The sequence below is a fragment of the Plecotus auritus genome, assembly GCF_963455305.1.
Source record: "Plecotus auritus genome assembly, chromosome: 12".
In the NCBI taxonomy this organism is placed as follows: Eukaryota; Metazoa; Chordata; class Mammalia; order Chiroptera; family Vespertilionidae; genus Plecotus; species Plecotus auritus.
Genome location: NC_137778.1, coordinates 19,067,736 through 19,332,981, shown reverse-complemented (window position 1 = coordinate 19,332,981; position 265,246 = coordinate 19,067,736). Strand labels below are relative to the sequence as shown.

General features: G+C 43.0%; 3 protein-coding genes and 1 pseudogene across 5 annotated transcripts; 2 read left to right on the top strand and 2 right to left on the bottom strand.

Moving 5' to 3' along the window:
• Window positions 1–27,414: 27,414 nt before the first annotated feature.
• On the bottom strand, window positions 27,415–35,109 carry ARPC5 (actin related protein 2/3 complex subunit 5). The gene is made up of 4 exons (XM_080649099.1): window positions 34,774–35,109; window positions 32,421–32,493; window positions 31,534–31,710; window positions 27,415–28,753 (listed from the first exon to the last, which is right to left on the bottom strand). Exons 1-4 carry the CDS (start codon window positions 34,914–34,916, stop codon window positions 28,691–28,693), a joined length of 456 nt encoding a protein of 151 aa, XP_080505225.1. The 5' UTR covers window positions 34,917–35,109; the 3' UTR covers window positions 27,415–28,690.
• A 182-nt stretch (window positions 35,110–35,291) lies between these two features.
• On the top strand, window positions 35,292–264,684 carry RGL1 (ral guanine nucleotide dissociation stimulator like 1). 2 transcript variants are annotated; one of them, XM_080648603.1, is made up of 19 exons: window positions 35,292–35,773; window positions 104,721–104,884; window positions 139,220–139,330; window positions 179,346–179,554; window positions 199,061–199,138; window positions 216,100–216,284; window positions 219,480–219,604; window positions 222,473–222,688; window positions 226,199–226,302; window positions 229,691–229,775; window positions 234,927–235,016; window positions 237,369–237,455; window positions 238,769–238,801; window positions 241,087–241,208; window positions 242,710–242,799; window positions 246,254–246,440; window positions 250,162–250,416; window positions 255,127–255,241; window positions 262,308–264,684. In XM_080648603.1, exons 2-19 carry the CDS (start codon window positions 104,753–104,755, stop codon window positions 262,493–262,495), a joined length of 2,412 nt encoding a protein of 803 aa, XP_080504729.1. In that variant the 5' UTR covers window positions 35,292–35,773; window positions 104,721–104,752; the 3' UTR covers window positions 262,496–264,684. The 2 variants fall into 2 exon arrangements, with proteins under 2 accessions (XP_080504729.1, XP_080504730.1); XM_080648604.1 differs by lacking the exons at window positions 35,292–35,773; window positions 104,721–104,884 and adding an exon at window positions 138,017–138,211.
• APOBEC4 (apolipoprotein B mRNA editing enzyme catalytic polypeptide like 4) lies at window positions 44,504–45,616 on the bottom strand (the record flags this gene model as incomplete). The annotated part of the gene is made up of 1 exon (XM_080648046.1): window positions 44,504–45,616. The coding sequence occupies exon 1, from the start codon at window positions 45,608–45,610 to the stop codon at window positions 44,504–44,506; it is 1,107 nt and encodes a 368-aa protein (XP_080504172.1). The 5' UTR covers window positions 45,611–45,616.
• LOC308237446 (prefoldin subunit 4-like) lies at window positions 93,692–94,092 on the top strand (annotated as a pseudogene). Its single transcript has one exon. The product of its transcript is annotated as a prefoldin subunit 4-like (transcript).
• Window positions 264,685–265,246: the final 562 nt, after the last annotated feature.

Below are 265,246 nucleotides of genomic sequence, written 5' to 3'. Positions count from 1 at the left end.
CATCTTGAAATATTTGTATTTTTATCTTGAGCTAAAATGAGCAATTAGCATATTTCTGTGGCAGACTGGTCTTGGGTGTCCATCTGGGTCTGAGATAACTTTTAGGAATGCTTTGGAAGCTCAAGAAGAGCCAAAATTAAGAGCCATATATGAGGGTGAAGTATACCTCTCCCATCCTTGTGTGAAAGCAGGACAGACCAGGGCTCTCATTGATGACTGGTGTGTTTACTAGTCTCCAAAACAAAAAAAGCAAACAAACAAAACATTTAATATTCCTTTCTTTGCTGACCTAAAAAAGTAAAAACCAGTAAAACCTCCCAGAGGAACAATTGTGAGTAGCGAGTATAACCAATTTGCCTTACTAAAATCCCGGCTTCTTGTTAATATTAGAGAAGATGTATGTCTAGGAGGGTCAAATATTTACTCTTATTCTGTAGCAACGGAAGGAACTCGCCATTTATCACCAAACTTCTCTGAGAGCCCGAAAATGAAACTTAAACATGTACATTCTATAGGATTTACGGGATTGAAGGCATGAGAACTGAGAAGACATGCATCCGTTCCCTGTGTTCGGAAGGCCTTCCCACCTCACTTCTTTGCCTGGCAAACTCCTATTCATCCAGGAAGGCCCAGTGAAATGCCACCGCCTCTCTGAAATCCAGCCCGACACGCCAGGTAGTAGAGATTTTCCCTCCTTTGAACCACCTCTTCATCCTAGACTCCCCAGCTCCAATGCTCAGTAAGAGATGAAGGAATGCATTCCAGAAACAAGTGAGAAATCACTGACCAATGCCTGCCGGTGGCAGTGATACCAGGAAGAGATATTGCTTGTCCACCCAGTAAAGAAGTAATCAAAACCCGATTAGCACATTGGTTATTCCTAGGAAAACCAAGTGGTTTGTAGCAAATTGGTGATAATTGGTGAGTTCCTTTGTAGCTAAGCTAGACTTTATTTAAACTTTCCCCCCTCTTTTGATTTTATTATCCTAGCCTGCCACACATAACTCTCCTTAAACTGACACCCATGACTTTTCCAGCCTTATTTCCCAGAATGCCCCTCACAAACCCCTACAAACTCCACTACTTGCTTCTCTCCCTCAGGCCTTCATTTCCTGCGTCTCTGCTTCAGCTCCTGATGGGTTCTCTCCCTGGACTGACCGTCCCATGTCTGCCCCTTCAAAGCCACCTTCACAGCTTTCGGTGCCCTGCTCAAATATCCCCTTCCTTCAGAAGTCACCCTGAAATCTGGCTCACCCGCAAGCCGCCACTCCTGTCATCTCACCTTCTGAACTCCTATGTGGCACCTAAGTAGAGTTCTGTGTGTGCCTGTGTGTCTTAGAACAGGCTGTGCCCACCCTGGTATCCCCCAGATGCCATTCATACTCAGTTCTGTCCACTTTCCCGCCATCTCTCCTGTGGCCAACCTATCAGATGGACATATAGACCCCTAACATCTCCTTGCCTTTTCATCCATTCATTCTCCACAACATGGCCAAACTGATCTCTTAAAGACACAGTCAGATCACGTCATTCTCTTGTTTTAAAACCTTCAGTGCTTTTGCATTGCTCTTAGAATACAGTCCTTCCCCTGGTCCGAGGAGGATCCTGTGTGCTGCTCCTTCCATGCTATTTCAGCCCCTCCCAAGGCTCCGGGTGCCCTGAGCTCCTTTCATGCTCTTGAAAGAGCTGGCCTGTTCCCTCTGCCTGTACTACTCCGCCTCTGAGTGGCCTGTTCTATGACCTCAATGAGCCGCCTCTGAGTGGCCTTTCCTGTTCTATGACCTCACTGAGCCGCCTCTGAGTGGCCTGTTCTATGACCTCAATGAGCCGCCTCTGAGTGGCCTTTCCTGTTCTATGACCTCACTGAGCTCACCCTGCTCTCTCTCACAGCACGCGGTTCCTTTGGGCACTGTGCTAGTGACAATTTGTAACTGTATACTCTCTGCAGATTGTTTCTGTCCCCCAGTGCAGACACAGTCATGATGACTGGCTTTGATTGCAACACTCATGGAGAGGGTAGTAGCTGATCTTTTCAGCTGCCCTTTGCTCCCCTTCCTCCTTTCAGTAGAACCCAAGTTCTGTTCAAGTCTCTACTTTCCTGAGGCCAACACTGCCTCAGGGAGTGGGGTTCTGATTGGCTTAGGCACAAACATGAGATGTAATTCAGTTAAAAAAAAAAATGGGCAAAGGACCTAAATAGACACTTCTCCAAAGTGGACATACAGATGGCCAAGAGACATATGAAAAAATGCTCAAAGTCCCTGATCATCAGAGAGATGCAAATGAAAAGAACAATGAGGTATCACCTCACACCTGCCAGGATGGCTACCATCAAAAAAATCAACAAATGACAAGTGCTGGCGAGGATGTGGAGAAAAGGGAACCCTAGTGCACTGCTGGTGGGAATGCAGACTGGTGCAGCTATTATGGAAAACAGTATGGAGTTTCCTAAAAAAATTAAATATGGAACTGCCATTTGACCCAGTGATCCCACTTCTAGGAATATACCCTAAGAAACAGGAAACACCAATCAGAAAGAATGTATGCACCCCTATGCTCATAGCAGCACAATTTACAATAGCTACGATCTGGAAACAGCCCAGTGCCCACCAGTGGATGAGTGGATAAAAAAGCTGTGGAACATTTATACCATGGAATACTATGCTGCAGTGAAAAAGAAGAATCTCTTACCCTTTGAGACAGCATGGAGGGAGCTGGAGAGTATTATGTTAACTGAAGTAAGCCAGTCAGAGAAAGACAAGTATCACATGATCTCACTCATATGTGGAATCTAATTATCAAAATAAACTGATGAATGGAGTGGATCCAGAGACATGGAAGCATGGAACAGAGTGTGGAATCTCAAAGGGAAGGCGGGGGAGGGTGAGTAGGTGGGAGGTGATCAACCAAAGAACGTATATGCATATATGCATAACCCATGGACACAGATAATAGGGTGATGAAGACCTGGGGTGGGGTGGGGGGCAGGGGCAGGCTGGAGGGGTCAATGGGGGAAAAGGGGGACATATGTAATACTTTCAACAATACAGATTTTTTTAAAAAAGAAAGCAGAACACCTCAGCTCCTGCTTTGTTCCCGAGTTACACAGGGAACGAAGATACAGACAGAGGGTGGTGAGAGAGTTGAGAGTTTCTTTAAAGAAATTCCAGTTATCATACCCATATATTAAATCCCAGGAACCGAGCGATTTTGGAAGTCTGATCCCTAAAACCTTGTCAATCTCTGAAGTTCTGTAAAGACTGGGAATAGATACTAGAAAGCCAGGATGCATGAGTAAGTGTGGGTCTAGTTTTCTAAAGGCATGAATTCCAAAAAGGACATCAAAGATTTACCAACTCATCCTTGGACAGAATTCTAAAATATAGAATATTAAACAAAGGCGCTTAAAAACAAAATGGAAACTGGGACCTTTAGGAACGAGCATGAGTTTCCTAAAATCGAGTCAGGTCAAAGCAACTACTCTTTTCCTTTTTTGAGAAGCCTTTCCTGATAGGTGGACCAGGAAGGTGCCATATGCAAATACTGGAAAGCTGTGCAGCCCGGGCATTCCTCAGACAAGACAATTTTAGATGATTTGGTTGGTTGAATATTTTGTCCACAGTCGTCTGGATGTGTCAACTTGCACTTTTAACCTTTTTCTAAATAACTTGGGTCAGATTTACAAATTATTTAAAGCTTGGAGGGGAAGAGTCAAGATGTACAAAACAGAATCAGAATTAAAATATTGCCTGGTTCATACTTATTTACCAAAACCCCAAGTTGAAATTTGATAGGGATAAATGTAAAGATTTATTCCTAGGTTAAAAAGGCAACTGCCAAAAACTCAGGAAGAAGACAACTCTTAAGCACAATGTGCTGGGAGAAGTCTAGCCATTTGGGTTGACTGCAAGCTCAACATGAGTCAACCGAATCATGTGGTTGCCAGCATAGCTAATGCAGTTGGAGGCTACCTGATCAAAAGTGCCACCAGCTCTCACGTCAGACAGTTCTTGACTCAAGCACTCACCCAGTGATCCGAGTGATCTCTGTTGGTCAGCGCAGGAGGCCTGCCACCAAATCCCAGCCCAGAATATGTGGGCACACACCCTCTTCTATGCACAGGACGGACCGTCTGTCATCCCGGACTCCCATCCTGACCTGGCTGGTGTTCACATCTCTTTCCCCATAACTCTTAGCTGAGATGAGAAAACACTGTCTGGAAGGCCCCAGGTTCAGTTCCTGTTCTTATCTGGTCACAATTCAACTGCCAAAGCAGACAGAGCTCATGCGTTCTTCACAAATGCTATATAATGGTAGGTAAACACTGCCCTCGTATGAAGCCGTCCGCATCCCTTCCAGAAGACCCTAGCCTCTCCATTTCTCTCAGGGTTCAAAGTTCGAGGCCATACACAGAGTAGGGGAGATCTGGAGTCCTGGGTTCGAATCCTGGTTCTTCTCCAGCTAGCTGTGGATCTTATAGCCTCTTGCAGCCTCACTTTTCTTATGTGGGACGGTGTGTTGTGGGGAAGGAGTCATAACACTGTCAGGTGCTTAGAACACAGCACCTGCCTACTTGATCACTGGGACTGTTAAAATTCAGCTATTTTGAGGGAATTTGGGGAAGAAGGAGAAGTCAGAATCTTTGGTCTGCCTCACGCCTCTCCCTTTCAGCACTTCTCCTCCAGAAAAATATGTATAATGGCAGCCGGAAGGGAAGCCAGATACAGTATACAATAGGGTGTGACCTGTGCTTGGAAGGCCTCCATGCTGTCACCATCTCGAGGTTCATAATAATTCTGAGCAAGAGGCCACCTTTTCATTTTGCACAGGGCCCTGCAAATCCTGTACCCACACGTCCTGTATAAAATGTCAGACACACACAAGGTCTGGTCCTTCCTACTGCCATCCCGGACCAATTGTGTCCTGCTGCTCCTGCAAGCTGCTGGCTGGAGCCCAGCCCAGCGGGACCATCTTTGGCGCCTAAAACCTGGACACTTCTGCTGTGGCCTGGGGCCCCCTGTGCTAACACCTCTGTCTTGGTCCTGTCCCAGACTTCCTCCGGGACATCATTCCCAGTGTCACTCCAGAGGGGAGCATTTGAGAGCCTTGCTCCAAGTGCCCCTAGGATTTCTGGGAGCCTCAACTGCTCAGAGTCAGGGTTTGGAGGTGCCTCAGTGACTTCTGCCCCCATTTCTGCCCTTGAGTTCCATGGATACACTTAACCATCTGTGGTCCCCTCTTATCCTGTGTTTTACCCAAGAAAGCATTGTGGGTTCAGGAATCCTGGATTCAAACTCCGGCTCTGTCATGTACCCCTGAGTGAGCTTTCTTTTTTTTTTTTTTTTTTAAATAAATCTTTATTCAGATTATTACAATTATTTCTCCTTTTCCCCCCCATAGCTCCCCTCCACCCCTTTCCCACCCCACCTTCTGCCCTTACCTCCCCCCCACTGTCCTCATCCATAGGTGTATGATTTTTGTCCATTCTCTTCATGAACCCCCCCATACCCCTTTCCCCCTGAGAATTATCAGCCCACTCCCTTTCTATGCCCCTGATTCTATTATATTCACCAGATTATTCTGCTCCTCAGGTTTTTAATTCACTTGATTTTTAGGTTGGCTTGTTGATAGATATGTATTTGTTGTTCATAATTTTTTCTCTTTACTTTTTTCTTCTTCCTCTTCTTTAAGAATACCTTTCAGCATTTCATATAGTACTGGTTTGGTGGTGATGAACTCCTTCAGCTTTTTCTTATCTGTGAAGCTCTTTATCTGCCCTTCAATTCTGAATGATAGCTTTGCTGGGTAGAGTAATCTTGGTTGTAGGTTCTTGCTATTCATCACATTGAAAATTTCTTGCCACTCCCGTCTGGCCTGCATAGTTTCTGTTGAGAAGTCAGCTGACAGTCGTATGGGTGCTCCCTTGTAGGTAATTAACTGTTTTTCTCTTGCTGCTTTTAATATTCTCTCTTTGTCTTTTGCTCTTGGCATTTTAATTATGATGTGTCTTGGTGTGGTCCTCTTTGGATTCCTTTTGTTTGGGGTTCTGTGGGCTTCCTGGACTTGTAAGTCTATTTCTTTCACCAGGTGGGGGAAGTTTTCGGTCATTATTTCTTTAAATAGGTTTTCAGTATCTTGCTCTCTCTCTTCTTCTGGCACCCCCATAATTCTGATGTTGGTACGCTTGAAGTTGTCCCAGAGTCTTCTTACATTATCTTCAACTTTTTGGGTTTTTTTTTTTGCTTTTTGCTTTTTCGGTTGAGTGTTTTTTGCTTCTTTGTATTTCAATTCTTTGACTTGATTCTTGTGTTCCTCTATTCTGTTTCTGGGTCTCTGTATAATATTTTTTATTTCAGTCAGTGTATGTTTAATTTCTAGTTGGTCCTTTTTCATATCTTCGAGGGTCTCGTTATATTTATCGGCCTTTTCTAGGATATTCTTAAAAAGTCTTATAACCGTGGTTTTGAATTCTATATCCAGTCGTTTGTTTTCCTCCATTTCTTTCGTTTGTGATCTGATTCTTTGACCCCGCATTTTCACTGGATCCCTGAGTTGGTAAGGTAGATATTTGTGCTAGGTTTCCAATATGGCCCAGTGGGTCTGCTTCCCCAGTTAATGGACACTCTTGGTGCACCCCTTTGTGGACTGTGTGTACAGCCTTGTTGTAATTAAGTCTTTATTGTTGTTGGTATCACTGGGAAGAATTGACCTCCGGGCCAGTTGGCTGTAAGGATCAGCTGTGTCTATGCTGGGAGAAGCCCGGTGCTGGAGACAGCCTTATAGGATTAGACTTGCCAAATTGCAATAGCCTCTGTGCTCAGCTTGGATGGGGTGGAGTCTCAGTCTTGGCTTCCTGTCAGCCCCGCCCCTGCGCGCATGTGCGCTTTCAGTCCTCCGCCTTCCCCAGCTCGAGTCTCCGCCTGAGAGTCCAGACTCCCCCCACAAGAGCGTGGGTCCCCAGGGGCTCGCCTGGAACTGGGGTTCACTGCAGTCAGAACTGGGGCTCGGTGCAGTCAGAATCCTCTGACTCCCCTCCACTAGGGAAAGCCTGTGGCAACCCCCGCAGCCTTTGTGCGCACCGGCGCGGCGCGCGTGCGCACTTTCAGTCCTCCGCCTTCCCCGGCTCCTGAGTCTCCGCCCGAGAGTCCAGACTCCCCCTACAAGAGCGTGGGTCCCCAGGGGCTCGCCTGGAACCGGGGTTCACTGCAGTCAGAACTGGGGCTCAGTCAGGATCCTCTGACTCCCTTTCACTAGGGAAAGCCTATGGCTACCTCCGCAGCCTTTGTGCGCACTGGCCCGTGTGCGCCTTCAGACTTCTGCCTTTCCCAGCTCGCGGTCCGAGGCTTCCTAACCCCCTTCCGCCAGAGGAAGTCAGCCAAGCTCTCAGCCGCCCTTCCTCTCTGCGCGCACAAAGCCCCTTTGCCGTACCTCCAATTCTCTGTGAGCTTTTCTCCTTCCTTCTAGTTGTAGAATTTTCACTCAGCCTGCTTTCCTGTGGTTCTGGATGGTGTCCGTTCTGTCTTTTAGTTGTAGTTTTGAAATTGTTGTGCGAGGCAGCAGTTTAGGTGTTTACCTATGCCGCCATCTTGGTTTCACCCCTGAGTGAGCTTTCATAAGCCACTTCAGTTCTCAAGAGCCTCAGTTTCCTCATCTGCAAAATGGCTATAAGAATGGTGCCTAACTCGCTGGTGTATCCCAAGACTGAAATGAAATCTCTATACATAAAAGCCTAAGCCACCGTTACGATTAAACGACCTAACGACCGGTTGCTATGTCGTACACTGACCACCAGGGAGAAGACCCTCAACGTAGGAGCTGCCCCCTGGTGGTCAGTGTGCTCCCATAGCCAACCTCCCACAGCTGGCCAACCTCCCAAGGTCCCTCTCCCCAGCCAACCAACATCCTGCGGTCTCTCCCCCACCGCCGGCCAACCTCCCGCAGTCCCTCCCCCTACTGGCCAGCCCCGATCGGCCCCCGATCTCCGGCCAGGCAGAAGAACCCCCCATGCATGAATTCGTGCACCTAGCCTCTAGTGTTATATAAAAGTGCCAAGCAGCTGCTGAATGCAGTGGGTGCTTTCAGATTCCACATGGGCGGGCAAATGAACAAGCAGTCTTTGTTTTCTTCGTGGTGCTCTGGCCCTCGGTTCTGACATTCCCCCCCTCCCTCTACAGGCTGAGTTGAGCAAAAGTCTCAGTGTGCTGGGCGCCACCTCCTCAGCCAGACCCTCGGGCGCTCGATTCCACCTCTGTCCAAATGTCTCTGGGCTCCTAATTAGTCTGCTCTCAGCTTTGTAGCCATGTCCTCCCTAGAGTTCCTAGCACATGAAAGTCTGCAGAATGGTTTGTTAGACTGGGGTACCATTAAAGCGACAAAATTCTTGACACCCAGTCGAGGGTTATTAAATGTGGTGGAAGTCCCCTTTTACGCAAACACTTCCTGCTTTAGAATCTATGGTAATTTTCCACTAACCAGAGTTTTTCTACTTCCCTCTCTCCCTCTTGGGGTTGTCTGCTTATGGGAGCTGTAGCTAAGACATCTCTTTCTCCCAGCATCCAGACTCTCTCCTGCTCTCTCCCTCCATCCCTGTCCACTGGGACAATGACTTCAGGAAGGCACCTGGAAAAGCAAGGTGGAGATGTGGGTCTTAGCAGAACAAGGGAACATATCAAGAAGCTATTGTGCCTGGCCGGTGTGGCTCAGTGGTTGAGCATTTACCTATGAATCAGAAGGTCACAGTTCGATTCCTGGTCAGAGCACCTGCCCAGGTTGCAGTTCGACCACCAGTGTGGGACATGCAGGAGGCAGCCAATCAATGATTCTCTCTCATCCTGATGTTTCTATCTCTCTCTCCCTCTCCCTATCTCTAAAAATCAGTTATATATATATATATATATATACACACACACATATATTTTTCAAAAGCTATTGCAATATTTCAGGCAAGAAATAATAATGGCAGCCTCGGGAAGAGAGGCAGAGTATGAGTAAGTGCCCAAGATGAGGAGGTCTTATACATGGACATAAAGGAAGGAGAAATCAAAATGAAAGAGTCTAGCTCTAGCTGGTTTGGCTCAGTGAATAGAGTGTTGGCCTGCGGACTGAAGGGTCCCAGGTTCGATTCATGTCAAGGGCATGTACCTTGGTTGTGAGCACATCCCCAGTAGGGGGTGTGCAGGAGGCAGCTGATCGATGTTTCTCTCTCATCCATGTTTCTAACTTTCTATCCCTTACCCTTCCTGTCTGTAAAAATCAATAAAATATATTTAAAAAACAATGAAAGAGTCTGGTGCTTCCAGCGGGAGTGGCTCCTTGGCCTGGCCTTGAACTCCCAGCTGGCGTGGCTCCTTGCACTGGCCTTGAACCCAGCAGGTTCTTTCAGAATCTTGGTTGGTTTGTAGTAACACCTTGCCCCTGATGAAACGTGTTCTTCCTTCTCCTTCCTGCAGTGACCTGTAACTGCCTTCCTCCAGAACAGAACTGAGCAGCCAAATCAGGCTACCTCCCCAAGGTCGGCAAACAAGCCAAGAAATGCCTGGGGTCCCAGAGCTGACTGAGGTCCGTGTCAAGCAGCAGGGACCCTGAGTTCTTCAGAGCCCCACTGCAAGCGCTTGAGGTCTGAGGCACATGATTTCCAGAGCTTTCCACACACACTTCCTCTCCTCTGGACACGAAGTTTGGGTGACGGATGTGTCTCAGGCAGGGCGGCCGTGGAAGGGAACTGATGACTGCAATCAGCCAGCAGCAGTCCTCCTCCAGGCTGCGTGCGAAAGCGGCACGGGTCCGCCCACGTGCTCACTTTATCATGGAGGCGGTTAGGGAACAGGAATGACAGCAATGAGCAGCTGGGAGGATCGCGTTTTCAGACCTTCATCCGAGATTCGCTGAGCCTACCCAGCCCCTTCACCTACAACCTCTCCTTCTCAGCGTTACTACCTATTGGCCATTGTGGTTCCCTAAAGATGAGCTGGTATTTGCAAGCTTCACCCTGAGGACGATTGTGTATCTAACTGCTGTAGCCACAGAGAGGGACATACTTCGGGGTGGGGGGTAGGGGGTAGGCACTGGCAGCTAACTCTAATTCTAACAGTTATTCTATTCTCTGTTGAGTTCCTACTGTGTGCTGAGGAAGCTTTAAATACCTGCTGTGTACCATTGACTCCTACCAACATCATAAGTGACCAGGAGTAAACCCAGGTCTTTCTGACTCCAAAACCAATTCATGCTCAGTAAAGAGGGAAAGCGAAATCGCCACCTCAGAAGCATTTCAACTATTCTGAATACACTTTGGCAATTTTTTCCTCTCCCAGAATCCAAAGACATTTCAGCTGTAAAATTAGTGCCTTATTTTTCCTGGGGGTGAGGGAGGGGGGAGGGGGAAGGGAGAGGGGAAGGAATGGAGATTTTAGGCGAGGTCCCGGGGGAAGATCTCAATACAATATTCAGCCGTTTCCCAGGTGTGTCCTTTCAGGGTTGAGCCTCCACGGATTGACTGGTGGGCTCCAGGCACGGGGTCATTAGTCAATGCAGCTGGTCAGCGGTGGCGTGGCGTGTCTGGTTTTGCTGCTTTTCTGGGCCTGGAGCTGAAATACAACTGAGGCCTAGATGTTATCTCAGGGAGGAAAGGTAAGAGGGTCCAAACCGCATAACCAGTGATAGGCTAGGGGAGGAAAGGTCACCCTGGGAGCGAGGTCCCCCCCTACAATTGTCCTCTGCTAGACACCCAAGGCTCTCAGTCCTGGTGACCTTCTGTACCTGGCCCATTGTCCTTGCTCTGTTCATATCTGTCTAACTGCCTACCACAGAAGGGTAGGCTTTTTGAAAAAATGAAAAAGCTGGCTTGTGGAATTTCTATGGCAGGGTACGAGCAAGGGATTAGAAGGGAGACAAGACATGTTTCGTCGGGAGTGGAGGGTGGTTGCATTCTTGTGGTGGGCTTCCAGCCGTGGGCAAACTACGGCCCGCGGGCCGGATCCGGCTGTTCTATCCGGTTCTCTTGCTCTCCCCTCCACTCCTTTACTTTGAATTTATATTAGTTCACACAAACACTCCATCCATGCTTTTGTTCCGGCCCTCCGGTCCAGTTTAAGAACCTATTGTGGCCCTCGAGTCAAAAAGTTTGCCCACCCCTGGCTTAGCCGGTGTTTGGCTCTGGCCATCAGGCCTCCTTGGGATCAGGCTGGGGCAGCGGGGGCAGCCCCAGCTCCACGGTTCTTCCTATCTGGTGTCCTTGGGATCCTGGACCCAATCTAGGACCCTCCAGTCTAACAGAAATTGAGTCTCTCCTGATATGAAACTCATTATGGGAGAAGCAAGCCCTCAGAAGCAGCTGGGCTGTGGGGGCTGAGGGCAGAGGGGAGTAAGGCTGACCTCAGGAGCTGGGGAAGAGGCGGCTGGGGGTCGAGAAGGTGGGGGCTTCCAACTCAAGGGCTGCCCAGGGCACTCTGCATGGCAACCTTGACCTCTGAACTCTTTAAAAGCTTAAATCAACTGGACATGTTTTCTCACCCCCTGACCCCAAACAAGTTCCTATAAAGGCAAATAAATATCAAAATTAATACAAAACAGCCAGCTTTTAAAGAGACATTTGGGATTTGGGAACCCCTGGCATAGTCTTTGTCAGCTGAGGTGCTTTTGCCTGCAAGGACCTGGCCCCATGGGCTCAGCCTCAAGCACATTCATTGCAGCTGGAGGGGGCAGAGCCTACAGCTCCATCCATCCCCTCAGCTCTGGGCCCAGGCGGCTTCTCAAGTCCCATGGGGCCACATGACAGGCCTCAGAACTGCCCTCCGGCTCAGGCCCCAGGTGTCCTTGGGATCCTGGGCCCTGCTGGTGGGACTGGGGGTTGTGGGTGACTCCCAGCTTTCCTGAGATGCTTCGTGAACCTACAAATAAAGTATTGCTGAGGACATTTGTCAAAGTCAAATGGAGATAAACTCTTAATTAGATTTTCTCTGCCTGGGGAGGAAGCAGGCGAATCTTTGCTCCCTGGGGCTTTCATTTTAATTCTGTGTCTGAAAAAATCTGTTCCCACTGAGCTGTTTTCAGGCTCCCTAGCAGAGTCCTCAGACAAGTGCTCACTCTGGAATCAACTCCCTGGGTCGCTATAGCAACCTGGGCACCAGCTGGAAGACCCAGAAACTCAGCAGAGTCCTGCTTGTCAGGCCTGAACAGCCACAAACAGGAAGTGTCATTTTTGGGGGTAAAGATTGAATTCAGAAGAATAAAAAATATGTTTAGTTGACCATAAAGTAGCTTTAAAAATCAGATGCTTGTCCAGGCAGTGTGGGTCAGTGGTTGAGCATTAACCTATGAACCAGGAAGTCATGATTCAATTCCCAGTCAGGCACATGCCCTGGTTGGGGGTTCAATCCCCAATGGGGGGTGTGTAGGAGGTGGCTGATCAATGATTCTCTCTCATCATTGAAGTTTCTGTCTCTCCCTCTCCCTTCCTCTCTGAAATCAATAAAAAAAATATTTAAAAAAATCAGATGCTTTCTGACCCAATTGGGCCTTTGTTATGTTTTGATGTCGAATGCTTATGTTTTAAATTTAGCAATCCACTCATTTTGTTCAGGCAAAAAGTCACAAGGATGAATCTCTGAATTAACTGTCTGCTAAACCTCAGGATAATCATCTTCTCATCAATCTGTGTACTTGTTGTTTTAACTGAGAGAAAGAAAAGGAGAACTGAAACCCAGGGTTGGTGTCAAGCTTAGTTAAGGCTTCAGATAATGACAAAGCCCCAGTCTGCATACTCCAGTGACCTCTTACACAGAGGGGAGGTCGAGATCCCTGCCCCAAAAAACTTACACGTGATTGGAGATGCTAAGAAGAGCTAGTGTGAACCAATCGGAACAAGACCAGGCCATGTGAAAATCAGCTCTGCCTGTGTGGGCTGCACACCATTTCCAGCAGATGAAAAAGCCTTATGCTTCAGCTCTTAGGACTCTGAACAAATAGATTCCAATAAATTCTGCCTCCTTTCAGAATTAAAGTGTTCCAGCAGATCGGCTGCTCTAATACGTCATCTTGGGTGAACCAAAGGGAGCCTTTTTTCGTTTTTGGCTGTCGATCAGCCAGCTGGCTTTTAATAAGATTTTCCGTGTCTCACCCTAGACCAGTGGTCGGCAAACTGCGGCTCTCGAGCCACATGCGACTCTTTGGCCCCTTGAGTGTGGCTCTTCCAGAAAATACCATGTGTGGGCACGCACGTACGGTGTGATTGAAACTTCGTGGCCCATGCGCAGAAGTCGGTTTTCGGCTCTCAAAAGAAATTTCAATCGTTGTACTGTTGATATTTGGCTCTGTTGACTAATGAGTTTGCCGACCACTGCTCTGGACGGTTTGGCTCGGTGGATAGAGCATCGGCCTGCGGACTGAAGGGTCCCAGGTTCAATTCTGGTTAAGGACACATACCTCGGTTGCAGGCTCAGGGCCCTGGTCGGGGGCATGCGGGAGGCAACCAATTGATATGTGTCTCTCTCACATCGGCATTTCTCTCTGTCTCTCCCTCTCCCTTCCACTCTCTCTAAAATAATCAATGGAAAAAATATTCTCGAATGAGGATTAAAAAATAAAAAAAGATTTTCGGTGCCTCTTATAATGCCTGAAACTGCAATAACAGCTGTCTAGCTCTCAAATGACTCTTCTCCATCAAGTTTGCTAAATCTCAAGCCAGCATTTGATTGGTTATCATTATTGCTCTTGATGGAGAAACTATTTCCCAACCCTGGAAGCACCTACCACATGGTTTCTGCACTTCAGATTGCTTCATCCTTCCGTTCACCAAGCACTCATTTGAGGAGGGAAAACTGTAGAATCTTAAGTTCGTTTGCTCCCCATGAACTTGAAAAAAACACACAAAAAACCACGTGTTACCTTTGGCCAATTGATTCCCCCAGTTCAGCTCTCAGAACCGAGCCATCCATGCTTGGAGTGAACAAGAGGGACATTTCCGCATTTAGGGGAGTCCCAGGTTAGGCTGGGGTGTGGGGAGGGGAGACAAAAAAGGGGCCCGGGTGTCCAAGTGGTAGATCCTGGCTCGGGGAGGCCCTTGTTCCTACCTTCTCTTTTTGGCTGATTTGTAACAGGACCCCAGGCAAACTGAACCCTCTTTCACTCCTCTGGTTCCTGGGTGTCCCTGAGTCACATTCAGGGATGAGGAAGTAAAATATGAAATGAACCTCATTGCCCCGTGGCTCTCTTTTCCTAATTTGGTGTGGCCGGCCTGGGCACCGGGGCTGGGAAACGTGTCTTTCCTGGCAAGGGGAGAGGGGAAATCTAGGACCTTCTCTTTGCCCATTCAGGTCTGCGCTGACACTCTGGATGAAAATCTCCAGGGGACTAGCCGAAACCGGTTTGGCTCAGTGGATAGAGCGTCAGCCTGCGGACTGAAAGGTCCCAGGTTCGATTCCGGTCAAGGGCACGTACATTGGTTGTGGGCACATCCCCAGTAGGAGGTGTGCAGGAGGCAGCTGATCGATGTTTCTCTCTATCGATGTTTCTACCTCTCTATCCCTCTCCTTTCCTCTCTGTAAAATATCAATAAAATATATTTTAAAAAAAAAAGAAAGAAAAGAAAATCTCCAGGGGACTGGAGCTAAACCATAACTGTCCCAGTTAGAACATGCATGTGATTTTAGGCTTGCAAAATGTATTTTCGTGGTAAGGGTGCTGCAGAATGCAATAAAAAACATCCACTCCAGAGAATTGTACTTTTGTGGCAAATATGCATTTTCTACTGATATAGATAGGCAAAAATAAGTCTGTAGAGAGTTCCTCCAAACTCTCTATTTTTAGTTCTCTGAGTTCGAGGCACATGTAGATACTTGAAGTTGAAAGCTTCAAACTTTGCTGAAATCCCCAAACTTTTCCAGGGTGTCATTTTCTTCCTGGGGGACATGGCCCTCAGCACCTCTCCGATGAGTCCCCATCCAGCTGCTCTCTCTCCTCTCTTTATCTCCTTCTCAGGGGCGGGGAAGGTGGAAGCAGGGCAGGGTGGTGGAGAGTGGAGAAGACTGGCTCAGCCAGCACTCCCCATCCCTCCATCCCATCCAGCACTCCATTCCAGTGCTCCGGAAGGGCCATTGCTTTTGGATTTAAAAGCCAACCATTTCCTGTCTTTCTTCTCTGGCTCCACCAAGCCAAGTCACCTATGGGACAAATGGCAGCCTCCTGTTTCTCCACAGGCTCGTGGTGGGGCGGGGGGGAGGTCACAAAGTAACAGGGAGCATGTGGGGGGGATCGTCCATCAGTAAGTCACAGTATCACATCGGCAGATGTTGTTTTTGTGGAGCGGCTTGTCTTGTGTTACTCCATCCCTTGTACTGTTGACTGTCAACAATGGGTGCACCATTGTCGGACAAAGGGCTCCCGGCCAACACGGCAGCTCACTGGGCACAGGCTGGGACTCAGGGCAGAAGGTCCACCGCCCCTTGTTCTCTGAGGAGAGGTGTGCATGGGTGCAGCCAATAGGATTTACTGTGGGACCTGTCCCCTATTGCCTCTCCCTCCCTCCCTCTCTGGAAGCATTATTTACAGGCAGTGGAGTGCACGGCTCAATATGTGTACGTCCATGCTATCACCACCAGAGTGCCCCCTTTTTGTGGGAGATCGTGAGTGCAGTCCTGTAACTGGGACCAATACAGCCTGCATTTGTGCACAAAATGGCCTGACCTTGGGTGTCAGCTGTTGATTGGGGTTTTGGGCTCTGAATTCCTCAGCTCCTCCCACCCTGGCTCAGATTGCTGGGTCAGAGGGCTGCCTGCACCAAGGACCATGCCCGCCTAGAAGCCCAAGGAACCTTCCTCCCCGCCGCCTGCTTGGGAAGGAACTCGATCACCCCTTGACCTCTGTAAAGTCCGTGATGGCGTGTCGGTGGGTCTGTGCCAGACTCAGCAGTCACATGAATGTCCTGTGGGGATGAGGAGTCTTGTGGGGCATCTCGGTGTCACCCTGCTGGTGGTGTGGGCTGAGCTACGTGGGTGACGCTTCATTTCCTGTCAGGTACTGGCACAGAGACAAGAAGCAGAATCGGAACCTGAGTCAGTTGAGAATCGATGGGAGGTATTTTGACTGCGGCCACGGCCTTTGATAGAGGAATTTTTCTTCTGCTCTGAGATGCTCCCACAATTAATAGGATCTTGGGTCCCCTCAAAAGGCAACAAGACCAGTTTATCCAGGGACTTCACTCTGAAAAAGGGCTGACTGTCAGCTTTGGAAAAGTTGACATAGGTACAATCTTTCTGGAGAATAATAAGCTTTGATTCAGCATTCCACTTCTAGAAACCTGTTCTGCTGAAATACTCAAATATGCAAATACCATCCTACACACACACACACACACACACACACACACACATTGCAGCACTCTTTATAGGTAAGACGTTTTCTAAAAAATCAAATGATTGAATAGGTTATGATATGTGTATAGGAAGAGAATGAGGTAGATCTGCATGCGTTGATGTTAACAAATGGCTAGCCTACTGTGTTAAGTAACACAACTCAAAACAAAAACCTAAAGATGAGTTTGATACCTTTTTGGTAAATGGGTAAGAATATGATCATAGCACGTGTGTTGGAAGTATTGACATTGCTTATCTCTAGGAGATGGGAGGAATGCTAGGGGACTTTTATTTATAGCTTGTATGTGATGGTATTGTTGGAATTGCACAAGGAGCTTGTATTACTTTTGAACTCAGAAAACTACAGTTTTTTTGTTTTTCTCCTCGCTAGTTCCAACCGCTCCAGCCCACATCCCTGTTCATGGAGCAGCATTGACAACTTGGATGCTCTATGTCTGACCCTGTTGGAAGGAAGCAGGGGGAGGGCTTGCGGGGCAGTATTTATAAAGTTCACAGTAGTGCACAGTAATGTACACTTGACACTCCCCAATCACTTCCACACTGACTCACCCTAAGCAATGTGCAGTCCTGCAAGCTCCCTCCATAGTCAGTGCCCTATACAGGTGTGCCATTTTAAAATCTTTTACACTAAGCCCTGACCGGTTTGGCTCAGTGGATAGAGCGTCGGCCTGCGGACCGAAAGGTCCCAGGTTCAATTCCGGTCAAGGGCATGTACCTGGGTTGCAGGCACATCCCCAGTAGGAGGTGTGCAGGAGGCAGCTGATCGATGTTTCTCTCTCATCTATGTTTCTAACTCTGTATCCCTCTCCCTTCCTCTCTGTAAAAAAATCAATAAAATATATTAAAAAAATAAAATAAAATCTTTTACACTGAGTGGCCAGATTATTATGATCTCTGAACACATAATAATCTGGCCACTCAGTGTGTGTGTATATATATATTAGAGGCCCAATGCATGAATTTGTGCATGGGTGGGGTCCGGCCAGCCTGGCCAGGGGGAGGGCACTTGGGCGGTTGGCCGGCCTGCCTGCTGGTCGAACTTCTGGTCGAGGGGAAATTTGCATATTAGCCTTTTATTATATAGGATATACACTGAGTGGCCAGATTACTATGCATTCAGAGATCATAATAATCTGGCCACTCGGTGTATATTGTAATTTTACTGTACCTTTTCTGTGTTTAGATACACATGTTTTTACCACTGTGTTACAATTGTCTACAGTATTCAGTACAGTGGCCTGCTGTACAGGTTGTAGCCTGGGAGCAGTAGGCTATGCCGTAGAGCTTAGATGTGTAGTAGACTGTGTCACCGAGGTTTGTGTACGTGCCCTCTAGGATGTTCATGCAACGACCAAATCGCCTCATGATTCCCTTTTCAGAACGTATCCCTGTCCTTAAGCAACTGTTGACTGTATATGAAATACACACTTACTGTTGTGTGTAAAAAAGAATCCCCTATTTCTAAAACCTTCTTTCCTGAATGTTCCATCCACAGGGTTACTCTGAAAGTTTCCATATTAGTTAAGTGTGGCCCACAGATGATTGATCCAGAGTTTGGGTCTAACTCAAGCTGAGCCCATCAGAATCTTTCCTTGGGACTCTAGACATGAAACTGAGAAAGAGTAGTCAGTCTGGGTCTGGTGCCTGAACCTCAAGACTGAAGGGGCTTCTGGTGGACATGTGACTGATGGAGGAGAAGAAGTTGGCTCATAATAAAAACAAGAATGGAGCAGGCCTGCAGAGAAATGTGGGTATAAGTTTTGGGGGATTGGCATGTCAAGTTAAGCAGAGCTTTAGTCAATATTATGTTGTACAGTATCAGGGAGCAACATGTACTTACACTGATTCACTTTGAGCAGCACCCCTTAGAACATGACAGGGTGGCATGGGGTCCCCTGGAGTTGTGCTATGAGACAGTCTTATTTTCAGGAGATAAAGGCCAGGTGCACATAACTCAGGTATTGGATATAATTGGATGGTATGTATGCCGTAACTTTACCCTTCTAAAACCCGGCCTTCTTCCTGGGCCCCACCATATCCTATCAACACAGCACCCCAGAGTCTCACAATCAAGCAGCAGGTGTCTTGCCTAGATACGTCCTGGCCCAACATCTGTAGCATGTCACTCATAAGTAGCTGTGTCTCAGAGCAGCTGCTTTTCCTCTGGCTAGAATAAACACTGGGTATTATATCCAAGTTAAGGAAGCTTGTTTTTTTTCCGAGGACCAAGAAAAATTGAAAGCAGTGCTCAATCACTTAATGGTACCATGGTATCACTTAATTAACTTGATTTAATATCAAGAAGGAAAAGGATTCTGGAATGCTGACTAATTGTGTGATTTCTGATATAATAGTATTCCTTTTATCTGGCAAACTCCTATGTAGCCTTCAAAACCCAGTGAAATGGGTTTTGCAGCTTTCCCCTAACATTCAGTCTTAGAGAGGTAATTACTCCACATCTGAGAGTCTACCCGACTATTACCTCCTCTACAATAGCTTGTTCCTTACAGAACAGCAGTTGCTGCTTGTGGATCTGTCCCCTAGAATCTAGGTCCTGAAAGATAAGAATTGTATGTTACATACTCTATCTAGCCCCTGGAATGTAGATATTTGATTGAACGACATTAGAATTGTACCTTAACGTAGAAAACGTTTTGGATGTGTAGCTATATATCTTTTTTAAAAAATATATTTTTATTGATTTCAGAGAGGAAGGAAGAGTGAGAGAGAGATGGAAACATCCATGATGAGAGAGAATCATGGATTGGCTGCCTCCTGCAAGTCCCCCACTGGGGATCGAGTCCACAACCCGGGCAAGTGCCCTTGACCGGAATCGAACCTGGGACCTTTCAGTTCGCAGGCCGATGCTCTTTCCACAGAGCCAAACCAGCTAGGGCTGTAGCTATATATCTTAAGAAAAATATCCTCAAGTCCTGAGAAAGGCAGCCAAACTGGTCAATTAGGAGCTGTATGGGACTTTTGCACGCGGACTTGAACCCTAAAAGCTATAAAAAGATAAGTAAATGTAATTATGTAAAAATAAAATAACTTTTTCTTCATAGCAAAAACCATCATAAAGTCATAAGACAAACTTAGAGAAAATATTTTACATTTCTAAAAGGCATATATCCCTATGATAAAAGGAGCTCTTACAAATCAGAAATGAAAAGGCCATCAAATGGTCAAAGGAAATACAGAAATAAAAACATAAAAATACATAGGAATACATATACAAAGGAAATATAGAAATACAGCCAGCTCTTAAACATATGAAAACATGTTCAACCTCGTGCATATATGTACCTTGTTTAACCTATCAGATTTCCAAAGACAAAAATGTTTGATCACAAACACATAGGGAAGGCAAAGAATTGGGAAAATAAGCATTCTCCTACACTGACGGAGGAAGGATAGTTGATATGACTTGTCAGGATGGCAATCTAGCAATAACTGTCAAAATGATAGATGCACATCCTTTGACCTAAACACTTTTAGGAATTAATCTGTAACTAGGCTTACAACATATGTGAAAAGGCTTGTGCAATGTTGTACAATGTTATTCATTTGTAGCAGTGCTTGTAATTGCAAAAGATTAGAAATTACCTAAACCAACAGGGAAACAGATAAGTTTCAGTACATTTACTTTTTACAATAGAATATTGTGCATTCATAAAAAGGAATAAGGATGTTCTTTATGTACTGATAGGAAATTATTGTCAAAGTATATTGTTAATGAAAAAGCAAGGCACAGAACACTATGTATATTATTCTAGTTTTTATAGAAACAAAGAGGATAAGAATTATATAGGTATTTGCTTATAAATGCATACACAATAGCTGGGAATATGCCCAAGGATTTACTAATATTTGTTGATTGTTAAAAGGGAAACTGGGGTGGGAGGAAAAATAAAATATTGAAGCATATCAACAAATTACTTATTTGAAAATAATAAATCCTATCTAATAAAAGGGTGATGTGCAAATTGACCATCACTCCAACACACAAGATGGCTGCTCCCATGTGGTCAAAGATGGCCGTCCCCATGTGGACACAAGATGGCCTGCAGGGGAGGGCAGTTGGGAGGGACCAAGCCTGCAAGGGAGGGCAGTTGGGGGCAATCAGGCCTGCAGGGGAGGGCAGTTAGGGGTGACCAGGCCTGCAGGGGAGGGCAGTTAGGGGTGACCAGGCTTGCAGGGGAGGACAGTTGGGGGGAACCAGGCCCGTAGGAGAGGGCATTTGGGGGGGACCAGGCCAGCAGGGGAGGGCAGTTGGGGGGGGACCAGGCCTGCAGAGGACGGCAGTTGGGGGGGGGGCAGACCTGCAGGGGACGGCAGTTGGGGGGGACAGGCCTGCAGGGGAGAACAGTTGGGGGGGACCAGGCCTGTAGGGGAGGGCAGTTGGGGGCAACCAGGCCTGCAGGGGAGGACAGTTAGGGGTGACCAGGCCTGCAGGGGAGGGATTTAGGGGCAACCAGGCCTGCAGGGAAGGGCAGTTGGGGGGACCAGGTCTGCAGGGGAGGGCAGTTAGGAGCGACCAGGCTGGCAAGGGAGGACAGTTAGGGGTGACCAGGCCAGCAGGGGAGGGCAGTTGGGGGCAACCAGGCCTGCAGGGGAGGACAGTTAGGGGTGACCAGGCCTGCAGGGGAGGGCAGTTAGGGGTGACCAGGCTTGCAGGGGAGGACAGTTGGGGGGAACCAGGCCCGTAGGAGAGGGCAGTTGGGGGGGACCAGGCCAGCAGGGGAGGGCAGTTGGGGGGGGGACCAGGCCTGCAGAGGACGGCAGTTGGGGGGGGGCAGACCTGCAGGGGACGGCAGTTGGGGGGGACAGGCCTGCAGGGGAGAACAGTTGGGGGGGACCAGGCCTGTAGGGGAGGGCAGTTGGGGGCAACCAGGCCTGCAGGGGAGGACAGTTAGGGGTGACCAGGCCTGCAGGGAAGGGCAGTTGGGGGGACCAGGTCTGCAGGGGAGGGCAGTTAGGAGCGACCAGGCTGGCAAGGGAGGACAGTTAGGGGTGACCAGGCCAGCAGGGGAGGGCAGTTGGGGGCAACCAGGCCTGCAGGGGAGGACAGTTAGGGGTGACCAGGCTGGCAGGGGAGGGCAGTTAAGGGTGACCAGGCCAGCAGGGGAGAGCAGTTAGGGGCAATCAGGCTGGCAGGGGAGCAGTTAGGTGTCGATCAGGTGGCAGGGGAGTGGTTAGGGGGTCATCAGGCTGGCAGGCAGGAGCAGTTAGGGGCCATCAGGCAGGCAGGCAGGCAGGCAGGAGAGCAGTTGGGAGCCAGCAGTCCTGGATTGTGAGAGGTATGCCTGACTGCCCCCCCCCCCCCCGCCACTGGCACGAATTTCGTGCACCGGGCCTCTAGTAAATAAATAAAATTACAAAATTATATGCCCGTGAATACATTGACCTTTGACTTGGTCATCAAATTGAAGAGAACCTTAATGTGGAGGTATTTCTGGAGTCTTGGTTCAATTTTTGGATAAACAGAAAAAAACATGATGTTATTCAGTGGCCTTGTCCATTCCTGGCATTCATTACCCTAGGAACTGACATGATTAAAAACTTGTAAGTATAAATGGAGTAAAGAAAGGTGATATAAGTTCATGGATACTATTTCATGATTTTTACACTTAAGGGAAACAAAAGGTATTGGGACACATTTCTGATCTTAGAAGGTGAAGCTGAATCATGGAACAATGAAAGCTGTTTGTTCCATGTAAATACCCATGATGCCACTGTCAGCCAGAGGTAAGCTGGAATTCTGCTCCTCAGCTACATTCTCAGGCGACTTGCTTATAGCTACATAGTATAAAGGCTGCACATGCTACCTATGATGGCTCTAATTTCCGCCTAAATCTGATGAATTCTCTACCTAAATGTCCACATTGAAGTGAATTGGTTTGTGACTAAACTTGATTGGATATAAGCTGTTTGAACCCAAGTGGAATTATTTTATTCTTTGTTTAGTTTTCAATTTGTGCTTCTGATATTTTGTCCTGTTCAGGCACCCAGGACCTGTGCATATAATCATTATTATGCAACCAGTAGATTTTTATTGAGCGTCAGCTATGTCAAGGGACTGTGGAGAATGAGTAAGACACAGCTACTGTGACTTCAAGAGGGCTGTATAATCTAGCAGAAGGGTCGAGAGGGTATGTCTTAGAGGAAACATGTCAAATTCGAAGGCTAACACGGGCCAAATAAATGAGGCATGCAGCCCGTGGGCCATGAGTTTGACATGCTTGTCCTAGAGAGTATTAGCTCAATGCTGGGCTGAAACATATGGGAGTCTTAGCATGCTGGACTGAAGTTCAGGGGAGTCATGTACTATTCAATCTTTGTTTGATGTATATGGTCCTTACGGGACGGTTACATAGAGAAATAAGAGATGTAATCCTAGACAATTTATGTTTATTATTTCTAAACATCCAAGTAACACAAATGATGAAGGAAAACAGAAATGTAAGCCTGAACTCGGCAGCGTCCCATGTGGTGTGGTTGGCTCGTCCATGTGGGGAAGTGGCACCACCTTGAGGCGGATGACATACTGTATCTTGATTAGTGATAGAGGCACCTGCATTTCGGTACGCAGACCATTTCGACCCTGGGGTCCTCACATATTCTATTAGTGGTGTTGGGCCAAGGTGGAGAGGGAGTGGGGGAAGGTCCATGGCAGAGCACTCCTTTCTAAACCATTTTCGAGTCCATTAGATTTGCTTTTTATTGGACTCACCTTCCCATCCCCAATCGCTTTGCCACTCTCTGGCTCTTTCTGTCTGCAAGGTGAAGTTATTGATAAATCTAAAGGGGGAAATAATGTATTTAAAAATTAGTCTGAGATTGTGACTTCGCTCAACTGCTAGCCAAAGCAACCCATGGAAATAAAAACCAGCATTTTCTCAGTTTAGAAAGAAGCAATTCGGACATTTTGGGTCCATTGGGGAACTGTGGGAGGGCATACCTTGAAAGAACCTGCCTGAGCACCTCATAGTTAATGAGCAGGAATGACTCTGAATCCCTGGGCATGAGCATAAGATGAACTAACGGGAAAACGAGGCAGGAGTCATCAAAAGAAAAAGAGGGAATGAAGGCAGCAGATGAAGGGACTGAAGAGGGAAAAAGAAAGATGAAAAGAATTAGGGAATGGAAAGGATGCAAGGCAAGTGAACGTAAGAAGTGGGAAGGGCGGAGGGGGACAACAGCAGGTGAGAACCTATCCAAACCCATACAAGCCGACCACAGGCTGGCAGCTCATGATGGGGCCACACACACAGCACAGGTATGTGTTGTTGGGTTGGTGCCTTGGGTCCTTACCCACACAGGTCTATGATTTTGAACCCAATTTCTTCAAACCCAGAGTTATCTCAGGGGTTCTGCCTTCCTCAGAATTTCCCCTGCAAAAACTCGAATCAACTGCCAAAACGGGTTTGGCTCAGTGGATAGAGCGTCAGCCTGCGGACTGAAAGGTCCCAGGTTCGATTCTGGTCAAGGGCACGTAACTTGGTTGTGGGCACATCCCCAGTGGGAGGTGTGCAAGAGGCAGCTGATTGATGTTTCTCTCTCATCGATGTTTCTAACTCTCTATCCCTCTTCCTTCCTTTCTGTAAAAAATCAATAAAATATATTTAAAAAACCCAAAAAACTCAAATCAACTGGCTTTGAAACCAGAATGTGAGGGCACTCCAGGACGGGGGACAGAGATGAGTTTCAATGGGCGGTACTTCTAAAATGGAGCCCCAGACCATTACAGTGAAGGTGGCCAGAGCAATTCTGAGGAATTAATTATGCAAGTAATATTTTAGTTATGGCCAATAATCTATTCAGCTTGGCTAATGAAACGAGAGAGTGCGGCTCTGGTTCTTGCGAAATGGAATTATGGCGAAACTAATTAAAATAGAAGCTTGAGTTAAAATACATCATCTATGGAAACATGGAAAGCAGAGACCCTATGCAAAATATTGGGTAAAGAGGAAGACACAAGAGAAACTGCATGCTTTGAGAAGCCAAACCCTTGGTCATTTTCTCTTTTCCAGTGGAGTTATAAATGGTATGGGTATTGGCCTCTAACCTCACCACTTTAAAAATCATCAAAAGTGAAACTTGGTGAAAAAATTGCTATGCCGAATGTGCCTCTAGTTGTTGTAGCTCCTCTCCAAAGCTTTCCTCTGACTTCTACACCTGTCAACGTTTGCCTCTCTGAAGGACTCTCAACAGTACCCTGCAAACATTAAGGTTTGAGATTTCTAGAGAAAGCCCCAATCCTCATTTGTTCCCAAGCACTGAACTTGAGAAAGAAGCGTGGTATAACCTTGGAGTCAGGCAGATGGGAGTGGAGTCAGATTCTGGGACCTATATACTGTGTGATCTTACATACATTCTCTGAGATCCAGTTCTAGTAAAGATAAAATATACAATGGGACTGGCATGGTGCTCAATAAAGGGTGGACTTTGTTTAATTCACCTGCTCGCACTCAGAATCTTGCTTTGGAAATGAAAAGCCATATTACTACCTCATGCCAGGAAGTGGCTCTGGTTGCCTGCTAATTGTGTTATATTTCATGAATCTGTGTAACTTTGAGCCACAAGGCAGGACTATTGATGTTTCAATGTTAAAGAACTACTTTTGAGCAAACTTTCTCAACATAATGGACATTTTAACAAATGATAAAGAATAGTTAAAGGGTAGAGTGATTCAGACCCATTTGTTATAAGCGAGGCTCTTTATTGCTAACTCATGATGCTTTCCTTCTTATAAAATTTAATTTCCCATTCTTTCACTACTATTAAAGGGATGAGACTAGTGACCATCAATGTGTTTCAGCTAAAAAAAAGGATTTCCTATAATCCCATGACTTTCTTGAATCTCCCATAGACATACACTTTATTAAAACATGGTCTTAATAAATAACTTTCACCATCTTGAACTTCATGTTAAAAACATTAAAATCATAGGAAGAACAACAATTTGCTTCAACTTGCTCTTTTTTTTTTTTTTTTTCTCTGTCCACATCAGTTGCAGGAATCCCTTCTGCCCCTCCAGGTCTAGTTCAGACTGACCCATCTCACTTTACTCCTGTCCACCCGACTTCGCTGTTCCCCCAACACTAACTGCACTTACAGTCAAATTCTTAATTGCATGACATTAATTAAAAAAATATTTATTGTTGAAAGTATTACATATGTCCCTCTTCCCCCCCCCCCATCGACCCCCTCTATCCCACCCTCACCCCCCACCCCAGGGCCTCACCACCCCACTGTCTGCATCCATGAGTTATGCATATATGCATACAAGGGCATGGCATTAATTTTAAAGTGCTTAAATTTTTTCAATTAGGCTGAGAGCAAAGCCCAGACATTATTCTTCTATCATGTCCAACACGATCCCGGGGACACAGTAAATGCTTAGAAAGGTAGCATTTTGCTAATTTGCACCATCTACAGATTTCACTTGTGTGTTAATGGATTTCCTCAAGACATACTTCCCATCAAGTGTGACTGTTACCTAAGTGGTGCTGTTACCTAATGACCAAAAAAGGGTGTATGTGCCATTTCCCCCTTTATTTATTTTTGAAATATATTTTTTATTGATTTCAGAGAGGAAGGGAAAGGGAGAGATACAAACATCCATGATGAAAGATGATCATTGATCAGCTGCCTCCTGCACACTCCCCACTGGGGACTGAGCCCACAACCCCGGCACGTGCCCTTGGCTGGAGTTGAACCTGGGACCCTTCCATCCACAGGCCGACACTCTATCCACTGAGCCAAACCAGCCAGGGCCATTTCCCCTTTAAAAAGTGGCAAAGACAAAGCAAATAACACGTCTAAAATGAAACAACAAAACCACTGAGATTCAAGTAGAAGAGAATGGGAGGTCAAGGACCAGTTTTGGGCAGAAAGTGCTCCCTAGCCTCTCTATTTTCCACGATTCGTCCTGACTGTCCCCTTTCCCAGGACGCACTGTGCCATGGTCAGTATAACCTGGGCCGACATCAGATGCAGTGTGGAACCAGTTGGTCCCAGCTGGCATCCATTCTGCACCGATTGTGAGATATTTTTACTATCTCCCCCAGTAAAGCTGATTGACTGGTAGATTTTGAATGCATTCATTCTTGTGACTATAAAACTCCAGAGTTTTCCCCAAAGTGCAGTCTTGAAAATGTTATGGAGGAACTTATGAAAAAGTGTTGCAAAATCACTCTTCTCTTCATTTTAAAGTTTGTAAGTGGTTTGGCTATACCCACTTGACTACCTCTAATACCTATTGCTTAGCTTCTCCTAACTCACAGCTTTCTGAATTGCCTGTAAGTTTCTGAAGCGTTAAAGCCAAAATCCGGTGCATTGGGAAAGCAAACAGAGGTTGCTGTGAGTAGGTAAGAATAAGAAATAGATTGGAGGCATCAGGAACAGTTTAGAAGCTGGAAATAAATGACTGTAGCTGCTGGGCTAATTTGCACATTGTAGTCTAGGTCTTTTTTTTTCTTTTTCAATTGTTGACACTATTGCAGATGTCCCCCTTCCCCTCTGCCCCCGGCCTTCACCACACTGCTGTGTCCATGGTCTGACCTAGGTCTCTGGACAGTGGTAATATGGTGTTCAACTGCATCAAGAGCTTTGGAGTCACTCCAAAGGCTGTGCTCTGAAGTCGTTAATGACTCTCTTCTCCACTACCTTGTATTTGAACAAAGTAGCTTTATTTTAAAATATATTTTTATTGAGTTCAGAGAGGAAGAGAGAGGGAGAGATAACATCAATGAGGAGAAAGAACCATTGATCAGCTAGCTGCCTTCTGCACATCCCCCAATGGGGATCAAGCCTGCAACCCGGGCATGTGTACTTGACCAAAATTGAACCCACGATACTTCAGTCCCCAGGCAGATACTCTACCCACTAAGCCACACTGGCTAGGGCTGAATGAACTAGTTTTAGAAACCTTCTGTACCAAACTACTTCTTGTCAAGCGTACAATAACCTGGTGGTAAAATAGGAAATCTTTCTCTTTAAAAAACTATACATTCTTAAGTACTAGAGTAAGAGTTAAAAAAATAAATTAATCAACACTGACATTTTATTTTTCTCAACTTTATAATTTTTACAAAACAAAAGGCAGTATCAAAAACAGCAAAGAGTTTACAGGATTTCTGCACCAGTTTCACATAAGTCAGTGATTACGGTGTCCACTGTAAATACGAAGCGCAGGCTGATTTCCGTCTTGGTCATATGCACTCAGGTGGTTGGATGTGGAGCTACTGAATAACAACTTTTTATAAGCACCGGTCATTTTTTTGAGAACTGATTTGGTTTGTCCAACAAGTAAACACTTTTTGCTGTGTGGCATTTTCTTCTTTTAAAAAACACTGAGCTAAAATACACAATGTGTATGTGTTTGGATCTGAACCAGATCTTTTGAGATCCTAACTACCCTGAAGAACACTGAAGACATTTATGGGGCATATTAAATACTGGTTCTATACCGCATCAGGTTAAGGCAGCTACTATAGTTCTAAGGAAAACAGCATTTCATTCAGAGGCTGCCCAGAGTTTGAACTACACCATAGTTTCCATGTCCTTTCTGATGTGGAGTAGTTTTCCCAAGTAGGACCACATTATTGGAACAAAAGTTTTATGCTCAAGCCCAACAGGCTCTGGTATTTTATGGGACGTTAGTGTCGAGCAAGACTCCTTGCTCTGGACCCTGGTGACCACAAAGAAATCGAGAGGCCATGATCGCTGGGTGCTGAGAGGAGGAGCACACTTAAACTCACATAATCTGGAGGCAGACGCAAAGCTGGAACTCGGGAGTGGTGTTCACCTACCACTTGTTCCAGAAACACATTTTGCTTAAATAAGGGAAGTATGGTCCAGTTTTGTAATGTTAACAGCTGCCAGTCTCTCAAACGTATTTTTGTAAGGGTATTTCCTGGCTAGCAATGAGTTAGGAAATCGGCATCAAATTCTCATCAAATGTACCACTATTAGTCAAAAACAAAAACAAAACCCAAAAACACCACCAAAAAACAACAACTGCCCGCCAACAGAGGTGGTTAAACCTGGATGTAAATTATACTATGTACAGACTGGTATACGTATCACTGAAACAGTTCTGACAGCATTGACACCTGTTGAAAAATTGCCTATATATTATCCCAATTTTCATAAAAGGAAAATGGATATGTAATTTTCTTCTTTACAGATATGAAAGAGGAAGCAAGAAGGCAAAGCTGAGAGAAACAGATGCTACCCAAAGGGCAGTGGTGGCATTTGGTTGTTTTGGTCTTTGTACCAGCAACTCCCACACCCACAGGAGAAGCCCAGTTCCTGCTGGACTACACAGTTCTCCGGGCAGTCAACACCCGAACGATGGACCCCACTCCTCCAGCAGCAAGTGCCTGAAAACAAACCAAATGTAAGTGTAAAGAGGCAATTCTCATACCAAGTAAAACATTTTTCTTGAAGAAGGTTGAGTGCAGCTATTGATTTTGAACTCAGTAATTTTCATAAACATTTCTTGAGCACCTATCATGCACCAGGCACCGTTCTTAGCACTGGGGAATAGTAATAAAACCTTTAGAGGCCCTGACCTCATGCACTTGCATTCCAAAGAGATACTGATTTACATTCTAGTATGTTGTTTTCAAATAACAGTTTGTTCTTAAAGATCTACAGCATAATGTTCTTGCCTAAAACAGGTGCTCAAATACAGATTCTGCTCTTATTCTCAGCAGAATAAATTCAAACTGGGATAAACCAATCTCAGTTCCATTTAATCAGGATTTGTCAGATTTTTCTTCTCCCAAGCTAAGAATTACTATTTAATAGGTAAGAACGTCAGAACTTTGACTTTACCTTGAAGAATTGGAAGTCATGATTAAGCATTAGAATCTGAAGCTCTAGTTTACCTGTGTTCAGAAAACACTTACTGAGAACCTTTGTGTTTTGGGTACTGTGCTAGATGCTGGGGATACAAAAGTGAATAAATACAGCACCTTCTGGTCTACTTGGAAGAGACAGATATATAAAAAGATTATTTTAATATAATAATGTAATGTAATGTAGGAGGTGACAGAGCTATGCTTTGGGTGCTATTAAAGCAGAGGAAGGCACATACCTAGTCTGAGGGTATAGAGAAATGTGGAATGGTCTGGTAAGGCTTCATGGAGAAAATGATACATTAAGTGGGTAAGTAGGTGGCAGACTGACATACAGGTAGAGGGAAGATCATGAGCAAGGCATAGAGGTGTGAAACATTCTGGTGTGTTCAGGGAAAAGGTAGGTCCTGCTGGAGCATAAGGCGCAAGAATGACACGTAAGATGAGGCTGGATTGGGTCCCTGGACTTTATTTTTCAGGTGACTGACAAGGGTGGATGTGGATTCTAGAGCCAACATTCTGGTGACTGGGTGGAGAATGGCTATGAGGGAGGCAAAACTGGTAGCTGGGAGGCCAGGCTGGGAAGCGATAACAACAGATTGGGAGAGATGCTGTGAACAGCTGCACTGAAGATGTATCTGGGTAGATGATTTGAGAAGTATTTAGGAGATAAGACTGGCAAAACACTGGTGACTCATGTTAGGGAAAAAGTGAAGCCTTAATATGTGCCTCAATGCCCTAGCCGGTTTGGCTCAGTGGATAGAGCATCGGCCTGCTGACTGAAGGGTCCCAGGTTTGATTCTGGTCAAGGGCACAGGCCCGGGTGGGGGGCTTGATCCCCAGTGGGGGGTGTGCAGGAGGCAGCTGATCAATGATTCTTTCTCATCATTGATGTTTCTGTCTCTCTCTCTCTTTGAAATCAATAAAAACATATTAAAAAAATATGTGCCTCAATTTCCCCACCAACAGGCAATAACAACATCAAGCTTTCTCCTTGTATTTTTATGGATTAAATGCTTTATTATTTATAAAGGGCTTTGGCAGAGTGCTTGGAATATAGTAAGTGCTCAAGTAGTGTTTGTTATGACCCTGAGGTGATACTGGAATAGGTTACTTAGATTTTAAAGCTGGCTCATCTTCTCTAAAATGAGGATGCTAAAGAGGTTTACAGACCTCATAGAGCTGTTGTAAGGATTAATTGAAACAATAGTACAGTGCCTGGCAAACAGGAAGTGTTCCATGAACAGGATGACCATACAAATTATTCTCCAAATTGGTACCCAGAGTAAAGGGGAACTGTTCATATTTATGCTGAAACAATAGGTATAAACTGGGGCTGTCCTGAGAAAAGTGGGAGTTATGGTTACCCTATCCAGACATGTTAGCACTTTTATTTGAGAGTGTATGAGGGATAAAGTGACTAGAGAAAGGCTAAGCAGCAATTTTTACTACCTATTCTTACCTTACATGTGTGTATTTTCACTCAGAAAAACAGCTTCTGAAAAACTGAGTTTTGGGAATTGTAAGATATTAGAGAATATACACCCCTGGTTTTTAAAACTGTGGTAAAATATATAACCCAAAATGTGCCACTTTTAAACATCCTTAGATGTAAAATTCAGTGGCACTAATTACATTCATAATATTGTACAGACATCACCACTATCTATTTCCAATACTTTATCAGCCCAAACAGAAACTCTGTCCCCATTAATCATTAACTCTTTATTTTGCCTTCTCCCCAACCCCTGGTAGCCTCTAACCTACTTTCTGTCTCTGTGAATTTGCCTATTCTAGATATTTCATATAAGTGGAATCACATAGTATTTGTCTTTTTGTATTTGGATTATTTCACTTTGCATAATGTTTTCAAGGTTTATTCATGCTGTAGCATACATCAGAACTTCCCTTTTTTGGATGAAAAAATTTCTATTTTATTCCACTGTATGCATGTACTACATTTTGTTTATCTGCTCCTCTCATTGGGTTGTTTTCACCTTCGGCCATTGTTAAATAATTCTTGATTTTTATTACTTATTTTCTTTTCAAAGATTTGATTTAATTCCAAGTTCAAGATTATGTTTGCTAAACCATAATCATTAAATAAAAGTGCTGCAAATCAGACTCTCTTAAGACCAACGCTAGTAAGCATAAATCTAAATTTTCATTTTCAGGCACTTATTTGTAATAACAGAGATATATAACCAAGAAGTCAGAATTATTTTTAGGCAAGAGGGGTTGTCATTGTTATTGTCTACTATGAAGGAACCAGTCATATGGATTTATAATTCATAACTTACCTTTTCATGCCACTGCAATAACATAGCGCTGCTATTGTCAGAGGGGCTCTCAAAGCCTTTATAAATATACTTCATGAGGAGATCCACACCATTCTTGTCCAGGGACTGAACTGCCTTTTCAATATCATTAGCTTTAAAGGAGATGAGCACCTTCAAGACAATGCTGCCTGCCCGATCCTGAGGGTAAATAAGTAACAGAACAGTTAGACTTATGTGTGTGGGGTTAGTTTTGCAAAGGCCGCCCTGAGGAGGTGGCATGAAAGAGGAAACCGTGGGATGTCTGAGGAAAGTATTTCAGACAAGGAAAGAACAAGTACTGTTAGTGTGTGTTCAAGGAATAGCATGAAGACCTAAGGTGGCTGGGGCTGAGCCCTGCAAGAATCACAGGGCAAAAAGTGAGAGAGGGTGGGGAGACAGGTCATACAAGCCCTGCAGTCTACTGTGGGGACCGTTGTCTTTCAGGGAAATGATGTTGGATGGTTTTGAGAAGAACAGTGGCATAATCTGTCTTACACTTGAACAGGATCACTTGGCTGCCATGTTGAGAATAAGCTGAGGTGGGGTGGGGGTGGGGGTACGGGGACAAGGCAGAAGCAGGAAGACCAGTGAGGAAGTTATTGCAGTAATACAGGCTGGTTCTGGCTAGCATGGTAGCAATGGAGGTGATCAAAAGTGGTCAGATTCCTGACATAGTTGGAGGTAGAGCAGAAAGGATTTGCTTAGAGATAGATGTGACAATCGACCAATTTATTCTATCCAGATTTAAAAAAATCTCTGAACCATCCTTCAGAAATAAGTTATTGATGAAACGTATTTTAAGTTTCGTGTTTATAGGCAAGAGGCTCTCGATGTAAGAGATCAGCAGAGAGCCCTTGTCTGTGACTCACCTTCACTGCCTGACTCTTGGTGTTGATAGGGGGGTTTTTCAGGGCTGCCTGCAGGGCAGCTGTCATGTTTCCTGTGATGGAGGTTAAGGGGATAGCAGCAAAGGGCGACCCTCAGGGAAGCACTGCAACTACCAGGAACCATTGGTTTTTAAGACGGGACTTTATGTACAGAAAGAAAAATCACTATGGTCACTATGTTCAATATTGGAAAATTCAACATTTAGTTTTCAAAAGATATGTCAATCAAAGACCAAATACTGAAAACAAAAAAGGACATTAGATTTGTTTAATAAAGCAAAGACTTCGCTCCTTGGTTCTAATTATCAAATGAATATCTTACTAATCTCTCATCTTCTAGTAAGACACATATGGAAATATTATTCAGTAATATTTATAAAAAACTCTAAACTATGTATCAGAATTATTAGGCCCCAAAAGGAAACAGCCTAAACTCAACTAAAACATGTCCATTTTATGTGATTCTAACTGGAAAAACAAAGATCCAACTTTTTCTAGAATTATATTCTATGTTAATTGACATGCTGGTAGAAAATGCTGGTAGAGTAGCAATCTGAATGACTTATATTAGTAATCTCTTGATATGGATGAAAAGTGGCATTATAGAACATATCCAATGACCCTTGGGTGACAACTTAACTCTGGGATATTTTCTCTCATATTTCATTAAGGCTATTCAAACTGTCATAGGCCATACCTATTAAATGTAGTCTCTCTTTGAAAGCACCAGTGAGTTAGCACGTATGGCCAATCAGACTGTCAGAATGTACAGTCATTCCCCTAAAAGGAAAACCACACAGAGCTCACTTGTTCCTCCATCTGTGAGTGCCTGACCAGCATTTGTCTCTTCTCTTTGTAACAAGAGCAGAAAAGACAGTGTCTTTATAAGCAGACCCACTATCTGGATAAAGCAGAACCACTTAAGGGTCATCTCATATCATCTAAAATTAGTTTCGCAAACATCATTCATTCATCACAAAGAATGTTTTTAGACAGAATAATGTTCACCACTTATTTTCTGAAGAAAGAAAACCTATGGTTGGTGGTAAGCTGTTATTTTCAAGGCTTAATTGACGTCTAGGGAAGCAGCCTTTTGCATGTAGACTGGCTCATTTTTAAGACCCCAAACACTTGAATGTTTAAATAATTCAACGTAGCAACAGCTGATTGTAAAAGTTGTGGAAATGAAAGAAACATCTGTATGTTGATACATGTTTAAGGCTGTATTTTAGGTGCCTTTAAGATTAAATGTAGTTCCTACCAAATATTATCACTCATCTGTTTCCCCATTAGAATGAAATAGGACATTGATAAGGAAAGAGTCTACAAAGCCTTCGTTATGAAAACACCCAAGAATAACTAGAAATGAGTGGATTTAGTAATTGAGACTCTCTAAAACTACAGCTTTGGTTATTGCAACACTTATGTTTTTCTAAAGAAAAGCTGATGCAAATGTTCAAGGTTATGAATATTCAAATATGCAAAATCCAAACCCAGGAACTGAGAGCCAAATTTTAACTAAAATGGTAACGACTTCATGATTATAAAAATGGGCGCTGCTTTGTACAAATGGCTCATCTTCTATCCCATTCACTGGGGTTTACTTTAAATATTTTCAGGGATTCTCTACATGCATTCCGTCTTCTTTCTATCGTCTTTGTGCAGCGGGCAAAGCCTCCAAGCTTCCTTCTCGGAGTTCTGGTTGTTTTGTACTCATACCCCTTCCCCAGTTAACAAATTCTGCGCCAAATACCTTAAAAAAAAAAAAGAAAAAAAGCCCCTAGGCTGGAAGGACAGAGGGCCTCATTCAGCAACCGCCCAATCTCTACTGGCAAGGAATAAACTATCCTAACGCTTCCAAAACAAAACCATCACAACAAAAACAAAATCACGAAAGGAAGATGCCCATCCCTCCCTATTATAAATTTCTGGAGCTAATGTGACCCCAGTAAACAGCGTTCCTGGAGGAAAACGTCGCCCTGATCAGTCCTGATCAGCCCAGGTGCCGTCCCAGCGCCGCGAGGGCGCGGCCGGCAGAGCCAGTGTCCGGGAGGCAGGACCCGGGCGCAACCTGAGGAATCCCGGCGTGGAAGGTGCGCGGCAAGGCAGGTGTCCGAGGGCTGGCTCCTGGGGTCTCGGAGAGCCCCGGTGAGAAACGGAGAGCCCTGCCCTCTCGGGATGGGGACCCCAGACACAGGTTCCAGCCGCCAGCCGCTGGGGCAGCTCCACCGCGCCCGTTCCCCCAGGAGGGCCCGCCCCTTCCACCCAGCAGCGCGGGGTCCCGGGAGAAGGGCGGGGTGGGAAGGGATGGGGAGGTGGGGGAATGCAAGGATATTGCCGCAGGCAGGAGTCCACCTCGCCCTCGTCGGGCCCGACCTGCCCGTCGCCCCCATCTTCTTCGTCCACGAACTTGTTCTCGTCGTACTCATCCACGTCCACCTTCCGGAACCGGGCGGACGACACCGTGTTCTTCGACATCCCCGATCCCGAGCGGTGGCCAAGGCCTCCTCTAGCTGCTGTCTCTACCTCGGTGAGCCCAGCCTGCCAGGAACCCGAAGCCTGGTGCCTTCACTTCCCTCTTCCGCTCTGGGGCGTCGCCGGCAGCCCCGGCTCGGGCGGTTCTGGGCCTGCGCGCTGGCCACGCGCCTTCCGCCCGGGGTTCTCGCCCAGATCGAGCCTCCCACGCCGCCCGGCTCTCCCCCGGGGAGCGCGCGCGAGGGAGGGAGCGGGACGCAGTGCGCAGGCGCGGACTCTCCGCAGAGAAGGGGCGGGGCGGAGCGAAGGAGGCGGAGGCGGGGGCGGGGGGAGGCGGGGCAGAAGGGAGAGCACTAGGCGGTGCCGCGGACACAGCTAAGAGGCAATTGGGCGTACAACCGAGTCACGTGATCCCTAGGGGTTTCCATAGAAACGCTTCTCTGTGGTCCAGTCTTGGAGGTCTCAGGTTGGCGGCGATGGACACTGGGGGCGGGTGGCCTCGTTTTTTGCTGTCGCCGCTGCCGCCAACGATCTTCATCCGGGTCCTGCGTAAGGTCCGGCTGGGCCGGACTTGCCTATGAGGTGGGATGGACTGGTTGTCAGACCAGGTCCCCTGCAGTTGGCAGGAGTATGGGGCGCAGTGATGCACGCCCGGGCGCCCAGCATCCTTCTACTTGTCAGAGACATTGCTTCGGACCTTGCGCTGCCCGCGGCTGCGTGCCTGAGCGGGGAGCCCCTTTCCCGGGCTTGGAACTGCGCTGCGTGCCCAGCGGGAGATACCAAGGACGGAGACCAAAGGTCACATTTTATCCGCTGGTGCTTTGACAGCACCGCGGCGGCACCTGCAGAACCTGAATTAGGTATCGTATCCATTGGGAGGGAGGGGAAGTGTCTGGGCAGGGGTTCGGGTCAGCTGCCAAAACTGGGGTGAACCTGTGGTATGTGGGGTAGGGTCGGTCCCTGACATTTTAAAATAAGTGGTTATTTGGAGCAAAAATGCTAGAAAAGCTATGATATGGGCGAGTTACGTTCTCCGGTGCTGAAGGCGAACACAATGTGTAAGAATGAGTGGAAACCAGATCTTTAAGATTTATATTTGTGATTTAAGATTTGTATGATCCCTTTAGGCCAGCTTTTTATTTTCTTTGACATCCCCATTTCTGAGCGCAAAGCTCTTACTGAGGAGGGAAAGGCTCTAAAACTGAGGAAATAGTAGTTGTGCTGCATGTATAACAATGAAATACAAATATTTTCAGAATAAAATTAACTTGGACATTTGGCTGGACACTCAGGTGGCTTTATGCTTTCCTGACATCCTATCAGATCTGGTTTAATTCCACCTCTAGCAGAAGGCCAGCTGTTGCCCTGTGAAGGATCCCAATCCTTGGTTTCCTGTACTGAGTATATTGAAAAGAGCACTGGGCTTAGATTTAGAATTCTGGCTTGCGTCTTGACTCACTTGATGGATTTGATTGAGGGACGGCAGTTAAACTTCTGACTCTCAGATTCTTCACTGCTCAAGTGGGGTTAACAATGTGTACGTAACAAGATTGTTCTGAGGGTAAGAACAGGAAAGTGTTTTGCAGCTCTAAAATTCTACATAAATATGAAATGCATGTTACCTGTACATTGAATTTATTGAATTATTTAATAAATTACTTTGTGATAATTGTGTTTTCACCTTGCCCCCTGGAAGAGATGGAAGGATTCTGGAGGGCAGAGGCTGTCTTATATTTCTTTTGTATCTTCCTTTGGGTCTGGAAGGTACTCAATACACTCAGGTACTCAATTATTCCTTGATGAATTGAATAAAATGTGAAAGGCATGGCAGTTTGAGAATCACACTGAGAATAATGAACCAATAAAAAGAAGAGAAAAGAGGTCAATGTCAAATATTTGTTGGACATATATGCATAGAGAGAGAGAGAGAGAGAGAGAGAGAGAGAGAGAGAGAAAGAGAGAGAGAGAGAGAGAAAGAAAGAAAGAAAGAAAGAAGCAGAGACAGAGACCCCTCAGGAATGCATTTTCTTTTCTTGGGAGGAAGAAGTAACGTGGCATTTTTCTTTTCCCAATTAAATTACTTTTCTAAAAGATATTGAGGTGACAAAGCAACATTTCTTTAAATTAACATTCAAGTTAATGAACAAACATGCTGGTAAAAACTCCCCCAACGACTGTCTTGAGACAGCAAAGGAAAATTTTTCTACCTGTTGGTGGTCTCTATTTTAAAAAAAGTCTTATACCAAAAGAATCAGATCATTACTATGGTGAATGACATTATATAACTTAGAATAAATATTTTTAATATTCCTTTTTTCAGTTTCAATTTTTTGCTAACTTTAGTAAGAACTGAACAGAGTATAGTACTTTTTGTTCTTCTAAATCAATATATTTTTGAAGAGAAAATTGAACATTGGAAGCACTATTGAGAGCAAATGGAAACAAGGATTCAAGAGCTAATATATCCCTTCTCTTACATTTCTATTCTTTTGTATTATTAGGTCTTACTTAGGAAATTCCCTTCTTATCTCATTTTAGAACTGGGAAAGAATCGTGGAGTAGAAATCAACTTAAGGGAATAGAGAGGGTAATTTAAAAAATCGAGTTGCTCAAGGGTATAATTGTTTTTGATTGCTCAGAATTTTGCTCTGTATGTGTTAAATACCATTAATTCTCAGCCACGTGATGTGTATTACATTTGAGATGTAATAGTGCCAAAAAAATGTGCTTTTCCAATGCAGTGTTTTTTTATTGTCTCACACTAAATACCTTGTACATAGTAGGTACTCATCATTTCTATTTAATGAATTAATAAGCTGACAAAATAATTTTGGAATTATATATAGCGATTGAGGGTTTTTTTTTAAACCTCACCTGAGGATCCGAGGATATTTTTTCATTGATTTTTTAGAGTGGAAGAAAGGGAGGAGGAAGAAAGAGGGAGGGGGCAGGAAAAGAGAAAGAGGGAGGGAAAAGATTGACATCGACTGGAGAGAGACACCTCAATTGGTCACCTCCCACTCGTGCCTAGGGATCAAACCTGCAACCCAGGCAAGTGCCCTTGACTTGGAATTGAACAGAACCCATCTGTCCTCAGGCCAATGCTCCAACCACAGAGCCAAACTGGCCCAGGTGAGATTGAGTATTTTTTTAATGAACACCTTAATTACCTCCCTAGAGCATTAAGGAAATTTCTGTGTATGTGAAGAAACCTATCTTTAATTATCATTTCGTTAGAAAATATACATTATTCTACTTCCTTGCAAATTACTAATTTCTTATGTTAATCATGGTACTTCATTCATTGTAGATAACAGTATTCTCCCTATTTTAATTTTCCAAAGAAATGCTTATCCTTGAAATAAAGGATCCATAGGGCTTTAAGGCCTTTTTTTTTTATTGTGCAAATAACTTGGTTTGGTTCATTACTAAAGTAAGACTGAATCAGAATTTTGAGGTTAATGCTGCATGAGAGTATATAGCTTCTTTTTATTTTCTGTGATGATGCAAACAGCAAAAGATCATTTTAGTTAGAAAGTATTTTGATAAAATTATTCTATAATAGGTTTTTCCTTTTATATATTTTAATCCAAGTACTCTTATCTACATTGTCCTTCTTTTCCCCAGACTCGCCACTAAATACTTAAGAAACCAAGATCTTAAAAATAAATAAATAAATAAAAAGAAACCAAGATCTTAAATCCTGCAGCGTGGCAGGATTATTATTTGAAATGGCAGTGAACTCAATGTTAATCAAATATGTCAAATGTGTTATAAATATAAAATAAATAAATTTCAGTTCTGGTAATGATGATTTAATTTCATGCTTCTCTAGCAACATAATTACTACAATAGAAAAATATTTTTTAGCATATTACCTATAGACTATATTATGGTTTAATGACCTTACTTAATATCAAATGAACTGGTTCTGTGTTGAAACCACCAACTTTCAAAACATCAAGTTTTTTCTTTGTGATTAATTTTAGCTTTACATAATTTAATACTACACATTGAGGTAGAGTAATAAGATGGACTATTTTACAGTGAGACCTTTATTTCTTTATATATCAGTACTTCAAAGTCTGAAAAATTAAAATCTCTACTCCTGTATCAGGAAAAAATTTTAGTGCTAAATGAAAGAATAAATCTTGTGTGTTAAACATTTTTGTCAATGGCACTATATCTCTACTTTTTTTTTTTACCTGCTTATAATATAAAGGGAAGCTATGGATTAAAAAATTTACTTATTCCATATTCCTTTCCACTACTGGGATCTGTTATTAATGATAACATTTCTTGTCACAATATATAAGCATAATATTTGAGATAATAACAATTTACATTTTCTTTTCCAATGTTTACATCACTTTTATTTTTCTTATCTTATTGCATTAGCTAGACTTTCAAAACAGTATTAAAAAATTGGGGAACAGTAGGCTTCTCTTCTTTGTTTCTGTTGTAATGGAAATGTCTTCGGTATTTTACCAGTTTATATTTTCTATTGCTTCATGATCTTTAGGCATGATGATGGAAATTATCAAATGCTTTTTGGGAGGATCTAATGATAAAATCATGTAGTTTTTGACCTTTTAATTTATGAATGTAATGAATTATATTGCTATATTTTTCTGTACTGAACCATTCCCACATTTCTAGAGTAAACTCTGTTTGGTTACTATTTTAATTGCTTGCTAAATTCAAGTAGTATTTATTTTGTTTATATGATTTCAGAATCTATATGTATAAGTCATATTGGTTCATAATTTTATTTCTTTGTGCTGTCTTTATGTGGTTTTGATGTTAGGGTTATTCTAGCTTTGTAAGATGAATTGAGAAGATTTTCACCTCTTTTTTTTTCTGTGCTCTGGAATAGTTTGAATAATAGAAAGTTTCTGTGCTATTATTTCTTTGAAAGTTATAGAATGTGCTCACAAAATTATCTGGGCTTGCTAGTATTTTGAGAGGTAGATTTTTGATCATATTTATCTTCTATGGTTATTGATTTGTTTGGCTTTCTTCTTTTTGTCAAACTCAGAAGTTATATTTCGTAGTAAACCATGCATTTCATCTAGATTGCCAATTTATTGACAGGAAGTTACAAAAAAATATTTTCTCACAATTATTTTAGTTTCTTCCGTGACCATGGATCAATGGCTTTTCTCATTGCTACTATTAAATATTTACGCAAAATATTAAAATCAACATTTTTCTCCTCCTAACCTGATTGTCACAAATTCTAGAAACATACTTTTTCTTTTTATAGAAAGTAGTCATCTCAGACTATAGTTTTGATAGAATTTGAAAGATCTTACAATTCCTGTCCTCTTCTACTATCATCCTATTAATATTTTATTAATAATAACAACCACATGATGAGAGTTTATTGTTTGTTAGACACTTGGTTAGCAAGCTCTTTATTGTACTTATTTTATGTAACCATTTGTACACCATAAGCGTCTATAGACGCCAGCGGCAGACCTTTTTAAATTAAATTCAAGATATCGCGTGGCAGTTAACTGGTTAATCCTCAGATTAGCTCTAGGGCCTAGGAATTAAGTGTTCCCATTTTATGAATGAGAAAATTAAGGCTCAGAGAGATTAGGTAACTCAGCCAATGAAACTAGCCAGTAGCAGTCTGGTATGGGAAACAGAACAGTCAGATTTTGAAGCTTTTGTTTTTAATCACTTCAAGGTACTATTGCTCTGGTAAATGCCATGTTAGAGCAGAAAGAGTTGAAAGGAACCTTAAAGATGATCTTGCTCAAGTCTCTTGTTTTACAGACAAGTAAATAGAAGCTACTTGCCTAGGTCCATGTATCTTTATGCGCTCTTAATAGTCTCTTGTTTAAGGCTTGACCGTATTGGCTTGGACTCATGACTTGTCTAACTTTCTTCTTCCTAGCCCCAGTCTTATCTAACCAGTACAAAAATTTAACTGCCTGAACACTTTCCTGTAGTTCTGGCAGCATTTCTCTCTTTGTTATATACCAGGTTCATATTTGAAACACCTACCTAATAGGATGATTGGATTAAATGGGTTATACATGTAAATACTTAGAAAAATGACCTGTAGCTCTGAGTAAATGTTAGGTAGTAATAATATTATTTTACAAATTTTAATTAGTATAGGTTATCATGCAGCTTTCCTTAAAACTCTTGGAAATAAGATGAATAACATTTCATGTTGTGAGTTAAACATTTTGGTTTGCATGCACTATGAATCAAAAAAAGAGATGTAACAACAGTTTAAAGAGATAAGATTTGCTCCCAGGCCAGCAGGATTAAACTGTAGCTTGATGAACATTCTGGGCCCACCTACTAGTAAATACTGTCCATGGACAGGTGCCCTTGTGTATTATCACACCATTTCATTTCAAGTGGCAGATGTCTAACCCTGAGAAGCAGAGACTGAAAGCACTAACATTTGAATTACTTAATGAGCTCTTCTAACCCTCAAAGTAAACTTCTAATTATAGTAGCTTCTCATGTAGTTTATCTGCATGGTAAAGCTATCTAGGCTGGACAACTTGAATATGTGGTTGCATATCCAATTGTAAGTCTCACTGGAAATTAGTACATTAGTTTTCTGCTTTTACGTGTCATTCTTGGGAGCTCTGTTAACCCAGGTCTGCTCCTGGTTAATAAATCCATTCTCTCTGTATTGACTAAGTAGTAGCTGAACTTACAAAACTGAGAGTGAGTCAAACCCTGGACCATGTTAGATTTACCAAGGTAATGATTCCCTCCCCCACCCTACTCAGTGTCTTGGGCTATACCTCCCTGCCTTTTTTAGATCTCTCAGTAACATTCCTCTTCCTGGCCCCAGTCTTATCTAACTAGTACAAGGTTTAAATGCCCCAGGCACTTTTCTTTTCTATAGTTCTTGCAACACCTCTCCTTTTGTTATATACTTGGTATCCAGGTTCACATTTGAAATACAAATTCATCATAAATTTCAGACTGTGTTTCTAACTGGATCCTTTGTAGCTTGATTGATATTGTGGTCTTCTTCACCACTTTGGAGATAGATTTCTTGGCAACTAATTGGATCTACTTTTTTTTTGAGGAGTCCACAGATGCATAGCATTTCATTTTGTGTGTTAAACATTTTGGGCAGGACTCTCCCACTGCAAGAAGCTTCAGAATCGCTCCCCGGCCTCCCAGACTTGCTGACGCCATTAGCAGAGTTGCCCACCTGGATCTACTCTGATAGTGATCAGAGATGCTGCATTTGTCATGTTGGGGTCTTTTTTTTAACTCTACACCCCAAATTGTCAACGTGGTTTTATGATCTATTAAACTTTAAAAGTATCTCTTTAAATAACAATTAATATATATCCAAAAAAATAATTATCCTATATACACTGAGTGACCAGATTATTATGATCTCTGAACACATAATAATCTGGCCACTCAGTGTGTGTGTGTGTGTGTGTGTGTGTGTGTACACACACACACACACACACACACACACACACACATATATATATATATATATATATATATATATATATATATATATATATATAAATTAGAAGCCTGTTGCATGAATTCATGCATGGGTGGGGACATGGGCGGTTGGCCAGCCTGCCTGCTGGTCGAACTCCTGGTCGAGGGGACAATTTGCATATTAGCCTTTTATTATATAGGATATACACTGAGTGGCCATATTATTATGTGTTCAGAGATCATAATAATGTGGCCACTCAGTGTAATAAAGAGGCAACATGCAAATTGACCCTCACACCGTCACAAGATGGCAGCACGAACAGTGGAGGCTGGGTTCCTGTAACACAAGATGGCTGCACCCACAGCAGAGGCAGGGCTCCCATAGCGAATGATCAGCAGGGACCTCAGGTTGTGCCCTCTGTCCCGGGCTGGGGGACCTCAGGCTGCACCCCCACCCGGCATGCTCTGTGGGACCTGAGGCTGCGCCCCCCGCCTGCACCAGGCCAGGGGACCTGAGGCTGTGCCTTCTGCCCATGGGGCTTGTTGGGGGCCCTGAGGCTGCACCCCCCCCCCCCACCCAGTGGGGCTTGATGGGGGTGGGGCCGGCCGGGTCTGAATCTCACCCAATGGGGGTGGGGCCGGCCTGGTCTGGGTCTCGCGTGATTTCGAGGTGCAGGTGGGTGGGGACTTGACTCTGGGTCCTATGGCGTACCCCAGACTCTGACAGGAGGGATATTTTCATATACATTTTACTAATTTTCTTTCATCTCTGCCACTTCTATTATAGAGAAAGGGCAAATAGCAATATTAAAATATTTCCTCTAATTAATTCCCTTTTAATGTGCACAAATTTCATGCACCGGGCCACTAGTATTCCAATAAGTCTATAAAAAATTTCAGGTTAACAATAGAAATTTCTTTTAAATTTTTTATTTATTTTAATCATTCCTATTTTAAACATTTTTCTTTTCATTTAAGAGGGAAGTGAGGCAGCAAATGTGATTTAATGCACATGCTCAGAGGGTTAAAGAGCACTCCTAGAAGTGTGTTTTGAACAGGAGTTTAAGACAAGGTATAGATATGCACTGGTGAAAAAGAAGTGGTCAGAAAAAAAGGGAACTAGAACCAATTATGCACTGGGGAGCTATGTCAGAAGAAGGAGGAATGGATGCTAACAACAACAAAAAAATATGTCCATTGCAGGGGAGTTAAGTGGCCACTTGGCTGGAATAGAGAAGAAATGTTGGGGAGCAGGGATTGGTAAAGTTTTGAGATGTGGATTCACAGCTTTTCTAACCATGTTTTGCCTGGATATGGTGCTAGATCCTAAAGGGAAACTAAATAAGTGAAAGAGACAGCGCTTGACCTATAGGAATTTACAATCTTGCTGATGAGACAGGGCAACAGGATGGTAGAGGAGTAGCCCAGTGAGAGGGGTTTGGATATCACATGGTGTGTGAGGGAAGGAACCTTGGAGAGTCTCATGTGTCACCTGCCTCTATCATCCACTCAGGAGGCATAGGTCTGAGCTGGGAAAGATCAAACCCAGCACGTGGCTACATTTCAAAAATCAATTTTTGTAGCTATAGCTAATCAATTAGCAAAAGAGCTTTTTCCCCACACAGAAGTATTTTGAACCACTTTAGAAAAAAAAAAAAAAAAAAAAAAGGCTGCCTAAAATCTTCTGTCCACAACGAACAAGTAATGGAAAATCACTGGTTTGCTTTTGCAAACAGTACTGAGTGTCAGTAGCTTCAGGCTGTTTTCCAACTTTATAGTAAATTTTAATATTGAAACCAGTTTAGGAAGCTATTTGGTCCATAGGCATTTTCAGTGGCAAGATGATATGGGTAGACCGGAATAATGACATTTTCTTATTTACACCAAAATATTAGCGAGGTACTAACGGCTCCACTTGGATACTGTCATTTTCAAAATAAAGGAGAGATAACAAGTTGCTTATAGAAACATTTTGAATTATGTTTAAAATAGTGTAGCTTTATAATAGTTAAGCTGGTTAATAATTCAGGTTTTGCCTATAGTGTATCATACCTAAGAGAGAAAGTTTCCAGATTCTTGTTGGCTATCTTCTAAGTCTTCCGGTAGTTGTTTGGTCTTATGTTGCAGGAATGTTGATTTTATTTCTTCCCTTTCTTTTTCTTCTTCTTTTCATCTGCCTTGCTGCTACTTCCAGACTGTTCTGTGATTGCCATCGTCTCCACTGGCATTGCCCTGGGAGGCCTTCTGAGATCCTTGGTTTCCTGGGATGACATCGGAGGCATATTTAAATGCCTTACAACATTCCTGGGTTTACATGGGCTTTGACCCACATGGATTGGTGGTAGGTCTCTGAAAGGCACCAGCACAAACACGACAGGAACCCTGAGGTCTGGTGTCAGATTGGCTTGTGACTGTCCACTTGTCACTTGAGGAGACTGTCCAGGAAAGGCACTGATGAAAGGGTAGCTTTCTAAAGCCGCCTGAGCTGTTATATTCGGATCCTCTTTTGTCTGGGGGAGAACATCAGTGAAGTAAGGTTTCACTCCTGTTATGGCATTGATTTCATACGCATTGTGCCTGTCCGCCAGTGCTCTCCCAGTCAAAATGGGTTGGGAAACAGTTGATCCCAAGACACCGCTCACAAAGTTGTTGAGGAGAAAATGCCAGATCCCACCACTTATTGGGCTCAAAGTGACCTTCGGCCAGAGACTAGCTAGGCTCCGGAGAGCTTCACGGTTCCAGGCCGAGGCAGGAAAATCAGGGTCAGTGTGATAGAGCTGAGAGAAGTAGATACTAAGAGTGACATCTGGGTACGTTGTCAGGAAGCTGTACATCTTGCTGATGCAGCAATGGTCAGCTTCATTACAAGGGGAGTGGGTGGAATACAGAATGATATGCCGGATGCCGTCGTTGTTGTATATGGCCCAGTCAAAATAACCATTCGTCTCAAACAGCATTGATTCTGGATGGGTATTATTCGTAGTGCAACTGCTCGCATGACCCTTTTGCACCAGGCTTCCAGTAGAAGTTTTCAGTTCATAAAATGTGAGGTGTTTTGTTTGAGGATAGGTTGGTCCATAAGGGAATCCAAAAATCTGATAAAATTCTGTGTAGGAAACTCTTGCTTCTTCGCCTGTCCGAATATGGTAAGGACAATTAGAGCAATCTAGAGAGAAGCTTAGCCAGTAATAAGGTTTTACTATGGTTCCACGATTTGCTAGGTATTCCTCATATAATGGCTCCATTGCTAGTTTTATCGTCTTCTAGCTGGAATCCTAAGCAAGGAAGAGAGAATATATGTAAAACCAGCGCATTAGTTTACTGAGTCAAATTTTTCTTTAAAGCAGGTGGTATAATAACCATGGTAGCATTTTGAGTCTAAAGGATAATGATATATATCCATAGATTAGAAAGCTCAGCATTCAGCTTTATTGAGACTCCTAAGAAGGGGGAGGAGGCAAAAGAGAAAAGCATTATACATTACCTGTTTCATAGATTCTGGGGCAGTAGAGCAAATGGGTTAATGGTGCAAGTTCTAGAAACAGACTTGTTGCAAATCAGGGCCCTGCCACTTACCAGCTAAGTGATTTTTGGCAAGTTATTTAACATCAGGGAGCTTCCTTGTCTGTAAAATGAGGCTCAGAATAGTTCCTACCCCATAAGGTTACCTTGAGGATTGAATGATAGATAAATATACAATGCTTTATTATGGGCCCAACACATAGTAAGGTCTTGATAAACACTTAGCTCTCAATAGTAATAGTATAAGTCCTAGGGTTATCTAGATGATTCTTGTTTAGGGAAGTCCAAAGAAATAAACAGGGGTTTTGCATTTGATTGTAATGTTCTTTGTTTCTTTTACAAATATGATAGTGTCTAGCATATCATGCAGAGGTGTTGTGTGTGCTTGCATCTCAAATCAGCTATTTCTTCTAATCATCCTATATAATAAAAGGCTAATATGCAAATTGACCAAACGGTGGAACGACTGGTCGCTATGACGTGCACAGACCACCAGGGGACAGACACTCAATGCAGGAGCTGCCCCCTGGTGGTCAGTGAGCTCCCACAGGGGGAGTGATGCTCATCCAGAAGCCCTGAGCTGGGCTCACGGCTGGCGAGTGCAGCGGCGGCAGTGGGAGCCTGTCCCGCCTCGGTGGTGGCGTTAAGAACATCTGACTGCTGGCTTAGGCATCCCCCGAGGGCTCCCAGACTGTGAGAGGGCACAGGCCGGGCTGAGGGAACCCCCTTTGTGCACCAGGCCTCTAGTTGACAATAAGTTGGAAGTGGTTATCCTTTTGGGAATATGATCATGGAATCTATTTACTGGTAGTTGCTAGAGACTTCTTGTAGAAGTCCCAGGTGAGTATTCTTTGGGTCATAGATATGCATTCATCAACATTTGAGAGTTTTATTTCCAGTGGGTGGGTCTTGTTAGAGCAATTTGGAATCTTTACTATTCTAAAAGCAATAGGGTTCTTAGGATATTTCAGATAGTTTCTGAGATGTTAAAACTGAACTGTTAAGATCTTTAAGTAATTGTTTTTCCTTTAAAAATATTTCTTCAGTTATCATTATTCCAAAGCAACAACATAGGCATTATAATATAGTTTAAAAATACTGTAAAATAACTTTTTATCATGTAAGTATTCCATGTTTCTTGTAGAGTTTTTGTAATACAGATACATAAAGGAAAAATAGAAACCCCTGCCAGTTTGTATCAGTATCCATTTCCATTACCATTGACAGGTCTCTTCCCTCCAGGTTTTCTGTTATGTGTGCTTATTATGCCCAACATAAAGAAAACCATGTTTTGTATTTTGCTTTTTCACTTAGTATTGTGTCATGAACATTTTCCTATGTTGTTAAAATTCCTCAAAAAGCACAATATTCACACCTAATCAGTGTCTTATTACATAACTATAGCATTCAGGTTTATGACTCTTATTATTATTATAAGTAACACTTGGATGAATATTTCTTTAAATAAATCGTTCATATAACTGACTCTTTTCTTTAATGTAGATCACTAGAAGTCATATTACTAGATCAAACTTTCTCACATTACTTCCTAGGAGGAGAATTATATTCCCAGATCCCCTCAGTCATTGCTGTATTTATCTCCAGGCTGAAACCTGCAGAGTTCCTTGTATAATCCCATCTTGGGCAGAAAATATTTTAGGGCCTCAATCCAGCTCTAGATGGAATGTGACTTTATTCATGTCACCATCATCCTAATGGCTAGTCTCTCAGCAGTAACCCTGGGCACCACACCCATCATACTCCAGACTCCTCCCAACCTCTGTCATGTCAACTTAGTCACCTGGATTGGGGGGTTGCCTCAGTTTCCTCCTAAGCGTTGCATTTTCCTGCTGCAACTGAATTCCTGCCCTGAGGCTTCCTAGACCTGGCACAGCTTTTCCTTGGGGCCCTGGACTCTTTCTGCTTAACCCTTGGCAACAGGCGGACCCCCTGGGACCTGACACCATCTCACCCTGATCCTGAGCATTGTTTTCTCCCAGCATCCCTGCTCTCTCGGTCTTACCCATGGGACTGGGTCTCTCTGAATATCAAAACTTGCTGAAACCAAGCCCAAAGTCTCACCTCTTTTGACCATTGTGCCCTGGATCTGGTCTGCCATTGGGTGGCACATCTAATATCCAGGTTACTACTCAAATTACAATTTCAATTCACCCATAGAAACTTACAGATTGATTTGGCTAAAATATTATGGAAGCGGTACCAAGAGGCCCTTTTCTGCTTTTTTTTGGGGGTGGGGGGATGTGGTGGTGGTGGTGGTGAGTGGAGTTAACTCTATATAATGGTCCCAGAATTACCCTTTTGGGACGCAGAGGTCTTTGTGTCTTTCGAGATAAAGGCAGCCTGGAAACCCCAGCACTCCCTCCTTTGCACTCTTCCTCTCCTACGGCTATTTTAGCAGTGGATGGCGCATCATTACCATCTGTAAGGAGGTCTGAGGACTGCGGCCTGCCTGTGTCATGGAGGGAGCTCTGGAGTTTCCTTCTTGCTGATAGCGAACTCTTCAGTGTCAACCAACCGTGACTCCCTCTTGGCCAGGTCTTCACTTTTTCAGTCTTCATTTCGGATTGTTCTTTGATCTCTCTCATCTGAAGAGGAGCAGGAAAGAACTCCTGGCCCCTTTGAACTCTGGCACAATTTGTGGTTCATATCAACTAGCCACTGATCACAGACTGTCTTGTATTGTTAACTTTTGGTGTCTGTCTTTTCCTTCTCCCCTAATCAGGCAGAGACATGCTCTGGTTAGCCCAGGGCCTACCTCAGGAACCTTGATTGGTCACAGGTGGGTTGGCTAAGACTTGTTTCCCCAGCATCCTGTGTCCCTATCACCTAGTCCTTTTCTTTCTTTTTAAAAAAGTCAATCTTTCTATGGAGTTGGGGGGACGAGAAGAGATAAACCAAAGAACTTATGTACTTGTATGCATAGCCCATGGACACGGACAATAGGGTAGTGAAGACCTGGGGGTAAGGGGTAGGGGCTTGGAGGAAAGGGGTAAAGCGGGGGAGGGGAATGGGAGATATCTGTAATACTATCAACAATAAAAAATATATTAAAAATAAATTAAATCTTTATTGTTGAAAGTATTACATATGTTCCTCCCCCCTCTTGACCCCTTCTAGCCCGCCCCCCCCCTCCCCGCCCCCTGCCCCAGGCCTTCACTGCCCTATTGTCTCTGTCCACGCCTAGTCCTTTTCCTTCTGCTTTATCTGGCTTGGGAAACGCAGGTCTCTGGGCAGTGAGGAGTAGAGACCTGCATAACCAGCTCTGTCATCCAGTTGTGAGTGGCCCCTGGACTGCGGCCGGCCGTGGGAGGACGGCTTGCCTGACTTGGACATAAATGAGACAATCTGCTTTATTTTCACCAGCTAGGATTCGCGAGCACTGCTAAAGCACAGTTTGCACTGGAGTAATGGGAGAATGGAGTTTGCCTTTCCCAATCTGTGCGCAATCTGTTAGCAGCTAAAAACAAATGCTAGCAATTATAATTACCGTCATTTTGTCTCCAGGCTTGGATCACACTCCAGGTGTTCTGGGAGATGGTCCATTTTCTTGTCTTTCTCTCTTTAAATTCGAGGCCCTGTTTCAAATAGCTTCAGACGACAGTTGTACTGTAAAGATTCACCTTTTGTATCAGTTCAGGACTCTTTCACGCTGCTGTGTCTATTAGTTCACTTGAACTTTGCTGTCCCAAGTTAGAAAGAACTTGCTGAGGTGTGGCTGCTTCTAAGAACACTGTTGAATTGGTGCCATGGTAACGTTTGCAAAGTAGCTACTGCTAGGATACAGCTCTGACACTTAGTACTTTATTTGCATTTCAAACCACCTGTTTCAAAGATGAAAATATCCATGAACACATATTCCCAATCTGGATAAAAGTGTAACATTTGACTGCTTAAATGAACTTGGCCTCCCCCACACCCCCCTGGCTGTTAGAATCAAGTTCTGAGGTCATGCTTCTCAGCACCTCTGTGCTGATCTAGTATAGGTTCCAGGCTTGGTATCTGGACAAGATTTGTTGGTTCTGTGGCCTATGGAGGCTCCAGGGCCTCTCCTTAAGGGGTTTCCCTTCAGGAGAGGGAGGCACCTGTGAGAGGAAGCAGACTTCCCCAAAGGGGGGCACTCTCTACTAACAGACCCACAGTCCCCGAAGGGGGAGCTCTTTGTTTTGCCCAAACCTGGGTTATTAGGTACTAGCACTGGGTCCGCAAACTCATTAGTCAACAGAGCCGCAGTTTGTCGACCACGGTACTAGCAGTTTCCTTCCTCCTACATGTTCCCTGGGAGGCTCTTGCTACTGATATGTGCATGGTTCCCTCCAGTTTAAGACGCAGATGTGGCCCTTTTTCTGCGGCTGATGGGAGAGCCACTCGTCCTTGTCTGTTCTTTCCCCTGCCCCTTCATCTCCACACCGTGTCCTAGGACACTAGACATGTGGATCGCCATGATTACACTCTTGGATAGTCCCTCTTTTCTCTCCCTCAGGCCACTTGAACGAGTGAGCGATGATCACTACTATGTATATAGAGCGCTCTGAAAATGACCCATCCAGGTGGTGGAAGCACCTAGAAGGCTTCCTGTGCAGCCTCACCAAGTCTTACTTGTTTCTCATAGTCAGACTTCCAGTCTCCACAACAGCAACAGTCCTCCTCCAGAGGGCGCCTTCTAGCTGGGCTGTTTCATGTTGATCTCCGTGCCTTTTCTCTTTCTTTTTTTATTGACTAAGGTATTACATATGTGTCCTTTTCCCCCCTTTGTCTCTCCCCCCGCCCAGATCTCTGTGCCTTTTAAGGGTCTCTAGTGTATTTGTTAACTCCTCAGCTAGTTATTTTTCGTTCCATTTTCCTTCAGGCTTTCTTTTATACATGCTCACTCTATTGCATCCCACTCCTTCCCAACCAGTTGCCACTGATCACGCCTTTACTGTTCCCACATCTTGCTTCCAATCTCATAGTATCTCCTAACTCAGCTAACTTGTAAATATTAAACCAAAAGCTGATCCTCAAAGTTCACCTTTTATTTAACCTTAATAAATGATATTCCGTTCAAAACTACTAACTAAAAAATGAGCCTGTATCCACTAGTATCTTTAACAATTACATTTTAGGGTGATTTTAGGTATAGGCAAACTCCAAGTAGCCACCGTTTAAAAAAATAGTTCTATTAAGGTATAATTTCCAAATAAAAATTGTATATTGTTAAGGAGTACAACTACATCTTTTGATATATTTACACATAGTGAAATGATCACAACAACCAGTCTAACTAACATATCCATCACCTCATAGAGTTGTCTTTTTAGGGTGTGTGTGTGAACATGTAAGATCTAACCCCTTAGCAAATTTCAAGTGTTCAATACAGTATTGTTAATGTAGTCATCATACTCTACATTAGATCTCCAGAACGTATTCATCTTGCATAACTGAAACTTTATACCCTTTGACCAACACCACTCCACTCTCCCCTCCCCCAACTCCTGGCAACCACCATTCTACTCTATGCTTCTATGAGTATGACTATTTTAAATCCCACATATAAATGAGATCATGCAGTTTGTATCTGTTACTGGTTTTTACACTTAGCATAATATTCTCCAGGTTCATCCATGTTGTTGCAAATGGCAGGATTTCCTTTTTTCAGGCTCAGTAATATTCTATTGTATGTATATACCACATTTGCTTTGTCCATTCATCTGTCAATGTCTTTTTGGTTGTTTCCATATCTTGACGGTTGTGAATAATGGTGCAATGACTATGGGAGTGCAGATATCTCTTTGAGATCTGATTACAGTTCTTTTGGGAAAATATCTGGAAGTGGGCTTGCTAAACCATATTGTAGTTCTATTTTAAATTTTTTGAGAAAACGCCATACTGTTTTCCATAATGGCTTCACCAATTACATCCCCACTAACAGTATACAAGGGTCTGCTTTTCCATAGTCTCAACAATACTTTTGTCTTTTTGATAATGGCCACTCTTGCAGACGTGAGGTGATATCTCATGGTGGTGTTGATTTGCATCCCTCATGATTAGTGATACTTGAGCACCTTTTTATATCTCTGTAGGCCAGAGCGGTTTGCTGCTCTGTTGACTAATGAGTTTGCCGACCACTGCTGTAGGCCATTAGTATGTCTTCTTTTGAGCAGTGTTTAATCAAGTTCTTTGCCCTTTTTAAGATCAGGGTTTTTTTTGTTTTGTTTTTACTATTGAGTTGTATGAGTTCCTTATATACCTTGGCTCTTACCCCTTATTAGATATGTGTTTTGCAAATATTTCCTGCCATTCTATAGGTTGCCTTTTCACTATGTTAAGTTTCATTTGCTGTGCGTATATATTACCATATATATTCTCAGTTGTCTACTTTTGTTTTGATGCCTGAGCTTTTGGTGTCATATCATTCATGTAGCAGTAACAAACTAGATGAAACTGATGAAAAAGAGCAATCACAAAATTAAGACCTGCAGAGAATTCAGTAGATTTCATGATGCTCACTAAGGACTTAGGTGGGAAAGATGGGCTAAGTGTTAGTGTTGAGGGGAAAGGGAGAGCTTGAAGCTTTGGGTCATAAGCCGAATGGCCACAGGGTGGCAGCACAGTCTTAACAGCAAGGACACTGGTGGATGACCCTTAGTTTGCTAAAACCACAGACTTTCAGAATCTCTCCATGTTGTTTTCCCCCATTATCCTAGGGAAACGAAAACAGATGTTTAGAATCAAAGGTAACTCCTTAACTTAAGCTGAGGGAAAGTGCAGGGTGGAGGCAGCATCTTTATTCCCGGAGGTATAAGTAATCTAAAAAAGGTTTCAATCGATCTGTGGGGAAGGACCAATTTAGTTTCCAAACCACTAATTTTGTAAAATTCAATGAAAATGATTTTATAGGAAAAAAAATCAACAAAAAATACATAGGAAACATGAGCCCATTTTAAAAATTAGTTCAACAGATAAAGTGTATACAATTTCATGATTACATTTCAAAAGTTATCTATTTTTGTGAAGCATATTGTTTAGTTCAGCTGGTTCTTTTTTTTTTTTCATAGAAGGATTTTCTCAATGAAGGAGCAGTGTGTTGCTTTATGTTTTGACTCAAGATCCTTGATTTGTGAGCTATTCTAGAACCTTCTTCTATACAAGATTTAAACTCTAAATCACATTTTCTGAGATAGATCATACAGGGTCATCTATTTCTATAAAAATTTTTAAATAGTTACTCTTAATTTCTGTGCTTGCTCACACTGGTAGCAAGTATGGATGGGCCCTGGTTCACAGACTTAGCTTTTAGTGACATTGCTTTCATGTCCTTCTTCTATCCCACTTAAGTCACTATTAGAGAGTGATTTTACTTCCTAAATTAACTAAATTTTATTTATGTTAATTCCTCTAGCTAGCTTATATACAAATGATGAAGAACTTAAATGAAAATATCATTTGTTGAACCGATTAACATTTACTCAATGCCTACTCTGTGCCAAAAATTCTACATGCCTCACATCCCGAAGAGCCAGGTATTATTACAATTTCCATTTTACAGATAAGGAAACTGAGGTTAAGAGTGTTTAATATTCAAGATAACATAGCCAGTAATTGGTAGAGCTGGGATTTGAACCCAGAGCACTTAAAAACTCTTTTTCTTTATACCAGGATCCATTCATCACATCCTACTTTTTGAGCAAATAGAAAATAATTTCAAGTTTGTGACCTAGTCTTAAGATAAATGGGAAAAATAATATGTCAAAAGTGAGACAATGATAAAATCAAGAAAGAGAAGAAAATGTAGAAAAATGATAAGATGATAAGTATGTAAGGGGAAACAGCTGAACATGTTTTTGGCAAGAGGAAAGAATTAAAACATCAACTTTAATGATGTATACTTTACATATTATAAAATACACCCACTTTAAGTGTACATTTTTTTGAGTTTTGACAAATGTATGTTCTCATGTTACCACCATTGCAATAAAAATATAGAACATTTCCATCAACCCCAAATTTCCCCTGTGTCCCTTCCTTTCCCATGAATCACCCTCCCACATGGCTTTAGGGAAGTGCTATCTTTTTGCTGTTACTGTAGATTACAGTGTTTTTTCCAAAGTGTCACATAAATGGAATCATAAAGTATACTTTGGCACTTTTTGCTTACTTCTCAGGATAATGTTTTTGAGACTCATCCATGCGATTGTATTTATCAGTTGTCTGTTCCTTTTTAATATTGAATAACACTTCATTGTATAGATGTGCTATAATTTATCTATTCATCTGTTCATGGACTTTTGTATTGCTTCTAGTTCGGGGCCATTATGAGAAACCTGTGAACATATTCAAGTCTTTGTGTAGACATATGCTTCCATTTCCCTTGGACAAATACTTAAGACTGGAATTGCTAGGTTGTATAGCAATTGCATCTCACCTTCTAGGAACTTTCAGGTGGTTCAGAACAGGTCTCCCTAAGCTGTGTCACTTTGGCATCTGAATTATTTTGAGCTGAAGGCGATTGAGACCCCGCGGGATCACAGGAAACTTTTTTATACCTCCCTGAAAGAATTTAAATTAGGGGCCTTTCCCATAGTAAGAATTATTACCAGAGATAACTTCTTATGACCTCTGTATAGGGCAGGGCACACATCTCATTCCTGAATATCTGCTCTCCTTATGTCCTGTGAATAGCCTCCCTCCCCTCTGAAGCCCCAAGGCGCCTGACCTCATCCTTAGCTCAAAATGTCGTATATTCTCCTTTTTCCTCTCTGTCCCTGAATTTCTTATATATGTGGGTCTGAACTCACTCATGTATGTCAGGTTCCCATACATGAGTATGTAATTATATTTGGTAATTTTCTCTTGTTAATCTAATCTGTGTCGTGGGTTTAATCAATAGACCAACTGAAAGAAGGGTAGAGGGAAATTTCTTCCTCCTTAACACTGCCAAATCGTTTTCAATAGTTATTTGTTATTTTATGTTTCCATTAGCAACATTAAGGTATGGAAAGATATTCCAGTTGCTCACTTCCTTGTCAACACTTGGTATTGTCAGTGAAAGGAAGTATTTAATTTATCAATTTTAGAAAAACCAGTTTCTTTCAAGCTTGTCATCTGATGGGGAAGGAGTGAACACTGGATGGGATTCTGCGGTACTTCTGTTTCTTCATTTGGATAACTAATCCCCAATAAATTTTCAAGGTCACCATACGTATCAACAAATTTCATATTTGAGTTATCGATGCTTTCAGCTCCTTCTGTCCCAGTCTCTTTCAAATGAAGTCATTAACAGTGCTGAAATCAATGCTGAGTTGAGCTTAGTTCAATTTTGTCTTTTAATTAAGACAGAATATGTGGAAGCTGAGAGAAAATATTATGGGCTTAGACTCAGTAGAGGATATGGTGAGCTCTGAAAATCCTCCAAGTAGAAAACTGCCATCTCTTGAAACATTTCTCTCTTTTGAAACATCAGTTAGGTATATGTTGACCCTTCTCATTTATCCTATGACTTTTAATTTGTCTGTTGTGATTCCTAGTATTCATTAAAAAAAATACGTTTTTATTGATTTTACAGAGAGAGTAAAGGAGAGGGAGAGGGAAACATTGATGTGAGAGAGAAACATTGATCGGTTGCCTCCTGCACACACCCCGACAGGGGACCAAACACAAAACCTGGGCATGTGCCCTGGCCGGGAATTGAACCTGCAACCTTTTGGTGCACAGAATGATGCTCAATCAACTGAGAGACACCATTATTTAACTCTCAGTGCTGTATTCCTGGTATTTTCTCTGCGTCAATCATCTTGTTCTTTACTTTCCTCTACATATCAGTTAATCTACACTTTTATCCACTTATTGAGTTCCTTAAATCAATGAATATATTTATCCTTTATAGTTTTATTTTGTGTCTGTATTTTCCTCCATTTTTATATTTTTGGTTTTCCCAAAAATCTTTAATTATTTCAATGTTATATATCTGTACAAATAATTCTGTTAGCTAAAGTTCTTGGAGGTTTAACTTTGCTTTTAGTTGTTCCTCCCTACTCTTGCTGATGGTGGATTATTCCTTTGGGTGCTGTAAAGTGTTGTTTTTGAAGTCATGCTTGGTGGGGATTCTGTGTGGCCTGCACAGAAGCATGTCTCTCCAGAGCGAAGGTTCTCAATCTTTTCTGCACATTAGAACTACCTAGTGAGCTTTTAAAAATTAGGGCGGCAGGTTGAGCCCCAGATCAGTTAACTCAGATACTCCAGGTGTGAGACTGAGGCATTAGTGTTTTTAAAGTTCCAAAGTCAAAGTTGAGAATCACTGTTCTAGAGAGAATTTGACTTTAATTTTTACAGGCACTACGAGTGTGTTTCCAGCCGTGGATCACTTTCATAGCTATTTCTCAGCTCTGGGTTCCTAAACTACATAGGTAATATAATTTTTTTAACAGTAAAAAATATTTTAATAGAGAATAGCAACAAAGCCAATTTGATTCTTTTTGTTTGTTTTCCCCCAACATTTTTGAGGAATAATTGACAACTATAATTGTATATAATTAAAGTATAAAATGTGATGGTTTTATATACATATAAATTGTGGTATGATTACCAAGAACAAGTATTTTAATGCACCTTACATAGTTAACTTTTTTATTTTTTTGTGGTGAGTATGCTTAAGATCTACTCTCAGCAACTTTCATGTATATAACAAATACACAATACCATATATAACAAATACACAATGCCATATTTTTAATAGCTATACATTAGATCTGTAGAATTTATAAGTTTGTACCCTTTGACCTACATCTTCCTATTTCTCCCTTTCCCCAACCCTTCGTAACAATCACTTTACTTTGTTTCTATGAAATCAGCTTAAAAATATATATTCCATATAAATAATACCTTGCAATATTTATTTATTCTCTGTCTGGCTTATTTCACTTGGCATAATGCCCTGCAGTTTCATCATGTTGTTTTTTATGGATGAGTAGTATCCATTATATATATGTGTATATGCAATAGATAGATAGATAGATAGCATTTGTTGCCTGTGCTTTTGGTATTCTTCCCCCCAAAATTATTGCTAAGACCAATGTCAAGGAGCTTTTCCTATGTGTTTTCAGGTTTTATAGTGAAGCCTTTAATCCATTTGGCTTAACTTTTATGAGTTATGAAAAATAGGGGTCCAGGTTCATGGGATCTGAATATTCAGTTTTCTGATACTATTTATTGAAGAGACTATCCTTCCCTGCTGTGTATTCCTGGTGTCCTTGTCAAAGATTAGTTGACTGCATATGCATAGGCTTATTTCTGAGCTTTCTATTCTGTTCCATTGCTCTATGTGCCAGTACCATACTCTTCTGATTACTACAGCTTTGTAATATAGCTTGAAATCAGGAAGGGTGATATCTCCAGCTTCGTTCTTCTTTCATGGATGGCTTTGGATATTCAGGATCTTTTTTGGTTCCATACAAATTTTAGGATAGTATTTTCTATTTCTATGAAAAATGCCATTGGAATTTTGATAGGGATTGCATTGAATTTATAGATCACTTTGAGTAGTATAGACATTTTAACAATTAATTCTTCCAATCTAACAACATGGGATATCTTGCCACTTATTTGTGTTTTCTTCAATTTCTTGCTTCAGTGTCTTACGGTTTTCAGTGTACGGGTTTTTAAATTCCTTGGTTAAAATTTATTCCTAAATACTTCATTGTTTTTGATGCTATTGTAAATGGGATTGCTTTCTTAATTTCTTCAGATAGCTCGTGGTTAGTGTATAGAAATGCAAATGACTTGTATGTTTGTTTTTTAAATATATTTTTATTTTTTTATTATTATTATTTTTTAATCCTCACCCGAGGATATTTTTCCATTGATTTTTAGAGAGAGTGGAAGAGAGGGAAAGACAGGGAGAAATATTGATGTGAAAGAAACACAATGATTGGTTGCCTTCTGCATGCACCCTGACCAGGGCCAGGGCCTGGGAAGAGCCTGCAACCGAGGTATGCGTCCTTGACCATAATTGAACCCGGGACCTTTCCGTCGGCAGGCTGATGCTCTAGCTACTGAGCCAAACCAGCCAGGGCATGTATGTTGATTTTATACTTGCAATTTTACTGAATTTATTTATTAGTTCTAACAGGTTTTGGTGTAGAGTCTTTAGGTCTTTTGCATATAAGATTGTGTCATCTGCAAACAGAGGTAATTTTACTTCTTCATTTCCAATTTGGAAATCTTCTATTTATTTTTCTTTCCTAATTGCTGTGTCTAGGACTTCCAGTACTATGCTGAATGGAAGTGGTGAGGGTGGGCGTGCTGGTTTTGTTTCTGATCTTAGAGGAAAGGCCTTTAACTCTTCACTGTTGAGTGTGATATTAGCTGAGGGCTTATCATATACGGCCTTTATTATGTTGAGGTGCATTCCTTCTCTACCTAATTTGTTGAGAGTTTTATCATGAAAGGGATGTTGAATGTTGTCAAATACTTTTTCTGCATCTATTGAAATGATCGTATGATTTTTATCCTGCATTCTGTTAATATTGTGTATCACATTTATTGATCAGTGTATATTGAACCATCTTAACATCCCAGGGATAAATCCCACTTGATCATGTTGTCAGACCTTTTTAATGTGCTCTGGAATTCAGGTTTGTTAGTATTTTGTTGAGAATGTCACATCTATGTTTATCAGGGATACTGGCCTGTAATTTTCTTTTCTTGTAGTGTCCTGGTCTGACTTTGGTATTAAGATAATGCTGGCCTTATAAAATGAGTTTGGAAGTTCCTCTCTCTTCAATTAGGTAATGTAAATGTGAATCTTATGCTTGGGGAGTGCTCCCCCAAACATCTATGTTGAGATAGACAGCTTCCTTGTCATCTCGTTTTACTGAGAGACTAACCATGTGAGGGCTTATGGGGGCTGGAAGGGACTTGTTCCATGTCACATTGAGCAAACCCAAGGCTTCGTCATCTATTTCCGCAGGGCTATACAATCCCCAGCTTCTTGTTTACCAGTATCAACACAGCCTAAATGTCAGTGTCAGTGTAACATATCTGTGTTTATATTCTTCTCTGGTTTGGTTTTAGAATTTCCCTTACTTCCCTGTGAATCAGCTGTATTTTTGAATCTTTGTTATATTTTACCCCCCAATTCTAGGTTTTTCTGTGTACTTAGATTACAGTATTGCTGAAAATACAAGTCTTGCCATGACAGTGAGTCTGTAGCTTCATGGCCCTGCCCTACTCTCCTGTTCCCAATGTCTGCCTGAACCAAGTATGAGCTTGCTGTGTCTTTGGACATGGTGCATTGGGTTTGCAAGCATACACCTGGCAGACAGACCTCTGGAGCTAGTATGCGTTTCCCTGGACTGGGCCTGGCCTCATCTTGGCTTCGTCTTGCTCCAGCTGGTCTATGTTGCCAAGGTCCCAGCATACTTTGAATTCCAACCTACCTGAATTATGTCAATTTCTATTCTTTTTCTTCTGTTTCCAAGTCTCTGTCTTCTGAACTTAAGTTGCCAAACTGAAGTCTGGTTTCAGTTTATTTTCTGGATTCATCTTTCCACAAAGGACTCTATCCCTGATTTGAGAGTTTGTAGTGTGGTTTATAACAATGTGGGAATGGGTCCAACTCAGGATTCAGATTTCTAAGATGCCCAGATGATCTTAACAAAAAGCTTCTAACGTTCCACTTCATTTGAAAGAATACTAAGCTTACTGAGTATGTGAATTTGAAAGCTTTTCTATTACATGTTGAGAATATATAGTATTAATCAAGGTTAAACACTGAATTACTAATTTTGTCAAAAGGAGGAATTTACAGTTGAGAATACTTCGATTTACTTTTATTTGCTTAATTCGTGAGTAGCCATCTCCCTGTATACCAAATACAACCATCTGTGTGGGATTGTGGTAGGTAGTCCATACACCCTTTTACTTTGAGACCTCCTAAGAAAACTGAGTTTGGTAAAAACTGTTCAGAGAACTCTTGTCGTTATTGAATGGAGCATTTATCCTAATTTTCCTGCCATGATATCATGATTGGTGAATTTAATTTTCATTGGTTTATATCAGGCTTACTTCCAAAAGGGATTTGAGGTGATATTGTCTGTTGACTTACTGGCGACGTTAAAAAATATTATTTCTGTGTCACTAAACAGTGGGCCCTGTAAAGGCAGGGACCCAGCTCCTCTGTTCACCTGCTGCATTATTAGCTCTGAGGGCCATTCGTGGCTATGGCTGCAGTCACTGAATAAATGAATGAAATGGTGAATGGTAATCTCCATGCTCGCTTTACGAGATTTTATATATCACCTTTTTTTCTTTTACTGTTGGTGAGTTGAGAAGCTATTTTGAATCTCTTTTCAAAAGAGCAAGATTCTTTAAAAAGAAAATGTGATGTTTAAAAGGGCACGATGATTTCCTAAGGCTTTTGATTTTGGAGAAGTGTTTTAGCTTGGTGAAGATCCGGGCCCGGCACTGGCTATTTATCTGAACAATACAAGGAGTAGAGGGGAGCATTTGCAAGGGTGAGGCGAGAGACTTCACTGTCACTGTCAGCCCTCCTTTACAAGCACAAAATAGTTCCAGAAATGGCTGGGCTGGGACACTCGCCATATTGACATTTCTCGTTTTTAAGTGGAAAGACCGGGAGACTTCAGTCCCAAAGTGGACAGAAGAGCCTTTATATATAGGTCGTTAGCACATTATAGAGATGAAAGGCTAAACCCATAATTTGCTCCTGGCCCCTCCTGCCCTTAGGCTGTTAGTGGCAAGTTGCCTTAGCAGAGCTGAAGACAGAGTCTTTCCTTTGGAGAACCTTGTTTCTTTCCATGTAAATTATAATTATAATCTGAAAGTACACCAATGTTTGACTTAAATATTTTTATATTTACATTTATATTTATACATAGTTTATGTATTTAAAACCTCATTTCAAGAACTTGATTTAAAGCAATAGCAATTGACAAAAGATATAAAGTAGAGAACACCCTAAATTGGCTTGAAATATTTAACATTTGAAATATTCAACATTTCTTCAAGAACTTTGTTTGCTAATAACAATGATTCTTTTAAAAAATTATTATTTTTTTATTTTTAGAGAAACATATATTTGTTGTTCCACTTATTTATGCATTCATTGGTTGATTCTTTTTGTTTTTTAATCTTTATTGTTGAGTTTATTACAGATATCCCTGTTTTCCCTCCTCATTATCGCCCCCCACCCCGCAAACTGGTTTCCACCCCACCCCAGACCTTTGCCACCCTATTGTCTGTGTCCATAGGTAATGCATGTATGCATATAAGATCTTTGTTTAATCTCTTTCCACCTCCCTCTACCCCACTTCCCTCTGAGAATCGTCAGTCTGTTCCATTTCCATGCCTCTGATTCTATTTTATTCACCAGTTTATTCTGTTCATTTGATTTCATCTTCATTTGATTTTTAGATTCAATTGTTGATAGGTATGTATTTGTTGCCATTTTGTTGTTCATATTTTTTTATCTTTTTCTTTTTCTTCTTCTTCCTCCTCTTATTAAAGAATACCCTTCAGCATTTCATATAATACTGGTTTGGTGGTGATGAACTCCTTTAGCTTTTTCTTATCTGTGAAGCTCTTTATCTGATCTTTAATTCTAAATGATAGCTTTGCTGGGTAGAGTAATCTTGGTTGTAGGTCCTTGCTATTGATCACTTTGAATATTTCTTGCCACTCCTGTCTGGCCTTCATAGTTTCTATTGAGAAATCAGCTGACACTCTTATGGGCATTCCCTTGTAGGTAACTAATGCTTTTCTCTTTCTGCTTTTAATATTCTCTCTTTCTCTTTAGCCCTTGGCATTTTAATTATGATGTGTCTTGGTGTGGTCCTCTTTGGATTCCTCTTGTTTGGGACTCTCTGTGCTTCCTGGACTTGTAAGTCTATTTCTTTCACCAGGTAGGGGAAGTTTTCTGTCATTATTTCTTCAAAGAAGTTTTCAATATCTTGCTCTCTCTCTTCTTCTGGCACCCTCATGATGCAAATGTTGGTATGCTTGAAGTTGTCCAAGAGGCTCCTTACACTATCTTCATATTTTTGGATTCTTTTTTCTTTTTGCTTTTCTGGTTGGGTGTTTTATGCTTCCTTATATTTCAAGTCATTGATTTGATTCTCAGAATCCTCTATTATACTGTTGAATCCCTGTATATTATTCTTTATTTCAGTCAGTGTATAATTAATTTCTGACTGGTCCTTTTCTATTTTTTTTTTTTTGGAGGTTTCTAGCAGATTCTTGAGTAACCTTATAACTGTGGTTTTGAACTCTATATCCACAGTAGTTTGCTTTCTTTCATTTCTTTCCTTTGTGACATGTTTCTTTGTCTCCTCATTTTTGCTATTTTCCTGTGTTTGTTTCTATGTATTGGGTAGAGTTGCTATGTCTCCTTGAGTTGGTAGAGTGGCATTGTATAGTTGTGTTCTGTAGGGCCCAGTGGCTCAGCCTCTCCAGGCACTTGAGCTGGGAGCTCTAGGTTCACCCCTTTGTGGACTGTGAACACAATCTTATTGTAGCTGAGACTTGATTGTTGTTGGTGTCAATGGGAGGAATTAACCTCCAGGCCAATTGGCTGTGAGGACCAGTAGTGACTACAGTGGGAGAGCTGCTGTGTAGGAGGCACCCCAATGGAGCAGGACTTGCTTCAGTGGGGCTTTGGTGCTCACTGAGTCTGCCCCTTGAGTGTGTTGCTTATGGATGTGTAGAGTTGTAATCTGGTATGGTCTGACACTGACTACTGGGTACACTGGCTCTTGGTCTCCAGGGAGGTGCAAAGTCAGTCACTGCCTGGGGCCACCCAGTGGAGCTATAGAGAGATCAACAGATTCCTTCTCTTTGTATTGAGTTTGGAAGTGCCCAGATGAGGCCCAGCTATGAAGCAAGGCAGGCTGGTGCTGGTGTCAGGTCTTGGGCCTTTTATTGATAGGTTTGGGGCTCCCTGACCCAGCTACAGCTTGTTTGAGAGATTTTAGCCTGAGCAAGGACAGGCCATTCATATGCAAAAGCCGCTGCACACAGTTTGGGTGGGGTTGTAAATTGAATGAGGGAGGATCTTAGGGAATCACCAGGGCTGGAGCAAACAGAAATGGCTGCCAGTCAGCCCTGTGACCAGGGAAGTCCCAGAATAATTGGACCAATGGGAACAATGATACCTGCGAGCACCTTCTTCTGGGAGAAAGCCGCCCCAAGTTCCTGCCCCAAGCCAGACAATCCAGTTCCTGCTCATGTGTGTCTGTGTTCCCCAGAGCCTCGCCCTGGTGCTGGAGCTCAGAGGAAGCAGGATCTTGTAAGTTCAGTTCATGGTTCTGACCTTTAAGAGGAACAGCTGGGTCTCCAGCAGCCTCTGTGTCACTGAGCCCCAATCTGCACTGGTTTTTACAGCCCGTAGTTCTTACTTCCCATAGGGACTTCTTTTCCTAACTCTGGGAACCTGGGCTGGGGGTCTGGTGTGGGGCTGGGACCCCTTGCTCCTCCGGGTGGCCTCTGCAGAGATGATTTCCCTCGATTAAAGAAGCAGCACCCATGGGTGCCAGACCAGCCCGTTTCGCGCCTCCGCACCTCCTACTAGTCTCAGTGTGCTCTCTTCTTTACTTCTCTAGTTGTAGGACTTCCATTCAGCCAGCTTTCAGGCAGTTCTGTATGATGATTGTTCTGTATTTTAGTTGTAATTTTGATGTGGTTGTGGGAGGCAATGAGTACAGGTGTTTAGCTACACCACCGTCTTCAAAATCTCTCAGTGGTTGATTCTTGTGTGTGCCCTGACTGGGGATCGAACTCAGAACCTTGGCGTGTCGGGGGGATGCTCTAACCAACTGAACTACCCAGCCAGGGCCAATAACAATGATTCTTAAATTTACTGTAAAACCTGGAAAAGAAATCAACTCTCTGGATATGAGTCAGCAATGCCATCTAGTGCTTACTACCTTGAATTACAATTCGAAGTGCCTACAAGGGACATAGGAGACTAAGAAATCCTACTCTATGTTTAGTGACTTACATGGTAAGACTTTAAGTTTATATAATTAGAAAGGGTTTTCCTTTTTGGTTCAAACATGATAAAAACTACAGTTTTCTTCAAGGCCTCCTTAGTGTTGAATTTTTAAAAAACATAGTAACATTAAAAACCACAGTTATAATTTCATAAAATTACTTGAAATCTTATAGCAGCAGCTCTCTAATTGTTCTAATGAAACCTGGGGTTATAGGTTAAATTAGGTACATCTATAACATAAATAGGGTAAGCAGATGTAAATAAGCAAAAGAATGACAAGAGTATGATCAGACAATAGTTTTGATTCCTCCATACTTATTCTATGGTAACACAGTAATTTTGTGATCCTTAATATATCTGCTACTGTAAAATATTCTTTCCACCAGTTAACAAATACTGATGGTTTCAATCAGAAACGAATGTATTCATTAGTTTTAAGCTTATACTAGGTAAATGTATGGGATCTTTGAGATTTCTAGGATAATTATATTTTAAAATCTCAGCACTTGTAAGAATATCCACTTGATTCTTATTTTACTTTACCAGTACACATTAGTCTAGAGGTTAGCAAGAATCACCATCTAGACCAGTTTGATCAGTCCTTTGGTAATTCCAAGACTCACATTGGAGCTCCTTGGAAATAGTTCACAAGTTGCTCTTTTCCCCCTATTTGTTATGTCATGCCAAATCAATGTTATCTTCAGAAATTATAACTTTTTGTTATATTACCCTTTTGTGTAGCTTTCTTTTTCTAATTTTTGAAAGTAATATATGCTTATGATAAAAATTTCAAATATTAATTATCCTCTATAAACCCAGCCCCTGGAAATATTCACTATTAATAGCTCAGTGTACTATTTTTAGTTGTATTTGCTCATGAAAACCTTTTCTCTTTCCAGTGGAGCAGAGGTAGGGGTGCTCGATCTTAATTTTCCTCGGTGGCACTTTCTTCCGAGGAATTTGCTGGCAATTTGTTTTCCAGCTCTGCTAAGGTAACTGGTAATTTATTACCATGGTCGGAAATTTGCATTTTCACTTCAGTTATTACTGTTCCTGTCTTTCTGTGGTGGTTAATTTCTTAGGAGCTTGACAACAACATATATTTGTGCAGTGCTGTGCCAATTTCCTAGCATGTCCGGATGTGTGTCAGCCCTGCATAAAAAGGGTAGGAAAGGTTGAAGTCTTGCCTAAGTTAGCTAATATGTGGCACAGCTGTCATTTGAACCCCTCTGATGACACGTCCTAAGAAGAACTCATCTGGTCTCATGACCTTAAGTACTACCTAAATTCTGATGATTTTCAAATTTGTATTTCCAGCCCTGACTTCTCCCTTGAGCTTCAGACTTGTATATCCTACTGTCTCTCTCTCTTTTTTTTAAATAACATTCCTAATTCAATGGCATCATAAACTTGACTGAGCAATAAAGAGTATCCTTGCCCAGCCAGAGTGGTTCAGTGGTTGATCCCCAGTGTGGGACCAGTAGGAGGCAGCCGAATGATGACTCTCTCTTCCTCTCCCTTTCTCTCTGAAATCAATAAAAATATATTTTTTAAAAAGAGAATCCTTGATGTCCCTACCTCTGTCTTGTTTCTTTCAAGCTCTTTTCCATCTTACCTAATGGCATTGGCCACTCATTTGCTCATGCAATATTCTTAGAATAATTCTCAATTTCTCTCTTCCTCAAATTTGATATCAAATCCATCAGCAAGTGCTAAATCTAACTAGATTTCTCCAATTTTACCTTCATCTCTTACCTGGGCTACAATGATTGCCTCCCAACTGGTTTCCCTGCTTCTACTCTGTCCCCATTTCCTTGTTTTATTTCTTTGTTCTACTTAACAATATCTGATATTATTTGTTTATGGGTTTGTTGCCTACCTTACTCTTTTTTGAATGTAAGCTCTGTAAGGCAGAAACTTGTCTTGCTATCACCGAATCCTCAGGGCCTAGAACACTGCTGCCAACAGGGTTTCATGTTGAATGAATTCATGAAGGAATTCATTCAACATGAAACGAATGAATGAATGAAAGGAAGAAATCTGGTGTTCTTTCAGAAGTCAGGGATTTGGGAAAATTACTCCTTTGCTGGTTTTCCTAGGGCTCTTTTTAGAAAGTATCAAAATACTTTTATTTAGTAACTAAAGGTCCGGTGCACAAAATTTGTGCAGGGGGGTGGGGCCTTCAGCCTGGTTTGCACCCTCTCGCAGTCCATGACCCCTCAGACAGACATCCCTCTCTCAATCTGGGATCCCTCGCTCCTTACCACTTGGCTAGCTGCTTCTTAGCACTGCCGCAGAGGCAGGAGAGGCTCCTGCCACCACCGCTGCGCTAGCCAGCCATGAGCTTGGCTTATGGCTGAGCGGCGCTCCCCTGCATTGAGCATCTGCCCCGTGGTGGTCAGTGCGCATCATAGTGACTGGTTGTTCTGCCGTAATGGTAGCTTAGGCTTTTATTATATAGGTGTGTTCTTGAGATTGATATTAGAGTCTTATAGTCTTAAATTTATGGGATCATTCAGGTTTTGCTGCATGCATCTTGTGCTTCCTGAGATCTTTCTGAGAGATTTTCAGTGGAAGCCTGAGAAGGAAACCAATCATCATGTTTTCTGGCAGAGGCCGGGCCTAATAAATTAATGGGAAGGCACTTTTGCTGGTTGAGAGAGGCATTCAGTATGCACTTTCGCAGTGATATAAAAGAGAAAACAGAGAAGTGAATGAAAACCATCCCTATTTGCTTTGGATTGCCCTTCCTCCAATGAGGTTAACTTTGAATAAAGAGGAAATTGATATTGGGCTGATTAATACATTTTTAAAACGGGGAAATTAAAATGAAGGTCTAAGGATCCTGAAATACTGTATTTTAAAAAATCAGTGACTCTATAAGAAATGCAGAACAAAATGATGGAAGGGTTGAGAGAGAGAGAGAGAGTGATTGGTCATGCTAAACGTGGTTTAATGGAAAAGGTATTTTTTTTTGACAAGCACGACTTGGACTTTGATTCTACTCTTGCCAATAGCTGGCCACAGGTCCCTGGGCGCGTCACTTCTGGAATCTAGGTTTGTTATCTCTGTTGGAGGTTTAAGATGATCATATGAAGTGGATCCTGAGGAAGAATTCTTATAAGAATAAAGCACAACACAAATATAATGTGTTATCCTGATTATCATTATCTTACCCTTCTAGTATGAGGTCTTCATTCCCTTTTCAACTTTGGGGTTCTAGGACTCCAGTGGCTATGAATATCTGAGATCTGAACTCAGAGTTTCATGGCACAACTCAAAATAGTTTTAAATGACTTTTCTGGGAAATGTTTGTTAGTTTGTTTAATTGGTTATGTATGTGTGTGTATCTGGGACCAACAACAATAAAAACACCATTTATGTAGTACCATCATTGAGACTTTATTGTAAATTTGTGAGCATCCTCTTGGACCTCAGATATGAAGTTTTCTTTGGCTATATCAGGGGAGAGAGAATGAAGGCTTTCAAGCCTTTAAAAGCAATCACAGGCTCAAGTTTCTGAAAAAATAATGCGTGCCAGGAATGGCACCTCTGCAATGATCTGTTCGTGACTTTTTTAAACTGTTTTTTTTTTTTTAAACAAAAAACCAGACTATTGATGCATTTTAATACCATTGGTATTTCTTAAGTAAAATTAGTTTAGCAGTGTTATTAATTTTTCTTCAAATGCAAGGCAGGAAAATGAGCCTGAAGCAGTATTATTGCATGTGTTTAAATAACTCTCATTTCCAGATATTAGAAGGCATGTTTTTAAGTGTTCTGGAGAAAAGTAATTTTTTCAAGTCCAAGCAGATTGATTTGTTTTAGAAATACTGAAGATGCAATATGTGAATCATATTTGGATTTTCAAGCAGGATATTAAACCTCAGTGGTTCCATGGTTATTAAGGCCCAAGGAGAGGTTTGTGAAGCCAGGAGACAGAGACTGCAGCCCACTTGGAGAAGGACATGATATAGGAATGGAAACACTGAATAAATAACTTTCAAACCATTCTTTCTTGATTTTTATCCCTTGAAGGCAGACAGATCATTACATTAAAATCCTATTTAAAATCTTCACTATAAAAATGTTACCTAATAAAATGAATCTCGAGTCAGTCACATGTGTCTCTTTCCAAATCCAAAATACTGAATTTATTTAGAATTTGAAGTTCATATTTTCTAGGCAATGCACTTTAGTTAATCTTTAAAAATAAATCCCTGTTACTCCGTTCAAGTAAGTAATCCTGAGATAAGCTGGCCATGTCGAAATGGGCCTCATCCAGGGGCTCACTAGAGAAACTGAGGAGGGGACAGAAGGGACCTATTATTTCCATGAGTTTATGCTTTCGCATTTGCTGTAACTCTCTGGGGATCCCTTTCCCATCCTAGCTCATCTGGTGAATTCATACTAAGTCAACATCCATTTCATGCTTCCTGTTCTCAGTGATGACTTTACTAACATCTCTAGGTAGATAGTTGTCTCCTCCAGTGATTTTCAACCTTTTTCATCTCATGGCACACATAAACTAATTCCTAAAATTCTGCAGCACACCAAAAGATATATTTTTTGCCGATCTGACAAAAAATAGGTATAATTTTAATTCATTCACACCTACTTCTTTTCTGTTGTTGCCTTATGTGAATCTCTGTTACTGCATATAGCACACCATAAATAATTTACTTAACTATCTATCAATTTTCTACCTCCAGTGTCTAGCTTAGTGCCTGACATGTTGTAGGAACTTAATAAATGTTTGCTAAATGAATGAACGCAATGGCGAGTGATAACCTCTGAGATCAGCATAATCTAGATTCTACTCAGAAAGATGTGATTCTTGCCCTAGCTGGTTTGGCTCAATGGATAGAGTGTCAGCCTGTGAACTGAAGGGTCCCAGGTTTGATTCCAGTCAAGGGCACATGCCCGGGTTGCGTGCAGGAAGCAGCCAATCAATGATTCTCTCTCATCATTGATGTTTCTATCTCTCTCATCTTCTCCCTTCTCTCTGAAATCGAAAAAAAAAAAAAAAAAAGATGTGGTTCTTGGCCCCATCCTTCCCCTTGGGTAAAGTGGCAGTGATGGGACAAAAGCTCCTGGGAAGATAGTCAGATGGGAGAGTTGATCATTCAGTAAATATTCATTGGGCTTCTGGCACCCTGACAAGTGTTGTGGGGGAAACTGTGGAGATGTAAGGTATACTGTATCTGTTTTCAGGAGGTTACCAGTTAGATTTAGAGGGCTGACTTAGCTGTATAAATCATTTAGAGGGAAGTTGAAAGCCAAATCATAAGACTTGGCTTTTTGTGTATCAGGAAGCCAGAAAAGGTAGAAAGCCATGTGAGTTGAAGGAGGTGGGAAGGGCTTCATAGGGGAGACACAAGTTAATTTGGGCTCAGCAGTGTTGACCAAAGGAAGGGCTGAGAAGGTGGCAAGCCTTGGGCCAGGGGAGAGTTGAATGGTTGACTGTGTGGTAATCAGCATGTGGAGCAGGGTTTCCTCTGGGGACTACAGACGCTTTGTATTTATGGCTTAGAGGGGCTTTGAACTCCAGGAGGTCTTTGTAAAATGTTGTATGTATATGTATATGTATATGTATATGTATATGTATATGTATATGTATATGTATATAGTTTTCCAGGGATATGGTTCAGCTTTTAAAGATGTAGATGTAGAATTTTAAAAGAATGCTAAATTTTGTAATTTCAATCATTTTAACCATGTCTTTTCATGAGGTCTCAAAGAGAGGGAAAGGGCAAGAATTCAGGGACCCAGGAGGTAAGGGAAAGAGAGAGAGGAAGGAGATTCAGGCTAATGCTTGAAGAAGCAAAATAACAATTCAGGTATTAATATTTGTCAATGATATTTCCCTGAAAATGTGTCATTAGCCATAAGACATCTTTAGCTGATTATCAAAAGAGATCTTCTAAGCAATGAAGGCCAACATTCTGGGGCTAACATTACCTATTTGAGAGAAATCAAATACTTAGCTAAAAGTGAATGAAAACTTGTCCCATTGTTGCCTAAATAAAAATATAGTAGATTCAAAGGCAGACAAATTTATATACACTTGGCTGGGATTTATTTATTTGTTTATGACAGTATTTGAAATTTAATCAACTAAAGTTGGTCTTTTATTTATTTATTTTTTAAATATATATTTTATTGATTTTTTACAGAGAGGAAGGGAGAGGGATAGAGAGTTAGAAACATCGATGAGAGAGAAACATCGATCAGCTGCCTCCTGCACACACCCTACTGGGGATGTGCCTGCAACCAAGGTACATGCCCTTGACTGGAATCGAACCTGGGACCCCTGAGTCCGCAGGCCAACGCTCTATCCACTGAGCCAAACCGGCTAGGGCTAAAGTTGGTCTTTTAAAGGGTTATTATTTTTAACCTTTTGAATATAAGGATTTCTCTCAATGAAAAATATGTATTTTATCATAAAAATTGAACATAATGATTATTTGTCAGAGATACAGATTCTTTTAATATTGGGTGCTCAATATATATAGAGAACATTCAGACTCATTTTCAGCCATTGCCAACTGACAATTTACAAAAACTAACACATCAGGGACAGGAATGATGGATTTTCACTTTCTCTTTAGTGAGCTTTTCACTGTCACAAACATGCTTTGAACTGATAGCTCTGTCATGTCACAGTGTGAGTTAATGAGGAAGGAAGGAGGTGCATGAAAAAAAAATCTGTTCATTTGTTTTTTGGCTTGTTCCAAGAAGGATTATAATGAAGAACTGCTTTATATTATTGGTTTACTAGAGGCCTGGTGCACAAAATTCATGCATGGGTAAGGTCCCTAGGCCTGGCCAGTGATCAGGGCTGATCTGTGGGGCGACTGGTGGGGCTATCGGGAAGCCCCTGCCAGCACCTGCCTTGGCTGGCCTGGCGCCGCCCACTCGCTGGCCCCGCCCCCTGCCACTACCACTGGTTGGGGCCTGCAGGCTGGGGGCAGCTCCTGCATTGAGCGTCTGCCCCCTGGTGGTCAGTACACGTCATAGCGACTGGTCTGCTGTTCAGTGGATTTGCATATTAGGATTTTATTATGTAGGATGGAATTGGTAAGAATTCAATAACTGAGGTGCAAAGAAGTTGAAAGTTTCTGTAAAGAAATAATGCAATGGGGATTTTTCTATAATTCTTTAGGAAATTAACTAATTGAAGAATAAATGTTGAAAGAGGGAATAGACATATACACCTCAATTATAGCTCAAACATCAGTATAACCCATATTTTTTTACAAGAATTCAGTTTAATTGAAAGAGCTGAGCAATTTGATGATGCTGGAAACTTGTTGAATTAGATTTAAAAACCTAAAGAAAAAAGTATGACTGCTTTCAATTTAATAAATGTTGAATTTTAACAGTCTTAAAGTCAACTATTAAGAAAGATGTTATGTAAACTCTCAGACCATATAATTTTGTAAGGAATAGATCTTTATTTAACCCATAAAGATGCCATAGTTTTCTGGGCTGCCTGGTCCCAGGTTGATGTTGGCTGGAATTAAAGGTGCAGTTTCAGATATATCACCTTTTCTAGTTTTATTAAATTTAAACTTAAATTTAAATAAATTTTAATATGAGTTAAAATAACTGCCATATAACTTTTAAGCTATAAACAATAGCATTTCTAGTTTGGTTGTTTGGGAATATGGAACAAAGAAACTATTAATGATCTATTTGTGAAGAGCAGATCAGTGGTTGCTGGGGTTAGGAGTTACTGCAAAGGGATAGCGCCTGGAAGTTTCTCAGGGTCATGGTACTATTCTATATCCTGATGGTGATGGTGTTTACACATATCTATATATGTGTTAAAATTCATAGAATTGTACATGAAAAAAAAAGTCCATTTTACTGCATGATAATTTTAAAATATACAAAATAAAGAAGAAAATGCTAGCAGGGAAATAAAAAACCCTTTTTAAAACATAAGAGGCAAATGATGGATCAAAGTATACAAAAACAGTCTAGAGGGCCACGAGAGAGCAGGAATCTTAAAAGTGTGTGGCTTATATTTCTTAGCTCTTTAGGTTGGTGGAGGACACACTTCAAAGTTGTTATATGGACTGGATTTAAGAGAGAATAGGAAGAGTGAGCCTTCTTAGGTTAGAGTTATATGGTGATTCATTTTTCAAGCTTCAACCCTCCCTCCCTCCCTTCCTTCCTCTTTTTCTTAAGTTCATGCTATCTGACACAATGAAGTAGCATCCTAGAGAATGTGGAAAGGACATGAAATGAGGGGGGATGAGAAGCTGGTCTAGTGATTTTGAAGGGCTATTAAGGCAAGGCATGGACAACATAGCCTCTTCCCTCACTATTGTCTCTTTTGATTCTCATTTCCTTGACAACCCAACTTCTGATTTTCTGAATGGGTGTTTCTTTGGTCATTTGCCCAGGAAACGGCTCTGGATGAGGGAGCCGAGGAGAGAGTTTTATATCTATTGGGAAGGGAAAGGTTAACTTTTATTTCCAAGAGCACTGGCTGCATGGATTCTTGGATGCAGCAGTCCCAGGGTGGACAGGTGAACCAGAATAAAACAAAACTAGAAGCCCTGCTGCTCACCAGAGCACACCTATGATATCCAACCCAACCTGTAGGCCTCCCTAGGTCAGGTGGTATTAAGTACTAGAGGCTCGGTGCATGAATTCATGCATCGTGGGGTTCCTCGGCCTGGCCGACGATTGGGCCAAGAGGCTGTCTTGCCCAGTCCTGATTGGGGCGATCAGGGGTGCCGGGGAGAGGGACCATGGGAGGTTGGCCAGCTGTGGGAAGTTGGCTGTGGGAGCACACAGGACATCAAGGGGGCAGCTCCTGCATTGAGCATCTGCCCCCTGGTGGTCAGTGTGCATCATAGCGACCAGTCATTTGGTTGTTCAGTCACTTAGGCTTTTATATATATATAGATTGTTTGGGACCTGAGCATATGGTTTGAGTTAGAATTGAGCCAGGTTCTAGAAGTTGGGTGCAGTCCAGAGGGCCCTTGGAGTAGCCCTTAAGTTGATCTTGACCTTTTAGTGTTCTTCGGGTTGGACTACCCAGGATTACTCTTGTCCAAACGTAGCTTTTTGTCCCCTTGAAAGAATAAATTTGTGTCTTGGGCCTGAACAAAATTGAAACCATTCTTCTAGTGATTTTGAAGGGCTATTAAGGCAAGGCATGGACAACATAGCCTCTTCCCTCACTATTGTCTCTTTTGATTCTCATTTCCTTGACAACCCAACTTCCGATTTTCTGAATGGGTGTTTCTTTGGTCATTTGCCCAGGAAACGGCTCTGGATGAGGGAGCAGAGGAGAGAGTTTTATATCTATTGGGAAGGGAAAGGTTAACTTTTATTTCCAAGAGCACTGGCTGCATGGATTCTTGGATGCAGCAGTCCCCAGGAGAATGTGGTGTGGCTGAGCCGTGGCTAGCGCATGGAGCTCCACACAGGCCAGAGTGGGCTGAGTAGTGATGACTGTTTACAACAGCTTCCTGAGTCTGCTAATACCAGATTGAGTGAATAAAAGATTGGTTTGAAGTTCTTGACTCACATTCTTTACATTAAATATTGGTAACCATTTTTTCTTTCAGTCTTTTCTCTAGATTATTCTGGATTTAAAAACTAGCTATGAGGTAACGTTAACTGAATTTGTTGACATTTGCCAATCATAGCCACAACCCTTGCTTAATATCATTTCAACATAAAACATTTACCTTTCAGCTAGTTTGAAAATATATTGTAGTACATTGTTGGTAATAGGTTTGTTGGAGTTGGCTATAGGATTTGTGATTTGAGTTCCTATGGTCATATCATAACTCAGTTTTGCAAATCTTGGTACCATTGGGACTGTGGAGCTATTGTGTCTGACTTAATTGCCTATTTAAATGTAAGGCTAGAGCTAAAGTGAAAAAAGCAGATGGATTTAGAAGAGGAGATCGTTCTGTTTTGAGGTCATGTGTAAAGCCAAGAAATTCCTGGAGCAGCTCTGACAGGGATTTCAGGAAAATAGGCTTGTAATGTTTCCACTTCTCTCCGCTTGCAGTCTGGCTGAAAATGTAGTAAGATCAGCCTTTTTCCAAAGATCTTGGTGTTTCTGCAGCTGTTTTCAGAAAGCATTGAAAATGAAAAGCAAAGCAGTCCACAGAATTGTAAGTATCCATGCCTCAGTCACCAAAGCTTTCGGATGATCTAAGTGGGAAAGAGTTGAAGCCACATAAGTGAAGGTGTGCATGACACTGTGCATGTGTGGAGGCTGCTCTTTCAGATGTGACATCATGCTGATGGCACCTGGAAGCTGTGGGGCGAGCACTGGCTCCACAGCGAGCGTGCCAAAGGTCCTTTATAGGAGCTCTGCACGTTATGGTCCCACTGTCTGTTATTTTAGCTTCTTTTGTTCTGTTCACTTGAGTCAGTTAGGCCATCTGTCTAGATCAGTAACATCTCACACTTTCCAATTGGTCAGGTAGTCCAGTGTTAACATGTCACTTACTATCACTGCTGAGGCATTGCATTTGCTAGTACTTTTAAAGCATTTTTAAGGAATCCTTCTAGTATTATCATTCTTGGTCTATATAAAAAGAAACTAGGGTTCAGAGAATTTATGTGATTTGTGCAAATCCTGTAAGTAGACCACTGGATCATAAGAACTATAGAGCAGTATATTTTATATTGTTAGCTGCCAACTTTAAAGTGGTTAAAGCTCCCTATGTATGTAATGTGTATAAGGAAGTTTAAAACAGTAGGAATGATTAGACTGTAAGAGTGATTTTAAAGTATTTTTGGCAAATGAAACTTATGTAAAAGCTCAATATGTTAAGCTAGAGACTCTATTTTATTAGTATGAATTTATTTTACAAGTTCTATTTTCTTTTAAAAAAATATATTTTTATTGATTTCAGAGAGGAAGGGAGGGAGAGAGAGAAACATCAATGATGAGAGAGAATCATTGATCAGCTGCCTCCTGCAAACCCCCAGTGGGGACTGAGTGTACAACTCAGGCTTGTGCCCTGATGGGGAATCGAACCATGACCTCCTGTTTTATAGGTCGATGTTCCACCACTGAACCACAACAGCCGGGCGCAAGTTCCATTTTCTAATAACAGCCTACTTTCAAGTTAGCCAGTAACGCTAATAGACTATTTGTGATGAACACAAATATTTGAAATCTGGATTTGTGTAGTCATTTGAAACCTCAATATCTGATATATTTTTAAGTTTTGTTGATTGCCCTCATTGAAAAAAAATCTGATTAAGGTAAATTCTTGCAAATGGGTATAATTTTCTTACCATCTAAGCCTACTCAGAATAACATTCAAGCACATTGACCCAGAAGCTTGAAATATGATTACTAAGAAGGTTTTGATTCAGCTTGAATCACCATATAACTCTAACCTAAGAAGGCTCACTCTTCCCATTTTCTCTTAAATCCAGTCCAATCCCATCTACTGAAATTGCACTTGTCAAGGTCCCTAGACCTCTCTGTAGCCAAATGTGTTCATAAGTCCTCAGTGTTCACTTCTAATCACTTTATCCTTCATGTTCCTTCCAGGTCTCCACTCTCTCCTTGGGGGTGCAGTGGGGAAGGGGAAGGAGGCAGAGAAGTAGAAGACATTCATAGTTGACACCTGTGATAGCAAATAGATTCTATTATAGTCACTTTATGTACCCAGGACTAAATGGTTAGTCACAGGTGCAGAACGCTGCGTGGTCTTGTGTAAGTCAGTTTTCCCATCTATAAAACCAGAACAGCAGTGCAGGTTTACTTGGCAGGGCTGTAAATTAAAGTCCCCTAATTCATGGTCATCAAATATTTTCCAAATTTGAAGAGTCATGGAAATGAGAAAAATACTTACCAAGAGACCCCCGAGGGGTTATGCTTGTTTAAGCTGTCAGCCATTCCTTGGGCAGTGGTAATTTCCTGGCAGGAACTGGCCTGGAGGGGCCTTGACAGACATTGCACAGAGCAGCTAAAGAAGGCCTGATTGACACATAGATATTATTTTATCTTTGTAAAGCTGCAGTGTGAGGCCTGGCACAGCGGGAGGAGGCCGTGAGGTATTCACTTGACAGCCTGCCATTATCAACTCTTAGGGGAGGGAGACGTCAGTGCCTAGAAGGACAGGTTGTGAGTAGTTCGTTTTTAGTTCAGCTGCAACAACTCCTGCTGGTGACTTAATACTGTGATTGTGGAACTCTCTCTCCATGTTTCCCCGGGTGTGCATGTGTGCGTGTGTGCGTGTGGGTGTGTGTGTGTGCGCGCGCGCATGTGCATGCATTCATGTGAGCAATTCCTATTCACTCACTTGTGACTCCCCGGCCACATTTTTCATGGGTTTCCGAGGCTTGCTATTAAGCAGATTTACTAGGATGACCTGGTTTTTTGGACAAGGAAGATAACACAGTAAGTCATATAAAAATTTAGCTTATGTCTCATTATTGTGGGTGTAGGCTGGTAGCAAAGGCAATAGGGGATGGTGGTCTAATTTGGACCTTAATCCCAATTCCTAAAGCAGTACATACTTGTGGAAATCAAGTTTTCTGGTGCTACAATAAAGAAATGTTTTGTGGCATTCTGATAAAAGTAACAAATTTGGAAGGACCCTGTTGAACCTTAGTTTTGCCCCTGCAAATTATGAATGATCTTGGGTTCCAAGCCTTAGGATATTCATCCCCCCTAATCAAACCAACTGTGATGAGGTGTTTTTCCTCAATTGGTATTGAACAGTCTGCAGTACAGAACACGTACATGGCCTTCCTTTGCTTTTGATGACTAGATGCAATGGGATGGATGGAAGTTTTTATTTTTTTTTAAGTTTTAATATTTTTTTATTGATTGATTTTAGAGAAAGAGAGGAAGGGAGAGAGAGACACATTGATTTGTTGTTCCACTTGTTTATGCTTCATTGGTTGATTCTTTTTTAAATAATATATTTTTGATTTCAGAGAGGAAGGAAGAGGAAGAGAGAGATAGAAACATCAATAATAAGAGAGAATCATCAATCCGCTGCCTCCTGCACACCCCACACTGGGGATCAAGCCCACAACCCGGGCATATGCCCTGACCGGGAATTGAACTGTGACCTCCTGGTTCATAGGTCAACAACCATTGAGCCACTCCGGCAAGGCCATTGGTTGATTCTTGTATGTACCCTGATTGGGAATTGAGCCCACAACTTGGGGTATCAGAACGATGCTTTAACCAACTGAGCTATCCAATCGGGGCTGGATGAAGATTTTAAAAGAAGTTTTATTACTTAAAAAAAAAGAAGTATAGTGTCCCCATTTAAAAAACACACCAAAACCCTTTGAATGAAACCTTATCTTATGAATTCTAGGACAAGATTGTGATTTCCATGAATGCAGGAATTTTGCATGTTTATTCATCACTGTATCCCCAGGCCCTGGAACTTATAGAAGGTGCTCAATAAATATTTGTTTAATGACTGAGTCATAATGTCATAAGTGCTAAAACCTTAAGCCACAAGAAATATGGGGTTTGTTTCTACCACAGTGATTTTCTATGAAAACACTACCCAAACTCTCTCCTCACCCCTTTTCATAAATATTTCTTAAATGAATGAATATCATGGGTGGGGAATCTTTCCTCTTTTTGGGCAGATGCTCATTTATTTTCTTGCTTCACTAATTATTTTATAAGATGTCCCCTGTGATGTTTAACTTAACCTAACTACTGGGTTTTTCATTTTCTCTGAGTCACACTCAGCCTGTGCCAGAGAATAATGAAATTCAGCTTTCTGATGGTCACGATCAATGTTCGAAAGGGGCTTGTCTTATTCTTTTTTAAACTGAGGCCCCTTTGGTGTAAAAGATCAGACAGAGGACCTTCCACCTACTTCTGCTTTGATAGTAGACAAAGAAACACTCAGGGCCACAAAATCACAGAAACAAAATTAAACAATTAAGGGAAGATGATGCTTTTGATGAAATATCAATAAACAAACAAAATGTTGGAACCAATGATGACCTTAGCCTGATTATGCAATTTAAGTCCCTTGGTTTACACTGAGGAAGCCAAGATCCAAAGGGGCACAGAGCAAGAAAGTATAGGAATCTGAGTTAACACTCACTGTGCTTTCCCACAAAATTGCCACAGCAAGCCACAGGGAGCTAAGGTATTTTTATTTATTTTTAAAAATAACTATATAGCAAATGATTAAAGCCAGAAACAAGAGTACAGATGCTAACAGTTTTTATATTTGCACTATATAGCCACCAGGCCACCCAAAAGAACTCCCTGGGCCCTCTCCTCAGTGCCTCTTAGAAAGTACTTGAACCACTGCTGAAAGGCTAGGGATTGGGAGTTGGAAGCAGTGTGGTGGGGATGGGCAGGGACTGAACTGCGATGGGGTGAGGAACCTTGGGTTCTGATTCTGATTTTGTTTCAGGAAAGAAACTAACATTTATTGGGCCATGGCTATGATATATTCTTCTTATCTTTTTTTAAAAAAATATTTTTATTGATTTTAGAGAGGAAGGGAGAGGGATAGAGAGATAGAAACATCAATGATGAAAATCATTGATCAGCTGCCTCCTGCTCGCCCCCTACTGGGGATGGAGCCCACAGCCCGGGCATGTGCCCTTGGCTGGAATCGAACCTGGGACCCTTCAGTCCACAGGCCGACACTCTATCCACTAAGCCAAACCGGCTAGGGCTATATCCTTCTTATCTTGTTTAATCCTGATTACCATCTTGGCCAGGAGGATATGGTCATCTGAAGAATGAGGAAACGGAAGTCTAGAAGGGTTAGGAAACCTACAGAAATTAAGGTCATACATATTACCCAAAAGTTACTGCTCAAGTTCCCTTGATAGGCCTCAACTATGAAGAGAAAGTATTTGAATGAGTCCTGAGATTCCTTCTAGGTTCCATATTCTAGAGGTTCTATATTTTTATCCTGTTCTCTTTACTGATGTTTGGCTTTGAAGATTTAACTTAACTCCTTTATACTCCCTCCCCCCACCCCAGCATTGTGAACTGATACAGGGATTGTCACAAGCCCGTCTCCCAGGGTAGTGTGGCAACAGATCGCTGGACACTGGGGAAGTGTTTCCTTTAGGGGTAAGCCTTGTTTCTCAGGGTGCTAGGGTCTCGCTGGCATCTTAAATAATTAGGTGGTGTGTGCTATTGACACTTTATTTTCACATTACAACATCAAAGAGCAAAGAATTGCTACTCTTTTAGCAATTAGTCCATGCAACCTTTAGCCCATAGGCCAAACTATTATCTCTATATACTAGAACTATTACCTTGTCACATTTCCAGAAGGTTGAAGTGACTCAATAGAACAAAGGAAAGGAAGGGTGGCATACTATATAAAACGTTGTGTATTAGTTAGGGAAGGCTAACAGTTATAACAAATGGACTCCAAATTTATGATGGCACAAGCATAATAAAAGTTCATTTCTTGTTCATAAGAAGGATAGGACAAGTTAACAAGTCAGTTGAAAGAGGCCTTTCATCTTTAATATTCAGTTTCTGAGGTCATCCTGGGGGTTGTCTCCGTGCAGCCCCTTGGAAGAGAAAAGGGCACGGAGAAGTGCCGCGTGGGGGATTTTAGGAGCCACGTTAGGAATGGCTCACATCGTTTTCATCCAACTGCTTTGCTTGGAACGCAGTCACATGGCTGCACCTAACTGCTAGGGCTGGGAAGTGTGATCCCTGGAAGGAAAGCCCACTTCCCAGCACGGACCCTACACAGTGGAGGAGGGAACACGGGTTCTCAGAGGAGAGCTAGTCTACTGTCACACCCTGGGCCAAGATCAGAAGATCTGTGTTCTGGTTCTGGCTTTTCTAGTACTGGCTGGTAATGTTTTCTCCTCCATAAAGTAAGAGCGTTAAATAGTTGATATCCAAGATATCTTTTACTTTAGAATTCTGTGGTTTTTATATTACTCTTAAAGACAATCTTGTTCCATGTGAAGGCAGCTAGTTCTTTGCCTGGATGCAGTGAAAGTCCTGGGTTGGTGCAGCAAACCTTCTCCCATACTGAACTTCATCCCGGCAAAGCTAGGAGCCAAGTTCAAGGGCTCCTGTGATCCTTGTTTTGCTGATGTGGAGGCTGACGTTCAAAGGGTTGAATGAGATATCCAAGATCACTCAGCTGGAAGAGTTAGAGCTTTCCTCGATGGAGCTGCCATTACAAGAGCGGTTTTTATCATTCTAAAGTGTACTCTTCTGTCAGTCTGCTATACTTCTTTTTTTTAAATATGTACTTCTCTTCTCTAGCCCAAACTCGCAGGTCAGAGGCCATATTGTGTTTCTATTCTAGTGCTCTTGGCCCAGCAGTCGGTGTTCACTGATTGACAGGCCACGCAGAGTGTGAGACCCTGGCTGAGAAGGCGTGCCTGCTGCTCTTGCTCTGACTACACGTGGTCTCTTCTTTTCGTAGGTGAGGAGATGAGCTTTGCTGAGGAGACCGGAGGGTTTTCCTTCTCTCTCTCTCTCTCTCTCTCTCTCTCTCTCTCTCTCTCTCTCTCCCTCCCTCCCTCCCTCCAGTGCACATGTCTCCCTCTCCAGAGCGTGGTGAGGTACGGGCATGAGGAGAGAAGCCTCCCCGAGGAGGAGCTGAGGGATTTATTTCCTGATGTCCTGGTGTGGCTTTGTCTTTTCTTTTTTAAGGCCATGTTGGCTTATGTGACACACCCGTGGTATAGAGGGAAGAAGTAAATGTCTGCAAGGGAAAGAGCGCAGAGCAAGTTCACATGGTCTGGCGGAGTGAAGAGAAAGAAGCTGAATGCAGATGGCATTAGAAAAAGAAAGGATTTAGCAATACCTGAGGGAAGGCGTGAGAGGAGAAACAAAAATGAATGCAAAGTGTGGTAGAAAACTTAGCCTTGAAAAGAAACTGAAGTCTGCCAACAGCAAAAGGAAGGCTCCATGAAGATATAGAGCAGAAGGAAAAATGTGAAATGAAGTAAGGGAAAAATACAGCTGATAAAATCACCAGGGAGATATAGCAAGGCCCTTAAAGATCATTAATGGAAGTTTAATGCCAAAATATTAGAGTAAAAAACCACTCGCAAGTATGGAGCTTGCCTGCGTGTGGCTTGTAAAAAACACCACAGAAGAGCCAACTCCTATGCCTCTGGCACCCGCACAAGCATGTATGCCCTGAAATGAAATCGTTCATATCACTCCTGTGCTCCCACTTCAAACACAAGCTTCATTACCATTTTTAAATTTCTTCCCACTGACCCAAAGCCACATAGGCACCTGTAAGAACTGACCCAGAGGTGCTGCCACCATGCCGAGATCTGCATCCTCGGGCTGCCCCCTTCTGGCAAAGGATCAATTTGCTTAAGTTGTTCATTTCCCCTGTCATACTACCGACTCATCCATATTACAAGTGCTTAGTAATTGGCAGTCTCTCTCTATTCATTTGAAGTCCCTTTCAAGTCAGGCTGTTTTGTTCATGTAATAGTCCTACTACTTAGTGTGTGGAGAATGGATTGGGTAGGGAGGGAGTAGGAGTTTATGTAGAAATAAATGGTGCTCAGAAAACTGGACAGCCAGATGCAAAAGAATGAAACTGGACTATACATAAAATGAACTAAAAACTAATTAAAGAGTTGAATGTAAGACCTGAAACCATAAAACTCCTAGAAGAAAAACATAGGCAGTAAGTAAGCTTTTTGACATCTGTCTTGGCAATGAGTTTTTGGATCTGAAACTGAAAGCAAGGCCAACAAAAGCAAAAATAAACAAGTGGAACTATATCAAACTTAAAAGCTTCTGTACAGAAAGGGAAATCATTAACAAAATGAAAAGGCAACCTACTGATTGGGAGAAAATTTTTGCAAATCATATAACTGATAATTATATATAATTTTATATATAAAATATACTTATATACAATGCTATACCTATATATTATAAATTATATAACATCCTATCTAATAAAGAGGGAATATGCTAATTGACTGCCATGCCCTCACAAGATTATGGCGCCCACAGCCACAAGATGGCCGCGCCCAGTCCCCTCAGCCCTGCCTCATCCAGCCTCAGTCTCCCAGTCCCCTCAGCCCCGCCTCATCCAGCCGGAGGCCCCCACTCCCCTCAGCCCCACAGGGGAAGGCAGTTGGGGACGATCGGGCTGGCAGGGGAGGGCAGTTGGATGTGATCGGGCCGGCAGGGGAGGGCAGTTGAGGATGATCATGCCGGCAGGGGAGCAGTTAGACATCAATCAGGGTGGCAGGGGAGTGGTTAGGTGGCTATCAGGCTGGCAGGCAGAGTGATTGGGGCAATTAGGCAGGCAGGCAGGTGAGTGGTTAGGAGCCAGCAGTCCCGGATTGTGAGTGGGGTCCCAGATTGGAGAAGGTGCAGACTGGGCTGAGGGACACCCCTCCCATGCACAAATTTCGTGCACCTGGCCTCTAGTATTATATAATTATATATATATATATGTAATTATTTTAGAAGATTAAATATATTTATATAACATGTTATATATAAATTTTTATAATTATATCTCTTATATAATCATATATGATTTATAATATATGAAATAATATATAGAAAAACTCATACAACTCAATCTACAAAAAACTTCTAGAACCAGTAAGTAATTTTAGCAAGCTTTCAGGATATAAAATCAATGTGCAAAAATCAATTGTATATTTATCTATTAGCAATAAACAAATAGAAATTGGAATAAAATATAAGACAATATTATTTGCAATAACATCCCAAAGTATGAAATGCACAAAACTGCTATTCTGAAAACTAGGAACATTTCTATGAGAAATTAAAGACCTAAATGGATGATTTACCATGTTTATAGCTTGGAAGACTCTATATTATTATAATTTTAATTCTCTTCTAATTTGATTTCTAGATTCAATGAAATATCAATAAATTAATATTGCTATTGAATCAGTATTGTTAAAATGTCACTTCTCTTCAAGTTGATATATAGATCCAATGAATCCCAATAAAAATCCCCAGCAGGCTTTCTTGTAGACATTTCCAAACTTATTCTAAAATTTACATGGAAATCTAAATGCCTAGAATAGCCAAAACAATTTTGAAAAATAAGGTTAGAGGACTTACACTTACTGATTTTGAACACTATAATGCTGCAGTAATCAGGGCAGTGTGTTATTGGCAAAGGTTTAGATGCATAGATCAATAAAACTCATTAGTGAGTCCAGAAATAGACCAACATGTGTGGTCAATCGATTTTCAACAAAGATGCCAAGGTAATTCAATATGGAAAGGATTACTTTTTCTACAAATGCTCCAAAACAAGTTACTATCTATGTAGGAAAAAAATGAACCTCAGCTCTTACTTTATCACCCACCAAAATTAACTTGAAATGGACCATAGTCCTAAATGTAAATGCCAAAATTATAAAGCTTTTAGAAGAAACTTCATAATATTCAGGTAGGCAGATATCTCAGATAGGAAACAAAAAGCATGAATATAAAATGTTTGAATTGGGTACATCAACATTTAAAACTTCTGCTCCTCATAAGATAGAGTAAGGAAATGAAAATGCAAAGACAAGCCTCAGACTGGGAGAAAGATTATCAATATATATCTGACAAAGACCGCTTTTGAGAATATATAAAATACTCTTATAATCACTAATAGAACCAATACAAACTACAAAAATGAACAAACTTTTAACCAAAGTTATACAGAGATTGTATATCCATTAAAAGATGCTCAATGTCACTTATTATTAGGGAAATGAAAATTAAAACCACAGTGTGATATCACTACATATTCATTAGAACATTAGAGTGTCTAAATTAAAATGACCAGCAATACCAACTGTGGTGAGGGTATGATGTAACTGGAACTCTGATACACCGCTAATGGGAATATAACATTTTACAACCATTTTGAAAAAGAGTCCTGGAAGTTTCTCATAAAGTTAAATATATACTTACCACATGACCAAGCAATTCCACACGTAAGCATTTATCTAAGAGAAATGAAGGGATATGTCCTCACAAGAGTTGTACACAAATGTTCCTGTCACCTTTTTTAAAGTAACTCAAACTAGGAGCAACACTCATGCCCATCAGTAGGTAAATGTATACATGAAATATTTGGCAATGTCAATTGGCCATATATATGTCTTCTTTGGGGAAATGTATTTTCATGTCCTTTGCCCATTTTTTGATTGGATTGTTTATTTTTTGCTGTTGAGTTGTATGAGTTTCTTATATATTTTGGAAATCAACTCCTTATTGGATATGTCATCTGTGGATATAGTCTCCCATTCAGTAGGTCATCAATTTTCAACCAGTATGCCGCAAGAATTTTGAAAACATACAATACCTGACTAGTCAGGGGCACTGACCTCTTTTCCCTTCAATTGTCAAATAAAAAAAATGACAATAGCCAGCACAATAGCCATCCAGTTTCAATGAATCAAAATTATACCTATTTTTTTGCTCTGTTTTTGAGGACAAGGTTTTGGAGACAGTGTAAGGAAACTGAATAAAGGCGTCAACAATTTCTCCACCGTATAAAGCCTTTTTCTGTATTGGGCACAGTGTCAAACAGTCCTTGTGTTTATATTGAAGCTGTGATGGGGCACAGTGGGTTAAGGAAAAGCCTATGTAATGAGGAGGCACAGTGGGTTAAGGAAAAGCCTATGTAATGAGGAGGCACAGTGGGTTAAGGAAAAGCCTATGTAATGAGGAGGAACAGAAGATTTGACCCAGAGGAAGGTGCTTACATGGTCAGGCCCAGCTGAGAGGATCATGGAGGAGTTTAGCTCACGTCACTACCTCTTCTCCTTAAGATAATGATGGGGAAAAGGAGAGTGAGTGTTCAGGTGGCTCAGTGGCTCAAACTGGGAGTCTCATATTTAAAATGGATGTCACTGCTATTGTGTTGCTTTAGTGTATCCGAAGTCCTGCCTTTCTATTTCAATTTCCTTTTCAGTTATGTGACACCAGCTATGACAGCCTGTTATAAATGGAAAGCTAGCGTTGCCAGATTTTAATTTGGAGAACACACAATTTATTTTTGACTAATTGGTCCAGTAGGAACAGGAGTAGAATCTAAACAACTTTGGAAGTCTATGGCAAGGCAACAGAGAGGGGGAGGAATTTAATCAACCTTCACCCAGGCGGCCTGTTGACAGATTTCTAGGCTGACTTAATCGATGCGCTTATTTCTCAGGTAGGACCTCACAATTATTTGGACCTGATTTCACTATACTTCATTCTTTTTATGATGTTATAAAGTAACTAGTTTGGAATTCCTTTTCAGGCCACACCAAAGAATCCTATATAATAAAATGCTAATATGCAAATCAACCGAAGGGCGGAACGACTGGTCGCTATGACATGCACTGACCACCAGGGGCAGACACTCAACTCAGGAGCTGCCCCCTGGTGGTCAGTGAGCTCCCACAGGGGGAGCACTGCTCAGCCAGAAGCCGGGCTCACAGCTGGCGAGTGCAGTGGCAGTGACAGGAGCCTCTCCCGCCTCTGCTGCAGTTGGACATTCCCCGAGGGCTCTCAGATTGTGAGAGGGCACAGGCTGGGCTGAGGGACCCCCCCGAGTGCACGATTTTCATGCACCGGGCCTCTAGTAAAAAAATAAAACCCCACACTTTCTTTTTGTCCAGACTGAAGTGGAGAAATGAAGAGTGCCTAGAAGTTGTGATTCTGAGCTTAAGCTTCACTCGCATGTAAATCATTTTTAGACTACAATAAAGTTAGTAATTAAAACCTCTCTGGTATCCAGAATCAGTGTCAGCCACAATCAAATTGGAGCAATGAACCCGAGACTGCACTCACCAGAGCTGTAAATCATAAACCCATCACCCTCCGGAGCAGGAGCAAAGGGAAGAAGTCAGTGAGCACTGTAATAGGTTCCATATGCTTTTTAAAGAAAGTCTTAAAAAGTACCTAGACTTATGGATCACCATACTTCTGTAGCAAAATTTTACATATGTGAATAAGAAGTGGGAGACACTGTCAATTTTTTGCTTCTGTTTTCTGCTTTTTAAAAATAGTGGAATAATTGTTTATTTAGCTCTGGAAGGGCAGTGCTGGGGAAGTGAAATATGTTCCAGAGAATGTGAAGGAACTGGCAGAGTGGCGCATGAGGGGATGTGGGGAGAAGCTGACTCTAGGCTTTGGTAGCTAAGGAAGTACAGATAAGGAAGCACAAATTTCAGATAACCCTCTTGGCCTTTCCCCTGCTACTTGAGTGCAAAGAGTTAGTGTTTCTCTTTAAGCATTAAAGTTACAAAGCCACGAATAAACATGGCCACGATTCTGTGAAAAACCTGAAAGGCCATGGCAGAATGGAAAAGGAAGCTTCATTCCAAATGAGACAGATCTATATTCAAAATTGGCATTCTGCTATGTGACCTTGAGCAATTAACTTCTCTGAGCGTCAGTGTTACTTGAATAACAATTTAATACCTCCCAGAACTCTCCATGTAATGTCCTGTGCACATCTCTCTTCTAACACTTATCCTATCATTAAAAAGTGTATCCCATAATTTTGAAACATCTTTCTCTTCATATGATTTCCGATGTTTCAGTGATTTGGATTAAGAGCTCCCAGTATGTAAGCTGATTAAAGGAAGACACATACTTATTTATCTTTATTCAACTCTGCCTCCCGCACACCTTGAATGACTATTACACTGTAACTAAGTAAAATGTTAGGGACTTCCCCTTCCCTCCATGTGCATAGCATGGTGCTGGGTAAGGTTTAGGCAATCTAACGGCCATGTCCCTGGAAGTTTGCCATGTTGCAGCAGTAGGTCATATTGGCCCAGTGACCCCCTCAGCTAAGAAGGCAGGGATGCGAAATTTGCACAATTGCTATTGTGCTAAGAGGTCTGACTCGAAGACACAATCTCATCAGGTTTCCACTCTGGTTTATTGCAAATAGCAAGGTCAAGCTGAGGCAATGAAAAAGAAATGGAGAAAGTGGAAAGTCCTGTAAAAGTTTCAGGAGGGAAAATTAAAAGAGAAAAGAAACTGCAACCCAGTTGGAATGAAATGGTGACACAGAATGAAATGATCCTATTTCCCCTCAGACAGATGCTGCAATGGATTTTATACTGACTCTGAAACTCAAACCGACACCTAACCCAGTACTCAAGCCCCGCATTCCATCCACCCCTCGTGTGTTGGTATTGAAATTGAGACATTTCACAAATTTGGCTATCAAATACTGTGTGTGTGTGTGGAAAAAGGGCAGATAAAATGGGCCAATTAGACCACAGTCACATCTGTCCAAACTCTAACCCTTAACCTTAGCGAGAACATAATCTAGGATCAAACGCAGAAACCCTGCAGATGTACACAGTCATTTCATACAGCCTTTGAAGAGGCTGCGATGGCCGGCTGGCACTGTTCTGAAGGCCTGATGAGAAATCCAGCTTGGCCCTGCTAGGAATATTTTCAGTTTTAAAGAAAAAGGAGGTTCTAATTCCGTAACTATTTGATATATCCCAGCAAGGTTCTCCACATAGGCTGAGTTGAAAACACCCCTGACTCTGTTGCTATGTAAAGCAGTTTTCAAATATGTTTTGGAAACCTGTTTGAGATTTGAGAATAAAACTTGGTTTTCAGTTGCCTTATTTAGGCTTAAGATTTTTTGGTTCAACCCCAAAATAATGTGGGGTTCTATCTTTAATGGACCATGGAGGGTAGATTCAGTAGCTGCCTCTCATGCAACAATCCACATGAATGCAGGACCCATTCTCTATTGGTGCACCCTATAGAACATGACGTGAGAGGGGGAAAAAGGAAGAAACAAGAAAAAGCAGTTGGTTTGTTCTTACAGAGTTAGCTAATAGACTATTTAAAAACAATTGAAAGTCATTAACAATAATGCTTGCACCTTTTCCAATATATGTGGAACATAACCAACATAACTGCATTTACTCAGGAAAATGTCATTATGCTATGGCAAGTTCAAGTGTTTGGGAGGGTTTCTTAGAATTCAGTAAGATATTGCTTTGACTTTTAAATATATATATATTTTTTAAGAATTTAAATTAAAATATTTTTTTATTGATTTCAGGGAGGAAGGGAGAGGGAGATAGAGAGATGGAAATGTCAATGATGAGAGATAATCTTTGATCAGCTGCCTCCCACAAGCCCCTTTACTGGGAATCAAGCCCACAACCCGGGTATGTGCCCTGATGGGGAATGGAACTGTGACCTCCTGGTTCATAGGTCAATGCTCAACCACTGAGCCACACCAGCCAGGGCTTCTTCTTCTTCTTCTTCTTCTTCTTCTTCTTTGCTGTGGGTACACAGGTCACCAGGGGATAAGCCCACAAGATTTATGTAAGAGTCAGAGTCGGGAAGCAGCATCTCTAGTGGTTCCTCTTTGATTTCATCGTCTCTTAGTGTTCTTCTGTTCACATGGTGATGGAGCTTTTGATCCTACGTGGAATGGGTTTGACAGATTATATCACAGATGCAGATAAAAAATGCTGAGAAGAAAGTAAAAAATGTAAGCCAGTGATAGAACTCCCCCTAACACAAGGCAACACAGATCCCGCCCTTGCCCATGCTGGATGGATATTGGACCCATTCCTGTGTCCCTCGCACCACTTATGGCATTTAGTCCTATTTCATAGGTCAAGGTCAGTGAAGGGTCAGCATAGTTAGATGGAAATGAAGATGCTGCTCTAAATATAAAGCTTTCTGCATCTTGTTAGTCTAGCAAATTGGTGTCTGGGTATTCAGCAGTACCAACTAGATGTAATCACTACTGTGGGAAACTAATCAAGAGTCCTCTATATGGAGCAAGATGTTACCTGACCTAATGAAAGGAATTATAATTAAGAATACATGATATGTGTAGAAATCATGGTTTCCTTGCTGCTTAGAGACTGAGAGAAGGGATGAGGGTTGGCCTTGTGCCAGGTCACCACACATGCGTCTCCCAGAAGTGTTTTCTTGAAGGAGATTTCCCCCCAACATGACCTATGGTCTAGTAAAATGACTGTAGTTAAGTAGAATAGACTTCTGGTTTTGATAAAGTAAAAGATTGAGAACAGACTGCTCTTTAACCTGACATGTAGAAAGGGCAATCTATTTGGAAGTTAGTTTACAATGATTTTTCGTGTTAACTGATAAACTCAACAGATATCCTTCCCCTGCACCTAACATTATTAGGTTCTTGCATTCCTCCCAGGAGAAGCCACCTCTGAATCCTTTCAAGAGCTCAGATTCCTGGGAATTTAGATATTCGACATGGACATGATGCCATTCTATAAGTGGAATATCGACTGTGAAAGCAGAGCAGTGCAGTGTGGTGGTGAGGGCATAACTCGGGGTTATGGCTAGAGAAACACTCTAGGGCTTGTTCCTTAATCTCTCTTGATCTGAGCTTCTCCTGAAGCTGTTTTGAGGATGAACTGTTGCTTATGAGGTTCAAGCCCAGAGCCCAGTGTAGGTGAAAGCTATATTCATTGTGGTGGGTTGGAGTGGGAGGGGAATGTTAAGGCTGTTGCTGTCTTGACTGTTGGGACCTAAAGGATGGCTCTGATCTGAATTAGCTCCACTGCCTTCAATTTAAAGATAACATTTAGCCTGTGACTACTGAAGTGGATGGTGCTTCCCTAAGGGTTTTTGTATTTTGCCCTCATTCAGCCAGTTAAAGCTGGAGTCATAGAATTGTGAAACACTTGAGTTTGGGACAGTCATGTGATTTATAGTCTCATCTCACTTTAAGCTGAGCTTTTTATTGTAATAAAAATGCAGGCCATAAACTTTTTAGTTCGATGTAGTCCCATTTGTTTATTTTTTTCTTTCATTTCCTTGCCTGAGGAGATACATCTGAAAAAATATTGCCTATGTTTTCTCCTAAGATTTTTATGGTTTCAAGTCCAGCATTTAAGTCTTTAATTCATTTTAAGCTTATTCTTGTGTATGGTGTAAGAAGGTGGTCTTGTTTCATTTTTTTTTTTGCATGTATCTGACCAATTTTCCCAACACCTTTTATTGAATAGACTATCTTTACCCCATTGTATGTTCTTGTCTCCTTTGTCAAATATTGACCATAAAAGCCTGAGTTTATTTCTGGGCTTTTTATTCTGTTCCATTGATTTATATATCTGTTGTTATGTCAGTACCATGCTGTTTTGATTACTATGGCCTTGTAGTATAGTTTGATATCAGGTAGCATGATTCCTCCAATTTTGTTCTTTTTTTTAAAATATATTTTTATTGATGTCAGAGAGGAAGGGAGAGGGAGAGATAGAAACATCAATGATGAGAGGGAATCATTGATTGGCTGCCTCCTGCAAGCTCCCTGGGGATGGAGCCCACACCCCGGGCATGTGCCCTTGACCAGAATTGAACCCGGGACCTTTTAGTCCACAGGCCGATGTACTATTCACTGAGCCAAACCATCTAGGCCTCCAATTTTGTTATTCTTTCTCAAGATTGCTGAGACAATTTGGGGTCTTTTGTGGTTCATATACATTTTTGGAATATTTTATCTAGTTCTGTGAAATACGCCATTTAAAGAAATTGATAGGTACCTTGATAGGAATTGCATTTAATCTCTAGATTGCTTTGGGTACTATGGATATTTTAATGATGCTGCTTATATATATGTTTATTTCTTGGCTCTCAATTCTGTTCCATTGGTCTGTGTGTCTATTTTTCTGCCACTATGATACTGTTTTGATTATTGTAGCCTTTTAATACAATTTGAAATCAGGGGATGTACATCCAGAAAGCAACATATTCCTATCCATGAACACAGTATATGCTTCCATTTATTTGTATCTTCTTCAGTGTCTTATAATTTTCCAAGTGCAGGTCTTTTACATCCTTGGTTAAATTTATTCCTAGGTATTTTATTTGTAAAATATGTTTTTATTGATTTCAGAGAGGAAGGAAAGAAGAGAGATAGAAACATCATTGATGAGAGAAAATCATTGATTGGCTGCCTCCTGCATGCCCTACACTGGGGATCAAGCCTGCAACTTGGGCATATGCCCTGACCAGGAATCGAACCATGACCTTCTGGTTCACAGGTTGACGTTCAACCACTGAGCCACACCAACCAGACGGTGTTTTTTTTTGGGGGGGATGTAATTGTAAATGGGATTGTTTTCTCAGTTTCCCTTTCTGACAGTTCATTATTGGTTGTTTTCTGGATGTTTATTTTGTATCCTGCTACTTTACTAAATACATTTATCAATTCTAGTAGGTTTTTTGGGGGGGATCTTTAGGGCTCTCTACATACGGTATCATGTCATTTACAAATAATGACAGTGTTACTTATTCTTTTCCAATTAGGATGCTTTTTATTTCTTCTTCTTGTCTGATTGCTGCGGTTAGGACTTTCAGTACTATGTTGAATAAGAGTGGTGAAAGCAGATATCCCTGTCTTGTTCCCAATCTTAAGGGAAACACAGTTTTTGCCCATTGAGTAGGAAGTTGGCTGTGGGTTTGTCATATATGGCCTTTATTACGCTAAAGTTTGTACCCTTTAGCCCCACTTTGCTGAGAGTTTTTTATCATAAACTAGGGGCCCAGTGCATGAATTTGTGCACCTTGAAAGGAACTGTGGGCCACGAGGCTGCGGTGGGCACAGGGGTGTGTCTTGGCCCATCCTCCAAGCCCCTGCTCAGCCCCTCCTGCCTCAGCCCCCAGTCCCCTGTTGGCCAGCAGGCAGCCCCACTTCCACCACTGCAGCTCCCACACGCTGACGGCGCTGGCCCTGCTCACACCTGCTGACAGCGCAGAGCAATTGGGGCCGGTGCTGTCAGGGGGTGCAAGTGGTGGCTGCTGCCCCCATCGCCCCTTAGGAGCAAGGGGAGGTGGAGAAGCCCTCAGGAGCGATCAGGGCCAGCAGCTGCCGCTCACACCCACTGACGGCACCAAGTGATCAGAACCGGCACTGGGCACCAGCAGCAGGTGCAAGCAGCGGCTCCAGTGCTGGCTGCGGGTGCGAGTGAGGCTGGCGCCAGCAGTGGGTGCGAGCGGGGCCATTGCCGGCAGCAGGTGCGAGAGGCGGCTGCCAGCCCCGATCGCCTCTTAGGAACAGGGGGAGGTGGAGAAGCCCTGAGGGACGATCGGGGCTGGTAGCCACCTCTCGCACCCGCTGACAGCGCCAAGCAATTGGGGCCAGTGCTGGGTGCCGGCAGTGGGTGCAAGTGGCGACTCTGGTGCTGGTTGTGGGTGCGAGCGGGGCCGGCGCCGGCAGCAAGTTTGAGCTCCGGGCGGGACCTTGGCGCGCGGGAGCAAATAATTTTTAGTAACCACCAGAGGCTCGCCCCAATGACAGCGACCGGTGCCCTACCTTGGTCTGGTGCCTCCGCTCATCTGCTTCACCATTCTGGCACGGCCACAGGCTGCGGTGTTTCATGCTCTGCCACCTGCTGCAGACGCCCGCCATGTTCCACGCATGCACCCTGGTGGTCAGTGCACGTCATAGTGACCGGTTGTTTGGTTGTTCTGCCATTCGGTCTCTTTGCATATTAGGGTTTTTTATATATAGATGGGGCTGGATTTTATCAAGTACTTTTTCTGCATCTATAAATATGATCATGTGATTTTTATCCTTTATATTGTTTATGTGGTATATCACATTTATTGATGTATCAGTATTGTATCAACCTTGAATTCCCAGAATAAATTCCACTTGATCATGGTGTATGATCTTTTTAATGTTTGCTAGATCTGGTTTGCTAATATTTTTTTGAGGATTTTAGCATCTATGTTCATTAGGGATATTGGCCTACCACAGTGGTTGGCAAACTCATTAGTCAACAGAGCGGCAAACTGTGGCTCGCGAGCTGCATGTGGCTCGCAAGCCGCAGTTTACCGACCACTGCCTACCGTCAACAAAATGAAAAGACAACCCACTGAATGGGAGAACATATTCACCAATGGTGCATCTGATAAGGGGCTAATATCCAAAACTTATAAAGAACTTAATACAATTCAACACCAAGAAACAAACAATAGGATGTGAGGGCGATCTGGCTGCGACATCTGTCACCCCATTGATCGCCAGGGTTGATTCGGCTGATCTGGCTGGCTAGGCGGGTGTCCCCCTCCTCCCTCACCGATCCATGTGCGTCCCTCCCGAAGCTGCGTGCTCGGTTGAAGATGATGACCTTCCCCCCAGAGGAGAGGACTGGTCTTTGGCCAAGGGTATACGAGTAGCTGCACTCCCCTGCTAGAACCTCCAAACAAGCTCTCAAGAAACAAACAATAAAATTAAAAAATGGGCAAAGGACTTGAATAGACACTTCTCAGAAGAGGACATACACATGGCCTGTAGATAGATAAAAAGATACTCAATGTCACTAATCATCAGAGAAATGCAAATTAAAGCTCCAATGAGATATCACCTCACACTTGTCAGAAAGACTATCATCAATAAATCAACAAACAAGTGTTGGTGAGAATGTGGAAAAAAGGAAACCCTCATGCACTGTTGGTGGGAATGCAGATTGGTGCACCACTGTGGAAAGCAGTATAGAGTCTCCTCAAAAAATAAAAAATTAAAAATGACCCAGTGATTCCACTTCTGGGAATATATCCGAAGAAACCCAAAACACTAATTTGAAAGAATATAGGCACCCTATGTTCAGTGCAGCATTATTTACAATAACCAAGATTTGGAAGAAGCCCAAGTGCCCATCAGTAGATGAGTGGATAAAAAAAGTTGTGGTACATTTACTCAATGGAATACTACTTGGCCATAAAAAAGAAGGAAATCTTACTTTTTGCAACAGAATGGATGGAGCTGAAGAGTATAATGCTAAGTGAAACAAGCCAGTCAAAAAAAGACAAGTACCGAATCCCAAGATGGCAGCCACCATGAAGAAGGCAGCTGCAGAAGACGTCAATGTTACTTTTGAAGATCAACAAAAGATAAACAGATTTGCACGGAATAAGAGTGGAATCACAGAGCTGAAGGAAGAAATAGATGTAAAAAAGAACTCCAAAATTTAGAAGATGCTTGAGAGGACATCATGCTTGCCGATGAAGACTGCTTAATGATACCTTATCAAATTGGTGATGTTTTCATTAGCCACTCTCAAGAAGAAACACAAGAATTGTTAGAAGAAGCAAAGAAAAATTTGCAAGAAGAAATTGATGCCTTAGAATCCAGAGTGGAATCCATTCAACGGGTGTTAGCAGATTTGAAAGTTCAGTTATATGCAAAATTTGGGAGTAACATAAATCTTGAAGCTGATGAAAGCTAAACATTTTATATTACCTTTAAAATTTAATAAACTTGAATATTGTTTAAAAAAATAAAATGACAAGTACCAAATGATTTTACTTGTATGTGGAATCTAATGAACAAAATAAACTAACAAATAAAATAGAAACAGACTCATAGAGACAGAGAATAGACTGACAGCTTTCAGAAGGAAGTAGGGTTGGGGGATGGGTGAGATGAAGGGGAAGGGATTAAGCAAAAAACAAAACAAACCCAAAATTCATAGACACACACAACAGTATGGTGATTACCAGAGGGAAAAGGTGGTGGGGAGAGGTAGAAGAGGGTAAAGTGGGGGTGGGGGGGTGGGGGAGGGATAAATGGTGATGGAAGATTTGATTTTGTGCGTTCACACAATACAATATACAAATGATGTATTATAGAATTGTATAACTGAAACCTATATAATTTTATTAACCAATGTCACCCCAATAAAAAAATGCAGGCCATAGAAAATGTCGTCCCTTAGAATTCTCTCTTCCTTAGACCCTGAGGGATTCTTCCTGTTCTCAGCTTCTGATCTGTTTAGATATCCTCTCTCTCCCCCATGTCTGTTTTGCAGATTTGTTTCCAGGCTGCCTGGGCTGAATGGAGACCAGGAAAGGAGCCCAGCTGTTTTCCTTGTGTTGGCTCTCTGTGCTGAGCAGGAATTGCTGAGCAAAAGAGCAGCATTTCTCCAAGGAGGTTCACAAGGGTAGTACAAAACCAGTCTGGTTTTTTTTTTTTTAGGCTTTAAAAAAATAATTCTTAAAAACTTCTGCCAAATACTATCAGTGAGGGGGGAAAAGTACATAAAGTCTGAAGTGCAGTTGGACCAGCCTTTAAAAAATATCAACTTTAATGAAGCAGGAATGTTTTGCATTTCTTTAATTTTCTACATTTAACAGGAGACAGTTGCAGTCAGAGAAAGTCACTTCGGACTCCACAGACTCTATTGTGCAACCTCACTCAGTCTGAGTGAGACAGTACATAATTAAAATGCCTTTGAAAATGATTGCCCAGTGATTGACATTTGTTCCAAATACATCATAGTGGCAAATGCTTAATCTTTTATTTCAGTAAAGGTTTTATTTTGTAATGGAAAAAAATAAAATAAAAAAATTTAAAGATAATTGAGCTTTTTTTTTTTTTTTTTTTTTTTTAAATGACGCAATAAATTTATGTCTAGCCTTGCTCTCAAAAAGCTGGCAGTCTAGCAGGGGTGATCAGAGTAAGGTGAGGAAAGCAAATAGACTAGAAGGCTGCTGAGAGTCCAAAGAGGAAGAGGTAACGAGGATCTGTTTACCTCCTATTAGATTGACATATACAGTCACTTTAAACTCAACCAACTTCTAGTATTGCAGTGAGAGGATTTGATATGCCTCCTTTCCCTGGACAAACACTGCCCAGCACTGGGAATCTCTCTATGCCATAGCCTCCTAGAGTCCTTTCCATCCGACATCTGTCTTTGCCCCAGTCTTTATTTCACACAGGAATCCTGGATCCCAGAGAGCTGCTTTTGCCCTGTTTTCAAGAGGAAGAGACTGGGGAGACCACTATGATGTACCCCCACAACTGATAAGGCTGTATCTTTTTTTTTTTTTTTAATATTTTATTGATTTTTTACAGAGAGGAAGGGAGAGGGATAGAGAGTCAGAAACATCGATGAGAGAGAAACATCGATCAGCTGCCTCCTGCACACCTCCCTACTGGGGATGTGCCTGCAACCAAGGTACATGCCCTTGACCAGAATCGAACCTGGGACCCTTGAGTCTGCAGACCGACGCTCTATCCACTAAGCCAAATCGGTCAGGGCAAGGCTGTATCTTAAGACCTTTTTGGATTCTCCAATTCGTAAACACCACAATGGCCATCATGACTAGAGAAGTCGGCCACTGAACCAGAATCTGGATGCTAAGGATTAGCAAGTGCACCAAACACCAGCTTTACAAAGCCTTAGCAAACTTACAGTTGACAAGGTGTCAGAGAATTTTGTGTTGTTCTCAAGTAGTTAAAACTCAGATGTTATATCCATGAATGCCAAGGGGCTATTTATATTATCGTATTGTTTGTCTGACTTGAATAATGCATAATGTGGGAATAAATACACAATATGAGATAAATCACAGCCTCATTTAGTAGTGTAAAACCCTCAGCTGGACCGGGAAAATAATTCAATGCATCTTAGTTTTGTTTTCTACATTTGGGGGGAGGCGGATGCTTTATCTTATAAATGTAAGGGATCTCAGCAGTCTTGCAATCTATCTGTTCATAGTGAAGATGAGGAAACGGAGGCTGAGAAAAGTGAACTGGTTTGCCAAAGGGTTATATAGAGAATTTACTGTAGCCTCCTGATTTGGACCCAGTCTTCTGACTGGAATTTCAGTGCTTTTTTGTATTATGCTATTCTGAATCTTTGAGTAAATGCAAAGACTGTTGTTTATTTATTATTAGTTTTTAAAATAATTTTTTATTTTTCAATTACAGTTGACATATAATATTACATCAATAGACTTATAGGTGGGAGAGTTGTAGGTATTAGGAGATAACTGTAAACAAACCTGTCTTATCTGGACAGGAGCTCAGGTCATTAGGAGGAAGAATGAGGATGAGAGAAGATAAGAGGAAAGAATGGACAGAAATACCAGTAATCACTGGAAGATACTGGAACGGGGCAAATGCCAGGCATTTTTAAGATTAAAATAAATCTGAGTTGAGTTAAAAAATTAAAAAAAATTATTCAGGTGGAAGCAAGATTTTGTGTGTGTGAAGCAGAAATACTGTATTATTAATTCACATGGTGGAATCTGCAGGGGCAGGAGAAAAGCATGGTTCTAACAGATAATGATAAACACCAAACCATTTCAGCAAGGTTCTGAATATTAACACTTTTTTTTCCAAAAGTATGTAAAGAAGAGAGGGAGGAGGAAAAGATAATGATTTAGAGGGATGTCTCATACATTATTTACTATCATCAGAAGGAAAGTCAAATTCAATAAAGTACATGTTGAGTTATCAAACAAAATCCAGCATGGAGTTTAATACAATAAATACAGATTTCAGTGAAATTGTGCCCTCGCACTTATTATTATTTTAAATCCTCACCCCAGGACATGCTTAATAATTTTAGCAAGAGGGGAAGCAAGAGAAAGAGAGAGAGAGAGAGAGAGAGAGAGAGAGAGAGAGAGAGAGAGAGAGAGAGAGAGAAACATTGATTGGTTGCCTCCCTATGTGCCCCAACCAGGGATCGAACTCACAACCTAGGTATATGCTCTGACTGGGAATCAAACCCGCAGCTGTTTGGTATAAAGGACAATGCTCCATCCAACTGAGCCACACCAGTCAGGGTCCTAGCACTTATATTTAAAGCTATGGTTTAAAAATGTTCATGGGAGTTATGGGTAATTTTTATCAAATGGCAAAAACAGACACTGGTAATGTTAAAATTTTGTGTTCTTAGCTTGTCACTTAATACTTATGATTTTAGGATTAGCCCCTTAGGAGCTGCTCATTTACTTTTGGTACTTATTGATCATTTAGGATATGAAGCTGTCATGAGCCTTCTGTTACGACCATAGAAAATATGATGGCCATTAGTCAATGATTATTATTATTATTTTTTAAATATATATATATTTTATTGATGTTTTACAGAGAGGAAGGGAGAGGGATAGAGAGTTAGAAACATCGATGAGAGAGAAACATCGATCAGCTGCCTCCTGCACACCTCCCACTGGGGATGTGCCCGCAACCAAGGTACATGCCCTTGACTGGAACCGAACCCGGGACCCTTCAGTCCGCAGGCCGACACTCTATCCACTGAGCCAAACCGGTCAGGGCAGTCAATGATTATTTTTGAAGAAATGGGAGAAATGCTATTATGTTATACATGTTATATCATAAGCATAGTGTAGTAAATATTTAAAAATAAAAACACAGACCTTATAAGTACAAACTTTAAAGATAAAAATTTATTTAAGGAAATACTTTCTCATTGATAATACTATATTTTTGATTATTTATATTTTTGATTATTTGTATAATCATAATCAAATTATTAGTTTCACTAACTTCTGTTATCAATTTCTGGTTAGATAGCTATAATTTATAAATATTGATTAGAATGATGTTTGGATATAACCTAACTTTAAAAATATTAATAAAAAAGCTTTCAGCTTTGGTGGACATGTTAGGGCTCTGGGATTTGATGGCACAGTGACCTCAACAACCCTTCCACGGCTTTTCTCATCGGCAGAGTGTTTCTCAGGGTTGAGCACAAGCACCTTCCTGGCCCTTGTGTTGCTTCTCATGCAGTAGAAACAGTGGGTAATCACAAACCTTCTACACTTACACAAACACAGTCCTCAAGCAATTGTATTTTACATTTTTGAGCAGAATTTTGCTTCTGTGTTACCTGATCAGATATGTGCCTTTATATACATACAGCTTCCTTTCTCCACGCCACCTCCAACTTAAGTGTGATCTCACCATTCAGTGGTTTAAACAAAGGGTCTGCTCTGGGTTTCAGGTGTTTTAGTTGACAGTCTTCAAAACTGATTTCCAGAAGAGCTCATAAGGCTTATGATATTTTTAGACAAATTATTGAATAGAATTGAAGATTCTGCCTTTTAGTTTTACAGTGCGTTCACCTTGCCTGTTGCATGAGCTTGGATTAGTGGTGCTTGTATGGAAGTTGGCTTGTAAGCCTTGACTGTGTGTTTTAAGAAAAAAGGCAGTAGGTCAACTCTAAGACGTGCAGCATGTCAGAGGTAGAGAAAGTCTACATATTCCTCCTGCTTTATAGACTCCAGTATATAGACTTCTGGGGAAACAGATAGGAAACCTATGATGCATGTTTAAAGAAGGTATGGAGTGGAGCTTACGATTTGAAGAGAGAAAAGGTAGGTAGGTGGCAGGATGGGCTTATATGATATGTGGGGGCCAGTGAAAAATGAAAATGCAGGGCCATTTGTTTGAAAATTCAAAATTTCAAGACAGTGACAATAGAACATTCAACCAAGTATGGGGCCCTTCTGAGCTCAAGGCCTGTGTGACTGCACAGGGCGCACTCATCAAGCCTGCCCTGGCCAGAAATTGAGATGAGAGCAAAAAGAAAAAGGAATAATCTATTTTTCCTGTGTTTCCCTTCCTCTTTCTATCCCACCCTTATCTATGTACTCATCAGATGTGACCATCTGTGCAGGGGGGACTATGGGGCCAATTAGCTAAGACACTGACACTTTAGTCTGTGGGGAGGGGCCTGAGAGAAGGGTTGTATTACACCATGATGGGGACGGGGGTGGGGGTTGAAGGTCTTCTGAACTGACTTAGGACAGAGAGCATTATCTTGGAAATCTTACAGCTTTCTAGCAATGTATTAAAGCTACTTCTCTGAATCTAACCTTTCATTGCTGTAAAATGGTGATAGCTACCTTGCAGAGTTATTGTAGGGATTAGAGATCATGCAGAAGATACCCGGCATGATGGCTGGTATGCAATGGGAGCTCAATAGATATTGCATGTATAGTCTTTTTGTGTGTGTGCGCGAGTGAGGAGATGTATTGAGTGAGGCTGGGTGAAAAGGCCTCAAGTCTCAGGGTGGAGGATCTCAAAATGCTTGAAGAGCCTCTAAGAGCTGGCTGCCTCTCTGCATCCATCCTTAGTTCCCAAGTGCTTTGGGGTGGTTTAAAACTCCGAATTGCATCTTCTTCCCAAGCAAGGCAAGCAATGATCTGGGGGAAGTCAGTACACAGTAGAGTTCAGTCCAACACTGAAAATTTGCCAACTTTCACCCACGCTGCGGAGATGAGAAAGCAGCTGTGGGCAGACACCAGTGAGAGTGTGGGATCGCTGGGATACATTAGGCTTAAAGATGTCCCATTGTTCACCCTGAGATTTTGTAGTTTGTGTATTTTATCCTGTTACGTTTCCATGATATACAAAGGACATAGCCAAAACCATTTCATGTAGTTTTCCCACTTTGTTTTGATTTATTATTTGTTGTTTACAGTGTTATCTCCAATAACAACAATGGAATTTCCTTCCCTACTAATCTGGCCTGTTTCCATTTTGCCTGTTTATTTGAATTTCCTTTTTGGACTGAAATCTCTGCATGACTCTGCTTTGTTTATTTCCTTGCATGTATGTGTCAGCATCATTTATTAGTATGTCCACTCAGAACAACTTTGTTCATTAATTATAAAGGTCCTGTTTCCTGGTTCCTAATGGGAGTGTCTGAAGTGCTCCAGCTTGCTCAGTAACTAAATCGGTTTGGGTTAGCAGCTTCCACATCACTGCTTTCTGCAGGCAGATGGCTTGCTCTCCATGGCTTACAGATGCAAAGGGAGGCAGCAAAGTAACTCCACAGCCGAAGGCCCTTTTCTCAAAACCTCTGACTTAACCCTGCCCGCTTATCAGTGTTGATTTCCATTTGCTTTTTTTTTTTTTTTTTTTTTTTTAAATAAATCTTTATTCAGATTATTACAATTATTTCTCCTTTTTTCCCCCATAGTTCCCCTCCAGCCATTTCCCACCCCACCTTCTGCCCTTACCTACCCCCCACTGTCCTCATCCATAGGTGTATGATTTTTGTCCAGTCTCTTTATGAACCCCCCCATACCCCTTTCCCCCTGAGAATTATCAGTCCACTCCCTTTCTATGCCCCTGATTCTATTGTATTCACCAGATTATTCTGTTCCTCAGGTTTTTAATTCACTTGATTTTTAGGTTCACTTGTTGATAGATATGTATTTGTTGTTCATAATTTTTCTCTTTCCTTTTTTCTTCTTCCTCTTCTTTAAGAATACCTTTCAGCATTTCATATAATACTGGTTTGGTGGTGATGAACTCCTTTAGCTTTTTCTTGTCTGTGAAACTCTTTATCTGCCCTTCAATTCTGAATGATAGCTTTGCTGGGTAGAGTAATCTTGGTTGTAGGTTCTTGCTATTCATCACATTGAAAATTTCTTGCCACTCCCGTCTGGCCTGCATAGTTTCCGTTGAAAAGTCAGCTGACAGTCGTATGGGTGCTCCCCTGTAGGTAACTAACTGTTTTTCTCTTGCTGCTTTTAATATTCTCTCTTTGTCTTTTGCTCTTGGCATTTTAATTATGATGTGTCTTGGTGTAGTCCTCTTTGGATTCCTTTTGTTTGGGGTTCTGTGGGCTTCCTGGACTTGTAAGTCTATTTCTTTCACCAGGTGGGGGAAGTTTTTGGTCATTATTTCTTCAAATAGGTTTTCAGTATTTTGCTCTCTCTCTTCTTCTGGCACCCCCATAATTCTGATGTTGGTACGCTTGAAGTTGTCCCAGAGTCTTCTTACATTATCTTCAACTTTTTGGATTTTTTTTTTTGCTTTTTGCTTTTTCGGTTGAGTGTTTTTTGCTTCTTTGTATTTCAATTCTTTGACTTGATTTTTGTGTTCCTCTTGTCTGTTTTTGGGTCTCTGTATAATATTTTTTATTTCAGTCAGTGTATGTTTAATTTCTAGTTGTTCCTTTTTCATCTCTTCGAGGGTCTCGTTATATTTATCGGCCTTTTCTAGGATATTCTTAAAAAGCCTTATAACCGTGGTTTTGAATTCTATATCCAGTCGTTTGTTTTCCTCCATTTCTTTCGTTTGTGATCTGATTCTTAGACGCCGCATTTTCACTGCTTCCCTGAGTTGGTAGATTTGTGTGCTAGGTTTCCAATTTGGCCCAGTGGGTCTGCCTCCCCAGTTAACCTGGGGTGGACTCTCTTGGTGCACCCCTTTGTGGACTGTGTGTACAGCCTTGTTGTAATTAAGTCTTTATTGTTGTTGGTATCACTGGGAAGAATTGACCTCCAGGCCAGTTGGCTGTAAGGATCAGCTGTGTCTATGCTGGGAGAAGTCCGGTGCTGGAGACAGCCTTATAGGATTAGACTTGCCAAATTGCAATTGCCTCTGTGCTCTGCTTGGATGGGGTGGAGTCTCAGTCTTGGCTTCCCATCAGCCTTGCCCTTGCTAGCACGTGTGTGCCTTCAGTCCTCTGCCTTCCCGGCTCCCGATTCTCTGCCCGAGAGTCCAGACTCCCCCCACAAGAGCGTGGGTCTCCGGGGGCTCGCCTGGAACTGGGGTTCACTGCAGTCAGAACTGGGGCTCACTTCAGTCAGAACTGGTGTTCGGTGCCGTCAGGAGCCTCTAACTCCCTTCCGCTAGGGAAAGCCTGTGGCAGCCTCCCGCAGCCTTTGTGCGCACTGGCGCGAGCGGACTTTCAGTCTTCCGCCTTCCCCGGCTCCCGAGTCTCCGCCTGAGAGTCCAGACTCCCCCCACAAGAGCGTGGGTCCCCGGGGGTTCGCCTGGAACCGGGGTTCGCTGCAGTCAGAACTGGGGTTTTGTGCCGTCAGGAGCCTCTCACTCCCTTCCGCTAGGGAAAGCCTGTGGCAGCCTCCCGCAGCCTTTGTGCGCACTGGCGCGAGCGGACTTTCAGTCTTCCGCCTTCCCCGGCTCCCGAGTCTCCGCCCGAGAGTCCAGACTCCCCCCACAAGAGCGTGGGTCCCCGGGGGTTCGCCTGGAACCGGGGTTCACTGCAGTCAGAACTGGGGCTCACTTCAGTCAGAACTGGGGTTTTGTGCCGTCAGGAGCCTCTCACTCCCTTCCGCTAGGGAAAGCCTGTGGCAGCCTCCCGCAGCCTTTGTGCGCACTGGCGCGAGCGGACTTTCAGTCTTCCGCCTTCCCCGGCTCCCGAGTCTCCGCCCGAGAGTCCAGACTCCCCCCACAAGAGCGTGGGTCCCCAGGGGCTCGCCCGGAATAGGTGTTCAGTGCAGTCAGAACTGGGGTTCAATGCGGTCGGGGGCTCCCTTCCCCCTTCCGCCAGAGAAAGCCAGCCAGGCACTCCGCCGCCCTTCCTCTCTGCGCGCACAAAGACCCTTTGCCGTACCTCCAATTCTCTGTGAGCTTTTCTCCTTCCTTCTAGTTGTAGAATTTTCACTCAGTCAGCTTTCCTGCGGTTCTGGATGATGTCCGTTCTGTCTTTTAGTTGTAGTTTTGAAATTGTTGTGCGAGGCAGCAGTTTAGGTGTTTACCTATGCCGCCATCTTGGTTTCTCTACCTCCCCAATGTCCTCCATTTGCTTTTATTTAGGCAGTCGGCTATGTGAGGACCTGCTTTTTGCAGACATGCTCAATTCCTTGAGGACGTGTCCGTGAAACCTAGTCTGTTGCTAACTAATGAGCAACTGCAGCTCGCAGTGCTAGCTGCTTGGGAGTGTAGCATGAATGTTAGACTTGGTCCTTTCTTATGAAGGGCTTACAGCCAATAACAAAGTTAAAGAGGTAACTTGACTTATCCATCTGTTACCTGAATATATTAGATCTGGATTCTCATGATTGACTGAATTAACCAATTCATGAAACATTTATTTAGTACTTACCCTGTTACATGACACCATATCTAGTGTCAAGATGCTTAAAAGGCCAGAAGGTAGAAATAGAATTGAAAGCAAATAAATATAATAAAGTCTTGTAGGTAACATGATGGAAATCTGTCCAGAGTATACATAGAGATTAACAAAGGAGTCTTTATTCTCTTGGGGGTGGGTGGAGAGGAAGCATCACCAACAAAGACAAAAGGTACTGGATGTATTTGAGGTCCATAAGTACTTTCAAATGGCTGAAACAGAGTGGCTGAGAAGGCAGGAGGGCATGGTGGGAGAAGGCAGTTGGAGGAAGGCAGACATAAAGGGCTTTGGATGTCACATTAAGGTGTTTGGATTTTATTCTCTGGGAAAAGTTTCAGGTAGGTGGAACATCATCATTAGATTTTCTTTTCAGAAAAATTACCCTGAGAAGGGCACATTCAGGGGGACTTGAATGGAGGCCAGAAGATTCCTTTGGACAGTATGGTGCTGAGCAGGCATGATGTGATTCTGTATAAGCCAATGGCAGATAGAAAGGTATCAAGGAAAAAAAAATAGAAAGATATCAAGGAGTAGACTTTATAGAATAGCTATCAATTTTAGATATTTTTATATAGCAACTGCTGATGAAACTGGAGCTCAAGAAAGTAACACAGCCAATAAACATAGAAGAGAATCTTCTGTGCTTCCATTTGCCGTTAGGAAATGTGGTTATTGTCACACTATCCTGTAACACTCTATACAGTGATTACTTGTATACAACCCTTTCTGCCCCGGGGCACTAAGCTTCTTAAGGTTAGGATTCAAACTACCGAGTTATTTGCATATGCCCAGCATGGAGCCTCGTCTAAACAAGTGTGCAGTCGTTTGATGCCACCGCCAGTGCTTCTTGCACATGCACTGCATGGCATGCAGTATGCGAGCATCACTCAGGCTCATCTTAGAGCCACCCATTTCCATCTCTCCTCCGGAGGGGCCAGGACCAAGGGACAAGCTGAGGGTGCTTTTTACTTTGCTCTAACATTTATGTCACTTCATTCATCGTCAAGATGCGTCCCTCCCTCCAGAAGCCTGTGTTAAAATACCAAGAACAAATATTTAAAATATAAAAAGTGGCCGTAAAAGCTGATGCTTTTGTGATACTGTCGTCAGTGGTCTCATTATTCACAAATCAAGCATGATAATTTGCTTCTCTATCTCTTTTTACGTTACTTAATGTTTTAACCTAGATCACACTTTATTCTTCCACACAGGTCCGTAATGCCTCCCGCCTGGCTCTTTCAAGATGGAGGGGAAGCCTGTGGGAGAGCCTACTCAAGTGGTGTCTAAATTCAAACTTCCCACCAAGGTGGAAGGCACAGGGCACTGGCTGGAGGAAGATCATGCTCGAATATGGGAAGTTTTAAAGACAGAGGAGGTAAGACAGCCCTAAATAACACAGGTGGTGCAATGATGGATTTTCTTCCCCTGAGACCATAATTCTGAGTGTAGCCAGCACCACAGGCCAGCTTGGGAAATTATTATGTGAGGCCACAGGCACTTCGTGACTGGAGAACAGTGAGTCAGGGTTATGTCCCTTGGACATTAATGACTCCACAGGGATTCAGCTAACAGAGATAGCACTTAGGCCTTAAAATGTACACGTAGACATTCTTTTTGTACAATCCTACCAAATCTAATTGGGAAATAAAATCATGGGGAGAAAGTTGATAATGAAGGATCAATCATAACAAGTGGAAGTATATAAATTTGTTGTTTGACAGCTACATGATCAGTTAGGGCTCTTTGGTTGCAAGCAACAGACATGAACTCTGATTAATTTACAAGAGATGGGAAATCATTGGAAGACAGTGGGAGACTCACAGGATTGATGAGTTGTTTGGAAAAGCAGGCTTAGAAATAGGTCAGGAACCAAGTCAGTAGGAACTGCTCAGGGTACTGCTCCTGGTATAAATTCCAAAGGGCTTCCCACCCTCTCCTCATTCTCACATTTCTCTGCTCAAGATGCAAAGCCATGGGGGAGAGAGGCTTACTGCCAAGCTTAGTCACATGTTTTTCTCTTCTGTAAAGAGAGAAGGATGCTGCCATGAGAAATCATTATACCAAGTCCTCACAGCACTTGTGTTTAGAGTTCAAATCTCACTTTTTTTAACTTAACATGTTTCTAAGTTTTTAAGATTCAGCGACATTAATACATACTAGAGGCTTGGTGCATGGATTCGTGCACCAATGGGGTCCCTTGTCCTGGCCTGCGGGGATCAGTGGACCTCCGCGTTGCCACAGCCTGGCCTTACCTGCCAGCTCCTCGGGCTCCAGCCCGCTGTCCGCGTTGTCAATCCTGCACAGCATGAAGTAGTGTGTGAAGCGGCAGGCAGCTGGGGAGGAGCCCAAGCCCGGGCTGGGTGCTGCGCCACTCCCGCTCATCCTGGCCTGCTGCGCCTACCACCCGCCCCCAAGGCGCGCAGGGGGAGTGTCCGTGGGAGAGGCTTGTGCTGCTGCAGCTGCACTTGTCGTCAGCCCAGCATCTGTCAGCTGAGTGGCGCTCCCGCTGTGGGAGCGCACTGACCACCAGGGGGCAGTTCCTGCATTCAGCATCTGCCCCTGGTGGTCAGTGCATGTCATAGCTACCAGCCAGTCGTCTGGTCATCTGGTCCTCTGGTCCTCTGGTTCCTTAGGCTTTTATATATATAGGTAGTAGTAATTTATTAATTCTCACTGTTGAATAATATACCATTATGTGGCTATCCCATGATTTATTTATTCATTGTTATGTTGATGGACATGTCAATTATTTTCAGTTTTTTGGTCATTATAAAGAATGCCACTATGAACATATTTATACATGTCTTGTGCCCCAGTGTAAGACTGTTCCATGTGTTAGAATTTTTCTAGTTTAATATTTATTAGATAATTTTTGAGTTGAGTATGTACAAGTTCCATTTTACAAGTTATTGCCATATTGTTTTCCAAAGTGGTACCAATTTACACTCCCACTAGCAGTGCACAAAGTTTTCCCTATTCTACATCCTTGTCAACTTTTGAAATTGTCAGATTTCTTAATTTTTCTAATCTAGTTGGTATAAAATAGAATCTCATTTTTTTGCTCATTTTTTTTGTCATTTCAATTTCATCTCAGATCATTTTTCTTTTTCCTGTAGAATTTATTTTTAGAAAAGAAGGTTCTAACTATAGCAGAAGTCTTTGTTTGTTTGTTTGTTTGTTTGAAAACGCCCTTAATTCAAGTAACCTCTTAGAATAATAGTTTACATAGATACAGAATTCTAGATCACTTTCCCTCAGTACATTGAAAATATTACATTTTCCTCTGCCTTCCACTGTTTCTGTGGTAAATTAGCTGAAGTCTAATTTTATTTCATTGGATATAATGCCACTTATCTCTATTTAGATCTCCACATTTTTTCTGTTTTGCACTTTTATTCTTCTGTGTTTAGGTGTGAATTTCCTTTTATTTAACCTCTTGAAATTCATAGACCCTCCCAAATAAATTGGTTGGCATTTTTTATCAGTTTGGAAACATCTCTGTAATCTTTTCAAATAATTACTTTTGCTTTATTTTTCTTCTGTAACTCCAACAATATTTATGTTTACTTTTCTCACATTTTGATCATATTCCTTAAATTCTCTTTCAAAGTTATTATCTTTATTTCCTCTCTGTGTTGCATTTTGATGAAATTTAGATGCATCTTCCAATTCACTAATTAACTCGTAAGTTATATCTAATCTGCCCTTTAACTCAACCAATGAGTCTTAAATTTCAATTGTATTTTTTACTTCTAGAAGTTCTGTTTTCTTTTGAAATTTTCTAGTACTCTTTTTTCTCCTGCTTTCTATTCATATTTTTAATTTTTAAGACTGTCAAGAACTGCGAAGGGTCTGAGATTTTATGCTAGTTGCAAGTTAACTCGCCACAGTTGTGTATATGCTGAAAGAAGACATGAGACTCTTGAATCAGAGGCAAAAAAAACACAAAAAAACACTTTATCACTGAAGAAGCAGCAGCCAGTGTCAACATGTTTGTTTTGGTTTCCTATATCCTAATTCCTATAGGAGTGACACAGAGAGCTACCTGCACATGGGAGGATCACTGATCTTTAGGAACTTGCCAGTTTATAGTAGACAGTAAACAAGGCTATACTTTCTCCTAGTGGGAGACATTATCTTATCCTTTAAGGTTACCTGCTGCCAACACAGGCCTGAAAAATGGTCTCGGTAAAGATCAGCCAGGCCTTGATTTTTTTGGCACACAAAGCAAGACATGCAAGAACCAGAGAGACATAGGGAGGAGTATTTCTCAACAATATTGGATACAATGGCTTTCTGATTTGCGTTGGAGATTATAATAGCCATGAGTCTTATTCTACTATATGTTCTTTGTATTGGCTCTTGCACATAGTGTTTTATTTCTTCGTGTGATTTTTTTGACTGTGGGTTCACCTTTCTTGGAATGAAGGGAGTTTTCTCCAGAGAGAACTTGCAATTACTTCTGGGAGCATTACCAGCTGGAATTCACTTTAAAGTACATTCTTAGCTTGTGGTTTTTCAGACCACTCACTGTGAATATAGGCTGGAAACCTATGGATGGGTATGCTTGTTGTAATTAATTCTAAGGGGAAATGACTCTCCCCTCCCTTCCCTGTTGCTATTCAGTACCATATTTTAAGATAAGCTACTTTCCTTCTTCCAAGTTCACCTTAATGTTGAGGGAATAACATTTTGGGCTTCCAGGTTTATGCAGTGGGTATTCCCTACAGATTCTCTCTATCGAGTCAATCCTGGACTTTGTCTATTGTTCCCTGTGTCCTTTAAAGTAATAAAACCTATATTAGTTAGAGTAGCACTAATGTTGTAACAAACACAACAAAAAAGTATGTGCTTAACACAATAAATGTTTATTTCTCAATCACATAGTAGTCCAGTTTAGAAGAGAATGCAGCCCTGGCCAGTGTGGCTCAGTGGACAGAGCATCGGCCTGCGGACTGAAGGGTCCCAGGTTCAATTCCGGTCAAGGGCATGTACCTTGGTTGTGGGCACATCCCCAGTAGGGAGTGTGCAGGAGGCAGCTGATCGATGTTTCTCTCTCGTTGATGTTTCTGGCTCTCTATCCCTCTCCCTTCCTGTCTGTAAAAAATCAATAAAATATATTAAAAAAAAAAAAAAGAGAGAATGCAGCTTTTTTCCATATGGCGATTCAGGAACTCAGACTACTGAGCAACCCAGTCAGGACCATGTCCATTAGTTTTAATTGTTCTTCACTTATAAACCCTAAAGCACTGACATACTACTGGACACAAGTTGAAATAAATACATGATAATTGATTGATGTATCATTTTCATAGTAATTATGTAATCCCATAATCATAATTTCATGGTAATATGTTGTTTCTCTAAATTATAACACCAACCAAAATATTGCCATCTCTGGGTACAAAGGTGATTCATTTGGTTCACTCGTGGATAGCACTAAGTGGTGATGATTATTGCTGACTGAATTTGCATTGAGTCATCCACAATGTGCTGGACTTATCTGTGTCCAGTGTTTTCCATTTGTGAAAAGGTTGCCAAGATAAGCAATGTTCTCCATGGCTGTGGAACAGAGATGTTCTCTGTGTAAAATGAAACTAGTGAATGCCTGTATGGAGACTGGACACATGACCTCTTCCTCTCTATCCAGCTCAGGAATGGGGCCTCACATTGTAACATCCCATTTTTGGAGGAGGAAATAGTAATGTGTTCATCATGCATGCTTTGGAGATTAAATCATATTCATCTGAGACACAGGAAGAGAGCGAATTAAAAAACACACACTGGATGACAGTTGGGACAAGCAGTGGGAGTGTATTGTATTAATCTTTGAAGAGTCAGCTCTTTGCTGAACTTAAAGGCTGTGGTTTGGTGACACTAGGGTTCTTCTTTGTGATTCTGAATGAATTTCTTTTTCTCTCTGCCACACATAACATGAGGCAAAGGGATGGAAATGTCCTGCCGAGGAAGTTATTCATATAGAAAAACGCTTTGAAGTATTTTTACTGAGTGAGGACAGTAGACATATCATCAGCAATGAGAAATGGAGTACTGAGACTGAATAATATCCAGTAGGGTCTGTAAGGGAGGGGAAATATCATTTACTGAGCATGTACTCTGCGTGAAGAACTGTAGGTGGCACTTTCATATTCATCAATATACTTAGTTGTCACAGCCATAGGTACATTTTTCATAAAGATTTTGAAGATTAGAGGTTAAGGCCCATGTCCAAAGATACATAGCTAGTAAGTGGCAGAGTAGGATTCAAATTCAAGTTTTTCTGTTTTCATTTTATACTCTTATCTCCTGACTAAGCTGTCTACCAAAATTGTTTCCATCAATCTGACTCTATTTGGTTTTCCCACCGAGACTTCAGCTCATCCTGTAAGGGCAGCATCCTCAGCTCATTAAATGGTACCAATCTCGCTTTCACAGAGCTTGGCCCTGCAATGTCTGGTGTGAACAAACACTGACCAACGTGCCTGCTGAGTCATAACCTTCTTCCATTTCTCAAAGTGTGACTGGGCCTCCCTTCCCAATTCTCCCACATAGTATCCTAGAATCTCATGGAGACTTCACCCTGTCCTGAACTCCATTCTGTTTAAAGGGAGTCTAAAACTCTGCTAGGCTCTTTGCAGCTCTCTCTGCATAAGTGAGCTCATTTTCATGTGCCCCAAACTATTGATTGGGGTTCAATTGTGAACAGTCTGATTGCTTGGAACCTGGATATTCTCACCCATTCCCTGAACTCCTGTTGCTTCCTTGGACATTAAAGGCTGCCAGAATCACATCAGAGTATTCCCATGTCCTCGAGACACTGCTCATCGAACAGTCTGCTGTCACCCTGGGGCACCCACTCCTGTTACTGGGAAGTCTCAAGTCTCTCTAGCTCCAGTTTACCCACTTTGTATCTTCTTATTTTTTTCCATTGACTCTTGGTGCCAGAGTCCCAGGTTTCCCAGTGTAAGACCATTGAGTTACGGCATGACATTTTCACTACATTTCATAGTCTAACCCTAAGGGGGATACTCTAGCTATCAAACCTTTCATTATAGTTGCATTTTAGTGTTGGTGTTAGAGGGCGCTCGCATGTGACCTCTTTAAAGAAGACATTCTTGAGCCCCCTGGTCAGGGTTGGTGACCCTCCCATGTAGTTCCATAACACCTCTGCTTACCTGGCTCATAAAACTTCATAGAAACAGAACTTGTATGTTTATATATTGCTGTCTCTCAAACTAGAATGCAAGTTCCTTGAGTGAGGGCCTTTTTCATATTTATCTGTATATGTCCACAATTACAGTGTTCAGTACATAGAGGCCCTTAGTCAATATTTATTGAATACTGAGACTTAGAATACAAACTCTAGAACAAGACTTGTTGCCAAAACCGGTTTGGTTCAGTGGATAGAGCGTCAGCCTGCAGACTGAAAGGTCCCAGGTTCGATTCCGGTCAAGGGCATGTAACTTGGTTGCGGGCACATCCCCAGTAGGAGGTGTGCAAGAGGCAACTGATCAAAGTTTCTCTCTCATTGATGTTTCTGACTATCTATCCCTCTTCCTTCCTCTCTGTAAAAAATCAATAAAATATATTTAAAAAAAAAATAGAGCAAGACTTGCTGTGTGACCTCATTACATTTTTTAATATTTCTGAATTTGTTTCCTCGTCAACAAAAAGGGCATATTAATAGGGTTATTCTGAGAATTGAGTTATAATATGTTAAGTACTTAGAACAGTGCCTCTGATATATAAGCAATAGATGTAGACTTTTATTATTGAGTCAGTGAGATGGGTAGAGTATTGGCCCACCAATTGTATAGTAGTTGATTTTGACCACTGCTATCTGAATTCAAGATTTCCTCTACATTCTGGAAGGCCCCTTACTCCCAGATCTTTTCTCTGTTTTGTTTGTTTGTTTTTGTTTTTAATATATTTTTATTGATTCCAGGGAGGTAAGGAGAGAGAGAGAGAGAGAGAGAGAGAGAGAGAGAGAGAGAGAGAAATATCAATGATGAGAGAGAATCATTGATTGGCTGCTTCGTGCATGCCTCCTACTGGAGTTTGAGCCCACAACCCAGGCATGTGCCCTGACCGGGAATCAAACTGTGACCTCCTGGTTCATAGGTCGATGCTCAACTACTGAGCCATGCCAGCCAGGCTCTTTTCTCTGTTTTTAAATGACTACAGAATTTGAACTGCTAGGCATGGCTGCCTAACTCCAAGGAGACTGCCCTTGCTAAGGTTCCTGAGGGTGATCTTTCAGGGAAGAAGTCAGTCAACCCCAACCAACAGCATGACTATGTTGAGGTATATAAGTGCTTTTGGGGGTAGGGGCGGATGCAGGTGGTTTAGAATCACTCAACTTTACTCCCTCCCTCCTGTGTGTGCAGAGGGGTGACACTTCAGTCAGCAGTGTGCCCCTCGGGACAGTGTTCATGGACCAGGGGATTGGGCTGGGTTCTAAACTGCATTATCCTGGCTGTTGATTCAGGTGGCTCAGATGACCATTTGAATAAGACAGGATTGAAACATAAAGAGCTCTCTCCTGTAAAAAATCATAGACTTTGCAAACAATTTAGCTGTTCTGTTTGAGTTCTAGAACAAACCCTGCCTTTACTTTGCATTTTGGTACAGAGAATAAAGGAAACTCCAGGTAAATTTAGAAAAAGGAAGGAAGGAAGCAAGCAAGAAAGGAAGGAAGAACAAAAACAGATTAGTTTTATGGAGATTGCATTCACGGGGTTTTAGGTCTCTAAGAAAGACTTCGAAAAGCAGTTCTTGCAGCCCAGTGTTTTCCAAAATGTGTTCACCATAAACTCAGAGTCTCTCTCTCTCTCTCTCTCTCTCTCTCTCTCTCTCTCTCTATTTATATATATATATATATATATATATATATATATATATATATATATATATATTTTAATTGACTTCAAAGAGAGAGATAGAAACATCAATGATGAGAGAGAATCACTGACCGACTAACCTGCATGCCCCCTACTGAGGATCAAGCCCGCAACCTGGGCATGTGCCCTTGACCGGAATTGAACCCAGGACCCTTCAGGCGACACTCTATCCACTGTGCCAAATCAGCTAGGGCTCAGGGTCTATCTTTATTCCCTTGAAAACTGCATCATGTCAGGGCAAGATTGACGAGTCAGAAGAGGCAGGGGCTGGAGAGAGAAGAGCTTACAAACTAATCATTCCCAGGAAAGGAAAGGGAAGGGACGTGTCTTCTGTCCTTTGGACCTAACTCTCCTTCGAGGGCAAATACAAGGAAGGGATGACATTATTTAAATTTTTCCTTGGATTACAAATGTGTAGGGTATTGGGAGAGGTTGCACTTCCTCTCATGGCAGTGGGCTCTCCTTTCTCAGGGACTGGGAAGAGGAAATAGGTGAATACCTTCACTATAAACTCTTCCCCCATGACTCGGCGTCTGAAAAATTCACCTGCTTTTGCTGATGAGTGACCCTGGTCTGGGAATCTTAGGAAATATTATAGATGAAGAAAATTTTAGAAAGGTAGAGGTTTTGGTATGACATTGATAGGAAGGGATTAGCATTCTTTAAAAAATTGCATTTGATAACAGTAGCCCCAGTGTATTTGTTTTTCTCTCTGTTTAGAATGACCTTCCTTCCCCTTTTCCCAGCTAACTCCTACTTATCCTTCAGACTGGGAATTTCCCCTGATCTCTGCAGACCATTTGTGCCCTTGTCATTTTTTTCCTTTCTTTTTTGTTAATCCTCACTTGAGGATATTTTTCCATTGATTTTTAGAGAAAGTGGAAGGGAGGGGGAGAGATACACAGAGAGAGAAACATTGATGTGAGAGAGACACACCGATTGGTTGCCTCCCACACAGGCCCCCACCAGGTCTGGGGATCAAGCCTGCAATCAAGGTATGTGCCCTTAACTGGAATTGAACCTGAGGCCATTCAGTTGGTGGGCCGATGCTCTATCTACTGAGCCAAACCAGCTTAGGCTGTCATTTTTTTTCTGAACTTGGTTTTCTTTATGTATATTTATCACGTTATTTGGCAGTCACTTATTTTATATTTTTTCTAGTATATTGTGAGCTTCTACATAAGGAACTTTGTCTGTCTTATTCAAAGTTACATCACTACAAAGTTACATAATTACATTGTTGAGATGTTTGTTGAATGAATGAATGAATGAACAAACGAACAAAGGAATGGACAGATAAAAAACATCGCACATATCGGTGCTTATCCTGAGAAGAACACCCAAGTGACAGAATTTCTGGGATCAGTGGTGTTTTCTCTGATGTCATTAAAGGGCATATGTTTTATTCTGTGGATTATACTTGCCAATAGTAGGAACCATTACAATTTTACTGGATTTCTGAGAAATCGACAACATATGTGTACAGTAAAAATACAGTGACAATAAAAGCAAATAGCCTGATGAAAAGAGTCCTCAGTAAACAATAACCCATCCATCCACTCATGTTTACCCTCAGGGTCAAACTAACTTACGGTTGCCTCAGAACACTCTTTTTAAGTAGGATGGATGCAATGCCAGGACAAATCTAAATTGTTTCCACAATAAAAATGTTGATCAAGGAAGAGAAAAATGGCAAAGAGACTTGAAACATTGTGATGGAAGAATCATGCTATGTCCGGGTGGGAGGAGAAGTTATTTGTAAGGATAATTGAGGGTGGTAGATCTGGGAAAGCAAGAACAAGCCAGGATTTCAAATGGAAGTTTAGAATTATTATCCTTTACTAAGAGAAGCCCAAACTGCTGACAGTACTGTCACAAAGAAAGTGAGTGATTCCCAAACATTCAGGACTTACCAAGAGAAATGTAGCAAGGCCCTCCATACAACGTATACATACAAGGACACGTCATCTCTTTTGGACAGGGACCAAGGTGTCATCCATCTTCTGAAGGGAGGCCAGGACCACTAGGAAGAGGTGCAGAGGCCGACCTGTGCCAGACCCGCACTGAAGAGCCACACAGGTGCCAACCAGGGAGTCACCATAAGATTTTGAATTGAGAGCCAAGAAGATACACGGAGAAAACTATTCATCCCTAGGTTTCATTTTTTTTAAATTGTGAAAACAAAAATATAGGGCCCTGTAGAAATCATAAATGACAGCCAGTTTTTAAGTATGACTCTTAAATATCTAGTCACCTTGTAAAATCTTTTCCCACCACAGCCACAAGATTCTAGTCATGGTAGGACCAGGAGAAACTTCAGGGGCCATCTGGTGTGAATGTAGCTTGTCATTTGTCATCCTTGAACAGAGAGTGTGTGTGTGTGGTGGGTCTATTCAGCCTATTGGTGCTATTTTCTCATTGCCTTGGTGGTTGCATGTTTCTTTTGCAGTGGACAATGTCCATTACATAACCACTTTAGTTCTTACTCTCCAGCTAAATTAACAAGAATGCTTGTAAATAAATGCAGGGCCCTGGTTACCTTATTTTTCTGTACATTCATGAGATAGCACATGGCTCATAGTAGGCACTTAGTTACATTTTTAAAAAAATATTTTATTGATTTTTTACAGAGAGGAAGGGAGAGCGATAGAGAGTTAGAAACATCAATGAGAGAGAAACATCAGTCAGCTGCCTCCTGCTCACTCCCTACTGGGTATGTGCTTGCAACCAAGGTACATGCCCTTGACTGGAATCGAACCTGGGACCCTTGAGTCCGCAGGCTGATGCTCTATCCACTGAGCCAAACTGGTTAGGGCAACATTTTTAAAATGAATGAAGGAGCTCTAGCCGGTTTGGCTCAGTGGGTAGAGTGTCGGCCTGCAGACTGAAGGGTCCCGAGTTCAATTCTTGTCAAGGTACCTTGGTTCCAGGCTCCTGGACCTGGTCGGGGCATGCGGGAGGCAACCAAATGATGTGTCTTTCTCACATAAGTGTTTCTCTCTGTCTCTCTCTCTCCCTTCCACTCTCTCTAAAAATCAATGGAAAAAATATCCTCAGTTGAGGATTAATAAAATAAAATAAAATGAGTGGAGGAATTACATATATGGTTCAAAAAGTGCAAGTTCCTTCCAGACACGGGTAGGATTTGAGGATCTAGATAATAAAGGGGAAAGCCCCATGGGTTTTTTGGATTTAAATAGAATTTGGTTTAGGCATAGTAGTGACATTTACCGGATGTATTTTTATCTTGAGTGGTAGTTAATCTTCTAAATCTCAGTTTCTTCATCTATAAAATGTGGATAATAATATTCTTTTGAAGGCAATATGCAATGTATATGAACCATTTAGGACAATGATTGGCACATAGCAAGTGCTCATTAATGTTGTTTCCATTTTTCTCTCTAGTTAACTCAGGATTGATCACAAAACCATTTGAGTTTGGCCCTTTGAAAATAGTCTTAAGTAAACTGAAAGTAATATGCACAATGTACAGCTGTTAACATTTAATAATTCCAGAATGGTAGTAACGTGAACATGATTATATATTTGTGTTTCTCTGTACTTTTACAATTCTATAATTAAACGTCAAATAAGACAAAAGGGTTACTAAAGTGACAGATATCATTAAATAATAGAAAATTAAATAAAGAAAGCATCTCAAATATATTAATGCCTACTTTAGTAAATGTAGAATAGTGAATTGAGGCATTTACCCAATAAGTATTTGTTGAATAACTGCTGTGAATAGGACTGATATAACCCCTGACTCATGGTTCAGTGGGAAATAGAGATTCTTTTAAAAAAAGGCATCATACATGTGATCAGGGCAATTAAAAGGAAATAGAAGGTGATAAGGGAGCATGTATGAGGCACATTTTATCTGAATCTGGGAGGTGTTAGGAAAACCTAAGAGTAATTAATAAATTGAGTAAGTGATGATGAGGGTGGGGAAGGAAGTCCTTTGCACATGCAGAGGGAAAGGCATGTATGTGCAGAGGTGTAGAGGCTAGAAGGAATGGGGAATGAAGTTCAATATGGATGGAAGACAGGGTCCCAAGTAGAAGGTATAGGGGGAGATAGGCTTGAAAGGAGGGTGGGGGTCAGATCAGGAAGGGCCGTGTAAGCCTTTACCTTCTGGTAAACAGTTCATCCACCAAAGCTCCTGTTGGTGGGGTCTCCATTTTTGTACTAATGTTGTTGCTGCTCAGGAACTCAGTGCTTGAAGTTGGACAGAATAATGTGTTCTGGGAACCTTGAAGTCATGTTGCTGCTGTTTTTGGTGGACAGAAACGTACTCTTAACTCCTTCAAGTGCATAAAGTGAGTATAGAAGTTCTCTCTCCTGTACATTTTCAACCGAAGACCTTCCATAGATGGATGGAAGCTATCCCGACTTGAAGTGCACCCTTTCTGCCTGCCCTCAATAGGAGACTATTAGCAGTGGCTTGTTTAATGTCCTCCTGGACTTACAGAGAAGCAGACTTGAAGAAAGCCTTTTGGAACCTAACTTGTCAGTAGATGAGCTTTGCAATACAAGGTTAGCTTCACCATATTTTTCTTAGACTGCTGATGTCCTCTTATATCAGATGGATCACGTTTATGTCCCTGGTTTTGAGGTTGCCAGAGTCTTTGAAACTAATAAATAATTTTACAATCTGGATGACTTTTGTTTCAACAAAACCAACAGCATTTGTCCCATGCAGCTAGGACAAATGAGGTTTGGTTTGGAGAATCTGGAACATAGTTGTACAGGGCAGAGATGAAGGGTAATTACATTCTAATGACCGTCATTCACAATATCAGGTCATGTTCAACCACACGACAATTACACATCGTTTCATAATGGAAAATAAATGGGCCAGACCGTTCAGTATACACAAACTATCTGGTAACTTTGCCAGTGACCCCTTATGGAGGGAGTTGATAGGAAAACTCACAATCCAAGATTCTGATTTGCCCCAAATTGCGGAATAACATCATTTGACTCGAACTCCCAACAGCTGCTCCATGCACTTGTTTTTTCACAATTGTATAAGATTGTCAAAGACTAAGCTTTGCAAACTCTAGTTATATGATGAAGTTCCTGGCTTTTCTCTTTTAATTTGGGAGTACACTTTATATTGTCACTCAATCCTTCTTGATGGCAGTCTTCCCATCCTTCACTCTCTGCCCTGCCCTGCCTCTTCCTCCCATTAATATTGAGAAATTTAACATTAAATTTGGAAGTGGGATGTTTAACTGAACAGATCATTTTACAGTTTGTTGTACATATCCAAGAAAATCTCTAAGCTACAACTCTGGGTAGCATTTTTCTTTTCTCCAGTTGTATTTTTTTTCTCTTATTTAATGTGATCAGTAGTTCAAAGCAGGGTCTATTTATTCTTGGCTCAGTTTTCTTCCCACTGGTTATGACTTTTAGATGTATATGTGGAATCTTGTTTTCAGAGGAAGATCTAAGGAGACCCTGTTATAAGTATGGGTTAACCACCACAAGCACAGCTGGTGCAAATCAGCATGATGCAGCAAGAGCTCAGGGTTATTGGCAGAGGCTGTGTTTAGAATTATACAGAAGAAGTAAAGAAGAAAAGGGGCTCTGTACTATAGGGTGGAAAAGAAGGGAAAAGCTAGGCAGGGAGAAGGGGGGATATCAAAAATAAACAGAAGGGAAAAGGCATTAAAAGAGCAGGATTTTTTTTTTTTCTAGTGACTTCATAACCTTGTAGTAAGGGGGTGGGGATATCTATACAGTTTTATTAAGTAAAATGATGGTCATATATAATCCTCCATGATTTGGAGGGATTTTTGGGCCCCTTATTTTACATACTACCCCATTTATGGGGGCAAACAGAGGAACTGTGGGTAGCTTGATAACCCATGAAGAACTGGGAGAGGTTCTTGAAAGACTTTGGGAAGAATAGAAATACTAGAGTGGAAAGAGGGTATGGGTTCCATATCCCAGGATCTTTATCCTCTGCCTGATTCAATGTGGCATTCATGGTCCAATCAACATGCCTCAGGTTTTGGGTCAAGACATACATGGTTGATATACGTCTCTCTGATTAAGGTGACACACTTTCTCAGATCATTTCCAAAATAGGCTCAATATCCAGAAAATTAGCTGTATCTTTCCCTGAGGCCTGGCTTCAGTGCTCTTGGAAGGCAGTGAGCAGTGATAGGTGGGTCAGTTTCTGAAAGAGAAGGTCCTGTTTCAGCCCCCTGGCAGAGTTGTACACCTGACACCATTGGATCTGGGAGCCTCCTGTGGACTCACTCTTTCAGGGGACACCTGTAGGAAGGAACAGAGGAGGCGAGGCTCTCCTCCCCAAGAGGACAGACTCATACCAGCAAGGGAGCAGTGTAGCTGCCCATTTTCTGGGATCAGGGATTAAAAATGGTGATTCTTATTTGAAGTGTTGCAAGCTTTCATTATTTTGAGATTAGAGAGCTTACAGTTGCACATGTGCTCAGATTTCAAGGTATGTAAGATGACCCTCAAGGCTAATTCTAGGTCAAGGTGAGTGTGTGAGACAGTTCTCAAGGTTAATTCTAGGTCTTTTAAAAAAGATATATATTTTTATTGATTACAGAGAGGAAGGGAGAGGGAGAGAGATAGAAACATCAGTGATGAGAGAGAATCATTATTCAGCTGCCTCCTGAACGCACCACACTGGGGATCCAGCTTGTAATCCAGGCATATACCCTGCCTGGGAATTGAACCAGGACTTCCTGGTTTATAGGCTGATGCTCAACCACTGAGCTGTGCAGGCTGGGCAATTTTAGGTCTTTATGTGTGCGTCAGATATTGGTGCATGTGGTATTTCAGAGATTATGTTTGTGGGTTATATTTGAAACTTCAAAAGCAAGAAAATAGTTTGAAGTGTGAGGAAAGACAGTTTGTAAATTTGTTTCTTTGTATTAGTGATGGAAAAGCATCAGTGTTTGGTTCTGCAGAAAATAAAGGAGGTATTTTATGCATGGTGTGTGGGTGAAGAACATGTTTGGAGGGAAGAACTGTGCGGGGCAATTTAAAGAACTAACAGTTTATAAGAGAAAAACATCAGTGTCTGATTAGCATGAAAAATACACAGATCAAGTCGTGACTAAAATGCATTTAGTTTAGTTTTTACATAAAATACATAGTAATGAGCTTATAAAGGGCACAGACTTTGATAGAACTCATTTTGACTTCAGTTTCCTCCCTGGGGGAACACCTGTAAACAAGTAGAACATTCTTTATGTGCTAAATGAAATAATTTTCTTTGAAGACGTATTTTATTGGAAAAATGGATTCAGAGTTAGTGTGATAGTCTCCTCCTTAAGAAGAAATGGCTGTCTGTGAATACGTAGCTATTTTTGTCTGATGACCAACCTAGCAGTTGTGCAGATTGTTGAGGTCTGCTTGATGTTATTATTCCTGATCTCTTTGGAACAAATACCAGGTGATGTAATTTTAATACTTTTGATGTGCTTTGTATCATTTTTCCTGGAGCATGTTGAATTTGAACTAACACATCTATTTTACTTTGGACCAGTCTCTCTTGTCATCAAGGGCATCCATTTTTGAAACAGCTGTTTGGGTTGAGGGATGCAGGATGTGGTCATGAAACAAATCACAGCTAATATCTCTCAGGGTAAATAAGCTCATGACCTTGGCCTCATTCGCCCTGTAACTAGCTGAAGTAACTGCCCTGGGGGAGTGCTCACTTCCTTGAAGAAGCTCCAACGTTTAGAAACTATCCAACAAGGCTTATCATGTTCTTAACCATCCTCTTCTGCCCTAGTGATGAATGATCAGATGGTGAGTGAGAAGAGGGGGAAGTTCTGTGCCTGCCCTGGGATCGCTATCAGGTAGAAAACAATATTAAAGTCATGCTTATTCTATAGGCTTTGTATCTAGGCCTATGCCAGATGGTATTTTACTCAGATAAATTTTTCTCCATTATGAAATCTACTGAGGTAGGTCTTGGCCAATAGAAAGCCTCCATGTGGATCATAAAGGAAAGCTGTGTGACAGGTGAGACTTGGTGGATTCTTCGGAGGCTCAGCCTTGCCTTATCTCTTCACTGGGTGGGTAAACAGTTCCCTTTGCCACGCCAACCGGGACCTTGAAATGGATTAATGAAACTGCAATTCAAGACTGTTTGCAAAAGCAAAAGGGTTTTTTCTTTCTTTTCTTTCCCAGGTTCAAGAAAACAAAGGAGTCCTGCTGTTCGGTAGTAACCGAGTCACCAGCAGCTCTTGAAGGTCTGTTCTCAGGGGCTGGTTCATATTCCTCATTCTTCCAGGCCCATTGCTAAGCAGCTCTGTCAACATTCCCTCTGAACACCTCTATTTTGGCCTTTCGATTGGCCAGTGGGTAAGGAAAGGATAAGAGTGCTCCCTCTGACTCTCTGCATAGCTAGGAAAACATTTTGGTCCCTCACATTCTCCCACAAGGGCTAGTTCCTCTTATCAAAGTCCCTTTTCCAAAGTAAAGTAAGTAGAAAAAATTAAATTCGATTAAAAACCCAGATGAGGCAAGTATTACTCTTCTTCTTTCCACTTCCCCCTCCACCCTCATGTAAACATTTTTTCAGAGGCCAGCATCTTCCCCTGTGGACTGGAATACTTCCTCTTTAGCTTAGCTGCTGAGGGTATTACTGATCTCTCTGTGAATATCTTTTTTTTTTTTGTTCTCTCTCTGACCACATACCCAGTTGGGGTTGAAGATACGAACTTAGAAAACCTTTAAAATGATAACAGAATATTTATTAGTATTTTTAACAATGGTGAATGCAAATAAGAAACTTAAACTGGTCCCTGAGCTTTCTCCTGAATGCCACCCTGTTAAGTGACCCTGTTAAGCTGTTTCTCCACCCACTTCAAGTCCTTGACTCAAAGTCAACCACTGCTAACCATTTCTCGAGTTTTTTTTCATGCATATGCCTGAATGTCATTAGGTGCCCATGCCCACAAATATGTGTGTATTTTAACATATAAGGAATTATACTCTACACACTGTTCTATACCCGGCCTTTCCCCCTTAATGATGTGTTTTCAAAATCTTTCCATATGGGCACACACAAATCCATGTCATTCTTTTAACCAGTCCGTAGTAATCCGTTATATGGGTGTGCCATTTTTATTTAGCCTGTTTCTGCACTGATGGACATTTTGATGTATTTTTAAAACCATTACTAATAATGCTTTGTTGGCCATTCTTGTACATATGTTTTGTTGAATATTCCATGTATATTCATAGGATAAATTCCTAATAGTGACATTACTTGTTCAAAGTGAATGCGTTTTTTTAATACAGTATTGATAGATATTGCCAAATTGTGCTCTAAAAAGATTATACCCATGTACACTCTCAAGATTATAAAAATATATTTTCAGTAGAAAGAGAAATAATGTTTTCTCAGACTTATGTAGCTGGTTTCTGTTTTTATTTTTAAAGTGCTCCCCATGTTTTAGCTTCTGGACATCGGATACACTAATGAATGATACTCGAATCGTCTCCTTCCACCTCCTCTGCCCTAGAGGATCCATCAAGTTCTGAAACTAATCAATAGACTAATTCTTGCTTCACACCTTGAAAGTTAATTTAACCCATGCTGGGCCAGAAAAGGATGTGGGTTCTAATTGAGGACTGTCCACTGATGGCATTCTGTCCCCAGATACCTGCCACAAGGACATGGGGTCTCCAATTCCAGGCAAAGCACCTGGAAGGCAGGAGTTGACCATTTCATCTCAACATGGACACATGGGATTTTGAAAGGTGATCACCAACTCTGCTGCCCCATCAAATCTGTGGGGCCGAGAGAATCCTCTTTGAAACACAACTCTTTCATCAGGGAAGTAGAGCTCATTGCCCAGACAGGGAAGCAGGGAGGAGCTACTGACCACTTGAAAGCACTTTGAAGCATGTTTGATCATAATTAAATGCTTCTTCCTTCAGAAAACCTGATACTTTGATGTCTGTCTAGCATCAGAGGACTACTGACCATTGGGCCTTCAGACCTCATGGCTTCGGATTTGGCACTGTATATTTCCACTCAGATGTCTAATATTGCAGAATAATGCAGGTAGAATAGACATTATTGTGGGTGGATTATAATTATTTGATTTTTGTTGGCAATGTGTCTAGCTACTGTTCAGGGATTTGATGAGATCGTTGTCATATTTTTAAAAAAAGTATCTGGAGCTCCTAAGAGGAAAGCTGGAAAAGGGTGTACAATCTGCTTAACTCTCCCCCATCACACCATGGCATAGACTTGGCCAAGTAAGAGGGCAGTGGGCCCTCCATGGCTAGATGTACTGCTGGGAATAAGAGGCTGTGTATTATACAGGATGCAAGAATGAACTTTGCTCCCCTTAATCAAAAACAGAAACACCCACTTGTCAGTCTGGTTTTCCTACCTGTGTCTTTTCAACTACCATTGCATTTTTCAAAGAGAGACAGGGGAGGGCACTGCTGGGTTGTTCCCTGGGTCCTTGACTTTTTTCCTCTCAGGGAAGAAAGCTGCTATGCCCCCTTTATCACACTTATGGGCCAGCAGATGCTTAAAGGAAGAAGTGGAGGGATTTCAACGAGGTGGCAATTTATTCCAGTCATAGAACTTTGGGGAGTCATAGAACTTTGGGGAGTCATAGAACTTTGGGGTGAGAGATGGGGGCTTCCAGACACATTCAGAAAGGGAGGGAGGGAGGAGAGATGCAAAAAGGTAACTCCAAATAGAAAGGGTAGACAATAAGGAATGTATATATTACCTAAGGGACTCACAGTGAATTTCCATAAGTCCATCGGGACAGGGGCCCTTATCCCCCATGTTTCAGGAATGATTTGATTAAGGATGCTAAGCAGGCACTTAACAGTATGATCTTGTTCAGTTATAATCTTTGATGGACCATTACTCATGTTGCGAAATTGAGCCAAGTCTCTCTTTCCCTCTTCCCTACCTAGTTTTCTTTGCTAAGTAATCACATATGCATTTTATTTCCAAAATGTTTACTTATATACTTACAGAGATAAGACATTTAAAATAAAAAGGCAATAAAATCCATAATGGAAGTCCAGATAGTGAGCCACAGGACTTCAGAGGAGGGAGATGTAATTTCCAGTTAGGGTTGGGAAGAGATTTGGATTGTCATATTTTGGGGCTTATTTTTTATTAAGAATTCCTCAGTAAGTGGGGGATGGAATGGGATAAAGCCCTTTTCAGGTGAGCAGTGGACAGGAATAAATCTGAGAGGTCTGTAGGTGTGGGGCATGACTAGCAAACAACAGTGAGATTATTTTGACTGGAGTTAAGTGTACACAAGCCTAGTGAGAAAGAAGTTTCCTGGTGGGTGGGGCTCTAATCTGCAGGGCGTTGAATGTCCATTGTCATAGCTCAAGATACTGTTAGAAACGGCCTGGTTCCCTGCAGAAGACAGGGCAGACTGGCTAGATCTGCCCATGGGGATGGGGCAAGAGCTGCGAGGAAATCTAGGTGGCAGACAAGGCATTAGAAGTGATATGCAGAGATCTACAGAAACAGAGGCAGGTGGTCACCAAGGCACGTAGAATTGGTGTTGGAAGGTGGGAGACAAGTCTCAGGCTTGGAGGTGCTGGTACTGGGCAATCTAGGACAGGTGGCACTGAGAAATGTAATCAGAAATAAGGGAATAAGAAAGTCAGTCAGCAGTCAGCAGGCTCCAGCCATTGAGCTCAGGTTCATGGGCAAATTTCCAAGCTCTGGAAGGAGGAAAGAAAAGAATGGAAAGCAAGAAGCAGGGCCCCCACCCCGGAGGGACCGGGCAGAGTTCCAAGCCAGGAGTCAGACCTGGAACACCGGGCCTGACTAGCAGTAGGAACGGTTGACGCTACATCCCAGAGTGCTGAGCTGAGGTCTTCTCATTCCTTTTGTGTAAAGTTATGCCTGCTCTTGGACGTTGGGATGTCGCTGCAGGTGCGAGTGGAGAGAGAGACCCAGCTGTGTGGATGGGAGGATGCAAACACTGGAGAAAAGACTCAGCCCAATGCTGGCTAAAGAGCTTGGGCTTTATTTGGTAGGAAAAGGCAAAAGGCAAAAAGAAAGAAAAAAAAGGAAAAATTAAAGTAAGGGAGTATCTTAATCACAGCTATATTTCAGCAAGATTAGTTCGACCCTAGTGTGTAAAATGAACTAAAGTTCATTTGTAATAAATTTCTACTATTCCCCTTTTTGAATACTTCTCCAATGTGTTCACATTTCCCTTCCTTGCTCCCTCCCTCCCTCCCTCCCTCCCCCCGCCCCCCACCTCTCTTTCTTTCTTCCTTATGCCTGTCTTTTTTTTTTTTCTTTCTTTCTTTCTTTTTTTAATCTTCACCTGAGGATATTTTCTCATTGCTTTTTAGAGAGAGTGGAAGGGAGAGAGTGAGACAGAGAGAGAGAGAGAAACATCCATGTGAGAGAGACACATCAATTGGTTGCCTCCTGCATGGATTGGGTATTGAGCCTACAATTGGAAGTGTGTGCCCTTGACTGGAATCGAACCCGGGACCCTTAATCCACATGCCGACTGTCAATCCACTGAGCCAAACCAGCTAGGGCTGTACCTCTTTCTAATACTGTGAGTTAAACTATATTATTAACATTGGTAATATTATTTAATTAATAAAATGTTAATTTCATCTGTTTCTTTTTAAATTTGGCAGCTAGAAAAGTTGAAATTACATAAGTGGCTCAGATTATATTCCTATGGGGGCAGTATTGCTCTAATCCTTTCTCCATGTCACAGTCAGATCTCTTAAAAATGCAAGTCTTCTTGTGTAACTCTACATGAAACCTCTTTATGGTCTCTACGTGCTGGATAAAACCCAGATTCTTTAACATGGCTCCCAACCTCTTTGTAATCTGACACTTACCTCAGCTCTCCACAGCCCTTCCCACTGCACTCATCCTTCAGGCATATCAAACTATATCCCGTTCTCTCTGTGAAATCGCTCTCCTTTCTTTGACACCCATGCCGCTGCTCATGCCATTCCTTTTCCTGACCCTTTTTATCTGCTAACTTTGGCTTCCCATTAAAGTCTCAGCTGTAGACTTTCCTGACTCCTTGACTCTGGATTAGATGCTTGTCCGTGATGCTAGGGGCCCTGCCATGTGGCTGCCCCATTGTAATAGTTTCACATTCTAGTCATGTCTCTCCTCCCTACACTGTAAGTTCTTTGACAGCTGAGGCACTATATTGATCCCCACCACCTAGCACAGTACCTGAAGCATAGTGGCTGCCTACGTGATGGTATGCACGAATGAATGGAGCCGTTGTGCCAGGCAATATGAACCTGAACCAGGATAGTGGGAATGAAAAGGGTAAGTCACTCAGGAAAGAGCTAGTATGGACATCGTAATTCTTGAGTGCAGGCAACTGTGTGAATGCACCCCTGATTATAAATGGGTATGAAGAGCTCATGTACTTATAAGGTGCTTTAAGTCCTAAATAATATAAGCAACAGCAAAGATGCAAATAAATGTTCTATGAACAAAATAGCATGGTATTTGGAGTTAAAAGACTTGGGTCCAAGACCTGGCTCCTTTACATTGTCTTTGTAACCTGGAACTTTGAGTGGAGATAATAATACCTCTACTTTTGGAGTCATTGTGAAGATTAAGGGAACTAATACATGCAGAATTATTTTGTAAAGTGACAGAAAGCGTTAGTAATTACCAACACAAAAATATGCATACCTGCACATAGGTGATGGTCATGCTGTGGTAGCTAAATTACACATAATTCTGACCTACCTCAAGCAGGGTGGGTAGATCTCAAACTACCCTAGTGCAGAGGAACTTGGCTAATCGACACTGGGTGAAGTTATATATTTCCATCAATCTGACTCATGGAATCCCCTGGTGAGAGAGTGAGCAACAGGTACAGTGGCCTGTGTCCAGGCAGGTCATTCTCTCTGGGTGGCTGCCTTCCCTCTGCCTGGTCTATGATGACCTCGCATTTGACCTCTATGCTTGGGCTCACACCTTTCCCTCTGCTTGGATTGCTCTTTTCTCCTGCCCTGCTTCCCTGAACCCTTCCCCATTGCCTTGAAATTCTGTTCATACTTAAGTCTCCTTCAGGTGGCTCACAGCATTTAGTATCTCTAAAGCTACTTTCCTCTCTGCCCCCTTCTCCCCGCAAAGAGATCCCACTCTCTGGTCTTCTCTTCCATTCCCTGGTCAGGGATAGCACTAACATTGAGTATTTCCAAGGTGGGACTTGAGAGAAGGCCTCCCATCCTGCCCCCAGACATGTGCCAGACTCTTACCTGGGATGTGCTAGGATAGCTATTCTAAGTGGGACAAATCTTAACACTCACAATCTGGTTTGGATTTTAGAGTCTGGCTGGTTCCATAGAAGCCCACAATAACGCCCTTCCCTCTTGCCTGCTTACTTCGTTCATTTCCTTCTTTGCCTCCCTTACTTTGGACCCAGTAACAGTATGTACAGTATAGGTCAGTGCCTCACACATAGGATGTGCTCTGTTAAAGTCATTAAAATAATCATTTATTTATCTGAGCCTTCACAGAGGATTAGTTATAGGATAATGGGATTACATAAAATAAAACAAAAGCATACTTCATGTGTCCAAGGGACATATATCCAGTTAGTATATTATACTATTAAGACAAATTAGTACTCAGAAAGTGAAGATATAGTACTAACTTCTTTTTTTGGGAAAAAAACGTACAGTACTAGCCTATTCCCAATTACTATGTAAGGATGTGAAAGTTGGACAATGAAGAGGCTGATGGGAAAAAATGAGTTCATTTGAAATATGGTGTTGGAGGAGAGCTCTGTGGATACCCTGGACCACCAGACAGATGAACTAGTAGGTCTTGGAGCTAAACTGACGAAACTGAAGCTGTCCTACTTCAGACACATAAGAAGGTAGGGCTCTTTGGAAAAGACAATAATTCTGGGGAAACAGAAGGCAGTAGGAAAAGGGAAGACCAAATATGAGATGGATTGACTCCATTGAAGAAGCCATAGGCCTGAGGCTACAGGAGCTGAGCAGGGCTGTTGAGGACAGGACATTGCAGCTGTCACTCATTCACAGGGTTGCCCAGTCAGAGTGGTATGTTTGGTGAGCTAGTGGGCCAGGCCTAGGAGTCTATTCAATCTGTGATCCCTCTGAGTCCTGGGCTTTCCCCTATTCTGTTCCTTTTGCCTGGTTGCTTGCCCCTCACCCTCAACCCCTTCCTGTGCTATTTCTAATTCCATCACATCTTTCAGAACTCACTTGCAAGATCATTCTCTTTGGGAAGCATCCCTGAATCCTACAGAGTCAGCTTGTATGCTCCAATAGCAACCTTTCTCTCAGCATTTATGATAATGTAATGTACATGTTTTGTCTGTTTCTCTCTCTAATCTGTTAGCACCACAACTGTCTGGTCAAAAGTGCCTGATATATAGTGGACACTCAGCAAATATTTACTGCATATTCATTGAGTTAATAATAAGTAGGTAAAGGACCCTTTTTCAGAGCCTAGAATAATTTCAGAATCAGAATACATCAGAGTAAATTTCAGAATTATGATCTAGCCATTGGCTAAAGTGACTCTCTTACCTTTGCTGATTTCTGTTCCATTTAACAGATGTATTAACTGGGATATAGATTTGGCTGCATGTAACAGAGAGAGCCAATTTCACTACAATTTAAACAAGAAGGAATTCTATTTCTCTCTCTCATGAAATGGTCCAGATACAGGCAGTCCAAGGCTGGTATGTGGCAGCTTTGTTCTGTGAGATGATGGCCATGGCCAAGCTCTGTCTATCTTGCTGTTCCACCATCCTAGGATGATGCCCTTGTCCACATGGTTAACTGGCATGCCAAAATCCTAGCAGGTCTAATTTTGTTTTGAAATCTTTGGAACCTACACCCAAAGCGAATTTAATTTCTTTTTGGTACCTGGAATTGATTCTAGGGCCTTTTGGACCTTCTTAGGGCATCTTGAGTCTGCTATAAATTTATAGAACTAATCAAATTGAGGGGTTTTCCGCTCACTTCCCAATCCCCACTTTACCCCTAAGCCTTTTCGGGTGGGGAAGACTAAAAACTTAGCCCGAGGTGGGTATGTATGCCAAGAATGCCAGCTGGTCCTCATGCTAAGCTCATGCAGCCTTCATTTCAACCAAGGGTGGTGTGGTTTCCTCAGGCACAAGACACACGAACGTCACAGCAGGACATCCTGGCAAGTTATAGGAGAGAAATTCCTTTGAATAATGTTAAACACATTAGCTATTTGGCTATAAGAAAAAATATACTACTAATTTTGCTATAAGGTGGCCATATAACTTATGATTGCACCATGCTTTTCTGTTGGATTTATGATATTCTGGAGAGAAATCATTAGATTTTATGATTAAGGTTTGAGATGAAGGCCACCCAACTCCACCATTTCTCCCCTCCCACAATGTCCTGTCCTCAACAGCCCTGCTCAGCTCCTGTAGCCTCAGGCCTGTGGCTTCTTCGATGGAGTCAATCCATCTCATAATTTAAAAATATCTCCCTCCCTCCCTCCCTCCCTCCCTTCCTCCCTCCCTCCCTCCCTCCCTTCCTTCCTCCCTCCCTCCCTCCCTCCTTCCGTCTTCTTGGAGGGGAAGGGCAGAAAAGCCAGGGTGGAAGTGAGATCTCTGTGCAGCTTTCCAGAGCAGCAGCTATTTGCCTAACTAGAAGAAGCTGAATAAGCCAAGGTCATGACACATCCCTTCTCCAGCCCCAGACTAAACACGTTTTCATTCTACAGACCTCACTTTACTTGTTAGACAAAACAGGATCAGTATGGTTTCGTCTCAGTTGATTCTGCCAGTTGAACAAGAAAATCAGAAGAACCAAAGATCTGTCTAATATTGTTCCTGGCAAAGGCATTATATGAGATATTTTCTGATTTTTAAGAAGACATGATACACAACCAACAATCAACTCTCTAAAGTGGTAAAGTTCTTTCTGTTTTGCTTGTCCCTGTGTGAATAGTTACCAATATTTGTAGTGTTTTGGTTAATTATTGTTATAGTTATATTTCCATTATATATGTTTTTCTTTTCTCTCCACCTTCTCAAAACTTCTCCTTTAAGGCAGAAACTTTCCATTCATGGTTTCATCCAAAAGACAACTATTTCTGGGAAAACACTGCATTTAAGCTATTCAGCAATTCTGGTGTTATGTAACTGACCACACTAAGGCTTTCAATTAACTTTGGTTACATTTTATTGAAAAGTCATCGAATAGAATAACTAGCCATAATTAAAAACAAAAACAAAACAACTTTTGTATGTTTTAAACAGGGGAAGTCCTCTTGAAGTATGTATAATTTCTTGTGATAGAAACAAAGGTAAATCTCATCCTTTTCAGTATTCTAAAGTCCACTGACTATATCCCAAGACTGTTTTTAGCGTTTGAGAATTTTTAATTGCATGAGCGTTCCTTTCCGAGTTAATTTCCACAACTCAAGCTCTCTGTGTTCTTCTCTTCCTCATGCTCTTCTCTCTCCTTATTTTTGTTTGGTCTTCTTCATTTGTGGGTGCCTCTTGAGACTCTGTTTCTCTTCCCCTGAGGAAGAATCATATGATTTATGGTTGCAAACAACTTCCTTATATACATACCAACTTGCAACTAACTTTCTTCATTTCTAGTCTTTATCTTTCCTTCTGATCACTCTTCAATATCTCTATTTTCTTTCTCCTCAGAACTGAACTGGTAATGTTTTTTTTCCCCAAAGCAGAAAATCGACCCCCCAACCCTTTCTCTTTATTTTCCTGTTTCCACTTCAATCCCAGTGTCCCAGTCTTAAAACCTTGTAGGTTTTTTTTCTTTCCCCTCCTATTTACTTGCAATATGCCGTCTATCATCAGGTTGCGACATCAATTAAAAAAAAAAATCACTGAGATTCATTTCTTTATTTCAAATCTTGTCTCAACCTAGGTGTTAAATATTTGGCATGTCCATTACTCCAACAGCTTCCTATCAGTTGGCTCTACCTCCATGCTTTCTTCCCTCTAAGCCAACCTATGGGAAATTATTAGAATCATCTTATTCACACTCTGCTTTATCAGTTCAATGTCCTCTTAAGAAAAATTCAAGAATCTTCACCAACCAGCTACTTTATCCAAACCTCATTTCCTTGGACTGTATGAGCCACTTCTCCAACCAAATATCATCCTTTGAACCTGCCATCCTCTCCGCTGGAAGACCTCCCTCTCTTCCTGCCAGCCCATATTTCTTTTTCTTTAAAGGCTGTAGCTGACACAGCCTTGATAAAGGCTGTAATTATCAGCAAGTCCTTTAAGAGTGAGTGCCTCCTGACCAATTTTCTGTTTCCTCTTGGTGAGACATTGCACAGTCTGCCGGCTTTCCTACTCTGTACTCTCTGATCTGTGGATTTGTAAAGTCCATTTTTCATTTATGATCTTTATGTCCTTTCTCTACTTTTAGAGAACTAGTATAAGCAACTTAGAGGTGGAGGCAATATTGAGTGATTCATTTATATGACTCAACAACAATCACTAAGCACTTACTGAATTTATAGCATGGCATTTATCTACGTATTTAGCTGTCAATCAATCAAATGGTTATTGGGCATCTATTCTGTGCTAGGCACTGTGTGAGCTGCTAGAATACAATGGTGAGAAAAAACCAGACATTTCCTCTGTCTTTGCAGGGTTTGGGGAACAGACATTTACCAAATAATCATACAATTAAATGTAAAATTACAACTGTGATAGAGCTACAAAGAGAGGAACATGGTGCCATGAGAGCACATCTTAGGGAATTTAACTGGGGTGGGAGAAGGGAAGAGGGAGGGATGTCCCCAAAGGGGAGAAGCACATGTGTAAAGGCTCTGTGATGGAGGGAGCCAGATATGTTCAAGGTGACGATGACGATGGCTTCTACTACTAGACAACATTGAGTAGTAACCATGGTGCCAGATACTGTGCTAAGGGTTTAGTGTGGATTATCTTATTGAATTCTCACTATGAGCCAAAGTGTTTGTATCTTTATTTTTTATAGGCTTAGAGATGTTAAACACCTCATCTCAGAAGTGATGCATCTAGGACTCAAAGCCACCACTCTTAGTCTCTAACTCATAGTGGTTCTAACTTATTTGGATTTTCAGTGCCATTTCAATATCATTTTTATGGAAAAAGTAGGTTCCTTTAGCCCCAAAACAACATGATTTGGCTAATTGCCCAGTGAGTCATTCTGTAATTTTGGTCAAAGTCTTCATGGCCCAGGTCCCTATTTTCCATTTTTTCAGAATGTTTTATTATATATAACACAAATCTGGCTTCATGTCTGAGCCGATTGTTGTATGTTTTCAATCAAGAGAACAAATTTCTAGCTGTCCCTTTTTCTTTTACAGAAATCTATAATTAGATGAGGAATAATGCTCATTAGTCCAAGTTACACATAGTATTCCAGTAACCAACTTCCTCCTCGGGGGAGCATCATCAACAATTAAGAGTAACCACCAACAATTGGTAAAATGTTTGTCATCATGACCAGGGGAGTCCCCTGCTTTGGCCTGCCATCTGTCAGGGCTATGTTTATGTTTCCCCTGTCTCCACTTTCTACCCCCAGGGCAGCCTCTTCTTTAGTTGTAGTAGTTGCATCTAACATTGGCTTGTGAATTGCTTCCTTAAATAGAACTTAATAACAGCATTGAGATTTTAATTTATACCTTATAGTATCTCTGTGATAATAAAATTACTTTGGTCCCTCAGAAAATAGAAGCAACTCTCTACTACTTAAAGAGTGTTTAGAGGACTGTACATTTTTTTTTTTATCCTCACCCGAGGATATTTTTTATTGTTTTGAGAGAAAGAAAGAAAGAACAACATCAATGGGAGAGAGAAACATTGATCGGTTGCCTCCCAAACATGCCCCGACTGGGGACAGAACCTGTAACCTAGGTATGTGCCCTGATCGGAAATTGAACCTGCAGCCTTTTGGTGTATGGGACAACACTCCAACCAACTGAGCCATTGGCCAGCGTGAGGACAGTTCATCTTTAACTAAGCATGCCTGGATCTTTACCCTTTGCAATGCAAGTTGGAAGTTTAAGAGAAGAGTGGGTAAACAGGGCAATCCCAGTCAGCATAGCTAGAAACAACTCCAGCAGGCTGCCCAGCTGATAGTGGGAAGCGGAACATCAAGTAAATTGGTGAGCAACATAGCCCATAGGCCTGAAGAACAGTAGTTTGCCTTTTGACAATACTAGAATATTGTTGGGGAAAGGAGTAAAAAAGCAGCGTTTATTTGCTTATGTTTTTTAGGGACATACAGATAGCTGAAGGTATAGTTTCTGAATAAAATGTTGCCAAATGGCTATCATCAGTTCCATTCAAAGGTGGGAAAGGTTTTCAGACTCGTCACTTTAGGTAAGGCTGCAGGCATGTAGAGGCAACAGGCACTCAACAGCCCTGAGGTGTGGAGGGGAAATCCTGACCTCTCACTTATCTAGCTTTCTTCACCCAGCTGCTGTGGCTGTAGTTGTTATTAGTGTTATTATCATTGCTCTCTTAGGACTGTTCTCCAAACTTTTCATTGGGCATAGGACATTATAGTCCAGCAATGAGTTTGAGGACAGAACCAAGGCCTTCCCATTTCTTACCCTCCCATGCTGATATTGCTGTCTTCAAGACAAGTTTTCCAGCCCCAGCTGGCTTGGCTCAGTGGATAGAGTGTCAGCCTGTGGACTGAAAGGTCCTGGGTTTGATTCTGGTCAAGGGCCCTGGTTGTGGGCTCTATCCCAGTAGGGGGCGTGTAGGAGGCAGCTGATCAATAATTTTTTTCTCTCATCATTGATGTCTGTCCCTCCCTTCCTCTCTGAAGTCAATTAAAAAAAAAAAATGACACGTTTTTCACCCTATATATCCAAGTACAATATACATTATTCTTCCACTGCTCATTCTTTTCTGTCATGAAGTCCAAGCTATTACCCAAGCAAATATGTAAACAACCGGCAGACTGCAAACCAAGAGCAGTAAATGAACACAGATTTACATTAAAGGGAAAGAATGGGAGGATGTAGAGGGGGAAGGAGATACGTTTTTATTCAAGGCCTCTGACATTCCAAGTACTCTCTTAGGTGCTTTATTATTAACTATGATGTTGTACAGTAGATCTCTAGAATTTTTCCATCTTGCATAACTGAAACTTGATTTGCATTGAACAGCAACTTATTTCCCCTCCCCTCCTACCCTTGGCAACTACCATTCTACTTTCTGCTCCTATGAGTTTGATTGCTATAGATACCTCATATAAATGAAATTATGCAGTTCTGTCCTGTGACTGGCTCATTTCACTTAGCATAATGTCTCAAGGTCCATCTGTGTTGTCACATATGACAGGATGCACTTGTTTTTTTAAGGCCAAATATTCCATTGCATGTATATACCATGTTCTTTAATCCATTCATCTATTGACGGAGATTTAGGTTGCTTCCACATCGTGGCTGTTATGAACAGTGCTGCAATAAACATGGGAGCACGCAGATCTCTGTGAGATCCTGATTTCAGTTCTTTTGGATACACACCCAGAAGTTGGATTGCTGGATCATATGGTAGTTCTATTTTTAACGTATTGAGGAACCTCCATACTGTTTTCCATAATGGCTGTATTTACATTCTTATCAACAGTGTAGTACAAGGATTCCTTTTTCTCCACATCCTTGACAACATTTATTATTATTTACTCATGTATTTTAAATATATTTTTTATTGATTTCAGAGAGGAATGGAAGAGAGAGAAACATCAGTGATGAGAGATAATCATTGATCAGCTGCCTCCTGCATGCCCCACACTCAGTGCCCCACACTGGTGAAGGAGCCCACAACTCAGGCATGTGCGCTGAGCGGGAATCAAACTGTGACCTCCTGATTCATAGGTCAATGCTCAACCACTGAGCTATGCTGGCCGGGCATGGCCATCCTAATAGGTGTGAGGTGATATCTCATTGTGGTTTTGATTTGCATTTCTGTGATGATAAGCCATATCGAGTACCTCTTCATATACCTGTTGGCCATTTGTATGTCTTCTTTAGAGAAATGTTTACTCAAGTATTTTACTTATTTTAAAGTTCAGTTGCTTTTTGGTTGAGTTGAAGGAGTTCCTTATACATAGTGGATATTAACTCCTTATCATATTTGTTATTTGCAAATATTTTTCCTATATCATAGGTTGCTTTTCATTCTGTTGATTGTTTTGTTTGCTGTGCAGAAGCTTTTTAGTTTGATGTAGTCTTATTTGTCTATTTTTACTTTTGTTGTCAGTGTTTTTGGTATTATGTCCATAAAATCAGTGCCAAGACCAATGATATGAAGCTTTCTCCTGTGTGTTCTTCTAGGAGTTTTACACTTTCAGGCCTTGTGTTTCAGTCTTTAATGACTTGAATTAATTTTTCTGTATGGTGTAAGATAAGTGTCCTATTTCATTCTTTTGCCTGGATATCCAATTTTACCAGCACCATTTGTTGAAGAAACCATCCTTTCCCTATTATGTATTCTTGGCTCCCTTGTCAAAGATCAGTTGATCGTAGATGGATGAGTTTATTTCTGGGCTCTTTATTAGGTTCTACTGGTCTATATGATTGTCTCTATGCCAGTTCCATACTGTTTTGATTACTGTAGCTTTGTATTATGTTTTGAAATCAGAAAGTATGAGACCTACAGTTTTGTTCTTCTTTTTCAAGATTGCTGTGACTAAGCAGTGTCCTTTGTGGATCCATATAAATTTCAGGGTTGTTTTTTCTATTTCTGTAAAAAATGCTATTGGAATTTTGTAGGGATTGCATTGAATCTATAGATTGCTTTGGGTAGTAGGCACATTTTAGCAAGATTAAGTTTTCTAATCCATAAACATGGGATATTGCTCCACATTTTTTCCATCCCCCACAAAACCTGTTAGAACTAATAAATGAATTCAGTAAAGTTGTAGGATATAAAATCAATATATAAAAGCAATTGCATTTCTGTACACTAACAATGAAAATGAAATTAAGAAAATCCCATTTACAATAGCATCAAAAAGAATAAAATACTTAGGAGTAACTTAACCAAGGAGATCAAAGACTTGTACACTAAAAACTATAAAACATTATTGATCTTCTTTTAAGAAAACTTGACCTGTCTTCTTAGGATCATGCTAGGTCATGGGTACACTAATCTGGTAAATAAATTCAAACTTAGTTATAAATGACTTGTTGGTTTATCCTTCCCACATATTGACTAGGAATATTCCACCCAAAGGTATGTGTAAGAAGGTAACAATGACTGAGCTGCCTGCAGGTGAAATCTTTAAAAATAAATATTTTAAAAATTATAAACTGCAATACCAGATTGCTCTATCTAGCATAAAACCAGTTTTGCTCAGTGGATAAAGCGTCAGCCCATGGACTGAAGGGTCACAGGTTAAACTTTGGTTAAGAGCACAGGGGCATGGCAGGTACCTCTGTTGGGATCCCGTCCCCGCCACGGTGGGTGGGAGCATGTGCAGGAGGCCACCAATCGATGTGTCTCTCTCACATTGATGTTTCTCTCTCTTTGTCTCTCCCCCTCCCTTCCACTCTCTCTAAAAATCAATGGAAAAATATGCTCAGGAGAGGATTAACAATAACAACGAAAAACCAACAACCAGCCTTTTTCTTTTTTTATCAGCATTTGGACAAAATCACATTCTTTATCAGGTATAAATACAAGTAATTATTCTTGGGAAAACCTCTCTGAAATTATAACTTCAGCGAGAAGACATCGTTTTAGATTTCCCCACATGGCATACATACAGAACTTCAGTGAGTCTGGGAAAATACAGTTTGGGAGGAGGTGCAATAATAAGGGAATGGAACTCTTTTTGATCACTTACTATGTGCTAGAAGGCTTGCAAACATATTTCATTTAATCCTGTTCAAACGCTATGAGGTAGACGTTCGTCCCACTTTGCAGATGAGGAAATTAAAGCTCAGGAAGTAGAGCCCAAGTTCTGTCCTCATGTGAGCGTGGATTTGAAGCTGGGTCTGCTCGAAGTCTGTCCTTTTCTCTTTCCCCACCAGGTGGCCAGCCAGGGAGAAGGTGGTGAGATCTGAGTTACCATTAGCTTCCCTGTCCAGGAAGGCTTCCTGGAAGGGGCGAGGGCAAAGAAACGCTTGATATCCCTGAAGTAGAAAATCTTCAGTAATCTTCAAATTCACAGCGATGGTGAAGTTAATCCACGGGCTGCTGAGCTGTCCTCAGGGACATCTGTGGTCTTCAGAATCACTGAATAGGTTCTCCAGGGTGGCCTGGGGCCTGAGGATGGCTTACGAAGCAGGGAGGTTGGGCTTCCACATGATTTTCCTCAGGACTCTGGGGGCCTTGTCCTGGTGCTCACAGAAGGATCTGGTCTTCCTGTTTCCATAGTTACTGAGCCCTGGAGGTTCTGGCTGGGTGAGGAGACCTTGGCTGAGTGACTTCAAGATGTCCCTAAGTGTCCTAATGTCCTTTTGTTTTTCCTTGATGTACTGTGTCATTTATTCTGCCTTCCTGGGAACATCAGAACACTTGATTCTCTAGCTTTTCAAACAGCTCGTGATATATTTATTATTAACCAGAGCCTACCTTATGCCTTACCATGGCAATTTGTGAGAGATCTTAAAAGAAAACACACACACACACACACACACACAAAAGATGATTAAACTCATTTAGGGGTGAATAGTGTAAAAGACATGAGCCCTAAAGTTTTTGTAATTGGCGTTGAATTCCATAATGTGCCAAAGTTTGATTGCATTGTCATCTGGTATCTTGCTGTTGATTTATTAACGTGGAGTCTAAAAATGGCCATCATCTTTTGTCCCGAGAGCAGATCTTTCTGTTATGACAAAACTCCCTCAGGCAGGCTCTCCATGAATGGCTTTCCCCCTGTGGTTATTATCCTGCTGTGTCCCTACAGTACAGACAACTGGAGATGGGGACAATTCACAAAAACTCGCCCTCGGGGCCACTGCCCGCCCACTTTCCACTCACTCAGTCCCAGCAAAACCCTTTTCTGCCTTCCCTCCCACGATGTCCAGGTACTGTGGGATGACCTATGGCTTGTAATGGGTGGTGGAGTCCAGAGTAATTTCCTGTGTGTAGAATGATGAGGCGGACCAGGGTTCATATCCCGGGTACAGGTTCTGGTACGGCCTCTGAGCAATTCCTTTTTCCTCCTTTTTCTTTTTCTTTTTTCCTTAATAAAAAACTTTCTGCATTCTAGTATTGCTTCACTTATCGGGGTCGCCCAGATTTAATCGACATTCCATAGGTAACAGGCAAATAACACGTTTTTCCGACCCTCTCCTCCCACCCTTCTTGCACTCCTCCTTTATTTCTTTTAGCGAAGGGAGAAGACACATTTCTGTCCCCTAAACCGCACCCGATTCTTTTTTGGCAGCGGCTGACCACCGGGGGAAAGGCATCACCTGCAGAGCCGGAGAGAGCCTTCCCCGCTCACTCTATCCCTGGGGTTTAAGGAGGGGAGAGTGCGCTCCAGGCACAAACAGGAAAGCCTGACATCACGGAGTGGCGGAGTGGCGTGGGGAGGAGTCTGCGGCGCCCTCGCTCGCTGCTCGCTCGCCGCGCTCCCTTTGTGGCCGGAGTCGCGCGCACCGGCAGCGGCGGCGGCGGGGGCAGTGCAGCGCGTGTCTGTGCTCGGAGCGCGGAGCGGGGGCCGGGGCGCCGCGGCTGAACCGCGCAGGGACCCCGTTGGCCTGGGAGCAGGGCGCACCATGCCGCGTCCCCGTACCGGAGGGAACACTGAGAATGAAATTGCTTTGGCAAGCTAAAATGGTAACGGAACTCTGCCTCTCCCCGCTCTGCTGGGGAAGCTTCTCCCGCTTTCTCGGGGCGTTTGGGACTCCCTGGGAGTGAACGGAGCGGGAGCGGTCCGTCCATGCTCGGGCGCTAAAGCTTCCTCACTCCGCGCTGTGTGCCTTCCGCGCTGCGGGTCTGCTCCCTTTCGGGGAGTCCTCCTTTCTCGGCACTTGCCTTCGGTGTGTCTGGGGCAGATGTAGGTCCGGAAGGGACAACTTTTAAGGAAAAAGAGTGTGGGTGAGCCGCGGAGCGCTTCTGTGCCCGGCGGCTCTTTAACACAGACTTGAAGCCGAGCCTGGGACGTGGAAATCCGGGGAGTCCATGCACACGTTTTACTAGAAGCTGTGTGATGATGTGTCGCTTCTTCTGCACTTGCCAGATGATTTTATGGAAATAAAAACTTTCCACCCCCGCGCTAACTTTTTGGGTCCCCAGACAATAAGAGGAGAAAAAGACGGTGGGAAGCCTTTGACTTCCAAAAGCGTCAGGACCCTTGGCATCCTAAATGCTTGTTTGTGTCTGACTTTAACATGTAGTTCGCTCAAATAACTGAGCCACTTCTAAAAGTACAAACTTTTTTTCTACCAATGAATTATTTTCTCTTTTCTTTAAGGAGGAAAAGTTAATCAGGACTAAACCACAGTTTCTTTAAGAAGAAAACAGAAACCCACAAAATAAAACACACACACCTTAAAAATTATTTAAGATATGTGAGTGAGTCTAGGAAAATAACTAAATGGAAAAGTCCGGGGATCCTGATACCACAGGAAAGGGCCGGGGGCCAAGAAAATCTCAGCATTCCTTTTATCGCAATGTGTCTTGCATGGCTCTGATTGGAATATTTATTTTGAACAGCCTGTCTTTTGCCCTGAGTGCTGGGGTAAGCAGCAAAGCAGCTGGGAGAGATTGCGGTTTGCCGAGAGGGGGGCGGAAAATAAAACAAAACAAAAAACCTTTTTCTTTCTCTTTCCCATCCCCTGGTAGAGCTCGATTCAGGACTGGGGTGAAGAGGTAGAGGAAGGAGCTGTTTACCATGTCACCCTGAAAAGAGTCCAGATTCAACAGGCTGCCAATAAAGGAGCAAGATGGCTAGGGGTGAGTAAAGCTGGAGAGATGTGAACTTTGGAGTTGCTGTGTCTGTTGTTCTGTGAATCTCATTATTATTTAGCAGAGGCTGGCTTCTCCCCTCTCCCCCCATCCTCTTTCCGCCTTAGAAAGAAACTGCCAGTGACCAAGTATTTGCACCAGCTGTACAGGGCAGTCTGTTTTTGCACTTAATTTTTCCAAAGCATCTTCCCCAGGTTCCTCAATAATTCAGAACCTCTTAGAAACATCTTGAGGTATTTGGCAAATAGAGTTGGGAAGGAGGAGCAGAAGGTGACACAGAATAACAGGACCAGAAAGCAGCACTCTCATAGACAAGAGCCATAAGCAGTTTTGTCCAAATGGCACCCTTTTCTCTCCCCGTCTTCCTTCTGCTGATGCTGACAGCCCCTCTCTTACTCCGACATTTGTGGAGTACCCAGAATGCTCAGGGGACAGAGCATTCCAAATCTGCTTCCTGTGGGGGGCGGCAGATGTCCCACTCTTACCTCCTTTCTACAGCCCACGAGGAGGCAGATGCATGCGCAATGCCCGGCTCACGTGTAGTGCACATAGACTGCTGGGCCTTGGGAGAAAAACTGCCTCCATAAGCAAGATTTTCCCACTGAGATTCTAAAATCTTGAGTGGGATCATGTGAGGTTATTCCTTATCACCTAATGGATCCTTCAACACGTCCCAAATAATTAGGAGATGTGAGAAATGGAAAGCTGGGCGACAGGATCACTAGCTGAGCAAGTTGTCAGCATGTGGCAGAAGGAAGGAACTCTTGATCTGGGACTGGAAGTAAGTCTCAGAGAGAGCAGTGAGAGGTGGCAGGAAAGCTGTGAGAAAGGAAACAATGGGAGAGGGAATAGAGGGGATGAATGCGCTTTCGCCGGGCCTTATTCTACCAGTAGCCACACTCAGGCTTCACCGGTCATGGCTTGAGAGCAATGAAGATTATGCCCTTTCATCAGTCTTTATTGACTTTGGGTCTCGGAAAATTCAGTGGCGGTCCGGCATGGCTTAGTGGTTGAGTGCTGTCCTATAAACCAAGAACTCGTGGTTCACTTCCCAGTCAGGGCACATGCTCACATTGCGGGCTTGATCCCCAGTGTGGGGCGTGCAGGAGGCAGCTGAGCAATGATTCTCCCTCATCATTGATGTCTCCATCTCTCTCTCCCTCTCCCTTCTTCTCTGAAATCAATAAAAATATATTTAAACAAACAAACAAACAAACAAACAAGAAACAAAAAAGACCAGAGGCAGCATGTGACTTGTAACTCCCAGAACTTAAGTCAGGATGGCCAGCAGCCACAATTTCCTCTGGCCGGGTCTGCTGGTCTGCTGACCTCCTGACACAGGCCTTCATTGCTCTCGGCTTCCCCAGCTGCTTCAACTCGGGTCTTTCCTGCTCTGTACTTTGGGCTGAGGTCCCACCCACTAGGAGAGTAGCTGTTAGTGACATCTGCAGGTGTGGCCTGACTTGAGGTCTTCATTGGACAGGTTGGAGACTTACTCTGAATATGATTTAAAAATTAATTAGGTGCATCACCAGGAGGCCTTCTAGGGAAAGAAGAACTGGAGTGCTGACAAGTCATCACTTTGTTTTTGGTGGGTGTGTATATGCTTTTTGTTTAGATGTAGTGTTGATGTGGTTTGTCCTGTCCGGGTATTGCAAAATGATTCACAGGTCCTGAACCAGCTGCCTTCAAAAGGGTCATTGTATTTGCTGATGCTGGATGTTCCTCTTCTTCTAATGAGACTGATGTTGCTTGGGTGACAGTTTTAGTTTTTAGCCAAACATAGTAGCAGTGAATCAGTCATGGGGAAGTGGAGGGGTTAACTCTGTAGTCCCAAATGCACACAGTATGGTTCATTGAGATGTTCACAGTTACTTAGTGGCAGTCTCACTGACTGTTCTGTACACTGGCCTCCACTTCTCTCCCCCTCTCCCAGTGTTCCCAAGTTTATACAGTGTTTAGAGTGGGTTCACCCAGACTGAGCAGTAGAGCTGAAATATTGAGAGGGAGGATGATGTAAAAAGATTGCTTCTAGTTGATGGAGGAATCTGCCCCTTCCCTCCCATCTCAACAGAGTGCTATTCGCTGTTACCACCCCAGTCCTCAGGAGCAACTTCTTAGGAACTCTCCAACTCTGATCCCACTAGCTTGTGTTGGGAAGATCTGATTTTGTCCTTGGGAACTACAGACTTAATTAAATGTGACTCAACCAGTGGAGCCATAGCAATTCCAGAATCTTTCTCGTTAGGACTCAGTGGGTTCTCCACGTTTCTTTTCCTGTATTCTAGTAACCCTTTCAAAATTCTTTAAAGCAACAGGTTTAAAGCAAACTAGAGACTTAGGTGAGTCACGTAAGGGTATTATTGAAATAGTACAACAACCTTCTGGGGAAGGTGGAATCATGATTACTACCCGCGCCCCCCAATGGAAATTAATGCCCAGAGAGGTTAAATTGCTTGCCAGGGTCGTGCAGCTAGGAAGTGGAAGGAGCTGGGTTTGAACCCAGATGGTTAGTTCTTGCTGTCAGGAACAGCCTTAATTATAATACTGTTTCCAGAGTAGTGGGAGAGAATATTGGCTCAGAAGAGCAAATATACTTTTGGTGTGCACACCTGGTGAAGGACTTGAGCAAGGTGGCTTCTTTTCTTTATGTTTTGAATGATCACTTGAGCTACAAGTTGAGATATTTGTTGTGAAGATGTGTATCTCATCAATATGCTTTCCGTTTTGGATGCGTAAAGTATGCTGTACCACAGATATGTATGAGGCTATGTAGCACAAGAGGGTGAGCTTAGCTCTCGTTTACATGCCTGTTATAAATATTTCTCTCTTCTGCGTCCAGCATGGCTAGAGAGCCCTCTGGTTCCTGAGTAGGGGCGACAGCAGATTGAGAAAATGAAAGAGACAGACACAACTACAGTAGGGAAAGCTGGGACTGGGTGGGACCACTGTCCTCTGATGAAGAGACAGGGACCCAGAGCCAATACAGCCTGTTTATTTTATACAGCAAAAGTCAGGAAGTTTTACTAAAGCCCAAGACAAAGTAGATTATGTGCATTCTTGGGTGGGCCCAAGTCGTATTCATTCTTGGTGCTTGACTGGATTTAGATAATGAAACCCACCCCCTGGCGCCTGGGCTGAAGGTCAAGCTGACAACACTCCTGCCTCTGGCAAGGTGTGTTTTCAGGATGGGGCTCTGCCAACACCACTGGATTCAGCTGAGAATAATTAAAGAAATGCTCATGTGCTTTCCCAGGCTCTCTCTACAGCAGCCTTGTCAAACTATGGCCCGCGGGCCGGATCCGGCTGTTCTGTCCGGTTCTCTTGCTCTTTCCTCCGCTCCTTTACTTTGATTTATATTAGTTCACACAAACACTCCATCCATGCTTTTGTTCCTGCCCTCCGGTCCAGTTTAAGAACCCATTGTGGCCCTCGAGTCAAAAAGTTTGCCCACCCCTGCAGTCTACAGCCTGTAAGACTTATTTAAAAAAGCCTAAAAGACTGAATGCAATTTTGGTATTTTCTAGTACTCAGATCTCAACACATAATTAGATTCAGTTTGGGAAGGATAGCAAAATAATTAAATTAATTGATTAATTTCAATTTTATATTTTTATTGATTTCAGAGAGGAAGGTAGAGGGAGAGAGAGATAGAAACATCAATGATGAGAAAGAATCATTGATCAGCTGCTTCCTGCATGCCTCCCACCGGAGATGGAGCCGGCAACCTGGGCATATGCCCTGACCAGGAATCGAATCGTAGCCTCCTGATTTATAGGTTGACGCTCAACCACTGAACCACGCTGGCCAGGCGATAGCAAAATAATTTTACACCCTTAGATGTGAAGTATCATACCATCCACAACATGTAGGGCATTCTTTTGTGTTAGTTAAATTTTGTGTTTAGTTGATCTTTTGAAGTAAAACCTCTGTCTTTGGTTGTAAATCACATGACCGAGTGTGGCCCAGGCTGGATTCACTTACACATGTAGCTGCAGCTTTGCCCATTGACCGTGAGATTGTGTCCGGTAACTTTGAGAAACCAAATATTATTGAAATACCAACCCAATACTTATTCTACTATAGACTGGGATATTTTACTGGGCTAGAGCCCTCAAAGGAAAATGGCTCCAGTGATGTCATAGAATCATAAAATCTCAGGATTGGAAGAGATTTTAAGAAGTTACTTCATCCAACTATTCAGTTAGCTTGTAGAATGTCCACTGATTTTTGGAAAAGCAAATGGTCAAAACTGATTATTTTTCTTTGGTCCCAGCATTGTGGTTATACATTGATGTGAAAAGTAGAAATGATTTAAATTAATGTTAGTATTCTTTGGAGGCAGGAAATGTACCGTATTCAAATGGGCAGAGGAAAAGGACCCAACTGTTAAGTAAGGGGCCTTGCTGTCAAGGGCCCATTCTGCTGTCTTTAGAATACGATAGACACAGGGTCCAGAAAAACGTATCTAACCTCAGATAAGTTCAGAGTGGGGGTGTTTGTTTCACAAGCAGGAGTGGTAGGGCTGGATCACCTCTGCAAGGTTTGTGGGGAGTGAGATGGTCAGTGGATAGTCACAGGGCTTTTCTCAGTTCTGCGCTTCTGTGGTTATGTGGTCCTTGTGCTGGGGCCCCAGCGCCTCCCCTCCCTACACCCCATATTTATCACATTGTCTCCCACATAGGCCCTTGTTGGGTTGAGTTGAAATGCTTCATAGCTGGGACGCTGGTAAAGATAGTGAATAGGACAATTAGTGTTCAGAGAAAGCAGAAATATTTAGAAATAAAGGAACTGGAAATGTGTTACAGAACTTAGCATGTAGGGTGAATTGTGGCCAGTCCGTGGGTTACATGGGGGACAGTGGTAAGATAACCACTTGTCATATCTGGATTCAGAAATTGCCTCTCACTTGGGTACACTATTTAGGTTGACTCCACCTGGTGTTCCGCTGGCGTTACTATTCATGTTGCCTTCAAGTGGCTTATAATGCTTCACGTTTTCAACTAATGTCACTTCCGGGAAGCTTCTCTGATCTCCCAAGTCTGGAGGAGGCATCCCTGGGGCGTGGCCCAGAAGCATTCTCTGTCCCTCTGCCATGCCTGTATCTCACTCTTGTACTTGCCTCTTTGTTCTGAGTGTCCCCACCACGCTATCAGCTGGGTGAAGTGGCATCCGTGGCCATCTAGCTGGCAGAAACTCAGTAAACGTTTGTTGAATGAACAGATCAAGCTTCACCCTTCTTTGGGAGACGAATATTGTCTTGATAAATATGAATGTATGGTTACTCCTCATAAAGAAAACAGCACAAAGATGTTAGCTTATGAAGTGGAGGAGGGGAACATGGGAGCGAGAAAAATCAATTGGGTGATGATTATAGCTATCTTACTACATCCTTTCTGGAACAAAGCAGGCCACAGACAAAAGTAGTGATTCTTCATTTTAACAGAAAATTCATGGCAGTGAAGTAACTAGGGAATTCTCCAGTGCCTTTTACAAGCAAGAGGTCCCAGAATTGTGATTATACATTGACATGAAATGTAGAAATGGTTTAAGAAAATGTCAGTATTCTTTGGAAGCAGGAAATGTACCGTATTCAGTGTACCAACTCCAACTGTTAAGGTTCTTTTATTTTTTTCCAACCCTTGACTGGAATCGAACCTGGGGCCCTTCAGTCCTGGGGCCGACACTCTATCCACTGAGCCAAACCAGTGAGGGCCAACTGTTAAGGTTCTTAACAAGGGTCCATTCTGCTGTATTTAGAATATGACAGACACAGGGTCCAGGAAAATGTGTTTAACCTAAATTCAAGTGGGGATATTTGTCTTATTGCTGAACGTGGAAGGAAGATGGGCCATGGAAGAGTTAAAGAGTGTTGGCGAGCATTGCAATGATGTGTGGACAGCTCAGGAGCGGGATCTTAGAGCTGTAAGGAGATAAGCCCTAGAGGAGCCTTCGTTTATAGTTGGTCATCTTTGTTTTCATCTAGGAAAACTGGCCCTTGGGTTGCATTATTCTTGTCTATGGGAATGTTTAGTTTGGGCTTTAGAACATAAATGTCAAAAGTTAGTAACCATCTGTAAATGAACCAACTGGCATTATTCATTTTGACCTTGGGAACATGTTTCTAAAATAACCCAATAACATGGTAGCCTAAACCATTTAAAAAAATACAGTAAATTTGAGTTGCCTGAGCGAGTTGGGTCATTTCACTGCTTTCCAAACCTGTTGGGATCGATCTGTGCAAGGACTGTTTAGCCTTGTTATCAAGAATATCCATTTCAGTTCAGCCACCCCAGGGGCACCCAATTGAATTCAAAATACGTAACAGCAAAATATAAAAGGCCACGGTGCATGAACTTTTTCTATTTAAACTATACATCTGTTAAATCTATATTATAAACATGTTTCCTTCTTATTCCCATGAAATTGTAAGGAAAGAGTTTCTTGGAGTTTTCAATTTAGAAAGAGAAGGAGAGCAATTGGTATATATTGTGCCTTTCCCATTGTCATTTAGCTGACATTGGTCACTATCTTACTTTCCCGTTCCTTTAGTTCCCTTTTTCTGTGGCTTACACATCTTTTTATGCTTCCCCCTTCTAGTTTATCAGAGTCTTGTAATGACTGTCTTATATTAAAATGTGCAATAATAAGCTAAAGTAAATAAAACATTTGAATTTCTACTATGATATGCTTTTTATAGAAAAAAGTGATTTCTGTAAGCAAAGCCAGGAAATTATTGGTTCAGTGAGGGAAGATACTAAATGATGTTTCATTTACTCCATCAGAGAGGCTTAGCCAGCTCGCTAGTGCCTGCTGATGGGTGTGGATGTCTCCACAGAGTTGAGTTGGAGTGTGGAGTTTGGGGTAGTTTCTGGGTCGCTTGCTAGTAAGCACATCTGGTGTGACCCCCTCACTACAGTTGCATGTCTCTGCATGATTCTGTCATCTGTATGTGAGTCTGCTAACCTTGCCTTTGAGAGCACTCATTTATTCATCAAAAGCCTACTGTACGCTAGACCCCAAGTTAAATCTTGGGACTCCAAAGTAAAACTTAATGAGCACTGCTTGTTCGTAAGGAGCTGCCAGGGAGTGGGGAGACGGAGACTGACTAGTTACAGTGTATTGTGCTAAGTGTGATCAGTGCCTCATGAGAGAGATCCATGCTGTGTTAGGGGAGCCCTGGAGGGGGGGCCTGTCAATCAGATGGGAGTGGGGGGTGGGCGCTTCAGGAAGGCTGTGCAGTGCAGAGTTATCGGATGAGTAGGAGTTAAATGAGGATGAGTGGGGGCATGGGGGATAGGCATTCTGGTCAGAGAGCACAGTGTGGGGCCCAGCATTTGAACGTGACAGGAAGGAGGCCAGAGAGAAAGGTGTGAGCCTTGTCCCTGAGAGCCTGGCATGCTACGCTGTGGACTTGGCTTTGTCCTGAGTGCTCTGGCAGTCCCTCTGCTCTCAGCAGAGTGGCATGGTCAGATTTGCATTTTAGAAAGATGACTGACAGCTGAGGGGTGGATGCGCTGGAAAGGAGCCAGACTGGGGTGTGGAGAGGGAAGGAGGCTAAAGCCGTGATGAAGTGAGGAAGGGATGGGTGCTGAATGGAGGTGGCAGCAGAACAGAGAGGGCAGGAGGGGAGAGTCACAGAGGAGGGACAGTGGTGGGGTGGCGGGGGGAGTCAGGATAGGAGGGAGAGTGATGGGATGGAGGGGGGAGTCACAGAGGAGGGACAGTGGGGGCGGGGGTGGCGGGGAGAGGAGGCCTGGCAGGCATGTATCTCAGGCGCCTGGTTTCAAGGAACAGGTCAGAGCCTTCTGGCTTCCTGGGGTCACCGTCATCCTCTCTCTTTGGGGAAATGTCCTGGGGACCTCGAGCCAGGCCTTCCCCGTGTCTACACTAGCACAGGCCTCCTCGCTGTCAGGGGCCCTGCCGAGTAACCAGACCTGGGCCTGTCTGATGTGTCATGTCCAGAGGCTAGATCTTGGGGAGGAAATCTCGGGGAGGCTCACTGTGCAGCGGCGGCGAGCACTGCTCGGTTCTCAGGTTCCAGAGCACCGCAGGGCTGGTGGTTTCTTTCTTTTTTCCGAGTCTTCTGTTTTTCCACAAACGAAACAAATTGAATCTGTAGGCCATGGAGAGGGAGTAAATATGGAACCCACAGGTCTATGATTACAGAGTTGTATTTTAGACAACAGTAGTTAAACTCATAATTGTGTTGTTAGGGACACAAGAAATGTTATGGTTGGGTGTCCTGGTCTTTTCCCTCCTCCTACTCAATGCTTCTGAACTCTGACACTGTTTATCCTGGCTGCTGGCATCACTGCACTTGGAGGTCACTGATTGCCAACCCCACTCATTTTATAGAAGAAACTTTGGTAAGATCTGATGCTCCCCTAGATTACCGCAACCCATCCCTCTCTCTCTCTCTCTCTCTCTCTCTCTCTCTCTCTCTCTCTCTCTCGTATGCGCACGTGTGAACACCCTAAATTAAAATTTCTCTTTGCATTTTATTTTTAAGGATTTGGTGCATCTTTATAATGTCACTCCATGGCCTCTTCTATATAACTGATTAAAGCCTCATTGGTCTTCAGTTTAACAAAGAATAAAAGTAGAGGATGAAGGGGAGGAAGGAAGGAGGGAAGGAATGAAGGAAGGAGGGAGGGATAGAAGGAAATAAGGAGGGAAGGAAGGAGGGAGGGAAGGAAAGCAAGAAGGAGCAAGGGAAGGATGGAGGGAAGGGAAGGAAGGAAGGAAAGAAGGAGGGAAGGAAGGAAGGAAAGGAAGGAAAGAAAGGGAAGGAAGGAAGGGGGAAGGAAGGAGGGAAGGAAGGAAAGAGGGAAGGAAAGAAAGGGAAGGAAGGAAGGAAGGAGGGAAGGATGGAAGGGGGGAAGGAAAGAGGGAAGGAAAGAAGAAGGGAGGGAGGGAGGGAGGGAGGGAGGAAGGAAGGAATGAAAGAAAGAGGGAAGAAATGAAGGAAGGAGGAAAAGAGGAAGGGAGGAAGGAGGGAAGGAACGAAAGAAGGAAGGAGGGAAGGGAGGAAGGAAGGAGGGAAGGAAGGACACGCTTACAACATTAGGTAGGAGACACTGCCTTGGAGGAAGCTCAGTCAGTTTTGTGCACAGTTTGTGGAGTCACCACCGATCCTGTTGGCTTATTGCCGAGCTCCGGGTGCCTCTTCACTGTGGTGAGCTGCGTGCTGCGTTCCGATGACGGGGTTTCTGCCTGGCTTGGTTCCTCAGAGCCACCTTCTCCTCTGTGTCATTCAGCGAATGACCTCTAAGGTTACCACTGGTGGCGGTTGGGGTGGGATGGTGTGTTGGTGGTGGTTTTATTTACTTTTTCACCCTCATACACTCATTACCCTACAGTTTCTAGCATTTCAATGCTCGTGTCATCTGTGGCTATTCATTTGAATTCATTTCCACACAGTTAATCTTCTCCCATGTACACTCCCCCACACGGTTTCTGTTTATTTGCTCTTTTCAGCAAAGAATCGAGCAATTCAACTATTTCCTTTGTTTTGTTTCCTGCTGATTTAAATACCCATTTTCATCTTTTATAAAAGCGAAGCCAAGGCCGAGTCCTTCCAGTTTCATAATTCTAAAGATAATTCGAAGGCCAAAAACAAGCCTTTTCTGTTAAAAGTAGGATGTCTGTGGTCAGTCCTATCAGCCAAGGCTCCCTGCAACCCTCTTCCTAGTAACTCTTTCCTACTTATGGGCCGTGTTCATGCTGTAACTTCTGTCACTGCCAGTGACGGGGCCGGAATCTGGACAGATTGTAACTAAAGGACATTGAATGGTCATAGGTAAATGAAAGATAATTGAAACTGGATTAGCCATTGGCTAACAATAAAATGCTTTGTAGTCATGACTTTTCCGATGAAAATCGGCACACTAGAAATTGTTTGTTGAGATAACTGATATTCCTAAAGAGAAAATTCAGGAAATCAGAAGCATTTGCTAGTTTGTGAAATATAGGAAAAGATGTGCTGGTTTCTGTCCACATGTGGACTCCTCCTAATTACACAACACAGTGAGCATAGCTATTCAAAAAATGACTTACCCAAGTGTTAGCAGGGCCCAGAGCTGTCGGGGCCCGACTGGAGAATTAGCTCATGGTTCTCTCCTCAGCTGGGCCTCTGCAGGAGCTGGCACCTCCTGGTCCCTCCTCCTTTGTCAGGGTATTTCCAGCAGGAGCCCTGGTTGAAGAAGGACCTAGTGCCGTGGTCAAGAGCCTGAGCTTTGGAACCAGACGGCCCTGAATACAAGACGTGCGGCCACCACACCACACGTGGGTGGGCTCGGCCTCTCTAAGCCGAGCTCCTCACCTGTAACCTGTAAAGCGAGGACAGCAGCCGTCTCCTCCTGATGAGGAGTGAATGCGTACAGATGGAGGGTGCTTGGCACAGTGCCTGGGGTACGGTGGCATGTACTCACTGAGGACCCCACTTTTAAAATTGAATTAATTGGGGTGACATTGGCTAATGAAGTTATATAGGTTTCAGGTGTATAATTCCATGAAATAGCATCTCTATACTGTGTTGTATGTTCACCACCCAAGTCAGGTCTCCTCCCATCACCATTTATCCCTGCTATACCCTCTTCTACCTCTCCCCATCCTCCTTCCCCTCTGGGGACCCCACTTTTGAGCTCTGCAATGGAACCTTGTAGAGGTAGGGGTGCCTTTCTTAACATGTGCCCCCAAAGCTTGGGGTTGTACGTAAACCAGATTGCTTGGTTAGGAAACAGTGTTAGCGAGGCTTTAAGGCCTTTTCCTAACGTCACTCTCTCATTCTGCATGTCTGGGAGGAAGGACCATGGCAGGGTTAGGAATCTGGTTTATTAGAAGGAATATCTATCGTGTTTTCTCTGTCTGGCTGCCTGTAAGACAGTTGTCACTTGGGCTCCAATGTTTTGCATATCAGATTCCTTCCGTTTTTCTATATAATTTGTTTGTGTTCTTATTTTCTGCTTTAAAATAAAAACTTTACTACTCAACAATGAGCCATATTCTGTCTTCTATATTTGCTATTTCTGACTAAAAAATGGGAGGGTAGGAAACAATTTTTCTAAAAATGGCTCGGTAGGCATTATGCTCATCATTCTTCGTTGAGTATCATTTAGGGTGTTAGTAAATTGCAGCACAAATTTCAAGTTCTGAACGAAACTGCTTAAGTTGAAGTAAAGGTAAAATTTCTCCTGTGCCACATGTTGATCAGCTAATGCAATGCCTGAGCCCCAAACTAGGAGTGAGCTGACTTGCCCCCGGGGCTGTGACTCTCGCAATGTCGTGTGACTTTTAAACTATTTCAGTCTCCTCATCTGTGAAATGGGGTTAATACCTGGCTTCTCCTGCCTGGGTGTTTTGTGTCAATCATGTGAGTTAATGTATATAAAAGGACCCTTTAACATGTAACTCCTTATACAAATATAAGGATATTCTTACTGTTATTATTTAACCTAAAGGCTTTTTCCCCTTCCTCTCTTCACTACCTATGTGCTTGATGGGCATGTGGTTTGTTCGTTAGTCCTGCCTTCCTTCCCTCATCCTGGAAGCAATCTTTCCTATGCATCATTTCTTTTCTATATTTATCACTGCGAGTTACCTAATGGTATTTCATGCTCAGCGGGGACCAATGTTTCTCTGCCACCACCGCTGCTGCTCCTGGTATTGCAGGCGCACGGAATATGCGGACACGGTCTCTGTCTACAATTGGATGGGGAAACACCCCACACTCACAGAGTTCTAAAGACACATGCTGTGGATATCTTGCATATGAAAACTTTCTACTTTCTCTCTTGCTTCTTATTTTCTCCAGTCTGATTATTTTTGCGATACTAGCTGTTGGTTCTCCCTGATTCTCCCTTTCTTCCTAGCACTTTTCATTTGTTGCACAGAAGGGTGGTCATGTCAATGCACCAAGGAAAGGAAAGCGCTCCCAGCCTTCCTGAGCTGCAGGAAAACCAAAGCTTGGTTTGAGGCCAAATCCTAATGTGGGACTTGAACTCATGACCTAATGCCAGAGGCAAGAATGTTACCAACCAGCCCTCACTGACCCTCCTAAGATGCAGGCATTTGAAATACTTCCTTTGAGTAGTGCTGTTCCTGGGTTTTCTTCTCGCTTTCGGCCTTCTCCTACAGCCCCCCGAGCTTCCCTGTTAGGAATACAATTTTAGCTTTAAGATCTATTTTTCTCACCGTCTTTCCATTTGCTTCTTGAAGTTGCTCCTTTTTGCTTTCCATCTCTCTTGGGTGAGTTCCGGTTTTTGTTCCTGTTTCTTCCTGTTCTTCTTCTGGATTAAAAATAGTCTCCAGGGTCTCTGGCTGCTCGCCCATGAATCTGACCTTCCTTCTATTCATACAGAGTCCTCCTCCCCGCCACCCCCAACATCTTAAGGCCTTTGCTACTCTCGCAAGGTACTCAAACCCCTTCATGCATTCCCTGTTATTTGTGCCTGTTTTCAGCTGACTCGTGGAGCTAGCTGACCCTTGCACTCAGGCTGTAACTGAAAATGAAATCTCTTATACAGAGACGCTGAAGAAGTGATTTGCTCACGTGCAATGTCAGTGACAAACACTGTCTGCATCTGCTGACCCTGTGTGTGATGTAAAGGAGAGGGGACCTGTACACGGACTCAAGGCGCATGTTTAACACTCATCCACATGCAAAGCAGTGATGCTGGGATCAGCAGAACCCCGGGAGCCAGCCTTGGTCCAGCACGCTGCCGTGGTATCCCTAATCCTAACCCTAACCCTAACCCTAACCCTAACCCTAACCCTAACCCTCCCCCTCCCCCTCCCCCTCCTCCGGTGTGACCAGCTGCTGTTCTGCTCCCACAGTAGCGTTTCTCAGGGAGCTGAAGTCGATGAAAGTGTTTCTTCATGAACACTCTTTGGTTAGAGTTGGAGGATTCTGATATTCTTTATAAAAATGACTTTCTGTTCAATGTTGACCTCGATAGTCCACAAATGAGCGTCTGCCTGAGGGACGGAGGCTTGTAAAACTTGACATGACCCGGCGAAAAGGACTGCTGGCAGCTCTGATTGCAGCCCCAAGCCCTAAGCTGAGCTCTCTTTTGCTAAGAGTTACTGCAAAAGGGTGGATGGTGTGTGTTGGTGTGGCAGAGCTGGAGAGGTTCCTTCCGTCTCCCCGTCCCGCTCCCTGTGGGGTCATGTTTCCATGGAGACAACTAGCCTGATTCTTAGCTGAGAAGCCAGAGTTGCAGATTTCAGTCACCACAGTGAGGTCCACGTTTCGGGGCCGCTCTGCCTCGCATCACTGTCTGTGCCATGGTGTCAGCTGCAGTGCTTTCTCCCGCTGATTGATGATGAACTACTTACCTTTCAAGTCCCAGCTCAAGTGTCATCTTCACTCTTCTCTTCCTGACCCCTCTTCTGGCATAATTACCCTTTTATCTGCGTCTTCTTAGCACTTTACAAAAGCGCTATTACAGCACTTACCAGACTGTATCCTATTTTATTTTTTTTAATGTTTCTCTTTGTCCTGTTCATCTGGGTGCCTCAAGGACGGGGAATCTTTCTTTATTAATCTTTGTATTCTCATCACCTGGGACCATGTCTGAGCCCTGGTTGGTACTCAGTAAGCATCTTATAAATTGCTTGACCTCATCTCTGTTATAAAACATGTATCTTTATGACCTTTTTTGCCTTTTAGTAATGTCATAAAGCCCATTTTTTTGAAACAAAAGGGAAAACATTAAGTTAGAGTTAATTTATATTGTATACTTCAACTAATGACACACAAAAAAGGAAAATGCTGCTTTTGCCTCACTTTTCTCATCATTGCTTGATGTACACAGTTCACAATTTTACGAAGATGACTTAACCATGATGGTGACCTCTATAGATGGGGGGCATGGTATTTAGAGTTAATCCATAGGCTTCTCAGTGACATACAGGTTTGAGTCATGGGTCAAGGCTAGACCTCTGGGAACCCAAGTTCTGCTTTGAATTCCCAAGTTATTTTACTTACTAGAGGCCTGGTGCACGAAATTCGTGCACGAAATTCATGCACCGGGGTGGGGGGGGGGCGGTCCCTCAACCCGGCCTGTACCCTCTCAAAATCTGGGACCACTGGCTCCTAACTGCTGGCCTGCCTGCCTGCCTGATTGCCCCTGACCACTCTGCCTGCCTGATCGCCCCTAACTGCCTCTGCCTCGGCCCCACCGCCACGGCTTCGTCCAGAAGGTCATTCGGCTGTCTGGTCTAATTAGCATATTACACTTTTATTGTTATAGGTGGTTTTCACAGATCTTCCTATATCTTATGTCTGAGGGCTGCAGTTTGCTTCAGGCTTGCATTAATCCAGTACCAGGCCAATTCAGCTTTGCTCCATATACGAGATTTTGGTAAAGGGACCTGACACCCTCTGCACACGATGGTGAAGCTCCGTCTGAGATTTTTGTGGCAGGCTTGGTGTGTCGGCGCTTTCTGGGGCTGCTCCTTTTGCCAGGATTCACGGGCAAAAGGGACTTACAAATAAACGACATAAATGATGTGATATCATCTGTATACTTTTCTCGCTTCGTTTTCTAGCTTCCTTTGCTCTCAGACCTTCCTGAACTTCCCTCTGCTCTGTGGTCTGTCATTCTTTTTAAAAATATATTTTTATTGATTTCAGAGAAGAAGGAAGAGGGAGAGAGAGACAGAAACATCAATGATAAGAGAACCACCGATTGGCTGCCTCCTGCACACCCCACACCGGGGACCAAGCTCACAACCCAGGCATATGCCCCAACCAGGAATTGAACTGTGACCTCCCGGTTCATAGGTCAATGCTCAACCACTGAGTCATGCTGGCCGAGCTGGTCTTTCATTCTTAACGCTTAAATTTCTACTTCAGGCGAAAGTGTTTGCTGGAAGTTTTCAGTATTCTATTGTTAGGTGGTTTCTATTTTGTTAGGTGTTTTCATTCAGACTGTGCCCATGTAATTGGCTCTGTCAGAATCAAGTTTTCTGATTGCTGCTGATCATCCTTGCCTTTTGTCACAGCCTGCCTTCCTTACCTCTTCCTTGGTGGAGAGGGGTTCAATGGCATCTGTGTTTGCGTTGCAAAAGAAGGAAGAATCTTTGATAAGCATGGTTATTCTTAAAAGAGTGATGCAGCAACATTATGCATATTTTTTTAAAGAGGAGGAAAATTACCCATAATCCTATCACTATAACAGTTCTTTAAACTTTTGCTTTTTATCCTCCAATCTTTGTTCACAGGCACACATTTGAACATAGTTGCCATCATACCATTTATTTAGTTTTGTAATCAGTGAGACATAGTTTTCAGAACACATTCCCTAAAAGTTACTTTCTCATTGGAATTCTTTGTGACATTTGTTATATTTATGACATCACAGACAAAAGAATGCATTTGGACTTCATGTTTGAGGAGTTTCATGGTTACAATGCTTCTTACTGGTTAACAAGCCTCATTGCTGGGCTTTTCCCTTATGAAAGCTCCACCCTGGGTCAGGACTCTGGAGCGTTCGTGAGCCCGATGGCATGAGATGAGGGCATATGACTGAACATGCAGGACAACTCAGCAGGAGTGGGTGGCACCCTTCTACTCATTGCCTGGCACCACTGGGGTCCGGCTCCATTGGGGGATGTGGAACCAGAACTCTGTGGGGCTGAGCTTTTCAAAACGGTAGCTACTAGCCATGTATGCCTTTTGAGCATTTGAAATGTGGCTAGTCCAAATTGAAATGTTCTGTCCATATAAAATGCATACCAGATTTCAGAGACTTGGGATAAAGAAAATAATGTAAAATAGCTCAGTAATTGTCTACAGTGACCACATGATGAAATGGATAATATCTTACCTAATAAAAGAGAACCATGCAAATTAACCATCACTCTGCTACGCTCACAGCCAATCAGAGTGAATATGCAAATCAACCCAACAAAGATGGAGGTTAATTTGCATATGCAGGCGCGGAGCAGCTGGGAGGGGCATGATGCCTGCTATGAGGGGAAGGGGGGCAGCGGAGGGAACTACTGGAGCCGCGCTCCGGCCAGAAGCGAGGACTTGCTGGCTCCCCCGGACTTGCCGGCTCCGGGAGGGCCGGGAGCGGGGACATGCTGGCTCCCTGGCGGCTGGGAGTGAAGCCAGGGGAAAGAAGGCCTATTCTTGCACGAATATCGTGCAATGGTCCTCTAGTTTTGATATAATGGACTCAATGAAATATATTGTTAAAATTAATCCCACCTATTTCTTTTTTTACCTTTTTTAAAGTGGCTACTCGCATATTTAAAATTACATGTGTGTCTGGCATTATGTTTCTATTGGACAGTGTTGATCTAGGGTCTAGCATTTCAAAATGCAGGGTGTAGTTTATTAGTAGGTTCTGAAATCAATTCAGTAGGTCAAAAGTCAGTATTTCAAAATTGGAATGGAATGGACTAGAAAATAGCAGAATGGCATTTTTGTGACTCTTTTTTGTTTTAAGTCAGTACTCAGTACATGAGTACTGAGTTACGAGTGAAATGTGTCGTTTCTTTTTACTCGAATTATGGTTACAAAGTTTGACAGTCACTGTTTGAGAGTGGTTTGGCTTCATCTAATGCAGGGTGGGGAACATCCGCCCCCATGAAATCATTTGATCTGGCCCTGCAAAGGCATTATGGGTGAGTTAATTAAATGTTTGACCAGATATAACAAGCTAATTTTTAAGTTGGTAATTTGTATGGCCCTTGAATAATGTTATAAATATCCAAATGGCCCTTGGCAGAAAAAGGGTTCCTTACCCCTGACCTAACGCATTCCAGGAGGCCTGGTCTGCTCCGTAAGGGGGCATGCTGGTACCAGGAACACCATATAGATTTTAGGTCTGGTTGGTGGAAGCTCTTCTGTAAAGAACTCTTCACCTAAAACAGACGCTGCATGAAAGGGAACTGGAGCATTGGTGCTTATCCTAAAAGCAGTGGCTACTTAGGAGACCCCCAGAGTGAAGGTTAGCTAAGGAGGGCTGCAGTTGTGTTGAAGTCCGGACCTGTGTGCTCAAAATTAACGTGTCCCTTGAACCCAGCAGAGACTTTTGTCTGATTAGCTGTATCTTGAAGACTTCTTCAGAATTATCTCTTGGGTGGTGATACTTCCTAAGAAGCAGTGTGGTTTCTTGATGACCTTGGAGCCAACCTGGGTCAGACAAGGGTTCTCTTTGACCCTTAAACCCTATACCCACCGTGCCCAGTTGAAATCAGAAGAGGTTGCCATCTAATCTAGGATCACATCAATCCTCTTCCCTCCTGACAGAAGACATGTCCTTTCAGTGCGAGATGGAGGGGCAGTCACTGGGCTCAGGCCTTTGGCTGGATTCTAAATAAAGGACACTTAAAGCCACACAGAGGGGGCGGAAAGGGCTTGAAAAATGAAGTTTATGGGGTTGCATGGGCCTTGTATTTATTCTGACAGTTGTAAAAATTCTTTTGAGCTGACCCATTTTTCCTTTCTTAATTAAAAAAAAAAAATCTGGCAGGCAAGAGGCAGAAATGTAAAACATGTGACCAGTGCTTCAGCTTTTCCTGCTGGAGCCAGATTCTTTCGAATTATACCTTGGGCGGCTTGATGTTTAAAACAACAGTTGCCCACAAAAGCCACCAAGCATTTGTTTCTGAAACTTGGAGACTTAGATGGCATTCCTTATCAGGAAAGGGCCCAAAAGCACACTACTTAGCAGTTACTGAACTGAAATCTTCTTTGGAGATTTGGCCCCGGTGAGTTAGATTACCCTAGGAACTGGCAGAGGGCCAGGCGGCCTTTCTCCTCGATTTTGCTTGAGTATTTCCAGTCCTGTTGGTAGTCACCCAGAATTTTTGAGGGAGTTAGACCAAATGATCTTTAAGATTCTTTGTAGGTGAAAAATATCAGGATTCCAAGGAAGGGCTGTGTTTATGTTGACCTCTTGTTGTTCAGTACTTACCACTAATAGTTCGTTCATTCATTCATTCATTCACCCACTCACTTATTCAAATTTGAGTTCCTCTGTGACAAATACGGTTTTTGGCCTTTGTCAGAATTTTAGAGCGCTTATCACAGTGGCTTTGAGGGCCTTCCTCCAAAGTCTAGTGTCAGTCTCCCTGTCTGTGTTATTTCCTGTGTCTTACCTTTACTCACTCCCCCCTTGAACCTAACCAGGCTACTTCCCAGGCCTAGGATCTTTCTTCCCATTGTTACCTCTGTCTGAAATGTCCTCCTTTCCCCAAATCTCCTCAAATTCCAGTTCTCATGTCACTTTTTCCGTGAATCGACTCTGGTTTCCCAAATGGTGGCAAACTTCCCTTCTGAACTCCGAGTGCTTGGTACTTTTCTTGTGACACCACATATAATCTGCCATTAGGTTGAACTGTATGAGATTATCATATTTGTAGGTTAAAAATGATTGGCTAGTGGCAATTTTATGTGGTTGTTTTTAAGAGGAGGAGTGTTTATGTGTGGAGCTTAAATTTGGTCTCTTTGCAGATGTATTACACTCATGATTTATGTTCAGCTAAGATTCCTTGGTCTTTTCAGTTTTCGTAATATTAATTGTTATAAAACTAAGTCTTATTTAACCTGTACTTAGAGAGTTGATATAAAAAATTAATGTAGAAAATATTTATTATTGCTAAATTTAATTTTGTTAGTCTTAGCTATTTTTCTAGTGTTTTTAGCATTTGAAATTCTGATTCAGCATGTCAGTGTATGAACTGTGAATTTCAATTCCATTTAATAAGGTTCTACATAATTATCCACTTCGTTTATTACAGTGATTTCATCAACATGGCCAAAGACAAAAACTCTGTTACATGGCTGAAGACATCCCCACCCCTAGCAGTACCTATGGCTAACATTGCTTCCCCATTCAGCATTCCTTGTCAATTGGACTTAGGTACAAATCTAGTCAACGCTACAACTATTCAACTCGTAAAGCTTTATTGTATCTGTAGAGATCTAAGAAGAGAGTTGGAATGGTTTTTGAATCTATGAACTTCATGTCTGTAGCATTCCATATTATTGCCTAGGATCAGAATAGGATGGAACGTTAGTATGATACGATTTCGTTTTTCTCAGTGAGTTCATGATAACTCCTAGTGATCATCGCATACAAACCATCCAGGATATGGGCAACAGTGGGTGGCAGGCAGACCAGTCATCGTTTTCGGTCTGCCTTAATTCCTGTCTGAAAACGGGCATGTTTTCTTGATGCCAGCCTTGAGACACGTCAGTGCTTCTGGGCTTCTGTGAAGATTCCATTCATCAGTGTTAGGACCACATCTGCTGGTTCTTGCAATGCCCTTTCAGGTTACTTATCTGGCTCTGGAGACATGAAATCACTTAAAGGGCTAAGTGCTTTCTTATTATCATCGCCTTCCCTGGCGTAGGCTCTAGTTTCCTCCTCGCCATGTTGGTCCTACCCTTTCCAGTTTGAAGATCATTTTTCTTGATAGTGAAGATAGACGCATAAGAGGGGTGAAGTGGTTCTCTTTTCTCCGTTATCAGTTACTATTGCTCCGCCTATTAGCCGCTCCCTTCCTCATTCTTGCTCTTAGTACAGCTGAAAAAGCTTTTACTTGACTTTAACATTTTCACAAGTCTCAGTTCATTATGACTATTCATGTCCCTGTTACCATGTTTTTAGATATATGCTACCCTAAGTATATAGCCTTCATTCTATTTCTGATAATTTGGAAAACCAATACAACCACCTTAATTCTTTAGTATTTCATATTTGAAATATTTGTCCGACCTTTCTTGAATCCTCTCCCTCTCCCTCTCCTTTTCTTGAAGGTTTATACTAACTTCAAAAAACATTGTTTCCCTCACATTTGAGATAATATGTCTGATACTTCCAAGGAATACAATCACTTTCTTCCAAGGTTTCTCTAAATCCTGGAGCAGTCACTTTGCATTAGTGATAACTCATTATGTCTGGAGGAATAGTTGTTTTCATTTTCTCCTATCAACAGAGTAGATAAAACCTAGAAGAAAGCAAGCATGGATAGCTGTTGGTGGCTGCTCTACAGTGAGAGGGAGGAGTCAAAGATGATTACAAGACTTTGGGTGTAGTTGAACTTAGAGAATAGTGGTGTCAGAAATAGTGGTTCTGGGAAGAAGAGCTGATTTGTGGTGCTGGCCGGAGGGTGATGACATGATTATTTCAGTTTTAGACATAGCGTGCTGGAGTTTTCCAGTTCAGGATTTGGAATTAGATGAATACATTTGGGTAGCATTCACACATAGGTGAATGACGCAGTGAGAATGAATGATATGAAAATGGAAGAGGGTTGAGGGGCCAAGCATGGGTAATATCAATTTAGGAGGCAAGAGGCAGTTAGTCTAGAAGTCAGAAAAAATGTAGTTTGGGAGGTAAGGGGGAGAAACAGGCTAGCTCAATGTCACAGAATATTGAGAGGCTAAAGTTTTATGATGTTTAGAGGCTTCTATACTGTAAAAGAAACAAGTAGAGTTAATGAAACTGGACAACCCATGGGTCCGGGCTGCCTGTGACTACTTGAGCCAATTAAGCAGGCTTGGTTGAATCATATATGAGTGTTTATAATGCCAGCAGTATGGGAGAGCAGCAGGTCATCCACAAAAATCTGTTCTGCAAAGATTACATGGGAAAGTAGGCAAAAGGAATAAATATGGGTAAAATGGTTATAGATTATAGGCAGTGTGGGCTGGGGGTTGCAAAGAGTGGGTGCCAGGACTCCATTGTTTTGGCAACAAGGTTGTTAATCTTTCCATGACAGGCAGTTCTCAGATAAGGAGAATGGACCGCATTCCAAGGTTAACTCCCTGGTCCCGAGGCGTACAACTCCCAGCCAGATCAGAATATGCTTTCTTTTCTGGAAGGGAGATGGGGACAGAGTAGAAACATCAATGATGAGAGAGAATCATTGATGAGCTGCCTCTGGTTGAATGATATTTGAGCGAACAAAACAATCATGGTTAACAGAGTATGATTACTATTTCTTATAACTACAGCTAGTCTATATACTCCTCCAATTCTGTCCCTAACATTAACACCTCTCCCTTTTGGTTATTTCAGTTTTCCAGAGCATGTTTACTAGTAAAGCTGGAAGTTAATACATGAGTTCTCTGAGTAGCCCAAATGTCTCTCACTCCCTGGGAAGGGCCATTATTCTCAATACACACCATGTCAATTTCTAATACCTGGCAAAGTTGGTTATTTACATATAGTCATAATGGAGTTTTTTTGTTTATAGTTGGGCAGAAGGAGCAAATTTGAAGAGATTGGGGCTTTTAGAGGAAGACACACTCATAATAACAAAAACTGACATTCCCAGTGGAAGGCTGTGTTCAAATGTCACCTCTCAATGAGGCCTTCTCTAACCACTCACTTAAACTGCCACCCTCCCTAACCCTGGAGCGCCCTATCCCCACTGTCTAGCATACCCTTTTATGTGTTATTGATTGATTGATTTACTGCCTCTCTCCTGCATTAGAATGTATGTTCTATGAGGACATGCGTTTTGTCGCCCCCCCCACCCCCTGCACTGCTGTCTAGAACAGCATCTAGCAGATAGAAGACACAGTTATATTTGTTGAATAAATGGATGTAAGAAAATGATTGAAGACCAGGCATATGGCCCGGCCAGCATGCCTCAGTGGTTGAGTGTCAACCAAAGAACCAGGAGATTATGGTTCGATTCCCAGTCAGGGCATTTGCCCAGGTTGTGGGTTTGACCCCTAGAAGGGGGTGTGCAGGAGGCAGCTCATCAATGATTCTCTCTCATCAGTGATGTTTCTATCTCTCTCTCCCTCTCCCTTCCTGCCTGAAATCAATAAAAACGTATTTTTTTTTAAAAAGACCAGGCATATGCACTAGAGAAGTATAGGTATATGGGATCATCTAGTTTGGGAATAAGCACTGCTATTTATGTCAGTGTCTCTGGGGCACATACTACAGTCTCTGGTGGCATTGGCGGCCTACTGAGCTATGAATGGAAGGTTAAATCCTGCTCAGGATATTCTACTCCAAAGACAAAAAAATAATACATTTCAGAAACATTTCTGTTATATAGGTAAAACTTACATTGGTGTTTAAAGGGTTCCATACTGGGAAATAACTATGCTGAACGTTATATTTCCCCAGGAAGGGTCACTATGATGTGATTTAAATATGCTGGTTTCTTAAAAGTTTGATTTTTTCTTGACCTCATTCACAGCCTGAACAACTTCCTTCCAGATCTACTGGAAGGAAATGTTAAAGGTATTGACTCTTTCCTTCTGTCTCCAAGACCTTTGACCAGAAGGTGTGGAACTGGGTAGATATTGGGGCTACAGAGAAATACATAGTGGCTGCACTTACAAATGACTGAACTAGAAACTCTCTCGTTGGTTTTGCTTCCATTCTGACCGCTGCTTTATGTGACATCAGTCGCCTGTTTGTGCCTCTCTTGCCTTTTTGGCAAAATAAATCATTATGTGCTTCTAAATGACTGCCAGCTGCCCATCAAGTCACAAAGGTCAATTTGGAAAATGCTGTATTTTTTCCCTAATGAACACACAGCTACAAGGCATAGTTCTTCGGCTCTAGCCTGGCCACCTTCTACAAATTCCACCTTCTTCCACATTTGCCTTCTGATCCTTGAAGACGCTTTTTTTTCTTTTCTCCCTCTCTCATTATTTACTTTGGACACAATAGCTGTGTACACAATTGAATTGGCTCAATATAATTTAAGGTTTTGAAACTTATTAGCTATGGAAGTGACTGAAGTTCGCTTTCTGATGTGAAAGAAAAGTCCTCCCACTCTAACCATTGACAAGGCAGGATGGAGCTATGTACTCGGTGTTCATGCAGCTTCACGTTACGTAATACAGTGGTCACTCTCCACCAGATACTTAAATCCGTCTCACACTCAGGACCATTGTGCCACTTGCAGAGACAGTGCCCTCTTTGTTTGCACCAAATAAGCAGCTAATGGTTATTAGCTGAGCCATTACATTAAATCACATTCCTGGAAAGGGAAATGTTGCAGTTTTTTGTTTTTTCTAATAGGAGAGGAGAACGCATTTTTGAAAATCCAAACATACAGTTACTACTGGCAACATGGCCATTACACCTCTTTGATGAGAGAAGCTTATATTTCGTTTGATTAAGACAGTTATAGTTTCCCATAGTTCTGTGACATCTATCCTGTTAAGATAAAATCTAAATATTTGTCTTCAAATAGTTTTTTTTTTAAATTTTTTAAATTGATTTCAGGGAGGAAGGGAGAGGGAGAGAGAGATAGAAACATCAATGAGAGAGAATCATTGATCGGCTGCATGCCCCCCACTGGTGATCACTCGCAACCCAGGCATGTGTCCCAACCAGGAAATGAGCCATGGCGTCCTGGTTCATTGGTCGACGTTCAATCACTGAGCCACATCGGCCAGGCTGTCTTCAAATAGTTTTGATGACATACAGCTATGTCCTAATTTGCCTACAATGGTGTCTTTTCCCTCTCAGTACCCCCATAGAGGGAATTTTGACTTGCTGTTGACTCTAGAACCTGAGAAGGTTGTTTATTTGTTTTTTAATTTTTGTGAATCCTCACCCGAGGGTATTTTTCCATTGATTTTTAAACAGTGGAGTGGGGAGCGGGAGAGACAGAGAAAGAGAAACATCGGTGTGAGAGAGACACATGGATTGGTTGCCTCCCACACATGGATTGAGCCTGCAACTGAGTTACGTGCCCTTGATTGAAATCAAACTCTGGACCCTTCAGTCCATGGGCCAACGCTCTATCCACTGAGCCCAGCCAGCTAGGGCTAGAACCTGAGAGTTTTTATTCATTCACAGCACTTGACATGGAGCAGACACTCATTATTTGCCATGTGTGGAATGAAGGGTAGACGGTAGTTCATGGGGCACCTTCAATCAGCAAACAGGGGTCTGACCCACAGGAGCCATCTGGCACTGCTCCTTCAGTGTGGCTTTGAAACCTGAGGGGTCCTGGCTTGAGTCTGGCCTCTGTCAATTACTAATAATGTGACCAGGTAAATTACTCAGCCCCTTGTGACCTTCAGTGTCCTCATCTGTGAATTGGGATTATTGTGAGGATCAAATGAGATTGTATATATAAAAGAACTTTGAATATTAGAATGGGCCACATAAACAAAAGATAACAGTATTCCCAATCTGAATGTTTCTACTCAGAATTGAATAAAACTGGTATCACTGATAACTATGGAAGAAGAGTAAAATAGGTCCCTTGCTACAGGTAAGGGAGAAGGGGGTTGGGGAGGAGAGTGGTAACACCAAAATTTTAGAAGAAAGAAGTCGTACCCAAGTACAGCAGATTACTTTAACTATGGTTTATTTCATTTAATGATCACTGGAATTCCCTTAGTATTGTTACTGTGCTTCTTGGTCCTTCATGTTTATTAAAATATCCTGGGACTAAATTCGGATTCCCCAGTCACAGGGATTTGGATTTAATAGGTTGGAGGTTGAGCATGAATCTGCTTTTAACAAGCACCCCAAGTGATTCCGATGCAGGAGGATCATGGTCCACATTTTGAGAAACTCTTGCCTTTTCTCGTAGTCTTCTAACTGAATCCTTCCTTACTTCCCTACAGTTCATTCTTCATGTAGATCCATGTTATCTTTGATCCTATTTAAGATCTTTTAATGGTTTCCCATTGATATTAGTTAAAGATCAAAATTCTTCTCCTGGCTAAGCTCATCACTGGCCACTCTCCTCTGCCTCACTCCCTGTGGCCACATCAGCTTCTTGCTGATCTCTCTATGCTTCCTTCTTCAGGGCATTTGCAGATGAAGTTCTCTCACTTGATACACTCTCTCCCTTTTACCTGGTGAACACCTATGATTATTCTGATCTCTGTTTTTCCTTACTGAAACCTTCCCTAATCACCAAGACAAAGTCTAATGTCCTTATCTTCTCTTTTAGCATTTTTTTAATGGAGAGCAATGATGTCTAGTGTCATTAGATGATTAACTGTTAAATTATCTGTTTAATATTTGTCTTCTCTGCTTGCATGTTGGCTTCATGAGGCCAGGGACCATGTCTGTGTTCACTTCTGTACCTGCAGTGCCTTAAAGTAGCACCTTGAACATAGTCAAAGCTCAATAAATATTTCTGAATAAATAAATGAATGAAAGTGGGATTTGTGGTAAAGAAACACTGTTCTAGACCCCCACTTGAAAGGTTTAGTGGCTGAGGTAGCAAGTTGGCCTTGTCATAAGGTAGAAATCACCCTTAGAGTTCTAGAATAAGGAATTAGAGCACTTATTTATTTCCGTAATAAAAACTTACTATAAATTCAGAGACCTCAGACAATGTTCCTCGTGTTCCAGGCTAGAACCCGGGGTGGCAGAAAGGGGAAGTTAAAAAGCTTCAAATGAAATCCTTACTTTATATGGTGACTTTCATGCAGGAAGTTCTGGAAGCTTCCTAGTAGTCCAACACCCCCCAAGAAAACTTCTTGCAATGTATTTACACTTATATCATGTAGCTGGTTGATTAGTTGTGAATTCATGTCCTCTGATACTCCCACTTGGAGTTGTAAGAAGTCAAAACAAGTGCATATTCCCACTCTCTGTTTGCAAAGCAAGCAACTGGTCCAATGGCATTTGCATCTGATAGAACAATGAGGGCAATGTCAGCTCCAGAGCATGAGAGACCCTTGTTATGTGTGGTTTGATTCAGCATCTCAATCTTGATGGGAAAGGAATTCTGGAGGAAAAAACCCCGTGATTTTAAAAATCATGATAACCAAGTATGAAATTGAGATGCAAAAGCAGCTCAGAACAGTCATTTCAATAAATTCACTTCAGTTCTCAACTGATGTGAAGAGATTTAATCAGTTAACTTTGTTTACCTAAGATTTTCAGTTTAGAGGACACAGTTTTGTATTTTCAGTAGATCTATGGAGTTTAGCAAGCTTTCAGTTCAGACTTTTAAATAATGTGTAATTTAATTACAACATTTACTTGTTTTTCACTCATTACAAAAACATTTATTGAGACTCCTTGTGTATTAGACATTATTCTAAACCTCAGAGATATAGTAGCGAGCAACCCAGATAGGGCTCTGCTGTTGTGTAGTTTACAAACAACAAACAAACAAGTCAGTTCTCTAAATAAGTTAACCTGGATAAGGTGATCTGGCCTGGGAGGTAGGGGTGGGTGGTGTGACATCAGAGGGATGGCCAGGGAAGGGGGTTATCAGAGGAGATACTACCTGATCAAAAGAAGTGAATGGGGGGTGGGGAGGATCTACCCTGAGAAGATCAGGCTGAGCAACCTTTTAGGCAGAAGGATCAAATGCAAAGACCATGCAGTGTGAATGAGCTTGGCATGTTTTAAGAACTGACCACCCTTGCCTGGCTGGCGTGGCTCAATGGTTGAGCATCAACCTGTGAACCAGGAGGTCACGGTTTGATTCCCGGTCAAGGTAGAAGCCATGGTCATGAGCTCGATCACCAGTTGGGCATGCAGGAGGCAGCGATCAATAGTTGTCTCTCATCACTGATGTTTCTATCGCTCTCTCCCTCTCCTTTTCTCTCTGAAGTCAATAAAAAATATTTAAAAAAATATATTTTATTGATTTTTTACAGACAGGAAGGGAGAGGGATAGAGAGTTAGAAACATTGATGAGAGAGAAACATCAATCAGCTGCCTCCTGCACACCCCCTACTGGGTATGTGCCCGCAACCAAGGTACATGCCCTTGACCGGGAATTGAACCTGGGACCCTTGAGTCCGCAGGCCAACGCTCTATCCACTGAGCCAAACCAGTTAGGGCAATAAAAAAATATTTAAAAAATAAATAAAATAAGAACTGACCACCCTGGTGGCTGGGGCTTACGGATGGAGATGGTTTTTGGTGACGAGGTCAAGGAAGTTAGCAGAAAGGACCTTGCAGGCCCTGGTAGAAGTTTGCACATTATTCCAAGAGTTACAGGAAGCCAGTGGGAGTTTCTAAGAAGAGGAGTAACACTGATCTGTGTTTTTAAAGATCACTGTGGATGCCATAAGCACAGTTTAAAAGGTACTTACTTTAGCAGTCCAGCTAAGAGTGGCGGTCAAGCATTGCATGCTTTTATTGTATGTGTACACAGTTTTCTTATTTATATGTTCAGATTTTTTAATTTGACTGAGTTTGGAAGAAGCAAGTAAAGGTTTTATAGGGAACCGAATGCCATTAGGTAGATTTGTTAGATAAAAAACCAATTTTTCTCTTAAAAACGTATATTTAACCAATATTCATGAAGTGCTTGTTGATGTGGTTTTAGGCTAATTTTTTGGAGATATGAACATAAATACAACTAGTCTTTGCCTTGAAAGATTTCATAGGCTGGTGGAGGATGCCTGTAAGTAAACAAATGTTTACAACGTACTATGGAGCGTGTGTGTGGCTCTTCTGAGTAAAACTGCTGTAAATGTTTCTGTCTGTGTCTTTTGGTGGACCTACACATGCATATCTTCTAGGAATGGAATTGCTGAGTCATAGGATAGGCATGTTTACTTTTTGTAGATACTTGGATTTTGTTCTGAAAGTAGGATTTCTGCTTTAGAAAGATCATTTTGGCAAGATTAGAGGGAAGCGAGATTAAGTGCTTACTATACACACCCATTAAAAAATGAGATCTAAATTAAGGCAAGACAGTGAGGTTGGGGAAGAAGAACAGAAGGGAGAGGTTATTTGGGGAATAACTCAGGTTGGATTTTGGAGGTGAGGGGGAGATAACATGGGGATAAGGATGATTTGCAAATTTGTGACTCAGACCATTAACCAAATCAGAGGCTAGAGAAGGGATGAGATTTTTAGAGGAATAAAAAGAGTTGTGTTTTATTTTTTAATACATGTTGAATTAGAGTTCCATATGGATTATCCAGGTGGATATGTGGTAATTGGGAATTCACATCTAGAATTTAGAAGAAAAGTTAAGAACTGGAGACAAAGATTTGGCAGTTAACATAATATTTGTGTTAGGTAGGGATAATACTATGTTCAGAAAAGTTCCTAATGTTTTAGTTATAGTGGTTTGAGTTTTTGAACATAAAATATTTTAAGATTGTTTTTGTGAAAAATGTCACTTAAAACAATGTACATTTTGGGATTTACTTGTTTCCTTGAATATACTAAGCAGTTTTCAAGAGAATTGTCTGGGATGCTGGAGTAAAACCACTGATTCCTGAGCCCATGTTCCAGAGATTCTGATCAGTAGACCTAGAGTAAAGCCAGGGATCTACATTTTTTGTTGTTGTTAATCCTCACCTGAGGATTTTTTTTTTTTTTTAACCTGAGGATATTTTTCCATTGCTCTTCGGAGGGAGAGAGGGAAGGAGGGATAGATAGAGAGATAGATAGAGATCTGGGGGGCAAGGATCAAATCCACAACCCAGGTATGGAACCCGAACCCTTCAGCACTCATGCCAACACTCCAACCACTGAGCCATACTGGCCAGGGCAGGGATCTGTATTTTAACCAGCATCCCAGGTGATTCTAAATTGAGAAGTTCCACTGATTTCCCTTTGAGAAATACTGTACTTGACCATCTACAAATAAAGATGTGTAAAGTTTATTAAAGGGATAAAGGGGATGCTGATTAAGTAATACTATAAGCTTAGACAAAGCTATGTGGCCTCCAGTAGTCTTAGTTTCCTCATCTGTAAACTGGGAACAGTATTACCTTTACCTTCCTTAGCTCACCTTGATGTTGTGAGGATGATAAAAAAAAAAGTGCTTTGAACTGCTTGAGATAAAAGGACTATGTAATAAACTAAGGTATTATTAGCATTCGTTCCAATGACCTGTGATGCTTTCAAGAAGACCACATGACCTTTCCTGTGTGTAGCCTATGAAACTCAATGGGCTTTCCTACAAGAAGGGAAGCTACTATGACTAGTGTGTAGAGTACTTCAGCCCTCATCACCCTTCCACCTGATTGCCCATCTTATAGAAATGCGTCAGCACTTGCCTTCTGTGGTATCCCTGGAACTCTCTGCCCCTTTTGCTATGAACATCATCTTTTCAAGAATTAAATAATTCGAAGCAGCTTGGATGTATCCATGACAACCTTATACACAGTGGGGCAAAAGTAGGTTTACAGTTGTGAGTACACAGAGTTTATTTTTATATTATTATTTATTAATTATTTTATTATTTTCCATACAAACAATTGTAAACCTACTTTTGTCCTACCCCGTATTTGTTGAATGAATAAATCCACTCGAATGTATTTAGCAGTGAACAAGAACAACCAAATTAAAAAGAGTGATTCTGGTCCACTGCTGAGATACACAGCAGGCACTAACAAGTACACAATGATCAATTGAACTACCATTTTTTTCCTGCCTGCCTTCCTTATCATTGAATCTCAGAGTTGCAAAAGGTCTTTATCCCCTTTGGTTCTGCAGTTCTCTCTGTGAGGCCCCTGCGTTTATTTCTCCCATGCCAGTAAATGGAAAAATGCACCTTCATGTTATAATCTCTACTATTAGGTTTTTAAAGAGGATGAATCCTTCATTTCCTTTATAGATTCCCCTAGCAACTCTTTTGGGGTCTTGGCACAATGGAAGCTCTTTTAATGCTGTTTTTACTGACATCGAGTGGGTCATGAGCCACGGGAATGATGAACATATTATTAGAAGGATAAATATTTTCTTTGAAACCGACAAGCCTATGTTTTTACACATATTTTTTTGACACATTAAAATCTAGTGAACAAAATGTTGGGTTGTTTTTTTTTCAGTTGATGTGCATTTGGAGAAATTGGATCTTTTTTTTTTTTTAATTGCCAGCTATCAGTCCTTTCTATATTCTACCTTCTCCTTTATTTATGTTACGTGTCAGCATTTACAAACCTGCCACTTTGGCGATTCCATAATCAATTATGGCTGTTTTGCTTTCATTTCCATTTCTTTCTAAACATAGAAGGCCATTATGTCTTGACTACAGAGATTTCTAAATTTAGCGGGTAGGAAAATTAAATAATAATCAGGAAACCAGAGCAGAACATGAGTGCTCCACATGGGTCCTGCACTCTGTTACCCAGTAGCTTCTCAGATGGCTACTGACACGGTTTTCCTGGCTTGTCGTGCACCTTTGGGTGAAGTCATTCATTTTTTTTTACTTCACTTACTCATTTTAGAAACTAATAATGAGGGGATTTTTTTTGTTTTCTTCCGAAGAGAGTGTTTAGCATTAAAACAACTTTGTCGCCTGTAGGTTTTGAGATGTAAGGCAGTGTCAGGAGGTGGGAAGGACAGTAGTACCAGAGAGCATTTGCTGTAAGAACTTTGGGTGAAAGTAATCGGGGTAGCGGGGAGAAAGTGAAAAGAGAAGGATTTTATCTGTTACCTACAATATTTCCTTTTATCTGTAGAATCCCGAATAGTTCTTATCACCGTTTAACATGCCTTCAGTTCTATTATCTAACTTTATCTCTTTCTTACAACAATCCTGTGGAGTATGGAGATTCTGGGCTCTTGAGTTCCGTGAAGTAATGAGAGTCTTGGGTATACAAGATGGAGATTGAATGCCCCACACTGTCACTTTGTGCTTTAACACACACGCTGTAATAGGAAGACAGGGCTGGATTTATATCCTGACTTGGTCAGTTGTGCTGATTGGCTGGGTGACTTTGGGTCAGAGCCCTTATTTCTTCGAAACTCAGTGTTTTCAAAGAAAGTGAAAATAATTCCTATACCAGAGGATTATTGTGTAGGATTGAGGTTCTGACCCTAAAGTGCTCAGTAAATATGTGTTAATCCTCTCTTGCTTTTTCTTTAGGGCATAAGGGTTTTCTTAGAATTAATTTACAGCTTATTGAAGAGGAAACCCCGTGAAAAGAAAAAGTCAGTTTAAGTCATTGTATCACTCACTGAGACCATGGAACAAAAATTTTAACCTCCACAGCTGAAAGTCTTGTTAAAAGAAAGGGTTTATTGGGCCATTGGTAGCAAGGAAAAGGACCTGGGGCATGAAGGCGAAACCATGGCAGCCTTGCCCCCTGGATTGGTGAAGTGTTTTTCTACTTCAAGGAGCCGGGAGAAGGATGGAAGTAGTTTTGGAGGAATTTCCATTGGCTCTAGAGGGCGGGGGAAGGTGAAGTGTGGCTACTTCTGGGCTAGGCAAGGAGTTCCTAAGGAAGTATTTGCTCCTCCAGATTCGGGGTGGGCCACGGTCCAGAAAGTTCACGTGTACACAAGCTGTGGCTCCTGAGGATAGCAGCCTTGGCTATCTTCTCTTAGATAATCACAGAAATAGCCACATAGAAGTTAATTCAGAATTCCAGCATACACTCAGGAATGTGGGCAGGCTTGCTGGCCGACCCCCAGCTATTGGCCTAACTGCTCCCTCTCTCCTCCTCTCTCCTTCTCCCACCTGATGTCATTTTTTAGAACATCTCAGTTTTCTTTTTCCTGTCATGGTGTTCTCAAACTAAGTTGTTCTTCCTCCTTTGTCCTAGATTTGATTACCTGATAGCACGTTTGAAAGCTCCTTGCTTGTTCTATAGGTAGTCAGTTCTACAAGCCCACGATCTAGGCATATTACCTGCGCCAGATGTCTCGCTGAGGGACAGAGTCCTCGCCAGAGGCCCGTGTCCCAGACTCTGTGGGAAATACCGAGTTAAATTTCACATTTGAATTTACAAGTCCACATTGACTGGGAAGATTTAGTTTGGGAGGAAAAAGACACAGTCTGGACAGTCATTACTGGAATTCTGAAATCCAGGGAAGTAATGATTTTACTGGCATTTTGGTAATGGAGCTTTGATTTTTAATCTTAATCATTATAATAATAGGTGGTAATAATAGGGGGAAGTAAATGTTTACTTTGTTTATAACCAAACCAATCCCAGAGGAAAATGGGGAGGATAAGAGATCCCATTATGTGGTATGCAGAGTAATAATCAAGCTGAAGATTAAGTCTGGAAACATGAGGCAGTCGCCACCCCCTGCCTTCCTGCTCTGCACCTCCCCTCGACTCCCCAAGGACTGGTGAAGAACGCTGGAAATCTCAACAGGAGATAAAGGCCCATGAACCGTCTGTGGGATTTATGGCAGGCTGGGAAAGCTTCTGGGCTGTGGGGGAGCCTTCCATTCATAGCAGGCTTCATTCACCGAGAATATTAGGTCACACAGAAGCTCACTCCCCCCTGCTGACCTTTTCAGACAGAGGTTGGCTGGGCTGCACCAAAACAGAACAGATTCCAGAAAGCCAGGGCACCTGTTAGCCTGGGACCTCAGGATATGAAGACCTTGGGCATTTCAGGCTGAGAGAAAGAGAGAGAGAGAGAGAGAGAGAGAGAGAGAGAGAGAGAGAGAGAGAGAGATTGGGAAATTTACGAGTTCACTCTGGATACCAAACTGCATGCAAGGATTTGTGATGTTATTTGCCAAATGCAACAGTGACTATTTTAGTTCAAACCTTTCCCCTTATGTAACTCTAAATCCTTGAACTTTTCAGAATACCATGTGATTTCTTCATTTTATAAAGTAGATGTCCAAGACATTGAAACTTTAAGTTAATGCCCTAGGTCCCATAGTCAGTTGGTCTCAGAAGTGGAAGTAGAACCCAGGTTAATTCATAACATCTTAATCATTAGCATTCTGAGTTTCAAGCAGAAGAGTAGCGTATATAAGTGAAATTGTTTTATTTGAAAAGTGTAGTCAGCAGACTCCCTGAAATCCACTTAATTTTGGAATCTGCTTCCTTACAGACTTTGGAATCCTTAAAGGAGGACCAGAATGTCAGAAATAGGGATTTGTGTCATAGGAGGTTGAGTCTGTTATGGATTACATTGGGCTGAGCAGATTCACAGCCAGGAGGACTACTATTTTTTAGGAGATGGAAAACACAACTTCCTGTTTCCCCCGGGGGGGTGGGTTCTGGATTCTGTGGGGTGATCTGGGACCCCTGCTGAGACTGGATGGTGGAGGGCTGGGATTTCTGTGTGATAAAACACTGGCTGTGACTTGTTATTACAGCCCCTTTGGCATTTTCCTGAGGATGAAGAAGGGTATTCTTCATAGAAACCTGACTACATTCTAACATGTGGCTTCAAGCAAAGTCAACTCTTGGGGATCTTGTAATGTTTTTAAAGCGCACTCATTTGTATGCACATGCTCCTGTACCTCTCCCTCCATCACATATCTACTGTTTTCTTAGCTCAGAGACATACTTTTCTGTCTTCTATAAGATCAATATCATAGTGACAATGCAAATCCCTTCACTGCAGTATACACAGAATGAGAAAAGTGTTCAACCCGAATGAAGTTCTCTCTTGCATTTACCATTGACATAATCTGAGCGGGACCCCTGGGAAATGGTGTGCTGAGAAATCAGCTCTCCAGAGCAAAAGTCCTGATTTATAGCCAATTTGCCGATTTCCATGGTGTAAATTTCTACCATGGCTGAATTCAAGATACCAACATGATGCCGCTGAACATGGAAGCGAGACAGAGTGTGTGCAGTTGGGTCTTGCAAGCAGTACCAGCTGGCTCCAGCACACCGCTGGCTAGACCTTGGTATGTTTGCACAGTGAGTTGGAAGGTCCATATGTTGGCATATATATGAAGCTGGTGGTGAAGATTTCTTCTGGGTTCTCTGCCCAGAGATGCCGCCACAGATCAGGTGATGTGTGCATTTGCCACATGCACAGGTGCTTCTTCTGGTGCTTGACATCTGTCCTCTTGGAACCCTCTTGATTTTGGTCTTCTTCCAGGGGCCACCCTGTTCACATGCTGCCTGGGAGCGCGAAGCCATTTCCATTGATGTAACTTCTACCTATTTCCATCTTTGACCCCTCTCCCCACCTTTTAGATTATAACTGCCTATTGGACTGTACCATGGAAAATCCCAAAGGTGCTCCCAACACTTCTAAAGTGGAATTTAGTACCTCTGCCCCACAAAAATCTGTCCCCGCCTCTTCTGGGTGGTACCATTATCTCTCCAGTCATCCACAACTTGAAATTAGGTGAAGATTTTGAACTTTTTATTTCCCTTCATCTTCACCCTCTTAATCACTAAGTCTTTCCCAGTGGTCAGCAAACTCATTAGTCAACAGAGCGGCAAACCGCGGCTCGCGAGCCGCAGTTTGCCGACCACTGGTCTTGCCAATTCCTGAATATTCCCTAAATATGCCCCCCCCCGCCCCCGCCACTTGCTCTATCCCATTGCACAAGTTAAGGCCTATCTGGAGTTGCTCATCTGGAGTCTCAACAACTTTCCTACTGACTCTCGATTTTAAAGCCTTCCATCCAATCTGTCCACACTGTGATTTCTCTGGCCATGTTTACACCTATAGACAATGGAGTCTAGCTCCTTGGGATTTGCTCCGATGCCCTCATCAGGTGGTATCTTGCTGACTCTGTAACCAAGCTGACATTCCCTCTGTCACATTGCTCCTGCAATCAGGATTCCCCGCTTCACACCTCTTTTCCTCTTAATGCCTTCGTGCTGGTCTCCCTGCCTGCTATGCCCTCCCAACATGTTAACTCCCACTCTGACTTTAAATCCAATGCAAGCATCACCTACTCAGGAAGCCTTTCCTTATGCAGCCTCTATCCAGGGTCCCTCCTGGTTCTTCCATGGTATCTGCCTATCTCTCTATCATTTTATTCACGTTGCATTTTAATGGTATCTTTATGTCATTTTCTTCCATCATATGGAACAACTTGGGTATCTGAAATACATTCTCTTTCCTTTATATCTGTACTGCCTTGCACAGTGCCTGGCACATAGTACTGTCAAGCTAATGTGTGGTTGAATACGTAGATGAATAAATGAATGAGAGATCCATTGTGAACCCTTTGTATGCACTTAGCATAGGGTTGCCAGACTTACCAAATAAAAATACAGAATGCCAAGCTAAATATGAAATTCAGATAAACAAAAAAATTTTGTGTGAGTAGGTTCTAAATACTGCTTGGGACATACTTATACCCCAAGTTATTTACCTGAAACTAAAATTTAACTGGGAGCCCTGGCAGACCGAACCTAGTAAAAAAAAAAAAAAAAAAAAAAAAAGTGAGTTCACATCCGATGTAGAAGTCCACACAGTGCAGAAGAAATTGAGCTGGGCGTCACATGCCCCCGCATTTTGTGTAGACTATGTCTTACATCTCTGAATGGTACATGTGTAAATATCTCACTGTATTCAGATGCACTGGCTTAGGCATGACACTGCTGTGTGCCATTATGTACACGTGCTGTTGCTTTGCCCGGCAAGGTCATTTATTCTGTACATATTTGGGCACTATGGATAGATGACCAGAGTTTATTTGGAGTCACCTCATGGCATTTCCTGTACTACCTGTGGTTCCTTGGTGTTCTTAGTGGTGGTTGCAGGCATTTGAAAAGGGAGTATAAATGTGCCTGTGTTGCTCTGAGGTGAATGGAGAGGCGCAGCGCATACCTTCTAAAGTCTATAACACCTTGGAGGTGGGTGTTGGGTTTTCTTAGGGAGCAATGACTGGAACAGTACTCACTCCTCCTCTGCTCAGGCAGGGTGCCTGGGAGCTGATGTGCTGCCGACTGAGCATGACCTGGAGGACTTCACCCTGCCTCCAGGCTAACGGGCTGTTTATTTGGCCGCCCGCTGATAGAGTATCAGATAACTGATGCATTCTTTTGATTGAAGGACACTTGGTTTTTTTTCAAATTGGAAACACCCAACTTGTTAACAGTTTATGTTTTAGACAATGAAAGAGTATGTTTCTCCATGACTGGAAACAGAGTTGAAATATGGCACATTTCATCTCCCACATCCTCTTTCTCCTGTCTCCCTCATGCCAAAATTGATAATTATGAAAATTCCATGGCAGAGTTTTAGATATTTATCCCTTAGGAGTCAGACATATTCTCTTAGGGAGAGCTGAATTCTAATGGCGGAAAGGTTGGCCAAAAATACAGTCATGAAACATTTTTGTGGCCTCAGTATCATGATCTTGTCAGTAAAGCGATGGTCTCTGATTAAATCCAGATTGAGCTGTTTCCTGTTAGCGTGCTAACCCAGAGGGCAGGCTCAGCCCTCCCCGTCTTGCCTCTACGTCTGGGTTATTAAACACTTGTCTGCCAAGCCCCTCCTCCCCTTCACTTTTCTTTTAAGCTAGAATTCAAAGGTATTGAGATATTACAAACAAAAAGATCCTAAAGTCTCTTAAAAGGGTTATGTAGCTCTAAAGTCTCTTAAAAGGTTATGAATATTTTGCTGCAAAAATGAAATCAAAATTTTAGTTTCTCCAGTCTGGCCATAAGGCAGAGTATATATTTTCTTTCGTGTTTCACTTTTGTATAATTTTATTTTAAAATAATGTCAGGAACCAGCAGATAGATCATTTTTAAGTTTTTGTCCTCCATTTTGAAAATGTACTTTATTTGAACATTGGTAATTAGGACCCATCTTCAAACACCTCGTCTTCCCCTCGCTGTAGCAAGTAAATATCAGGGTGTTGAGCAGATGTGCAAAAGGTGACATTGGGCAAGTGCCCTGATGCCCTAACATGCATTGTTAATTTGGGGGAGAGTAAGTTTAGGCACTAGAGCAATTCCTGTACTTCGGTTCATGACATTGTCATTGATGCTCACTCATCGCCCTTAGAGAAGGATTTAAAAAATATATATATCTTTTTGTTGATTTCAGAGAGGAAGGGAGAGAGAGATAGAAACATCAATGATGAGAGAGAATCATGATCGGCTGCCTCCTGCACGCCCCCTCCAGGGGATGGAGTCTGCAACCCGGGCCTGTGCCCTGACCGGGAATCGAACTGGCATCTGGCTCATAGGCTGACGCTCAGCCACTGAGCACAGCGGCCAGGCTAGAGAAGGGTTTTTAAGATCAAAATATTCAAAGTATTTGATTGGCCATCCTGTCAGCTCAAGCAGGGTTCTTCCTAATTTACAGATGCAAACACTGAGGCGCAAAAACCATTAAAAGGGCCTTATGGGGATCCAGCACACACACTGACATATTTTTTCAGAGGAAAAGGCGGGTTTAAAGGAAGCGACTGGGTTAATGAGCACCATGATTTCATTCCCAAGGGAGAACGTGGCTTCCTGCCAAGTCCGCTTTCTGGCAGGAAAAGGGACCCACTTCATCAGGTCCTCTGACAAGCATTTTTCTCTGTGTTTGAGTTTTTGGCCACATCAATGCTCAGTGAAAAATTCGTTCTTTTAAATAGTTATTACTTTCAATAAGGAAGGATTTAGTTTTAAATTGGAATTTGCCTTATGAGTAAAATAAGGATCATCAAATTACAGAGCTGTTTGGTAAGGGAACCCTGACATTGTCACAAGGTAAGGAAGCGTGTAGAATTAAAGCGTGAATATTCCCGCAGACTGAGAAGCCCTTGCTTTCCTTCTTGTTGTTGACATCTGACACCGAAGTATATTCTTTGAATATCACTTTTTAATATTATCAGGCTGGTAAGTATTTTGACCAGGTCTTTCAAAATGACTAAGTAAAACACGCAAAATATCCCTAAACTTTGGTATTAAGAGAGGTCAAAGAACTATATAGATAGTTTTTATAGAAGATAAAAATTAACATTATATTTAGTCTTCATTTTTCTTCTTTTTAAATGAGAAGTGACAAATGTGAATTAAGTTTCAAATGCATCCCAGTGACTTATTAAGCTAATGTTTTCCCTAACTTTGTTCATTCTAACATTCTACAAGATGCTGTGAGAATAAAGGGAAGTTCACTTGCAAATGTATGTCATATGCCTTATCCTTCTCTTGGAGTTTCATAACATGTTAGCGTATGAAAGACATTAAGAGATGCTAAAGAAAAGCCGTGTACTTGACTTTAACTCTGTAGCTCCCAGACTTGACCTCAGCCCCTTTTGATTTGGAATGAGTATTTTATAGTATACACATAGGGCACCACTGTACCAAGTAGTTAAAAATGTAATTAGGCTTTGAAACCTATATCTTTTTCACTTATTGCTTCTGGATAATGTTAATTGAAGCTCCTGGGAGACAGACAGGAAATATTAGGCCTGCTCTGAAAGTATACACAGAGTGATCAAGAACAGTTACTAGGCCATGATCTGAGTCCCAGGCCTAAAGACACATTTGGTATTTTGCTTGAATCAGACCCCTCTTCTTAGTATCTTCCAAAATTAAATACAGAAATAGTCACCAGTCCATAGGCTGGAGTGCTCATATTAATTCCTGTTGGCAGTTAGACATGGTGACACTTAGCTATTCTAACCCCTCGGGCAGAGATTGCCACCACTTTGGTTTTACAGAAAGCAGTATCGCCTGCTAGTTTCCTTCCAGTGCTTTAGCTTCTGACAGGCCAGATGAAGAAAAAGCAAGCATGCTACGTCGTAAGCACGTGTCACCATTTAGAGATCCAGTTATCTACCCATCTTTAATTTTCACGTCTGAATATTTCAATTGAGAAGAATTTGATATAAAACCATTCAAACTTACAATTCAGAGAAATTGCCTGGTGAGTCTTTGCATCACATGGAATGATCACCTGCTTTAGAAACAGATTCTCTGGGTAGGTCATTTCCCCAGCACCTGTGAAGGACAAGTTAAGCTCTGAATACTGCATCTCTGTAAACTTTGATAAGCACAGATTTACTGCAGAATGGCATATCTGTATTGTTCTTTAACCTAATTATCTTCCTTCATACTCAGTTTTTAAGCTGTACAGATTTTATCACTAATCACTTCTTAGTATTATGGGTTTATGTCTCCAAGGTGCAGTTACACCTACTAGTATTATTCAAAGTTTCATTTTCATGTGACAGTTACTTCTCATGAACAGATTTATTCTCTTGTGCAATGCAAGTCTCCAGAAGGAAGGTGCCATACTCCCCACCCTTTTCATTACTCCCCAGAGATCAGCCCAGGGCTGCTTGGTATGGCCACTTCTTAGTCAACTATGTTGATTGCTGATGATATTAAATCAGAAAGTAATTGCCTTCCATGGACTGAAGAACATCAGATCATGGTCAGATCTCCATAGATTTCCATGGAGAACATATGCCTGCCATGGCTGATTTCTCAAGTTATCAGCATGATGTCAACTGGCTTACAATTTAGTAATCAGCTGTCCAAAGCCATTATGAGTTGGCTCCAGCTCACCACTGTGGGTAATGTCTTTAAGAAGGAGATTGAACAGCCTTATAGATGCAGAGAACAAACTATACTGAGGAGGCCAGAGGGGAGGGGTTTAGGGGTGAGTGAAATAAGATAATGGGATTAAGAAGTACTGATTGGTCATCACAAAATAGGATGGGGATTTAAGGTAAAGAACAGGGAATATAGTTAATAATATTGTAATAACTATGTATGGTGCCAGGTGGTCACTTGCATTATTGGAGGGGAACACTTTGTACACCTGAAACGAATACAAAATAGCATTGAATGCAAACTGCAATAAAAAATTTTTTTACAACCCAGCCAAGCGTGGCTCAGTGGTTGAGCGTCAACCTATGAACTAAGAGGTCAGGGTTTGATTCCTGGTCAGGGCACATGCCCAGGTTGCTGGCTCTGTTCCCATTGTGGGGCATGCAGGAGGCAGCCAATGAATGATTCTCTCTGAAATCAATAGAAATATATTTATTTATTTATTTATTTATTTATTTATTTATTTATTTATTTATTTTTTACAAAGGATGAGTTTGAACACTTACCATGGAACAATACAAAGGAAATGATTGATACCATTTGCTAAACTTGCTCCTGGGGTTATTGAGAACATCCTTGACAAGATATGTCAGTAACCTAGTTCTTGATAGGATAGTAAATAGAAGCAGATGTAACCATGATGAAGTAATACCTCTACTTTTGGAGAGGAAGGAAACACACACCACCACCACCACCACCACCACCAGCCCCTCTACTTTACTACACCCACAGGTGAGGGGATGGCCTTACATGGCTTGCAGGGAAATTAAATAAGAGCAAGGGAAAGCATGACTGGCTCTGATTCAGCTCTTCAGCTATTAAAGTTTTCCTTTACAGTGTTATTTCTCCTACTAACAACCCTGCATTTATTGTACAGGTGGAAGGGGACCAGCTCCCTCCAGGACATACCGTCAGCCAGTATGAGACCTGTAAGATCAGGACCATAAAAGCTGGCACCTTGGAGAAGCTGGTGGAGAACCTGCTGACAGCTTTCGGGGACAATGACTTCACCTATATCAGCATCTTCCTGTCAACGTACAGAGGCTTTGCCTCCACCAAAGAAGTGTTGGAACTACTGCTGGACAGGTAAGGATCAGAAGGCGGGTGAGAGGCGACGGAAATGTAGGACTGTGCAGAGTGAGGGATGAGGTTCTGAATCACCTGCAGTTGGTGCTGAGTGACATGTATGAGAAAGGATTAACTGGAAGGGGTGGAACAAATGGCATGGAGATTATTCAGGAGCCACTTTATGGTCTATTTGTGATGAAGATATCTCATAAAAAATCTATAGGAGGACTTGCTCTGAATCTAGACTTGATTGTTTATAGAGTTCACTTACTATTTGGCACCCTAAAAGTTTTTCCATGTTTTTATCATTTCATATAATTCCAGTAAGTAACTGGAAATTTTATTGGGTTGTGAGATTTAAGTATGCTAATATGTGTGAAGTATGGAGCTCAGTGTTAAATCTATAGGAAGCAGCTCATGAATTGTGGCTGTAAAAATGATGATGATAATAACTACCAGTAACCACTGTGCATCGGCTGCTTTATGGACCTGCACATAAATGTCATCCCTGATTTATGTTAAGTCACACGTCACATCTAGTAGAGAAGTGTACATTGTAACTCACACACCGATGATTATATTTCCCCCTTTACTTCTAATTAAACTTTGTCTTTTAAAAAATAAGCCAGACAATTGTTTTAGAATCCTGAGAGTTCTCATCCAAACCCTTATATTCTAGGGTTTCCTGTATAAGAAAGGAAATGAGATAGGATGTTTTTGTTGGAGTTGTTGAATCCTGATTTTTAACTAGGTTTAAAAAGTTGACAGTAATATTTCCTCATGTTAAACATTCTTACACTATAGGAAGGTATAAAAAACACACACGAATGTTTCCTCATGGCTACCTTTCCCCAAATAACTTCCATTAGGTTTTAAAAATATATAGAAGTAGAAAGAAAAAAATTAAGACAGACCCTAATCTAATTAGGCAGATAATACACATTAATATTTCAAAAGTAGAAGTAATCCATGTACCTAGTGAAAAGTTCGAACAATCAGAAAATTATAAAAGTAAGAAGTAAAAATTTCCTTTTTCCCAAGTCCCATTTCCCAGTCCCATCGCTCCTGGGTGATCACTGCACACCATCGCTTTTGTATTTTTCCCAAATTTTGGAGCAGCGTTTGTACATTTACAGATATGCACATTTATATAGGTATGTGTCATGCACATGATATTACATATATTAGTAGATTATACACTTAAATATGATAAAAATAGAATCATAATACACAGTCTGCTTTGAAATATTTTTTTTCATTATTGTTATCTTGGAGATTTTTTTGTTCATTAAGGGAATTAACATATGTAAAGGGCTTATTGGAACAGTGCTGACATTTTGAAAGCTCAAATAAACTGTTGTTATTTCAAAATCAGCACATGTAGGTAGATTTACCATATTCTTTTTTATTGAACTGATTTTTCTATGGATAGACAGTTAAGCTCTCCCCAGTTTTTTAATTTTTTAAAAAAAATTTTAAACAATGCTGTAAAGAGTGTCTTTGAATATATATCTTCCGAGTATCTGTTTGAGCATTCCATAGAATAATTTCATGGAAGAGAGACTGATAGGTCACAATGTCTTAGCACTTTAAAACGTGAAAGATATTGCTAGACTGCCCTCCAGACGGCTGCACCAACCACACTCCTGTCCACAGAGGAGGGGGCCCTTCCCTCACTTTCTCCACACCCTTGCCACCTCTGCCATTGGAACTGTCTCTACCATGACCTGTCCACTGAAAAATGACTCATTGTTTTTAAACGTATGTTTCTTACATTTATGAGTGAGGTTTAGCATTCTTTAAAATACTTAACGGGGCATTTGTGTTTTCTGTGCACTGTCTTTTCATATCCTTTACTTATTTTTATTTTGGACTATTGTCATCTAATTATTGATCGTTTAATTACAACTATTTGCATATTAACAAAATTGGTGCTTTGCTTATCATATGTTGGAAATATTTTTCCCAATTTTTCTTTGGGTTCAAAAGTTATTTATTAAAGTCCTTTTTATGAAGACATTTAAATATTTTTCTGCAATTGTGTCTATCAGTTTTAGGAAAGGCCTTTTAATAATCAAGTTCTATTCCAATGGAAATAAGATTATTGATAACAGTGGGTTTTTCTCAAGATATTTTCCTCATAGATAAATACAGAGTGAAATCATTTGGATCGTATGTTCTGTATATTCAGGAGCATTCACAAGATATCCCTCCTTATCATGCATTGATCCGGTTATGGTAACTCTGGACTTAGGAAGTCCTGTAGATTTTGGCATAGCAGTACTTAAAATACTAAGCCTGGAGTATAAACCTGTGGGATTAGTGAGTCATTTTTTTCATAGCTTGTTTGCGTGTATAATACCTCTCACCTATAAATAGAACCTGAAGAATTATGTGAGTTTTCTCTTTGCTGTTCTATATTTAAAAAAAGGCTGAAGTATGCTAACTGTTGGCAGGCAGTAGGAGGAAATAGGTCAACCCGTCAGAACTCCTGCAAGAGTTTTTTTGGAATGGGTGACCTCTTCTACTTCTGGGATAACTCCATTGATTATTGGCTACGGATGGCCATAGTCAGTAAGGGAGCGCGTGTGAATTCCAGCTGCTCACCACAAACAGTGGACAGACACACAGGAACTGGAGTGTTTAGTCTATGACTGGTGGACATCCAGCTTTTATTTGATGATTTCAAAAAATATTTTCTTTGTTCTTCTATAGTAGACATTTTTGGATTTTTAAAATATTAACTAGATGACAATGATTAAATAACAGAATCAATATGAATTCAAATTCCATTTAATTCAGTCATTTAAAGTATAACTGAATGAAGAGTTAAAGTTTATCTTGAACCATTTGGATGGGCCAGGGCCTGGCCTTGAATTTAACCTCATAGTATGTTTTTCCTTGCTTCTGAGGTGAGTGGAATCAACAAGTACCGAATGCCTGTAAAATGCCAGGGCTGTAGGACACCATGTGGGTGAAATGGATATATAAGGCTTGGTTGTTTCTCACCCTGGTGGTGAATTTGCTGAGAAGCTGCCAGTACTTACCTTCCAGGGACCCTCACTTGCAGCCCCTTCTACATAATTTATATTCATAATTTTGTATTTTTCTTCAAGAGGACCCCTCAGATTACATATGCTGACCCTGCAAAACCTGGATCCACCCTGAGAATTTAATATTTTACTGCAAAAGATAAGGTTTAATTTATGAAACAAGTAGACAACCACTTAAGATGGTATAAAAATGAAACTCTAACATGCTCTGAAGAAGTTCAGAGAAATAAACCCCATTTATTTTGCTTCCTTTGCAGAAATCTGGAGTTGTCCAGATATGTACAAACTTTAACATGAGTATTTCTTCCTCACTCCATTTCCTACTCACACTTAGATCTTATGACCAGATGTTAATCTTTGTTTCATTTTATTTATTTTTATTTTATTTTATTTTTTATTTTTTTACAGAGAGGAAGGGAGAGGGATAGAGAGTTAGAAACATCGATCAGCTACTTCCTGCATGCCCCCTACTGGGGATGTGCCCGCAACCAAGGTACATGCCCTTGACCGGCATCGAACCTGGGACCCTTCAGTCTGCAGGCCGACGCTCTATCCACTGAGCCAAACCAGTTGGGGCTCTTTGTTTCATTTTAATCAAAATGCAGATTCTGTACAACACTGGGTTCTTAAATTTATTCTGGGGGATTTTAATGTCTATAATTGGGAGGTAAGCAATTAAATTGCATGAGCTTACCTTTTCTGAATGTTTTTATTTATTTTAGAGAGAGAGAGGAAAGGAGAGGTGGGGGAGAAAGAGAAACATTGATCAGCTGCCTCACCCCCTACAGGACATGTGCCTTGACCAGGAATGGAACCAGTGACCTTTCAGTCCCTGGGACATTCAACCAACTGAGCCACTCCAGCCAGGCGATATACTATTTTCTTGTTAAGAAATTATAGTTGACTTGTTTGTGAGTCTCTGGTGTAATTTTTAAAATAATTTCTCTTGGTTTCATAATAATATATTGCTTATCTTTTGTGAAATCGACACTGAAAAGCTATTGTAGAATGTGCTAATCCTAACCAGCCAAGAATGGATTGAAGGCAGATGCCGCAGTATTTATTTCCCTCCAGAGAAAAGCTTATTTGAAGTCAAGCTTTGATTTTCCTTAAGACTTCCAATCACATGGCTTTTCTTCTATGGTACTGTTTGCTTTCTGTGATTAAAAAAAAAAAATCTTTTTATAATTTTTTTTTATTCTGTTAATATGAGCCTTTGTGTTTGACCAGTAGACAGTGGTTTAAGTCCCCCCTGGCTAATTCCATGTGTTTGTGTTACCCTGTACTTGGGGCGATCAGCAATTCCCAAGGAATCCTGCTTTCTGTGCTTCTCACCATGGCTCAGAGTTAATTCTAGGGCTCACTCGCTTCCTTTCAGTTGAGAGAAAGTTTTTGAATTGTGGTTTAGTTGTTTATGTTGGGGCTTTGAGATTTTATCTTCTCTAACTTTAAACATACATTCCACTTAAAAATATATTCTTCCCACCACACCATTAAAAAAATATAAGGGAGGAAGTTTCCTCTGAAAATACCCAACGTCAAGTGCAGGGAGAAACCTAACTCAGCTAATGATCCTCACTGAGAGCCAAGAAGTGTTTGTAAAAACATCTAGGTTTTTCTTCAGGCAGCTGTCACATTAGCTACTTTTGGGATATTTCTCGATTATTCTCTTTTTCTGCATCTCTCATAGCAGAAGTAAGCAAGATACTAAGAACGGGCAGAATAGGGGTGAACGAGGTCCCCAGAAAGTCACTGATGGCACTCAGGCCGCAGTTTGGAAAGGACTGAGCAGGAACCTGAGTTACCCCTTCATTCCAAGTGCATTCTCCATCGGAGGACTTCTGGAGGGGACTAAGGTTGCAGCCACCTGTTAACACGACGCTTTAAGACCAATGTGGCTTGAATTTGCTTACTTAGGTCACAGAGAGGGGTCTTTGAACTTATTTCTTCCCATGTTTGCTTGCCATGAGTTTTCGTAGATATTATCTCATTTAGTTCATCTGTCATTACATTACTCCCATGTTTACAGTTGCAAATGTTGAGGCATAGAAAGTGGCAGAGCTGGAATTAAGACCTCCATCTTTCTGACTTGGAAGCTCTTTATGATTGTATTTTATTTATTTATTTTAAATCTTTATTGTTGAAAGTATTACATATGGCCCCCCCACTTCCCCCACTGACCTCTTCTAGCCTGCCCCGGCCCCCCGCCCCAGGCCTTCACCACACTATTGTCTGTGTCCAGGGGGGAGCGGGGAGCTCTTTTCAAGCGCAGCATCTCACCTCTCGTGATTTGTCACTGCTGGGTCTGTGTATCTGGAGTGTTTCTGTTTATTTGATGTGCTCAGGCCAAATCCCCTGACCCGACTCTGCTCCTTCCAAAAGAGGAAACTTCTTAGAGGCTAGGGATAGCAAATGAGAAAGCTTGGGAGGATTTACACAAATACCTTACCCCTATGGGAATGGTAATCTTAAATCCATACTTCATGACACCTGGCGAGGCAGCACCTTCATATGAAAAGATGCTGCACCATTAGCCAGCAGGAAGTGGGGCTGTCCTTGCCAGCAAAGCCAGTTCCTCCTCAGCATGGAGAGGAGTTGATCAAATATAAAAGGAAAACATTCTGTTTTTTCCATAGTCTGTCATAAGTGCCAGATACGCTTCCTTTTCCTCTCAGAGCTTTAGGGTACTTCTGGGGAAAGCAGTTTTCCTGTCTTTCTTCGAGTCATGAGAGTTATGGGCAACACAGGAGTATAATGGCTAAGAGCACGGGCTTGGGAGTCAGAAAATGAAATTGACTTCAGTTTTGTGCCCCTCGCACGCTCTGCAACATCGGGCAAGCTACTTTATTTTACCAGCTCCCGTTTCCTTATCTATAAAATGAGAATGAAAAGGAAACCTTATCTATAGAGTTATTCTGAGGTTTAAGCTTGATAATATAAAGTTTTCAGTATAGTGGTTGGCAAATACTAAGTGCTTGAGAGATTACCATTAGTATTTCTTTCTTCATGACACTTTCCACTCTTTGAAATTACCTTTCTTATTTATCCTGCTATTTCCTGACCTGCCTCCTACTCAGAATCATGTCTGTCTTGTTTATTGCTGCACCCTTAGAGAGGAATGCTATTTGGCAGTAGGTGCTTACAAATGATTTGTCTAAAACATAAATAATGGTTATTATTCAAGCCTGTTATAAGCACTTGCATTGGAAGGTACAGCAGTGAACGTGATCCAGCCTCTGGCTACTTTTCGTGTAAGAGACAGAGACGTCTGGAGACTTGTGCCATTATTGTCAAGGCAGTGAGGGCTCAATGAATACGTTAACATATTTTCATTTTTTAGAGAATTTTTATGCTCACAGCAAAATTGAATGGAAAGTACAGAGAATTTTCATATACCTCCTGCCCCCACACATCCCCCACTATCAGTACATTATCAGTACCCTCACCAGAGTGGTACATTTGTTACAATCATTATCACCCGAAGTCCATAGTTGACCTTAGGGTTCACTCTTGATGTTGTACATTCAATGGGTTTGGACAAATATATAATGATATGTATGCATTATTATTATAGTGTCATACAGGGTATTTCCATTGCCCTAAAATCTTCTGTGCTCTCCCTGTAATATCTCTCTTCCCCACTCCCCCTCTCCCCCCCTTGGCTAGCACTGATCTTTTCACTGTCTCCATAGTTTTGCCTTTTCCAGAACCTCATAGAGTCGGAATCATACAGCATGCAGTCTTTTAAGATTGGCTTCTTTTTAAAAAAATATATTTTTATTGATTTCAGAGAGGAAGGGAGAGGGAGAGAGAGGGATAGAAACAGCAGTGACGAGAGAGAATAATTGATTGGCTGCCTCCTGCATGCCCCACACTGGGGATTGAGCCCGCAACCCCGGCACGTGCCCTGACTGGGAATCAAACTGTGACTTCCTGGTTCATAGGTTGACGCTCAACCACTGAGCGACACAGGCCGGGCTAAGATTGGCTTCTTTCACTTAGTAACATGCAATTAAAGCTTCTCCATGTCTTTTCATGGCTTGATAGCTCATTTCTTGTTACTGCTGAGTAAGATCCATTGTCTGCGTGTAGCAGTTTGTTTGTACCTACTGGGGATATCTTGGCTGCTTTCAGGTTTGGGCAATTATGAAAAAAGGTGTTGTAATCATCCATGTATAGGTTTTTGTGTAGACATAAATTGTCAGCTACATTGGGTAACTACCAATGAGCAAGATTACTGGGTTCAATGAAAAGAGTACATTTAGTTTTGTAGCAAACTGCTAAACCGTCTTCCAAAAGGGCCATATCATTTTGCATTTATTGCTCCATATCCTTGCCAGTATTTGATATTGTCTTTGTTTTGGATTTTGGCTGTTCTAATAGGTGTATAGTGGTATCTCATTGTATTTTTAACTTGCAGTTTCCAATAGGCATATGACATTGTACATCTTTTCATGTGCTTCCTTGTCATCTGTTTATTGTCTTTGGTGAAGTGTCTGTTGAAGTCTTCAGCCCATTTTTTAATTGTGTTGTTTGTTTTCTTATTGTTGTTTTAAGAGGGTTTATTTTTATGTGTTTTGGGTAACAGTCTTCTAGCAGATGTGTCTTTTGCAACTATGTTCTCCATGGGCTTGTCTTCTAACTATCTTGACATGGTCTTTTGCAGAGCAGCTTTTAATTTTAACAAAGTCCAGCTTATCAATTTTTTTTTCTTCCATGATTTGTGCCTTTGGTGTTGTGTCTAAAAGGTCCTTGTCATGCCCGAGGTCATGTAGGTTTTTTCCTATGTTATCTTCTAGACACTTTATAGTTTTAGATTTTACATTAGGTCTGTGAGCCATTCTGAGTTAATTTTTGTGAAGGGTGCAAAGTCTGTGTGTAGATTCCTCACCCTTATGTCGAAGATCAGTTGACTATCTGTTGCTCTGCAGTCCTATGATTAGGTTTGAGTCTTATGATGAGCCCGGGCCCCTGGTCTGTGACCTTTACCGGTGCTTCTGAGTTTGTGTTTTTTTCTCCCTCTGGGAAAGGATGGCTAGGGGGATCTGGAGATGGGGATTTTACTTTAGGGAGGTCAGTTAGGCTCCGATAAAACCCAACGAGTCAGGCTCTGGGTAACTAGTTTCCCCCGAGAGCAGGTCTTATGAAGAAGAACTTACAGAGAATGGAGTGCTCTGGTGTATTTCAAAATGGCTCCCTTTCCCATCCCTTTGCTGGAAGCAGGAGGAGATTTTTTCTCTGATATTTATTGTGAGAACATGGTAAAGCTTCTATAGACAACCCGGTGGCTTCGTCTATAGTTTTTATCTTTCAGATGTGTCCACGCTGGGCTCTAGCAATTCACCAATTACAGTTCAGGTTTTCCTACCTCGGTTGGCTGGTTCCCGTGGGGATCCTCTGTCTGTGTCTCCAGTTTTGGGGACAGTGGTTTGCCCTCTGACCTCACGTCTCTGATGGATCTAAGAAGAGTTGTGGATTTTTCAGTTGGTTCAGCTTTTTACTTGTTAATTAGGATAGAATGGCTACTTCTAAGCTCCTTCCATGCTAAACTGGACAATGGAAGTCCTCTTTTGCCCATTTTTAAATTGGGTTGTTAGTTTTCTTGTTGTTGAAGTTTAAGCTGTAGCTGATCTTCTCATTTTCTTGACTGAATGTGCACTTTTAAGAAAAACCTTTCTTCCACTGGGAGCCTTGAGGTGGTCGTAGTAAACCTCCTTTCAATAGCTCATAACACACATCCATTCAGCTCTCCAATGCTTTCTTAGCATGAGAAGCTGGGTAAGCATTTTTGAGATGCATACAATATGTTCTAAATTACTTTTTGTAAAACCTCACTTAAAAATAATTAAGTTTTTTTTTTTTTTTTTTTTTTACTTAATTATAGAATTAGACTGGGCCCTGGCCAAGTATTTCAATTCATGCTGGCATGCAGTGCTCATGAGATCCCCTTCCTTCCCTCTCTTTTAGTAGGAGGCAAGGCTTCTAGTATCTTCCCTCTGCTCTTCCAAGTCCAAAGAGAGGGGGGTTATGAGCAGAGAGCACTGTAGGGAGCAGATACTGGAATTTAACCTGCTTCAAGGGCCTCACAGCAACGTACACTGGTGACCACAGTACCTTCAGGCGCTGGTCTCTTCCAACAGGAACACTTACATTAAATGTTACAATTAAACTCATAATATTACTTTTCCTACACTTTTGTTTCTTCTAAGAGTCACTTATGTCTAATTTCTATCACTTATATGGGCAAATTTTTCAAAATAATGCTATACTATTTTCTTAATTTGTTTTATTTCTACCCCTTATGTCTCCCCCCAAAATGTAGAAATAGAATCTTTTGTCCCACGGTGTATGAAAAAGTTGAGGTTTATTTGTCGGTTGGCTCCAGGATGCTCATCCCACTCACAGAGTGGAAAAGCTTTCAGGAAATCCTAACATTGCTTTGTTTCCTTTTCTAGCTCAAAATACAGACACGTTGCATATCCTGACTAGAGTGAGGATTTCTTGGAAAACGAAGGCCATTTCTTAAGATTTTTGTTATAACAGATGAGTTTAAATAGATTTTCTCTAGGTTTGAGTATTTAGATTCCATAGTCCAGAAACTCTCTGATGGTATATACGTTGTGGTTAAAAATAAAGGCAGATTGCTGAAAGATAAATTGGATTCAGATCGTATTTCCTGTGACTATTAGGAAGATGAAAGTATTTGCTGATGGAAAAGAAAAGAGGATTATAATAAGAGCTATGAGAATCTCTGAGTATTGAAATGCTTCTAACATCAAAAAGAACATTGAAAACTTGTATAGGGCACGCAATTCATGAAAGGTCCTATGCTCTTATTGGTTCATGCTTTATCAGGTGGAGAAAAGCAGTTTAGATAATAAAACTATAGAAAAGATAGCATTTATAATAATTTACATACCCATCTATGGCGGGCGGAATAATGGCCCCCAAACACATCTAGTCTTATTCCTTGGAACCTATGAATATGTTTGATTACATGGCAAAGCAGAATGGAAGTTGCAGATGGAACTAGGTTACTAATCAGCTGCCTTTAAAATAAGCAGATTATTTCAGATTATCTGAGTGGGCCCAGTGTTGTCACAAGGGTCCTGAAATGTGAAAGGTGGAGGTAAAAGAGAGTCAGAGGAAAAAATGTGGGGATGGAAACAGGATCAGAGAGACCAGGAATTCTTGTTCAGGGACTTAGTAATGCTCATGGGCTCAAGGAAGCTGAAGGTCAGTTGTTGGTTGATCTTCACCTTTGTTCTGTTCAGGACATCACACCCTGTTCAGCTGTGGCCCACACACTCAGCTGTGGAAGCGTGATTGGAAACAGAGCGATGGGGCTTAGCCTCAGCGTGACAGGCTTTGTTACTCTTTGCTCCCTGTAGCAACACCACTGATTTGGGTAACCAGAAAGCTTAATTTGGTTGTTTTAGAATCCTATCCAACTATAAGCACACAAGGGAAAATGGAAATAAGTTCTCTTCCCTGCCGGGCTGCTTGTCTTTGGTAAATCTGTCTTTATTTTTGCCAAGTGGACCCTGCTGTCACCCCGCAGCACTGTGGGTCCTCTGTGGGAGCCTGTGTGACTGACTGCAGGGCCCTAGCTTGACGAGGTGGCATGAGGGTTCTGTTCAAGCAGACACTGACGGGTGTGTCAGGCTTCCCCACGGACCAGAACCAGGCTAGCTTCCATTTCTTCAAACGAGAGAAATGTGTTTCTGTGAAGTAGTGTGTGTGTGTGTGTGTGTGTGTGTGTGTGTGTGTGTGTTTCATTTGGCAAAGAGAGGCAGGACATACAGTTACCCTTTTTTAGAAAAGAATACCAAATTTTTCAGCAGGTTTAGAAAACGTGCTGCTGTTTGGGAACTAAAAAAAACAACAACCCCAAAACTGACGAAACACTGAGAGGCAAGGTGAATATATCCTGAGTGGTAACTGGCCCCTTTTAAACTCAGTTTTGATAATCCAAAAACAGTGTTGTTGTTTATCGTTACCATTTTCTAGCAGTTGGTGGGAGGGGTTGATCACCAATCCCTGTACCAATTTGCTAAAATCCATGGAGCCTCTCTATAGGAAAAAAGCTCATCACTAAATGTTGCATGCTGTTTAGAGATTCCAGACTTCCATGAGTTCATCCATAGGGACTCTGCTGTGACCCCTCTCATCCCCCTGCAAAGCCTTCTTACATGACAAGGGCGATGGGGATGGCTATTATGCCATTATGAGAAGGGCACTGCTCCTAGCTTATATTGTGATGGGGCAAATATCCTAAGTATGGTTCTGAAAAATAAATTCATTAATTCCATTAAAGTCATTTAATGGTTTAAAAAAGTACATCTCTGAATCACAGTTACTTTATTTTTTTTTTAATCACTTTTCTCTCACTTGACATTTCATTTTTATCTTTTTGGGTTTGTGTGTGTGTGAACTTAACCACTGAGAATGACATCAGGCCCCTTGTCCTGGGAAACGTAATTCCTTTGCCTTCGGTCTCTGCTGAAGTTGCCAGTAAGCTTCAGTTTAGATAAAGTGATGTTCTGTTGAGTTTTCTTTTTTCTTTTTTTTTTTTTTTAATATATTTATTGATTTTTTACAGAGAGGAAGAGAGAGGGATAGAAAGTTAGAAACATCGATGAGAGAGAGACATCGATCAGCTGCCTCCTGCACGCCCCCCACTGGGGATGTGCCCGCAACCCAGGTACATGCCCTTGACCGGAATCGAACCTGGGACCCTGCAGTCCGCAGGCCGACGCTCTATCCACTGAGCCAAACCGGTTTCGGCATGTTGAGTTTTCTTAAGCTTGGAAGTAACTAGTCCTCGCAATGCTGGGTACCATGACCTAACCTGAGATGCATTGCATGTGATTTTGCATTGTGTATTTCACAGGGCTCTTGAAGAGCTGTTCATTAGCAGCTTTTTGTGGGTGGGGAAGACTGAGCCACAGGCCTGACTGATTTGTTACTAATGCATTAATTCATCTTAAACCTGAGGAGAATTCTGACTTGTTAGCATTCTGTGATGGTCAGCGTGCTGCCTGCTCCCTGGCCCCCAGTCCTACCTAACCTGTGTCTCCTGTTGTCTTTCACTGTGACCGCACGAAGTATGACAGCGTGCTGACAGGACAAATAGGCAGTTGACTGTTTAGTGTCGTTATGAACTGCAGTGCAGGGAGGGGTACTGATGAGCCCCCATGCTCTGGGGGCAGAAGTCCGGGCTTGGAATGAAAACTAGAGGAAACCTTACAGCAAGGGTGTGGAGGCCACCATACCTAAGAAATAACCTTACATTTGAATGAGAAGCAAGTTATAGCAAGAGACACCTTTTTGTTTTCTTTCTCTGGATGAATGGTCACTATAAAACCTTTATCTTGTTTTGGTCTCCTCTTTAGGTGGTTGTGGGTTGTGGCTGGGTGAAGGTCGTATTCGCCGGGAACATTTTATAGCATTTTTGTAACTGTCAAGTGAAACAGAAACAACAGGTGCTTTTTTTGCTGTTAATGTTGCCTTAACTTGCTGGGACTTCTATGGAGATAATTTGTAGAATTATCTCGAAGGGCAAGGATGGTGGAGGGCCCTTCACGACAAAGGCCCGGAGGGGAGGAGGGCAGCTCTTTCTGGGTCTTCCAACATTTTCTAAGCATGGGCCAACTTTGCCTAGAGAACCAGATCTTAGGAGCAGAAAGCACCCCGTGGGGTTCTCTGCTCAGTGTCGCTGGCCCCTCCTTTCTTGCAAGAGAACAAGGAGTTTTTGCCTTGTTGCCTTTGACCTTTGTCTTCTCCTTGAACAACCAACTCCACAGTGGTAGCAAGACCTTTCCAAGGTAGGTTTGGTGGCCACAACCAAGTTCTAAGGTCAGACTTGGGTGGAAAGGTGCCTGCCATGGAGGCTCTTTCTCAGAGTGATTAAAAACAGCCCCTCACTGATCTGTGGGATGTAGATGGGTCTCAGTCAAGGCTTGGTTTCCAAACATCTGCAGGCTATTTCACCCGTGTCATTCTCCTGAGTCAGGGTCAGCTTCTGAACATTTTTCTCATACCTGACCTGTGTTCTTGCAGGTCAGGTAAAGAAAAATGTCTCAGATGTTCACAGGCTGGGGCTTGTTAGGAAAGCAAAGACTCCCCGAGGTCCTTGAGTCAGCAGCTTCATGTGAGGTCTCTCTCCTTGACTTCCTCCTCTCTGTTCTCTCATCTTCCCCAGTAAATAGCTTTGTCCCTTCTCTTCCCTCCCCAGCCTTTCTTTTATTTGTGGTAGGAGAGGATATCAGTTCATTCATTTAGCACATGTTAATTGAGTGTCTAGTCCAGGCTCAGGGTTTATAGCAGTAAGCAAGAGAAAACCCAAGTCCTTGCCCTGACCCACTAGGCCCTCATGATCTGTCCCTGTCACCTCCACGCCTCATCTCACCCCCTTCGCGTACTCTGTCTCTCCTTGCTCTTTGGCCTTCTTGCCACTCGGACACTGCAGCCAGGCCCTTGCCCTGGCTCTCCCTTCCTCAATAGGAACCCACTCCTTCACCTTCCGGAGTATTTTACTTAATTGTCTCATTCACAACGGACCTTCGCTGAATACCTCCTCTGAAGCTGCCACCTCTGACCCTCCAATCATGTCCAATCCTTACCAGCTTTCTTTTTCTCCACTGCACCTTTTACTGTCTGACTTAGCCTATGTCAGCTAATTACATACATGAACATTTATTGTTTATCTCCCTCCAGGACAGTGTACGCGCCATGATAATAGGGGGCTTGGTTTGTTCACCGCTGTATTTCCAGTGCCCAGAATAGTACCTGGACTTGGTTCTTAGGAAATAATCATTGGATGAAGACAAAACGAGTGAAAGAATAAATAACTGAGTGAATGAATAAAAAGCTCAATGTTTCTAACCTCAAAGAATTTATAATCTGGTAGGGGGAGACATAGAATAAATAAACAAAATAACCACAGCTGTGTGGTTGGGCAGTGACTCAGATGCTGGTAAGTCTGACTATCCAGGTTCACATCCCTGCCTCACTTATTAGCTGTATTTTCAAGGGCAAATTACTTCAGCTCTCTGGGCCTCATCTTCTCATCTACTAAATCGGAATAATAATAATACCACCCTAGAAGATTCCTGTGAAAATTAAATGAAAAAATTATATAAAGTGCTCAGCACAGTACCTGGCATATAATAAGCTCTTGATAATTATTAACTGCTATTATTATTAGATGACTTGCCATAATCAAGTGGAGCTTGAAAAGTTCTTCAGGACTTCGCCCATCCTGGTCTAGTGTTACTGAGATGTTTCTGTTTGGGGGCAAAGGTTGGAAAGGTCCCCTCCCAGAAAGATTGTCCCTGGCCAGTGTTGTGTCTTAGGGATTCTTTGAACCACAAATATCCCTGGTCCTCCCTTCAAACACATATTAAACATTTCATCCGCCAAGATGGGCTCTAAACAATACATCTAACCCCCCTGGAAAAAAACTGTTTCCTGTTTAAATATTAGCAATCAGTTAAACATTATGTTGGTTTTTTCTTTTTCTAGTAATTTTTAGGCTGCAGTAAATAATTGCTGAAGGCTGTACTTTGGGAGATACTTGTAAATCTATCTTTCACCTTGTGATACAGAGAAAACCATGTCAAAAGTCATTCTGACCATTTGTGTTTTAATTTGTTTTCTGAGTTACCATTTAAAAAAGGGCAGTTTCTCTGTGTTAAGCCTTCTTAAGAGGTTGGAGCTTTGATCTCAGATCCTAGGGAGGCTTTGCAGAAATTGGAGGTGACATTGTTGGCAGTTTGTCTGTAGCTATTCTACTGCCATTAATTAAACACACGCATCTACACGCCCTTTATTTACTCCCCTGGAGTCAATGAATTGAACTTGACTTTGGTTTTTGCTGGGAAGCTGTGAGAGGGTCCAGGAAACATCAAAGGAATGCTCTTAATCTAGTAAAACTGACTCTCAAATACCCTAGCTCGAACATTAAAGAGTTCTTGATTCCAAAGCTGGTCTAGCTTCTTTACTGTAAAGCATTAATTCTCCTTAATGATAAGAAAAGTTCAGGGGCAAATAATCCCTAGTCCATAAGTCCCAGGCACTTTAATTTTATTTCACTTCTAAAGGTCTCTTTTGTAAAATTGTATATATACACTGAGTGGCCAGATTATTATGATCTCTGAACGCATAATAATTTGGCCACTCAGTGTGTGTGTGTGTATGTGTGTATATATTATTTGAGGCCTGGTGCACGAATTCGTGCATGGGTGGGGTCCGGCCAGCCTGGCCAGAGGGAGGGGGCATGGGTGGTTGGCCGGCCTGCCTGCTGGTCGAACTCCTGGTCGAGGGGACAATTTGCATATTAGCCTTTTATTACATAGGATATACACTTAGTGGCCAGATTATTATGCATTCAGAGATCATAATAATCTGGCCACTCAGTGTATATCACTCTGTTGGTTTTTTGTTGTTTTTTTTTTTGCATTTTCATACTGCTTACACCAGTGGTCGGCAAACTGCGGCTCGCGAGCCACATGCAGCTCTTTGGTCCCTTGAGTGTGGCTCTTCTACAAAATACCTCATGCGGGCGCGCACGTACAGTGCGATTGAAACTTCGTGGTTCATGCGCAGAAGTCAGTTTTCGGCTCTCAAAAGAAATTTCAATCGTTGTGCTGTTGATATTTGGCTCTGTTGACTAATGAGTTTGCTGACCACTGGCTTACACCTTTATGAACTCAACTTAAAGGTCTTAAAACTTTATTTCTTTTGTATCTTAAATTTTTGCAAGAGTTCCAACTATCCTAAAGCTTTTTTATGCTCCTAAACCTTTAGAAATGAAGGCACAGATAGGCTAAGATACTTGTGTAAGCAGATGGTGCCTTTGTAGACCTAGTAGCTGGAAGGTCCATTGTCATGTATGCTTAGGGAACCCTACGGAACCACTCATGTGCTCCCAACAAATAGCCATCACCAGGCCTGCTGGGTGCCTGTGGTTTTTCTTTTAATCCTCACCCAAGAATATTTTTCCATTGATTTTTAGAGAGAGTGGAAGGGATGGGGAGAGACAGAGAAAGAAACATGTATGCAAGAGAGACACATTGATTAATTGCCTCCCGCATGTGCCCTGACCAGGCCAGGGATTGAGCTTGCAACCTAGGTACGTGCCCTTGACCCGAACTGAATTCAGGACCCTTCAGTCCCCAGGCCGACATGCTCTATCCACTGAGCCAAACTGGCTAGGGCAGGGGTGGGCAAACTTTGACTCGAGGGCCACAATGGGTTCTTAAACTGGACCGGAGGGCTGGAACAAAAGCATGGATGGAGTGTTTGTGTGAACTAATATAAATTCAAAGTAAAGGAGCGGAGGGGAGAGCAAGAGAACCGGATAGAACAGCCGGATCTGGCCCGCGGGCCGTAGTTTGCCCACGGCTGGGCTAGGGCATGAGTGCCTGTTTAAGTTCTAAAGAGTAGCGAGCAGAAGAGACAAAAATCCTGCTCTCGTGGAGTGATGTAATGGACGTTGAACACAAAGAGTAAATTATCACACATGTTAGCAGGTGTTAAAGGTGGTGGTGTTAAGAGTTGGTTTGTGTTTTCAATAGGGTGGTCAGGGAAGGCCTCACTGATGAAGTGACATTTGAGGAGAGATCTGAAGGAGCTGAGGGAGTGTGCCATTGGCATAGGTGTGGGACGAGGCAGTAGGGAGTGCAAGGTTCTGAGGCTGGAGGGTGCCTGGGCTGTGAGTGGAGCAGCCAGGAGGCCATTGAGGCTGAGGAAGAGTGAGTGCAGGAGACATGGTCAGAGACAATCAGGAGCAGGTAGTTTAGGGCCTTGTGGGACAGGTAAGACGCTGGCCTTTTCTCAGAGTGAGATGGGAGCCAACATGATGTAGTTTACACTGACTGGGATCATGTGGCTGCTGCTCACAAGCCAGGAGACTAGTTAGGTGGCTGTTGCCTTGCTCTAGGGCAGAGATGCTGGTAGGCTGAGCCGGCAGGAAGTGATGAGAAGGGTGTAGATTCAGGACATGTTATAAAGGCGGAGTCAAAAGGATTTCCTGGTGGATTGGGCAGAGAAGAGTTAATAATGTCTGCAAACTCCAAGCCTGAGCACCTAGACCACGGGGAGATATTTCTCCTCCGCCACACGTACATTATTGTTGCTGATTCTTACTGGCCTCCAAGTTATTATCACACAGTCAATCTGGTCCCGATTATGAATCTGCAGACACTCTGGTGGCCGGGAGGGCTATCTGTATCATCTTTAGGCCCACGTTCTGAGAAAATGGTCCTCACTTAATTAATGAGAGAGCTTTGCTCACCAGGGTAGGTTGCTTAGTCCTTCTCCACACATCTGACTGCACCTGGGGCATGTCGCTCTGAGTGCAGAGCGGTGGTAGGTGTGGGTGCCATCCCAGCCAGCATCTCAGCTCTGAGTCTGGAAAATGCAGAGAAAGAGCAGCAGAGCTGGAGAAGTTCAAGTAAAGACAAGGAATAGGAAGGTCAGGACACTGTTAGCACAAACAGCTCTGAAGAGGAAATCACAGGAGCAGTAAAATGTGTGTCTTTTCTTTGTAAGGGTTTTTCCTTCTTATTTCTCTCACTCATGGCTCCCCGTTGGAAGAGAAAAGATGCAATATTTCTAAAATAACCAGGGAGAGAATTAATGGAGGATGGGCAAGAAGAGCTTGGTACAGTGGCTCTCAGAGCCCCAATGCTCACTGCACCCTGCCCCCTGCCCCCCAACCTTCCTACTTAAGTCAACCCCAAAGCCTATTGTGAGAGAACAGGAGGACTCAGTTCACTGTGGTGGTGGCCAAGGAGAGAGCCAAAAACTCCACTCTGTTTATTTACTAGGAATCTATCCCCGCATTGCTCACATGGGGTGGAGTAAATCTTAATCTGACTGGGTTGTTGTCTCTGGAAAAGCAAAGGGTAGCCCTGGAAGCCCTCTAAGCGGCAGGTGCAGGGCAGCAGGAAGAGGAGCAGGGAGGGTGGAGGCCAGTGGAAAATATTTCGGGGAGGCCAAGAAGTCCATAAGGCTGATGAGCTTGGGAAAGGAGCAGGTGGATTGGGAGGGAGCGGCATGCCTAAGGGCACAAACTGGAACCTACCAGGATGGGGTGATAAGGAGACCAGACAGACTGGCATTCGGTCAAACCAGATGGTGGATTTTTATTTTTAAAAGGATTTTAAATCCTAAGAACCAGGAACCGTAAGGGTGGTGGGGCCTTTAATCCCATTAGTAAAAGATAAAAGTGTGCTCTTTAAAAATGTAAAGCCACCAGTTATAGAATTTCTGTTATCCAAACTTTGGCACAGACTGTCAGCTTGGGAAATTCCAAGGAATCTCTGAATTGGTCATTGATGGAAAGATGAACTACAGAAATAGTCTAAGCATTCTAAGTGAATGTAAAGACTCCTGAAGAATTCAAAGTAAACTTACTACGTGTACATTCTGAGCCACATAAAACATGATCTATTTGTATGACATAGATTTGCTTACATACAGAGTTGGAAGAAGAGCTAACCAGGGACTGATCAGTTATTTAGTAAATTTTGAGTATGCACTGAGCCAAATTTTAACATTTAAGCACCTGTTGCTTTCTAAAATATTGTGCCCCCTTCCCTAGTTGCTCTGTCTAGGTCAGCCCAGCCTCAATGTACCCACAGCTGCTCTCCTGAGATATAACAATTCTGCTCTTTCTTTGGTCCTTGTCTCTATCTCAGCCATTACTTGAGAGTCCAGAATTATTTCCATAACCCTTTTCGAACAGGACTTATCCTCGAAGAGACCACAGTCAGTGTGGGGTTGTCACTTTGTGCTCACTTGTGGCATGTGTGAAAGCTGTGTCAGCAGGGCCCTGCCTGGTGGACGCAGTAGAGGGCTGAGGGTGTCGAGTCATGTGCTCAGGAGTTCACGAAGGGCCCTTGCCAGTTTGGTTCAGTGGATAGAGCGTCAGCCTGTGAACTGAAGGGTCGAGGGTTTGATTCCAATCAAGGGCACATATCTCAGTTACAAGCTCGATCCCTGGCCCTGGTTGGGGTCCATGCAGGAGACAACCAGTTGATGTGTCTCTCTCACATCAATGTTTCTCTCTCTATGTGTGTCTCCCCCTCCATTCCATTCTCTAAAAATCAATGGAAAAATATTCTCGGGTGAGAATGAACAACAACAAAAAAAGGTTCACAAAGGGTCATGTAGCATCTGATTATTCTGCTGAGAGGAAAAGCCTAATTTCATTTATTTTTTAAAAATTCAAAGAAATGTTAACTACTAAGAGAAAGTTTAAGTAGGGTGATTCATTGTTACTTTTCTATTTAGAATAGGCCAATATACCCATTAAGTAAATATCAATAATCCAATATAATTTTTGATGCTATTTCATAAATATTTTTTCCTGAATTATTCCTGAAAGAATGTTCTTTCATGGTTGAAACTAAGTGGCTTTCCAACACCATTGACTGGGTTTTGTTTGTTTGCACCCATAAAGGTATGGAAACCTGACAAGCCCAAACTGTGAAGAAGATGGGAGCCAAAATTCACCGGAGTCCAGGACAGTGATCCGGAAGTGAGTGTCTTTTCTCTGCATTACAAGCTCTTAGTCAAGACTTACTGTCTGAACTAATATGGTTTAGTGGGGTTTTCTAAAAATTCCTTTGGAATATTGCCATTTTTTTCCCATAATGTATAAGCACATAGCATTATTTTTTGACTCTCTAATGACATTCATTTATTCATTCCATAAAAATGTATTGAGCACATACTATTTGCCAGGCCCTGTGTTAAGGAATACAGCCCTGGCCCTAACTGGTTTGGCTCAGTGGATAGAGCGTCGGCCTACGAACTGAAGGGTCCCAGGTTCGATTCTGGTCAAGGCATGTACCTTGGTTGCGGGCACATCCCTAGTATGTGCAGGAGCAGCTATTCGATGTTTCTCTCTCATCGATGTTTCTAACTCTCTATCCCTCTCCCTTCCTCTCTGTAAGAAATCAATAAAATATATATATTTTTAAAAAAGGAATACAGCCCTGAACAAAAATAAGTAAGGCCCAGCTCTATGAAGTTTATATTTTAGCAGAGAGAGACAAAGAATCCATGCAAAAAGGGAGGAAGGAGGTAAGGGGTCTAGATCCTGGTGGAGTCCGACTCACACTGGACCAGGAATGCGCTTTCTGATCTGGGGATGTTGGATCAGAGTCCTCAGTGTGGTGCAGGCTGGGCTTTGTGACTATCAGGCAAAGAGAATCTGGAAAAAGCTATGAGGCAGGAACACTGTTCAAGAAACAGTGGGGAGGGGAGGGAGGCTGGAGCAGAGTGATTGAAGGGGCAATTGCTAAGGGAAAAGATTTGTAAGGTAGGAGGAGCCCCGGATCACGTGGGGACTCAAAGGCCTTGGGAAGGACATTGAGTTTTATTCTGAGGAAGATGTGTGTTTAGAAGGTTTTGAGAAGACTAGTGCTGTGTCCTGATTTGTGTTTTTAAAGGCTTACTCTGGCTCTGGCATGACAGGGGGGATGGGAGCAAGAATGCCAGCAAGGAGCCTTTTAAGGGTCCAGGCAAAGGATGATAGTAGGTGGACTTGAGGTTACAGCAGAGGAACTCAGCTTGCAGAGTGTTGACGGTGTTGCTGACAGGATGTGCTGGTGGAGAGGATGGGGCATATGAGATAAGAGGAGGCAAGACGTCTTCAGGGTTGTGGTGTGAGCAACTATAGAACAGAACCTCAGTTTTACCAGACAGGGTGGACTGGTGGGCAGGAACCTGTTGGTGGGGAGTGTGTGTCAGTAACTTATCTTAGACATGTTCATTTGAGGTCATCAAAGTCTAGATTTCAGGGAAAAGTCTGGGCTGGAAGTATATATTTGAGCATCCTTAGTTTCTCCATGGTAGTTAAAGCTATGGGACTGCATGGGACCACCTGGGGATGAAGGGTAGCTAGAGAGAAGTGCAAATGAGGTAAGGTTAGGGGGTGAGATCCTGATGGGGTTTTTGATTCAGGTAGGGTACCAGGAATGCGCTTTCTGATCTGGCGATGTTGAATCAGAGCCTTGGTTCCCTTCAGTGTTTAGAGTTAGGGAAGGAGAGGATCCAGCAGAGGAGCCTGGAACAGAGCAGCTGGGGGAAGGAGAAGAAAGATGTTATGTTCCAGAAGACAAGCTAAGAAAGGGTTCAGGGTGAGGAGTGACCAGCTGCGTCTGACGCTGCCCATAGATCAAGTGAGAGGAGTCTGGGGAGTTGACTATTGCTTTTGCAATGCTTTGATCTTTTGTTTGATTAGCACAGATGTGGTTTAAGAGAGGATGGAAAGGGAGGGAGAGGGGATGGTGAGTTTGACAACTTTTTGGAGTTTTGCTATAAAGGGGTGGAGGATCATCTAGGGGCAAGGGAGGGTGTTTTCATTGTGTATATGTTTTGTTTTTACAATGGGAGATCATTTATGCTGATGATCTTGGAGACAGTCTGGAAAAATCCATGATGCAGAGGTGGGGGCTACCACTATAGCAGTGATATTCTCGAGTAGGTGGGATATATCTCTGAGTGCCTGGAACACTGGTAGTAAATATTCATTTTGGGGCCAAAAAATCCTATGCAATTTTTATCTCAGGATTAACCCATGGACGCCTTTCTTCAGGAGCCAGGGATGTGAAGGTTAGAAACTGTCTTTTAAACTCCCAAATTAGGCTCCAGATAGTTTTATACTTTTCTTGGATGGGCTATAACTTTCCAGAAAACAGGCCACACCAGTGTAGATGTTTGAATGCCAAGTACAAGATGTGGCGAGTGGAATGCCTTACTCCTAGAGGGCTTGGGGAATGCTTCTTGGAGGTGACATTTGACTTAGGTCCTATGAGGGGAGGGTGAAGATTTTGTTGATAGAGCCATCCAGGCAGAGGGAACTGTGGGACCATACCAGGGACATGCAATGGGCATGACATTTTAGGGAACAACACAGAATTGGTGTGGCTGCTTCACAGTACATAGGGTTAGGAGAAGGGAGTTAGTGGAGCTGAAGGTAAATTGGGGTTATATCATGAAGGGCTTCAATTCGTCACAAGAGAATTTGTACAGGAGGAAAATACTATGAGATAGATGATTTTGGAGAATGGATTACACTTAGTGCCTTCTTACTCAAAGTGTGGTCCTCTGACCACCAGCCATATGAGCACCGCCTGGGAGCTCGATAGAAATGCAGAATCTCTGGCCCCACCCCACCTAGATTAGAATCTGCACTTTAATAATATCCTCAGGTGAGTCCTATGCACTTTTAAAGTTTGAGAATCATAGGATTAGAGGGGTTTCTGTTATTGTCGTTCATTTTGTTTAGCCATGAAAACGAGCTGCAATAGTAATTTTTTTTTAGAAGAATCTTTCTCTGATGTGTCTTTTTAAGCATATACAGAAGAAGAGATACTGTAAGAATTGAGAGGTCAGCTTGTCAAATGTTACCTTGACCAGAGTCAGAAATGAGCGTGTTGCTATCCACGTATTTTGGAATTGAGTCAGATCTGGAGCTTCCATTCAGCCAGCCACTGGAGCTCTCCAAGATCAACAGTCTGTACAATGCGCAGAGCCTCGCTGTTTCCCAGGGGGTGTTTGAGATTCAATAGGTTTCTGGGAAGTAGTAGTTAAATAAATGGATTTGTACCTTGGTTGTGTAGAGTCACCCTCGGTGTTTTAAAGGCTTGTTATTATAAAACGAAAGCGTCATTCAGCTTCATTGTGTACCAGGAACAGTAAGGTGGGTGAAACTCCAGGGTAGGCTGTCTTAAAGGGCTTCGGTCTCAAGCATATGGGGCCTTTACAAAGCGCTTCACATAGAACTCCCCCGAGGCCCGTCATCTGGCCACAATGGTCCTTTCCTAAAGCCTCACAATGAATTGCTGGAAAGTTTTTGACCCTTTTTCTCAGACTGAGTTGCCTTTTTAGAAAATTAGGCCTGATGAAATATGCCCCTTTCTCTTATAACGGGTTGCTCTGTCCTGCATGCACACTGAAACCCCTCTGTCTGCTGACCTCTCTCTTCCTTCCACTTCCCTTTCCGCTGTTTCTTACTGTTCTTCCTCCCACTTCTCCTTTTATTATTTTCACCTCCTTTCACCCTTACCATTTTGCTCTCTTTTTCTAAACGTACTCTGTCCTGATCATTTTGTGACTGGATGGAGTCACTGCTCGGTCTTTCTGAGAGGAAGTCAGGGGCCCCCCCTCTCATCCATAGGTGGCATACTGACAGCGTCTCCATCACCCAGAGCTCCAGCATCTGAAGACCAAAGGCTTCCTGGTGGCTGATGGGTGTGCAGGAATTAGGACAATATGGGAGTTCTCAATGGGCAATTTTGCCCTCAAAGGACATTGGCAATATCTGGAGAAATTTTGGTTTCAGGTCCATGGGGAGCCACTATTGGCATCTTGTGGGTAGAGGCCAGGATTGCTGTGGAACATTCTACAGTGCACAAGTGAATTATGTGACCCTACATGTCCAAAGTGCCTAGGGAAGAAATCCTATATGGCGATGAATCTGCCATCTTGAGTATATAAATCTATATAAAATTAAGACCATGCTTATTTGGAAATTTATTTGTTCATATCTCTTCTTGTAATTGGGAGAATCAAATGCTGAGGTGGCCCAGAGGCCAGCCTCATGGAAGGTGGAAGGTTAGGGGCCCTGGCTAAGGAGCCTGGAGAACTCAGATTTGAGCTCCCTGCACCCCCCAATCACTCTGTCAGGGACCAGCTATGTGACCTGGTCACTTTCCCTCTCTCACTTTCGATTCTTTACCTGAAACATGAGTGCTTGGAATATGTGAGCTCTGAGGTCCTTTCAAGTTTAATGATAGCTAGGATAAAATTTATTTAGCTTTCTCTTTCTCTTTCTTAAAATGAAAATGAATATCAGAAACAGAGGTATGGTCCAAATAGTATATTGCATTTTTGAAAGGTACCCTAAACTGCTTCTCTCTGTTGGGAAGACCATGCAACCAGTTTTGATAAAATAGGAAGAAAAATAAACAGCATCCTTGATTGGCTTGTTATTCATCGTGGCATCACAACTACTCACTGTGGTTATTAATAAAGAGCTGAGCTAAAGTATGGCATTGTGTGTAAGACAAGGAGTGGCAAAATGCCCATTGTTTTCCTTTGCTGGGAATATGTCTTCTTGTGAGTGCAGGTGGGAAACAGACACAGGAAGAAGCAAACATCCTGCTATAGGGCAGTTTCCCTCAGTCTTGGAGAGTTTTAGGGATGGGGAACCACTGCTGGGTTTAACCACGAACAGAAAAGTGATCAACCGTTGTTTGGCTTTTCGTTTTTTTGCTGGAAAGCATGGAGCTAGGCTTTCATTTTATGCAGGCTCCTAAGTCCCAAGATAACACTCTTCCTGTGTTTCTAAATATGGATCTAATCAACCTCCCAGAGGATAAAAGAATTAAAAGAAGGAAAACGAAGTGCAGATGAAACAGTCAGAGTGAAAGATTGGTTTCTGGTGTCTTGGACCACAAGTGACCAGTGTTCTTCATGCACTTCAGAAAGACTCGGATTGTGCTGACTCCCACCTGTAATCCCAGCCCTGAGTGTGCCCAGTTCCGGCTTCATGCTACCGGAAGCCTTTGAAGTTATCTGGCCCAAACAAGCATCCCTTCCATTGCAAGGAGTTCACCTTCCAGGGCTTCTAGATGTTGGGATCTTTGCCACCCAGTGATTTCTGACGTTAGCGTTAAACTGATGGATCCAATGCCTACTGTGTTGATTTCTACGTTCCCCAAGTTGCCACTGTTTGGAAATCAGGAAACTCACTTTTTGTGGCAGAAGGAAACCTCTGCCCACACTCATTCTACCTGTGCCCTTTCCCTCCTTCCTGCTGACAGTTTACGTGATAACATGCTGTCTATGGAGAATAATAACATCAAGCCCATGGAAAAAGGAAACTTTCCCTAGTGCAGACTCCTTGCAGTCATCGAATTCAGGAGTGAAGAGACTGTAAAGAGGGATGTTCTCCATGCAGACCTGGACACCCCTCCTCTTTGCACTCTGAAATGGAGTTGAGATTAGAATATCTATATATAGCCATAACTTCATTCAAAGAGGTTTAAACCGCCTCAGGAAATGAGGCTATTTTTTTCCTTTTCTTTAACAACCAATGTTGAAGTTGCTTCTGTGTCCTCTTTGATGGACTCTCCTCACCTCCCTCTGGACCGCCATGTTTTGTTTTCCCAAGCGCTTCATCTTAGCAGATCCTAACACTGTTGAAATCATGCTGCTTCATCTCTACACATCCAGATGATGTGATGGGAATGTCATTCCTCTTATCTTTTCCCAGTATCGGGAAACAGTGACACCAGAATTTAGTCACTGGTAAAGAATCACATAAATAATAGTTATCCAAGACACTGGAGACACTTTAAAGAAAAGGGAGATGAGCTAGAAAAAAGTTGGCTGTGAGTCTTTAACGCCTGGAAAACTTAGCAGTGGAAAGTATTTAAAAATCTTCCCAATATTCATTCCAGCAAATTCACATACCCGGAGAAGGCGATTGAAATTAATCTGAGAAGTTGTAACAAAAATGAGGAAAAGAAAGAGGGGTGAACAACAGAGCAAAAAGAAGATGTAAAACTCCAAATTTAGAGAAATTAAAAGCTGTAATGTGAAAGGAATACTTTAAAAAAATAAAAGTTAAAAATAAAAACAACAAAAAAAGAAATGGATAAGTAATATGCCACATAAAAGAGCCTGGTATTGTTTTTCAAACGTCCATACTGGAAAAAGAAACGTAGAAATTAAAGTTTTAAAAGTCATTGAAATCTTGGATCACAATTGTGCATTTAAGGGAAGAGAGGAGGTTTCCAAGCAGTAATTACTTTTTGAACAATTAAGGAGGACTATAACAACATTGATAACATGTGATACAAAAAGAAGGCAGAACAGTCATCTGAGAATCTCCCAAGGTTTCCTACAGGTTAGAGAAAGGTCAACAGACCTCACAGCCAGTCTGTCACTTGGTTCACCCTCCAGCCTCCTCGATGATGGGAGCCATGGTAACCACATCCCCACGCTGGCCACTGCCACAGGCTACAGTCTGCTGTGCTCCCTACTGAGGGCATTCCGCTGGGCCTTTGTCCTCTCTGATGGTAGGCCGTGCAATACTGTCCTCATCTCACAGGGTGTAAACTGAGGCTTCAGAAAAGTTATGTGCTTGGACTAAGATCAAGCAGCTGGTTCAGAGAGAGGTCTGGTGTTTGAACTCAGGTCCAGCTGACTCCCAAGACCTGGGCTTCTCATCATTTTGCTCTGGGGCTGGCAATTTGAAAAAGAGCATTGGGATCTCGAGTGCTCAAGTCCCCTCCTCCCAACCCCCCCCCCCCCCCCCCCCCGTTTATCTGTGCAGAAGTGCGTGAAGAACTAGGTTACAGTACCACTATTGTGACTAATGTTTTATCTTGTTGGCATTCAGAGATCTTTCCATTTGGGATTATTTCCTTTACTCTATGTTATTTTGCTGGGCTTCATTATTGAATGGACACCATGAGAAAGGACTCCAAACAGCTGTTAGGAATGTGGAAGTTATGCTTGTTTCCTGGAGAGGAGATGGGTTGCAGGATGTGAGGAAAAAAGAAGGAAGCCCAGGTTGGTCGGGCCATCAATCCGAGTGCCTGCTTCCTGTTCCTGGTGCCGGTAGCATCTGTCATTGCCAATGGAAATTCCATTCTAATGTGAAAACTATAGAAGGCCTCAGCAAGTTTTTCATTAGAGGCCTATACACAACATAAAAACTCCCTTCTCAGACTGTGCAGAATTGGAGAATAGTGAGTTATTGAGGTCCCTGAAAAATAATTTTGGTGAGTTGGCAATATCCCTTTCTAATAATAATAGCTAGAGTTCATTGGCTACTTAGTAGAAATAGTCCCTCTGTTAAGTTCTGTATATCCTTTAATAGTCCCATCATAACTCTATGTATTAATAGTCCCATTTTACAGATGAGGAGTCTGAGATATAGAGAGCTTAAGGAGCACATATGTCCAAGGTCATACATTGAATAAGTGAGACATCTGAGATTTAACCCAGGCCTTAACCTCTATGCTCTGTGGCCTCTACTTCTTTCCCTGTGGTGAAAATGAGATGATTTCTCTTAAGTACATAGCTGGGACCCTCTTGTTCATCCATTTTTTTAAATTAAGAGGTTGTTGTATTTTTGGTGTTTTTTTTTTTTTTACAACAGTTAGATTTGTATAAAATTTGAGCAGATAGCACTGTTCCCATATGCCTCCCTGGCAGTTTCCCCTATTGTTCTTACGTTAGTATAGTTTGTTTATTATAATAAGTGAACCAATATTGATACACGATTAACTACAGCCCGTATTTGATTCAGATTTCCTTACTTTTTACCGAATGTCCTTTTCCTGTTCCCAGATCCCACCCAGACACCACATTACATTTAGTCATCATGTCTCCCTAGGCTCTTGTTGGCCTTGATAGTTTCTCAGACTTTTCTTATTTTTGATGACCTAATGGTTCTGATAAGCACTGGTCAGGTGTATTATAGGATGCCTCTATGTTTTCTTGTTATCACACTTAGATTGACCATTTTCTCATAACTAGACTGAGTTTATGAGGCTTTGAAAGAAATAACAGACAAAATGCTGTTCTCATCACAAGATATCAAGTATACAGGCTGTCAGCATGATTTTTTTTAAGAGTTTCAAAAACAAGTTCTATGTATTTTGACACAATACTTAAATAAAGCATGGGGAGTATCATATTGCTTTTTACAAATATTCCAGCTCTCTTCTTCCTTCAGGCATACGTCAAATTGCAATTCCCCATGCCACTGAAGATAGGCGTGGTCACGGGGCTATCAGCATGATTTATGACTGCTGATTTTGGCCTTGATCACCTGGTTGAAGTAGTATTTTTCAAATTTTTCTATGGAAAACATCTTCTTTTTCCTGTCCTTTCCATAGTATATGGTTTGGAAGGAAGCCACTATGCACAACCCACATTTAAAGAGTAGGGAGTTATGCTTCCTCTTTTAGGGCAAAGTATATAATTCATTTGGAAAATTTCTGCATAGGAGGTTTGTCTTCCCCATTTATTAATTTATTCAATCATTTATTTAAATCTGTGTAGACTCGTAGATATTTATTTTATACTAGAGGCCCGGTGCACGAAATTCGTGCACGGGGGTGTGTGTTCCTCAGCCCAGCCTGCACCCTCTCCAATCTGGGACCCCTCGAGGGATGTCTGACTGCCCGTTTAGGCCCGATCCCAGTAGGATTGGGCCTAAATGGGCAGTCGGACAGCCCTCTCACAATACAGGACTGCTGGATCCCAACTGCTCACCTGCCTGCCTTCCTGATTGCCCCTAACCACTTTTGCCTGCCAGCCTAATCACCCCCTAACCACTCCCCTGCCAGCCTGATTGATGCCTAACTGCTCCCCTGCCAGCCTGTTTTCCCCTAACTGCCCTCCCCTGCAGGCCTGGTCACCCCTAACTGCCCTCCCCCGCAGGCCTGGTCACTCCTAACTGCCCTCCCCTGCAGGCCTGGTTCCCCCCAACTGCTCTCCCCTGCAGGCCTGGGTCCCCCCAACTGCTCTCCCCTGCAGGCCTGGGTCCCCCGCAACTTCCCTTCCCTGCAGGCCCGGTCGTCCCCAAATTCCCTCCTCTGCCGGCCTGATAACCCCTAACTGCCTTCCCCTGCAGGCTTGATAACCCACAACTGCCCTCCCTTGCAGGCCTGGTCCCTCCCAACTGCCCTCCCCTGCTGGCCTGATCGCCCACAACTGCCCTCCCTTGCAGGCCTGGTTCCTCCCAACTGCCCTCCTCTGCTGGCCATCTTGTGGTGGCCATCTTGTGTCCACATGGAGGCAGCCATCTTGTGTGTTGGAGTGATGGTCAATTTGCATATTACTCTTTTATTAGATAGGATTTGGGTTATAATACAATGCTTCTTTATTCATTTTGTTGCTCAGATTGTTCCAGCTTTAGCTCTTAGATAAGCATGTCAAACTGGCCTCGAGTTGGACATGCTTGCAAGAGCTCTTTGGTTGACTCCTATGTCGCTTTGAAACGCTCCTGTCATTGTGGGTTCCCTTACTCTGTTATTTTGCTGGGCTTCATGAGAGCTATTTCACGTGTTTTTGAGTCTTTCCTTTATGGCACTGCAAGATGCTCTAGGCTTGTCTTATATTTTTTCTACCGCAGGCCTGGAATTAGCCATTTCTTCAAGGAGACCTAGTTGCTTTGATTAGAGAATGGTATTAGAAGCCATGATCTGGCCCTGGCTGGTGTGGCTAAGAAGGTTGGGCATCGTCCCATGCATGAAAAGTTGCCAGTTTGAATCCCGGTCGGGGCACATGCCCGGGTTGCAGGTTCGGTCCCTGGTAGAGGATGTACAGGAGGCAGTCGATCGATGTCTCACTTTCACATTGATGTTTCTCTCTCTCGCCTTCTCCCTTCCTCTCTCTCTAAAAATCAATTAAAAAGTCTTAAAAAAAGAAATAAGAAACCACAATCTGGGTGCTCTGTGTGCTCATTGCTACTGGGGTGTCACTTATTTTAGGCCCTCTCAGCTGACAGGTATAGGAAATATATGTGTGTACTAATTATGTAAATACACATATTATCAATATTTCTGTGTGCAGCCATCAGCATTCATATTCTGTTAAATATGAGCTCTTACTCGTGTCTCCGACTCTAGTCCATGACCACATGGCTTGTTCTACACTCCTCCCCTTGCTTATTTGTAAATTCCCTCTCCAACAGTGAGAAAACTGGCTTTTCTCATCTGCCATTCATTTATTTAACTGTTCAATTCCAGTATACATGCCTAGCAGTGTCAGAATTGTTAACTCATGCAGTAGGAAACAGCTTTCATCAACTACTGTGTGGTGCATGTGTGTAGTTCCTTTTGCCTTTAGTCCTGTCTGACAGACCTCACTTCTTGTTTAAAATAATACACATAGCTAATATTTTTTGAGCACTCACTATGTTCTAACACTTCACATGTATTGTATCTTTTAGCCCTCACAACAACTCTATGAGGAGGGATCTGTTATTATCCCATTTTACACATTAGGAAGCTGAGACACGAAGAGGTTAGTTAGGTTACAGCTAGTAAGCCATAGAACCAGAACTCCAGCTAGTCTAACTCCAGAGATTGCTTAGCTGCTCATGGCAAGTGGGCATTTAGGAGCCCTGTTAGCTTTCTTCCTTTTCTAATGGAATGCAGTCACTGACACAGTGACTAGGGTTTGGTGATGTGGGGTTAAGTCTATGCACAGTACTTTTCTTCAGTTTCTGTAAATTTACCTCCAGATGCCAGGGCCTGCACATGTCGTTTGGGAATGAACGACAGGTGGGTAAACACCCTTGACTTTGGGTAATTGGCTTTGGGCTCACCTCCTCCTCTTCTTGGCCCTTTTCACTCTACTTACTGGTATTTCTGCATGTCCTTCCCATCACCACCCTCGTCTTCCTTCTCCTTGTCCTGGAACTTTGTCTCTTCTTCACCTGCCCGCAGCCCCTCACTGGCTTTGCTCCCTGTACTTGCCTTCTGGCGCTTGGCTCTCACTCTGGCTGTGTTTCATTTATTTTCCTGGGGCCTCTCTTAATTCCTCTTTCATGTTCCCTCCCAGCATTCTAATCCCTGCTCACCACCAGTACCAAAATGAACAATGGAAAGTACCAGAAAGCATTGCAAAACGACCTTGACAACTTCAGATAACAATATTTCCATCCACTCCAGGCTTTTTCAGAAAATAGAAAAAAAATCTGTCCCTTCCCTTGTTCTTTCTCATCAGAAAACTATCTAGCTGGGGTCTCAGAGGCAGCCTCTATCTGGCAACGCTCCTGCAACCCGAAGACCGTTCTGTGACTAGGAGAACAAGGTGGAAGGCCCCGCTCAGGGTCAGTCTCAAGGTTACTGTGCTCTTTTCCCCTGAAGGGCGAAGTGCATTGGCTCCCACCCTCAGGGCGTGGCAGTGGCGCAGGCCCGTAGATCTTCTTACCTCTTCATTATCAACATTAGGAAAAGATCCAGTTCTGGGAGAATGTCCTAAAATAGAAAAACATTGTACTGCTTTTGAAAAATAGTTTCATGTCTTATCTTCTGCTGATGATTAAGTAACAATAAATTATTGTCTTAAACAGTTATCTGGGGAGAGAAAAAGAGCTCTAAATGGACAGTTATTCCTTTTGTATGGTAATCCTATTTCTTGGCTTGGAGGTTACATACAAATCATGAGAGAGATGACTTCATTCCTAAAAAAAGTTTTTATTAAACATTTTACCAATTCTAGAGTATTTTACTACTAATGGGATTTTAATATGATTTAATACATTTACCTAAAAGTAATCTCTATGCATTAAAAATATATGGTTTGAGCATAATAGCAGCCTAAATGCTCACCTCAGCTCCCTTACTCTGGAGTGAAGGCCCCTGGATGTGGCTAAAATTTTGTACTATTTCCTTGCAGCTCTTAGCTAAGTCATCTCTTAGCTTCCAACCAGGTATTACTAAATGTGATTGATGTCTGTTTGGCTAAGAAATCAAATAAGTATAGCAAACCTCATTGTGACTCATACTTCCCCTCTATTTTTTAAAAATATATTTTTATTGATTTCAGAGAGGAAGGGAGAGGGAGAGAGTAGAGAGAGAAACATAAATGATGAGAAAGAATCATTGATCGGCTGCCTCCTGCACACCCCCTACTGGGCATCAAGCCAGGCATGTGCCCCGACTGGGAATCGAACCATAACCTTCTGGTTCATAGGTCGATGCTCAACCACTGAGCCATTCCAGCTGGGCCCTCCCCTCTATTTCTACTCTTATGTCCCTTCAGAATATTTTGCTCTCTCTCACCTCAGGGCCCTTGCTTAGCTGCTATCCCAGCCTTCACCCTTCCTTATCTTTACTATCTGAGCTTTAACATTATATCCTCAGGGAAGTCCTCCTGAAGCCCTAGTTAGATTAGATCTTTCTGACGTTAAATCCTCCCTGGGACCCTAGGCTCTGCTGTTGTGACACTCATCACATAGTTTTTGTGAATATGGAAAACAAAGGGCACTCAGTAAGTATCACTTTAATCCGTGCGTTAATTCTCCCCAGAGGTCTGTTTCTTAGAAGGAAGTATCTCAGAACAGCATCAGTCAGTCGCACACATTGACGTATGAGCATGTCTTCCTTCTACAGAAATTTGCAGTCGGTTAGAAAAGCTTCACATACTGCCAACGCTTTGCACGTTGCCAAGAATGCTTGAGGCAGAAAAAGCCATCCTGTTGTCCCTTCAGCTATAAAGTTTGGCCCCCTGCCCCTGGCTCATACCCAGCATGCTTACTCAGATGTACACGTTCCCTTGGGACTGGGGGGGTTTGTTCTGTGACCCACCAAAGTTGGCTTTGGAAAAGAAGTCCTATAGTGGCTTTTGTCCCTTCTGAGTTTAGATTATGTCACAGTCTTAATCTCTCCATTTGGTTTCAGAAATTCCTTCTTCAGTTTCCACCAGTCATTTAAGAGTCATGTCCTGCAATTTGTATTGCTGCTTGATGTGCCCCAGGTGATAAGTCCTGAGGATGCTGCCCCAGGGCTGTGGGTGTGGGTGTGGGTGGTGTTTGTTCACGGAGCCTGGAGCCACACGAATTGGGGTTTGTATGTTTGTCATTCTTTCTAGGATAGGCGGTACATTCTTTCTGTTGCTTTCCGTGAGTGCTGACTTCCCTGAGCCATTTTACCTTTTTCCGTACCTTCCTTTTGTGGCTTATGGCCCGTAGTTTTAGAACTGCCTTCTCCCCCGATATCTCCCAATGTCCTTATTGATATCATGTCATCTGGAATCCTGCGTGACCAGGAAGAGGAAAGCAGGTATTACTAGGTCTCTGCTCCAGATCGGGCAGCGGAGTTCCGTGACCTGTCCGCCTCCCTTAGAGCACAGGTGTTCCTTCCCAGTGTCCCCTCTTGTTCTGTGTCCAGAGCCGAGTGGCTTCCCTGGTTTAACAGTCACACTTTCCTGTGAGTTTGTAGTTAGAGCTCAGGAGCGGAACCAAGGATGGGAAGACAGAAAAGCCACTGGCCACTAACCCTGGGGTAGCGCATGACTGTGATGCTGCTTTCCTTTTTGAAATCTTACAAGTTGCACATTTTATCTGCTTGTCCGTCCATCAAGAACGGAAAGTTTCTTCTCAGGACGGGCAAGCACAGAGCTGCTGTGAGCTTGGGCCCTGGTCCAGCCTTTCCAGGAGGCCTCCCGCCCTGGCCTGTGGATAAGCCCTCTGCTGATAGGAGGCAGGGGTCTGCTTCGTGCTGCATCATCACGCTGTTTGTGTATGTCTTTCCCTCCTTCTCTTCCTTTCGTTTCTCTTTTGTATGAAAATGCTTTTTCTAGCTGATTCACTGTCTGGGTTGGTAGTGAACTTTCAAAGCCCTCTTAGGCTGAGTTGCAGGACTGGCACTGTTACAGAGGGTACAGTGATAGGTTACCATAGCTGGTTTAAAACATGAGGCCGAGGGGGACACATTTTGCACTCAAAGACCCGTCCAGTCGGGACTAAGTCCTTCTCCCTTTCCTTCTGGGGCTGCACCTCTCTCTGGAGGTAATTTCTTTAGAGTGCGCCTATAGAAATACACACGCACACAGAGAGGGAAACATGCATGCACGTTTTGTAGTTGTTTGTAATTGTGAGGACCTGAAAATAACCTCAGCACTTGCACACTAGTGGGAGAATACTGATGTTAATTATGTTGCATCCGTGCAGGGAACACTACGCAGCCCTGAGAAACAGGACGATCTAGAGGTAGTGAGTGCAGTGGTGTCTGTAACATGCTAATCCGTGGGAAAAAGCCATGCTGGGTTACATAACATATTCTAGCTATTTAAACATATCCATATCCATAGAAAAGTCTAAAAGAACGTACTCCAAACTGTTAACAGAAATTCACGGGAATGGGATTAGAGTGAAGGGGGAGTAGATGTTTTGCTGTTTTAGTTTATACACATTTGCAATATTCACTTTTGTCTATAAATAATCAGTTTTATAATTTTAAGAATAACAATTATGGGGGTAAAGGATTAAATGACATATTAATTTATTGTAATGCCTTTTTACCTGTAATTTTGGATTTCTGCCTAGGTTTTCTTTTACATTATGAAGCTCTGAGGGGTCACTGGGGTCATTGAGTTACTGGTCTTGTTCTTAGCTGGATGCTGTTTTTCTTTTAATTTTTAATTTTGTTAATCTTCGCCTGAGTATATTTTTCCCATTGCATTTTTCGAGTGAGTGGAAAGGAGGGAGAGAGAGAAACATTGTTGTGTAGAGACACATCGATTGGTTGTCTCCTGCAGGCACCCCCACCAAAGCTGGGGATCGAACCTGCAAACCATGACTGGGGATCAAACCCAGGACTGTTTGGTGCATGAGCTGATGCTGTAACCATTGAGACCCACTGGCCAGGGCTGGCTGCTGTTTTTTTTACTTTTATTGTATTATGTGCATTATTAGCCCTCTATACCTATTTTCCCATCAGTGTCATTGAAGAGTATTCTTCCAATTCAATTCTCACTGAAATATTAGCTGACTGTGATACTAGTTAAATTAATTCATCCATCCTTTAGACGTGCAGAACTGTTCTGTAGGAGTCAACCTGCTAAGCCATCTAAAGAAATCACCTTCACAATGGCTCTGCTTGCCAAGTTTATTTTCACCGTTCACAACCTAACTTCTCTCGTCATACTATGTCTCCCACTTGAACCCTATTTTTCTCTTGTAATTTGAGAAGCAAAAGGATAATTTTGTGAGGACATTTTTGGTTCTTACGTTGAAACCCTGGTGATCTTTGTAAAATTAAATTTATGCACTTATCTTTTCCACTTATCCTTTTATCAGTCGGATTTCTAGCCTACTGTCAGTTAATTCCTGAAATGCTAGGACTGTAGCTTTTGTGGTCTCTGATTTGAGTGAACCCAGGATTGGAAACACTTAGTCTTCTTGTGCACAAACTGCTTTGAAGTTGCTTCAAGACTCACTAAATCTTCTCTGCATGTCTTTTTCTGCCCTGTATGGATTTTTCCAAGGATTATAGTCCTTTAAAAAAAAGTATCAGTCTTTACCCTGCTCCTTAAAATAATAAAACATAGTCAGCTTGTTTTCAAGTGCTTTAATTTAATTGACATTGCTTTGTTACTGGAGGAAGTTGAGATCTTGGGGTGCCGTGAGGAAATGAATTTCCTGAGGCACCCACGGGAGAATGGGGTTCCATGGTCAGCTTTATTTATTTATTTTAATATATTTTATTGATATTTTACAGAGAGGAAGGGAGAGGGATAGAGAGCTAGAAACATCGATGAGAGAGAAACATCGATCAGCTGCCTCCTGCACACCTCCCACTGGGGATGTGCCTGCAACCAAGGTACATGCCCTTGACCGGAATCGAACCCGGGACCCTTCAGTCCGCAGGCCGACGCTCTATCCACTGAGCCAAACCGGTTTCGGCCATGGTCAGCTTTATTTATTTATTTATTTTTTTAAAAATATATTTTATTGATATTTTACAGAGAGGAAGAGAGAGGGATAGAGAGCTAGAAACATCGATGAGAGAGAAACATCGATCAGCTGCCTCCTGCACACCTCCCCCTGGAGATGTGCCTGCAACCAAGGTACCTGCCCTTGACCGGAATCGAACCCGGGACCCTTCAGTCCGCAGGCTGACGCTCTATCCACTGAGCCAAACCGGTTTCGGCTGGTCACCTTTATTGATGATGTAAAATGAAGGGGGTTCCCCTCCAAGGTCCCATCTCTGTCCGCCCCACCATGGAAAATCCAACCTTGTCTTCAGCAGGGACAGAATTAAGGCCACTGCCCAGAATTTCTGTTCCATAGTAAAGTCCAGTCCAGTCCAGCACCTGGCTAGCTTAGGTTGTGTTCCCAGCCGCAGTCCATTATGTGTGGGGTCTGCATGGCCATGGGCTATGGTGCTTAAGGCCACATGGTTATGGAGAGAGAACACAAACACACAGGCAAGTCTGGGTCACAGAGCAAGAGAGCTCCTTTGTCTGGGGTTTTAACCAGGAGCTTAACCAATTAATTCTCCAAGGTTTTGCACGCTTCTGATGGGGTCCACCCGCTTCTGATGGGGGTCCACCCGCTAGCCAATCCATTGTTCCCCAGGCTAGACTGACAGGCAAGCACCACCCCTGTGCCACCAGGACTTCTACTGCACTTGTGCCTGTATCTCCCACTGCTTCCCCCAACAACCCCAGTACCTGATGGGGGGAGGGGGGTGTTAATCCCCTTGGGGGAACATACTGTGTAAAGCTGTAGCTTCCCGGTGAAGCTGCCCAGTGACCTTGCTCTCAATGGCTGACTTCCTTTTGCTTTCTTCCCTTTATTAATATTAACAAGCTAATTCCAATGATAACACATTCTCTGTTGACCACCTGCCCATGTTTTCCTGGGGTGTGCCCAGACTGGGTTCTGGTGTCCAGGGCCTGTTTTGAGTCCCCACAAGCAGCCAGGTGCAGTGACTCCCCATTTCTCTTTTTCAGTGCAATTGCCTCTATCCTGCGGGCCTGGCTTGACCAATGTGGAGAGGACTTCCGAGAGCCCCCTCACTTTCCTTGCTTACAGAAACTGCTGGACTATCTCAAACGCATGATGCCAGGCTCCGACCCAGAGAGAAGAGCACAAAACCTTCTTGAGCAGTTTCACAAGCAGGAGGTGGAAACTGACAGTGAGTACTGGTTTGGTCCCAGGGGAAAAGCTGGGTTCTGATTCTGTAGCCGCCATGTTGAGGAAATGTTCTCCCTCCCCTTGTTGACTAGGAGACCTGGGCTTCCGTCTGAAGGACAAACTGCTGGGGGATTGGTGGTGGGTGTCAAATCTCAAGGTCATTCGAGGCTTAATTCCAGAGCCCTAGAGTTTTAGAGCAAAGGGGCTTCTCAAGACCACCTGGTCTGGTGCCCTCATTTTTACAGGGGTGGAAACTGGACTCAGAGAAGCGAAGTAATTTTCTAGGGTTTCTTCTAATATCATAAAGAGGATGATCTTCTGTTTCTGCGCTGAGCCTGAATTTACTCTTTATTATCTGCCCAATGGCTCCTCCTCCTAGCAAATGGAAACTCATCCCACACAACAGCCCCCATTCAGCAGGCCAGGAATGGCCTCCCGCTCTGCCCCTGCCCTCACAGAAGCTGGGAAGGGGTGTTTCTCCTTCCCTGAAAAGCGTCACTGTAGTTAATCTGGCCCCTGCCAGGGCAGATTACCGACATTCAGAGTCCCCAAAGGCCTCATCAGGGGAAGTTTCCCGGGCTGTTTTTTCCTATTTGAGGAATTGACTGCCTATTTTCAAGGACAAGGGAAGAGCCACCACCGCAGGTCCTGGAACTATCAGGCGTTGCAGAAAGCCAGAGAGAGATTAGGACGGGCTTTCAGCGTGATGCTTTCACCCCCACTGGCGTGCCAGGCGCTGGTTGCCATGACGCCTGACCCACTTGGAACTCCTGACAGGCATGTCCCAGAAGTGACGCCCGATTTCCTCAGTGGCTAAAGGAAACAGTTCCGCCACAGCGATAAGGGACGCTGCCTCAGCGCCAAAGAAAATACCCTTAAATCCCAAACAGTACCTGCTTAACTTTTTAGGTTATGGAGGACCAGCGAGGGGAAAGCACAGTTGCATCATTGGAAGCTGCCTGCCAAGTGCTGCTATCTCAGATGACTTCATCTGCCGGGAATGTTTGAATGCCAGGGGCGCTCCTCCAGCCTGGACCTCAGGGCCTCCCCGCCCGCCTTTGTGCCGCAGTGGAAAGGCTGGGTTAGAGCCCAGCTCTCCCTGGGGCTGCCCCTGGCTCCGGGCCTAATTGGGGAACCGGTGGGACCAGTCGTTCATTGTTCCTACCAGGGACAGAAGGCAGAGCTCACTGGCAGGCTTTGGGAAGGCTTTCAGTACCCCAGAATGACTTTTTCTAAGTTTGGACATTTTTTTATCAAGAAAGCTCGAAACTGATGTTTAAGTACAAGAGCCATTACTGAAAAGGAGTTTTAGGAGCTGGGTTCCCATGAGCGTCTTTTACCCAGTTTCATTCCAGCAAAAGCAACAACCTTTCCTATGTGTGTTTCGCCTCTGCTAGAAAGTCAACAGGCAACACTGAGGTCTGGGCCCGGAGAGAAAGGTCCATGTAATCTCCGCAGCATCCAAGGCCCGTGGCAGGCCTCTGGGAGTGCTGAGTGAATGAGAGGGAAGAGGAGGCCTTACCACGAACACCGCTTGGCTAAAGTGGGTCGGCCTCTGCATTGCAGTGATGGAGACAGACTTACATAGTAGCTATCAAGAGGGTTCGGGATTTCAAATGTCTTCCTCCTCCACAGAACGAGAGAGCACCAGGGCTGTGTGCAGGCCAAGTGGTGGAACCGTGGGGTTTCAGCTTTCTTTAGCTCGTGCCTGTGTGTGTCCCAGGCTCCGGAACAGGCAGTGACCCCCTCCTACCTTCTCCACGCATAACCCATCTCCACTCGCATCAGTGCCTTCAGGGAGAGGGGTGGCCTTAAACCGCATACCTGTCATCAGAGCTGGCAAGCACTCGCGTGGCCCCTCAATAGGGGAAGCGATGTAGGGTTCAATCTCAGCACTCCCTTTCCCCGAGAAAACTAAGAAAAGGCCACCACAGCTTGATCCACGGTGCTTAGAAGGCTTTTATTCTACAAAGAAAACAAGGAAAGGCTTAAAATGCAAACCTTTGGGGGGAGTAGTGACACATTAAGTTTCAGCTAAGAGATAACTGAATAGAGCTCTAGGTATTATCCGTTGAGGACAGATTGAACAGAGAGGACAGCAAGGAGTGTGAAGAGGATGAGATGGGGAATCAGCCGGGAACTGGGAAAAGGTTCCAGGGAAGGGGGGCTGGTTAGACTTCATCCTGCTCCGTCTTCAGTGTGGAGCCCGGAGGTCCTGCTCTGTGTGTGTGCTGAGACCTCCAGGTAGGATTTGGAGTCGTAGGTAGTGATTGCAGTGACGTTTACTCACTCAGCCTGTGCCCTGTATGATGTGCTAAGTGAGGATCTTACCTCTAATAAGGCTCAATGTGAGTTTAGTTGTATTTCTTTGTTTGTTTTTAAATCCTCACTGGAGGATATGTTTTTATTGATTTTTAGAGAAAGGGGAAGGGAGAAAGAGAAACATTGATCCGTCACCCCTTCTATGTGCCCTGATAGGGGCTCGAACCTACAACCTATTTTATGTGCCCTGTCCAGGGATCAAACCCACAACTGTTTGGTGTACAGGACAACGCTCCAACCAACTGAAGCACCCAGCCAGGGCTGAATTTAGTTTCAAAATATTTGTCATGCAAATTTAACTTGAGGTGGAAGCTGAAAGCTACTCCAAGCATTTTGAGAATTCTGAGGACTTGTTGAGGCTTCTGAGGCCTTTATCAGCATTTATGACACCAAATTGGCCCATTTTACTCCCCAAAGCCTGACCTGCCTTCACATTCAGTCCTTCTAGGCTTCTGGTCATAAATGGCCCAGTAACGAAGAATGTCATATTTGGAGTTCAGGAAGTAGTTGGGTTAGTCCTTGAGCTGACGACAGGGTTTGAGGGAGCCCAAGATGAGAGTAAGCACCTCAGTGTAGCCCTGCTTTGCTTCTCTCTAGACTTTGCCTAACCTGGCTCAATCCTTGGCCCAGGAACCAGGCAGGGGTTTGTCAAAGGCAGAGGCCACTAAACTTGATAAAGAATCAAAGAACAAGCAGAGATGGCGAAGACCTCCATTCATTCCACTCGGATTTATTGTGCTTGCTCTTCTCTCCCTATGGGTTTACTGAGGGAGTCACTCTTTCCTTCCTAAGAGAAAGACATTCAGTTGGACTCCATAAACAGGGTCATATACAGTGGCCCCAACTTATTAACTTTTTCAACATCTGTCAACAGATGGGTTTGCCAACACCATCTCCTGCCGCCTGGAAGAGGAAGAGGAACCGGAGGCCGGAGGGTCTGCAGAATTCACGTGCTTCTCTGAAGATCTTGTGGCAGAGCAGCTGACCTACATGGATGCAGTAAGCCTTCTCTGAGCCTTGGATGTGCTTCTACTTAACCCTGGCGGGGGTGTGGGGGTGGTGGGGGGGGAAGGGTGTGTGTGACAGTACTGGTGGCTGGGAGGGCAGGGGGCAAGGTGATTTAAGTCTTTTCAAATCCTTGCGAGGCTGTGCCTGTAAATGCAGGGTGAAATGTGACTTGAGTCAATCATCTGAATAATTCAGGCCTAAGTTCTCCTTGCACTTCTGGGTGAAGGTGCTTTTTCCTTGGTGCTCAATACACAGAGGGATACAAGAATTTTAATCCTAGTGAAACAAAATCTGCCCTGTCCCATGGGTGTTTCTCTCCCTTTAAGCTCATAAATATTTCAAGTTCTGAACTGTTTATTTGGGGGATTGTAAAAGGGTCAAAGTGTAAATTAGGATCACATAAATCCACCGAATCCACATGTGACTGTATCTGGCAGCTCATTTCCACATGTGCTTCTTGCACCTTTGAAGTTCGAATATTTTTTTTTAGCGGCACATGTTTGATTACGTCAGCCACATTTCGTAGCTCAACCTTAGCTGATAAATACCAGTGAAAGAAAAAAGGACTATTATGAATTATCACGATCGTCTGGGCTCTTCTGCATTTACCGCTTTGGGAAAAGCAGCATAAAGAGTTGCAGTTTCCATCTAGAGCAGGGGTGGGCAAACTTTTTGACTCGAGGGCCACAATGGGTTCTTAAACTGGACCGGAGGGCCGGAACAAAAGCATGGATGGAGTGTTTGTGTGAACTAATATAAATTCAAAGTAAAGGAGCGGAGGGGAGAGCAAGAGAACCGGATAGAACAGCCGGATCCGGCCCGCGGGCCGTAGTTTGCCCAAGGCTGATCTAGAGCATGCAGATAAACACAGAGAGTCTGTGTAAAGTCAGTCCTGGTGGTCGCTCTTTTCTTATAAACCCTGTACATCTCATATGGAATTGTTGTACAAATGATAATCTGATTTGTTCAACAAATTTGTGATTGTTCCTCTTGATAGCATAAGAGAAAGATGGGAAATGTCACTGGTTATGACTTTTAGGCAAAGACCTCAAAGCCAGGCTTTACATCCCTCATTATCCCTTTTGTTGTGTGACTGATGTTGAATAGTTTTTCCTTTATATGCTTCTTACCTTCTTCATTATAAATAACTAGAGGCCCGGTGCACGAAATTCGTGCACGGGGGGTGGTGTCCCTCAGCCCAGCCTGCAACCTCTCCAATCTGGGACCCCTCGAGGGATGTCCGACTGCCCGTTTAGGCCCGTGGGATCGAGCCTAAACGGGCAGTCAGACATCCCTCTCACAATCCAGGACTGCTGGCTCCCAATTGCTTGCCTGCCTGCCTTCCTGATTGCCCCTAACCACTTCTGCCTGCCAGCCTGATCACCCCCTAATCACTCCCCTGCCAGCCTGATTGATGTCTAACTGCTCCCCTGCCAGCCTGTTTGCCCCCAACTTCCCTCCTCTGCCAGCCTGGTCACCCCTAACTGCCCTCCCCTGCAGTCTTGATCGCCCCCAACTGCCCTCCCTTGCAGGCCTGGTCCCTCCCAACTGCCCTCCCCTGCTGGCCATCTTGGGGTGGCCATCTTGTGTCCACATGGGGGCAGGATCTTTGACCACATGGGGACAGCCATCTTGTGTGTTGGAGTGATGGTCAATCTGCATATTACTCTTTTATTAGATAGGAGGATAGAGGCCTGGTGCATGGGTGGGGGCCAGCTGGTTTGCCCTGAAGGGTGTCCCGGATCAGGGTGGGGGTTCCCTTGGGGTGTGGGGCGGCCTGGGCAAGGGCCCTGTGGTGGTTTGCAGGCTGGCCACGCCCCCCGGCGACCCAAGCGGAGGCCCTCGTATCTGGGATTTATTTATCTTCTACAATTGAAACTTAGTAGCCTTGAGCAGAGCCAAGCCTTCTGCTTGCTCTGTGGCAGCAGCCATTTCTGTTAGAATTTATTTATCTTCTATAATTGAAACTTTGTAGCCTTAAGCGGAGGCCTGGGCCAGCCAGGGTGTGCGGAAAGCTTGGCTTCCTCCATTGCTGGGGAAACCCAAGCCTCCCTCCTGCTCTCTCTGTGGCTGCAGCCATCTTGGTTGGGTTAATTTGCATACTCACTCCTGATTGGCTGGTGGGTGTGGCTTGTGGGTGTAGCAGAGTGATGGTTAATTTGCATATTACTCTTTTATTAGATAGGATGTGAGATAGTGACCTTGATGAATGTCGCATGTATTGCATTTTGGTGGGTCACTTTTCAGGTGGTCGTTGAGCATTTGTATGTATTATAGACAATTCATAATACATATAAATTATTGCTTTCCCCAAAGTGGTAAGTGCAGAAGAGCCCAAACAATTGTGATGATTCATACTAGTCCATAATTCATGGTCATGAGTGCCCAGAAAACACCATGGATATGAATTTGAGGTCAAAATAATCTTAAATTTTTTTTTTAATTTTTCAATTAAAGTCAACATACAATATTATAGTTTCAGGTGTACAGCATAGCAATTAGACATTTATATAACTTACAAAGTGAGAGGTCAAAAATAATCTTAAGCATAGATTTATACTTGGCTTTCCTTCTAAGACAGCAAAGTTAAAACAATCTTGGGCATTTAGATTTTCTTTTGGTCATTGTGTTTCGTTTCTTCAGTTGAGCAGATTTGGAAAGAACATTCGGGCTTTTCTGACCAGTTCATATATTAATTATTCACTTTTGTCTATTGATAAGAACACCATGAGGCAAATCAAGTAGAAAAGGATTATTTGTTCATTGAAAAAAATAGCAATTTACAGATGACCCAGATGACGTATGTTGCCACATGAAATGTCTGTGTTGTCCTTAAAGTCAATTCCTCTTTTGTTCTAGCAACTATTCAAGAAAGTAGTGCCTCACCACTGCCTGGGCTGCATTTGGTCTCAAAGGGATAAGAAGGAAAACAAACATTTGGCTCCTACGATCCGCGCTACCATCTCTCAATTTAATACTCTCACCAAATGCGTGGTCAGCACCATCCTGGGGGGCAAAGAACTCAAAACCCAGCAGAGAGCCAGAATCATCGAGAAGTGGATTAACATTGCTCATGTAATTGTCTCTTTTTAAATATTCTTTGTGCTTAGTCGACATCGGATTCTACTGCATCACTGTGTTTAAATGGTTTCCATCTGGTTCAAAGGCAATGGAAAGACCTTTCCATGTGAGGGCCCGTTGGGTTTTGTTATTGTTATTGTTCTTCCGAAGTAAGAAAGTTGTCTTTCTTAACTTGGAGCTTATTTACTTTTCCTCCTTTTCCTGTTTTTCCTTGCTTACTTCATTTTGCTCCTAGAGCCTCGCACTGCTGCTCCTTCAGGTTGAAACATTCCTCCTGCTTTTTCCTTTGTAGTCACAGGCTGTTGGTTCTGTCCTGTGTTCAGTAAATATAAACTGGTAGTCTAAGTGTCAAACAGACTGCGCTTCAGCCAGAGTGATTACCCATGCACCCTATCTTTAGCAGATTTGAAGAGCCAGTACCTTCTCAGAATCCTGAATCTTTTTTCTAAAGGACTGAGATACACAGATTTCCCATTAATCTGGGGCTTTTCCAAGAGCCTTATCTCTGACGTTGGAGGGGCAGAGTCTATTCCTAGGCCTGAATTACATTTCGCTTAAGGTCAGTCTGCTTATATGCCATGTGACCTTCACTTATTATCTTATTTCATCATTGAGAAAAGGTAAGCAGTATTGAGTCAGTTGGTCACCAAATATTTCACAAATTTCTGTTTATGTATTTTGGGGACATAGATGGGATAAGCACAATTAATTTGGTCTTACAGGAGTCTGTCTGTAACAGGACAAGCAAAGAAGCTAAGATTGCTGGAGTGATCTCAGCCCAGGCAGGGGAGGAGTAGGGTGCTGGGAGATAAGAGCTACAGGAGTGGACAGAGGAGAAATCCCTCTGACTGGAGCAATCGAGGAAGGCTTCATGGATAGGGAGACATTTGCATGTAGCTTGAATGATAGATAGGACTTTTGATATTTGAAGAATGGGTAGGTGTTTTTTTTTTCTAGGTAGAAGTTAGCGAAAGCTATATAATTTATAATTTTGAAGAATAGTTATTATATAAATATCTCATTAGTTCATGTTCTAGGTTATATGGATCACCCCTCAACAAAATCACATTTTGCTTTTTATTCATATATATATGAATAAATATATATATATATTTTTTATATATATATTTATTTATATATATGTATTTTCCATTAAGCCGTGGTCTATAGGGCATAATGCTTAAATTTTCACATGCTCTCTTTTCACATTCTTTTTAGTTGTCTTGAATTAAAGAGCAGGGCCATCATTGTACCAGAGAATTGGTCTTACTTTGTGTTTTTAGGTGGTCTGTTAGCACAGGCATTTTAGTATATGAGAAAAGTAAGAAACAAAGAATATCTCATGCAATGTCGATTTTTCATTTCCTGAATTGAGCTTATTTCTCAAGTAAGAGCTACAAAAAGAAGTTTTGATAGAGTATGACCGAGAGCATGGGATGGAGAGGATTTGTCTTCTTAGAATGATAAGAATATTTTTTGCCATAAATGCCATATCATTTGTAGTCTTCTACATGTCTCAAAAGAAAATAGTCTATCTACCTTTAATACATTCTACTGCTTAGCAAATCTATAGCAAGAATACAGCAATTGTATATAAACAGTGTGGCTCAAACAATGGCTTTTGGTCCAAATTAAATATAGACCATGCATTTATGTGGTAATAAGAAATGCGAGTTGAATAATTTGAAGTATATTCCCGATTTCATGGTATTTCAAAGCCAAGGGTCCTTATTCTTGGTGAAGCAGTTTCCTCATACTGAGCGCTTGTGTCCCTTGAACTTGTGTGGGCTAGCTTAGAATAATGAAGCTCACAGCTGGTTTCCAGCCAAGATTTATTTTACTTTTCCTGCATTATAATCACAGTCAATTTCTACTGAGGGAGTGTTTGAAAACTGATGATTTTACACGCAGAGAAAATTTCTGACCAAATATGACTATATTTTCTTGGACGGGCCTCACTGCTGCATTTTTACTTTGGTGTCATATCTTCTGAAAGTATACCTCCTTTTCTAGAAATGGAGCCAGATGCCTTTTCTGCTCCTTCAAACCCTTGGCTTAAGCCTCTTTCAGAATAATGTGTTCCATATGTTTATTAGAATTTGCATGAAATATCTGTGCCTAAGTTCCTTTATTTATTACAAGTTTCCTGATTTTTAGAACATAATTTTGGATTCTGAACCTTCGTTGAACCAACCATGTTTGGTTTCCAAACGGACTGTAATTCAGCTCTCTCTCTCTCTCTCTCTCTTTCTTTCTCTCTCTCTCTCTCTCTCTCTCTCTCTCTTTAAATAAAGGGAAGGCATTCAGACATTTCAAAAGAGGGGGCATGACTTCTGTAAAGTATTTGGCATTTACTCTAAAGAAAATGTTTGAGGGTTTGTTTGTTTGGCACGGTTTTAAGTAGCCAGATTTTGGCGTGCTAAATTAGAGAATGCTGTTTTTCCTTCATATTCAGGATTAGCATTACTTTGTGAAATGATCTTTTAAGCCATGTGCATTTTTGCCCAACCACTCTGAGGCCTCTTCCCCAGATGTTCTGCACAAATCCAAACCCATGCTCACATGCTCTCTTTTTCACGGCAAACAGTGGATGGGACTTAAGACGTAGTCCCCTCTCTCTGCGTGACCCCCTTCCCCGTGCAGCCAGGCCTGGGACCCTCGCCCCGGCTGTCCTGCCATCCCTGCCATTCATTCAGCGGAAGTTGGACTCCATGGTCCTTGGCTGCTGAGGCTGTAGACTCCCTGTGGCAGCTTAAGTTTCGGAATCAGGGAGCCTTTCTCCTTCCCCACAAAATGACATCCAGAATGGTTCCTGTTCTCCTTCTATTTTGTTTTCAAGCGTTGCCAAAATGAATTTGATTTTAAAAGCCCAAGCTATTTTGGAAACATTGAAGTACCAAGGTGTTTCTGAATGTTTATGATTGTGGCACAAGCCAATTTGAAACGAAATGAATGTGTATAAAAATATTCCCTCTTGGCTAAGAACATAAAAGCCAAAGTTCAACTTGTGGTGAATTTTTATTGCCAAGTTATATACACCTCGCTGGGCGAGGGTTGGTCATGAGATGTTCGATACCATCTGACCTTGAGGTGGCTGCTGGCCCGCTCGCTCTGTGGGTCTAAAGGATGCAGTGATCTTTCGTGTGTATTTTTAGGGCAGCTGTGTGCTGTCAGCAGAAGTAAGTTTGCTTTCTCTAGCGTAGCTCTGCAGACTCACCTCCATTCGTGTTTTTACTAGGAAAGCTGGAAACTATAAAACTGTAACAACAACACAAAAAATATATTAAAGGAGAGAAAAACAAGCATACAGTGCCAAAATCTATAAAGTGCTTCAGTGACTGGGGTGGGAGTAAGGAGCCACTTTTTGATGTTTAGTATTTATACAGCTGCCTATTTCATGGTAAGAATTCAGAGCAGCTGTGATACCTCTAAAACGGGAAATGGCCAGCTCACTGTAGTATTGATATTTAAATGCCTTTTCTGTTCTAATCACTCTCCATATAGGAATGTAGGATCCTGAAGAATTTCTCCTCCTTGAGGGCCATCGTCTCGGCACTGCAGTCCAATTCCATCTACCGGTTAAAAAAGACGTGGGCTGCTGTCCCAAAGTAAGTTCCCAAGTGTCTGCTCAGCTTGCTTTGGCTGAGGGATGAGTTGCTGCCTAAATGGTGTGGGTCCTCACCTTCAAAGCTCTTATTTATAAAGAGAGAAACATATTTGAAAGCCCCTGTGTGCTCCAGGCAGGGTGCCCATAATCATTCATGAATTTAAGGCAGTGCCGCTGCAGAAGCCACTCTCGTTCTCACAGTGTGCCAGAGCCAAGGTCATGGGCTGCAGGGGTCATTTTAAGGATGTGCTGCTGATCGTCTGGATGTTGAGGGATAAGGCTGTGGAGTGATGAAGTTACAGCCATTTGCCATTCTTTCTTTTTTGTTGTTGTTGTTAATATATTTTTTATTGATTTCAGAGAGGAAGGGGGAGGGAGAGAGACAGAAACATCAATGATGAGAGAGAATCATTGATCGGCTGCCTTTTGCATGACCCCACTGGGGATCAAGCCCACAACCTGAGAGTGTGCCCTGACCGAAAATCGAACCGTGACCTCCTGGTTCATAGGTTGATGCTCAACCACTGAGCCACACCGGCTGGGCTGCCATTAGTTCTGGTTATCCCAAAGCCCTAAGCTCATCTGAGATGTGAGGGGTAACGTGTGCAGCCAGGACATTGTTCTTGTGGCTTCACCAAGACTCCATCCAGTAGTTTCTGCTTTGGCATGTGAAAATCTAGCTTAGTGATGTTCAACACCTCTAACTGTTCCTTTCTGCTGTTTTCTTCACTTTTCCTGGTGCGGCCTTTGGAATAATTAACAACTTAATGTCCTTGTTATTTTTTTTTATTGATTAAGGTATTACATGTGTCCATATTCCCCCATTGCCCCCCCCATTCCCATACATGCCCTCAATCCCCAGTGTCTTGTGTCCATTGGTTATGCTTATATGCATGCATACAAGTCCTTCGGTTGATCTCCTTGTTATTTTGCCATCTCTCTCTCTCTCCCCCATGTCCCAGAGCTTCCCTTGTAGACCAGAGAATGTTTTGCAAAGGAGGGAAGGGTGAGTGAGAAGGCAGTTCTGGCCCTGAGGCAGTACAGGCTGAGAGGCTGGGGGATGTGTCCTGGCTGCAGACTAGGCCAGCTACATACCACAGGTCCGCCTAGGTTTGAGCTAATCAAGAAGTCAGGCTGTATCGGAAGAATGTGTAAACTGTTTATAGTCTATACTGCATGTAGTATAGTCCATTTTAGTCAGGAGAGAGGCCAGCTGGCTCCCTAGCAGGCTCGCTCTTGTGGAATTGGTGGGTTTGGTTCTTAGAGTAGGTCCAGCACTGACTTTCATCAATTCTCTCAGAGCTGATTAAGCCCAAAGGGACAGACATGCTCCAAACTGCAAGAGCCCCAGATTGGTAAAACAGAGTTTCCTAGATTTACGCTAAAGAGTGAGTGCCAGGGATCTCAAGGTTACTGATGAGCTCATAGTCCCAGTCGGAGAGAGTCTGCTTGGGAGAAGTCAAAATATTTATTACATAATTCTTTGGTGGGTAAAGGGGGACACATCGAAATGGATGATCTTAATGCCTGGCATTGCAGAGCTGTAGAAACCACCACCACCACTTGGACCCCAAAGCTCACGCTCTGTTTATGACGCCGTTATCTCTCAGTAGAAACATTGGGGGAGGCAGGCTTTTCAAAGTCCAGAGCAACTTTCTTAATTACCATTCTGCACGTGGGTTCTTTCTCCTCTGCATTAGTTTGAATGATCAAGGTGACTCTGTGTGAAAGGGAGATTAGTTGATTGATTTCCCTCTGTACATACATGTTCTGAAAGGTATAGGTCCTATAAAATTCTTAGATAAAAAGCCCCAGGGAAATAGGTGGGAAAGTCAGCTGTGTGCAGAGTCCTCATCCTTCAACTCCCCCAACTCCAACTCCTTCTCCTTACCACTGCTCTCCAACTGTGGTATCAAAAGCAAAGGCATGGACAGGTGCTAAAATGCAGCCTTGCCTGATTGCAGCCTTCTCTGATGGCAGTCAAGGGCAATCCTAGCTTTCTTTGGAGGTGGATAAATTGACCACTATGAAAAGCCACTTAGCAAGCCAGAGACTTCTTCCACAGCAAACCTGAGGCTAAAACACAAGTAAGAAAATCAGTGGACTTATATCTTAATCTCGTTGGTTCATATGAGAAAGTCCATTCTTCCAGCTGGCTTTATTAACTATTCGAAACACGCACCACACAATCAACCTCAGAGGTGCATTCTGCACAACATGAGGCTCTGGTTTGTTTCTTAGTTGGATGGTTGGTTCCCGTCTGAGCAGGGATGCTGCAGAAGTGTCAGTTCCTCAGAGAAGACACTTCTGTTATCAGCCTTACATATTTTCCGTTGCTAAATTCAAGTGACAGGGTTAAGATAGCTTACTGGGTTATCATTTTCCCTGTCACCCTTTATGCTAATAACTCTCAGTGGGCAAAGAAGATGTCTATTTATTTCTCTTTATTTAGCATGACATGTAATCAATTTCTTAATTGTTTTTCCAAAATATAAATTGCTTTCATGGCTTTCTTAATTATGAGAGCAATATTATACGCGTGAAACAAGTAAGTTCTTAAGAATGGCTTTCTCGTGATAATGAAAATGCTGCATATGGAATGAAATTGCCCCTGTTAATCCTTTGCCTTCAGAATTATCCACTCAGGAACCCTGGAGGGGTGCGTGGAGAAAAGCACGAGGCCCATGGAGACGTAGTGAACAAAAAGGAGCAAGGACAGAGCAGGCTCTTTGCATGTGTGATTCTGCTGGCTTTCACAGCAGTCCTGCAGGCGACTGTTGGTATTTCCATTGTCCAGATAAGAAACTTGAAGCTCAGAAAAGAGAAGCAACTTGTCCAAAATCACGTGACCAGCGAGTGGCGGAGTGGGATTTGAACCTACTCCTCTGACTCCCGAGTCCATCTTGATCCCATCATCTACTCCGAGTCTGTGATTCAGGAGACTTGGGTTCTGTACCTGCAACGCTCAGCAGTTATTAGTGGAAACTCGGGCCAATCCCTGACCCTGGCGTCTCCATCTCTAAAATGAGGGGACTGGCCAAGATAGTTTCTCAGGTCCATGGGGCCGTGTGTGTTGCCAAGATAGACTTTATTTTTTCTGAAGACAACATGTCCCAGTTGAACAATTTAATTCCCCAGTTTAACAATATTTTTATGATTACAAAACACATAGTTAGAAAATATCCCTCTCTTCATACAAGTGATCATATCTACTTAAAAAAAAAAAAAAGCCACCCTGCATGGAAAAAGTCATTGGTGTCATCTGCTCATATCACTCACGGACCCTGAGAATGTGATCCCTCTGTAGCTACAGGTGCTGGAAACAGCTGGACTGAAGGTGTAGGTTTTCCTAACTTCATTTGTTCATGTTTTCTTGATCCCTCTTACAGAGAGCGAATGCTAATGTTTGAAGAACTTTCCGACATCTTCTCGGACCATAATAATCATTTGACCAGCCGGGAACTGCTGATGAAGGTGAGGCATGGGTACGGGTGGCACTCTTGACTCTGGAATCCATTCAAGGGAACAGTGGCTTGCAGGGGGTGGCGGGGGTGGAGGGGCGGGGGTGAGGCTCTTAAATTCCTGCAGTCGGAGAAAGCCTCACGAGACTAGAAGGCAGACTTTTTGGTGTGTTTTTTTAAATGCCTAATCTAAGAAGCTTGGGGCTGAGAAAATCCAAAGTCCAGCTCCTCGGCTTCACTTGTTACACAACCAGATTGTGAAACTTGTGCTCGTGTGGGTCCCTCTTTAACGAGCTGCTCCGCAAATACCAAGTGCTGGCAGTTAGGTGGGTAAGAGGCCCTGGAATATTTCTTTTCAGCAAAACATCTCCTAGAATGACAGAGGCCGAGCCAGCAATTCCACATCCTTTATTTGGACTACATTGCACAATCTGTCAGTCAGCAATATTTATTGAATGCCAAATGATGCTGACTGCTGAACCCCGGGCGAGGTGAAGGTATAGCATGCTGCAGTTTACAGCTCCGGGCGTTGGTTGCATACCTAATATTTGTAAAGCACTGGGCCAGCCTCTAGAGGTAGGAAGGTGGCTAACAGATCCTGTTTTCAGGAGTTCACTTTCCAGTTGGTAGATAAAGACACTAAATGAGAATAAGTCCAAGATGCACATGACAGGCTGTGAACATTCATCAGAGGTGAACATAGAGCAGATATCATCTTCATAGCCTTTCTATAAAGTGGACCTTATGATCCTCGTTTTGCAGGTAGCCAAGAGTCAGATAAGTAACATGCCCTAAGTCACACATGTGGTAGGCAGTGGAGCTAGATGGGAATACAACCTGGTGAGACTCTAAAACCTGTGGGAGTAGGGGACAGGGTAGATCGGGGACAGCTTGATAGAGAAGGTAAGTCAATGGTTCAACAAATATTGATTGAGCGTTCACTATGTGGTAGGTATTGGAGGTACAACCATATTGAAGGCGGTCTCCGATTTTAAAGAGATGACAGTCTCATGGGGGAGGGAGAGGAGTGGACAGTTACAAAATGGCAGATGCGCCACCCTAGGGAAGCCCTGAACTGGGAAACTGGAGGGTAGGATCCTTGTCCTTACTCTACTTTCCATAAATTGGAGCCAATAATAGCATTTAGTCTACTGACCTCATGGAAGGGTTTTGAAGATTGACTAAAATAAAATATTTGAAAGCACTATGCAGATATAAGTTATTTTTAGTATTTGGCAAGCTATATACTCATGGAACCAAAGTATGCATGACACATGAAAACAAATGAAGTATAAGTTGCATATGTGACCTTAGGCAGACACTTGGAATAGGAGTGAAAGTAAGTGGAGGTGGGGTGATGAAGGAAGGGCATCCAGTTGATAACTGTTAGATTAGTCCCTTCCTCCAAGGGCATCTGTTATGGTCTTTCTGATTGTTCTCCTTCTAAGTCCTACTCATCCTTCATGTTGTCATGTACACTCTCCTGCTGGGAGCCTTCCTGGACACCCTCAGGCCTGACTAGGTTCCTTGCATGTGCTCCAGAGGAAGCCCGTCATTCCTCTGACCTAGCACTTCTCATATGTCCCCTTGGCATTGCCTGTGTACTTCGCCTGTCTCCCTACTGGCCTGCAAGCCTCTTTCAGTCAGGGACTGGGTTTCTCTCTTTCACTGGTACATCCCTGATGCCTAACACAGTGCCTGGCATGCAGCAAGTGTTCAGAAACTATGTTTGACTGCATGAATTGATGGGTCTTACAATTCACATGACTTAAACAACTTGCCCACTATTAGCCCTTCTTAGAGAAGACGGTGTGAGCTGGGTAGTTTGTGCTGATGTCTGACTCTGGATTTGGCCTACCTGCTCAACTGTACTCTATACAATGATCGCTGAGATCACATTACTACTCCCTGCTCCACATCCCCCTGGATTTGCAGACTTTAAATGGAAACTCATCTGGCTGGAAGGAGATGGCTTAGTGGTCTCCTGGTCAGTAATAGAAATCTAGACTAACTGGAGCCACACATTCAAATCACAAGAGCTCTGAGTCATCCTTGCAAAGTAGATATATTGAATAGTGTGCATGCAGCTCATTGCCTGGTGACGGTCTTCTGGCTGAAACCTTAGAAGCAAAGCTATCTCTAGACATTAAAGGTCCCATAAACCTTTTTTAACTGTAGAAGTTTACCTCAGTGCTCTAAGTTAAATTTCTTATGTAAGGCCCCACTCCCAAAGAAATGAGAAACTTGGCTATGAACTCATGTAGTCTGTACATTATCATTAATGATAGTGGAATGTTGGGGCCAAGTGCATATGTACACGTAGGTCTCTTTCCAGTCGTCTTTGTTGATCATTCTTTACTATGAAATATATAATTCTGGGTGTTAATTCTCAGCACAGTTGTGAAAATGAAATTAAGGTATTAGGTTCTCAAAAGAACCACCTGGACTTAGACTGATTTGTGGTTGCATAAACTTAGTCTTAAATGGCCACTCTTCTACTTCTGGGTAGATGAAATGAGTGAGGGAACATTATAATCAGCAAGAATCTATGGTTTTCCTTTTGTTGGGAAAAATGTTATTTTCCTCAAAAATGATCTTAAACCTGTTACCTCCTTATGATTTCTAGAACTTAGATAATTCTAAGCAGGTAAATTACAGAATCTACAAATTTCACAACCACAGGGAAGCGGAACATCACAAATCTCCCTGGTTCTTGGGACTCCTATGAGAATTCTTCCCAGTTGAATTGACACAAATAACTTCCAGGAAGGCCCAAGAATTTGGCTCTGGTACAAATGTACTGTTCAGTGAAGCCCCCAAACGCACACTCAGAGTTGGAGCAGGAAATTGCTAGGACTGTGAAGACCTACTCAAATAATTACCATTAGCTTTCAAGCTATAATTTACATTTATTGAGAAGGATCCCATGCTTGTGTATCTCCCGAATAGAAGAGGCCCCTCTCAGGCCAGGAACAGGATGAATGAGGGCAGCTGAACTCTGCTAAAGTTGGAGAGAGAAGGTGATACTCAGGTGAGGAATTTGCATGACAGAGGGAAAAAGGAGAGTGTTGAGTAGTGGGAGGTTTATGGAGGGAGAGACTTGGAATCCATCCCAACATAGGTGATGATTAAGGTCTTGGGACTGGATAGTATTTGAAAAGACATGAGTATAGTGAAAAACAGGAAGATGACTTTGATAGGAAGAAGAATTACTGAGATCGTGTGAGCGAGAGCAGAGAAGAGGCAGAAGGAAAGAACCTGAGTGATGTAATCACAAAACCTGTCAAAAGCTTCGAGAAGTGTGGAGGGATTGGTGTGAGACGTTGCAGAGCGGAGGATGTAGGGCTGAGGAAGAAACTGAAACTGTGGGATGTGGCAAATAGTGGACTCTCCGTGGACACCGCGTTTAGAGGAACTGCACTAGCCAACCATCCAGCAGCGATGGACGCTCCTCACGAAGTCGTGAAGTCAGTGCATCTCCTAGCTCCCACCTCAGGGCGTTGCCTCTCCACCAATGAGCAGGTTGTCCTAGTGCAGTGGTCGGCAAACTGCAGCACGAGCCGTGGTTTGCCGCTCTGTTGACTAATGAGTTTGCCGACCACTGGTAGGGGCTTAATAACAAGGAACAACAACAGCCTGTAATTATTGGAATCGAGAGTCTAGGTCAGTGGTCGGCAAACTCATTAGTCAAGAGAGCGGCAAACCGCGGCTCATGAGCCTCATGTGGCTCGCGAGCGGCAGTTTGCCGACCACTGTCCTAGTGCGTTGTCAAGGTCCCCCCGATTTGTGATTCTCAGGAGCCTGTTAACTGTTCCGACGCCCTTCATAAGAACGTTAGGTATATCTGCAATCATTTCCTACATATTCCTCTGCCAATGGTTAAGCAAGTGGAAGGGAGCCAGAAGGACTAACACACTGGCAGAGATGGACACTCTTATTAAAGTAAAAAAGAAAGGATTTCTTACTCCACGAAAATTCTCAAGAATTTGGGAGGACTCACAACCTCCTAGCCCAGGAAATGGCACATTTTAACCACTTTCATTCACCCCCAGGAAAAACTACAAGTAGGAGATTATTAAATGGTAATGCTCCTGATTATCATCTGTCACAGGGAGAATTAAAATGGACAGTAAGTCTCTCTGGGTTCTGTCCCCAGCGGTGTCCCTGGGCCTGGGTTAAGGGTTGTGAGTGATAGAAGGTAATTGACACCTCCCTGCCATGGGGAAGGCCAAGTCACCGAGAAAGATCCTTTAGCAGCCGTATGGTCGTGAAAGGCCACCAGCTATGAAAACGTAATGAACCCAGGGAAACTGACTAAGGGAAAACTAATGTAGAGGTTATACGCTACTGAACTGTGCAATTTGCCTCCCATTCATACAGTTCCTGGAAAATGAGAACTTAACAAGACTGAAACCACAAAACGGAAAACACTTTATGTTTAGTCAGCAAACTCAAGATGAGTCATTATGTGGAAGAGTTTTAAAAAGTTTGTTGTTACAACAGACGGGAGGAGGGAAGGGACAGTCATCTGTCCTCAGGCGCCCAGAGGAAGGATTGATGTGTAAGAGTTCTAACCTGAGAGGCAACTTGAGAGGCTTGACTGGGGGAGAAAACGGGGGAATGTGTATGAAGTCCTGGCTTTCACAGATTCGCGCTGTGCCCAGTACTGGACTTCCTCAAAGAACTTCCGGTACAAAAGTTTCATTTGGCTAAGAAATACCACAGAAATAGTCCCTTTTCTTTCACAGAATGCTGGCCCATGCACTTCAGGCCAAGAGCGAGAAATCACACGATGTCCAGGGGAAGAGAACTTCATTTCCAGGCCGTGGGATGACTCTGAGTGAAATCTGGGATGTGTAAAAAATTGTCTCCACTTCCAGGAATTGCCTGTCTTTTATTGACAATTGACTTTATACCCAAACCAGGGCTCTTATTACCATGCAGGGGGGTACAGGATAATCCAAGGTCCCCAGGTCTTTCTACAAATAGACCACTTGCAACCAGCCAGCGTGGATTTGCATAATTCACCCCGAGCCCACTGCAGGCCTCTCCATTTTGCCTGCCATCCAGTTGTGCGGAGGATTCGTGCCAGCCACTAGGTGCCACTTCACTTCTTTCCAGGGTCCTTCTCCATCACTCTCCTCTGTGTGTGCTTCTCTTTCAGGAAGGAACCTCAAAATTTGCCAACCTGGACAGCAGTGTAAAAGAAAACCAGAAGCGGACGCAGCGGCGGCTCCAGCTGCAGAAGGACATGGTACATGCACCCGGTTCTTCCCGAGGCCCATGGGAGAGCCGCCCGGGTGGGGAGCGGCCCCCGCATGCCACCAGCGCCTTCATCTGCAGGGGCCCAGGCTTTCATGAGCGTCCTCCCACTCCTTGCCCGTTTGCTCTCAGTAACCCTGGGGATCTGCAGGAGAGGAAAGGCATTATTACTCCCATTGGACCCAGCAGGAAGAAAACACTGCGAGTTGTGGGTCATGGTGCTCTCTGAGGCACTTTTTTTCTATAAGGAACACTCTGCCGCAGGTAGACTTCCGTTCCTCTTGCTGTCTTCCTCCACCCACTCCTGCACTGAGAAGCTGCTGCCACCTTGGCCTTGAGACCTCCTGGGCTCCACTCCCCGATGGGAAAGCCTCCATAGTCAGCTTTGCACACGTGGTGGCCCAGGACCAGGTGGGACAGAATGTCGGCTCCCAGGAGGATTTGATCATCTGCCGGGAGATCTCATTTGCTCCCACCCTCTAGTCAGTTTCCAGCTCTCCTAACCCCAAGAGACAGTCAAACCTTTCTAGTTTTCAGTACTCAGAGGAGTGCCAGACCTCCCTCCTTAAGACTGAAGGATAGTTATTATCATCTTTAGCTTTACTTAAAAAGCTCCCCTAACTATAAGCATAGAAGAGGGAAAGCAGAGAGAGGAGACTAGAGACTGACAACTCTGATATTCTCATCCTGTTTACAGAGGACTTCTCTTTGGAAAGCTGTACATAAGTCGGGAACGTTCTTGAATGATAGGGCTCTTGTAACATAAAGCCATACAAATTTACAACATTTCCAACTCTTTAGTGGTTCAAAGACAAGTTAAAAATAGCTGTTAAAAAAAAGAAAATTATTTTGGTCCGGGATGAGACCTTGAGTGCATAATGGGGAAGGACGAGCTGCCGCTGACGTGAGGCCCTGAAGGACGAGGCCCACCTTGGCATGACCCTCACCAGGCAGTTCTGGCTGAGGAAGCAGCCACCTCGCGGCGTGCAGCCTGGCCTTGTCCTGGCTGAGACTCAGGGGTTTCTTTTGGCCAGAATTTCCTAAGTGCCTCAGTGGAATTCAGAAGGTGTCCATGGAAGTACCCTTTTATTTTGTTTTCAACATCATTCGTGCTTGGTGCCTTATGGAGAACAGAGATGACTTCAAAGGAAATTTGGTGAAATTAATATAGTGTATACCTGCAGTTGAAGTATTTCTACCTGATTGCCAAGGGCCAATTTTCTTTATTATTTTGGAATTTACAGAGAAGTTCCAGGTAATGCATGAGTTTCTGTGAACCCTCACCCAGTTTCCTTTCGTGGACATGTTCCATGACCATGCACACCTGTCACCCTGAGACACGGGCCCTGGCAGGCCACTGCTGCCTAAAGGGCAGACCTTCCCTGCATCTCAGCGCGTTTCCATTAGTGTCCTCTTTCTGTTCCAAGGTCCAACCCAGCATACCCCCCTCGTTCAGTTGTCATGTCTCCCAGTCTCCTCCGGTCTGTGCCAGTTTCTCAGTCTTGCCTTGTTTTTCAATACCTTGACAATCTTAAGGAACACTGTCCTGGTGCCCTTAGAATGTCCCACAATCAGGGCGAGTCTGTTGTCTTCCTAGTGACTAGGTTGAAGTTATGGGTTTGGGGGAATACTGTCACAGGGCAAAGTGTCATTTTCATCACATTCTAGCAAGGAGCCAATGACATGACAACAAGGTGACATCCGGTGTCACTCGTGATGTTAGCCTTCATGCCTTGATTCACGTCAAGTTTGCCAGGTTTTCCCCTTTAAAGTTACTCCTCCCTCTCCCTCCTATGCTTTGGAAGTGAGTCATGAAGTCTAGACCAAGGGGTCATTGTAGCAGCGGCATCGCACCCTCTTGTGGTGCACATGCTTCTCCTGTGTGCAGCGGCCCGCCCCCTCACCGATGGCGATCCCGCTCCAGGCCATTCCAAACCATTCGAGTGTCCACTCCTCCGAAAGAAAAGAGACGTCTCTGGCCTGAGCCTGAGCAACATATAAGCCCGCTGTGGGCACTCTTATCTGGTCTCCTGGCTTTGCGGCTCAATTTTTAAAACTTTGAAAGTCAGATATTAGATGATGGACTTCTTGTCCTATTTGTGTAGGAATTTTCAACAATTCATCAATGGGATTAGTACCAATGGACCCAAATTTGGCCCTGAATGGTTCTGAATTAAACTTGTCAAGGCTTACCTGGCCACTCAAAGATTGCTGCTTCCTTCTGCGAATGGGCACGTTGCTGAATGTAGCCCACAGCAGGTCCATTTGCTCCAGCGTAGAGGTTATTGAAACCCGTAGGCTTGTGAGCAACAGCCAAGACAGTTTTGTTGTGCTTCCTTTTCAGGGGCTGATGCAGGGCACTGTGCCCTACCTGGGCACCTTCCTGACAGACCTGACCATGCTGGACACCGCTCTCCAGGACTACATCGAGGTGAGTTCTGTGCAGGTGGCGACATTGCACCTGCAGCCTTCTCATTGGGTACCCAAGAGAGAAATTCACTTTTGTTAGTATCTATTGAGGGCCCATTGTGTCCATGGCACTGTGCTAGATGCTATGAAGAATACAGAGATGAGTAACCAGAAGTGGCTCACAATCCCATGGAAGGTAGATGTCAAAGCTGGCAGGGTTGATAGAAAATTAAGAATTCAAACAGATGCAGTTTGGTAAGAGGGGAGGTCATGATTTGTTCCATGTGAGGAAAGAGATGGCAAGACCTTATGAAGGAATGGATTTGAGCAAGAACTTGATGTTGAGTTGGGTTTTGAGAGGGGGTAATACGCCCTAACATTCCATCCTATCTGGTGGGGTAGGGAGTCAAGTGTGTGGATTTTTAAGTATTCCATATTTTCCTTATTATTATCTGCTCTGAGGCAGCCACACTTGGGCATGCATGCTCTTCCTCTTTCTCTCTTTCAACAGGAAAGAGCTGGACCCAGTCAAATAAGCTACTTTTTAGTAACTACTAAAATATTAAGTGGAGAATAAATTTGATATTGAAATGAAAGTTAAGGATATGTTTACGTTCATCTCTCCCCCATGGTTATCACATGTAATCAGCCTTTATTAGAAGGAGTAGCAGTAATTTTGCATACACCTGCCTCGGAGTTCACGTAAATGTTGTGGACATGCTCATTCATGTTGCATTTCCTATGTCTCTTTACATCCTCTGCCTCAGCTTATCTCAGGAAACACTCACCAGTGTTGGGAATTTTGGGGAGTGACCAGTGATTTAGAGGTTAAATTCAGCCTACTGAGAATAGGAGCTGGGGGATGAAGAATTGAAACTTAACTTTTCATGATGCTGTGTAGAAGAGACTTCCCTTTTGATAAACCATTGACAATTTGGTTCCTAGTATGAGTCAAGGACCATCTGTTTATGTTACTTTTGGTTAAAAAAAGTGTAATGGAACATTTACTCAAGCTCTTGCCCTTCCTGGTTCTGCAAATGTATTTGGATTCTGAATTGTAATTCCTCAATCATTTCTGTTTTAGTTGTTTAAGAGAAGGCTGTTTGCCTATCCTGTCCTATTATAATTAAAAGAATATTTTTCTGGAAGCAAACAATGCTTTCTTTCCTCCTTATAATTATAGTGCCATTGATATTGATGACTTTATTTTAATCTTAAGTAAAACCTTCGATTGATTTTAATAAGACCTAGAACAACACAGGACTTGGCTGTGTTTCAAAGTAGTTTGGTTTGTCACTCTCTCTCTCTCTCTCTCTCTCTTTTAATTCCTTTCAGGGTGGGCTGATCAACTTTGAGAAAAGGAGAAGGGTAAGTGGAGATCTTGGCTGTGATTTTCCATGTGACTTTATCTGGGCATGACAAAATGAAAGAAGTGGGGACTTACATTTTTTGGCAGAGGCAGAAAAAAATGAATTAGCATTTATTGAACATTTGTCATATACCACTGTGCTCGGCATGCTCCCATACATTATCCCCCCAAGACCCCCATGAGGTAGATTTCTCATCCTCAATTCAAAGGTGAGGAAACCAGGACTGAGCGAGATGAAGTCACGGGGCCAGAGTCACCCGGTGGGAGAGCCAGGCCTCACATCCTGCCCTGCCACTGCAGAGCCCGCCTTTCTTTCCTTACACTTCCTCCCCCCTTTACAATTGGCTTCAGTAATAACAGGTTCATCTTACAAGGGTTTCATAAGAGTAAATGACATAGGAGAATTAATAAGGATGGTTAACTCTTTTTTTTAAGAGTATTAATCATAGTCATTCTTTTTTAAAAAATGTATTTCTTTATTGATTTCAGAGAGGAAGGGGGAGAGAGATAGAAACATCAATGATGAGAGAAAATCATTAATCAGCTGCCTCTTGCATGCCCCCCTCTGGGGATTGAGCCTGCAATCTGGGCACATGCCCTTGGTTGGAATCGAACCCAGGACCCTTCAGTCTTCAGGCCGACGCTCTATCCACTGAGCCAAACCAGCTAGGGGAAGATGGTTAACTCTTATGGGTTTATTTGAGAGATGAAAGGAAAGGGTCTTCATTGTTATTTGAAGAATTATTCTTTTTCCTGTCAGCATAGGAAAGGGTGTTCAACATAAATTTTAACTTTTTGTGTGGACAGTAGAATAATTTTGCATTGCACTAAAAAAATAAAATAAAATATAAAGCTTTGAAAATTTGGTATGGCTTTAGTGTTGACGTGGTGTAGTTAAATAGATATTTAAAAGATTCAAAGGAAAACAAGCGGGAAAAAGAAAAACTTAACCCCAGAGGACTCTTACTGTTCTTCAGTCATTCATTCACTCTTTGATTCCACGAATACTGATTGCATACCATGGGCCAGGCGCTGTGATAGGTTTGGGTATTGCAGCAGAATACACATACAAAACAACAGCGCTCACTAGCCTCGGAAAGCCCGCAATCCAGGAGGAAGGTGAACACATAACAAGGAAATTAAAGGCAACCTGATGAAGGGCTTGTGAGCAGGAGGAGTGGGTATTATAGGAGCCTGCAGGAGGGGCATCTATCCCCCAATTCATGGGGTCAGAGAAATTTTCAGAAGCAAATGACCTTGAAGTTAAAACCAGAACTTCAAGAGCTAAGCAAGCTGAGTTCACTAGTAACAGGATGTACTAACCTAGACAGATGTAAGACTTCTGTCCTTGGTAGAGTATGCTTTCTTCTGTAGCCAACGATAAATGTTGCCTGAGGATACTAAGACCAAGGGCGGAGGTCATTGGATGGGAAACTGACACCATAGACTGCCAGCTGTTGAGTTACCTCTGTCATGTCCTGTAAGGGTAGAACACGTTGCCTCCAGTTACCCATCTTTGTTCTTTAACTTCAGAATAACCATGGATGGTAATCTCTTTCCCTTTAAGACTAGCATGCGGAACTCTTGGAAAGTTTGAGTATAAAACCTAAGGCTAAAGCTTATACTCATTGCTGACTTAAAACTCCTTATTGATGCATCTAAGGAAGTATAAATAATTTTGGACATAATTATATACTTGCTTCTCTTGTGAACTTTAAAAGACTTGGATAAATGATTTACTGGAGTAGTAAAAACCCAAGGATTGGGGAAATCTAAACATTCTAGTTTGTGAGGCACCGAACTGTTTAGCTATTCGAACATACCACAACTTATTTGTTGAGGGGTAAGAGTTGAAGATGAGGGTGGGGAACTTGGGAGCTTCCAAATATTTTTGTTTATCTTTTAGAAGTATTCGATTTAAAAAATAACTTTTTTATCCTTAGCATTAAAATAGAAAAGAACAAAAGGAAGTCACTATGACCTTAGGTAGTAACTAGTTTGGGTTGCTTTGACAGCGTATTTTATTCACGCAAATTGCTTTGTTCAGGGGAATGGAGGATTGGCAATTAAAGCAGACAAGACCTTCTGAGATTCTAAATTAGAATTTCTAAGCGTTACTCAGCTATTTTATTTCTAAGGAAGGCAGTACTTTGGAGTTCCCCTAGATGATTTTCTCCATCATTTATCCTAATGCGGCATTTTTTTTTTTTTTTCATGTTGAAAAGAGGTGTATTTGGTTGGCCTTATTACTCACTCTTTCTTTCTGGTGTTCTGTCTGCTTTAGGAATTTGAAGTGATTGCCCAAATAAAGCTCTTACAGTCTGCCTGCAACAGCTACTGCATGACTCCAGACCAGAAGTTCATCCAGTGGTTCCAGAGGCAGCGGCTCCTGACAGAGGAGGAGAGGTAGGCGGACCTATTGCCCACCAACGTGGAGCTGTGGTGCTGGTGAGGGGAATACTATACCCAGTTCCTCATGTGGCCATTTTTTCAACAGCTGTTTAGTGAGCAACTACTAGACTCTAGAGTCTCTAGACCCTTGGGTTTCAAAGGATACTGATGTAGCAGGAACAGCTGAATTGATGACATCGGAAGATGTGCTTTCAGATTCTTGCTCTACCATTGATTATCTTTATAACCTTGAACGAGTCACTTACTCTTCCTGATCTTCAGGATGCTCTTCTATAAGATTAAATGAGATGAGGATTAAATTAAATCGTATTTGGGGGAAACATTGCTAAAGTGCTTACATCATCATCATCATCACCACCACCACCACCAATCATCACCATGTTTGTCACTGCTGTTAATTGGTACCAGCTTGCAGTCAGAGAGGGGAGGCAGCTCATGAAGAATTGAAATAAAATGCTACAGGATCTCCAGGCAGGAACAGTTCATTTGGCCAAGGATGTGGGGGAAAGGGAAGATAGCCATGAAGTGTTGCCATTTGGGCGGGTCTGGGAAGGAGAGCGGGTTGCACCTGGAGAACTGGAGAAAAACATTCCAGACAGAGTAGAATATGAGTGAAGGCTCGGTGGCCTGACACGCTTGGTGTTTGGAGGGACAGTGAGAATTCTGGTGTGGGTGGGACACAAGGGACAGGTTTCAGAGTAGTAGTTGGGGACCATGGAAAGGTACATTAACTCCAGAATATTGGCCCTTCAGTGGTGTCGTTTTTACTGTGTAGCCCAGAGGAATAGAGTCTGCAGGCCACATCAGCCCACTGCATGCTTTTACATTTTTAAATGGTTGGAGTCAGCCGGCAGGGGGGCGGGGGGACGGGGGCAAGAGCGGGGAGGAGAGGAGAGACAAAGGATGTGACATGGGGCAGTTATTTGAAATTCAGATTTTATCCATAAATAAAGTTTCATTGGAACACAGCCCATTCGTTCGCATCGTATTTATGATTGCTTTCATGCTTTCAAGGCAGAGTTGAGTAGTTGCCACAGAGACCATGCAGCCTGCAAAGCCTGGTCCTTTACAGAAAGTGTACGCGTGCGCGCACGCGCGCACACACGTGTACACACACACACACAGTAATAGGAGGGAGACAGAGAGAGGAGATGATTCTTCCCCTGGCTTAGCAGTGGGAGGAGAATGACCAGGAAACAGAATGGAGTCAGCCTTTGATGCTGCTACAAAGCACACATCCACGTATTTGAGGCACGTGGAACTAACCGGCCTCAGTCTGTATGCCAGTGGGGGATGTCGGGAGGAGGCACGTGTGTAAATTTGTAAGATCTGGTCATTGAGTCAGTGCCCTCAGACACGTGTGATAGAACAACATGGTACATATCTTTTATTTTGAGTAATCAGAACCTTCCTCTAAAATAAAACCAACAAATCACATGAATTTCAACCTCTTTAATTGCTAAGCCCTGACCTCACGCTCCCTTCTCTTCCCCAGCTACGCCCTGTCCTGTGAGGTAGAAGCAGCTCCTGACGCCAGCGCCACCTCGCCCAAGCCTCGGAAGAGCATGGTGAAGAGGCTCAGCCTGTGAGTGTCACACAGGGTCCTGGGGCTGAAGGGCCCCGTCGGAATAGGGGAGGGAAGGGCATTCAACACAGACGCCCTGAGCCAGGGCAAAAGTGAAGGACAGTTCACTCACTTGTTAAATAGCTCATTTCTGTCATGAGCTCACTGTGTATATTTTCTCAATCCATTCATTCTTCTCTGTTCTGCCTGGTATGAACCACCCTCATCTTTTGCCTGGAGCACCAGCAACACCTTTCCCAGCTTCCGCCCACCCTGGCCCCAACAATCCACATAGTCTGGAGTCTCTTAAAGTGTACACCAGCTTATATCATTTCCTCGCTTAAAACCTCCAGTGGTTTCCTTTTAAGGTAGCACCCGAACTCCTTATCCTAGTTCACTAGGCCCTGCATGATCTTCCCCCAACCTTCTTGACCACCTTCCTCTCATCTGACGCTCCACGTAGTTCGTCGTCTTCCAGCCCCCTTCAGCCTCACCAGGCTTGGCAGTGGCTGTTCCTTTGGCCTGGCGTGCTCTTTCTCTGCGTTAATATTGGTAAAAGTGTTACCTCCTGAGAGAGCACCCTCTCTAACGTTGCTGTCTACCCCCTCACTGCCAGTTGCACTGGATGTTTCTTCCAGTGGAATGTAAGCCACCTGAAGCAGGAACCTGTCCATCATACTCATGGCTGCATGCTCAGCTCAGAGCCAGGCACAGGAGGGGCCCTCCGCAGCTCACTTCCCACCCGTCTCCTTTTCAGTAACATCGAGTCTGACATGGCCCTCAGGACTCTTGAGGGTCTGCAGCATCTCCCAGCCCCGCCCAGCTGTCCCACACCTCTGTCCTCATCTTTCATGCTCACTCTACTCCTTATGCGCCAGACACCCAGACCTCCCTCTCCTTTGAAGACGTACCTGTGTCTGATCTTTAGAGTGACACATCTGCTTTGGCCGGGGGCAAGCTAGAGCAGCATTTGTAGTCCTGGACAGTGTTTTCGTGGCAGAGTGACCTGACACACCCCCAAGCTACCAGTTACTTCGTCGTGTAAATTTCTGTTTGTGAGTTTTTGACACTTCCTGGCAGTCACTCCACCTGCCTCAGTGAGTCACATTGGTAGGGATGGTGCATGGACTTGTTATTGTCATTTTCCCCAGAGTAACATATGCAGGCCCTTATTGGGCGTGGATGGCATAATCTCCCGCTATCAGAAGCTGCTCAGGCTTCTTTCTACCTGATACCAGGTGATAAGAGGCTTTTGAGGATTAGGTTGGAACATGTGATTTTATAGAAAGCATTTTTAAGGTAATCCTGTTGTCTTTCCAAACCTCTCTCCTTGTCCGGATGTCTACCCTGGCCCTCCTAAATGCTAGATTTTTGAGCTTTTAGATTCATCTCTTGGAATTTTCCATGGTATCTCACTATCTTTTCATTGCTGCAATCATGGGGGAGAATGAGTTCTCTTCTGAGATAACGCAAAGGCCTGACCAAGCCTTGTCAGCTGGTAAGATGGACACCTGCACAAGGAATCAGGCTCCTTGATAGGTGAGGTGAGGAATGCAGGGCCTCTTGGTCCCCTCTGCTTTGCAAGGAATTGGGACTTTCTGGAGGTCAGCACAGGTAGATCATCCTTCGTGCTGCATCCTTTGCCCACTTGCTGTTCTCCCCTGTCTTTGGGAGCTGCCACTGCATACTCAGTCTCTACGCCTGCTTCTCTCACATTCCTCTCCAGCCCAAGTATGCGTACTCACTGTGCCGGGTGCGCTAGCGTCCCTGGGTCCTCTCTGGCAAGTGAAGAGCCTCTGGGAGGACCCGTGTGAAGTCCAGCAGAGGCAGGACTCCCGGGGCCAGAGCCCTGTGGTGGGCGCTCGCTACAGCCCTCTCACTGGTGGGATCTTGCCGAGATGCTTGAGTGTAATCCTTGGTGATCGTCATTGACTTTGCACGTTTATTATGAAGAAAAGAGGTCACATGCCCCCAACTTAGTTCTGGTACATATAAGGGTGTTTGCATGCGTTTTCAAAAGATTTTATGACCTTAGCATTTATACAGAGGTTTTTTTTGCTCTCCCTACATTTAATGGTTCACTCATTCAAAGAGGTTGGAGAGTCTTTTGGAGCCTTAGGGGAAGGGGTGCCTTGTTTGGAGGTCAGAGATGCCAGGTATTGAGTTAGAATTAACCTTTACAAAGTAGAATGGCCTCTTTAAGTTGCACAGCTGGAAGAACCTTTGGTAGGATGCTTTCTTGTATGTATTTTATAATTTTGTGTTGTGAGCTCATTTTTATCAGAGAATTCTTTGCTGCCTGGGTTGAAGGTATATTTCTCCAGAAATGTGTGTGTGTGTGTGTGTGTGTGTGTGTGTGTGTGTGTGTGTGTGTGTAAAATTCTAGTTTCTTCAGGAGTATTACGTCCTGAGAGTTCCTAGAGTGCTTAGGTAGCAAATCCAAGATCACATATGATTTCTGGAGAGACGTATTTCTTTTTATTGATTTCAGAGAGGAAGGGAGAGTGAGAGAGAAACATCAGTGATGAGAGAGCATCACTGATTGGCTGCCTCCTGCACGCCCCACACTGGGGATCGAGCCTGCAACCCGGACATGTGCCCTGACCAGGAATCAAACCTTGGCCTCCTGGTTCATAGGTCGATGCTCAACCACTGAGCCCCACTGCCCGGGCTCCAGACACTTTTCTCTCACCCAAGCTCAGGCAGAGACAGAGCAGCTGCCCTTCTGTTTCCTGTGCCAACAGGAAGATACTGTTCTAGCCCGTCTTTTCACTAAGGATGCAGCCCTTTGAGGGTCCTGTCTGTATGGAAGGGGTCTCAGTTCCCACCCCCTGCCTTACCCAACCAGCAGCCCTCACCTCTGGGGCTGTGTATGTGCTAAACCCATGCCCCTCGTTTGCCGCGGCTGGAGCCTCCCACTCCCCACCCAGAGCAGCTGCAGGACCAGCTCACATGCTCAGGCTTCAAGTCCCTTCCTCTCTGGCCTTGAGGGATTTTTCCCTACTATCTATCTCGCATGCTCAACTTTAAAAAGATTTTTAATGTTTCCTATCGAATTGTTTTATAGTGAAGGGATTTAGATATTACAGTTCATCAACTCGTAGGAAACAGAACCTGCCTCCTTGGTTTCTTGTCTACTCAGGGCCAGTCTTCTTCACCCACACGGAGTTCGTCTTATGATGGGATTTTGATTCTGTTAAAGAAAATGAAGAACCCTTGACCTAGAAAGACCTCAGATTAATATGGCCCCTGGTTCAGCTAAGCAATCTGTGTGTTCTTTGAGGTTGGAGATAATCCACTGGAACAAGATATTTACTGTGATCTGTTAGAAATGTTGTAGCAAGTGTTTTCCTAAAATAATAAGGACAGAGCACACAAGATTGAGAAAACATCAAGGATTTAACACAAACATATTTGCTGGATCACAGATTCCAGATCTGTAAGAGCCAAACGCCTGGCGTTGTGTTTTCTGCAGACTGTTTCTGGGGTCAGACATCATCACCAGTAGCACTCCCAGCAAAGAGCAGCCCAAGTCCACGGCCAGCGGGAGCTCTGGCGAAAGCATGGACTCCGTGAGTGTGTCCTCCTGCGAGTCCAACCACTCCGAGGCCGAGGAGGGCTCCATCACCCCCTTGGACACACCAGATGAGCCTCAAAAAAAGGTACGGCCTTAACCCCTCCCCTAATTCCTAATTCAGGCACCCGGCCTAGTGTTTGCCACGTGGGGCATGTCTGTTTTCAGGGTTGTCACTCCACAGTATTTGGAAAGTCATGTTTTTAATAGGTGTCAAAAGCGGACTTCTAGCTGGGGACTCGTTCCTTACAGACACAGATCCAAAAGCAAGCAGCTGGTTGGTTTATGTCTCTAGCTTTAGAAATATTGTCCCGTACCCACACCCAAAGGCAGCCGAAGGATTGTAACCTATAACCTGGGCTACACTTTATTGAGGAGATGTAGGATTTTCCTAGAAGGAGCAAAAAGCCAAGAGACAGAGATCTGTCAGCTTCTTGATGTCACACCTGGTCTCAGCCAACCTTTTACCACAATAATGTCGAATAGCAAAGCACTTCCAAACTCGGTGCTTAGAACAACAGCCATTTATCCTCTGTCATGCACAGCAGGCGGGCTGCTTTGGGTTGGGCTTGGCCCTGGGCGATGGGTTTGGTCCCCGTCTGCTCTGTCTGCCTTCCATTCTTTTTGGAGTAATGGGCTAAGACAGATGGATAAGCGGGCAATCCCAACCCATAAGTACACATTAAGCCTTCACCTGGATCATATCTACCTTTTTATTGGCCAAAGCAAATCATGCGGCCAAATCCCACATAAATAAACGAGGCAGGGAACTATTGGCCAAAGCAAATCATGCCCCACGTGGCAAACACTATTCCACTTCTGGTGGGAGGAACTGAGGAGTCACAGAGCAAAGGGCACGGATGCAGAGGACGGTAAGGAATTGGTAACAATGATACCATCTACCATGTTCCCCACAAAAGGAAAGTGATGAGAGGTGATAAAAGAATTCCCAGAGAGGATTTCCATTTCCATGTTGTGTAAGTAAATGAAAACCAATGATCCATCTTAATCTTATACAGATTGGCTTCAGTTGTTGGTCACTGAGCTAGAAAGAAAGGCATCCACTTTGACGTGACTAGAATTTGCACCATTTTGGGAGGTTTGGGGTCAGATACTCTTGCTGTGTAAGTGACTTCTGGCCCTTGGGTTGTGCTTAGGCCAGCGAGGTGGAGTGTCACTAACAGTCCTTCATTGTGTGTATACCCACTGTGCAAGGGGGTCTGTGTGCTCTTTCACATCGTGTTCCAAGCAGCAGCAGCAACCCGGGGCCTCAGGTGCCCTTGTCACAAAGTCGCCAGTGCAGGAGGACACCATGCTCCGGGCCCCTCATTGAGATGACTCCAGGGCTGCCCCAGCCAGGTGTCTCGTCTCTCTGTTTTGGAATCCAGAGAACACTGTCCAATTTGTGAGGAAAGTCTCTGCAAACACCTGCAGCTATCTCGGGCATTTTTCCTAAGCCAAGGGCGTGATCCATCTTCATGACCTTGACCTGTAGCATTGTATCTGCCAGTCTGGAGTGAAATCTCATTATTCACCTTCAGACAGGCCTTTATGGTTTGTAGGCCCCTTATCTGATGATGGACATTGTGCGGAAGTGACAACTGAGGTATTGCCCACATCTTTGTGGGATTTCTGCCCGGTCAGGAAGGAGACAGAATCTCATTCGCACCTGTTGCTGCAATGGACATGGGCGTAGGTCCAGGTCATCCCTTCTCAAACGACACCAAAGCCCAGTGTGTCCTTTGCTCGCCCCTTGCTTCATTCTTTTTTGTCTCCCTGATCACGCTGATGCTTCAATTTCTTGCATGAGTCAGACATTTTTATTCTTTGGATGAACCTGGCTCCGAGTCATGAATTTCTGTAGGTTTAAAAATGAGTCATTGAATTGGATGTAAGTAGTTGCTAGGCTTCAGCATCCCTGAAAGCTAACGGGAAAGGTCTCGGTTGTCCTGCTCAATTCAGAGCTGCCCCGGTGACCTCCACAGCCCCTCCTGGTCCGAGATGCTGCAGCCTCCAGGCTGGCGCTCTGCCTTCCCCACTGGCTTTTTAGTAAAGTGTAATCCCCTCCCGTCTTCACTTCCTTGATCACAATTTCCAAACATTTATTCTCACACTTGCCCCTCAGAGTAAATCCTCAGTAAGAAGATGGGGCTCCTCAGGTGGTCTGTTTATAGCTGCTGTAACCCAGCTTTATCTCCCAGGCTTTACCTTAATTGTAAATGTCATTAAGATCATGGGAAATCTAACAAAGGACAGTAGATTTATATGAAGGAAAAAGAAGGTGATGAAGTTGAACCAGTAACTGGAACATGGGCTCTCTCGGCTCTGTGAGGTACACCTGCAGGCAGAGTGAGCCTATTGATTACCCACCATCCGTCAGCCCTCACACTGAGCCCCTGGTTCATTCACTAGGGAGCTTAAGGAAAAAATGTAACTAAACCATATTATGATGGAGCCACAGTTAGACGCCTGCATTTCGGAGCTGAAACATCAGCTTGCTGGGCTCTAAACTGACCATGCAGAATTGAATGTATGTTTATGCCATAGGAGGAAGTCCAATGGAGTAGACTCCATTTTACTTGGAAGCCAGGTATCAGAACACTAAGTTCCTGGAGCTCTGTTTCCATGGAAAGGTAGACTGGTATGAAAGAAATTAATGTCGCTTATTTTTTAAAGGACTTCCAGGTTACTTGATAGGACTAATTGGCTTAACTCATCTGAGAGATTACTTGTAATTTTGTACAATACAAGTTGATATTTAAAATAATTCAATGTAATGACTTTTTGGAACACCACCTTGTGAATTTCGGGCATCCTATTTTTTTGGTAATTGGTATTGCACACAGGAAAACGATATGGTTAATCAGAAAAGCTCATGGACTATAGCACCTCATTCCTTAGTTATTCTTGATACACAACATGGAAATGTGTACAGTTGGTTCTAGAAGCCGCTCATGGGCCGTGTGCCCTTGGGTAAGTCACATGTTCTCTGACTCATCACTACAGTGTGTTTTGTTCACAAGACATGTGCAAGCTCATCACAGCCTCAGAGTGATAACTATCACCAAGGTGATGAGTACTATGTTCAGTCACCACGCCATCACCAGCTGCAGACTGGGCCCTGGCTACGTGATGGTACACCTTGGCTCTGTGAACCTGACCACGGGCACCAGGGAACTTGGGAACATGTCCAGGTGGTACTGTCACCAGTTTTCTCCCTGGCCTCAGGCTCCTCAGCAGTAGAAAGGGAATAGGCTGGGTGACCTCCAGAGGCCTTTTTAGGACTAATAGTTCATGTAGGGCTGTCCTCCTCTTAGAACCTTCTAAAATATTAGCATTTCTCTCCTGCTACACAATCTGATGGTGAAGTGGAATCAGGATGGAAATGCTGTCTGTGGGTATGTCAGGCCTCATTCCTGCTCAGGGCAAGTGGGGCTGGATAAACTGCAGGTGACGCTTTCCTCTGCCCTGTCAGTTTTTCCGATTTCCTGCCAGAGCCCCTATTGCCTCCAGCGTCTGGTATCTGCTGCCACCTGCTGGTTAACGTCCTTAAGAGCAGCTACTAAGGGGGAATGAGAGCGCCCCCTTGCCTCGCACAGATGCAGAGCAATCAGGTCAAGTACTGAGTCACTGACAGGCATCTGCCAAGGAGGTGCTCACACCAGAGACAAGACACACGTGTGCTGTGGGCTGTGTGGAGGGAAGTGGAAATGTGCTAGTCTCAACAACTGTGCTTTGAGAATTGTGAAGCGCACTGTCGGCCAAGAGTCTAACGCTCCATTTACTTTGGGGTGTGTTTACTCTTCCAGCTCTCCGAGTCGTCCTCGTCGTGCTCCTCCATCCATTCCATGGACACAAATTCCTCAGGGATGTCGTCCTTAATCAACCCCCTCTCCTCCCCTCCGACCTGCAACAACAACCCCAAGATCCACAAGCGCTCCGTCTCTGTGACCTCCATTACCTCGACTGTACTGCCTCCCGTTTACAACCAGCAGAACGAAGACACCTGCATAATCCGCATCAGTGTAGAGGACAACAACGGCAACATGTACAAGAGCATCATGGTGAGATGCCCAGGCCCACGCCCCAAAATACGTGTCGGTAGCATATACGCACACGTTCACATAAAATGAGTATATGCCAAAGGATCAGTTCCTAGACCTCCCTGGGCATACACCAATGATGCATATCTATAATAATAAAAGCGTAATATGCTAATTAGACCGGATGTTCTTCTGGACGACCTTCCGGACGAAGCCAGGGCTGCGAGGGAGGCCGAGTCCCGGGTGCCAGAGGGAAGCTGGTGCCAGCAGCTGGGGAAAGGAAGGCCTACTCTTGCACAACTTTCGTGCATTGGGCCTCTAGTATCTAAATATCTGCTTACTCAGTGCGTATAGGATGATTTTTACATCTTAAAATTTGCTAAGGTTTATTCCCCAGGTCAGTGCCATCCTTTCCAGAAATGTGTACTTGGATGCCTCCATAATGTATTCCAGGGAGACCGCTGCTGCACACCTTCTTGGGAGTCTTCCTGGGGGCTCCATGTCTGGGTGCTAATTGAGTGGCCATGCAGTCTTAGCAATGTCCTCCATGCTGGTGAATTTTTCTTTCAGTTATTTGGAATCAAACTTAGTAAAGTGGATGATCAAGCTGGAAATACAGTGTGAGTCCACGAGGAACTGTTTACAGATAAATGAGACTGACCTTGAGGTTCTCGTATAGACTGTATTTTTGAGCACAGTCCCACAAGCTCTTTGGATGATGGCATTCTTTTTGGAACACAGAGCCTCTCCTGGTGTGTATGTGTGTCAGGTATGGTGTGTTTATCACAAGAATAAACTCTAGTTTATAGGAAATATCATAGATGGAAAAGCAGGTCTCCTTTGCTATGAAATCCCTCGATACATCATACATCTCAGCTTCATCACTTGTCTTCTCTGAGTGCTCACAAGCTCAGCTCCGAATATAACAAGAGATACGGAGCCAACTATCTTTTAACATTCTAAAGAAAAGCTTTACTAAGGCATTCATTGAATCAACAAAGTATTTATTAAACTTGGTTGTGTACCAATCATTGGACAAGGATTTGGGGATATGGAGATGAAGGAGACATTTTTGTCTTTGAGGAACTTATAATCAAATGGGAGATAGTAAAACATTATTCAAAATGTTTTAACCAGTCTAGGAGAGATGAGATTAGATCAGATCATAAAAGGCCCCAGGCCCACATGAAGGAGTTTGTGATAGTCCTTAGGGTCTTATTGAAGGCTCTTAAGTCACAATCAGATTTATTCATTAAAAAAGTAACTGGGATTGTGGAATCTTGGTGCTGGGGTACAGGGGTGGTACCAAGGTGGGGAAGCTAGTTCGGAAGCTGCCATCATACTCCATGTGGGAGACGATGAGGGCTTGAATGATGGTCATGTGATTGGAGATGATATGAATTTAAAAAAATTTTTTATGAGGTAGAGTTGTAGAATCCGTTCATTCATTTCTCAGCTTTTGGTTACTGTTGTGGGAATGAGGAAGAGGGAGGACTCAGGCTCTCCAGGCAGCTTGGTGACTGGTGGTCCTGTCAAGTGAGGAATGAATTACTGGAGGAGGAGGTTTAGGGGCATTGAAATTGGAGGTACCAGTAGGCTATCCAGATGGCCCTGTCTAGTAGATGGTCAGAGATATGGGTTGGTACTGAAGTCGAATACTGGGAGCCATCCAGCCCTGCTGGGTGGATACGTCATGGGGGAGTGAGTGTAGCCTGAGACAGAACTCAAGTGGTAGCAAGGGCGGGGCTGGTCCAGGAGCCTCGTTGGAAAGGTAGGAGAACCGCCAGGAAGCCAAGGTCATCATGTTACTGTGTTTTCAACAGCTTATTCACATGCCTACCAGAGAAGTAAGTTTCCCCTCAGCAAATGTAGGGTGTCTCTGAACTAAAAAGAACTAAAAAGTAATACATACAACACTGTGAATGAATCTCTAAAACATCACGTTGAGCCAAAGAAACCAGACACAGAAGATTTCATCCTGCAGGAGTCTGTTCTTTCAAAAACAGGCTACACAAACCTGTGGTGTTAGAAAACTAACCTCAGGGAAGGGGCACAGGGAATTGTTTAAGTTCCTATTTCAGGTGCATGAAGGAGACACCCAACCATCATTGCACATGGCTTCATTCAGTGGAGTAGCTGAATGTAGAGATTAAACATTTGAAATGGGAACAGTATAAAATAGACACCAGATTTTAATATATGTAATTGATTTTAGAGAGGAAGGGAGTGAGAGAGAGAGAGATAGAAACATCAATAATGAGAGAGAATCATTGACCAGATGCCTCCTGCATGCCCCCTACTGGGAACTGAGCCCGCAACCTGGGTATGTGCCCTCATCAGGAATTGAACCATGACCTCCTGGTTCATAGGTCAATGCTCAGCCGCTGAGCCACACTGGCCAGGCTAGACACCAGATTTTGAAGACTTAGTACAAAAACAGAATGTAGTACAAAAACAGAATGTAAAATATCTCATTGACAATTTTTATATTGATTATATGCTGAAATAATACTTTGGGTGTATTGGATTAAATAATACATTATTTAAATGAATTTTTCTTTTAAGTCACTTTTTTAATGGGGCTACTAGATATTTAAAATTACAAATGTGGCTCATTATGTATAACTACGGGATGGTGCTGGTTCAGTACATCGGCATGCAGCTGCGTGACTGAGCTGTTAATACTAATTGTGGTCCTCAGTTTCCCTCCGTAGTTTTTATGGTACAATGTATTAAGCACTCAAGGAAAGCCCTTGCCTGTCCCATCCTCGTTCGGACTCACCTGGGAAGATTAAGGTAAAGAAGATAAGGGTAGCCTGGCAGTAGGTTTCAAGTTGACAGCCGTCTTTGTCCAACATGCCATCCTCACGTGGTGTCCTCTCTCCTTGGGCTTCATGCTCCTCCTCCACTGGGACTCAGCTGTGGGCGCATTTCCTTCAGACCATCCAACAGCATATTTTCCTCCCGTAAGCTTTTGTGTACACTTACTTCTCCTTGGAAATGGAGGTGCCAGATGGTTTGGTAATGGACAAATGTGCAAGGTCTTTGTCGCCTACAAGGACCCCATTGTAGGGCATGTTGTTTATTGAATCGCAGATACCAGCTGCTGCCCTGACCAGAGGGAGACATCTGGGCCCTGCCGTCCTTGGGCTCACAATGACACAGTTTGCTGGAGGACTTTAGACGTCTTGTTTGTTTTGTTTTTTTTTGTGGTTGTCTCTCCTTTTAGCTCCTGGTGAGAACAGCATTTATTTTTAAGTAAGAATAATTTGTGTTTCCATTTGCTTTCTGTCATATTTAAAGAAATCACTCAAGGGATCGTACATGAGTCAGCCCTCGGTGTGCAGACTGGCCATTTCTGAGCACCCTGCAAATGGGTGGCTGATGGGTAGAGATAAAGGGGAGAAAGTCAGAATTGGTGGTGAGGGGAAACTTCACTTACACTTAAAAAAGTGCTAGATTTATTATTTTTAAACATTTAGAAGCTGACTTTTATTGGAGTATGATTTACAAACAATTACATACACAGATCTTGTGTTCAGTTCTTTGGATTGTGAGAATAATCTCTATTTCTGTCTGTGTCTATGTCTATGTCCATGTCCATGTCTTTGACCATGTTCATGTCTATGTCCATGTCCATGTCTGTGACTATGTATGTGACCACCACCCCAAGTCTAGATAATCTATTTTTGTCCTTTCAAAAATTCCTTTGTGCCCTTTCCTGTTAATCCCCTCTTAACCTGGTTAAAGTTAAAGTTAATTGAAGTTAGTTTTCTAACACCACAGGCTAGTTGATTCCTGCAGCATGTAATCTGCTGTGTCTGGTTACTTTGGCTCAATGTGATGTTGTAGAGATTCACCCCCAGTGTTGCCTGTATAAGTTCTTCATTTCCTTTTATCTGCTGAGTAGTGTTCTATTGGGAACATATGATCGTTTCTTTATCCATTCCCTAATGTCCTGTTGATGGAGATTCAGGTTGATTCCAGTTTTTAACTATTACGAGTAAATCTGCCATGAACGTTTGTGTACAAGTCCTCTGGTGGACATCTGTTTTCATTTCTCTTGGTGATACCTGGGAGTAGGATTGCTGGGTCATAGGGCCACTGTGCTTTTTTTTTTTTTTTTAAATATATTTTATTGATATTTTACAGAGAGGAAGGGAGAGGGATAGAGAGCTAGAAACATCAATGAGAGAGAAACATCGATCAGCTGCCTCCTGCACACCCCCTGCTGGGAATGTGCCCGCAACCAAGGTACATGCCCTTGACCGGAATCGAACCCGGGACCCTTCAGTCCGCAGGCCGACGCTCTGTCCACTGAGCCAAACCGGTTTTGGCCCACTGTGCTTTTTGAAATGGTCGGTGTGCAGAACAGGCCATTTCTGACCCACAGGTTGTAACCGGTGCCGTAGCAGCAGCTCAGCAGAGAAGGATCATTTTGATGGAACCTCAACCAGTGCGAGCGAGATAATTCAGGCATGCGTTCTCTCTGTTAACAGGGGAGACACTGTGACTCAGGGAGTAGGTGACTGAGAGTAGATGGCCCATCATCCCTTGACTACTAAGGCTGGAGCCAGGACGAGAGCCCAGGAGTTCTGGCTCTTGGCCCTGTACTCACTCCCCTGGGCCATTTCTCCTGGAAAGGACACGACAGCAAGAATAAAGGGGTCGGAGAACTCTTTCAGGAGACAGGAGGCTAAGTACTCTAAACACCACTTCATTGTCTTTCAGCTGACGAGCCAGGATAAGACTCCCGCTGTGATCCAGAGGGCGATGCTGAAGCACAACCTGGATGCGGACCCGGCTGAGGAGTACGAGCTGGTGCAGGTCATCTCGGAGGACAAAGGTGGGCGCAAGTTCTTTCTCCCGTCTCCTCACGCAGGTTGCCCCAGTTTTAGGAGATAGAAAATGGGTACAGTGTCTTTAAAAAATTAAATCAGTGGAGTTTTTAATTGTGCAAAGGTGGAGTTGTTTGGGGAACCTTGCCATCATCTCTCTTGTAGAATTAAGTGTCTCAGGCTAACCCCCTCTCCAACTCTGTTATTTGCTGAGCATTCCTACTACCCATTCTTTGTAAACTTTTCATCTTATGTCAGGAGGTGGGGATAGTTGGGGGTTCTGTTGGGTCTTTGCAGATGGCCACACGTCTCCTTTACACAATAATGTGTGTCTAAGTTGTGTGTGAATCTGAAATGTAGCAGTTTCTGTAATCATTTATCATTGTTTCAGTTAATCATTTATGAGAAGCTTATAAGTTTGTCTTTCAGTTTGCCTTTTTTTAAATTTAATGAATCTTTATTGTTCAGATTATTACAATTGTTCCTCTTCCCACCTCCCCCCCCCGCCATAGCTCCCCTCCACCCGGTTCCCACCCCACTCTCTACCTTTACCTCCCCCACTGTCCTTATCCATAGGTGTATGATTTTTGTCCAGTCTCTTCCCGCACCCCCCACACCCCTTTCCCCCTGAGAATTGTCCGTCCACTCCCTTTCTATGCCCCTGATTCTATTATATTCACCAGTTTATTCTGTTCATCAGATTTTTTTATTCACTTGATTTTTAGATTCACTTATTGACAGATATGTATTTGTTGTTCATAATTTTTATCTTTACTTTTTTCTTCTTCCCCTTCTTAAAGAATACCTTTCAGCATTTCATATAATACTAGTTTGGTGTTGATGAACTCCTTTAGCTTTTTGTTATCTGTGAAGCTCTTTATCTGCCCTTCAATTCTGAATGATAGCTTTGCTGGGTAGAGTACTCTTGGTTGTAGGTTCTTGCTATTCATCACTTTGAATATTTCTTGCCACTCCCGTCTGGCCTGCATAGTTTCTGTTGAGAAATCAGCTGACAATTGTATGGGTGCTCCCTTGTAGGTAATTGTTTTTCTCTTGCTGCTTTTAAGATTCTCTCTTTGTCTTTTGCTCTTGGCATTTTAATTATGATGTGTCTTGGTGTGGTCCTCTTTGGATTCCTTTTGTTTGGGCTTCTGTGCACTTCCTAGACTTGTAAGTCTACTTCTTTCACCAGGTGGGGCAAGTTTTCGGTCATAATTTCTTCAAATAGGTTTTCAGGATCTTGCTCTCTCTCTTCTTCTGGCATCCCCATAATTCTGATGTTGGTACGCTTGAGGTTGTCCCAGAGGCTCCTTACACTATCTTCAAATTTTTGGATTCTTTTTTTCTTTTTGCTTTTCTGGTTGAGTGTTTTTTGCTTCTTTGTATTTCAAATATTTGACTTGATTCTTGCGTTCCTCTAGTCTGCTGTTAGGTCTCTGTATAATATTTTTTATTTCAGTCAGTGTATGTTTAATTTCTAGTTGGTCCTTTTTCATATCCTCGAGGGTCTCGCTAAATTTATCAGCCTTTTCTAGGAAATTCTTGAGAAACCTTATAACCGTGGTTTTGAACTCTATATCCAGTCGTTTGCTTTCCTCCATTTCTTTCATTTGTGATCTGTTTCTTTGTCTCCACATTTTTGCTGCTTCCCTGAGTTGGTAAAGTAGCTTTGTGTGCGAGGTGTCCTATAGGGCACAGTGGCTCAGCCTCCCCAGTTACCTGAGGTGGACACTCTTGGTGCACCCCTTTGTGGACTGTGTGCACAGCCTTGTTGTAGTTAAGTCTTTTTTTTTTTTTTTTTTTGCCTCTTAAAAAATATTGAGAGTTATTTATTTATTTTTTTTTTAAATAAATCTTTATTCAGATTATTACAATTATTTCTCCTTTTTTCCCCCATAGTTCCCCTCCAGCCATTTCCCACCCCACCTTCTGCCCTTACCTACCCCCCACTGTCCTCATCCATAGGTGTATGATTTTTGTCCAGTCTCTTTATGAACCCACCCATACCCCTTTCCCCCTGAGAATTATCAGTCCACTCCCTTTCTATGCCCCTGATTCTATTGTATTCACCAGATTATTCTGTTCCTCAGGTTTTTAATTCACTTGATTTTTAGGTTCACTTGTTGATAGATATGTATTTGTTGTTCATAATTTTTATCTTTCCTTTTTTCTTCTTCCTCTTCTTTAAGAATACCTTTCAGCATTTCATATAATACTGGTTTGGTGGTGATGAACTCCTTTAGCTTTTTCTTATCTGTGAAGCTCTTTATCTGACCTTCAGTTCTGAATGATAGCTTTGCTGGGTAGAGTAATCTTGGTTGTAGGTTCTTGCTATTCATCACATTGAAAATTTCTTGCCACTCCCGTCTGGCCTGCATAGTTTCCGTTGAAAAGTCAGCTGACAGTCGTATGGGTGCTCCCCTGTAGGTAACTACTGTTTTTCTCTTGCTGCTTTTAATATTCTCTCTTTGTCTTTTGCTCTTGGCATTTTAATTATGATGTGTCTTGGTGTAGTCCTCTTTGGATTCCTTTTGTTTGGGGTTCTGTGGGCTTCCTGGACTTGTAAGTCTATTTCTTTCACCAGGTGGGGGAAGTTTTCGGTCATTATTTCTTCAAATAGGTTTTCAGTATTTTGCTCTCTCTCTTCTTCTGGCACCCCCATAATTCTGATGTTGGTACGCTTGAAGTTGTCCCAGAGTCTTCTTACATTATCTTCAACTTTTTGGATTTTTTTTTTTGCTTTTTGCTTTTTCGGTTGAGTGTTTTTTGCTTCTTTGTATTTCAATTCTTTGACTTGATTTTTGTGTTCCTCTTGTCTGTTTTTGGGTCTCTGTATAATATTTTTTATTTCAGTCAGTGTATGTTTAATTTCTAATTGGTCCTTTTTCATCTCTTCGAGGGTCTCGTTATATTTATCGGCCTTTTCTAGGATATTCTTAAAAAGCCTTATAACCGTGGTTTTGAATTCTATATCCAGTCGTTTGTTTTCCTCCATTTCTTTCGTTTGTGATCTGATTCTTAGACGCCGCATTTTCACTGCTTCCCTGAGTTGGTAGATTTATGTGCTAGGTTTCCAATTTGGCCCAGTGGGTCTGCCTCCCCAGTTAACCTGAGGTGGACACTCTTGGTGCACCCCTTTGTGGACTGTGTGTACAGCCTTGTTGTAATTAAGTCTTTATTGTTGTTGGTATCACTGGGAAGAATTGACCTCCAGGCCAGTTGGCTGTAAGGATCAGCTGTGTCTATGCTGGGAGAAGTCCGGTGCTGGAGACAGCCTTATAGGATTAGACTTGCCAAATTGCAATAGCCTCTGTGCTCAGCTTGGATGGGGTGGAGTCTCAGTCTTGGCTTCCCATCAGCCTTGCCCTTGCTAGCACGTGTGTGCCTTCAGTCCTCTGCCTTCCCGGCTCCCGATTCTCCGCCCGAGAGTCCAGACTCCCCCCACAAGAGCGTGGGTCTCCGGGGGCTCGCCTGGAACTGGGGTTCACTGCAGTCAGAACTGGGGCTCACTTCAGTCAGAACTGGTGTTCAGTGCCGTCAGGAGCCTCTCACTCCCTTCCGCTAGGGAAAGCCTGTGGCAGCCTCCGCAGCCTTTGTGCACACTGGCGCGAGCGGACTTTCAGTCTTCCGCCTTCCCCGGCTCCCGAGTCTCCGCCCGAGAGTCCAGACTCCCCCCACAAGAGCGTGGGTCTCCAGGGGCTCGCCTGGAACTGGGGTTCACTGCAGTCAGAACTGGGGCTCACTTCAGTCAGAACTGGTGTTCGGTGCCGTCAGGAGCCTCTCACTCCCTTCCGCTAGGGAAAGCCTGTGGCAGCCTCCCCCAGCCTTTGTGCGCACTGGCGCGAGCAGACTTTCAGTCTTCCGCCTTCCCCGGCTCCCGAGTCTCCGCCCGAGAGTCCAGACTCCCCCCACAAGAGCGTGGGTCCCCGGGGGCTCGCCTGGAACTGGGGTTCACTGCAGTCAGAACTGGGGCTCACTTCAGTCAGAACTGGGGTTTTGTGCCGTCAGGAGCCTCTCACTCCCTTCCGCTAGGGAAAGCCTGTGGCAGCCTCCCGCAGCCTTTGTGCGCACTGGCGCGAGCGGACTTTCAGTCTTCCGCCTTCCTCGGCTCCCGAGTCTCCGCCCGAGAGTCCAGACTCCCCCCACAAGAGCGTGGGTCCCCAGGGGCTCACCCGGAATAGGTGTTCAGTGCAGTCAGAACTGGGGTTCAATGCGGTCGGGGGCTCCCTTCCTTCTTCCGCCAGAGAAAGCCAGCCAGGCTCTCAGCTGCCCTTTCTCTCTGCGCGCACAAAGACCCTTTGCCGTACCTCCAATTCTCTGTGAGCTTTTCTCCTTCCTTCTAGTTGTAGAATTTTCACTCAGTCAGCTTTCCTGCGGTTCTGGATGGTGTCCGTTCTGTCTTTTAGTTGTAGTTTTGAAATTGTTGTGCGAGGAAGCAGTTTAGGTGTTTACCTATGCCGCCATCTTGGTTTCTCCTCTGTAGTTAAGTCTTGATTGTTGTTGGTATCACTGGGAGGAATTGACCTCCAGGCCAATTGGCTGTGAGGATCAACTGTGTCTACGCTGGGAGAACTTCTGTGCTGGAGACAGTCTTATGAGACAAGACTTGCAAAATTGCAAAAGCCTCTGTGCTTAGCTTGGATGGGGCGGAGTCTCAGGGCGGAGCAGACAGCCTTGGTTTCCTGTCAGCCCTGCCCTATGAGGCCCCGGGGTCTCAGTCCCTCGGTAATCGCTGCAAGCACCTCTGGGAGAAAGCCACCCTCAAGTTTCGCCCACTGCCAGACAGTTCAGTTTCTCCCCGAATGAGTCTGGGTTCCCAGAGTCTCACCCGGAACTGGAGTTCAGCGCATTCGGGAGCTTCCGTCTCCCTCTCGCTTCAGAAAGCCAGCTGCGCACTCAGTTGCCAGTCCTCTCCGTGCTCGCGTCTCCATACCTTAGCCTTTTGCAGCTCCTCTGAGTCTCAATGTGCTTTTCTCTTTCCTTCTAGTTGTAAAATTTCCACTCAGCCAGCTTTCCTGTGTTTCTGGATGGTGTCTATTTTGTCTTTTAGTTGTAGTTTTGAAATTGTGCGAGGCAGCAGTTTAGGTGTTTACCTATGCCGCCATCTTGGTTTCTCTCCCAGTTTGCCTTTTTTAAAAAAAAGATTTTTATTGATTTTTTGAGAGAGAGAGGGAGAGAGAGAAACATTGATGTGAGAGTGAAATATTGATCGGCTGCCTCCCACACATCCCTCACCAGGGATCAAGCCTACAACCAGCGCATGTAACCTGACCAGGAGTTGAACTGGCAACACTTTGGCTCATGGGACAACTCCCAACTGAGCCATTATCTTTATTCATGTTTGATCTTCAAGTAGCAAAAGCTTCTAACACCTGCATCTAAGGATCTTTCACTCACACTTCTTGAAACAAAAAATTGATGAACTATGACATACTTTAATATGCCTAGAACCCATTATTTTTAAAAATTCCTTTTATGAAAACTCTGGGCAAATAAACACCCTGAATGTGTCTGTTTGCTCATTTGAATTGGGGTTGTAAGTCCAGAGGAGCAGCAGATATGGCTGACAGACACCATGCTGACCAGTGCAAGTGTCTTTGACCAGCCCCTGGAAGGGCAAAGGAGAATTCTACAGGCAGGGGTGTGGGAAGGGAGCAGCTGGTCATACTCCATTTGACCACCCAATCACCCAGGGCTGTACCTTGGACCCAGAAGAGAAGGGCCAAATTAGTAGTACCTATTCTTAGAGATGAAAGACTAAAGCTCATGGAAAATTCATTCTCAGCTACCTCTTACAAATGTTCTCACCCATTCAGTTGTAAGATATAGTTTAATGTACTTTCAGTTAAAATTCTAAGCCTCAAAAGTGGTCTCTTGAGTTCTACCATGTTACCAACAGAACAACACTAAGGTGAGGCCGGTGGGTCTGAAGAGCCAGGAATCTGAAGGTGCAGGCTGGGCCCAGCCTTGCTCACTGCTGCGCGGTCTTGGTCCAGCTGCTTGACTTCCTGAGGCCTTGGTCCTTGGGAAGATGTGGGCAGGAGATTGGAAACACTTTAAGGGAGTTTTTCTTTATGAAACATTTGTGCAACATGTACCCGAGTCGTCTGGAACCTGATGGCATCAGTCTTGCTGTAGAGTCCCCGTGTTTGAAGTTCACACGGGTTGACTTAGCCAGACCCGCAATCAGATGCCTCCCCGTCTGCTGCCACGAAGCTACACTTGCACAGTTTACCTTTTGTATTCCTGTTGGTTTTTTAGACACCCATTACCTCTGAGTGCTAAATAGTATATACCTTCTTTTAAAAAGAAAAGGGAATTAAAATAACTTCGCTGGATAATTTCATATCACACTTGGAATAATCCTTGTTCAGAAATTGCAGCTGTCTAGTTGGGAATCATTGAAGAAGACAATAGCTTACATGTTAACAGATATACACTGTCCTATATGATGCCGTTTAATATTAAAATGCAAGCTCTTGATGAAGCAGGACCTCACAAGGAATAAAATACTGGTTGGATTAGGGATTGCTTCAAAAAATGTTTTGATAGTCCAACAAAAAAGAGTTCTGGAAAACACTGTAGAGTTTATACTTCCTCCCCGTCCCACCCCCCCCCCCCCCATGTCATTAGATCCTCTCAGTCTCAAGAAAAGCTGCATATTAGAGTAGAAAATAGACTATAGGAGGAGTGAGACCTGGGTTCTGGTCCCAGTTCTGATGTTTACCGAGTTGTGATCTTGGGAATGTCATTTAACTCCACCTGGGCTCTGTCTCCTGTAGAACCTTCCTCCAGTTAAAACATTCTGCACTTGAACATTTAGCTCATGGGTTGAATTTCTAAGCTTCTGTTTGCACTTAGTTTTTTAAAATTGGGATTAAGAAGTTGTGAGAACCTGCTTTTTTTTTGGCGGGGGCTGGAGGTGGCAGCGGGAGGTCATTGTCTGGTTCAACTCACATTCCCAGGACTGAGGGCCATAGTCCCAGTCTGTTTCTGGGCAAACTCTGCCCCGGCCACTGTCGGTGCTGGGCTGACCTGCACAAGCTGACTGCCTCTCTCGCTCCTGTGTTTTAGAACTCGTGATCCCAGACTCAGCAAACGTCTTTTATGCCATGAACAGCCAAGTGAACTTTGACTTCATTTTACGCAAAAAGAACTCCACGGAAGACCCAGTGAAACTGCGTAGCCGGACGAGCTTGACCTTGCCCAGGACAGCTAAACGGGGCTGCTGGAGCAACAGACACAGCAAAATCACCCTCTGAAGGGAGGGACCACTGGCCCCTTGCTTGCCCACGGCAGAACTGGGCTAAGGACAGGCCGTGGTGAGTGCAGCTACCATCCAGTGTTAGAGGATCATTGGTGAAGTCAACAGCTATTTATTGAGTACCTATGGTGTGACAGGCACCATGGGGAGATCGGAGATGAATCTGAAATGAAAAGAATGGACGATTCACTGATTCTCTTTGACCAATTTGAGACTGAAATGCAAAATTACCCACATTTATAAATACATATGACACATATTTGGTATGTATGTGTGTATGTGAAAATACATGAGGGACTTAGAGGATATTCTGGACTGTGGAGAAACAAATTTGCACAATGGCCTGGGGAGTTGAGGTCACTTTTTACAGGGAAATAGAAGGAACTGAGAACCCGGTTTCTTACCTGCCAAGTAAGTGGATCCAGTCCCAGGAACGCAGAGTGTCTTCGTGCCAGTATTATGAGGAGCCCACACCGTTTTACAGCGAGAGGAGGGCTTTCCCGATCAAGTGCCACCAGAAGAGAATAGCTGCAGAGGCTGCGGCACCACGGGTTCCATGAGAGGCCACTTGGGAAAGGGTTTGGATGAGCCCGTGGCTTCCCCGGCCGGCCTCTGCCTTCACCCCACCTCCTCGACCTCAGGGAGGCAAGGAGGCCCAGCTGACCCACTAGTCCAGTGTCAAGACACTTCTGGAATCAATGCGAGTCCATTTTGATGTCTGGCAACTGCATCGTATTTCTGTTTCCCCCTAACTTGCATATCACAGTCATCACTGCACAAGCAGCCGTGTTCTTTGGTAACTGGTGGGCCTTTTCCGATTGCCTTCTGCGTGGAAAGCTCTGTGTCTGGAGCCTTTTGCATCTGGGTGGTCGCACCTCCACACTATGTGCAATTTGTTCCTCAGGTGTAGAAAGTTCTACTGCGTTAGACTCTCATTTGATCATTTTGAGCCTGTGAAAGATTTCTAAGCAGCCACTGCGCCATTAGCAGCCCCTGGGAAGGGTTCCCTGCTGGCAGCTGTGTCCTGTTCTACGTTTAACTTGTAGCATTAAGTGCCTCCTCACGGGGAGAGAAGCGGGCTGCGCGTGTCACCTGAAGCATTTCTAAAGAGGTACATTCTTCCACATGGAATCAAAGAGGTGTTTTTTTGTTTGTTTTTGGTTTTTGTTTTTTTAGGTCCCCATTCTTGCTATCACAGTGTCCCTGTTAAGTGACTTTTTTTTTTTTTTTTTTTTTTGGTCTCTAGTAACACCATCAACCTCTCCCTTCCAAATCTGAGCTGTGCTGGGGTTTGAACTAAAAAGCCATATGTGGGATGTTGACATGTGTAAGAAGCACTTTCAGAATGTTGTCCTTTTTAAGAAAAAATTCTCAAAATACCAGCTTTCATTCCAGAAATAGAGAACGAAACCACACATGAAGTGTAGACTGTAGCAGGGAGCTTCTTTTTCCCCGAATCCTGTAAGAGGGCTCCCAAAGGTTAGTGAGACTTTTGCTACGTGAATGACTATATGAAATCTGCAAGAAACACCAGGGAAAAGTGTAGAGCAGTGGTCGGCAAACTCATTAGGGTGTAGAGCCTGGGGCAGTGGACCAAAGAATGAGCCGGGAAGGGGTCGCCATTCCTCTGTACCTTCCTACGAGACCAGTCCGTGCATCGCAAAGACCGACCGGGTTCCAGCTAGTTCGAAGCACTTTTTACTGCGAGGCTTGTCCCGTCGTGCCCCTGCGCTGGGAGGAGATGGCCAGGGTGCTGGACAGCATGGACACTGGAGTAAACGCGGCCTCCACCTGGATTTCTTGGTCTGGAGGTCAAAGAGGAAGTAGAGAACTGCCGGCCTCGTTTCGAGTGCAGCTACCGACACACGTGTGCCCATGTGCTCGCCCTGTGTATTTATACTGTACATGTAGAGTCTAGATTTATATACTGCAATGTCAAAATATATTTTCCTTTTTTAAAAGACCATGGAAATTCCAAGTAGATAAAACGTAGCCTCCTTTATTGAATGCCACTTGAAATGTCTGAAATGTCTTAAATTTGTTTCCTGGTGGACAGCCGGGTCATGCCTTTAGCTGCTCGCATGCTTGTCTCTCTGCATCTCCATCGTCTGTCTGTTTACCTTTTGGTTAAACTAATAAACTGGTTGGGACTTGGTTGGCATGTGCTGCCGGCCCCAGAGGGATTGTATCTGGAGTCTCAATGAGGCGGGGTCTGGTTCCAGGTGTGTCAGTAGGCTCTTTGGATGCCCACTCGGGCTCGGTGCGGGGAGCAGAGGGAAAAGCAGCGGCAGAGTCCGGAGGGACCCTCTCCCCTGGCCATGTCCCAAACCCAGCACGTCAGGTTTGGGGCAAGAGTGACAAACTGCAGTCAGATGCCCCCATCTGCTAGCTTGTTCTTCCTGGGAGCCATGCTGTGGGGGGACATTTTTTCTAACATTGAACTTCAGGCTAGGCTCGAAGTCAGTACTTTGCCTGCTTGCTGACAGCCGACCCCTATTCCACGCTTGCAATCATCTAAGTAATTCTCGAAACCCGAGGGCCTCCATGGGAGAAGGTCTTCCCGAAAGGCAGCCATGCCAAGGCCTGCTTCGCTCACCAGCTGCACGTTATTGTCATCCCATCATATTATTTCCAAAAAGCTCCCAGAATCATTTTCTGTTTTTTAAAATATATTTTTATTGATTTTAGAGAGGAAGGGAGAGGGAGAGATAGAAACATCAATGATGAGAATCATTGACCAGCTGCCTCC

What these genes read in the sequence shown, in the direction of transcription:
- ARPC5 (XM_080649099.1), bottom strand. Translation starts at nt 34,916, where the DNA reads ATGTCGAAGAACACGGTGTCGTCCGCCCGGTTCCGGAAGGTGGACGTG. An exon ending in GTGGACTCCTGCCTGCGGCA is followed by an intron (nt 32,494 to 34,773) that starts ATATCCTTGCAT and finishes AACCTCCATCAC; the next exon opens with AGGAAACATGACAGCTGCCC. An exon ending in CCAAGAGTCAGGCAGTGAAG is followed by an intron (nt 31,711 to 32,420) that starts GTGAGTCACAGA and finishes ATTTACCCTCAG; the next exon opens with GATCGGGCAGGCAGCATTGT.
- RGL1 (XM_080648603.1), top strand. Translation starts at nt 104,753, where the DNA reads ATGGAGGGGAAGCCTGTGGGAGAGCCTACTCAAGTGGTGTCTAAATTC. An exon ending in AAGTTTTAAAGACAGAGGAG is followed by an intron (nt 104,885 to 139,219) that starts GTAAGACAGCCC and finishes ATCCCCTGGTAG; the next exon opens with AGCTCGATTCAGGACTGGGG. An exon ending in GCAGGAGGTGGAAACTGACA is followed by an intron (nt 216,285 to 219,479) that starts GTGAGTACTGGT and finishes ATCTGTCAACAG; the next exon opens with ATGGGTTTGCCAACACCATC.